This window comes from Aquarana catesbeiana, linkage group LG03 (assembly GCF_042186555.1).
Source record: "Aquarana catesbeiana isolate 2022-GZ linkage group LG03, ASM4218655v1, whole genome shotgun sequence".
Lineage (NCBI taxonomy): Eukaryota > Metazoa > Chordata > Amphibia > Anura > Ranidae > Aquarana > Aquarana catesbeiana.
This window is the reverse complement of record NC_133326.1, coordinates 237337186-237625543: the sequence shown is the minus strand read 5'-3', so window position 1 is coordinate 237625543 and position 288358 is coordinate 237337186. Positions and strand designations below refer to the sequence as shown.

The 288358-nt window shown below is 43.3% G+C and overlaps 1 protein-coding gene across 1 annotated transcript; it reads left to right on the top strand.

Moving 5' to 3' along the window:
• Positions 1-64024: 64024 nt before the first annotated feature.
• LOC141134510 (uncharacterized) lies at positions 64025-280751 on the top strand. The gene is made up of 10 exons (XM_073624024.1): positions 64025-64071; positions 92743-92804; positions 93575-93763; positions 130510-130592; positions 159341-159444; positions 160150-160305; positions 206428-206557; positions 213904-213967; positions 225053-225099; positions 280172-280751. Exons 3-10 carry the CDS (start codon positions 93611-93613, stop codon positions 280257-280259), a joined length of 825 nt encoding a protein of 274 aa, XP_073480125.1. The 5' UTR covers positions 64025-64071; positions 92743-92804; positions 93575-93610; the 3' UTR covers positions 280260-280751.
• The last annotated feature ends 7607 nt before the right edge of the window (positions 280752-288358 follow it).

Genomic DNA, 288358 nt, shown 5'->3' with positions numbered 1-288358 from the left:
TTGGTAAGGTGGATGAGTCTGGCAGCGGCATTCATTATGGATTGAAGAGGTGATAGACTATGTAGAGGTAAGCCAAGGGAGTTGCAGTAGTCGAGGCGAGAGATGACCAGCGAGTGAATTAAGAGCTTTGTTGTGTCATTGGTTAGAAAGGGGCGTATTTTGGAGATGTTGCGGAAGTTGAGGCGGCAGGATTTGGACATTGATTGGATGTGTTGCTTGAAGGAGAGTTCAGAGTCTAGGACTACACCTAGAACCTTGGCATGTGGGGATGGGCTTATAGTTGTGCCATCGATTTTGACAGAGAGATCAGGGGAAGAGGCATATGGGGGAGGAAAAATTATAAGTTCCTTTTTGGCTAGATTGAGTTTAAGGAAGTGGTGTGACATCCAGACTGATATATCAGAGTAAATTACTGATGCTTGAGGAGACAGAGGGAGTGAGCTGAGGGGTAGAGAAATAGATTTGGGTGTCGTCAGCATAGAGGTGGTATTGGAAGCCATGGGAGGCTATCAGTTGACCCAGGGAGGCAGTGTAGATTGAAAACAGTAGAGGTCCAAGAACAGAACCCTGAGGGACCCCAACAGAGAAAGGAAGAGGAGAGGAGGAAGTAGTTATAAGAAAACGCTAAAGGTGCGGTTGGATAAGTAGGAAGAGAACCAGCGAAGTGTACAGTCACGGAGACCAAAGGCGTGTAGTTTTTTGAGGAGGAGGGGGTGGTCAACCGTATCAAGGGCAGCAGAGAGGTCCAGGAGTAGGAGTAGGAGTACAGAATAGTACAGAATAGTGTCGATTGGTTTTGGCCGTTAGTAGATCGTTTGTTAGTTTTAGGAGAGCAGTTTCTGTGGAGTGTTGAGGACGAAATCCAGACTGAAGGGGATCAAGAAGGCCATTATCAGCGAGGTGGACGCTCAGTCGGTTGTAGACCAGACGTTCGAGGAGTTTGGATAAGAAGGGGAGCAAGGAGATGGGGCGTAGGTTGTTAAGATTGGATGGGTCCAGTGAGGGCTTTTTAAGTATGAGTCTGACAAGTGCATGTTTTAGAGAGCTAGGTAAGATGCCAGAAGCGAGGGAGAGATTGAAGATGTGGGTTAGAGAGTGTAGTATAGGGCCAGAGGGTGAACGTAGCATTTGTGAGGGAACAGGATCCAGAGGGCAGGTGGTAAGGTGGACATTAGCAAGTAGTTTAGCAACTTCATCTGTAGTGGTGGGGTTGAAAGAGGGAAATAATGATTGTGCCTGTGAGCATGAAGTGTAAAGCGTGGAGGGTGTCGGCACAGTAGAGATCTCAGCGCGAATAGTATCAATCTTCTGTTTGAAGTGATTGGCGATCTCCTGTGCAGTGAGTGAGTTGGCGGGTGGAGGCGGTGGAGGACGAAGTAGAGAGTTGAAGGTGGAGAAGAGTTCACGGGGACAGGATGATAAGTTGCTAATGAGAGTGGTAAAATAGGTCTGCTTGGCAGAGAGGAGGCTGAAATTGTATTTTTGGAGGGCAGATTTATATTGGTTGAAATCTCTCTGGGACTTAGTCTTACGCCACAGGCGCTCCAGAGCACGACTACTTTTTTTCAGACTTCTAGTATCATCTGTTTGCCAAGGTTGAAGGGGTCTGGGTTGATTCTGTGTGTAGTGAGGGGGGCTAGTGAGTTCAGTGAGGCTAGAAGTGAAGCGTTGTACACAGAAGTGGCTAGGTTGGTGCAGGATAGGGGTGAGATTTTGTCGTAGAGGTTGTTGATAGCAGAGTAAAGAAGAGAAGGGTTGAGATGACGTAGGTTTCTGCGGGTAACTTTAAGGTGGTTGGAGGGCGAGGAGGTGAAGGAAAGGGAGAGAGTGAAACTAATGTGGGGATCAGAGAGAGGCAGTGGATAGTTAGAGAGGTTGCATGGAGTGCAAAGGTGAGAGAACACGAGGTCAAGGATATTGCCTTCTGAGTGAGTTGGAGCATGTATCCACTGCTTCGGGTCAAAGGAGGATGTTAGGCTAAGAAGTTTGGAAGTGGAAGGAGTGTTAGTATTAATAGGGATGTTGAAGTCCCCGAGAATGATAGTGGGGATTTCAGAAGAAAGAAAGTAAGGTAGCCAGGCAGAGAAGTCTTCAAGAAAGGTTGATACTGGTCCAGGGGGCCTGTAGATCACAGCTATCCTTAGAGAAATTGGAGTGAAAAGACAAATGCAGTGTGCTTCGAAAGAAGAGAGTGACAGAGAGGGAGGTGGCTGAAGTACCTGAAAGGTGCTATGTGGGGCTAGAAGGATTCCGACACCTCCTCCCTTACGTCCGCTGGATCTGGGGGAGTGAGTCCAGAGAAGACCACCATGGGATAGGGCAGCAGAAGATGCAGTGTCGGATTCATGGAGCCAGGTTTCAGTAATGGCGAGTAGGTTAAATGAGTTGGCAATAAAGAAGTCATGGAGAGAGGTGAGCTTGTTGCAGACAGAGCGGGAGTTCCAAAGGGCACAAAGGGCCTTCGCTGAAGTGCAGAGTCAGAAGTGCATTTCACTTATAGAAATTGCCGCTTTGAGAAAGAGCCAAGTTGCAAATGTGTACCCCCTGCAAATGCTTCCCCCAAGAGAAGCTTATATATATATATATATACTGATAGGGGTAGGGTGTGGGTGGATTTCAATTAGCAATCAAGAGGTTATAAAGCTTGGCTGGTTAATAGGGCAAAATTCTTAAGTCACAAACAGATTAGCAAGAGGGCACTAAAGTTAAGAGGGCCATAATTTTGGGTAAGACAAGGGAGATAATAAAGCATTGTAATGTGGACAGGTCTACAGACAGTTAAGTAAAAATAACATACCAGCATTATTAGAGACACATAAGAAAAAAGATAGCAGTGTTTCAGTTTTTGGCTGGAGTTGCAACAGTAGGAACATACCAGACTTAAGAGACATAGGAAACAGTTTTCACTAATGCGATTCTGGCTGGAGTTGCAGCAGTAGGAGCATACCTGTGGGAGGACAAAGATGATATTTTCAGATCAGACAGTCAGATGATGAGTGATAAGTGCAGAGTCAGAAGTGCATTTCACTTATAGAAATCGCCACTTTGAGAAAGAGCCAAGTTGCAAATGTGTACCCCCACTTATTAAAGTGAAGACAGCGGATTATGACAAAAAGGAAACTAGCAATGTCAAAAGAAGGTTAGCAATGGTAGCCAACATATTACAGGTTTTCTTCTACTTCAGACCATCCCTGAAAACTAATATCTTCACAGAGAAGCCTATCTGGCCCACATTTAACAACTGTACATTTATTTTCTCCATCAGCCCATCCCCCACAGTTGTTACCTCTTGTATCTCTTGACCCTCCCTCTTAGATTGTAAGCTTTAACAATCAGGGCCCTCTGATTCCTACTGTATTAAAGTGTATTGTATTTGTACTGTCTACCCTCAAGTTGTAAAGCGCTGCCTAAACTGTCGGCGCTATATAAATCCTGTATAATAATAATACCCCAGACAACATCTAAATTTAAGGAGTAACTCCACTATTGTTGAGAAAAAAACATTCCCCTCTGGGTGATCTATGTACAGTGCCTTAAAAAAGTATTCAAACCCCTTGAAATTTTCCACATTTTGTCATGTTACAACCAGAAACTTAAATGTATTGTATTGGGATTTTATGTGAGTTACCAACACAAAGTGGCACATAATTGTGATGTGGCAAGAAAATGATAAATGTTTTTAAAATTTTTTTACAAATATATATGTGAAAAGTGTGGCATGCATTTGTATTCAGCTCCCCGAGTCAATACGTTGTAGAACCACCTTTCACTGCAATTTACAGCTGCAAGTCTTTTTTTGGGTATGTCTCTACCAGCTTTGCACATATAGAGAGTGACATTTTTGCCCATTCTTCTTTGAAAAATAGAGAGAAAATTTTTTTCAGGGGAAAGGGTCCCACTGAGAAGAGACACAGGCGGACCATGCTGCTTAATAAGGGATACATTTTATTAGAAATATATATTTAATACAAAAGGGGCCAAGACCAGGTACCCACCACCAACACCAAGATCATATTAAAAATAGACAACGTTGTCTGTTTAAGAGCAGCTGCATCACGCTTCAACCATGCATGCACACACCTGTAACAAGGCTATTGTTAATGGGATTAAGTAATATTTGTGGATCAGATTAATGATTTCAGTGACATGCACCATACATAGCAAAGTCCGTCCAGTCACTGTATTTAAATAGAGACCCTTTTAACAAAAAAACCCTGTTTAGAGGGTAGTTGATTGAGTCAAGTTGCTAGTTCCACAGAGACCGCCTTAGAGTTGTAACAAGACATAGCTGTCAGTGTGGAGAGATGATTATAGTCCACAGTTAGTATCCAGTCCAAAGACACAGAAATACAGTTTCCCAGAATGGAATTGCATGTATTCACAGGTTCTAACTGTTGCAAAAACAATAGCTCAATGACGTTGTTTATGAAGTTGGCTAATACTGGCTGAGAAGTAACAAAAAGCAGGATGCAAAGTAAAAGGAGGCAGTTAAAGGACCTATGGTCCGCTCACCCGACCATTCATGGAGCGATATAATCACAGTCCTGTACTATCTTTCTCCAGTCCGGGGGGCTGTTTGTGCCGTCTTGTATGCTCCGTTTGTTGAGCGGGGTCCGTGGGGCTCCAGTGAGCAGTTTGCTGTCAGCACTATATAAGTGTCAAGTCCTCTGGGCCACCATCCGCTTATCAGCCAAAGTAGTCACCGCTGGCTTCAGGCAATCAACTGCACATGCACAGGCGTGATGAAATACGTCATCCACGACTCATAGAGCGTCTCTGTCGTGATGCCAAATCCGACATGTTTCACCAGGGACTCTGGTTTTTTCAAGCATCCTTGAATAAACCAGAGTTATGGTCGGGTGAGCGGACCATAGGTCCTTTAACTGCCTCCTTTTACTTTGCATCCTGCTTTTTGTTACTTCTCAGCCAGTATTAGCCAACTTCATAAACAACATCATTGAGCTATTGTTTTTCCAACAGTTAGGACCTGTGAATACATGCAATTCCATTCTGGGAAACTGTATTTCTGTGTCTTTGGACTGGATACTAACTGTGGACTATAATCATCTCTCCACACTGATAGCTATGTCTTGTTACAACTCTAATTAAGGCTGTCTCTGTGGGACTAGCAACTTGACTCAATCAACTACCCTCTAAACAGGTTTTTTTTGTTAAAAGGGTCTCTATTTAAATACAGTGACTGGACAGACTTTGTTATGTATGGCGCATGTCACTGAAATCATTAGTCTGATCCACAAATATTACTTAATCCCATTAACAATAGCCTTGTTACAGGTGTGTGCATGCATGGTTGAAGCGTGATGCAGCTGCTCTTAAACAGACAGCGTTGTCTATTTTTAATATGATCTTGGTGTTGGTGGTGGGTACCTGGTCTTGGCCCCTTTTGTATTAAATATATATTTCTAATAAAATGTATCCCTTATTAAGCAGCATGGTCCGCCTGTGTCTCTTCTCAGTGGGACCCTTTCCCCTGAAAATTTTTTTTCTCTCTATAGTATTTTAGGCACAGAGACCGCACTTATTATTATTATTGGTGAGCCTGCAAATTTTGGGACATCACACAGGTATATTGAACACCCAGTGTTTTGTTTACTAATAGTGACTATTGATCTCCAACCAAAATTTTTTTATTTCTTTGCAAAATAGCTCAAGCTCTGTCAGATTGAATGGAGAGTATCTATGAACAGCTATTTTCAAGTCTTGAAATTCTCAATTGGATTTAGGTCTGCACTTTGACTGGGCCATTTTAACACATGCATATGCTTTGATCTAAACCATTCCATTGTAGCTCTGGCTGCATGTTTAGGGTCGTTGTCCTGCTGAACTTCTGCCCTAGTCCCAAGTCTTTTGCAGACTCTAACAGGTTTTCTTCTACAATTGCTCTGTTTTCGGCTCCATCCATCTTCCCATCAACTCTGACCTGAAGAAGAGCATCCCCAGAACATGATACTGCCATCACCATGTTTCAGAGTGGGGATGGCGTGTTCAGGGTGCAGTGTTCTCGCAAACTACAAATGGGACTTCTTTTGGCTTTCTTTCAACAATGGCTTTCTTCTTGCCACTCTTCCATAAAAGCCAGATTTGTGGAGTGCACGACTAATAGTTGTCCTGTGGATAGATTATCCCACCTGAGCTGTGGATCTCTGCAGCTCCTCCAGAGTTACCATGGCTGCTTCTCTGATTAATACTCACCTTTCCCGGCCTGTCAGTTTAGGTGGACGGCCATTTCTTGGTAAATTTTACCAGAAATAAGGGCCTCTTTCCCTCAACCCTCACCGGGTGGTTGTGGAGGTCTGTGGACAGTCGAAATCTGGAACCTCCCTTTAAAAATAGGGGGGCAATATACTGCCCCCTAAATGTAAATAATTATGGGTTACAAAGTACCCCTACTAAATCACAAAAAAATGCAAATAGTAATAAAACACAGTTTTTGTCAAGTCCTTTTAATTAATAAAAACATAGTTCCATGTCAATCATGTGGGAAGGAGGCTCCCCCGACTTGCCAACGGAAAAACACCCACTGCCCAAACACTTCCAATCAAGTCGCTTCACTCCTACTAAATGACATCTCCTGGTCCCTGCTGTCATAATGTAAACAAGTGGGGGGGGTTCTCCTGGGTGATGTAATTGACGATATACAGTATGGACATGACAGTATTTGGTCAGTGATGTTATGGGAATATGTCCACATATGGTCAATTATTTCACCTTGGAGACCATGCACTTACATTGCAGCGGTGGGGACCAGCAGAGTGAAGTGATGTGACCAGACATGTTAGTAGGCTTTTTGCTTCCATTGGTTGGCAACCGTTGTTCATTGCGCTTGGCCTCATCTCCAATGCTGGAGGATGTGATCGATGGTGAATTTGCACCTCCAGACATTTTTTGGTTTATTAAAGGACTTGTCAAAAAACTGTGTGTGCTTACTTACTATTTCAATTTTTTCATTCACATGATGGGCCTTATTTTTAAAGGGGCTTCCAAATCCCCCCCCCCCCCCATCCTGCCTTCAGACCCCCACAGCCACCAGGCAAGGGTTGTTGTGAAGGAGCCCTTGATCTCCTCAACATGGATCATCCTGCTTTGATAACGGTCTAGTAGGGATTTGGAGTGGGGGGGGGTACATTTTTATTTTTATTTTGCATGGGGCTCCACACTTAGTACACTAGTACATATTTACACTAGTATGAATTTGGGGTTAATACCATGCCATTTTTTTAACACTCTCCCACCCCTTTTACATTCACCTGCCAGCTGGGAATCCCCAACTAAATGTGCTGGGCCGGGATGAGTGACTGGTTCTTCGAATGCCGGCTCTCTAACAACCAAGAGCCATGAGCAAGAGACTGTCACATTTAGCAGAACTGGTAATACCACTGCTAAATATTTCACTCCGCATTGCAATTGGAGACCCACTTGGCCAAACACCCATTTATTCAGACATTCACACAGGAATTTCCATACACTTTGTACACTGTTGTCCCTTATTTCTTCTTCTGATCGAATGTTCTTAGTGTATAGTGTTAGGCTATATTCTCTTTTTCTCAAATTTTCTTTAACTCTTCTATTTAAATGTTCCTAAGGCTATTTTCTATTAGGAATAAATGTCAGAGGATGTTATATTTGCCTGGAGAAAGGTGACATATAGACACTGACATTTCTTACATATTACAAACGTTATGGGTATTTGTGACTTTTGCGAGAATACTGAGACATTCGCAAAGCAGATTTTTTTTAAGAGTCCCCTGAGAGTTGCACATGCTTTTCATACTTGTTCAAGGATATAAAAATAAGTGCAATGCTATAAATTATACAAAAGTGAAGCGATAAATGTGAATATCAACATATAACCCCCTAATAATAATACAGTAAATGTCCATTTTCAATAAATCAAAGTCCATCATTCTGTGAAACTATTGTAATCACCACGTGGATATAGGACTAAATTAGTGACCAAACCATCCCCAAAGTAATGAAGGCGTACCATAGTTTATAGACCAAAAAATAGCATATGCTACATAGGTCAAAATAGGCCTTTACTGCCCGGCAGCAATGGTATAGACGGTGGGGGCCAGCAGAAGATATGTGGTCTTGGAAGCCTTCTCAGGAATTTAGTGAATGAAAACCAAAGTTGTGCAGACACCACCACCCAAATGAATGGAGGCTTACCAGAAGGTTGGGACCCAAAACAGCGTCACGCAAGCTTAAACTGCCCACTGGCAATGGAAGGGAGATTCCAATGGCAAACAGGAAAAGAAGTCCTAGGGGTTCTTCACCGGAGTACTTTCTCCATGTAGATGTTTTAGACGTCCTCAAACGTAACCTTTCAAAACCTGGCTTGTTGACCAGCTTGGAAATTTTTGCTTGATTGCTTCAAACATGGAAATCAGTATTTCTGTGGCCTGTAAAATATGCTCTTCACTGTCCCATGCTCCTCGTGAAGTATGCCATCTTTTGTCAATCTGTACAATGTCAAAGCTGTTTAAGCATCATTTTTGCCCGTGGCCTTGGCACAAAAAGGCACCCAGTTCTTAGAAGGGTTTACCTCCAGCATTTAGGGTCTTCCAACTCCATGAGAGGCTGAACATGAAGGGGTAGGTTCGGCGGGGGGGATCCAGCAAAACAAATTACCTACCAACTGCAATCAACATGTGGCCTGGCTCCATATCTAAGTACACATTTTTCAACATTATCATATGTGTTTTTATGCCAAACCAACTGACATATTTAAGTTTACTGATTTTACAGAGTTGTTTTACCATATAGCACACAGGATTAGACTGGATATTAAAAAAACTATAAAGTGTATGTGTGTATGTATGTGTGTGTGTGTGTGTGTATGTGTATATATGTATGTATGTATGTGTGTGTGTGTATATATATATATATATATATATATATATATATATATATATATATATATATATATATATATATATATATATATATATATATATATATATATATATATATATAATTATAATAAGTATTCAACAATTTTTTTTATATATGCTTTAAAATTGGTTATAGTCACAAGATGGTAAAATACACATGCATTGAATCTCCATTTCTCTCTCTCCATATTATGTAGGCTATGGAACACTATGAGATGTTGTTGAGGATCCTGAACAGAGGACTCTTCTCTGAATGTGCAGACATGCAGCAAAATTACAAGCAACTGGTAATTACGCACAATATTCAAAATGATCATTATAGTAAACTGGGGGTGGGTCTGTTGCCCCAAAGGACTTTAATATTAATGGGTAACTGCACTTTCATGGGGAAAAAAATAGCTAATAAAAAAAAATATACAGTATCTTTCAAAAGTGAGTACACCCCTAACATTTTTGTAAATATTTTATTATATCTTTTCATGTGACAACACTGAAGAAATGACACTTTGCTACAATGTAAAGTAGTGGGTGTACAGCTTGTATAACCATGTAAATTTGCAGTCCCCTCAAAATAACCCAACACACAGCCATTATTGTCTAAACCGCTGGCAACAAAAGTGAGTACACCCCTATGTGAAAATGTCCAAATTGGGCCCAAAGTGGGCCCAAAGTGTCAATATTTTCTGTGGCCACCATTATTTTCCAGCACTGCCTTAACCCTCTTGGGCATGGAGTTCACCAGAGATTCACAGGTTGCCACTGGAGTCCTCTTCCACTCCTCCATGCAACATCACAGAGCTGGTGGATGTTAGAGACCTCCACCTTTCCTTTGAGGATGCCCCACAGATGCTCAATAGGGTTTAGGTCTGGAGACACGCTTAGCCAGTACATCACCTTTACCCTTAGCTTCTTTAGGAAGGCAGTGGTCATCTTGGAGGTGTGTTTGGGATCATTATCATGTTGGAATACTGCCCTGCGGCCTAATCTCCGAAAGGAGGGGATCATGCTCTGCTTCAGTATATCACAGTACATGTTGGCATTCATGGTTCCCTCAATGAACTGTAGCGCCACAGTGCCGGCAGAACTCATGCAGCCCCAGACCATGACACTCTCACCACCATGCTTGACTGTAGGCAAGACACACAGACCAGGTGCAGTAGCTAGTTGATTATTATGAAACGACTCTCATTAGACTCACTCTGCACATGGGCAGAGAGAAATACAGAAGGATTTCTGCAGAATAACAAAAGGCAGGAATCTGCAACAACGTTTGTTAAAATCAATGCAATGTACAGTGCCTTGAAAAAGCAATCATACCCCTTGAAATCTTCTACATTTTGCCATGTTACAACCAAAAACGTAAATGTATTTTATTGGGATTTTATGTGATAGACCAACACAAAGTGGCAAATAATTGTGAAGTGGGAGGAAATTGGTAAATAGTTTTCAAAATTTTTTACAAATAAATATCTGAAAAGTGTGGCATGCATTTGTATTCAGCCCCCTTTACTTGGATACCCCTAATTAAAAGCTAATTGAACAAATTGCCTTCAGAAGTCACCAAATTAGTAAATAGAGTCCATCTTTGTGTAATTTAAAGTGATTGCAAAGCTGGTAGAGACATACCCAAAAAGACTTGCAGCTGTAATTGCAGTGAAAGGTGGTTCTACAACCTATTGACTCAGGGGGGCTGAATACAAATGCACGCCACACTTTTCAGATATTTATTTGTAAAAAAAATTTAAATAATTTATCATGTTCCTTCCACTTCACAATTATGTGCCACTTTGTGTTGGTAAATCACATAAAATCCCAATAAAATACATTTAAGTTTCTAAGTTGTAACATGACAAAATGTGGAAAATTTCATGGGGTGTGTATACTTTTTCAAGGCACTGTACATAGATCACCCAGAGGGGAATGTTTTTTTCTCAACAAAAGTGGAGTTACTCTAAATTTTAGATGTTGTCTGGGGTATTATTATTATTATTTAGCACTGACAGTTTACGCAGAGCTTTACAACTTGAGGGTAGACAGTACAAATACAATACACCTTAATACAGTAGGAATCAGAGGCCCTGATCGGTAAAGCTTACAATCTAAGAGGGAGGGTCAAATGATACAAGAGGTTATAACTGTGGGGGATGGGTTGATGGAGAAAATAAATATACAGTTGTTAGATGGGGCCAGATAGGCTTCTCTGAAGATATGAGTTGCTAACCTTCCTTTTAACATTGCTTTAATAACCTGTCATGAGAGGTATACAGAGGCTGCAACTGCTACCCTGCTTCCTAAAATTACCCATTGGCTTCAAAATTTACTGAGCTACTAATCTAAAATTATGCAGATTGGTAAAGCTTAAGCGCATTCTGAAGTTTTTATCTGCATACTTGTTCCAGGCCAGTAATTTAGAATGGAGGCAAGAGTGTCAGCATGACATCCACATAACTAATAGATCACTAATAGCAGCCTACATTTTACTTCATGACTGGTTTCCTTTAGTTCACTGACACAGAGTAGGTATACAGGTCGAGAGCTATGAATGCATTCTGATTTAATTTGCTGTATGTATAATCTGAGATTTAGGGCCAGTTCACATCTGAGCAATGTGTTTTGGTGTGTTGCATTTACATGCGTTTTAGGTGCTTTACCTTTGAACTCTTTAGAATGTGATTTTAATGAAAGAGCATCAAAAATGCAGCACAGGGGACATTTTTTACTTTTAAAATATCTATTGACAATTTTGCAAATAGACAATACAAAAGAACTGCCTTCAGTGGAACAAGTAAAGAAAGCAAATACAATACATAAGATATTGAAACCCACAATGTCAATTCCAAAACAGTAAAGGTATCAACCCTCTAAGTAAGGGCCAGAACCTCACCACCCCATACAACTAGCTGAAGGGGACATACTCAGTGGAGATTGCCCCAAAATCAGGGTGTTAAAGATGTGGGGTCCCATTATAAACTCTTGGGTAACCAAACATACATTCAAATAAAAAAGGATGGAAAACAAGCACAGAACAGAGAAGAGAGGTCCGAGCCAAGGTCAGGGGGGGATAGAATAGTCAAAAAAATCCAGAGAGCTGTGCTACGTTAATGTACCAGGGAGATATGCATATACAGTGCCTTGCAAAAGTATTCATCCCCTTGGCTTTTTACCTATTTTGTTACATTACAGCCTTTAGTTCAATGTTTTTTTAATCTGAATTATATGTGATGGATCAGAACACAATAGTTTAAGTTGGTGAAGTAAAATTTTAAAAATATATACCTAAAACTATTTTTCAGAAATAAAAAAAATAATAATTGGCATGTGCGTATGTATTCACCCCCTTTGTTATGAAGCCCATAAAAAGCTCTGGTGCAACCAATTACCTTCAGAAGTCACATAATTAGTGAAATTATGTCCACCTGTGTGCAATCTAAGTGTCACATGATCTGTCATTACATATACACACCTTTTTGAAAGGCCCCAGAGGCTGCAACAGCTAAGCAAGAGGCACCAGTAACCAAACACTGCCATGAACACCAAGGAACTCTCCAAACAAGTAAGGGACAATGTTGTTGAGAAGTACAAGTCAGGGTTAGGTTATAAAAAAATATCCAAATCTTTGATGATCCCTAGGAGCACCATCAAATCTATCATAACCAAATGGAAAGAACATGGCACAACAGCAAACCTGCCAAAAGACGGCCGCACACCAAAACTCACAGGCCGGGCAAGGAGGGCATTAATCAGAGAGGCAGCACAGAGACCTAAGGTAACCCTGGAGGAGCAGCAGAGTTCCACCGCAGAGACTGAAGTATCTCTACATAGGATGACAATAAGCCGTACGCCTCATAGAGTTGGGCTTTATGGCAGAGTGGCCAGAAGAAAGCCATTACTTTCAGCAAAAAACAAAATGGCATGTTTTGAGTTTGCGAATAGGCATGTGGGAGACTCCCAAAATGTATGGAGGAAGGTGCTCTGGTCTGATGATACCAAAATGTAACTTTTTGGCCATCAAAGAAAATGCTGTCTGGCGCAAACCCAACACATCACATCACATCTCCCAAAGAACACCATCCCCATAGTGAAACATGATGGGGGCAGCGTCATGCTGTGGGGATGTTTTTCAGCAGTCGGGAGTTGAGGGAAAGATGGATGGTGCTAAATACAGGGATATTCTTGAGCAAAACCTGTACCACTCTGTGTGATTTGAGGCTAGGATGGAGGTTCACCTTCCAGCAGGACAATGACCCCAAACACACTGCTAAAGCAACACTTGAGTGGTTTAAGGGGAAACATGTAAATGTGTTGGAATGACCTAGTCAAAGCCCAGACATCAATCCAATAGAAAATCTGTGGTCAGACTTAAAGATTGCTGTTCACAAGTGCAAGCCATCCAACTTGAGGGAGCTGGAGCAGTTTTGCAAGCAGGAATGGGCAAAAATCCCAGTGATAAGATATGGCAAGCTCATAGAGACTTATCCAAAGCGACTTGGAGCTGTGATAGCCGCAAAAGGTGGCTCTACCAAGTATTGACTTTAGGTGGGTGAATGGTTATGCACATTGACTTTTTCTGTTATTTTGTCCTATTTGTTGTTTGCTTCACAATATAAAAAAAAACATCTTCAAAGTTGTGGGCATGTTCTGCAAATTAAATGATGCAAATCCTCAAACAATCCATGTTAATTCCAGGTTGTGAGGCAACAAAACACAAAAAATGCCAAGGGGGGTGAATACTTTTGCAATGCACTGTATGTGGCCCACGGCTCCCAGGTTTGTTCAAATTGTTCAACAGTGTCCTGCAAGATGCTAACAATATTCTCATTTAGCATAATCCAGGTAACTTTTTTCTTAGCCAATGCCAGGGACACTGTAGATTGTTTCCAGAATTTGGCAAGAGTCATTTTAGCTCCTAGCAAGATAAAGAATATCAATCATTGTTAGTATTTAGGTAACCCATGCACAGGGGTATTAAGGAGTGCTATATGTGGAGTCTGGGGAACCGATTGTCTCGTTACTCTACGAGTCAATGTGAAAATTCCGTTCCAGTAACCCCTACCAGATATGGCACATTGTCCCTGGCATCTGACAACCTCAGAAACACAAAGACACAGAAGGGTACATTTAGGCCAACCCAGTTGGCACCAAGTACCAACGGGTGATCCCCTTCAAATTTGCCTCTGTCAAGGCGACATTCATAATACCCCTGTAAGATCTCAGGAAACAATTGTGTCATAGCTCCGGGTACCTTTCTTCTCCCTAATCCGTGTCCATTCCTCCATATAGGGGAGTCTTGGGGGAGAACCCAGTAGCAGCCCACAGACCAGGGAAATACCACCTCACACTGATCTGCATCTTGCATGCACTACGCGGGACTTTTTTTTTTAACCTTTTCACCTAAACTGCACAGGTGTGAATGGGGCCACAGAAATGATTGAAGTCATAGATGCGTGGGGCAAAGCCAACCGTTTAACTTTGCTTAGTGCTTTAACTGTGTCTTGATATATTACAGACTTTCAGACAATAAGGGAAATTAATACAAGGTGTCTGAGATAAACTTTGTCTCAACTGGAACAGCTGCCTAGAGCAAACAAACAACTTTGCAAGGAGAATTATGACCAAAGCTTTTTTGGCCATACTTGGATCACAGAAGTGCACTTCTTTTTTAAATTAAAATTTTCTAAATTGTGTGGAAAAAATGAAGGCTAAAAGTTAATTGGTTGCATTGGGCAAGAGCACCAGTTGAGGCAGAACGTATCTCAGACACTTTTCTTAAGGTAGCCATTTTAGATACTGTTACCAGTTTCATATTCTTTATAGTGGACTTATATTGGAGTAAGAAAAGAAACAAAGGTATAGAAGATAATGGCTTTCTTTTTTAATTTTTACAATTTTAGGATATTTTGAAAGTGTGATACTACACTCTATCGATACTCCACATTATTTGAATAGCTGCTGTACAGAGGTTACATCATTAGTTTGGTATTGTTTACAATGATGTTCTGCAGTGCTGAATGACAATTGGACTTTGAACAGCTTATTCTTTTATACACTTTCCTTCTATTGCTGTCATGGAAACAAGAGAACAAGCAGTATGTAGACGGACAAGGCCAGAGCAGGTCTTAAAGTGACTGTCATCACCAAAAAGCCAAAAGCAGGTCCTTTGAAGGAATTAAACTTTCCTCTCTCAGGTGATCCATGTCTCCTACCTTCCCTCCTCTAAAGCGCTACAGCCTCGACTTCTTATGCCCCGTACACACGGTCGGATTTTCCGATGGAAAATGTCCGATCGGAGCGTGTTGTCGGAAATTCCGACCGTGTGTGGGCTCCATCGGACATTTTCCATCGGATTTTCCGACACACAAAGTTGGAGAGCAGGAGATAAAAATTTTCCGACAACAAAATCCGATCGCGTCAATTCCGACCGTGTGTGGCCTGTTCCGACGCACAAAGTGCCACGCATGCTCAGAAGAAATTCCGAGACGGGACAGCTCATTCTGGTAAACTTAGCGTTCGCAATGGATACAGCACTTTCGTCACTCTGCAAAAAATGGTTTATTACAGCGCACTCACTCTTTTTCTTTATAATGTGACAAGAATTAAGTAGTTTTGCTGCTCATATTCACACACACTTCTCACAAACTTCTTTCGTTACTATTTATCGGGATTCCCTCAATATATTTTGATTTCTCACATCTGACAACATATTTTTGTATATTTTTTATATATTTTTGGGCTTTAATGTAGATTCTTTTTTTGTGTTTCTATTTTATTTTTTTTATTTTTGCGATTTTGATTTGTACTCCCGAAAATGTTTAAGTGTGTTTTTTGTGACAAGTTCCCACAACACCATTGACATGTTGTTCTATTTAATCTGTAGGAGATTGTTTGGTGTTGTTGTCTCTTGTTAATTTCACATTTTATGTTAGAAATGTACCTGAATCCTCACCAACAAACTGTCCTTTTTGGATGAAAACACACACAGGAGAGTAGAATTTCCCCAAAAAATTTATTAAGGGCTCACAACTATAAACAAAGAGGGAGGCAACGCTGGAGAAACTGCAGAAGTGGGTGAAGCCTTGTATCCCCAGGGCAGACATCAATTATTTAAAAGCCAAATTGGTGGCCTGAGGAGTCCTTATCTAAGGGAGGGCAGTGTGGTCCAGAAGTCCCAGAGATCCGGAAAGCAGCAGATGACATCTGTGTCCCCAGGCTGTGGTCATACGAGAGACTGCATCTTCTGTCAGACCAGACTGAACCCAGGGTCATCACTCTCTGATCTTCTTTCCACGCCTCCTTCCACATGGTGGCTCTGGTGGTGGAGTTGTGGCAGCAGGAGGAGGAGGATCGTCCATCTCAATGACATCCGTCTTGGGTGTTAGTTCCCCACTCACCCCCTTACGTAGGACTTTATAAATAAGGTCCTCAGAGAGCCTGCGTTGGCCCTCCTGCATGCCCTGCAATTTGGTGGCAGCCATGCAGGCAAAGGCCTCTTCAGGAGTTGGTAAGGCTCTGAGGGACACAGAAGCCTCCTGGATCAGCCTGAATGCTGAATCCTGCACGGGACTCGGAGTCGTCTTCCTGGCTCGTTTATGTGGCAGGCGGAGGGGAGGGACCTGAGACTCAGTCAGGCTGCGACTTGTCCCAGGCTTCTCCTGGCTGCCACTTAGCCCCGCCTCCTCCTGGCTGCCACTAATCCCCGCCTCCTCCTGACTGCCACATTCCACAACCTCCTCCTGGCTGAGGTCTTCCTGTGTATGAAAAAGGGACATAGTTTTATTTTTTTTTTCATCAATCACACACAATTTTCACCTCCTGACTGCTGCAAATTGAATGTTAACAAATATAACTATCATTCTGAGCCCAGCATTTTTCATTCTTGTCCCAATTTTGGGTGCCCACTACTGTCTATTGATATGTAAAACACTTTTTTCAATCAGCAATTAGTGATCAATAATAAAATCTAGTAAACATCATTTATTTATTGACCAGAAATCTGTAGAAGAATGCTATACCTGAATCCAGCTGGGCTCCTCCACTTCTTCCTGGCTGGAAGCCTCAGCTGGGGTGGAAGGAAGCGAAGGAAGAGTGGAGAGGGATTCCCTGACTTCAGTGTGGTCTGACAGAAATCGCAGTCTCTCATAGTACCACAGTCTGGGGACATAAACGTCATCTGCTGCTGCTCCGGATCTCTGGGAATCTGTGACCTTCTTGCGCTCCCTTAGATAGGTGCTCCTTAGGCCACCAATTTTAGCTTTTAAATAAGGGATGGTTGCTGTGGGGACCACCGGCTTCACCAACTCCAGCAGCTTCTCCAGCGCTGCCTGCCTCTTCTGTTTGTGGTTATAGTGGGGGTGTCTCACTTGCCACAGACAGGGCAGCTCCCTGTACTTGTCTATGAACAGGGGCAGGAAATTGTGGTCGTTGAACCCATCCATTTTCTCTGCAAGACACAACACAAGACAAACCCTAATGTAAGGCCAAACTCCCCTAATCTTGTTACAATATAGGCTTCCATTTCGAAGCAGTGTAGGCCCAAGTTTAGATCTTACCTTTGTTATCACGATCGGCGTCTCCGATGCTCCTTCCTCTGCTCACAGATCGTACGTAGGACGCACGTGTGTTACGCTTTATACACACTGCGCATGCGTATAACTCCGCCCTCCCCTGACGTTCTTTCTAGTCTATTCCCCGCCCCTTTTCGTTCGGCGCAGTGGGGGAAGAGCACATGGCGGATAGACAGCATGATCGTGATAATTGGAGCAACGAGGAGGAGGAGGAGGAAAGGCCGGAGCCTGAAACGTCCCAATCCAGAAGGAGATTTAAGGACTCAAATATGTCCTTTGGGGAGATGTTGGAAATGGTGGACATCCTGAGGAAGGCCGACTATGATGGAAAGTATGGGCCTTACCCCAACCCCAATGTCCGAAAGGCCAAGATCATGGCAAAAGTGGTCAGGAGTCTGCACCGGAAATTCGGGGTACGACGATCGAAAGATCAGCTCAGGAAGCGGTGGTCGGACCTGAAATTACGAGAACATGAGCAGTACAGAAAGATCCAGAGAGTACTGCAAAAAAGTAAGTAGTTGTGCTGTGTTCCTATTCTTTATGTTTATTACGTTCGTGCTGCTCCATGTGCTTTTAGGAACTGTTGTACAGTTTAAAATGGCAACTTTCATGTTCATGGGCACATTATTCGTTCGGATCAAACATTTTTCGTTCCAAATATAAAATACCATTGTTTAGCCCATATGCATTTGGCCACCATTTTGACGCCCTATACTTGTCTTCAAAGAATTGGGTTGTGTAGATGGCTTTGTTACTAGAATGAAATGCAAACTAGATTCTGTGTAAGGAGAGGACACTCAGCAGCTGTTTTCACATCTGGACACTGGAGCACTAGTGTGGGACACAAAAACGCCATTTTTATTAGGGGGGCCACACAGGTGCTCCAGTGTATACTATAGGGGGGGCTACATCTGTGAAGCTCACACTAAACAGGTAAAGTATTGCAGGTTGACAAAGGGCATTCAACAAATTACAACTTGGAACTCTGCTAAAATTGACAATTGTACCCCACTTCCAAGCAATGTTTCCTATTTATAGTTCTGACATTAAATATCTGTGTGCTAATTATACCATTTTGTTTCATATAGGGGAGAAAAGACTCGGAGGACACCCCTCATCTGAGGAGACCAGAGCCCCCCCCCCCTGGAAGAAGGGGAAATCCCCCCAACACAAGCTGAGCAGGAGGAAGAAGACGTGGTGGAACTAGTCACCACAACAGGTGAGTGTCTGCAACCACAGGCTCAGATAGGAGATGGATGGCGGCATTTTTTTTAAACCAAATTTATTTTGGGGTTCCTCTCTTTTTAGGTGATCGTGAGGTTGTGGATGAAGATCCTTTCACATCCTAAAGTGCCCAGATCCTGATCGGGGAGATCATGGGGTGTAATTTACAATTGGAAATCATCAAGCAAAACATCAATGATGTTATTCCAAAATATAAAAACATCATTGATGTTTTGGGGCGAGTTTAAAACCCCTCCAAATCACTTTCTTCTTTTGTGTGCTACAATGTGCTAAATGTTTTTGTGATTTTTCCCAAAGCCAAATTTGGAGGATGCACACAGTGTGCCAACATGTGCTATCTGCCATCACGGGAGATCAATGGACGCGTTTTGGGGGTGCAACCCCTTCCTCAATAATAAAGTAGCGGTGAGGAAGGGCTTGCTCCCCCAAAACACATCCCTTGATCCCCCGTGATGGCAGGTAGCACATGTTGACATTGGGAAATTTGTGTGCATCTTCCAAATTTGGCTTTTCCAGGGGTGATTTTCCCCCCCATCTGAACACAATATCAAACACAGTTCCTAAATACTCATGTCTGATATTGCCTTCAAGTTCTACCAAATGTGAACTTTGTAAGATCAAGATTTGTGTCTTTCTTGTTTTACACAGGCCTGTTTTCTATAAAATGGACATTTTGATTTTGGATAATGCCACCACCAAAATTGGTATACAACAAACATGTTGGTTTGTGTGAAAAACCTTTGGTAAATGCAATGTGATTGTGCAGGTATTAAAAAGATTGTTAATCAAGAATGTGTGGATTATTGTCTCAACGCTACAACACTTTTGGGGTGATGTAATTGTTGTTTGATGAGAAAATGGGGGTTATTTCCTAAGGGCAAATCCACTTTGCACTACAAGTGCAGTTTCAGTGCAGTTGCAAGTGCACTTGTAGTGAAATGTGTTTTTGCATTTAGTAAATAACAGCCAACAGTGCTTTGTATAAGGTTACACAATCACGCCATTTTCTGCACTCCAAACATTTCTGTCAGGGTCAGCTAAAACAAACACAAGCAGTAAATGTCCACAAAGATTTATTTATTTATTTTTTTATTATAAAAAGGCTTCACAGATTGTCTGGCATATTGATGGCCCCCCTACCCGCAAAGAACTCCTGGTATCGTAACCGGACATCACGGGCACTCAGGGAGGGCAAGCCAGGACGGCCGCTTTCAAGCGCCGTCAGTGTGGTTTGATGTATCATTCCGGCCTCAGGCCCAACTGAGCCAGCATAGTTGGCCGAATGTTTCCTTAAAAAGTTATGGAGAACACAGCACGCAAGTATTATATGGTTCAGTTTATACTCCGCCATATGGATGGGTGTCATAAATAGGCGGAACCGGCTGGCCAGGATTCCAAATGTGTTCTCCACCACTCTTCGGGCTCTGGCCAGCCGGTAATTAAAAACCCTCTGTTCCGGGGTGAGGGTCCTCATTGGGAATGGCCGCATCAGGTGGTCCCCCAGCGCAAACGCTTCATCAGCAACGAACACGAATGGGAATCCTTCCACATTGTCCTCTGGAGCTGGAAAGTCCAAGCTGCCATTCTGGAGACGCCTGTAAAACTCCGTCTGGGCGAGGACTCCACCATCGGACATCCGGCCATTCTTCCCCACGTCCACATACAAGAAGTCGTAATTAGCCGACACCACCGCCAACATCACTATACTATTGAACCCCTTGTAATTATAATAGTACGACCCCGAGTTGGGTGGTGGGACGATGTGGACGTGTTTCCCATCAATTGCCCCTCCGCAGTTAGGAAAGTCCCACCACTGGGCAAAGTGGGAGGCCACAGTCTGCCATTCCTGTGGCGTGGAAGGAAACTGTTGAGGAAAAAACAATAAACATTACTATTTTTACTCTGAAACATGGCAAGCAGATTAGACACAAACATTATGGGGCAACCTCCAGATAGCATTTATTAAGGGGAATTTAACAACACCAAAGTATAAGGTACACCTATCATATTCCCCCTCCCCCCTTCTCATGGGCCATTTCTAACATTATAGGGGGTGTGTGGAAATCTTGGACAGGTAACCCTCTTCACTTCATTGAGAGATGAATGCCTAAATAATGGGGATTACTTGGAACAGCCCCTCCTTAGTTACACTATTGGCAGCCCACTGGACAGGTAAGAAGTGTCTGAATACAAAGATATAAATACACACTGTACACATTTGAGGACATTTGGACATTCTGCTATTACCTATCAAGATAATAATAGGATACAAAAACTTTAAACAGTACCATTGGAAAGTATACATGCAGGCCCTTGCACTACATGCTTTGGGTAATTCATCCATAAATCTGACCAGTAAAGAGGTGGGTATAGTGTGTATGGGTTTGGCAAAGTCAGCAGATAGATGTTTGAGGATAGATAGAGAATTGGGATCAGCTGACTTAGCAGTTGGGGGAGGGAGGGTTACTAAAAATTATTTGGGGACACCACAAAAAAAAAGCCTCTGGCACTCTGCCTGAATTTAAAGAAAAAATAACATTTCCAAACATTTTAGGGGGTGTTTGGGGTAAAGCACTACTATGGAGCTGATAAAATACATTGTTAAGTGACTACATGAGGTGAATATAGGGCAGGAGACACCATGCTGGGGAGGTTAGTGAAGGGCAAATATGTATGAAGGACCTAAAATATTAATTGCATAAAAATCCAGCATGCATGAGAACAAAGGGGACATTCACAGCATATTACAATCATGGTAATTAGGGAATGAGGAAAGAAATACAAGATATTATCAAACATTCAATACAATAAAATGTGATATTAAAGGATAAAAATCTTACCTTCATATACTCCTTCTACAGGACCTGTATGATGGCAGAACAGGTCTCTGGGATGATGATACCCAGAGCCTGGGGGGAGATGCCTGTCGAGAACTTCAAGTCCTGCAGACTTCTCCCTGTGGCCAAATACCGCAAGGTAGCGACCAACCTCTGCTCCGGAGTGATGGCTTGCCTCATGCAGGTATCCTGCCTGCTGATATAGGGGGTCAGCGAAGCCAACAGACGGTGAAACACGGGGTCCGTCATCCTGAGAAAGTTCCTGAAATCATCAGGATTATTCTCACGGATCTCACGGAGCAAAGGCATATGAGAGAACTGGTCACGCTGAAGCAACCAATTCTTGGTCCATGAACTCCTCCCCACCCTGTTCATGGACTGGACTTGTGTCAAGGTCAGGACCCCAACACCAAGCCCCCGCACAGCACGAACTCTACGAGGAGTACGCATACGAAACATGGCTAGAAAACGGTCGGCTGCTCAGAACGAAGTAACAGAACGCACTGAAGAACAGCAAGGCCTGTGAAGAGCGACCTGAAAAACAGTAACGAACGAACAAGAATACAATGACTACCTAAAGTCACGCGGAACTTGCTGCACGCACTGAAGAGCAGATACAAACCCACAAGCACAAACTGAACGGCAGAAAACGATCTGAAAGCCACGAGTCTGAAAAAGCGCGAATCGTCTCTCACCAAACTTTTACTAACACGAGATTAGCAAAAGGAGCCCAAAGGGTGCCGCGCTTGGTTCTGAACCGGCCTTTTCTAGTCTCGTCGTACGTGGTGTACGTGTCCGCGTGGTTGGCGATCGGAAATTCCGACAACTTTGTGCGACCGTGTATAGGCAAAACAAGTTTGAGCCAACATCCGTTGGAAAAAATCCTAGGATTTTGTTGTCGGAATGTCCGAACAAAGTCCGACCGTGTGTACACCCTATTAGAGTGGTTAATGCCTGTCTCTCCCGACCCACTATGTGGTTCCTTCCATTGACCCCTATGTCACTACTGTGTCCTGTGATAAGGTAAGGACTGAAGGACAGAACTGCAGTGTGTAGGGGGAGACACAAGCACAGGTGAAAAATCTGACAGAAGCTTTAGAGCTTTAACTGAGAAGATAGGTCCTTGGGGAAGTATCATATATTTTCAGGGATCAGCTTTTAAGATTTGTTTTTTAGGGATGACAGTGTCCTTTTTAACCTGTCAAGGCTTTTTTTTTTACCCGCTTCCACTTCCACTCCGACTGTCTAGGCAATTGGAGCAAATTTAATTCCCCCCCTCAGTCCACAACCTTCTGGGACATATTACAGGTCCCAGGAGGCTATGGGACCATTATTACAGCGCACTGTGGCTTGCGCATGCAAAGTGGGAAGCCAGCTGTGAAGTCCTAAGAAATCACTGTCAGCTACCCTTAGTAAAAACTCCATGTCTTAGCCAGGCGTGGCACTGCCCAAGGGCCTGGGGCCAGTAGGGGACCCCATGAGAGGTGCTTGCAGCCCCCACAACCAGCGGTCTGCACTCAGGTGGCTTTATGCCTGCCGCCTTTACACAGGCAACCATGCACAGTCTGGAGTCGGACTCCGGAGTTACCGAGCTGCAGAGATCCCCATGGACCCCAACTCATACGGGGCGACAGGACTAATTGTCAGCATTGTCCAGGGTGGGGGCAGAAACACAGAGAACCCACACTGGCATCTAACAGTCCAGTGCTGGAAAGGTACACGGGGGAGCTGGCTCCTACTCCTCTTTGCAGCTGTCTTTTAATCTGTGGCTGAGTGCCTGTTTTAAAAATAAAGCTTTTTTGAAGATCAACACTCACTATTTGTTATAACAACACTGGGTAATGATCAAAGATGCCCGTGTGGTGTCCCTAAAAATTTCAGACTCACCAGTATATGGTGCGGTCTCCATGACTAAATACAATAACTATAAAAAGAGGATTGCAGGGGAAAAGATCCCACTGAGAAGAGACACGGGCGGACTTAATAAGGGAATACATTTATTACAAAAATTTGTTTAATACAAAAAAATGCCAGGACCAGGTACCCATCACCAACACCAAGATCATGTTAAAATTAGACAACGTTGTCTGTTTAAGAGCAGCTGCATCACGCTTTCACTATGCATGCACACACCTATAACCCAAGCAATAGTCGTATTTATCGGCGTATAACACGCACTTTTTTCCCCTTAAAATCAGGGGAAAATCGCGGGTGCGTGTTATACGCCGATCCCCTGCGATCCAGAACGAAAAAATCGCTGACCGCGATTTGAAAATGGCGCCGCCGGCGCCGAAATACACAGTGCCGGTCCTCGGCTCTTCTCGGCGGCTTTCGGTTTCACTCGAGCGCCGCCCGAACCTAGCCGAGTATACTCGGCTAGTTTCGGATAGCTCCGCTCACCGTCCGAGTGGAACCGAAAGTAAACGAGAGCCGCCGAGAAGAGCCGAGGACCGGCTCTGTGTATTTCGGCGCCGGCGGCGCCATTTTCAAATCGCGGTCGGCGATTTTGAAGCTCAGAGGCTTCAGCAAGACTGCACTGGGGCTGGACTGGACACTGGGGAAGGCTGCACTGACATGGCTGCACTGACATGGCTGCACTAGCAAGGCTGCACTGACAAGGCTGCACTGACATGGCTGCACTAGCAAGGCTGCACTGACAAGGCTGCACTGACATGGCTGCACTAGCAAGGCTGCACTGACATGGCTGCACTGGCAAGGCTGCACTGACATGGCTGCACTGGCAAGGCTGCACTGACATGGCTGCACTGAGAAGGCTGCAATGATGGGCATTTAAATGTAAGTTTTTTTCCCTTCAACTTCCCTCCTAAAAGTTTTTTTTCCTTAAAATTCCCTCCTAAATTGAGGTGCGTGTTATACGCCGGTGCGTGTTATACGCCGATAAATACGGTAATTAAAGTGAATAGTATTTGTTGGACTAGACTAGAAATCCCAGTGACATGCACCATAGGAGAAAAAGTCCATCCTGTTACTAAGTTTAATCAGGTAAATCTCCTTCAGAGGGATAGCTTAGGTTAAAGGATTAATAGTTGAGTCAAATTGCTAGTCCCACAGAAACAGTATTGATTGAAGTTGTAGCTAGGTAAAGCTGCCAGTGTAGAGAGGTGGAAAGAATCCACAATTTGTGGCTAATCCAGAAGTACAAGTATACAATAATCCTGGATTGAATTAGATACTTTCACTGAAAGTTCCATCATTGGATAACAGTAGCAAGATGACACTATAGTGAAGCAGACTAGCACAGGCTGAGGTATATCAAAATACCAGGAGCAAACTAAACCAAGCAATTGGAGGAGCAAAGGTCTGCTCACCTGACCATGTGTGGAATGATATGGTTACAGTCCAGACGGATGTATTATCATTCTCCGGTCCGGGAGCTATATATGCTGTCCTGTATGTTTTGTTTCAGAGCAGGGCTGGTGGGGCTCCAGCAAGTAATTTCCTTCAGCTCTGTACTGCTGTAGAGTCCTCTGGGCCACAGTCTGCTCACCTCAGCCAAAATGGTTGCTGTTAGCTTCAATCAATCGACTGTGCATGTGCAGGGGTCATGTGGTACATCATCGGTGAGGCACGGAGCGGAGCGTCTCTGTCATGATGCAAGATCCGACATGTTTCACCAGATACACTGGTAGTCCCTGGGCATTGTAAAAACCGGGAGTCCCTCTTTGACCCAGGTTACCATTAGCAGGCAGCGTGCCGGTTCTCCCGTTGCAAACACCTGACCTTCCCATCATGATCTCACAGAATCCACAACAGTAAAAGTCCCCAGTCCCCACGAGGGGTAAAGATTCTGTGAGGCTGGGTATATGAAACAATCAGTTCAGATTAATCAGTGATCATTTTGTCTGTGATCACCGCCACCTATCCCATCACACCTTCCTATCACAAGGTCAGCCATAGAAGCAGAAACTTTGGAGTTAAAGGGAACCCATTTACTGCTGCAATCTTCAACAGATTTATTTGTCAGACTGTGTGTACCCCCCCTGCACATGAATGGCTAATGCTGCAGCTGCTGCACACTATAACAGGTACAACAACTTATGAAGTCTGCACCAGTAAATGGTTTCCCTTTAAGGCTAAGTTCACTCTATAACTTTTTTTTTTCCATGGATGGCCTTGTGGTATGAAGGTGTGATGGGATGGGGTGCAGTGATCACAGATAAAATGATCTTTGACTTTGAGGGCTTCATGATAGAATAAACGTTCTGCTATTTCCTATTCCAGAATAATTTTTAGGAATTTATTAACCTCCCTGGCGGTATGATTATTTCAGATTTTAGGTGCTGAAAGCGGTATCATTATTTTGCACAGAAATTTGGCGTTTTATATTGTAGGCCTATAATTCTTAGGAATAATTCACTTAAATCTGTCCAAACAAGAGTCAATAGACATCCCGGGTATGATAAAGTTTGAAAAACTAAATCAAAAATTATAATATAATAACTATAAATAATTATAACTAATAATAATAAAAATGATTCAATAATGTAATCAAATCAAAAACACTGAAATTTGCTGTTTCAGAATTGTTGCTTTCGTTACTTTTAGTGTTTGGTGACAGATTTCCCCACAAATCACTATCGCTCAATTCTGCAAGTGATTCTAATTTATTATCGCTGTTTTCTAGCTGGTCTAAAGCCACTTTTGATGTAAAGGGACAGTTTTGGTTGCTATGGACAATCTCCAGTTTCCAGGCAAAAAGAACAGTTTTTATAATATAAAACTGCATGCAGGACACTGAGTAGACCACTAGGGACAAAGGGGATGTGTAATTATTTGATACAGTACTGTAATCTGAAAGATTACAGTCTACTGTATCTATACTGTGTATTTTACTTTTTGAATTTGCCGCTGAACTCCGTCCCCGTGCGTCGCAACGCTCGTAGGGAACGGAGCTCGGCACTGCGAATCGAGCGAGACACAGCGGCTCGCCGATCACAGAGGAGAGACATCGCAGGATCCAGGGGACAAGGTAAGTATCCTCTACATGGATCCTGAGATGCGATCCCGAGTCTGGCTCAGGGATACCGCTTTTGGTATTGAAAATCCACCCCGAGCCAGACTCGGGAATACCGCCAGGGGGGTTAATAAAATATTCTAAAATACAAAGTGCACGTAATGAAGCTTAGTTTGTTGGAGCAGGCTCTTCTTCCACTTGCATCATATGTTGACTGTGGAGATAAGTAAGAACAGGTGGATTGGGATAACTTCTACTTAAAGGATAAGATCACCTTTAAAAAAAAAGTAATAAATGCACAACTTTTTGCAAGTAAAAAACTGTGCATTTATTATTTTATTTTTACTTGTAAAACATTGGATGGCACAGTGGTGTAGTGGGTAGCACTCTTGCCTAGCAGTAAAAAGAGTCGCTAGTTTGAATCCCAACCATGACACTATGACACTACCTGCCTGGAGTTTGCATGTTCTCCCTGTGCCTGCGTGGGTTTCCTCCCACACTCCATAGACATGCTGGTAGGTTAATTGGCTTCTGTCTAAACTGGCCCTAGTATCTGAATGTGAGTTAGGGACCTTAGATTGTAAGCTCCTTGAGGGTAGGGACTGTGTACAATGTATATGTAAAGCGCTGTGTAAATTGATGGCACTAAATTAGTACCTTAAATAATAATAATAATACTTGGAGGCTGTAAAACATTGCACCAGTGATCAGCAGATCACGGGTGTCATGCAGGACTCCTTCAGGCTGTCAGTATAGCTGTCTGCTCATACAGGCAGGCAGATACACAGTGACTGGAAGAGAATAAACTAAAAGTGCTCAACAGCGCCATGGCAGTGCATTGAAACTGCAAGTTGACAGCTGCAAAGGCTGTTGGTACTTGTAGTTTGCCATTCACAGAACTCTGTGAATAAATGACAGGTGGCGGCTCCGTGCCTTTGTAAAATAGCAACTGAAGCAGGCTAAATATACCTAAAAGACCTTGAGAAACTGGTAGTTGTCATTATTTGTAATTTAAAAAAACTAAACCAATAAATAATTTGCGCAAAAAGTGTCACCAAATAGTAAAAAAGAATAATTTCTCAGTGACAGTTGCACTCACAAAATGTCCACATAAACAGTATCTCACAAAAGCGAGTACACCCCCTAACATTTTTGTAAATATTTTATTATATCTTTTCATGTGACAACACTGAAGAAATTACACTTTGCTACAATGTAAAGTAGCGAGTGTACAGCTTGTTTAACAGTGTAACTCAACACACAGCCATTAATGTCTAAACTGCAGACAACAAAAGTGAGTACACCCCTAAGTAAAAATGTCCAAATTGGGCCCAAAGTGTCAATATTTTCTGTGGCCACCATTATTTTCCAGCACTGCCTTAACCCTCTTGGGCATGGCGTTCACCAGAGCTTCACAGGTTGCCACTGGAGTCCTCTTCCACTCCTCCATGACGGCATCACAGAGCTGGTGGATGTTAGAGACCTTGCACTCCTCCACCTTCCATTTGAGGATACCCCACAGACGCTCAATAGGGTTTAGGTCTGGAAACATGCTTGGCCAGTCCATCACCTTTACCCTCAGCTTCTTTAGCAAGGCAGTGGTTCTCTTGGAGGTGTGTTTGGGATCGTTATCATGTTGGAATACTGCCCTGCGGCCCGTCTCTGAAGGGAAGGGATCATGCTCTGCTTCAGTATGTCACAGTACATGTTGGCATTTATGGTTCCCTCAATAAATTATAGCTCCCCAGTGTTGGCAGCACTCATGCAGCCCCAGACCATGATACTCCCACCACCATGCTTGACTGTAAGCAAAACACACTTGTCTTTGTACTCCTCACCTGGTTTCCGCCACACACACTTGACACCATCTGAACCAAATAAGTTTATCTTGGTCTCATCAGACCACAGGACATGGTTCCAGTAATCCATGTCCTTAGTCTGCTTGTCTTTAGCAAACTGTGGGCTTTCTTGTGCATCATCTTTAGAAGAGGCTTCTTCTGGGACCACGCAGACCAATTTAATGCAGTGTGCAGCGTATGGTCTGAGCACTGACAGGCTAACCCCCCACCCCTTCAACCTCTGCAGCAATGCTGGCAGCACTCATACGTTTATTTCCTAAAAACAACCTCTGGATATGATGCGAGCATGTGCACTCAACTTCTTTGGTCGACCATGGCAGGGCTGGTTTTGAGTGGAACCCGTCCTGTTACACCGCTGTATGGTCTTGGCCACTGTGCTGCAGCTCAGTATCAGAGTCTTGGCAATCTTCTTATAGCCTAGGCCATCTTTATGTAGAGCAACAATTCTTTTTTTTCAGATCCTCAGAGAGTTCTTTAACATGAGGTGCAATGTTGAACTTCCAGTGACCAGTATGAGAGAGTGAAAGTGATAACACCAAATTTAACACACCTGCTCCCCATTCACACCTGAGACCTTGTAACACTAATGAGTCACATGACAACGAGGAGGGAAAATGGCTAATTAGGCCCAATTTGGACATTTTAACTTAGGGGTGTACTCACTTTTATTGCCAGTGGTTTAGACAATAATAGCTGTGTGTTGAGTTTTTTTGAGGGGACAGCAAATTTACACTGTTATAGAAGCTGAACACTCGCTACTTTACATTGTAGCAAAGTGTCATTTCTTCAGTGTTGTCACATGAAAAGATATAATAAAATATTTACAAAAATGTTAGGGGTGTACTCATTTTTGTGAGATACTGTATTAATATTACCGAAAAATGTGTCGCGCTATCAATATACAGTGCATAAATTCATAACAATTAATCAGTCAAGTAAAACATTGATATATATCAAAAACTGTATATAAGAATGTGTTAAAAAAACATTCATAAATAATCCAGTAAAGTCCATCATGAAGAAAGAAGAGAAGTGCTCTTGCGCAAAAAGTTAATTTATACTTGTGTATCAACAAACATACATATTTCAGTGTGGATAGCAAAATCTTTACACCCAAAAGTGCACACCCAACTTTCAAGCCACTTACTAGCTACTCTGACCCCAAGATGAGGGTCTGGCTGCACCTTATCCCAGTATCCTCATGGGATGGATGGATATCAGGAGCCAAGATGCCAGGATGGGTTATCATACAACCAGGATGTTCAACAGTGGGCTCAACAAAAGGGCAAGACAAAGGAGAAAATCATATTTTAGTACTTAAAAAGCATGGGTATTTAATTGCTACACACTGGGGTAGATATACTAAGAAAATCGGGAAGTAATAGCGCCCAATTAAGATTTCAACTAGGTGAACATGCGAATGAAAAAGAGCGCTATTACCGGCGAACATGCGCTTGTAAAGGCCGAATATGCGTTTCCGCAGATTTGCAAGTGCCAATTGCTACCTAGTTTATTATATGGAACTGCACTGCAGCCAGGATCACATGAATGTGAATAAAGCATTTTTATGTGAGATGTGTTGTACCTCACGTGCATCTATTTATGCACAGTATATTCCAATTAGTATTCCTAGTTTGTTTTCTTCTTTTGTTAATGAATGTAGTTATGAATGAGTATTACAGAGTAGGGATGAGCTTCGAGTTCAAGTCGAACTTATGTTCGACTCGAACATTGGCTGTTCGCAAGTTCGCCAAACAGCGAACAATTTGGGGTGTTCGCGGCAAATTCGAATGCCGCGGAACACCCTTTAAAAGTCTATGGGATAAATCAAAAGTGCTAATTTTAAAGGCTTATATGCAAGTTATTGTCATAAAAAGTGTTTGGGGACCTGGGTCCTGCCCCAGGGGACATGGATCAACGCAAAAAAAAGGCAGTTTTTTCGGGAGCAGTGATTTTAATAATGCCTAAAGTCAAACAATAAAAGTGTAATGTCCCTTTAAATTTCGTAGCTGGGGGGGTGTCTATAGTATGCCTGTAAAGGGGAGCATGTTTCCCGTGTTTAGAACAGTCTGACAGCAAAATGACATTTCAAAGGAAAAAAAGTCATTTAAAACTACTCGCGGCTATTGCATTGCCGGTCCGACAATACACATAAAAGTTCATTGATAAAAAAGGCATGGGAATTCCCCACAGAGGAACCCCGAACCAAAATTAAAAAAAAAAGACGTGGGGGTCCCCCTAAATTCCATACCAGGCCCTTCAGGTCTGGTATGGATATTAAGGGGAACCCCGGCCAAAATTTTTTTAAAAAATGGCGTGGGGTCCCCCCAAAAATCCATACCAGACCCTTATCCGAGCACGCAACCTGGCAGGCCACAGGAAAAGAGGGGGGGACGAGAGAGCGCCTCCCCTCCTGAACCATACCAGGCCACATGCCCTCAACATTGGGAGGGTGCTTTGGGGTAGCCCCCCAAAACACCTTGTCCCCATGTTGATGAGGACAAGGGCCTCATCCCCACAACCCTGGCCGGTGGTTGTGGGGGTCTGCAGGCGGGGGGCTTATCGGAATCTGGAAGCCCCCTTTAACAAGGGGACCCCCAGATCCCGCCCCCCTGTGTGAAATGGTAAGGGGGTACAAAAGTACCCCTACCATTTCACTAAAAAACTGTCAAAAATGTTAAAAATGACAAGAGAGTTTTTGACAATTCCTTTATTTAAATGCTTCTTCTTTCTTCTATCTTCCTTCATCTTCTTCTTCTTCTTCTGGCTCTTCTGGTTCTTCCTCCGGTGTTCTCGTCCAGCATCTTCTCCGCAGCGTCTTCTATCTTCTTCTCCTCGGGCTGCTTCACACCCATGGCATGGGGGGAGGCTCCTGCTATTCTCTTCATCTTCTTCATCTTCTTCTCTGGGGCGCTCCGCATCCATGCTGGCATGGGGGGAGGCTCCCGCTGTGTGACGCGTCTCCTCTTCTGACGGTTCTTAAATAATGGGGGGTGAGGCCACCGCTCTCTCGTCCCCCCTCTTTTCCTGCGGCCTGCCAGGTTGCGTGCTCGGATAAGGGTCTGTATGGATTTTTGGGGGGGACCCCACGCCGTTTTTTTTTTTAATTTTGGCGCGGGGTTCCCCAAAAATCCATACCAGACCTGAAGGGTCTGGTATGGAATTTAGGGGGACCCCCATGTCATTTTTTTTTTATTTTGGTTCGGGGTTCCCCTGTGGGGAATTCCCATGCCGTTTTTTATCATTGAAATTTTATGTGTATTGTCGGACCGGCAATGCAATAGCCGCGGGTAGTTTTAAATGACTTTTTTCCTTTGAAATGTCATTTTACTGTCAGACTGTTCTAAACACGGGAAACATGCGCCCCTTTACAGGCATACTATAGACACCCCCCAGCTACGAAATTTAAAGGGATATTACACTTTTATTGTTTGACTTTAAGCATTATTAAAATCACTGCTTCTGAAAATACGGCCGTTTTTAAAACTTTTTTTGCATTGATCCATGTCCCCTGGGGCAGGACCCAGGTCCCCAAACACTTTTTATGACAATAACTTGCATATAAGCCTTTAAAATTAGCACTTTTGATTATTCATGTTCGTGTCCCATAGACTTTAACAGTGTTCGAACGAACTTTTTTCCTGTTCGCATGTTCTGGTGCGAACCGAACAGGGGGGTGTTCGGCTCATCCCTATTAGAGAGTAATGTCTGCTATTCTGTAAAGTTACATATATTGAACATTTACAGTTACATACCTGTTATATGTTTTTATTTTTCATGTTAATTTTGTTTTTTATGTGACTATAAAGCAGTAATTATTTATGTTCATTCTTTAATCATACTACACTATTATGGAGGTCTCCGCGTACTTAGCACAATGGTTTGGTGCTGTGCACTGATCCCTACAAAAGCACTTAGGTTATGAGTTCAAATCCCAGCCAACCTACCACCCACCTAAGGTAGCTGTGTTTCTTGTGGATTATACATTTTGACACTTTTTTGGTGAAAGGGTAGGGGTACAGTGTACCCGATACCCATTCAGATAGGGGGGTAGGATCTGGGGGCCACCTTGATAAAGGGGGCTTCCAGATTCTGATAAACCTGATGCCCGCAGACCCCAACAACCAACAGCTAGGGTTGTTGGGAAGAGGCCCTTGTCCCTGCCCCAAAGCACCCACCCCCCCATGTTGAGGGCATGTGGCCTGGTACAGTTCAGGAGGTGGGGACACTCGCTCATCCATCACCCCCGATATCCTGACCTTTCCAGGCTGCATACTCGGATAAGGGTCTGGTATGGATTTGGGGGGGGGGGGTACTCCACATCATTTTTCTTTTAAATTCTGGCATGGAATTCCCCCTAAAATCTATGCCAGACCCAAAAGGCCTGGTATGGATTATGAGGGAGACCCCACACCATCTTTTTTTTAATTTTAGTGTGGAGTTCTCCTTAAAATCTATGCCAGACCCAAAGAGCCTGGTATGGATTTTGGGGGGGACCCCACACCATATTAAAAATATTTTTCGGGTTTTTGTTTTTTAAATTTGGTGATTAGAGAGAATTCACATTTATTTGACATATTTCATGGTTTACCTAGTCCACAAAATAATTAAGAGTCCTGAAATTCAGCATTGGAGCAGGGATTTTTTTTCTTTCCCTCCCCCCATTACACTTTCTACTCAAGGACTTGCATGTGTGCACAACCAAATACTTTTGTATGCTATTAGATTTAATAGGGGTATGAATAGTTCGCATTTATATAATATGTATTTATGGTCTGCAAAAGTAAAACAAAGCAAAAAAGAATGAACTTTATTTCAACATCAGTATAAGCATTTGGTACATATAAGAAATTAAATAAAAGGCATGGAAATGATGCTCCAGCATTTGACAACATAGTTAGAAGGGCCCTGCTCAAAAGAGCTTACATTCTACAAGGTAGAAAAGCAGGGATACAAATCAAGCTAATAACAACCATGACAAGCCATTTTGGTGATCAGAACTCCTCACCCCAAATCCCTAAAAAGTTAAATTGCAGGATCATAAGCAAAAACAGACAAAATTAAAACAAAATCCAAAAAGGCAGCACACAAACAAAATCCATGTCCACAAAAACACACCTTTTGAGAGCCTTAATGCAAAACTATACCAGCAAACACATAAAGCAATCATTAAACCACAGCCTTAGTGGGGTGTGGGTCGGACATTATGCACAACCCCCGCCCCCAAAAAAATATCTATTTGTAAACCAATATAAGCACTGCAAACAAAGATTCTGGCCTCTTCTCAGGCCAAACACATGCCACAACTTCAGGCCTATATATAACTTAGCTAGGATTGCTACCACACCTAGACCCACCCAGTAAAGGACACACCCACCAGCGTAATTGATTCTGTCTCTTCATGTCTCTTACTGACATATAATCACACAAATAGGTTGGACTTGATGGACTTTTGTCTTTTTTCAACCTCACCTACTATGTAACTATGTAATTATGTATGCCACATGTGCTCACACCTGTACAAAACAAATTTGTGAGAGCTGCTTCACACAAATTGTTGACAAAGCGCATTCAACATTCATCATCAGCATACAACATTAAAATATGTGTGCAGGATCACACCAGACTTATACATCCATATCTGGCCAAAACACACAGTTCTAGATTTGGTGCAAACCCACACTCGCTTGATTTATAATGTCGTTTCTTGGGTTTCCATTATGTAATACCCGTCAAGAATGTAATCACTGGTGAAAAATAACATTTAAAACCACAACAGAGGAAGAACATACAAACCTCTAGCCAGGTAGCAGCATATTTGGGATTCGAACCATTGACCTCGGTGCTGCTAAGCAGAAGTGCTAACCAGCTAGCCACTGTGCTGCCACATGGATGGAGGTTGCATCTGTGGTGTCAAACAGTCCTAAGTCCCAGGGGTGCAAAAAGTTAATCAATGCAGATGTACTGTGGAAGGCCGGAGAGCCATTGAACAACCTGTTTTTGTGATATGTCATCTGTTTTGAAGGCTGGTTATGGCTGATTACTGTTAGCATGCTGCTAGAGCAGTGTTTCTCAACTCCAGTCCTCATGGCGCCCCAACAGGTCATGTTTTCAGTATTTCCCTCAGATGAAACGGCTGTGGTAATTACCAAGACAGTGAAACTGATCAAATCACTTGTGCAAAATAATGGAAAACATGGCCTGTCGGGGACTGGAGTTGAGAATCATCTCTTAAGCCTCGTACACACGATTGGACTTTCTGACGGGAAATGTTTGATGACAGGCTGTTGGCGGAAAATCTGACCGTGTGTATACTCCATCGGACAATTGTTGTTGGATTTTTCGCGGACAGATGTTGGATAGCAGGTTTTCAATTTTACGCCAACAAATGTGTGTTGTCGTTTTTTTAAAGCGGGTGTTCACAAGTCCGTCGGACAAAAGTCCAGAGTACAAACACGCGTGCTCGGAAGCAAGGACGAGCGTGGTGGTCGGTCTTGTAAAACTAGCATTCGTAGTGGAGATGGCACATTTGTGACGCGGCAAATTTTGAAACCTCTCAATGCAGCGCACGTTCTCTTCTTCTTTATAATGGGATAATAATAAAGCTGCTTTGCTGGTAATGTTGACAGAGTTCTGCCAAACATATTTCAAAAGGCTTTTTTTTTCTAGTGATATCCAGAATAATATTTGTTTTCTTTTTTTATTTTGGGTCAAGTTACCACAACACCATTATTATCCTGTAGTTTTTAAGCTCAAAGATACAACTATGTTGGTGTCCCTTGTAAATTTGACATTGTATTTTTGAAATGTACCTTCCTACTCACAAACATACTGTCCTTCTTTAAGTAAAACACTTAGCCAAGTATTTTTCAAACGAAATATTTTTTATTTAATAGGGAGCACAAGGTCATATAAAAATCAAGAGGAAGGCAACGATGGAGAAACAGTTGGAATTGATGAAGCGTTTGTACCCCAGGGCAGACATCAATTATGTGAAGTGCAAAATTGTTAACCTGAGGAATCCATTTAATAGGGAGCACAATACGGTCCTGGACTCCAAGATCAGGAGCAGCAGCAGATGACATATATGTCCCCAGGCTACGGTCTTACAAAAGCCTGCGTTTTTTGCCAGACCAGACCAAACCCAGGCCATCCCTCTCAACACTTCCTTCCACACAAATAAACTAAATTGAATAAAAAATGCATTTTCTGCACAAAAACAAGTAGAACTCAAATCATAATTTTCAAAATAAACAAAAAGAAAATGACAAATTTTAGGGGTGAAAATCCCCAGCCCAGCGGGCTTGTTGGGGGTGTTGGGGCTGCATTTGCCACGGTCCACCATGCTGTTGTGGTGGGTGGGGTGGCTGTGGTGTCTGTGGAGGTGGTGGAGGATTTCCTCTTTTTCGCAGATGTGGGTTTTCTGGGTAATTTGACCCCTCCTCCCCTTGTTGAGGAGCTGCAAGATCAGCTCCTCACACATACTGCATTGGTCCTCCTCCATATCCTTCAGCTTATTTGCGGTCATGAAGCCAAATGCCTCCTGTGCATCTGGTGCCGTGCTTATGGCACTTGTTGCATGCCTGAGGAAGGCAGCTGCAGCATCATTCAGGTTTCTGGTCTTCCTGGCCCTTTTAGTAGGAGGGCGTAGGGGTGGAATCTGGGACTCAGTCTGGCTGCTGGGCACGGGCATTTCCTGACTGAGGCTTTCCTGTGTATGAAAATGGGACATATTTTTAGGTTTTTGGTCATCAATCACACACAATTTTGAGCTCATGACTGTTGCAAATTGAATGTTAACAAATAGAAAAGACTATCATTCTGACCCCAGCATTTTTCATTCTTTTCCCAATCATTTTTGGCCACTATTGTCTACTGATATGTAAACCACTTTATTAAGCCAGAAATTTGGGATCAATAACGTCTAGTTAACATCATTCTATTTTTGTCTACAAATATGTTCAACAATGCTATACCTGGGTCAAGCTGGACTCCTCCACATCTTCTTTCTGTGTGGAAGGACCAGGGTGGACCTCAGGAGCTGTGGCCTCAGCCGACGTGGAAGGAAGCATTGAGAGTGATGGGCGTGGTTCTGTTTGGTCTGACAAAAAAAGGCAGGCTGTTGTAGTACCACAGCCTGGGGACATATATTTCATCTGCTGCTGCTCCCGAACCTCTGGGATTCCATGACGTTCTTGCGCTCCCTATTATATGTACTACGCATGCTACCAATTTTGGCCTTCAAATAATTGATGTCTGCCGTGGGATACAGAGGCTTCACCAATTCCAACCGTTTCTCCATCTCTGCCTTCCTCTTGATTTTATTGGAGTAATCCCTACATAGACACGGCAGCTCCTGGTACTGCTGGATAAAATCTGGTGCTGTAAATGTATCCACCATTGTGCCTGCAAGACACAACACAAGACAAATCCTAATGTCAGTCTAAACTCATAAATAATCTGGTCCCAATATAGGCCTCAATCTATAGGCAGTATAGGCCACTTACCACTGAAGCCCCAATTTACAATTGTACCTTCGTTTTATCTTTCCTTTTGGCAATGTCGATCCTCCACTCCCAGAACGCTCCTACGGCCGTGTCACGGAACGTCCCACACTCCGCTTGAGTGCTTCCGTCATATACCACTTCCTCCCAGTCTGTATACAGATATCAGATATTCCAACCTCTCTGAGCACAAAACAAGGCGACACTTGCTTGTAGCTAACATGAACTCACTTTATTCAGAACCAGAATACAGTCTTATATACAGGAGAAAATATTACTCTAACAATACAAACGTAACCTAATTAACATGAGCTAATTAACTAATCCTTTATACATCCTAGGTGACTGAGACATGACCTATTGCCCAGACTGAGTTAATTATCACAGGACATTTCTCACAATAGCAGCAGCTCCAATAGGAGTCGTCCCGTCTCCTACATTGTATAGAGGACAATGTCATCAGCTCATTCAATTAACATAAACACAGGTAGTTGGAGTTGATGACACCAGCATCTCCTCACAGGATGTGTCCCAACAGTATGAATCAGTCTTATCAGCAAGGGGCTGCTGGAGGAATCCCCCCTCCCTCTTCAGGGACACAGATCCCAGATGACCACAGCAAGGAGTCCCCAACAGAATCAAACAACATACAATACACACATATATACACGACTGAGTCCGATCAGCACAGTTCAGACCGGACCTCCAATTCACCCCACAAAGAGCACCGTTCCATTGAAAATCCAGGGCCCATAATCAAAAGGCAAGAGGCTCGCACAAAGTCCTCTCCAACAGCCTCTGTCCCGGCTAGGTCTGTCACAGGCCGTTACAATGACCAGGCGTTATGGCTTTATATACACTGTGCATGCATGAAACTCCGCTCTTTGTGCGTCATGACGTTGGGGCGTGACCATCTCTCTTCTGCATGTGACACACACGGTGGAACATTCGGGAGTGTGACAGCATGGCGGATTCCAAGGATTCCAGCCATCCCTGCGGTGGTGGATCTTATAGGAGGCACAAAGCCACCCCCATGAGCAAGGCTGAGATGGTGGAGATGGTGTGTATCCCTGAGAAGCACGACTACGATTGTAAGCTGCGCAACTATGAAAGGCCCAACAGCCAAAAAGACCTAATTTCCTTGCCATTTTGGAGGTCGAATTTTCAGTCAAATGAACGAAGGACCAAATCTGAAAGTGATGGTCAGATTTAAAGCACCGCAAGCAAGAGCAGATGAAGTCCATCCATCACATCAAAAAAAGTAAGCAATATTTGTATCTAAACAATATGTATATGTGTAAATTAGCTGTCTGTATATGTGCTTTCTCCAAGTAGGTTTTTAAAATTCTAAATAATGTTATTTTTTTGCCATTTTTTGTGTAAAATTTTTTTTTTTAATCTTCTTTCAACAGGGAAGCACAAAAAAAGAAGGCTACAGACAAGCCACCAGAGGGGACAAAGGGAGGCCACTGTTGCCTGGGCCCCAACAGGGGAGACTTCAAGGCCATCTTCCCCCCAAAACCGTGACAACTTCAAACACACTCATTTAGCCACCAATTCTAGGTGGGCCAAAGGCCCTGGGCTTAGGACGGAACTTAAGGGGTAAAGAACACTTTCTGGTTGATGCCTGGCTCATCAGTGCCCATTAATGCAGCCTTGCCAGGGTAGACATGGGTAGAAGAGAGGCCTCGGGGATCACAGTCACACAGGGTAATGCCTGCTAGAATGTGCCTCATATATCCCCTATCCCATAGGAGACAAGAGGGGTGGGGTGCAACTGCATGAGTTTTTCAATGTTGGCACTTGTCCAGTGTTTCCCCTCTGTAAAAATGACATCACCTTCCCTTTTCAATGCATATTTAAGGGGAAAAAAAACCCCACAGTGCAGCATGGTGTAGTCCACTAGTCATGAGCAAACATTGTCCCCAGTGCAAGCTTGGTCAACTAATGCAGCAAAATGGATGCTAGAAACATATGTGACTTGAGGGGGAATAATGAACGCTGTATTATTTCTTTTTAGAGGAAAGTGAGTGCGTTCAGTTGAACCAGGATTTTGGTTTGGAGGCGTGGGATATGACACCTGGACCCAGCACAGACCTTCCTATTGTTGATGTAACATCCCCTGACGCAAGTCAAACAGAGGGCCAAAGAGACCCAGAAGTTGAAAAAATATTTGTGAGCCTCTTTTTCGCAAAAGTATTTTTGGAATCTGTCTTCAAATGTGTATACATGTCAAATGTTTAGATGTCCAAAAGAAACATCCACTCCACACATTAGCAAAGTATGTAGTGCCTTAACATTAGCATGGAGAAGGAAGAGGTGGAAGGAGCTGGCAGTGTTGCTAGGTACCCGAGTTTTGTAGACCCAGGTACCAGGGCCAAGATTACAGAGTAGTTGCAATGTGTACATTCCTAGTAGTGTAGGTGTGTGAAGGGCAAGAGAAGAAGGTTGCAAGCAATAATAGACTGGGTAGGTATTTCCCCAATTTGACTAGTAACTTGACCATAATTTATGACCTTAGCCACTTGACCATTGTTCCCTTAATACTTTTTTTCTCTGCTTACAAGGATACAAACTTCCAAGATGCATAATTGGCTGTATGAGTGCAGATATGATGCAGGCTTTGATTGAGCTTGAGAAAATAAAGGGGACTGCCACTGCTTTACAGAGAAGAATACATGATTATGTCAACATGCTTGCTAAATTTTAAGTTCATCTGGCCTGAAGTTTTCTTCCACTTGTTGGCTCCTGTTTGCAGTTTTAAGATTTCCCATGGTTTTATTAGTTTTAAGCCCTGGTTCACATTGATGCTACTTTGAAATCGCACTACTTCACTTGAAGTAGCGCAATTTCGAATTAGCAAGGTCAGATCAATTTCAGGTGCAACTTGATAGACATTTGTGTGTCTTCATGCGCAGATGTCTATTGAAGTCGCACCTGAAATTGCAAAAAGTAGTGCAGGAACTACTTTTGCAAATTGTTGTAGTGCCGCTAAATCAGTGTCGCACCAATTGGAACAGTGCTATTGCCTCAAATAGGCTGCGACTTGGCATGACAAATTGCTACAATGTGAACCTAGGCTTTATAGTGTCTGAGGTCAGTGTTTAGCCAATCCACTTCTCTAGGTGCACCACCAGATCCTGTTTTCTTTATTTTCCGCAGGCTAAAAACGCCTGTGTGAATTGCTAACCTCAAAAATGACATCATCACCTGTGCCAAAAACAAAAAATATAGATAACATGACCTAGAAATGCATCTGGAGAAGGAGAGTTGAGAAATACTGCCCTAAGTAATGTTTTAATTGTACTCTTTATGTGTTTTTAAGAATCGCAAAGCCAAAAATTGAAGATGCACACAAATTAGGACACAAAATTCGGAATTCCCTCATGATCCCATGCCTAAAATTTGTGTCTTTCCCTACATTTAGTTTGCTAAAGCCCCCAGGCAAATCCATTTTGCACTACAAGTGCACTTGCATTGCACTTGTAGTGCAAAGTGGATTAGCCTTTCGGAAATAATCCCCAGTGTGTCAACATGTGCTAGCTCCCATCATGGGGGATCAATGAACATGTTTCGGGGGTGCAAACCCTTCCTCTCACCTACTTTTAGTTTTGAGGAAGGGGTTGCTGCCCCAAAACGTGCACATTGATATCCCATGATGGCAGATAGCACATGTGACACACTGTGTTTTTTGGGGCTTTAGGAAATAAGCTGTTTGTACCTACACACATTTTAGGCAGGGGATCATAAGGGGACATTTAACAGTTATGCCTCTATGTGTACATGGCTTCAAATTTTGGCTTTTAGAGGGGTGAGATCACCCCATCTGAGGAAGGAAACATCAACACAGTTTTGGGATACTAATGTCTCATATGGCCTTTACTTTATCAAAGTCGAACTTTGTAAGTTCCTGAGTTGGGGATGTGTATGTTATGTTTTTAAACATGCCTGTTTAGCCCCAAAAAAGGCAACATAATGTCAAACATACATGTTATACACCAAGATGTTGGTTTGTTCAAAATTAAGGCCATTTGAGAACATAGGAGACAGATAAGAAACACAAACAGTAATTCAAATGAAATATGAGTTTAGTATCAAACAAAAGTTTTATTCCACATCAGCAACATTTTGCTGCAGAGCCACTGCCCCTCTACCCACAAAGTAGTCCACTGTTGCCGGACATCTCGGGTAGTATGGGAGGGAAACCCAGCATGACCACTTTCCAGAGCCGTCATCACAGTTGATTCAGCTGGGCCAGACACAGTTAACCTCACTTGAAAGTAAGACAAGGTAGCTGCTTGCATTCCTCCTTAAATAATTGTGCAGGATGCAGCAGCACAAGACAACATGATTCAGCTTGTATGTTAGAAAAAGCCTGAACCGTCTTAACAGTATTACAAAAGCGTTCTCTACAGTCCTTCGGGCACGAGACAGCCTATAGTTGTAGATCCTCTGCTCTGGGGTCAGGTTCCTCATGGGAAAGCGCCTCATAAGATATTCTCCCAGAGCAAAGGCCTCATCTGCAACAAAAACAAAATTGAGGCCCTCCACGTTCTCCAGAGGAGGTGGCAAACATAAGGTGCCATTCTGTAGCCGATGGTAGAATTCTGTCTGGGCAATCACTCCTCCTTCCGAGTTGCGGCCATTCTTCCCAACATCAGGGTACAGGAATTCATCATTTGCAGACATCACCGCTAGCATCACTATAGTGCAAAAGCCCTTATAATTAAAATAATAAGAGCCCGAGTTGGGTGGTGGGACAATACACACATGATTCCTATCAAAAGCCCCACCACAGTTGGGAAAATCCCACTGATGGTGGAATTAGGAAGCAACAGCCTGTCATTCCTGTGGGTTGGAAGGAAACTGTGGAGTCAAACAAAAAAAATACTACTTTTGCACATAACATTGCAAGCAGATTAGACACAAACATTCTTGGCCAACATAAGTATAACATTTATTTAAATGAGTATTTAAAGACAAAAGTATAAGGTCAACTATTCAGATTTCTCACCCCCTCTGGTGGCCCATTCTAAAAATGTTATGGTGGGGGGGATGGGTAGATGTTTTGGACAGGTAACCCTCTCCACTTCCATGAGAGCTGAATGCATGAATAATGTGTGATACTTTGGCTATCCCCTCCTTACTTACACTATTGGCAGCCCACTGGACAGGTAAGAAGTGTCATAATCCAAAAATATGGATACACACTGTCCAAATTCAAGCACATTTTTACATTCATAAATTACCTATCAAGATAATAGGAGACAAAAACTTTCAACAGTACCATTTGAAGGGATTCAGGCAGGCCCTTGCACTGTATGCTTTGGTGAATTCATCCAGAAATATGACCACAAAATAGGTATAGTGTGTATGGGTTTTGCAAAGTCAGCAGATAGAGTATTGGTATCAGTTGACTTAGCATTTGGGGGGGGGGGTTACAAATGAGTTTGGGGCCCCAAAAAAATGGCCTCTTGCACTGTGCCTGAAATTGAGGACAGCAATAACATTTGTACACATTTTAGGGGGTGTTTAGGGTAAGCACAAAGCACATGAAGCTGACAAAATACATTGTTAAGGTACTAGGCTAGGTGTGTATGGGCCCAGGATAGCATGCTGGGGAGGTTAGTGAAGGCAAATATGCATAAAGGACAAAAAAGGAGCATTAAAAGCTTACAGCATTTATGAGGACAAAGAGGACATTCACAGCATATTACAATAATGGTAATTATGGAATGAAGAAATTAATACAATACATTAGCAAACATTAAATACAAAGAATGAGATGTTAAAGGCTAAAACTTACCCGAATATAGTCCTTCTGCAGGACTTGATGATGGCAGAACAAGTCTCTGAAATAATGATTCCCAGAGCCTGAGGGGAGATCCCAGTTGTGAACTTCAGATCCTGGAGACTTCTCCCAGTCGCCAAGTACCACAAGGTGGCGATGAGCCTTTGCTCGGGAGTAATGGCTTGCCGCATGCATGTGTCCTGCTTACTAATATAGAGGGTAAGCAAAACCAATAGACGGTGAAAGCAGGGGTCCATCACCCGGAGATAACTCCTGAAATCATCAGGATTATTCTCCTGGAGCTCCTGCAACAAAGGCATATGACAGAAGTGGTCACGATTAACCAACCAATTCTTGGTCCAAGAACTCCTCCTCCCCTGTTCCTGGACTGGACTTGGGTCAAAGCAATAACTCCAAGCCCAATAATAGCACGATCTCTCCGACGAGAATGCCACATAGCTAGTAGACAAACAGCCGTTCAGAAACAAATTGACAAGAACGCACTGAAAATCAGAATGGACCTGACAAGCACGACCTGAAAATCAGAAATTACCTGACAAGCACGCACTGAAAATCAGAAGCGAACTGAAAAGAATGCACTGAAAAACAGAAACGAACTGACAATCACGCACTGAAAAACAGAAATGAACCGACAAGCACGAGGCTGAAAAGCGCAAATCGACACTCACCAAACTTCTACTAACATGAGATTAGCAGAAGGAGCCCAAAGGGTGGCGCATGACTAGTGAACTTCCTTTTTATCGGCTCATAGTACGTCTAGAACGTCACTACGTTCGTAATTGTTGGCCAACATTTGTGTATGCAAGACAAGTTTTGGCCAACGCCCTTCAGACAAATTTCCACGGTTTTGTTGGCGAACAATCCGATCATGTGTACGAGGATTTATTGGGTTGCTTTTTGCTTGGTAAGAGGCTGAAATTAGTGCTGGTGGGAAATCTTAAGGCTGATTATTGTCCTTGCCAATAGAAAACATATGACAGAATTTGCAATGCTGGAACCCCCCTACACATAAATACTACATTTAGACATAATTTCTGTAAGGACATAAGTCAGGAGTTATGTTTAACAACATAGGGAGAACAGACAACTTCTCGATGTAGCACCCTGGTGTTTAGGCAGGGTCGCTAACAAATTTAATCTGCTAGGCAGTAAGTGTCCTGGATAATTGTTAGAGGATCCACTGGTTTTTCTCCCTAAATCTGGATTTGCTGCACTTCTCACTTCTGTCACTGGGTGGCACTGTTGTCAGTGACATTGGATTGACAAGAGCCTAGCAAAGTCAGACTATGAGTGGATGGGTTGTCTTGCCAATTGGCAGGGATCTCTTTAGTCCCTTGGCCTGCTGGGAGAGCCTATTTATTTGGGTGGAGTCAGGTGATGCTGTTCTTTGTCACCTGGACGGCAGTCTAGGCGGACGTGTGTTGAAATGCCCCGGGTTGCTAGGACAGAAGCCTGAGGCCTATCCCGGGAGTACCTGGTTGCTTGTCTGTCTGAGGCCTATCCAGGTGTAGAAGAAGCAGCGTGGGGTTGGGACTTCAGGCTTGCAGTCCGACCGAGTTGCAGAGGTTCAGCCAGACGGGGAACCAAGTTGCTATTGGGAACGATTATTCCAACTGCCAGCGGCAATCACGGATCAAGGCCAGAGTTAAAGGGAAAGCAGTTACCACTAAGGGACCATCCTTCCTGTTATCAGAGGCTAGTTTATGGAAGTCTGAAAGATGTACCAGAGCAGTCTTTTTTCACTAGCCTGGGATGGTGAAAGAGTGGGAAAGCTTCAGCAAGTGCCAAGCCAGGGACCCAGTGAGTTAGCAGGGGGTGACACTTGAGGAGTATACAGCAGGTTAGCTGTGGAAGAGCTCAGAGGATCCAGTGATGACTGGGATCTGGAAGTCTAGTGAGAGACTGAGAGCTCAATGAGTGAAAACCTACAGTGGGATACTGTGAGTTGTAAGAAAAGATCTATACCAAGTTACTGTGAGTTACATGTAAGGTTCACTATTTACTGTTGCAAGTTCAGTTGCCATAGGAGACAGCAGTTCTACAAATACAGGGACCGTATCTGGCTGGAAGGCCCTTAACCTGTATAGCTGTCTGCATATTTTATCTCGGAGTCTGCCAATTACCATTGCATCTGCCTAGGGGTGTCCTGGCCCTAACCCTCTTTCCTCCAGTTCTTGTTAAGAGACAATAAATCTCTTCTCAAATATAAAGCAGGGGTCATGGGACTTTAAATGAGGTAGGTCACTTGTTTTCAATCCATTTTTATTAATTTTATAAACAATTTATACAAATACATTCACATGCTTTACTACTATAGCTATACATGTTATCCTGTATCCCTGACTAAAGATCTATCTTCCTTTTTTATGCCTATTCCCTTGTCCTTTACACAGGACCTCATTATTATCCTCTATTCCAATCATCCAACAACATTAACGCAAAAATGTTAATAGGAGGAAAGACCGCGCTTGCAAATTAAATGAATAAGGTAAAATGAAAACAAGAATAATACTAGAATAATACTAAGCCGCAACTTTTACATGTGGACAACGATGGGAACTTTTACATGTGATATCACAATAATAAGCATAAATTTGAGGAAAAAAGTTGTGCTTAAACATTTTAAACTACAAAAATGCTCATAAAAAAGTCAACATATATATTTACAAAGTTAAGGTCCCTGCTGCGACAGCTGAGACGTATATATATGTATAGTCAATAAAGTCTTATGCAGTGGAAAAAAAGAATGTAAAGTCAAGGTGGTAAGGGATAGAGACACCACACTCCTAAATCACAATCCAGGTCCACAACTTTCAGAAATTCAAATGTTATTGTCACCACGTGTCACCGTCACCATATATCAAATACCTGCTTACCAGATAGCTAGACCCATAGAACAGGTCAGATGCGCCTGTGGCTGATTATGCTGCCAGGGCCTTTGGACTGCAGTAACTCCGGTACACAGTTGTCCTATGGATGTTCCCTCTTATCCTCTCACCTCAGCTGTCCACAAGTATCTCACTCGAAAGAGAAGAAGGCTCCGCATAGCATAAGATCCAACAATATTTTATTCAAATTATTCACGATGACATCAGCACATCGTCCGCCCGACTAGTTTCATCACAGATTGACGTTGTCCTGGGGCACAGGCGACGCACTGCGACATCGCCTTAAGTATACAAGCAAACAAGCCAAGCCTCGCTCTAAGCTCCAAGACCTCAACACAGAAGGATAAAGCCAAGCCTCGTCTTGAGTTCCGAGATCCCAGCACAGAAACCAAGCCTCTTATTGGTCCTACAGGGCAAACCTCCCTATGAGGGTGAACTGGACCCTTCTCGTGTTGTATATCTTAACTCATCTTGGGCCACATTAGCATATGGCGCCAATAGTGAGTAAACATATATAACTAAATTTTGAAAAATATCAAACCAAGAAAGTAAAAATTGGGCGCAGAAAAGGAGCAAAAAAACACCAGGAAATAGGAACAGCAACAGGGATCCATAGGTGGATACTCTAGTGCTGCCCTCTATAGGCCACCCACAAGTTGCGCCCAGAAACGACTCTATTGTGACCATATGCACAAAATAATTACTAAATGGGAAACCGGAAGTTTCCCCAAAAAACAGGCAGGAGACACACTGATACTAGCTCCACTTAGAAATCCACCTGAGTCAAAAAATCTGCAAACACAATAAATGCTCGACACTTTACAAATATATCACATGGGTCTGTCGGCGGTTGAGTATTTTCTGAATAGAGATTCGGGTTTGTCCCGACCGCAGATAGAGTTCTATCAGGGAATTAGTAGACCAGACTGTGTGGACTGCACAGAGGAAACCAGAAACGCATGTAAGTGAATGATAATGGTGTTTATTTAAATAGGTGACAAGTAAGTGAATATAACCAGTGCACAACCAACCACAGACCCACAAACATCAAATAGTATAAACAAATAAATGGGAGATACAGGAATCGTAAACAAAAGCCAGGCCGAGGTCATACACAGGGAGGTCAGCAGATGAGTAAGAACGGGAAACCAACAGAACAGGGAGAGGATGGATAGGCTGCAGGGATCCCAGGTAATCAGGTAACAGGAGGGACAGGTACAGGATGGGCTCGGGATAGGGATCGGATCAGATAAGATCGGGTCAGGTCAGGTCAGGTCAGATGCAAGCTCAAGGTCAGGATTACAGGCAGTGAGGTCAGGGCGCAGGGAGATAGATACCAAGGCCAGCATGTGAGGGCTTGCCGGGTATTTATGAGACTGCACTAATTGTCCTCATGTAACACCTGAGCGCAGGAGGTGCTGCCCCACACTGCCAGAAAACACCCGCTGATGGACACCGATACTATGGCCCATGAATCTGACAGTGCCACCAGCAGGTGAGATGCTTTATTACAGATCCTGGCTGCAAGAATGCACCCGCTGGTGGACACTGGTACTGCAATCCACGGGACCAACAGTGCCACCAATGGGTGAACCCTTTCCTGACAAATTCATTATGGAGCTGCTGGGTTTTGCGCATCCCACAATTATTTTTGGTGGGAGAATCAATTCTACCATGAGCATAGGGGTTGTAGCCATGAGGGCTAAATATGCCCCCAGTCTGGCTAATCTCTTCATGGCCAAATGGGAGGTGGATGTTGTCTATGCCCATCGGAGACTGGAGTTGATCCTGTGGGCAAGATATATAGACGACATCCTCCTCCTATGGGATGGAGATGAAGACGGTTTAAGAGAATTCATGGAGTCCCTTAACAATAATAATAGGGGTATTGTATTAAACTATGAGGCTAGTAGGGAGGAGGTACATTTCCTAGATCTAAGGATCAGATTGGAGTTAGATGAGTTAATTATGTCAACATTCTTTAAACCCACTGATAGGAATGCCTACATTCCCCAAGACAGTTGCCACCATAAAACATGGCTGAATGCCGTCCATAAGGGTCAATATACCAGACTAAGATGGGATTGTACCAGAATCAATGATTTTAAGGAACAAGCACAGATTCTGACCAAAAAAATAATTGATAAAGGATATGAAGCCAACTCCCTCAAATAGGTAGTTAGTAAGGTCCAGCAGACTGACAGAAGTTTGTTGCTCAGAACTCGAACTACTGAGGAAGTCACGGAGAGCTCTAGAGAGCCTTTCGTGACTTTCATTACTAGCTACTCAACACAGCATTGGAGGATAAAGAAACTTATCCAGAAAAACTGGCATATTTTGTGTAGTGATAAGATACTTGGATCCTCCTTACCTTCAAGGCCGCAAGTGGTTTTTAGAGGGGTTCCTTCTCTTAAGGATAAGATTGCCCCTAGTGTATTAAACCCACCATCCAAAACAACTCCTTTTTTTTTTAAACGTAGTGAGTTTTTTTCAATGTAGAAAATGTCAAGTATGTGCCCTTAATGGCTGTCGACACAGAAATAGCAAAGAATTTACAGCCACTAGCTCATCATGTGTCTTTAAAATAAAACCTTTCATTACCTGCTCCACTACTGGAGTGGTCTATTTGTTGCAATGTCCATGCGGACTCCGGTATGTGGGCAGGACCAAATGGCATTGCAAGTCAGACTCAATGAGCACATTAATAATATTAGGAATGGCTTTCTGAAGCATTCTGTTTCGAAACATTATGCGTTGGTACATAACAAAGACCCTAGAAATACTATTTTTTTGGGTATCGATAGGTATACCCCACCATGGAGGGGGCTTCACTCATTAGGGGGATCTCACAACTTGACATTAAATGGATCTACAAGGTGGGTTGTTTTTTTTCCATTAGGCCTCACCGTAGATTCAGACGTTTAAAAGCAGATTATCTTTAAAACAATATACCACATAGTTAAGAACCATTTAGGCTATCATATCTTACTCTAAACATTTCCATGTGCAATTCCCATGTTTCTAGCTCGACTAATGATTTAGATCGTCTCTGTTGTCTGTGAGCTATAGTGAATTAGATTTTTTTTCCTGAGCGCTATAGTAAATATCATTTTCGCGGTTTTGCTATTTTGTGCGTATTTATTTGCGCATTCGCATATTAGCGCTATAGTAAAGCAACCCCTACGAGTTCCTCCTTTGTCTCTCCCATTTGCTGAGCCTGTTGAACATCCTGTTGAACATCCTGGCTGTATGATAACCCATCCTGGAATCTTGATATCCATCTATCCCATGGGGATACTGGGATAAAGTGCAGCCAGATCCCCATCTTGGGGTCAGAGTAGGAGGTAAGCGTCTTGAGAGTTGAGTGTGCACTTTTAGGTGTAAAGATTTTGCTATCCACACTGAAATATGGATTTTTGTTGATACACAAGTATACATGAACTTTTTGCACAAGAGCTCTTCTCTTCTTTGTTTTTTGTTTTTTTTGATGGACTTTACTGGATTATTTATGAATGTTTTTTTAACACATTCGTATTTACAGTTTTTGATATATATGAATGTTTTACTTGCTTAATTAATTGTTATGAATTGATGCACTTTATATTGATAGCGTAACTGTGTTTTTAGTAATATTATTTGTAATTTGGTTTAAAAAAAAATGTGCTGCTTAGTCTAAAATGCCCGGGCCTATTTTTTGTCCCAGTCCAGCCTGCAGGCAGATATAATCTAATCAGTTGTTAACTAGATTTAAACATTGTCTTAACAAATGAGTAAACATTTAGAAGTCAGGTTTCTCCCTTGAATGTTAACGAGAACTGGATTCAGACTGTCCTCAGCATTTCTATCAGAATTTATAACTGGGATTATGTTGGGAAATACTTAGTCTGCTGTGAAACCTCATAGAAACATCAAAATGTAAATTAAAATTTTTTTTTCTAGGTATGCTGTGTGAATGGGAACACATAACGCGCCTATAGTCGGGTGTTCTCAAATTTGACTGCAAATGTGGAAATACATTTTAAAGTTGTAGTAAGCTTAACACTAATTATTCCTATCCTTTATACCCTGTATAAAAAAGATCTGTAATACTTACCTTTTTTTAATTTGAATGGGTGCTGTGATTTGGTTCCATAGCTCCGCCTCCCCTGTGTAACAACGGCTGTGAATTCCAGGAACTTTGACATCACCCATAGGCTCCTGTGGCTCAGCTATTGTTGCCACTCCCTCCTTTCCCCTGCAGCAACTGCTTATTCACACAGGGCCTGGATTTAGATTAGGTCATTACACAGATCTTGTTATACAAGGTATGCAGAATAGGTAGAGAGAGGGGGAGGAAATGTTTTAAGAATAGTTAGCTTTAGGCTTTCCTTCCACTTTAAGTATGACCTTTCAAATAGTTAAACAAAACAGCTGGGTACAGGGACTACCCTGTCTACCCTCTTGTTGTATTTATTACTAAAGTACACATATTGAGCTTCCAACTCCTGAACTTGGTTCGAACAGATCAGCAATTAAAACAAAAGCTGATTTTACAGAATATTTGCCAGAATATGCAATGCATATTATTAACTCTTAAAAAATATATGGCCAAGGGAACTCTCAGTCCTGTAAATCATGTTCATTTTCACTAAATATATTTAAATGCGGGTTTGCCTAGGTTCACATGACATAAAGAGTTATAGAATCTGCATCTTCTCAAACAAAATACATAATGAGAGGCAGAACACCAGCTGTAGTAGTGTCCTTTCTATCTTACTGCACTAAATTAGCCATGATATGCTAAAGTGATTTTCCTGAATAAAGTTAATGTTCCTCAAAGATAAAAAAAAATCTCTCTGGCACAAAGCTCCCCACATAATTAACTTGCGTTCAATAAAAGAAATCATCACAATATATACATAATAATCCTCTGTTATAAATTATACACCTGAAGTTCATTGACAAGTGAAAGTCTAAGGGCTTATTTTTAAAGCCATGAATACCCAAAACTGATATTTGCGTTAACTATAGTGGTTATATTCGTGTAACTCTTAAGGACTCCAGTTATTTGCTCTATACTCTTGACCAATGTCCAGTATGCTGCTTAACACCCATATTTTCCATAAAAGCTGGCTTCTGAACCTTGCACCTGTGCGCTTGCCATCCTTCTGATGTACCTGAAGCCAACTTTTCCATGTCACATGATTGGAAAGCCCCTGATCGCAGGTATGCATCGGGAGCTTTACGGTCTGGTAACTGTGTGGGGAGAAGGCAGGGCATGTGCTCTTAGCACAGAAAAATGGTTACACAGTTCCGCATATATGTGTACCTTCAGCAGGAAGAAGTTAAGGCATTCTCTAAATTAAGGTGAAAAAAAAGTTCCCCAGCCATCCCTAATCCCTTACCTGACAACACTCATGATCCATCACTGTCCCTGGTCTCCTCTCTTCCTGCATTCACAGAGTCTCCAAGAGCAGTGGGAGCCATTGGCTCCTGCTGTTGCCAGTAAACTTCTGTAAGGAGGGAGCACGGGGGCGTGTGTGTCTATGAATGTATTGTCCATATTACCATTGCACATGTTCCTGGACATAGGTTTTTCAGTAGCGGGTGCTGTAGCATCTGCCAGCTGGAAACTGGGCTTGTCATGAAACAATGCACATATTCGCCAGTACACCGTGGATCATCAGATATTGTCCAATGTGCGTTGTGTCTATGAACGCACACAGCCCAGCTTGGGATCATGCCCCCAGCTTGCTGAGGGGGCACACACAGGAAAGGAGAAGCTGACAGGGCCAGCGGGAGATTTCAAAAGATATATCCTACTCTGTCCACCTTTAGGCAATCCCTGGAAACTCATCTCTTCAGGGAAGCCTATCCTGCCTCCACCTAACAACTAGTGTTGGGCAAACAGTTAGGGCTGAGCAAACGTTTGGCCCGAAGAACGCCTATTCACCCTTTCAGCAAACACCTGAATTTGTTCGCTCGCCGAGCGCCCCACAGTGCACTGCATGCTCCCACTGGTCAGGTGCAAGGCTTTGCCAATTAGGGCACAGAGCACTGTCAGAGCCCTGATTGGACAAAGTGATGATGACTTTGTCCGGCTCATTACTCATAGTCCCCCCCACACACTATAAAAGGGTCCTTCCCACTGGAACCTTTTGTAGTGTGTTGTTGGAATGGAGATAGAGCAGGGCTCAGTGATGGCTAGTTAGTGTATTCTTGTAAATCTGAGTGTAAAGTGTTAGTGTAGTGTTAGTATAGTGTGAGTATAGTGTGTCAGTATAGTGTAGTGTGAGTATAATGTGTCAGTATAATGTAGTGTGAGTATATTGTGTCAGTATAATGTAGTGTGAGTATAGTGTGTCTGTATAGTGTGTCAGTGTAGTGTTTTAGTGTAGTGCAGTGTTTAACAAAGCATTACATAACATTTAGTGCTGTATACAATGCTGTACACCCTTTTTTTTTGGTTACGGTTTGTTTTTTTCTTTCTTTCTTTTTTTTTCCTTTTTTTTTTTTCTTCCCCTGCCTGCCCCCTTTTTTTTAAATTGTCAGCTGCAGTTTTTCTGACTGTGATGCTGGTGTTCCCCATTTTTATTTTTAAAATTTTTTTTTACATTTCTGTCAACGCCAGTCCTCAATTTAAAGTGCACCAAACAGCACTTTTCATTCAATAAAGTGCATCTAATCACACCATCTATTTCCCAGTTTCTATTAAATTTGGGTAATGTCTGGAAGGTCAACAAGGAGAGGCAGACATTCCCATGCCACTATCGGGGGGCTAGCAGCATCTGTGTCTTCAGGCAAAGGTGGACAGGGTCCGTCCTCAGTCATGGCGCATTTGTCTCTGTTTAGTGTTGTTGCCTGTGCTATCCAGCCACAGCATGCAGAGGAGGTGGTGGACTGGCTTACTAAACTTACTAAAAATGCCTACAAATTGCCCCAAATTTCTCAAAAATTGTCAGCAAGCTGGGGAGGGGATCAAGCCTGCCTTTTTACATAAAGTCACAGGTTTTTATTGTGCCACATTACCTCTTTACTATTACCAATGTCCAAACAACCAATGATGTCATCAGTTGATAAGGAAACACATTGAGCCCCTGCACATTGTCCTTGTTTGCCCCTCCCCTGTCCCTCTTCATTAGCATTGTGGTCATGCTAGCTGCATGAGGGAGAGAAACTGAGGGAGAAACATTGGAATACTAGTACAAGAAGGTTGGCTTCTACAAATACTGCGTCGTTGGTAAATGGGCTATTAATCATTCTTGTAACCCATTATCTGACTTTGTGTCAAGTTGCCTTGGAAAATCTATTGCCCTACACTTTCTAAGGACACCACACATTGACTAACAAAGATTGCTGTTAATCTTGCTGCCCTGGGTGCATATCTATATAATAAATGACCATCATCCTATTCTAGAGAGTTAACCTCTGTCTGGCCATTCCTCATTCAGTTCTCCCAGGAGACCAGTGTTTCATTAACTGATCCACTGTTTGCAGACATGTCCCTTCAGCGTGCCAACATCTTCAAGGGCCCCAATGTAGCCAGCAGAAGACTTACTTTAAAGACTGCATATTTAGCCTAATTCATAGTTTATTAACCACTTCCGCCCTGGAAGGATTTACCCCCTTAATGACCAGGACATTTTTTGCAATACGACACTGTGTTGCTTTAACTGACAATTGCACGGTCGTGCACCCAAATAAAATTGATGTCCTTTTTGTCCCACAAATAGAGCTTTCTTTTGGTGGTATTTGATCACCTCTGCGGTTTTTTTTTTTTGCGCTATAAACACAAAAAGACTGTCAATTTTGAAAAAAATACTTTTTACTTTCTGCTATAATACATATCCAAAAAAAAAAAATGTCTTCATAAATTTGGGCCAATATGCATTCTTCTACATATTTTTGTTAAAAAAAAAATCCCAATAAGCGTATATTGATTGGTTTGCACAAAAGTTATAGCGCATACAAATTATGGGATATATTTATGAACTTTTATTTTTTTTATTGTTTTTACTGGTAATGTCGGCGATCAGCGATTTTTAGCAGGACTGCGACATTGCAGCAGACAAATCTGACCCAAAGTTACACTTTTTGGGGACCAGTGACACCAATACAGTAATCAGTGCTAAAAAAAATGCACTGATCACTGTATAAATAACACTGGCAGGGAATGGGTTAACACTAGGGGTGATCAAAGGGTTAACTGTGTTTCCTCAGTGTGTTTTCTAACTGTGTGGGGGATGGATTGACTGGGACAACACAGAGGTCACTGTTCCTGATTACTAGGTACAGACAATCTCAGTGTCCTCCCCTGTCAGAACGGGCATCTGCCTTGTTTACATAGGCCATCTCCATCTCTGTGGAGCGATCGCAGGTGGCCGGCGGACATTAAGTCGCTCCCACAGCGTGCAGCGGGTGCGCGCGCACGCCCACAGTATCTCATGCACGAAAAAACAACGCACAGGTCGTTGTATCGCACAATAGAGCCACCCTGCCGCAGTATATATGCGGTGGGTGGTCTTTAACTGGTTAATATCGTGCAATCATAAGGTACAGCCTAGGCCTAGATTTCTCACCACAGAGGACTTTAGGCAACTCAGCTACTATCCTATTGATACTAACCCGTGGTTGCCTACGGCCGCTAATTTAGTGGAGAAAGCTACACCTTATGCTGATCTCATCTGAACTTAAGGTAGCACTCTCACCTTGTTATTTGAAGTTTATAGTCTTGTCAGCTGCAAGGTATTTCTCACTGGGGTATCCTGTTTAGCTGAGCGTTATTTTTCTCAATATAATTTGTTATACTTCCTCAAGGTCTCATGTCTCATTTCAGAGTGACTCTACGGTATGAACCAAAAACTCAGTTTACCTATTGACATGCATACCTAAGGTGTCAGTGGTGCTAAGGTCATGGTAAGAACAGAGGACCCGATACAACCAGAAGCTTCTGCAGGGGTAGCTCTACAATTAGACCATACATGTTTGTATAATACATCTTGCACTCAAGGTCACCATAGGTGTTAGTGATGCTAGAAATATAGTAGGTGATATGGTGCAAAAGATGTGAATGGTAGAGAGAGGATGTCCTGAGGAATGAATGGTTCATCCGTGGGATAAAACATGTTGATGTGGGGTCCCACCCCCTCCTCCCCCCATGCCCTGCATGGCTGCCCTGATGTGCTCATGATGAATCTCCATGCCATAATAGAGGACACAGCCCATATATTGCACTGTTATCTACATGTGGATGCATGCACAGCAAGTACAGCCAGCACTTTAGCTGAGTGTGATCAAGGTCAGTGGGACTGATCTGTGTATGTGAGTACAGGCCGCGCATGGCAGGGCTTTATCACTCTCTGACTTAAAGCAGTGTGTTCCTCGGTGACTCGGAAGTTGGTGGCAGAAGAGGATGGATGGTGTACATAGTTCTGAGTCTGCTTACTAGTATATACTATGGTACAACTTACCATTGTGTACTAGGGGAATCACTAGTCCCTGTAGTATTGACCATTTTTGCAGACTTTTGAGACTATCTACATATGTATGTAAGGGATACAGCACTGCTCCTATACTAGCTGCCAACCTGCAAGCATCTGCCATTCCTGCATGCATGCAATTTATTGTGGATTATTACTCTACAGCATATCACCAGCTCGTAGAGCTGTGGACTGTCTCACTGCTCACCTGCAAGCATATGCTATAAATGCATTATTGCACATTACATGGACATACTGAGGGCATCCTGGTCAGCATCCAGTTTAGCAACAGATCCCATTTTACACTCATACATGAGAGCCTGCAATATAGTACATATTGGATTACACTTGTGTATACATTTTGGGGTTTGCATGCAAGTTTACCTGTAGGTACCACAGTGTCAGTACCTATCCTTTTGGAGACCCACCCTGCATTTTACTTTGCAGGGATATGGTTTGATCTCTACCATGGGATTTTACACTGTAGTCCCATAGGAAGGATCTAGTATGTCCCATGGCTTCTAGTGCCCTGCTGTTTTTGAGTGGTTTTTGGCTGCCTCTAGGAGAGGGATTTTATTGTACTTCATATTGGCCAGTTTTCCTCTCTGTTCTCTCTTCTCTGGGGGTAGCCAGTGCTTCTGCATTATTTATTGCGCTGGGTAGAGTTGGGGTTGTTTTGGGTGTGGGGGGAGGGTTTTTTGAAGGGATGGCTTTTGGTGGGATGGGAGGGTTGGAGTGCTGATGTGGGTGGGCATCTGGGGGGGTTCTGGAGGGTTATCCTGGGTCAAGAAGGGCACCAGTTCTTTTTGTGATTTTTTTAACTGTTTTCAATAAACTATATTTTGGACAGTAGCTGATGTGATGTTTATGCCTTTTTTTGTTTTTTTATTATTCATATGGTTTTGGTGATACCTACCCACCTACATAGTGCGAAGCACCAGTATTATTGTTGATTAGTGGGATTCTGGTCCATAACTTCTTTGTAGACAGGAAGTCAATGGGGAATAAGTCCTTTGGACAAGGTCCTTAGGCTGTATAGTCTATTTTGGTTAGCTCCATCACACTTTTCGCAGCACTTCTGATGAAGTCTGAAGAATTCTCTGGAACAGCAATCGGAAACAACAGGGTGCACAGACTAAGTGTAGTACGTATTAACAATTTATCACACCAAAGACAATTGGCAACTCACATAAAGATAAAATCAAAATGCTTATCTTCATAATCAGGTGGGGTTCTAGTGGAGCACTGGTGGTGGCACGAGAAACACCTGTAGTGACTGAGAAGACAGCAAATTGCCACCAGACTATGTGCAGTAAAGTGGTATGGTGAAATAGCACAAATATTAGCAATTCACTCAGGTGCTGGTAAGATTCGCAAGTATTGGTGTTACAGTATCGGTGGTCTGCTGCTGCAGTAATTTCAAATCTAGGAGCTGTCCCTTCACTTACAACAGAGAGTGGCAGCAACAGGTCCTGGATTTGGAATTACTGGGCTGGTTCTTATGCTGTGCTCTGTGTATCCATTGACACACACAGTGCAGCTCGGCCCAACCTCCAGCTCTCTCTTCACAGGCTATGATTGACAGCAGCTGGAGCCAATTGCTCCCACTGCTGCCTTGATGTCCATTGAGAAGAGAGAGCAGAGAGAGCCTTTGCTCTTGGGCATAGAGCTGAATTGAGATCGAGCTCAGGTAAGTATAGGAGGGGATTTAAGGGAGCTGAATACAGAAAGTTTTTTTACCTAAATGCAAAGAATGTATTAAGTTAAAAAACCTTTAGAACCACTTTAGGGTCCCAAAGGCTTAAAAAATACTAAAAAGTCCCAAAATTAAATGTACATATGTACTAGAATTGCATCCAATGTTTTTTCACACCAATTAACCACTTCCAACACCCCAGTATTCTTTAGGTGTGCCCTTACTTCCTTGGATGGATCTCAGCATTTATATACAGCATGAGTTCAAGCAAGCCTCCAAATGATTCCTCCGTAGCAACCAAATCAGCCTCACATAACTGCTCTGCTTCAGGACTAGATAGAGTACCACCCATAGAAGGATAAAAAGGGAACTCATAATGCTCAGTACTTATTTTAATTAAAAAGTAATTAGAAGAATTACACTAACAATTGTAGATAAATAACAGCATGTTAAAAGAATGTATCCAGTCTAAGTCACAGTGTATACCGCGGTAATCCCGCCCAGCATGATAACAATATGTCTACACCCAAAGGCTGCCTTTGAGAAAGTCCAGTGGACGCAACGTGTCAGTAGGTGTGCACGTGACATCAAAGGCTGCCTCTGAGAAAATCTGGTACAGTAATGTTTCAAGCATAAGCTACTTTTACTAATCTATTACAATATCATTACAGCCTATTTTAACTTTTATAGGACCCATCAGGGACCTGAAACACTGGTGATATTTACCATCAATGTACCATTCAGTGATTTGGCTCTATAAACAAGCATTTAAAAAGCGCTCCTTGTGCTAACAATATTTTGAGATCTTTTTGTGCAATCACACCTTACTGAACAAATGCTACATGAAAATCAGTGTTAGAAAGGGATGCCCAGAAAGTATATTGCTTTTGTTCCATTGAGAATTTGTTTAAAGCTTTCTGTCTGTAAGCAAAAATGTGTATGTACATACCTACATCTTTAGGTTTCTTAATGATTTCTGAAACGCATGCTTGGTTGTACATGTATTTATAACAATGTGATTTTGTAGATTTCACAGTAATATTGCGTTTTTGTTTCAGATTTATGAAACCTATTATCACTTAGGTATTGCTTTTCAAAATATAAATCAGCATGGAAAAGCAGTATTGCAGTATACTAAAGCATTACAAGCCTCATCTATGCAAAAGGTATGTTCTAAATGCGTCCAATTTGTTTGCATATACGATACAATTGCTTCTCAAAATTAGCCTCTAAAATATAGACATTTTCTATAACCCAGAGGGCACAGTGCTGTAATCCAAAGCAACCAATCAGAACATCTCAGTGATATAATCTGTTCATGATCTGCTATTAAGGACGAACTTTGAATACGGATTGACCATGTGTTTGATAAAAAGAGTAATTTGCAGTTTGAGAAAATCAACAAATCAAGCTACCAATTACTAACAATACACTTGCTGTCCACAGAACTATGGTCAGGTGGCTTAGAAGGGCCAATCATGGGGGTTTTATTATGTGCCAGCACCCCCTTCCTATAAAAGTCATTTGCATCAGCCTTAGTGCAGTGTGGAGGCATGGGATTAAGTTACTAAAGACTAATAGGTAGATCTCTTTGCAAGGGAAGTTGTACTTTGCATGTGAATCTTCCCCAAAGCTTAGTGAATGGTGAAATTTCACTTTGCAAAGAATACCAAATTCCCAAAAAAGGAAAGAAAATAAACATTTTTTGCTTGCACAGGATTGGATGATGGAAGTCAGCAGAGCTTCTCTCCATTAACTAAGCTCTGGGGCAAATTCCCTTGCAAAGTGCAACTTCCCTTGCAAGGTGAAAAGTCCATTTTCCTTTTATAAATTAACCCCCAAGGAGTAGTAAGGAACAGATCACAGAGTGTGTACAGTGAGAGGTAGTTGCTGCAAGAGATTGCTAAAAAAAAATCTATTTTTACACTGAGTCACAGACACACTGAGAGAGATTTATTAAAACTGGAGCACTCCGAATCTGGTGCAGCTGTGCATGGTAGCCAATCAGCTTCAGCTTGTTCAATTAAGCTGTGACAATAAAACCTGGAAGCTGATTGGTTCCTATGCAGATCTGTGCCAGATTTTGCACACTCCAGTTTTAGTAAATTCCCCCCACTGTGTGTTGGACAATCCTGTGACAAATTAGGGACAGATCAAAGAGTGCTTGCAGGGAGAGGCAGTTTATAAGCATCCAAGCAGCGCTGCTGTTTTTTTACTCTCAGGTAAAAAAAGGTGGTGGTGTTGTACAGTATTTAGTAAAAGTCACTACAATATTTTGATGTATTTTTTCAGTCTAATAAATATACTGTAATGTATTTTTTTTTAAAACTAAAATTTGGCTGGTTAATGTCCTGTTGAAGATGTGGCCAATAAAAGTTAAATACTGTACACTTAGTCACTATAATATTTTAGGGGCTTTTTCAACAAAATGCATTCACTTTTAAGGTTGATTTATTGATTAGAAGTTGGCTGGTTTATGTCCTGTTTGAAATGGTGCCTAATAAATGTATCTACATGCTATGCATCAGTACAACACTTTGGTGGCTTTTTCAGTCAAATAAATAAACACGAATGTCAATTTCTTGATTAAAAGTTGGCAGTGTGGGTCCTGTTTAACCACTTACCCTCTGAAAGATTTACCCCCCGTTCATGACCAGGCTATTTTTTGCCTTTTGGCACAGCGTTACTTTACCTGACAATTACACAGTCATGCAACGCTGTACTCAAAGAAAATTTATATTATTTTTACCCCACAAATAGTGCTTTCTTTTGGTTGTATTTGACCACCACTGGGTTTTTTTTATTTTTTGCTCTATAAATGCAAAAAGACAGAAGATTTTAAACAAAAAAACAATATTTTTACTTTGTCATAAACCATATCCAATAAAAAAAGGAAAAAATCGAATTTCTTCATAAATGTAGGTGAATATGTATTCTGCTACATATTTTTGGTAAAAAAATCCCAATAAGCGTACATTGATTGGTTTACCCGAACATTATAGCGTCTACAAACTATGGTATATATACTAAAATTTTATTTATTTATTTTTTTTAATACTAGTAATGGTGGCGATCAGCGACTTATAGCGGGACTCTGATAGTATGGTGGGCAGTCTGACACTAACGGACACCTTGTGGGAACTAATGACACTAATACAGTGATCAGTGCTAAAAATATGCACTGTCACTGTACTAATGGCACTGGCTGGGAAGGGGCAAAAGTGGGTGTAAAGTCACATGTATTAATTACTTTGATTCTCTCAGTTTTAGATCCCTGTTCAGTACAGTGTGTGTGTGTTTTCCTAAAATTATAATGCTAAACACCTTCTTTGCAAAGCCCTGCTATCTTGTCATGTGTCATCCCTCTGCTTTCCTCCCCGTTTTAAGAGAGCACAGTGGGAGGGGCTGAGATTCCTCTATGATGAATGCAAGCTGGCAGCGGGAGGTCACGTGTCTGCATAGTGGGGTTCTGCAAAGAAGGTATTTAGCATCATAATTTTAGAAAAACGCACACACTGTACTGAACAGGGACCTAAAATAGAGAGGATCAAAGTAACTAATACATGTTTCTTTACTTTACAAGCACTGGCGCAGCTACAGGGAATAGATTTACACAGGCATGAGAGGAGAGGGGAGGAGCAGAGAGGAGATTGGCTCTCACACAGACTACAGAACTGACAGGGAGAGAGGCAGGGGGAGATGCGGAGACGCTGAGGAGATAGCTGTAAACATTAACTGACCTCGCTATCAGAGATCAGCAGCCATGATAAACGTGGTCAGTTTAAAGAGGGGGAGACAGGAACTGGCAGGATCAGCCCGGTAATGTACAACATAGAAAGGAACAATTGACAAAGCACAAAAGCATTGTGCTATATCTCGTGCCTTAAAGGGATAGGAGCATTTTTTTTCAGGCTCACAATCACTTTAACATCTAGGGCGATCAAAGGGTTAAATGTATGCCTAACCAGTGTTTGTGTGTACTGTGAGTTTTTGTTTTATCCAGCTGTATTTATTAGTGAAACTTGTACCATCCAAGTGAAAGATATAACACCAACATGTCAGAAAAAAATAAAAATTCAAAAACAAAATGACTGAGTTGGAAAAAGGATCACCCCTCTTATGTCAGTATTTTGTTGAACCATCTTTTGCTTTAATTCTAGCCTTTAGTCTGTTGGGATATGTCTCTACTAACTTTGCACACCTAGACTTTGCAATATTTGCCCACTCTTCTTTGCAGAACTGCTTAAGTTCAGTTCAATTTGATGGTGACCGTTTGTGGACTGCAGTCTTCAAGCCATTCCACAGATTTTCAATGGGGTTTAAGTCTGGGCTCTGACTAAGCCATGCAAGAACATTCACCTTTTTCTCCTTCAACAACTGTGTGGTCATTTTTGCTGTGTGTTTTGGGTCATTGTCATAATTTTGATATAAAGCTCACAATTGCAGTCTACTAAAGCTGCTGACATAGTGTGCATCGAGTCAATATTTCTGGATCTTTTCTTTTTTATTTCTTCCTCTTAAATTGCAGCCTTATAAATGAGCTTACATACTGAGAAGTGAGTCTGTACAATATTTCTGTCTGTTGTCAATAAAATTATAAACTCTACTTTTTTTTTGTTTTTATAATTTATTTTATATTTACATTATATCTTTTAGCCTCTTGTTAGTTAGGCCTCTTTAGGCAGTTGTTGATGACAGTTCCAGAGCTGTCTTTATTGTCCCAGTACCTCAGTGCATCTTTTGAAACACTCCCAAAAAATGTAAAAACACTGTGCTGCCAAAACATTGCACACCCTAACCCCAAGTTATTAAAATTCAGCTTATCAGTCACAAATTCACCTTGCTGCAATGAGGAGCCCCCTGGTTTGGTTCGCAGCAGAACATGCGAACAGGCAAAAAATTTGTGTGAACACCGTTAAAGTCTATGGAACGCGAACATGAAAAATCAAAATGAAAATATTTGCCAGCACACCATGAAACGATGCAGATAGCGTCCAAATGTATAATTTATTGCATGATCACAAGGAGAGCCACATAATGGCTGTGTGTTGAGTTATTTTGAGAGGAGAGCAAATTTACACTGTTATACAAGCTGTACACTCACTACTTTACATTGTAGCAAAGTGTCATTTCTTTAGTGTTGTTACATGAAAAGGTAGAATACTTTTGTGAGATACTGTGTGTGTATATATATATATATATATATATATATATATATATATATATATATATATATCTCAAGTACACTGCCACTAACTGAATAACCTGCCTGCTTAATCTAACTCAAGCTATCTCTCTGTCCACGCCAACAACACTACACACGGCCGATATGTAAGCAGCTTTATATAATGTGGGGCGTGGACTTAGTCCCCCCGAGCCATGATTGGCCAAAGGCACCCTACCTTTGGCCAATTATGGCTCTCTCAGCAGAGCACGCTGTGATTGGCCAAAGCATGCAGGTCAGGTGCATGCTTTGGCCAATCATCATACATCAATGCACTGTGATCTCGCAGTGCATTATAGGGTGTTCCGCTGTGCTCGAATTTCCCGCGAACGCCCCTTAATGTTCGCTGTTCTGCGAACGGGCAAACACCCGATGTTCGAGACGAACTTGTGTTCGACCCAAACATCGAGCTCATCCCTATTCACGAATAGGAGTACAGAATAGTGTCCATTGGTTTGAGACGTTAGCAGGTTGTTTGTGAGTTTTAGGAGAGCAGTTTCTGTGGAGTGTTGAGGACGAAATCCAGACTGAAAGGGATCAAGAAGGTTATTTTCAGTGAGGTGGTCGCTCAGTCAGTTGTAGACTAGACATTCAAGGAGTTTCGATAAAAAGAGGAGCAAGGAGATGGGGCGTACTGTAGGTTGTTAAGATTGGTGGGGTCCAATGAGGGCTTTCTAAGTATGGCATATGGAAGTGATATTGTTGCATTTACTAAATCTATATTGTGATTGAAGCTCAGTGTAAGGAAAGATACCATCATAATTTTTAATCATAATCATTTTTGCCAATTTATCACAATTACCCATTTCACCAAACATGACGACTTCTTGAGTGGTACTGACACCTTTAAGCAGGTTCTTTATGATTAGTATATTCTGGAAAAGGATTAGGTACTGTAGAATACACAGCAAACATTTGCTAAGAATGATGACAAGTTTGGTAGCTGACTGCAATGAATTGTTTTAACATATGCATTCAATCTCAACTGATTACTTGTTGTAGAAATTAAGCAATTTGCGCTCTCTCTCATGTTCAGATTCTTGCACAGCAATTGCTAGTCATTACACATACACTCTAGATACCCCTTTTACTCTCATTGCAGATTGCAGATTTTCTTTTATTTTGTTAATCTTCTCTAAGTAAATGAATTAATAGATAAGAGCATGCTGTCAGCCTCATACCTTGTTATGTGCCCCCTCAGGTTATAATGTTTGTGTTTTCCTAAACACAAGCAATGCAATTATAAAATGAATTACAATGTAATTCGGACATAGTCAGTGCCCTGTAGGAGTACTGCAGGTCTTTATTCAGCTCCAATACACCCCTGCTGGGCAAAATTAGTATTTTAATTTGAGATAAATTAAAGACTATACAAGCTAATGTCCACAAATAAATAACATCGTTAGCATACAGATCTGGAATTTATCAGTCATGAGCACTGCTGGCTGCCCTGAATGGTTTAAAGCAAAACTATAATGACTTCTAAGAAAGATCACTAATTCTGAAGCTTCCTTCACAATATCATCCACCCCCCACCTCCCCTCAGCATGATGCCACTGGTCCCGACTCCCCAAACTTTTACAGCTGTTTCTACAGCAACTGTCAACTTTCTGTAGATAGTAGAAAGCAGATATTTGCATAGGATGAGGCACCCTCTTCTCCCTCTCTCATGACAGTTCTTGGACCTGATGATAGGTTGGCCAGGCACTGAACAATGCATTGATGAGGCACTACACGTTTATTCTAAAATAGGTTTAGCTTTATTTAGTTTTTTTTTTTTTTTAAAGTTTATAATGTTAATATATTATTATATCATTGTTTACCTTATTCTTCATATACAGTCTTTGTTTTACAAATAAACATTTACATTTGAGAACGGAATCCTGGGTTAGATATAAACAGCACAGAATACACTGTTTGCTTTGAAGATCAGTTTGTCAGAATGATATGTCACTATACATTACTATTGGTCTCACAACTTTTTAAAAAAAGCTTTTTTTTTTCCAATACAGAAAATCTGCACTGTTGGCTGCTCTGTAGGAACATTTCTGCACACCCCTGTATTGACTCGTCGAGCATTTGCATTTGTTAAATGTGGTAAGATGGAAATATATGAACGGTTTATCATACAGATTTATATAAATGGGCACAACGCAAGGTACAGTAACCAGTATAGTAATGTATGGTACAATAACCAGTAGCAACTAGTCAGCAAACATTGACTATAGTTCTTATTGGTGTCTGTATCCCCACTGGGAAGAATTAGACTGGCCATATATGGATCATTTTCAAAAACATACTGATTCTGCCATCCACACAGTCATGGTGGAGAGGGGAATCCTGCCCTCTGGGTCATTGGACACTGACAGTAGGGACTCCAACAAACCCGTTTGAAAAAATTAAATCATTAGATCGACATCTATCAAGTGGGAGCAACCACACATTGATTTAAATTTGGCTGGCCCCTGCTGAACAGGCCAGATTTCAATCTATCTATGGCCTGCTTTACCCTCACTTTCTGTCTCAGATATAAGTAAAAAACCTGCCAAATCTCTAACCTTCCCCATCCTCCAGAACCACTTTGAGGCAGTTTGCTCTTTGGAAAACCTTATTAAAGAAAACCTGTGCTGAGAAAAAAGTGTGCCTTGGCTGACCACCTTAAAATACTAGCTGCTGTCATGCCAACCCTTTGGCTTCAATACTATTGGGTGTGTTTATGAAAGAATAATAATACCTATTAGTCCTGTGAAATGATATAAACATTCATTCTGTGCAAACAGAGGCAAAAACAAACGTTTTTTTTTTTTTCTTTTTAATCAGACTTTATTTTATTTTTTTTGTTATAAACAGATACACAACATAAAAAAAAGGTAGAAAGAGCATATTTCAAAGAAGCACAATAAACCAAAAACAACCACAAAATACTGAAAAAATAAAAATCAAAACAAAAAAAAAAAAAAAACACAAAGCCCAACATAGAGCATGCCTAAATATAATCAATGCAACAAATATGTACTGCATATAGAAAAACAAAAATAAAAACCCAAAACCTTATAGCGTTCTATAAGGATGGTCCCGATGTTCGAGTGAAACGTAAATTCACCCGCCGAGGAGCACCCCCCGAGATCGCAGTGCATTGACGGCTGCTGATTGGCCAAAGCATGCACCTGACCTGCATGCTTTGGCCAATCATAGCACGATGTGCTGTGAGAGCCATGATTGGCCAAAGGCAGGGTGCCCTTGGCCAATCATGGCTCAGGGCTATGTCCACGCCCCACACTATATAAGACTGCTTACACGGTGGCTAAATGTAGTGTGTTGGAGTGGAGATAGCGTAGGCAGGTTGGTTAGTGGATAGAGCATGCAGGCAGTGTAGAATATAAACTACAGTATAGTCAGTGTAGAATATATATTACAGTGCAGGCAGTGTAGAGAATATATATATATATATATATATATATATATATATATATATATATATATATATATATATATATATATATATATATATTACAGTGCAGGCATAATACAGTGCAGTCAGTGTAGTGTATATAAAGCAAGGCATAGTATATACTACACTTCAGTGCAGAGTATATACTACAGTGCAGTGCAGAGTGTATATACTACAGTGCAGTGCAGAGTATATAGTGCAGTGCATAGTATATACTACAGTGCAGTGCACAGTATATAATACAGTATACTGCGGTGTGAATAACACAGTATAGTGCAGTGTATATAATACAGTGCAGTGTAGTGTGAATAACACAGTGTTGTGGTGCTACTGAAGTGCCGGTGTGTCGCCACTGATCCCATTTTTATTTTTTTTGCAGAATAAGGTTCTGCTGCTTCATTATTAGTACTCCCCTTTCTGTGTTGCAGGTTTTATACCTTCTGCGTCAGCACAGCAGTGGTATACCTTTTATTTTTTATTTTTTTGGCGCAGCAGCACCAAGAATATTTAGAGCATAATTGCTGTCCCCCCTTCTGCTTCAGCAGTGGTCCCCTTTTTCTTTTTCGGGGCTTTCTTTTTTTTTTTTTAACATTTATTTTATTTTGGGTTTTTTTTGCAGCAGCATTGAAAAAAATTCTCCACAGTTGCTGCATTGTTATTTTCTTAAAAATAAATAAATAATAAAACTGTTAATAGTGCACCAAGCACAAAAGTATTGCACCCAAGCACCATATTCCCTTCCCACACTCTTTAATAAAGAGTTATAATAATGCCCCCCCCCCCCCCCAAAAATAAAAAACAATAATAAAACGGTTTATAGTGCACGTAGCAAAAAAAAAAAAAATCCCCATCATGTCTAGAAGGCCAACAAGGAGAGGCAGATGCTCACAGGCCACTAAAAGAGGGCAAGCAATAATAAAACGGTTTATAGTGCATGAAGCAAAAAAAAAAAACCCCAAAAAATCCCCATCAAGTCTAGAAGGCCAACAAGGAGAGGCAGATGCTCACAGGCCACTAAAAGAGGACAAGCAGCCTCTGTGTCTACAGTGAAAAGTGGTGGTCGCGGACATGGTGCATCCTCTGCAGTTGGGGCACGCTTGTACTTTTTTTAAGCTGCTGACCGTGTTATTGAGCCACAATATGCAGAAGAGTTGGTGGAGTGGATAACTAAGCCGTCCTCATCCTCCTTATCCTCTGTCACCCAGGCTCATACTAGTTTGCCTTCCACCGTAGCTGCCAAAGCAGCCTATTCCACTGGCTCCTTGTCAACAGCTACTCCTTCCATAGCTCCACCATCATGCACGGAGGAGTCACCAGAGTTATTTGATCACAGTGTCGGTTACATTCTGCTGGAGGATGGGCAGCAATTTGAATGCTCCGATGTTGGTTCCCAGGTTGAGGAAGAGAGTAACGTGAGCTTAGAGAGAGGGGATACCACAGCAGGACAAGAAACTAGCAGTCATGTTCCCCCGAGCTGCAGCTTACTGCCAAGTTTTCTCCAGTGATGAGGAGGGAGGGGATGATGAGGTCACTGACTGTACTTTGGTGCCTGAAAGAACAGAGGAGGAAAGTGAGGAGGAGGCACAACTCCAACCATTCGGGAGGTCCTCCAGGTGCCAGCTTAAGGGCAGCCACCTTATTGCATCACACCACAGAGCTCCACAGGTGCAGGGCACTGCTGACTTCCCACTGACTTCCAAAAGTTCATTGGTGTGGGCTTTTTTCAACACATGTGCAGTAGATTGCAGCATTGCTGTTTGTAATCTCTGTCTGAAGCAGATAAAACATGGCCAGAACTCCACCGGTTTGAGCACCACATGCTTGACAAGACATATGACGACCTGCCATGCAGTCCGTTGGCAACAACACCTCATAAAAGGACCCACATCATAAAAAAATGCAGACTTCTCCTTGTCCCTCATCTGGAATCTCTACCCCCACTATACCTCAAGGCTTCTCAAAAACCTGCACTGGTAGGAATGATGGTATAGCAATGGGTGCCACAAGTACTTACAGCCAATCTGCTAGCAGTACACCACCTGTTGATTTCATCAGGCAAATTTCACTACCCCAGTTGCTGAACTGTAAAAAAAAAATACTGTCCCAGCCATCCACATGCTCAGCATCTAAATGCTAGCTTGGCCAAATTGCTAGCACTACAACTGCTGCCTGTTTATCTAGTGGACTGCCACCTTTTGTGAATTTGTGGAATGTGCTATACCACAGTGATATGTTCCAAAAAGTAATTTATTTTCATGTGTAGCCAAGTCCCGGGTCCCTTTTGGTCTAATGAAAACCTCCAGAGTTAGGGATAGCTGACATCCTTGTATTTAGAGTGGGTTACGAGGCATGGTGGGTGTGATGCAAGGGAGATTCATGGGCGCCATACACTTCTTGAATGCAAAGAGATTTATTGTCTCTTAAACAGAACTGTGGGAGAGAGGGTTTAGGGCCAGGACAACCTTTAGTAGTTGCAATGTTAATTGGCAGACTTTGAGACTCGTATAGGTAGACAGCCATGCATGGAAAGGCACCCATCCGTACACCACATCTGCATGTGTAGACACCCTGTCTCATATGGCAATAATCTTGAACGGTTTCTAACAAAGGTTACAATGAACTCTTTCACTTCCTCTACAATCTCCTATTGTAGATCTTCACTCAACTGAGCTCCCAGTCTTTCTCACTAGACTTGCTGATCCACTGCCACTGGATCCCCTGAGCTCTTCCAACCTTCTCGCCCAGTATCTTCCTCAAGAATCACCCCCACGTCCCTGCTGGCTCCCTAGCTTGGCATCCAAGATACTCTTCAAGCGTCACCCCACTGGCCTGCTCGGTCCCTAGATTGACACACAATGCTACTCTGCAAGCATCACCTCTGCTGGCTAGGTCCCTGGCTTGACTCCTGCTGAAGATTCCCAATTCTTCACCGTCCCCGGTTGATGAGAATACTGCTCTGGTACTTGCTTCAGCTACTCACAATGGTCCCTGGTAACAAGGTGGATGGTCCCTTAGTGGGGACAATTTCCCCTCTACCTCCAACCATGACAGGTTCTCCGGCAGAACCGGCACTTCTGGTTGGACTGCAAGCCGCAGTCCCAGCCCTACGCCGCTCTCTTGCTTGTGGATAGACCCTCAGACAGCCTAGCAGCCAGATGTCCCGGGGATAGGCCTCAGGCTCTGGCCTAGCAGCCCGGGGCAGCACAACACATGACCCAGACAGCCGTCCAGGTGGCACGGAATGCTGATCACCTGACCTCACCCAAATAAATAGGCTCTCCCAGCAGGCCAAGGGACCCAAGAAGATCCCTGTCCATTGGCTGAGATACCCCATCAATTCCCAATCTGTCCTTGCAATGCCCTTGTCTTATTTAATACCACCAGATACCCGGCCATCTAGTGACAGAAGAGAGAAGTGCAGCAATTCCAGAATTAGGGTGGAATCAGGTGTTTAAGGCAACTATACCTGGCAGGTAAATTTACAAGCAACCCTGCCTAAACATCAGGGTGCTACACACGAAAGGCCATTCCAGCTCTCTACCTTCATGTGGAAGGCAATGTTTTTGGCCTCGTTGGACAGGGCGGTCAGCAGCAAGGTTCACATTTCTGCTGACTCATGGTCCAGCAGGCACGGTCAGGGATGTTACATTTCCTTCACGGTGCACTGGGTAACTCTGCTGGCAGCTGGCAAGGATGCAGGACAGGGTTCAGTGCTGAAGCTTGTTCCACCACCACGCCTCCAAAAATCTGATGGTGATTCTGCCACATCTGTCTGCTCCACCCCCCCTTCTTCCTCGATGGCCTCTTCTGCTGAATTGTCTTCTGAACCAGCAATGCTCCCTAATGCCCTGTACACATGATCGGACTTTCCGATGGAAAATGTGCGATCGGAGCTTGTTGTCGGAAATTCGGAGTGTGTGGGCTCCATCGGACTTTTTCCATCGGAATTTCCGTCACACAAAGTTTGAGAGCTGGCTCTAAAATTTTCCAACAAAAAACAAAATCAATTCGCGTAAATTCCGATCATGTGCAGACAATTCCGACACACAAAGTACCACGCATGTTCAGAATCAAGCATAAGAGCAGCACTGGCCATTGAACTTCATTTTTCTCGGCTCGTCGTAACGTGTTGTACGTCACCACGTTCTTGACGTTCGGAATTTCTGACCAACTTTGTGTGACCGTGTGTATGCAAGACAAGTTTGAGCCAACATCCGTCGGAAAAAATCCGATGGATTTTGTTGTCGGAATGTGCGATCGTGTGTACAGGGCATAAGTGTTCAAGGGGCTACACAAGCAGTCAGGCTAAAAGATGCCATGCAGTGCTTCAGTTGGTCTGTCTAGGGGACCAGAAACCTAATTAACATGGGCTAATTAACTAATCCCTTTAGACAGCCTAGATGACCTTTAGGCCAGACTGGCCGTCTTGTAGCTCAGAAAACACAATCAACATTATCACAAATCAACACAGAACTCTTCTTCACACAATAGCAGAGTTAATTAACACAAACAACAATGGGGATCTAATGACTCTTAGATCCCATACTAGACTTATTTACAATAAACACATTCTAGCAGGCAACAGACAGACAGGTGGCTGGAATTGACATCAGCATCTCCTAACAGTATTTGTCCCAGCATTATGAATCAGCCACTATTTCTAATATGGCAAATCCAGGGTCCCCAGAGTCTGTGTATCCTGGGGGACCAGGACCCGAATCGACAGTAATACCACCTCAAGGGTCCCCAGGCATACAGCTCAAAAAGAACACCGTTGTATTCAGTCCCCTCCAAAAGCCTCTATCCCGGGTGAGTCTGTCACAGCATGTAATTTCAATTTTTTTACAAATTTTTAACAGCAGGGCCCGTTCCTGGGCCCAGCAAGAGTAACTGAGAGGGGTTACAGTTCAGGCACCACTTGGGATGGGCGAATGGTTTGGGCCGAGCATAAGTTTGGTCTGAACATCACCCATTCAGGTATTCGCCTAACACCCAAACTTTCTGGGCACTTAGTGGGATGTTCGGCCGCCGAGCTCACAGTCAATAGGTTAAGGCTTCCCTGCTGAGAGCTAAATGTAAAAAAAAAATATTGTACAAAAAGAATGTAAATTTAAAAAAATTGGGTAAAAAAACAGCGTGGGTTGACCCATTGAGTCTGGTATGGATTTTAACCACCAGCAGGAACACTCACTCCCTCCTGTAGCCCATCAGAGTACCCGAGTACCTATCTGCAGCCCATGCCTCATAGAATATATTGGGGTGTTTTTTTTTTTCAACATTGGGTCATTTTTGGGTAATTCCACTGTCCTGGTGCTTCAGGACCTTCAAAACTATAATAGGTAGGAATGAAATTAGATGTGTAATGTATGCTCCTAGAACACCTGATGGTGGGTCCCTGCATGTTGGGCCTCTCTATGTGGCCAGGCTGTGAAAAAGTCTCACACGTGGTATCGCTATACTGAGTCAGGGGGAGTAGCAGACTGTGTTTTGGGGTGTAATTGTAAGTATTCATATGCTGTGTGTGAGAAATAACTTGGTATTATGACAATTTTGTGTAAAAGAAAATCATTTCTTCATTTTCCCAATAATTGTGGGAAAAAATTTCAACTTCAAAAAACTCACTATATCTCTTACTAAATACCTTGGACTGACCACTTTCCAAAAAGGGGTCATTTGGGGGGTATTTGTACTGTCCTGGGGTTTCAGGGCCTCAAGAAATGAAATAGGCAGTCAAGTACATCAGGTGTGATCATATTTTTATGATTTGCACCGTAGTTTGTAGACTCTATAACTTTTGCACAGAGTAAATAATATCCACTAATTTGGGTTATTTTTACCAAAGATATGTAGCAGTATTGATAAGAAATATGTGGATGCAGGGGGAGCTATAAATCTGATCACACTCTGGCTGCAACAGTATTAAAGTGCAAAGTGCTAAACAATACATATAATATTCATGACACAAGTGCAAATAGACAATATAGTGAATATTTCTTAAAAACAAAAGTACATATATTGATTGTGATACAACTTCAATCTTTACACCGTCACCAATGGAAAAACTTCACATAAATCACCCGGTGGATGTGAGTGAAATGCCTACTCACCAGACCACCGTGACCTCTTTAAATAAAAACAAGGTCGGTATAGGCTGTGTTTTGTGGGTCAGGGATCTTGCTGATGCACATTGTCGGGTCTCGGCAATATAGATAAAGCTCATTGAAAAAAAGGGCATGGGTCCCCCCCGCAGTCCATTACCAGGCCCTTTGGATCTGGTATGAATATTAAGGGGAACCCCGAACCAAAAATTTTTAAAAAATTGCGTGGGGGTCCCCCCAAAATCCATACCAGGTCCTTCAGGTCTGGAATGGAAATTAAGGGGAACCCTGCGCCAAATTTTAAAAAGAAATTGGCGTAGGGGTCCCACCCAAAATCCATACCAGACCCTTATCCGAGCACGCAACCTGGCAGGCCACAGGAAAGGGGGGGGGGCGAGAGAGCGCCCCCCTACTGAACCGTATCAGGCCACATGCCCTCAACATGGGGAGGGTGCTTTGGGGTCTGACCCCAAAGCATCTTGTCCCCATGTTGATGGGGACAAGGGCCTTATCCCCACAACCACCGGGCAAGGGTTGTATGCCGGCGGGGGGCTTATCGGAATCTGGAAGCCCCCTTTAACAAGGGGACCCCCAGATCCCAGCCCCCCCATGTGAATTGTTAATGGGGTACATTGTAAGAGAGACAGTTTGGGACAAATCCTTTATTAAAAAATAAAAAAATAAAAATGTCCCGCAATGTAAATCCACGTCGCCCGATGGACCGAAAAAGAAAAAAAAAACGCAACCGTTCCGCCTCCATGAGAGGCTCCCGCCGACTGACGCTTCTTCTGGGTGTCAGTTCTTATATAGCTGAGGGTGGGGGCACCCGGTGACGTAAACGGATGACCACGCCCCCCTATTACGCCACGGGGAAGCCACTGTCTCTTGTCTTTTTTACCATTTTTGACACATTATTTTGTGAAATGGTAGGGGTACGATGTACCCCGTTACCAATTCACATAGGGGGGCTTGGATCTGGGGGTCCCCTTGTTAAAGTATGGATTTTGGGGGGACTGGGGGGGAACCCATGCCCTTTTTCTCAATAAGTTTTATCTATATTGCCGATACCCGACAATTCATTACAGCCCCGATCAGTTTTAAATGATTATTTTTCCTTTAGAAATGTCATTTTGCTGTGGTACTGTTCTAAACAGGGGAAAAATGCACCACTTTACAGGCATACTATAGACACCCCCCAGGCATGATATTTAAAGGAATATTTCATTTTTATTGTTTCACTTTAAGCATTAAAAAAAAATCACTGCTCCCGAAAAAACTGCCGTTTTGGAATTTTTTTGTATTGATACATGTCCCCTAGGGCAGGTCCCGGGTCCTCAAACACTTTTTATGACAATAACTTGCATACAAGCCTTTAAAACGAGCACTTTTGATTTTTCATGTTCGTGTCCCATAGACTTTAACGGTGTTTGCGTGTTCTTCTGAATTTTTTGCCTGTTCGGTATGTTCTGTTGTGAACCAAACTGGGGGGTGTTCGGCTCATCCCTAATCCTGACGAGGGATTTTCATACTATGACACAATGGCTTTATATGTCATACTTTCTTACTATGGGCATGCATATGAATTAACTAGTTTGGATCCATGGAAAGTGCTCCCATAGAAGCCTGTATGTTATGTTTTCTATAACACACCCCACTCTTGGGGATACTTTTACACTGTTAAAGAATGGGGTTCTCGCTATCCTACTTCTTCCATTTCTGGGAGAGGCAGGATACCGCACACTTGGTTCTACGTTCATTGCAATCCCAAACAGCGGACTAAACATATTACCCACGTTAGAGTTATACTTACCCCTTGTGTTAGTACATACTAGTACTTATGGCTGACATGCATAAGCCTTGTCTCGCTATCGTTGTTTAATCCCCCACAGTTTTTTATTACAATTCTGGTTTGTTGAAAGTAGTTCACAAGCTGGGTGGTCTGCCCCCCTCTCCATGACACAGTTAGTGCCCATTTGGGGTTTCTGGAGATAAGAAACTTCCACCCTCCTCCAATTACAGGGTTGGGGGTATGCCCCATATCCTCAGACATAAACGACTAATGCTTTGATAACTGTTATGTTTTGTGCTCTTGTACTATGGATTTATTGTTACTATGTACAACAGAATGTATCAATGTTTTTTTTTAACCCCTTTATAAAATGCAATAAACAACGATTGAAAGTAAAAGAAAAAACACAGTGGTGATTAAATACCACCAAAAGAAAACTATTTGTTTGAAAAAAATTATAAAAATGTTGTTTGGGTACAGTGTTGCATGACTGAGTAATTGTCATTCAAAGTGTGAGAGTACTGAAAGATGAAAATTGGTCTGTGCAGGAAGGGGTGAAAGTGCACTTTATTGAAGTAGTTAAGGGGAACCCTATGACAGAATTAAGAAAAATAATGGCATGGGGTCCCCCCCAAAAGCCATATGAGGCCGTTTGGGTCTGGAATGGATCTTAAGGGGAACTCTACCCCCCCCAAAAAAAGGTGTGCCCCCCCCTCTAAAATCCATACCAGTCCCTTTGGGTCTGGAATAGATTTTAAGGGGAACTCCACCCCCCCAAAAAAATAAACTGCGTGGGGTATCCTCCAAAATCCATACCAGTCCCTTTGGGTCTGGAATAGATTTTAGGGAAAACTCCACCCCACTCCAAAAAAAGGACTGAGGTCCCCCCAAAATCCATATCAGGCCCTTTGGGTATGCCATAGATTTTAAGGGGAACTCCACACCATTGTTTTTTAAAATGGCGTGGGGTCCCCCTCAAATCAAAGCCAGACCCTTATCCAAGCATGCAGCCTGGCAGGCCAGGAAAGGGAGGGGACGAGCGAGCGACCCCCCCCTCCTGAACCATACCAGGCTGCTTGCCCTCAACATGGGGAAGGTGCTTTGGGTGCTTTGGTGCATTTGGTGCATGTTGATGGGGATAAGGGTCTCTTCCTGACAACCTTGGGCTGTGGTTGTTGGGGGTCTGCGAGCGGGGGTCTTAGCGGAATCTGGCAGCCCCCCTTTAACAAAGGTGCCCCCAGATCCCAGCCCCCTTATGTAAATGGGCACCTCAAAGCACCCTCTCCATGTAGGGCAAGCTGCCTGGTATGGTTCAGGAGGGGGGACGCTCGCTCATCGCCCCCTATCCTGACCTCCAGGCTGCATGCTCGGATAAGGGTCTGGTATAGGTTTTGGGGGGAACCCCACGCCAATTTTTTAAAAAATGTTGCCCTTTTTTTCATTGATATTTCATCTATATTGCTGGGAGCAATACATTATAGCCACAAGCAACTGTTCTACACATTGCATAGATGTGCCACTTTACAGGCAGACTAAGGGGACCCCCAGGCACGATATTTAAAGGAATATTTCATTTTTATTGTTTCATTTTAAGCATCATTAAAATCCCTGCTCCTGAAAAAACGATCATTTTAAAAAGGTTTTTTTGCATTAATACATTTCCCCTAAGGCAGTACCCGGCTCCCCATACACTTTTTATGGCAACTTGCATATAAGCCTTTAAAATTAGAACTTTTGATTTTTCATGTTCATGTCCCATAGGCTTTAATAGGGTTCGCATGTTCGCTAGAACTTTTTGCCTGTTCGAGCTGTTCTGGTGCAAACCGAACCGGGGGGTGTGTGGCCCATCCCTAGCATTCAACAAACATCAAGCAATGCAAATGGAAACAGCTTTTAATAACCTAGGCAATGCAATTATAACTAGAGAGGCATGTGACCTAACTCGATTCCGATCTTATATGGGCTAACCATGGTGACCAAATTGAACCAAACCTCTTAGATATTTCTAAGAAAGAAAATGTGTCTCACATAGGAAATACATTATTGAGATTAAATATCCAGCCAGATGTGGTTGGAGGGTGCGGGGAAGTCCACGTAAGGGCGATTTGTCTTCGAGTCACAAACAGCGCACGTATAACAGTAATTCGCTTTGGTGGCTTAATCACTTCAGCCCGGAAGATTTTCCTGCTTAATGACCGGGCCATTTTTTGCCATACGGAACTGCGTCATTTTAACTGACATTTGCGTGGTCGTGCAACGCTGTACCCAAACAAAATTGACGTCCTTTTTTTTCCCACAAATAGCGCTTTCTTTTGTTGGTATTTGATCACCTCTGCAGTTTTTATTTTTTGCGCTATAAACAAAAAAAGCGAGAATATTGAAAAAAAACACAATATTTTTTACTTTTTGCTATAATAAATATTCTAATTAAAAAAAATAAATTTCCTGACAGACTCCATGGCAGCCTACGTATGGGTTAATCCCGCCTCTCATACCTCATAGGACCCCACTCCCATAAATCTTTGCTTCTGGTCAGAGACCGTGTTCCTTTTTTGTCCTCCTCCTAGGACCAAGGTGTATCTCTTACCTTATGAAGTTTTTTGATCCAGTTCTGGTGGTTTGCACGTGTTTTGATGGTGATGGCGGTGTCTTACTGAAGTCCAGCTTCCCCAGCTATTAGCAGGGCGGACACAAGGGGTTCATTACGATGCCTTGAAGAGCTTATTAGACCAGCCATTGGCTGGGAAGCGTGAACTTGGCCAATCGTCCCAGCTATTAGCAGGAGGCCTCCTCTTACGATACCCCGGTCGTGCGGTGAGCGCTCTCTTAGCTCCCAGTCCCAGGACGGATCTCGTTGGGTGCCGTGGTAATGTATGCCCTTCTGTTTTCTGATATATGGCAGCCTGTTTTGTGTGTTGTTTTTGTCTCGTAGCTCCGATTATTTAAATGGCCATGGCGGCTGGGACGCATCTGCGTTCCAGTCCGCCGCTTCCCCGCTCTGAGTGCGCAGCTGCGAAGTCTCGATTGAGATCGAGGCTTGGTTCACACCTGCGCAGATTGATTCTGTCGCCATGAATGTGTCACCGCCCCCTAGTGGCCAATCCTTACACCGCAGGTAGGATGAAAGTATTTTTATTTTTCATTCCGCCTGTATTGTTTGGGGTATTATTTAGGAGCAAAGTATTCTTTTCTTTCCTTCAGCCCTTCTAGGTCTGAACCGCAGCTATCGGCACACAAAGAGAAAGACCAGTCTAGGTCACAACGTCACCAGTCCACGTCAGGTTCTAGACGTACTAGGTCATCCTCCAGACACCGCAAAGAGGGGTCAAGATCTAGGTCCAGTCATCATTCTCCCCACCATTCCAGCCGCTCTGAGAGAAAAGCTTGCTGGGGATGTAAAACTCAAGTCCCAGAGGGTAAATCTCTCTGTGAGTTATGCTATTCTAGAGCTACGAAGGAAAGAGGAGCTGAGGACCAGCAAGTAGAAGCTCTGGTTAGGAAAGTAGGATAGCAAAGATGTATCCATTCAAGAGTGATGAAGTAAAGCATGTTGAATCAGCACCCCTTATCGATGCGGCTCTCATGAGGCTGGTGAGACATGTTACGTTACCTCTAGAGGATACTGTCTCTTTCAAGGATGGTTTGGAGAGGAAGATTGATACGGACTTAAAACGTATTTATATCACAGCGGGTATGGTTTGTAAACCAGCTCTGGCCCTTGCAGCTTTGTCTAAAGCGATGGAGTCCTGGACGGACGATGTGGGTGCAGCTTTAGGAAGTGTGTCTGAAGACTTATTCAAGAGCTCTCCAGTACATGAGCTGAAGCTGGCATCAGTCTTCCTGGGGGAAGCATCCATTGACATTATTCGTCTTGTGGCACGAGTCATGCTAAGTCATGCTCTCGTCAGTTACAGCAAAACGCGCCCTATGGTTACGCCCATGGGTTGCAGACCCTGCCTCTAAACAAGCATGGTGCAGGATTCCATTTGAGGGTTCCTCACTCTTTGGAAATAAACTTTATTCTGCCATTTCCCGTGCTACTGGGGGTAAGTCAGGGTTCCCCAGGACCGTCGTATCCTAAACCAAAGAAGAACTCAACCTAGGCAAGAGCCAGAGCGCGCTAGAGATGCTCGCCGCTACAGACCTGGCCGTGAGTTTAGAAAACACTGGAGGAGAGGCCAGCCTTCCGGCCAAAAATCCTCAAAGTCAGCCCCGTCAGGAGGACGGGAGACTTCCAAGTCGTTTTGATACGGCGCCTGTCCAGACGGAGCAAGTAGGGGCTCGTTTACTCCGGTATCAGCACGTCTGGGCAGCCTCGATTCGAGATTACTGGACCGTCAAAACGGTCTCCTCAGGTCACACTTGGGTATTCAACAGTCCACCCATACACCAGTTTGTGCCTACGGTCCTTCTGCACTCAGAAGAGAAAAAACTAATTCTTCTATCATATACAGATTCACTGATTGCCCAGGGGGCCGCCATTCAAGTTCCATCAGAAGAAAGATTTCTAGGGGTTTATTCCCCCCTTTTCATGGTCCTCAAAAAGAATGGCTCCTGGAGGCCAGTAATCGACTTGACACATCTGAACTCCTTCATCAAGAAGGAAAAATTCAAGATGGAAACCCTGCTGACAATCCGACAAACAATACAACCAGGAGATTGGCTGGTCTCCATAGACCTGAAAGACGCCTACTTTCATGTGCCGATCGCAAAAGAATTCCAGAGGTATCTCCGATTTTCAGTAGACCAGAGGCATCTCCAATTTACATGTCTCCCATTCGGGCTCACAACATCGCCTCGAGTGTTTTCGAAGCTCTTATTGGCTGTGGTAGCACTAATCCGGGTCAGAGGTATTCGGTTACACCATTATTTGGACGACCTACTCCTGCTGTCACAAGACAGGGAACAGATGTTGTCACATCGAGATCAAGTCATCTCTACCCTGACAGAGTTCGGTTGGCTATTGAACAGAGAGAAAAGTCATCTAGTTCCGACACAGGCTCTAATATTCCTCGGAGCCCATTTCAACAAAGTGGAGAGCACCATCTCTCTGCCTCTGGAGAAAATTCCGGTGATTCGGGAGAGGTATTCGCCTAGCGTTGTCATCATCTCTTCTCAGAGCCTCACAGTGTCTAAAGATAATTGGCACCACGGTAGCCACAGCCCCCATGGTGAGGTGGGCGCAATGGAAAATGCGGCCCTTTCAGAAGGGGTTTCTCCAACAATGGGATGCAGGGTCTCGAGACCATCTTGTACGGGTAACCACCTCCATGCGGGAGAGCCTCCCCTGGTGGCTGCAACGGAAAAATCTCCTCAATTGCCATTCCATAGCACCTGTCTCCTGGATTATGGTGACAACAGATGCAAGCAACAGAGGTTGGGATGCTCTCTGCCTGACGGAGGTAGCCCAAGGCAGATGGGACTTTCCAAGGGATAGTCTCAAATGTCCTGGAGCTTCGAGCTGCCTTCCGTGCCCTCCAAGCTTTTCTCCATCTGATATCAGGAGCCTCAGTCCTCCTGAGGTTAGAAAACACGACCGCAGTATCATATATCAAGAGACAGGGGGGCACCCGCAGTCTCTCCTTACTGAGGGAAGTAAGCCCGATCATGTCCTGGGCCCAGATGAACTTGACAAATCTATCGGCTGTTTATCTCCCGGGAATTCAAAATGTCCAGGCGGACTTCCTTTCAAGAGTCACCCTGGACAACAACGAATGGTCCCTCCACACCGAAGTTTTCAATTGGGTCCTGTCTCTAGGGATGATGCTGGAAGTAGATCTGTTTGCATCCCCTTGCAACTTCAAGCTGGAGAAATATTACACGAGGTGTCGTTGTCCCCAAGCCTTCGGAGTGGATGCCTTGACGGACCAGTGGAGATTCCACAGGGCTTATGCCTTTCCCCCGGTTCCAATCATTCTTTGATTTCTATCGAGGCTCAGGTGGGAGGATGTCGAAGTATTGGCAATTGTCCCGTTTTGGCATAACAGGCCATGGTTTCCTCTCCTGATGCAGCTCAGTTACCGAGAGCCGGTCCCTCTCCCGTCCAGACCAGATCTCCTGATGCAGGGAGCGTCTCTTCACCCATGCCCATCCCATCTCCATCTGATGGCTTGGTGGTTGAGAGGGGAAGGTTGGAAGCACTAGGATGTCCAAGTACAGCTATTGCTACATTGTTGAATGCCAGAAGAGCGGGCACCAACAGAGTGTATCAAAGGATTTGGGCGAAGTTTGCGGACTATGTGGTTTCCACCAATGGTTCCTGTAGTAACCCAAGGATTCAGGACATTCTAGGTTTTCTACAAACTGGCCTGGATTTGTCCTTATCGGTTAGTTCCTTGCGGGTCCAGGTTTCTGCAATCTCGGCCTTCACAGGCGTATCATGGGCCAGACACCCCCTTACTAGGCAGTTCTTCAGGGGAGCAATAAGGCTTAGGCCTCAGAGAAAACCAAGATTTTCTAAATGGGATCTTCCTCTCGTCTTGGATTTCTTCTCAGGAAAGGAAATACGGCATATGGATCAATCATCGATTAAAGAGCTTTCTCTCAAAGTGGTCTTTCTAGTGGCCATAACATCGGCCAAGAGGGTTTCCGAAATTGGTTCCTTAGGATGCAAAGAACCATTCCTTACCTTCTTCCCAAATTGAGTGGTCTTGATTCCCATGTTAGGATCGAATCCAAAAGTAACAACCGTCTTCCATGAGAATCAGGAGATTGTCCTTCCTACATTCAGGTCTACTGAAGACTCTAATGTTCACCTTCTAGATGTTGGGGAGGTTCTAAAGCAATACCTAGAAGCCACAGCTTCCTTTCGCCAGTCTGATCATCTGTTTGTTCTCTTTCATGGTAAAAACAAGGGATCATGGGCTTCCTCTAGAACCATCGCAGCATGGATCGTTCAGGCCATTCAATGGGCTTATAGGTCTAAGGGTTTGGCTCCTCCGGAGGCGGTAACCGCTTCTACCAGGAGCGTTTCTACATCGTGGGCAGCATCCCGGCATGTGTCTCCGGAAGTAATCTGTAAAGCGGCCTCATGGTCATCAATAAACACTTTTATGACGCACTATTGTGTAGAACCGGCTTCTTTGTCTTCGGTTAACTTTGGTTTGCACGTATTATCTGTTGATGGTGCCAATTAAACCTTTTTTTCTTTATCCAGAAATTACCCACCCGGGTGTGTATGGCTAGTTATTTCCCATACGTAGGCTGCCATGGAGTCTGTCAGGAAAACGGAAAATTTATATCAAATACTTACAGTAATTTTCCTTTCCTGATGGACTCCATAGCAGCAGGAGTTCCCTCCCATTTGCTGGAGTAGGCTAAGTTACGGAACACGGTCTCTGACCAGAAGCAAAGATTTATGGGAGTGGGGTCCTATGAGGTATAAGAGGCGGGATTAACCCATACGTAGGCTGCCATGGAGTCCATCAGGAAAGGAAAATTACGGTAAGTATTTGATATAAATTTTCCGTTTTCTTCCTCAGTTTAGGCCGATATATATTCTTCCACATATTTTTGGTAAAAAAATCGCAATAAGCATAAATTGATTGGTTTGCGTAAAAGTTATAGCGTCTACAAAATAGGGGATAGATTTATGGCATTTTTATTATTTTTTTTTTACTAGTAATGGCAGTGATTTCCTTTTGACACTTTTTTGGGACTATTGACATTTATACAGCTATCAGTGCTATAAAAATGCACTGATTACTATATAAATGTCACTGGCAGGGAAGGGGTTAACACTAGGGAGCGATCACGGGGTTACCTGTGTTCCCTAGGTGTGTTCTAACTGTGAGGGGGAATGTGGCTGACTAGAGGAGAAGAGAGATCATTGTTCCTACTTAGAAGGAACACACAATCTGTCTCCTCTCCCCTGACAGAACGGGGATTTGTGTGTTTAAACACAGTTCCCGGTTCTCGCTCTGTCAGGAGCGATCGTGGGTGCCCGGCGGGTGTGATGCATTGGCTCTGGGGACACACTTCGGGTGCACGCGCCGCCAGAGGTGTCTTAAAGAGCCGACGTACAGCTACGACTGCTCACGTAGGCGAGCCAGCCTGCCGCAGTATAACTGAGGCGGCTGGTCCGGAAGCAATGAAAAATCAAAATAGCCCAGTAAACAAGTAAGAGGATCCAATAAAAGATTCACATATAAAATCCCATTAAGCGTGCCCACATCCTCTTCCCAATAACAGTTGTCATTAGTCTATTTTCTCTCCAGGTCAAAAGTTTTTCATTCATTGAGACAAAGGAAAATCAGGATAATACTGCATAATGGACACTAGATGAAGCTGATGATCATAGTAAATAAGTATTCAGTGTCATCTGATGCCCATAATGCGGTATTTTCCTGATTCACTCTATTCTATATGAATCAAAAACTTTCCACCTGGAGAGAAAATAGCCTAAGAACATTTGTTTTTGCCCCATTTGCACAGAAGAAATGTATATGCGGTTTCACAGGACAAATAGCTATTTATTTTTTTGTAGTCTCATAGGATAAATAGCATAGAACAGCAGTACAGATTGTCCAACGGGGACACATCCCTCCTACCTGCTCCTCCATTGGGAAAACCTATTTCATTGATAATACTGCTTGTAACATGATCTATGAATGGGTGAGAATTGGATCAGTCTCCGAATTCTCTCCCTCATTCACAGATCATGCAGTGTAATCCGTGAAAGAACTTTTCTCAATGGAGGAAGAGGAAAAAGGGGAGGGTGTGGCATGTCCCCATTGAACCATCTGTAGTACTGCTCTGCTTGATGACCTGAAGCTGTTAGCCACTGCAATGCTGGATCTTCAGACAGGAAGAGGACAGGCATTCCTGCAGTGAAGATTTCTCCAGGATCCTGCTGCCTGCACAACATAGGGCATACTGCATTATGTTTAAGTGATGTGATTAAAGCTGTAGGGATTTTTTTTAGGTAAACTGCAGCTTTAAACTGTTTTATATAATAATTTCATAAGGAAACCAACGTCAGAAGACAAATTATTATGACTGTTCATTTCCTAATCAATTCTCCCTAATGACATCTTTGGTTGATTTAACTACCAAGAAGCCTGTCTTTGGTACATACTGTCAAACAGAGACACCAGCAGATGGAAAGATAACAACAGAAATTCTGCAACAATTATAAGCTAAGAATACTGGCCAAAATATGACAGAGTTTTTTCACATGACTATTTTTCTGTTTTGCTAACTTGGTGGAGGCACCGCATGTAGTACATTTTCATAGGTTTGCCAATCTGTAAAGTGCCTTTGGAGAATTCACACTCTGGCAGCTATGCATATGTAGACATTAAAACAGTATTATCTCTGCATGAAGCAGTTATTTTGTTTGCAGTAGTCATAATGAACACGTTGGTGTTCTTGAATACAACTGCTAAATAATACCCCATGGAATGTATCTTCTGGAACTTCCTAATGTATTCCACTTAGTATGCTTCTGGTGAAAAGTATATATTCCCAAGCTAGCAGGCTAATTTCTCAAACATTAGAAAGGTCGTTTGTACCCCCCCATTCCAAAAAAAATTTGGGACTTTAAATTGGCAAAGACGCTGAAAATTGATTAAAAGATCTGAATTTATTGTACAAATAACATGTAGATTCTATAAAAAAATCATCTAAACATGATGATTGTGAAAACAGACATTGGCAAATACATGATTATCTTAAAAATAAAAAAAAACACAAAGATATATTATCTTGCAATAAATTGTATGATACATATATAGAGTAAATATCACTCCATTGTCTGGTAGTACTTTCCGCTGTCTGACATCCGGAATAAGTTCTAGCGGTACCCAACGCATTTCAGGTTTTAGATTCCTTTCATCAGGGGTAATTATATAGGAGGATTTATATTCTGATAAACAGAAAAATATAGTATAGTTTATAATGTAAGACCACAGTTTTAACAGGCATAGTAAGCATTGTGCTATTACATTTCAAAAGAGGGAGAAAAGGGGGCATATTTTAGTAGTATGGTTACAATAAGAGATCCATTGTCATTTGTTCCGACTGAAAAATAGAGAAAGGGAGCTCTGATCGCATGGTTTAAGGTGCTTTCTATCTAGTCCAAACCTCGCACAGAGAGAAATTCTTTGTGTGGTATTGTCGGTCAAGCAATAGTGACGTAGCCCAGTAAATACCTGTGTCTAGGGGGTCCGTGAGACACACCATCCGTACAGACAAGGTCCGCAGTTACTGTGGATTAGCCTTGTCTATTTAAAATGGCGCCGGACACCCACGCATGCTCAATGCACCCACGTGTCCATCACGCATGCGCAAGGCCATGGCGATCCGAGCCCTGTGTGTCCATCGCGCATGCGCAAGGTTACGGCAATCTGGGACTGGTGGACAGGAAGCACCAATGGTGCATAGAGGTTTCGCCAATAATTGGATGTGAATCGAGAGCATGGCATGCCCATCTCCATCAATAGGGCGTAACCATGCGTTCCATGTGTTAAATACACCTTCCCTTGATCTGGGTGGAGGGCATCAGCAATTAAGGGAAGGGATGGCTATTAGAGCCTCTGTCGCTCCTAGTATTTCCTCGCCATGTGGATTGAATTGGAGAGGCAGCTTCTCCCCATACTCCTTCAGTGTGGTGATGCTGATTGTACAGTAATCACCAATATTCCGCTGCAAATACCGCCACCTAGTGTCTAAATAGTAGATTGCCTCACTCACCACATTGAATGGAGAGGGCAGGCTATTACAGTTCAAAATTACCAGATAATAGGTAAAGAGAAAAAAAACAAGGGGGACACAGATAAGACAGGGATAGATGTGAGATGACATAAACCAAGATAAATTAAAGATATATGTATATCATCTAAAAACTATATAGATACTTCCTCCCAAATATCCCCAGTTGAGAAAGTATACTGTTCCCAGGAACAACCACCAAGAGATATAGTTAATTTCATTGTTTAATTTAGACAATAGGGCCTTGATGTATTACTATGTAGTGGGTAAATTTTATTATAGAGATGGCTCGAATTTGTGCCTCTGAATCTCTGTTTCTATTCCCATCAAAAATGAGTTTCATTTACCAACCATTAAGCTTCAACCAAGTCCCTCCCATAATCCTGATGTAAACCCATCCAGAAATGGGCGAAACCTCACTGAATCATTTAGGCCTGGCGGATTAGAGGCACGCAGGGATACTATCCACCTAGTCTCCTTCTGAAGGATAATTTTGTCCCAGTCCCCACCCCTAGCACTCGGGTGGACCCAGTCAAGTATTAAAAATTTAACACCTGGGAAATTCCCCTGGTGGGCATCCCATACATGTCGCCCCAGAGGCAGATCAGGGTTGCAGGTTTGCATACTGTGAATATGTCTATAGGCCCATTTGTGGACAAATGAGTAGGTACACCACCCCAGCCGTCCTGCAGTTGGCAAAATGTAGAGGTTTGTATTTTTGTCCATTTGGTAGACGTATGTTAGCACCCGTATGCATGTACTGACAGTACCTGCAACCCCCGCATCTGAAGGTTCCCTTCTGTTTACATGGATCTCGTCTAAATTCTCCCGTATATTCACTTTTTACTAGGTGGTCTTTGAGTGACCTTGTTCTTTTGTATGTAAGTGGAAGTGTTTTTGGCATCAGGGGGCTCAATGCCGGATCTATCTTTAAAATGTGGCAGTATTTTATTAGGATTTTTCTAATATTTTTATGTTGTTTGGTGTACCTCATGATGATCCTAATTTGATTCTTTTTGCCTTGTTTGTCTCTACCTGTATTTTTAGTCCCAAAAAGGAGATCTTGCCTCGTCTAATTTTTTGCATGTTTAAATGCCTTTTTAAGGCACGTCATGGAATAACCTCTCTCTGAGTCTTACTTTTAAATTGTTTGCTTCTAGTTGGAATGTTGCTTCATCTAAGCAGTTTCTGTGAATCCACAGTTACTGGCTATAGGGTATGGACTGTATTAGGGGTCTGGGATGGGAACTATCGACATGTAGGATTGTATTCCCTGCTGCTTCTTTCCGGTAAAGTGTGCTTGTCAGCCTACCATCATTACCTTTCAAAATATTAACATCTAGGAGTGCAATCCTATCTGGATCAGATTGTACCATAAATTTTAAATTAAAGTCATTTTGGTTCATGGCCATAATACATTCAGCACATTCAGAGACTCGGTTGTTTCACTCCAGATGATGAAAATATCAGCGATAAATCTGTACCATGTTAAGATTTTATCAGTGAGGTCAGCAAGACTGTCGTTAGCCAAAAATAATCTTTCCCACTCCCCTAGGTACAGATTGGCGTAGGATGGGGCACAATATGTCCCCATCGCTACTCCCAGCACCTGGAGGAAGTGGGAACCGTCAAAGGAGAAGACATTGTGGGTCAATATAAATTCGGTAGCCTGAGAGATAAATTCATTAAATTTCTTATCATCCCTATGTGTCTGGGACAGGAAATGTTTAATAACTGCGACATCCCATTGGTGAGGGATGGAGCTATATAATGCTTCAACATCCACTGTCGCCAACAGGGCATCGGGTGGTATCAAAAGAACGTTGAGATTTTGCAACAAGTGCAAGGTGTCTTGGATATAGGAAGGGAGGTTAGTCACCAATGGTCGCAGCTGCTCATCGATGAATCTACTCAGATTTTCAGTTATTCCACCCTGGCCAGACACTACAGTATGGGTCTGCCTGGGGGATTTTTTTATATCTTTGTGGATTTTTGGTAAACTATAAAACGCAGGGATGTGAGGGTGGCTGGTGTGTACGAAATCCCACGTTTGTTTATTTATTAAGTTGTTTAAATAGGCGCTATCCACCAGGGAGTAGAATTTTTTTATCTAATTTCTTGATCAATGGTTCTTTACAACGATGTTTGCCTTTGAGAGAGGTAAGTTCAGTCTGCGGATCTCGCATGCAGTCATGGTTAGAAAATCTCCTAAATTAGGATTGAGATTCGGGGAGGGGAACTTGTTGGATTTTTTCTTTAAAGTTGAATTTTCCTATTTATCAGTTGTTATATTAGGGGTGTCTTTTTCATTTAGTAGTGCCTCAAGGTGACTCTGATCTATCAGATTGCCAGTTTCTTGTTCTTCCTAGAGAGAGATCAGATTATCTAGCGCTTCCTTCTCCTTTGTCGATTGTGAGTTGGGTTAGATGTGCCTGGCATATAGGGTATGCAGTATCAGCTTCCGAGCAAACAACTGCAGATCCTTAATCACCTCAAACACATCAAAATCCGAATCAGGACAGAAAGTTAGTCCCTTTTCTAGTAGTTGTAATTCGTCAGTAGATAGTTTGCAATTTGATAGGTTGATAAAACTAAGATTATCTGCCTCTTTAAGGTTTGTTCCTCTTGTGTTTAGTGCTAAAGATTTTCGGTGGGCTTGTCTGTGATCGTCTCACCATACGGTACTATCGAATTTTGTGTGCCATTCCTGGATGTTGTGCCAGTGGAGTGTTTACCTTGCCCAGAGGGACCACCACGTGCGTTAGTTAGTTGTGTAGGAATAGTGGTTTCTGTAATATGTTTCTTATTTCTTGATCCTTTCCTTGGGAGCGCCATTTGTGTTTTTGAGGTGCATCCTGGTTCCTGTGATGTCTGTGAGAAATAGGAAGAAAGAGAGTTAAGAGATGAATTAGAACCTTTTGTCCCCTTATTGGCCCTTAAATTGTTGCTCTTTTGTTGTCGTGTTTGCGTATTATTTTGTTGCCATCTTTATGTCTTACCCTCCCTGTACACTGTTTTATCCCTCCAAAACTTTCTCTCCTTAGTTTTTACAATTTCCTTTGTTGTTTGGTCAATATGACTTCTAATATTTTCTTCACGTTCCTTAAAGTTTTGGTGATCTTTGAATGGTTCAAGCTTCACATAGATAGCTGCAATTTCTTTGTCTACCGTGTCAATATTTTTCTGATACTCCTCTATTAATAGCTTCAACATTATCTTAGTACATTGTTGGAGGTTATTCTCCCACCTTTTTTTAAAGGTAGTATCAATAGTATCCAATGTAGGAAAGATTTGTATTCTTAATCTAAAGGGATTTATGTCTTCACGGATATAGTGCTCTAAGCTCTCTATATGCCAGAACATGGATGCCTTTTATAACACCATTCTTTTTTAATTGAAAGAATAGGGAGGTAATTTCTTATTCCTGTGCCTCTTTTTGACCATGTTCCCTATATTTACCCATAAGGGTTTCAAACTCCCTTCCTCTAAACATAATGCTACTGTGCTCAAAAAATACCCCTCAAATGGCGGCCTACAAACACTAGTAAACAATAAGTAATAAACAATTTGAATAAAATAGAAAAAAAGAAAACATTATAAAGAATTAAACTCTGAGGTGGTGAAAGCACTAAAGAGGAGAGGGGGGTTCGGGTATCTACTACCCTAATATCAATAGATAAATATAGGCGATTCACTATGTCAGATAGTATAGTGAGTTTGCCACATCCCTGTATATATAGAAATGTAGTTTGTACCCCACCCCCCCCCCCCCCAAAAAAAATTGGAACACTGAAAATTGATTAAAAGATCTGAATTTATTGTACAAATAGCATGTAGATTCTATAAAAAATCATTTAAACATGATGATTGTGAAAACAGACATTAACAAAGACATGATTACCATAAAAATAAAAAACACAAAGATATATTATCTTGCAATAAATTGTAGGATACATATATAGAGTAAATATCACTCCATTGTCTGGGAGTACTTTCTGGTGTCCGATATCCGGGATAAGTTCTAGCGGTACCCAACGCGTTTCTGGTTTTAGATTCCTTTCATCAGGTGTAATTATATAGGAGCAAGCACACTTTACCAGAAAGAAACAGCAGGGAATACAACTGTACGTGCTGATAGTTCCCATCCCAGACCCTTAATACAGTCTATACCCTATAGCCAGTACCTGCAGATTCACAGAAACTGCTCAGATGAAGCAACATTCCAACTAGAAGCAAAAAATTTTAAAGTAAGACCCCGAGAGAAAGGTTATTCCATTAAAAGTGCAAAAAATCAGACGAGGCAAGATCTCCTTTTTGGGACTAAAAATACAAGTAGAGACAAACAAGGCGGAAATGATCAAATTAGGATCGTCATGAGGTACACCAAACAACATAAAAATATTAGAAAGATCCTAATAAAATCCTAATAAAATACTGGCACATTTTAAAGATAGATCCGACATTGAGCCCCCTGATACCAAAAACACCTCCAATTACATACAATAGAACAAAGTCACTCAAAGACCACCTAGTAAAAAGTGAATACGGGAGAATTTAGAAGAGATCCATGTAAACGGAAGGAAACCTTCAGATGCGGAGGTTGCAGGTACTGTCAGTACATGCATACGGGTGCTAACATACATCTACCAAACAGACAAAAATACAAACCTCTACATTTTGCCAAATGCAGGACGGCTGGGGTGGTGTACCTACTCATTTGTCCATGTGGTTGCTTCTATGTGGGAAAGACCATACTGGAATTCCACAAACGGGCCTATAGACATATTCACAGTATGCAAACCTGCAACCCTGATCTGCCTCTGGGGTGACATGTACAGGATGTCCACCAGGGGTATTTCCCAGGTGTTAAATTTTTAATACTTGACCGGGTCCACCCGAGTGCTAGGGGTGGGGACTGGGACAAAATTCTCCTTCAGAAGGAGACTAGGTGGATAGTATCCCTGCGTGCCACTAATCCACTGGGCCTAAATGATTCAGTGAGTTTTTGCACATTTCTGGATGGGTTTACATCAGGATTATGGGAGGGACTTGGTTGAATCTTAATGGTTGGTAAATGAAACTCATTTTTGATGGGAATAGAAACAGCGATTCAGAGGGACAAATTCGAGCTACCTCTATAATAAAATTACCCACTAAATAGTAACACATCAAGGCCCTATTGTCTGAATTAAACAATGAAATTAACTCTATCTCTTGATGGTTGTTCCTGGGAACAGTATACTTTCCCACCTGGGGATATTTATTTAGGATGAAATTTCTATATAGTTTTTCGATGATATACATATGTCTTTAATTTATCTTGGTTTATGTCATCTCACATCTATCGCTGTCTTATCTATGCCCCCCCCCTTTTTTTTCTTTACCTATTATCTGGTAATTTTGAATCGTAATAGCCTGCCCTCTATTCGATGCGGTGAGTGAGGCACTATTTAGGCACTAGGTGACGGTATTAGCAGTGGAATATTGGTGATTACTGTACAATCAGCATCACCACACTGAAAGAGTATGGGGAGAAGCTGCCCCTCCAATTCAATCCACATGGCGAGGAACTACTAGGAGCAACTGAGGCTCCAATAGCCATCCCTCCCCTTAGTTGCTGATGCCCCCTCTCCCCCAGATCAAGGGGAAGTGTTTTTAACACATGGAACGCATGGTTACGCCCTATCAATGGAGATGGCCGTGCCATGCTCTCGATTCACATCCAATTACTGGAGAAGCCTCTATGCACCATGGATTGGTGCTTCCTGTCCACCAGTCCTGAATTGCCGTAGCATTGTGCATGCGCGATGGACACACAGGTCTCAGATCGCGATGGGCACGTGGGTGCATTGCAAATGCGCGAAAACCCGGCGCCATCTCAAATAGATGAGGCTAATCCACAGTAACTGCGGACCTTGTCAGTACGGATGGTGTGTCTCACGGACCCCCTGAACACAGGTATTTACTGGGCTACTCACTATTGCTTGACCGACAATCCCACACAGGGAGTTTCTCTCTGTGGGAGGTTTGGACTAGATAGAAAGCACCTTAAACCATGCGATCAGAGCTCCCTTTCTCTATTTTTCAGCTGGAACAAACGACAGTGGATCTCTTATTGCAGCCATACTACTAACAGAGGATTTTGACTTGAATCCTGAACTTATTGATACTGCGAGGTCCTTTGTTCCTGACTAGAAGGTAAATAGTGACTAGTACATAGGGACTATTGGGAGCAAAATTGGGGAATTTAAAATGAATGATGAGCTTACTCTGCGAATATTTTTTCCCCCAACTTTTTATACAGTCTGATATCTATAATCACCTTCCAGAGGGTTTAGGACTATATATGCTCCCCGCGGGGTGGACCAATATTTCGAACCGTCCAGGTTTAATCTAAACCTTTTCAGGGGCCATTCTCTGACAGCCCCATCAGTTACTCTTGCTGCAATATTACCACCCTTGCTTGAATATGAAGCCGCTCACCCCATTTTTGACAGGTTGTTTCTTATTCCTTCCTTCCTTTTCTCTCTTTTCGTTCTCCTTTCCCTTAATGGAATAATCCCCTCTGGTAAAATATTTCCCCTTTTCTCCCTCTTTTGAAATGTAATAGCACAATGCTTACTATGCCTGTTAAAACTGTGGTCTTGCATTATATACTATACTTTCCTGTTTATCAGGATATAAATCCTCCTACATAATTACCCCTGATGAAAGGAATCTAAAACCTGAAACACGTTGGGTACCGCTAGAGCTTATCCCAGATGTCGGACACTGGAAAGAACTACCGGACAATGGAGTGATATTTACTATATATATATATATATATATATATATATATATATATATATATATATATATACACATATATACACATAGATAGATAGATAGATAGAGATATAGATAGATATATATGTATATATATATATAGATATATATATATATATATAGATATATATATATATATCTATATATATATATATATATATATATATATCTCTATATATATATATATATCTATCTCTATATATATCTATCTATCTCATAGCAAGATAACATATCTTTGTGTTTTTTATTTTTATGGTAATCATGCCTTTGTCAATGTCTGTTTTCACAATCATCAAAAATCATTAGATGATTTTTTATAGAATGTACATGTTATTTGTACAATAAATTCAGATCTTTTAATCAATTTTCAGTGTCTTTGCCAATTTAAAGTCCCAATTTTTTTTTTTTTTTGGGGGGGGGGGGGGGTACAAACTTCCTTTCTATATATACATGGATGTGGCAAACTCACTATACTATCTGATATGGTGAAAGCCTATATTTATTTATTTCTCAAACATTTGTTATAACTATAAGTGATGCAGTGCACAGACAAGGGCAGAAACATTTGCAGGATTTACTGGCTAAATATACCTACAAGAACTGCTTGCAGTTGCACACAGTAGCGTGAGCAGGTGTGTGTTCATTCATATATATATATATATATATATATATATATATATATATACACACACACACACACACAAAAAAACATACTGTTATTTGTAGGTTATCTTTGAGTAGTCAGATTTGAATTGTTGTTAAAGCAGACTTTGCAGTAAAATGCAATGTTCGAATATTTGGCTGCTCCCCACCTCCTGATGTCAAAATTCTGCATTATGAAAATTAAAAAATACTTTGGGATAAAATCCTAAAACATGACTTACCTCACTCCCAAGCTTCTAGCAAGCTCCCCAAGGCAAGGGAAGTGCCCCAATGCACTAACGATAGTGGGTCTTCTTGTGGGATCCTGGGAAAGTGGAGATCCCAAATCTCACAAGGACACACTCCTGTATAGTACAGTAGTGTTCTATTGTGAGATTTGGGATCCTGAGCTTTCCTAAGACCTCTTAATGATTTTAGTCACAGGAAGCAGCTAAAACGCAGGATTGAGGTATTTTTTAATGCATTGTCTTTCAATGTGTGTGCTTCTTTTTTTTTATTTCCGTGATGCATTGTTTTGGGAACAGGGGGTGGGGGTCTTCATACATTGATATCTCCATGTAAACCAACCTTCCTTGACATGTTTCACCACTGCTGGCTTACTCACAAGGATAAGGGAAGTGGCATGAAATGCATCAAGGAAGGTTGGTTTTGGGTGGATGCCTTCCCTTCAGGTTCTTTCTAGAGTTACACTTGATATTCTCTTCTGAAAACATATTAGAACGCATAGTTGCTGAGTACAGTTCAGCTGTATTATCATCAATATTTTTATTGTTCCTTATACTCTTTGCATATTTATCCATTTTCTAATGATTTGTTTTCAAGTTTCATCATTATATTTTAGTGTAACTTCTCTAATCCTTTAGTAAACCAACCCTATTAATTTTATGAGGTACACATTTTTCCTTGCTATTAGATGTTCAAGAAAAATGGATCTGCTCTGTGTGAGTATGCATTGATACCGAACAGTGACAATAAAAAGCTGAGACGTGTATTTTGCCAGTGTGATTTTTCCATTTTTATTTTCTCTTTACAATGTAGTGCCTTTCAACTAGGAGGATTTGCATATAACTGTCTAAAATGGAATCTTCAAACAGACCAGTACAACTTACTATTATACTCAATACTGTATATAATACTAACATAATCAAATGCAGTATAACAGCTATGCATTACGATTTCTTGCTTGTTTGCTGTAATATTGATTTAAATATGATCTCTGTTCTCTGTTACAGGTGAAACAAAGAAAGCTCTACAAGATGCAGAAACTGCAGTTGTTCTAGACAGCTTAAACCCTGTAAGTTTTCTTTATTTTTTTAATACATCTGCATGAAGGAATTTTCCATATTTAAAGGTAAAAATGTAGACTCTTTCCTATACTAAATAAGCTCCATTCATGAAATTTATGCCTCAGGTTTTTTTATATTCATATTCATTGATGCTATCCACTGTTTTGTGGCGCTCATTTTTCTGGGTATCAAAACAAAACTGACACAATGGCAACAAAAAAAAATCTTGGCTAATTAAAAGGAATCAGATTTGTATTTATAACCGATAAAAGGATTACTATTAATAATACTAATAACAGTAATACAGTAATACTATTGCTTCAGTCAGGGCTGCTGTTAGAAATCACGGGCCCCATACAGCTTGATTGACAGGCTACCCCAACCCCCTCCAAAAAAAAGAAAAAAAAAAAAATCAGGAAATTATATTTTTGCAAAAAATACTCTAAAATCATTGTTCGCGGACAGAAACACAACATAACTTACAAAATTCTTGCTAGATCTAAAATATAAAACTGTATTAATTTATTGAATAAAATCTGGTGTGTGGAGAGTGAATTCTGAGAGGAAATGTGTTAAAGGTAGGATCACCAGGTAAAAAAAATACAAAAGAAAGAAAAATCCAGGTTTAATAAAATGTCTAATAATTGCACACCAAGTAGTTGTTAGTGTACTAACTGTTACATTAAAGAGGTATGGCAAACAACAGTTTTACAGACATTCTGTGAAAGCGTAAAAGAAAACTTCATCTTTATTTAATGCATTTTATTGTCTCATTCAGGATGTGTACTGCGTCAGAGCTCTAGTGTGGTGTACAATGCAAAAGGAAGAGGAAGCTATTAAAGATTTAAATTACAGCCTACGTCTCAATTCATCTCATGTCTGTTCTCTTATTCTACGAGGAAACATTCGAAAGTACATAACACAGGAAAATAATGCATGCATTACTCTGAATGATGATCAAGAAAAGGTATTGTTGCTATCTAACTATATACAGTATATTTTCATATAGTAATGTAGCGCACTACCCCCATAGGAGCTGCTGGGTAGTTCATTCTTTCCTGCAGTGTGTTCCCGTTACCCCTTTTTCCCTCATAGATTGACACGGCAGACATCAACATTTAAACATTTAACTTTATTTCTTTTCCGGCACTCATTGCGATACTGAATTACACTCTGAAAACTCCTACAGATTTTCTGCAATAAGCGAAACAGCACATAGTCCAAAACATGTGGAGCTACTGTGAATAACTTCTAGCTTGCACTGGCTTCCATTGTGTTATGCAGCTTTCTTTCCTCCTGTTTGTTACTATTTCCTGACTGTACAGCACTTCCAAGTTATACTCAAGGGACAATACTCTGAAGTCCTTAGAGATGACTGATTGGATTCCTCCAAGGTGTTAATTCTTTAAGGCCCACCTTTGCAACTTGCAACTCCTCCTGAACCCACACTTTAACCCCTTTAAAGTCTCTTATGGGGCATACACACGGTCGGACTTTTCAGCTACAAAAGTCCGACGGACGCTGACAGACCAAATCCGGCGGACAATCCGATCGTGTGTGGGCTTCCTCGTACTTTCAGCGGACTTTTACAGTCGCAAATCTGACGAACTTTAGATTTGGAACTTGCTTCAAATCTTTACGTCGTAACTCTGCCGGACCCAGAAATCCGCTCGTCTGTATGCTAATCCGACGGACAAAAACCCACGCTAGGACAGCTATTGGCTACTGGCTATCAACTTCCTTATTTTAGTCCGGTGTACGTCATCACGTACGAATCCGTCGGACTTTTGTGTGATCGTATGTAGGCAAGTCCGTTCGTTAGAAAGTCCGCCGCAAGTCCGCCAAAAGTCTGTCGAAAGTTTGTTGGACGGGCTGTCGGACTTTTCTAGCCGAAAAGTCCGACCGTGTGTACACCCCATTAGAAGCACTGTTTCCCTGGGTTTACACTCACTTGTACTCCTGAGCAACCGTCCATGCTTGCCACAGAGGGTCCTCTCCCAGTCCTTGTTTCTGTCAGTAATAGCCACTTCCTCCTGTTGTCTCCTCCATTTTCTCCTCTCCACATGGCGCATTCCCCTCCCCCGAAGGGGAGAGCACCCGAGCTGCACCAGCCCCTACATGCTGTCTTCTTCTCTGGATCCCAAACTCCAATTACTGGAAACATGTGACCTTGTCTTTTATAGAAGTCCCGCCTCTGCCCAAGCAAAACAATGATTGGTTCATATGAGTCTCCAGAAGACTACCTGCCACTCTATTCCTTTATTCCTCCCATTTTCCAGAACATTTCAAAGAAAGTGAAGGAAATCACACAGGCAGAGTATAGATGGCCACACCTTCCTCTACTCTAAATAACCTCCCAGCCAAATTAAACCCACCAGCTTACATCACAGGGTAAAACACTGGCAATTTGGCCCAACTTTAATCCTAACTGTCTATTCTAGCACACACCTAGTAGGTGGGCGCTACAGTAATAACAATTCATTTTCATTGGGCTGGAAATACCCACCAATTAGCAGATGTTTTGTCAACTTCAGTTGGTTTGTCTGCCATGTCTAGGCATTGTTTTATGTGTTGACCCTTGTGGTGTTGATTGCTCAACCCGGTTTATGACCGTTTGCTTATGCCTTTTTCAAGCATCTTTATTACAATCCAACTTTCTCTTTGCTAGACAATTTAAAGTGAATCTGTTTCTTATCAAGCAGGAAATTAGGTAAAAAAGTTCAAAACAGGCCCCCATAGCTGTAGGCACTGGGGATGGGCTTTGGGCTCAGGATGAATGTGGGTTCATGGCGAACCCAAATGGTTTGCAGTCCAGGAAAATGGTGAACTAATGTGGCTGTACACCGCTATAGCAGCCAATTGCAAATAATACACTTCTTTGCCTTTCAATTGTACTCAGGTGGTTTAGAAGGGCCAGTAATGAGGGGTTTCTTATGTGCCAGCAATCACTATAAAAGTCATGGTTCCAAGCACCCTTTTGACAGTGTGAGTTGGAGTAGATAGGGAGAGTTGACAGTGCTTGCAGGAAGAGATAGTTGTGTTTTTTTACAGTGCTATTGCAGTATGGTAAGCTACATATTATTGTGTAAACCCCTGTGTTCACAGTGCATAGAACCAACAATCCATTTTAAATGAAAAAAAGTAGTTTTAGGGCTAGCTTTTGTGTGTGTCAGCAACAACTATATTTGCTGTTTAGCTACTGCCCTGACCACTCTGTCCAAGCCCCCTGTGCAGGCTCATGTTTATTCCATGATTTCATGAATATATATATATATATATATATATATATATATATATATATATATATATATATATATATATATATATATAATGATTAACGTTTTGTTTTAGAGATGAGGTTTAGTGTTTCAATTTTGTTTAGGTGAGTATGTTGTAGATTGATACAATTTAGCTACGATCTTTTTTTGGGCTTAAGAGGAAGTGGTAACATGAACATGTGACTGACACAGGAAAAGTTGCCCTTATTTAAAGTGCATCACCACATACTTGCGGGGTTTTGTGCACTAAACCATTTTGTGAAGGGCACTAAGATATCAGATTCTCAGTCTTCCTATTGCCAAAGCTGATTGCAGGAAGGAAATTTGCACAATTCCTCCAACACAGACAGTTTTGATGGGAATCCCTCCTGCCAAGCAATTGTCTTCTCCCGGGGGGGTTGGTAGCGGGCAGGGAAAGCTGTCCCTGCCGCGAGAAGACAGTGATTATCGCTAGCAGCTATAGCAGCTGCTTGCGATAATTGCAAGCAAATCCGGCAGCCTGGTTGTACCCAAACGCATTGATTGATCGATCAACTTGATACATTCAGCCTGCCCGTTAATAGCTCAAATTGAACCGGCTGAGATTTCAACTGTCTGTGGCTGGCCTTAGGTAATCCTCATTTTCATATTATCATGCAGGCCTAAATTGAGAGCCAAAGGTTCTGCATATACTGCAGCTGGTATTGGTTAAGCAGCTTATGCTCTCAAAGTTTCAGAAATCATGACATCATGACATCATCTGCCAATCTCTCCACCTCAGCCAATCATAGAAAGCCTTGTATTCATTGCTTAAAAATACAAGGCTTCCTCTGAATGGCTGAAAAGCACTCATCTTGACTTGATTTTGTTCTTGCTGCAGACGAGAAGTCTCGTGTGCTGCATACTGTATGTACTGTAGCTAATGCTACTACAGTATGATAAAGTGCTGACAGTGGCAGAATAACTTAGTTTGTTGGGGCCAATCATAAAGGAAACATAGAATACAGATTTAAGAAATGTTTGTGACACCCACTGCTGCTTTCTTCATGAGGCAAGAATTCTTTCTGATTAAAACAATTAGAGAATTAACTTAACGATTTTAAAATCTTGTTTTAAAGAAAGGAATGGAAAAAGAGTGCAAGAAAAATATTTACAGAAAAGATATTACAGAAAACAGACATTAGCAGTGGTAAAATAAACATGAAAAGGGTAAAAAAACTATTTATCAAGGTCTGTGAGGTCTTTAACCACTTGCCGACCGCTGCACGCCAATATGCGTTGGCACAATGGCAGCATATACTTAAACGAGGCATTTCCCGTTCTGCCTTGTGTCATGATAGAGATCACCGCTCCCTGTCATCGGGAGCAGTGATCACTGTCATGTGAGTTGTAGCCCATCCCCCCCACAGTTAGAATCACTCCCTAGGACACACTTAACCCCTTCATCGCCCCATAGTGGTTAACCCCTTCCCTGCCAGTGTCATTTACACAGTAATCAGTGCATTTTTACAGCAAAATAGTTCCCAAAATAGTGTCAAGTGTCCGATGTATCCACCATAATGTCGCAGTCACGACAAAAATCGCAGATAGCCGCCATTACTAGTAAAAAAAAAAAAAAAATAATAAAAATGTCATAAAACTATCCCCTATTTTGTAGACGCTATAACTTTTGCGCAAACCAATCAATATACGCTTATTGCAATTTTTTTTTACTAAAAATATGTAGAAGAATACATATTGGCCTAAACTGAGGAAAAAAAGTTTTTTTTATATATTTTTAGGGGATATTTATTATAGCAAAAACTAAAAAATATTGCTTTACTTTCAAAATTGTCGCTCTTTTTTTGTTTATAGCGCAAAAAATAAAAACCGCAGAGGTGATCAAATAACACCAAAAGAAAGCTCTATTTGTGGGAAAAAAAGGATGTCAATTTTGTTTGGGTGCAACGTCGCACGACCGCGCAATTGTTAGTTAAAGCGACGCAGTGCCGAATCTCAAAAAGTGCTCTGGTCAGGAAGGGGGTAAAATCTTCCAGGGCTGAAGCGGTTAAAGGAAAGAGAAAGGCACCTCTAAGTGCAGTAGTTAAAAGATTTATTACAGGCACAGTGGGATTAAAAACACTTACAAGAGAGAAGGAGGTCATAGGCATATAATCTTTAGTCCTCATGTGGATCTCTGTAATCCTAATCTGTCTGAGGGAGAGAGAGAGCGATCCTGCAGCTGTCAGATTCCCTGGTGGCATGGATTAGTGAGAAAGTGAAGATGCGATGAGGTGGCCCCGGTTCTGGAACCAAGCTGGAACACACACGGAGGATATAACATCAGGTGAACGCGTTTCAGAGCCTTCGTCAGACCTATGCCCATGCTTTACAGCATTTCTTATATCTGGGACTTTTATGCGTTTGTATAGCAGTTATATGCATTTTAGTCAATGTTTCAGCACTGCACTTTTTTGTATGACATTTGACAGTTAATTTAAGGATTGTAATATATTGGCCTTAAGTGTTCAGCTGCTGTGATTAGGATTTATATTATAGTTTTGTGCTGACTGAATCTATTTTTACTATGCCCATGCTTGCCTGGCTGGCCTATGAAAGGGGAGGGGGAGGAGAGAGGGGAGGGGTTGGTGTCTGCTGATAGGCTGGGGGAAAGAGGGGCGGTGTGTAGACCTGTTAATTGGATGGATCTGCAGCCAGGGTTATGTAGCGGAGACTCGATCGGGATGTAGTCCGTCAAGGACATATACATAAAGATCACATCGTGGGAATGAGAGAGATTGGTGATGCAAGTCTTGATACAGCTCCAGGGCATTGGAAGGTGGTGAAGAATATAAACCTGTGGGATGGTAATCGCAGTGACTTAGATCTATTTATGGAGGAACTTAACCAAAATGACAGGGGTATTGTACTCCAATTTGAAGCTAGTCAGTCCAATATAAACTTCTTGGATCTGAATATTGGTATACAAGGGGACCGGTTCGTAACTTCCACATTTTTCAAAAAAACGGACCGCAACTCTTATATTCCTTTAAATAGCTGTCACCATAGATCATGGCTCCGGTCTGTACCCAAGAGTCAGTTTATGCGGCTTAAACGCAATTGCACTGACGATTCTCAGTTCTTGGAACAGGCCGATGTCCTGATGAATCGATTTTTGGAAAAAGGCTACAAGAAGGAGTTTCTAACGCAAACACTATATGATGTCAAGGATATTGATAGAAAACAACTATTAAGTGAGAGGGCACTCCCTAGGGAGAACTCTGTGACTCTCCCCTTCGTCACAACCTATTCAATACAGCACAATAATATCAAAAGCTTGTTTGATATGCATTGGCACATATTGTGTAATGATCCTGTTCTGAGAGGTGTGATCCCAGAGAGACCTCAGGTGATCTTTAAGGGAGCAATGTCCCTCAGAAATAGACTAGCGCCTAATGTCTTGGATCCCCCTGGTAGGAACATACAAGGCCTTTTTGATAACTTGAAGGGGTACTATAAATGTGGTAGATGTCGTGTCTGCAAGTTGAATTCTGCGCCCTCTAGACGTACCCAGAGATTCACCTCTTTTAGTACTCATGAGGAACACGACATCAAACCCTTTATCACCTGTGGAACGGAGGGGGTTGTCTACATGCTGCAATGCCCGTGTGGCTTGCAGTATGTGGGCAGGACTAGACGACCCCTCTCCGTTCGTTTAAATGAACATATTACCAACATCAGAAACGGTTTCCCGAAACACTCTGTGTCAAAGCACTATCTAACTACCCATAACAGGGATCCATCCAAGACCTTGTTTTTGGGTATTGATAGGTATCGTCCCCATTGGAGGGGCAGTTCTCTGATCAGGAGCATCTCTAGGCTCGAGATGCTCTGGATACATAAAATTAAGTGCTACGTCCCACATGGCCTCAATGTGGACGTTGATACCAATGCCTTCATTGATAACTCATAAAATTACTATCAGGAATAAGGAAATTTTATCTATGGGATGAACCTTATTTATACATATACCCTGGGATGCCCTTAAGGACTTACCTTTATACTAAGCAAGAGAGGCCATAAATATCCATCGAACCCTAGGTTGGATATATCCTCCATGGTGGATCAAAGGTTTCTGGCCATGGGGTATATGCCCCATCATTTGTATTCCAATTAAGACTCTTGAGGGATGTTATGTCTAAATTATTAGAGTGTGATGTATCTCCTTTGTGTATCCTTGTTTGAATATTATGCATATAAAAAGCTTTTTCTTATGGGGGACGAAATCACCCTTCCCTTCCCTAGCTCTGCCCATTTTGGGTAATTTCTACTTGATTGAGTGTGGTGTTTACCCTGTATATGTCCTATCCTTACTCAATTAAAGGGGTGGGGTATATGAGTAATTAATTATGCTCTGGACCGTTTTTTATAATTTTTTATAATTAATTTAATTTTGGCACCCACTTATAACTTAATTTTTATCGGTAATGTAACCTATAGTTTGTTTGGGATTCCATTTTCCTTATGAATAGGGTAATTTTTGTTATTCCTATTTGTCATTAGTTTACCTTAATTGATATGCATTATTGTATGGTTGACCTCGTTAATAGTGTCTTACATTATTTTTTGCATATCTGGGGGTCCCGCAGTAGCAATCTGCATTAATTTTATTTATTTACTCCCTCGTCCAAGATGGCGTTTTCTTACCATCCGCTTCATCTAGTGGAGCGCAGGGTGATTTCCAGTTCCGGTCTCATTACGAGGCCTGGTTATGCTGTTTGCTATATATGTGCGACACGTCAGTGCGTCGCCCGTGCCCCAGACGACGTCAGAGTGTGACGAAACGTACGTCGGGCGTGCTGACGTGCTGCAGATTCCGTCTCGGACGGGTGTTCGCTTTTTAGCTGGCCGGCTAACTTTTGTTTTTATATGACCTACTAAATGTAAGTGCAATTTTTATCTACTTTTTAATAAACCTAAGCAGGATTACACTATGTTGCCCTTTCTTTCCTTCACATACCCCCTGTGAGAACCGAGTATAACTGGAGGGGTACCTCCTCATATGAATGTTCCCTGGGACCTGACTGACAGTATACTCATCCATAAGCTGAAGGGGTGCGGTGCCGTTTCATCTACAAAGGCCCCGACCGGGTTAAGTCGCAAGCTTATATTAGCTTGCCTTCTGGTAAGCGCACAATTTTATCAGTTTGTCACATTGGTGCGGTGAGGGTCTCATTTATCCAACTGTACTTCATTTGGCAATCGGGATTGTTATCCTATCTCCCCCCATCAGTCCATTTCTTCTGTTGGGACTTATATCTGGACTGTTTTTTCGTTTACTGATTTTGGGACTAATCTTCATGTGATCAATTCCTTATTCACATATTTGATATAATTTATTAACACTTAAATAGGTATTTTCACTTTATATATCTGTTTACCTATAGGGTAACCTTAAGGTAATCACTATCACAGCGCTGCTCTTTTTTTGATTTTGTTTACTTAGTGTGTGTATCCTACTTTTAGCGGCTGCTTTTTTGTCAATATTGATTCATCCTTTATACACTTGTTTTGTTTTTGATTTGTAGGGTTTGCTCATCTAATGTTATATCAGTGTTTATATCCAGCGCGGCTGTTTTCTTTATTTTTATAAATAAACCAGTGTTCATGGAATACAGTATTAAAAGTCCAATTTTGACAGAATTACTGGCCCTCAGATGACGCTGAAGCTGGCCATACACTGATTGATTTTTATATGAACGTTCTTGAAGCCAAGTTAAAGAACTTGGAGACATGACCTCAAACTAGCAGAAGGAAAGTTCAAAACTAATCTTAGAAAGTATTATTTTACCGGAAGAGTAGCTGAAGCTTGGAATAGACTTCCAGCAGAGGTTGTGATTCAGTCGGTAAGTGGATTTAAACATGCACAGGACAATCATCAATCTATACTCAGACAAAAAAAGTTAACAAAAAAATATATAAATTAAAAAAAAATGGGGCAGACTCGATGGACCACTTCTATCATTTTTATGAAAAATTGATCATACCAACAGAGACTTGATGAATTACGTTTCAAAGTACTTCAAAATTTAGATTGCTTTTACCATTCAATTTTATAATGAATGGAGCGAAAACCACATACACTGTTAGAAATGTGTTAATTCAAGGAAAATTTTCCATCCTGCTCCTTCAAATTTTCTTGTCACTATAATTAAAAATGCCCACACAAACCTTTAAAAAAATTGAATAATTATTTCCCAAACAAAAATGTTTGAACAAAATTCTACTTATGTATGGCCAGATTTAGCATTTGTGCATAGTTTAAATGGAAGACTGAAAGCTCTGAGCTAAAGATGCAACAGATTTTTGTTGAACCTCCAGAGAGTGTCCCCGAGTCAATCCTCACCCAATCAAGAGAGCTGAGGGGTAGGGGCGGGAGTAACAAAGCATTTATTGTATTTCTGCTGCCATTGCCTTAATGCAGTTATAGTGATTCCGATGGAGTATTGTAAGGAACTGTGGTGTAGCCAGGTATCATCCCAGAAGTATCATGGTGGAAGAGCAAATTGTGGTGGGACCCTAATTATACCTTGAACGACCACTGAATGTCAATATCTAAAGAGTAAAAAATATAAAAAATTATTTTTTGACAATCACTTAAAAACATTTTTGAGACATCATAAAAACTTGTGATACAGTGGTTCATTACACTTTCGATGTATGTCCTTGAGATACGCACTTCACTGCCAAACCACTTCCACTGGACCTATAAGGATCAATAAAATCAAAGTTGTGAATATGAAAGAAATGAAATAAAAAGCCTTAATTGAGCTCAACCAACCCTGTTGTGTGAGTGGAATTTGAACTTGCTGGATCAATTAAAATAGTATTTATTTATGTCAAATGAAGATATACAACATAGAGAATGGTACTACATAGAACACATAGTATAGACATTGGGTGAGCCCACAGATTGTGGGTATTAAGTCAATGGAAAGCAGGGGTAAGCCTTCCTAAATAAACCAGTATTCAAATGGTGAGGAGTAGGACTATAGGAGAGATTTACTAAAGCTGGAGCACCCAGAATCTAGTGCAGATGTGCATGGTAGCCAATCAGCTTCTAACTTCACCTTGTTCAATTAAGCGTTGACAATAAAACCTGGAAGCTGATTGGTTTCTATGTAGGGTTGCACCAGCATTTTGCACTCTCCAGCTTTAGTAAATAACCCCCTATGTTTCTAAGGTCATAAAGGTAGACCTGTTGATGACCAGCATTTGATATCAATCAAAAAAGTAAGGTGAAGAGTGCAGTAGTGACTCCACCCAGGGATCAATATCCACAATAACCCACGAATATGCTGTGGTAGAGGGATAATGTTTTATTGTCTGTCTCCTGTTTAAAAATAAGAGATTGACGTTCACTGTCCCTGGCTTTATTGTAGGCCTTTGCGAGCCATTTCCTGTTATAACCCCTATCCAGAAATTGGTCTCTCAGGACTTTCGCCTACTGTTCAAAATCCACCTGGTCCATACAGTTGCGACATATCCTTTAGGTATTGACCAGTAGGTATATTCCAAACCATTTGACTGACAGACACACGTATACCCAGAAAGGGTAAATATAAAGCATGAAAACAATGTAAAAAAGGTCGGCTATGAGTGGTAACACTCGGTTGCCGCAGTAACGCCAGATCGCGATTGCGCAAGATTATGGTGAAGGGAAACATGAAAGGGCGGAAATGATATTTTACATGGACTCAGAAAACAGCACTGAAGATGGCGCCGCCTTATCCCGAAAGGCAACATTTTTCAAAGTTTGAAAAAAGTGAGTAATAGGCGATTGTGGCTGGATTAGGCTATGTAATGCTTGCTAAAAAGTGATTAGAACAAAATAGATGAAAAGCACCATAGGGACTGCAGCGTTTACTTCTGCTTTAACCACTTGCCGACCGCCTAACACAGATATACTGCAGCAGAATGGCACGGGCAGGCAAAATCACGTACCTGGTACGCGAATTGCCTCCCGCGGGCGGGGGGCGCATCGCGGCCCCCCCGGTGCCCGAGGCGGTCGGCATCGTTAGGCAAGCGATCAATGCTAAAGGGGGGGGGCCACTCATTCGTGGCCACCCCCTCGCAATCGCTCCCAACTAATGAAAATCTTCCTCTGCTGCTGTAATGTAAACAGCGGCAGAGGAAGTGATGTCATCTCTCCTCGGAAAGCCTTTTCGTTACGCGCCAAGGAGAGAAGACATCCAAGTAAGTCTGCACAACACTACACTGACAGTAGAACAAGCAGGCACACTTTTCACCCCCCGATCACCCCCCTGCACCCCCTGTCACAGTAAAACCAATAGCAGGTTTTTTTTTTTTTTTTACTGATTACTGCATTGGTGTTATTTTGTGACCGTTATAAGTGGTAGGGCAGTTAGTGTTAGGCCCCTTTAGGTCTAGGGTACCCCCCTAACCCCCCCTAATAAAGTTTTAACCCCTTGATCACCCCCCCGTCGCCAGTGACACTAAGCGATCGTTTTTCTGATCGCTGTATTAGTGTCACAGGTGACGCTAGTTAGGGAGGTAAGTATTTAGGTTCGCCGTCAGCGTTTTATAGCATCAGGGACTCCCATATACTACCTAATACAAGGTTTTAACCCCCCGATTTCCCCCTAGTTAACCCTTTCACCAGTGATCTCCGTATAACTGTTACGGGTGACGTTGGTTAGTTAGTTTATTTTTTATAGTGTCAGGGCACCCGCTGTTTATTACCTAATAAAGGTTTAACCCCCTGATCACCCGGCGGGTGATACAAGTTAGGTTTTAGGGTCAGATAGGGTCTGCGTCGCCCCAGGCAGCGCCAGATTAGTGCCAGTACCGCTAACACCCACGCACGCAGCATACACCTCCATTAGTGGTATAGTATCTGAACGGATCAATATCTGATCTGATCAGATCTATACTAGCGTCCCCAGCAATTTAGGGTTCCCAAAAACGCAGTGTTAGCGGGATCAGCCCAGATACCTGCTAGCACCTGCGTTTTGCCCCTCCGCCCGGCCCGGCCCACCCAAGTGCAGTATCGATCGATCACTGTCACTTACAAAACACTAAACACATAACTGCAGCGTTCGCAGGGTCAGGCCTGATCCCTGCGATCGCTAACCGTTTTTTTGGTAGCGTTTGAATCAGTTGCTAACAGTCAGGAGCTTTTTACCTGTGAGTCTCACTACTGTACCACTAAATTTAGAGCCCAAAATGGCAAATTGAAGGTACAGTAGTGAAGAGGCCTACACGTTTCTGAGCATGACAGATGGTGAAGAGGAAGTCACTCATCTGTCAGATTCAGGCTCAGAATACGATCCTGTAGACAACAGCGGCTCCATGACAGATAGCTCTGACGACGGAGTTGTGGTCCCTGCCAAGGTCAGGCGTACCTGACTCCAATCTTCTTCTGCTGTTGTTGAGGTGCAGGAACCGCAGGTCCCTCGTATGGAGCAGAGCAGTACTAGCGCCGCTATTCCTTCTGGTGAACTGGCAAGCACCAGCGGCCTAGTACACCCCGGTCATAGTCAAACCAGCACTTCAGTAACACTTGGTGATGTGGCAAGTCCCATAAGTGCAGTTCAAGCAGGTGAGGTGGCAAGCACAAGTAGTGTCCTGCTGCCACCAAGAAGAAGATGAACACAGGCCCGTCCTGCCCATAGTGCCCTTCCTGCTGTATTCACCAATCCTAATTGGGAACCCACCACTTCTACAGCACCCTTACTTCCCCCATTCACATCCCCAACCAAATGCAGTCGGCTACATGAGAGGCATTTTCTTTATGTCCTCCCGAGTACCCCTACCCAACGAACCCCCCAAAAAGATGTTGTGTCTGCAGCAAGCGCGGATATAGGTGTGACACCCGTTATTATTGTCCCCCTGTCCTGACAATGCTGGTCTTTGCATTGGTGAATGTTTTGAACGCTACCATACACTAGTTGAGTATTAGCGTAGGGTACAGAATTGCACAGACTAAGCACACTTTCACAGGGTCTCCCAAGATGCCATCGCATTTTGAGACCTGAACCTGGAACCAGTTACAGTTATAAAAGTTATAGTTACAAAAAAAAGTGTAAAAAAAAAAAAAAAGTAAAAAAACAAAAAAAAATATAAAATAAAAAACAAAAACATAGATAGTTGTCGTTTTATTTTTCTCTCTCTCTCTATTCTCTCTATTGCTCTGCTCTTTTTTACTGTATTCTATTCTACAATGTTTTATTGTTATCATGTTTTATCCTGTTTGCTTTTCAGGTATGTAATTTTTTATACTTTACTGTTTACTGTGTTTTATTGTTAACCATTTTTCAGGTACACCATTCAGCTGCAGCACGGATTTATTTATCTTGACAGCAACAGTGTTTGCTCCCACGATACATAAAGCTGTGACTCCAGTGATGTCGGAGGTGATATATGCCGAAGCATGAGGGCAGCAGGGGCGGAGGAGCGATTTGCTCCTAACTTTTGGGGCGGATGCCCCCATGCTTCGGCATATATAAATGGTGCATGTATGCCCATCATTAGAAGTGGGTGGATGAAGGGAGGTATGCTAATGGTGGGCATACCCACCGATCAATCTCTTTTTTTTGTTCAGCCCACAGGCTGCAAAAAAAAAAAAATTACAATATATGCCCAACAAGGACCAGCAACGTACTGGCATGTTGCTGGACTTACATAGTTACATAGTAGGTGAGGTTGAAAAAAGACACAAGTCCATCAAGTCCAACCTATGTGTGTGATTATGTGTCAGTATTTCATTGCATATCCCTGTATGTTGCGGTCATTCAGGTGATTATCTAATAGTTTCTTGAAGCTATCAATGCTCCACGCTGAGACCTCCACCTGTGGAAGGGAATTCCACATCCTTGCCACTCTTACAGTAAAGAACCCTCTACGTAGTTTAAGGTTAAACCTCTTTTCTTCTAATTGTAATGAGTGGCCACGAGTCTTATTAAACTCTCTTCTGTGAAAAAGTTTTATCCCTATTGTGGGGTCACCAGTACAGTATTTGTAAATTGAAATCATATCCCCTCTCAAGCGTCTCTTCTCCAGAGAGAATAAGTTCAGTGCTCGCAGCCTTTCCTCATAACTAAGATCCTCCAGACCCTTTATTAGCTTTGTTGCCCTTCTTTGTACTCGCTCCATTTCCAGTACATCCCTCCTGAGGACTGGTGCCCAGAACTGGACAGCATACTCCAGGTGCGGCCGGACCAGAGTCTTGTAGAGCGGGAGAATTATCGTTTTATCTCTGGAGTTGATCCCCCTTTTAATGCATGCCAATATTCTGTTTGCTTTATTAGCAGCAGCTTGGCATTGCATGCCATTGCTGAGCCTATCATCTACTAGGACCCTCAGGTCCTTTTCCATCCTAGATTCCCCCAGAAGTTCTCCCCCCAGTGTATAGATTGCATTCATATTTTTGCCACCCAAATGCATTATTTTACATTTTTCTACATTGAACCTCATTTGCCATGTAGTCGCCCACCCCATTAATTTGTTCAGGTCTTTTTGCAAGGTTTCCACATCCTGCGGAGAAGTTATTGCCCTGCTTAGCTTAGTATCGTCTGCAAATACAGAGATTGAACTGTTTATCCCATCCTCCAGGTCGTTTATAAACAAATTAAATAGGATTGGTCCCAGCACAGAACCCTGGGGAACCCCACTACCCACCCCTGACCATTCTAAGTACTCCCCATTTATAACCACCCTCTGAACACGCCCTTGTAGCCAGTTTTCAATCCATGTACTCACCCTATGGTCCATGCCAACGGACCTTATTTTGTACAGTAAACGTTTATGGGGAACTGTGTCAAATGCTTTTGCAAAATCCAGATACACCACGTCTACGGGCCTTCCTTTATCTAGATGGCAACTCACCTCCTCATAGAAGGTTAATAGATTGGTTTGGCAAAAACGATTCTTCATGAATCCATGCTGATTACTGCTAATTATATCATTCTTATTACTAAAATCTTGTATATAGTCCCTTATCATCCCCTCCAAGAGTTTACATACTATTGATGTTAGGCTAACTGGTCTGTAATTCCCAGTGATGTTTTTTGGGCCCTTTTTAAATATTGGTGCTACATTGGCTTTTCTCCAATCAGCTGGTACCATTCCAGTCAATAGACTGTCTGTAAAAATTAGAAACAACGGTCTGGCAATCACCTGACTGAGTTCCCTAAGTACCCTCAGATGCAAGCCATCTGGTCCTGGTGATTTATTAATGTTAAGTTTCTCAAGTCTAATTTTAATTCCGTCCTCTGTTAACCATGTAGGTGCTTCCTGTGTTGTGTCATGAGGATAAACACTGCAGTTTTGGTTACTGAAGCCCCCCGATTCACTCGTGAAGACTGAGGAGAAGAATAAATTCAATACCTTTGCCATCTCCCCATCCTTTGTAACCAGATGTCCTTCCTCATTCTTTATGGGGCCAATATGGTCTGTCCTCCCTTTTTTACTGTTTACATACTTAAAGAATTTCTTGGGATTTTTTTTGCTCTCCTCCGCGGAGTCTTTCATGTTCTATCTTAGCCGTCCTAATTGCACCCTTACATTTCTTATTGCATTCTTTATAAAGTCTGAATGCTGAGGATGATCCCTCAACCCTGTATTTTTTGAAGGCCTTCTCCTTTGCTTTTATATGCATTTTTACATTGGAGTTAAGCCATCCAGGATTTTTGTTCGCTCTTTTAAATTTATTACCCAATGGGATACATTGGCTAATGCCCTTATTTAATTTGCTCTTAAAGCAAACCCATCTCTCCTCCGTATTCTTTGTTCCTAATATTTTATCCCAATTTATGCCTTTTAGCAAGGTTTGTAGTTTAGGGAAGTTGGCTCTTTTGAAATTCAGTGTCTTTGTGTTCCCTTCATGTTTCCTATTTGTGTGATTTATACTGAAACTAATTGACCTGTGATCGCTGTTACCTAAATTGCCCCGTATTTCCACATCTGTGATCAGGTCTGTATTGTTGGTAATCAGTAGATCCAGTAATGTTTTATTTCTAGTTGGTGCGTCTACCATCTGACCCATAAAATTGTCCTGCAAGACATTAAGGAACTGGCGAGCCTTAAATGAATGCGCGGTTCCCTCCGCCCAGTCTATGTCTGGATAATTAAAATCCCCAATTATGATAACACTTCCCATCCTTGCTGCTAATCCAATTTGTGATAGGAGATCCGTCTCCACTTCCTCCCTCAGGTTAGGGGGCCTATAGCATACTCCCAGTATTATTTTCCCCTTAGCTTCATCCCTTTGGAGCTCTACCCATAAGGATTCCACCTCCTCACTAGCTCCCTCAGTGATGTCATCTCTCACATTCACTTGTACATTATTCTTGATATATAGGCATACTCCTCCCCCTTTTTTACCCTCTCTATCCTTGCGGTATAGGGTATACCCTTGAATGTTTGCCAGCCAATCATGAGAGCTGTTGAACCAGGTCTCTGAAATTCCCACAAAATCCAAATCCTCCTTGTACAACAGTATCTCTAGTTCACCCATCTTGTCCGCCATGCTCCTGGCATTGGTGAACATGCCACATAGTTTAGACCGGTCGCATATTGTCCTCGTATGGGGTGATTCAAGATTGCAACTAGGACTTGCTACTATACTCACCTTGTGTTTTTGTGCTTTGGTTAAACTACCACTAATGCCCCCAATACTACCCTCTGGAATATCTTCCGCGCTGGCTATCACTGTCTCTGGACCCTCCCCCCCATCGCCTAGTTTAAAAACCCCTCGAACTTTTTGGCCATCTTCATTCCCAGCAGATCTGCACCCTCCTCATTTAGGTGCAGTCCGTCCCTTCTATAGTACCGGTTACCAACTGAGAAGTCGGCCCAGTCCTCCAGGAACCCAAACCCCTCCTTACTACACCAGCTCTTCAGCCACTTGTTTACTTCCCTAATCTCCCTCTGCCTTTCTGGTGTGGCTCGATGTACCGGTAGTATTCCTGAGAACACTACCTTGGAGGTCCTTTTCCTCAATTTAGCACCTAAGTCCCTAAAATCGTTCTTTAGGACACTCCATCTGCCTCTGACTTTGTCATTGGTGCCAACGTGCACCATGACAGCCGGGTCTTCCACAGCCCCTCCCAGTAATCTGTCCACAAGATCCGTGATGTGCCGAACCCGAGCGCCCGGTAGACAACATACTGTTCGGCGCTTCAGGTCTTGGTTACAGATTGCCCTCTCTGTCCTTCTAAGAATTGAGTCCCCTACCACCAGAATCTGTCTTTCCTTTCCCTTTGCTGCTCCCCCACTCTCACTGGAGGAGTTCTTCCCCTGGCAGCTAGGAGAGTCCCTCATCATCAGCAGTGCTGGTCCCTGACTGGTTTCACCAATGTCACTCAATGGAGCGTACTTATTGGGACGCTCCAGTCCTGGATCGGCCTCTCTGGCACTTCCCCCTCTACCCCTCCTGACTGTCACCCATTTACTCTTTGCTAGTGCCTGCACCTCTTTGTCTCCACCCGCCTCTGTGCTGGCCCCTGCCGGCACCTGCCGTGCACGTTCCTGGCTCACCTTTAGTATGGAGGGACTTCTCAGTGCTGACAGTTGCTTCCCCAGATTCAGAACCTGGGCTTCCAGGGAAACAATGTGCTTACATTTTGCACAGCAGTATTCGCCCTCGATCGGATGATCAAGGAACGTAAGATGTACAAAGAGCCGCCTCTCCACACCCGCCGGGCATCGTACCTATTAAATTTAGTGAGGATTTGGGGATTTTACCCTGTCCAAATTACCTAACAGCTAGTTTCCTGGCACTAATACTCAAGACAATACACAGGTACACAACAAGACAATACACAGGTACTCACAGACCTACGTGCACTCGCAATACTCAAGTATACAGTACACAATACACAAGTACTAACGATCCACACACACTACTCAGACAACACTCAGATACTCACACTACACAGGTACTATGACCCCTGTTATAACCTCCTGTTTTAAACTCTGGTTTTTAACTCCCACTTATACCAGCTCCACTTACACCGAGTTCCACAGCCTCAGACTGAGCACGCTCAGACTGAGTCCTACACCCAGTTAAATAGGCACCTGTGAGCAATTAACCACCCCCCTTAATTGATAGACTGAAGGAACCAGAGGGAAAAAAAAAAAAAGCTATTTAAAAAGTGACAGAAAAAAGCAAATGAAAAACTAAAAGGAAAAGCCCCAAAAATACAACCCAGGGGCGTGGCCTGGACATGGCTGGGTGAAGACGCTTTCTTTCTGAGCTCCCGGCCTCGTCCAGAAAACCCCGGCATACAACACCCTACATAAGGCATGCAATCAGCCAAAAGACACAGAACAAGAGCATCTACCCGGGGGACGCCCGTTAGCAAAAGTCCCGGTGAGATACGCCGTTATTTCCTGCATCTACAGGGCTCGTACCCCGGGACCACAGCTACGGTACCACGAGGCTCCCTGCGAGGTGAGAAACAAAAGGCCCCGAGACAATCTGAGGCCTGCTCCTCCCAAACACCACAGACCGCACAAGAATACACCTCGGACACTTACAAGGACACTCATCAACCCACGATGGAGTCACCACAACCACCGGATCCGGCCCTATTTGAACAGGTCATTAGAAGCTTGCTCCAGGCTCTCCCCACCAGGTCAGATATTGAAGCACTGATCCTCAAATTGGAAGAAACACACCGACGCGACATACAAGAAGTCAGAGGGGAGGTCTCGACTTTGTCGGAACGGGTGTCTTCTGGGGAGACTTCGGTCACTTTACTAACAGACCGGGTGACGGCTCTGGAGCAGGCCAGAGACCAACAAAGAGATGCCGCCATTACCCTGCAGCTGCACCTAGAAGACGTGGAAGACCGCAGCCGCCGGAACAACCTGCGGCTGCGGGGGATCCCAGAGAAGACATCACAGGAGAGCCTCGGGGAGACAGTACGAGAGATCTTCCGCACGGTGCTAGGGGAGCCCACAATGGAGATCGAACTAGACAGGGTTCACAGAGCCCTGGGCCCCAGATCTGACGACCCGACCAGACCGCGAGACGTAGTGTGCAGACTGCACCGCTACACCCAAAAAGAGAACATCCTCCGACGCGCCTGGGAACACGGCGATGTAGATCTAGAAGGCACACGAACAAAGATCCTACCGGATTTATCCAGGGCAACCCTGAAACGAAGAGCCCTCCTGCGCCCACTTCTAGACCTGGCAAAACAGAAGGGACTCACGTACAGATGGGGCTACCCTCTCTCGGTGATGTTCCGCGGAGCGACGGGATCCTTCTCTCTTCAACGCCCAGGCGACCTCCCTGCTCTCTTCCGCTTCATGGAAACAGAACCGATCCAGGTGCCGGACTGGCTTCAGTTTCTCCCTCGCCCGTCCGGCAGATTGGGCCTCTTGAGACCACGTGAACCTCTGCCTCCGCGACAGCAAAGGAACAGACGCAGGAGCCGGTCAGCCTCGGGAGGAGAGCCACGTGAGTAGGCCTTTGGCCACCCATCTCTGTTCGAACACCATCCCTTGCAGTTTTGGGGGCCACCCCATTCGTTTCAGCAGTTAGACTTTGTTCCCTGATCACCAAGCCCATCGCCATAGATGTCCGGCAAGCGAACAGACGGCTCCCTGGATGTGGAGATACCCATTCACCACACGTATCAGACTCATCACCTCCAGACCCGTCCAACACCAGTACCCCCATATCTACCCCCCTTGAATGCGAGAATCAGGCAGGGGGATCTTTTATTCAGCTCTCTGAGGAGATACACCCAGTCCTGGGTACTATAACACTGTCAACATATGAGGTGATGGGAAGTGTTCTTCCCACAGGAACTCACCATAAACCCATCTCCCCTCCCCCCCGAAGATAGAGACTCCTCACTCCACAGGAATGAGAACAAGGAACGTCATCTGAAACAATAACCACCGTCTTCACAAACTCCAGCTGGAGATCAGTTTCTCTTCATACCACTAGGGGGAGGTGTGAGTAATTTAGATGCTCTGCCCCATGAGACGGAAGGAGCCTCACCAAACACAATATTGGGAACTGATAAGCTAAGTAACTCAGAGCCCCTGAGCTTAAGCCCCCCACGGGTCATCTTTTGCACAAGGGTCAACCGGCCCTCTCCTTAGCCTTGGTTACTTACCACACGTTTTAATATGTTTTAGTTTATTTCATATTTAGTGTACACGGCCTGGTGGCTTACCCGTGGCCCACACCCCCAGCGTATACTTCACTGCGATGTGGCTGGGGGAGTGGCCTTGGAGGTGTGTGACCCTGGATGGAGATGGGATGACAAACCATATCGTTGCACTTGTCGACATCACACGGTCAGGTCACCCGCATCGGTGCCTACTTATACATGCACAAGTTTACATGTCTGATAACTTTATGTGTTTTTCTAGGTTTTTTCCTAAATGTTTGCTAACCTTATTTACAGTAACATGTTATATTTCAATGACAACCTAAGTTTGCCGGGGATGGATGGAGAGCCACGGGGACTCTTCGCCCGGCTCTGTCTATTCCTCACCCCAATTAGGGTCGCGCTCCGTACACGGCATTAGTCCGAGGAGCGTAACAGCCGTTTGGGCTACATTAGATTTTCTTGCTTAACGGCACTCTCTAGTGTCGGCCTCTTAATCTACTCAATCTTTTCCGTACCCTACTAGGAACCCGTTTCTTACCTACTCACTAACCTCTCTCCCCCCTTTACTCACCTCTTTCCCTCACCCCCCCCCCCCTCCACTTCCCCTTTCTCCTTATCTCAACTTCCCTTCCTCCACTCCCACCAACATCCCACAGAGATGGACACACTGAATATAATCTCCTTCAATGTTAAGGGCCTAAACACACCAGAGAAGAGACAAATTTTGTTACATGATATACGCCGCAGAGGCGCTGACATTGTACTTCTCCAAGAAACCCACCTTAGAGAGGGGTCCCTACCGAAACTTCAAAATAAATACTACCCGATTGTTTATCATTCGAAATATAAAGAAGCTAAATCCAGGGGTGTGTCAATCTTGATCTCGGCAAAAATCCCGTGGACACACACAGATGTAAAACTAGACGGGGAAGGGAGATCCCTATTCTTGAAGGGCCGTATAGGAGAAGTTAAAATAACTTTGGCCAACCTATATGCCCCCAATACACACCAAGACTCATTTATAAAAAAACAGCTAGACCTACTCCTACAATTCTCAGAAGGTCAACTGATTATAGGCGGGGACCTGAATATCCCACTCACACCCACTGAAGACACTTCCACTGGAACGTCTTCGTCCTCACGGGACCTACGTAAACGACTTAGCGCGACACTTCATTCTCTGCAACTAATCGACGTATGGCGTCTTTTTCACACAGGCGAGAGGGATTACACCTTCTTCTCTAAACCACATCAGTCATACTCTAGGATCGACTACTTCCTAATCCCTCACAGACAGCTACAGGCAATTAAAGAGACAACAATAGGTTCAATTACGTGGTCAGACCACGCCCCGATTACCTTACGCTACGCCCTCTCTGACCCCCGGCGGACTCAGAGACCACCATGGAGACTAAATGAGGGTCTACTAAAAGACCCAGACGTATTAGCAGAAGTCACCAAAGAAATGGGTCATTATTTCGCCTCGAATGACACCCCTGACTGCGATACTGGCCTAATCTGGGAGGCCCACAAGGCTGTAATTAGGGGGATTCTCATTAAACATGGCTCACGTATTAAGCAGCAGAGGACTTCACAACTGAACGCACTCCTAAAGACACTGGAGACAATAGAGACACAACATAAACAAACACCCACGAGACAACTAGAAACAGAATTAAACTTAGCCCGAATGCAAGTAACAGACCTCTTACGATTCAAAGCAAAAGCCACATTACAGATTTCTCGAAGGAGAATATATGAATCAGGCAACAAATGCGGAAAATTGCTGGCCCAGACCCTCCGAGAACAGAGACTTGCCTCATACATACCACACATTAAGTTTGTTACAGGCCAGAAAATTTCCCTACCCCATCAGATTGCCCAGGAATTTTGCTCCTACTACTCCGCTCTTTATAACCTTACTGAGACACAACCCTCCTCAGATACAACAACAGAATACATTGCGACCTCCCTCATGCCGTCCCTCCCAGAGGAAGCCAAATCACTTTTGGATGATCCCATTACATTACCGGAACTCCAAACTGCATTAAAAAGTTCTAAAACAGGGAAGGCCCCAGGTCCAGATGGCCTCACCACCACTTACTATAAAACTTTTCTACCCTCTTTAGGAGGTCACATGATCAAACTTTATAATGATCTGGCCGGGGGGGGGGTAGGTTCCACAGAGCCACACTGCAGGCACAGATTTCAGTTATCCCGAAAGAAGGTAAAGATCCGGGCCTATGCGGCTCTTACCGCCCAATTTCCCTCCTGAATACAGATCTAAAGCTCTTCACAAAAATCATCGCTACAAGACTCCAACAACCCCTCCCCTCGCTTATCCATTTAGACCAGGTAGGATTTGTCCCGACGAGAGAAGCCAGGGACAACACGACCAAAGTCCTTAACTTGGTGCATATAGCAAACAGCACTAAAACCCCGTGCGTGTTCCTAGGGACAGACGCCGAAAAGGCTTTCGACCGGGTTAGCTGGCAATTCATGTTCGCAACGTTGAGACACATAGGTCTGGGAGACAAAATGTTAAACTGGGTAACTGCGGCTTACCTGAACCCAACAGCGGTAGTCCGGGCTAATGGGGTAATGTCCAAGACTTTCCCAATTACGAACGGAACTCGTCATGGTTGTCCATTGTCACCCTTGCTCTTCGCACTATCCCTGGAACCCTTCTTATGCCATGTCAGACTTAATCCCGACATCACAGGGGTAGAGATCGGCAGGGAGCAGTTCAAAGTTTCCGCATATGCGGATGATTTGATGTTTTCCCTCACAAAACCCATCATCTCGCTACCGAGCCTCATGAAAGAATTCCACACTTATGGGCAACTAGCCAATTTGAAAATTAACTTCAACAAGTCCGAGGCGATGGGTATAGGAATCCCCCAATCTCAAATCCCACACCTCCAATCCAGCTTCCACTTTAAGTGGACTTCTACGGCCCTAAAGTACTTGGGCACGCAAATACCCCCGAAGCTCTCCCAGCTATACAAGCTCAACTTTCCGCCCCTTTTGGATAAGGTTAAACAACTTCTGGTCAAGTGGGGTAGCGGTTTACATTCCTGGTTTGGTCGATGTAGCATTCTCAAAATGTCGATCCTACCTAAATTCTTATACATCATGCAAGCCATACCAATACGCATTCCAGTAGACTATTTTAACCAGGTGAGAACAGCCTTCACTCATTTCCTTTGGGCGGGGAAGAAACCGCGTCTACACCGAAGAGTCCTCACACTGCCTAAGCTCAATGGGGGCCTGGCGATGCCAGATCTTCAAACTTATTACAGAGTGACCCATCTGAATAGACTCATAGATTGGTGCCACCACACAAACACCAAATTATGGACAAGACTTGAGCAGGCACAAAGTGAGATCCCCTTACACAGGGCTCCGTGGTGTCACGCCTCCCTCCCAACAGAAATCACACGCCACCCGCTAATAGGTAACACATCACGGGTTTGCTCACAATTGATACATACCACCCCCCATTTCTCACATAACTCACCACTCAGACCCATACTAGGCAATCCCCAGTTCCAACCAGGACTACAAGATAGGGAATTCCTGAAACTGAGAGAAGAGGGTTTGCACCAAGCATCACACTTTGGCACCTCGGGGAAGTGGAAAACACTATCGGAACTCACTGACCCAGAAGGACAGTTCCGCTTAGATTTTCTCAGAGCTTTACAACTACACCACTTTTTAAATACCCTCCCACCACCACAGGAAAGTAATCAAACCCTCACAACCATGGAAGTGCTTTGCTCAGAGACAGGAGATCTGCCACACGTTCTCTCACTTACATACAAACTACTGATTACACCATCGGGGGATCACAAGGCCCACAGTATTACCAGATGGGAAAAAGAACTAAATTGCACCTTCACAACCAATAAAAGACAACAAATTTTAATTTTCACTCACAAGTCTTCTATTTGCTCCAAAATCCAGGAAACAAATTACAAAATTCTCACACATTGGTACAGAACACCTACAATACTTAAATCAATCTTCCCCTCCACGACAGACATTTGCTGGAGATGCCAGGAAGAAAGGGGAACACTCATCCATATTTTCTGGTCCTGCTCTCGGATTCAGATCTTCTGGAGAGAAGTACGCCAAATAATCCAAAAATTCACTGACCGAGTAATACCTGAGGACCCAGCTTACTTCCTTTTGCACGCCACAGATATACCCGCCCGATCCTATAAGAAATCAATTATAAGGCATCTACTGGATGCAGCGAAAGCATGTATTCCTGCATTCTGGAAATCCACTCAAACACCACCCATAGCCTTTTGGCTTCAAAAAGTTGAAGAAATAAACCAGATGGAGGATTTAATCCTCACCAGCCTAAACAGGCAAGAGAAATATTCCAAAACCTGGCAACTCTGGAACACTTTCACATATTCGGAAGAGGGAAAAACTCTTTTTGGCGAATGATTTCGTTTCACGCCAGATGGTTAGAGACGGAGATCCACTGACACCAACCTAACTCCATCTCTGTGGGCTGTCACCCTGATTCCCCCCCCTCACCCCCTCCCCTCCCTCCTACCTCACTCACCTACTTCTACTCTGACTTCTCTCAGCTGATATTCCTCCTTTTCTATCTTTCTATAATATAAAAAAGACGGAGAACCGTTCACGAAAGGAATATTATTTCTAGAAATACCCTTATTCTAAAACAAGGTATACAACTAGATAGAGACTAAAGACAAACAGCTCCCATACCTATGATTTCTGAACATAATATATAAGTTACTCACACTAATACTCTGTTACATATCATATGAGGTTTATTGTAAGATTGAACAGCTGACTTTGCTCAACTCCCTTGTTTTACATAACTGTATGTGAATAACTGCTGTCAATGTTGTTAATACAGATATACCATGTAATGCACATCCCGGTGAACCGGTTTTCTGACACAAATAAATAATTTTGAAAAAAAAAAAAATACAACCCAGCAAACAAACAGCAAACAAACAGCAAACAAACAGCAAGACTTGTACACTCTAATGCCCCGTACACACGGTCGGATTTTCCGATGGACAATGTCCGATCGGAGCGTGTTGTCGGAAATTCCGACCGTGTGTGGGTGCCATCGGACATTTTTCATCGGATTTTCCGACACACAAAGTTGGACAGCAGGAGATAAAATTTTCCGACAACAAAATCCGATCGCGTCAATTCCGACCGTGTGTGGCCTGTTCCGACGCACAAAGTGCCACGCATGCTCAGAAGAAATTCCGACACGGGACAGCTCGTTCTGGTAAACTTAGCGTTCGCAATGGATACAGCACTTTCGTCACGCTGCAATGTAAAAAATGGTTTAATACAGCGCACTCTCTTCTTCTTTATAATGTGACAAGAATGAAGTAGTTTTGCTGCTCATATTCACACACACTTCTCACAAAGTTTTATTTGTGTTTTTTTAGTGGGATTCCCTGAATATATTGTTATTAGTTGTCACATCTGACAGTTTTATATTTTTTATGTTTTTTTTTTTTTTGATTTTAAGCCTTTTTTTTTCTTTAATGTTTGGATTTTTTCCAAGGCTGATCTTTGTTCGATGTTATTTTTATTTTTACTCCAGAATATATTTGTGTGTGTTTTGTGTGTCAAGTTACCCCAACACCATTGATATCTTTTATTATTTAATCTCAAGGAGATTGTTTGTTGTTGGTGACCCTTGTTCATTTCACATTGTATATTAGAAATGTACCTGAATCCTCACAAACCAACTGTCATTTTTGAAGTAAAACACATAGGAGAGTATAATTCAAAACAAAAATCCTTTATTAAGGGATCAGAACCAAACAAAGAGGAAGGCAACACTGGATCAACAGCGGAAATTAGTGAAGCCTGGGACCCCCACGGCAGACATCAATTCTTAAACATCAAAATTGGTGGCCTGAGGAGTCCATATCTAAGGGAGGGCAGTCTGGTCCGGGATTCACAGAGACTCGGATAGCAGCAGATGACATCTGTGTCCGCAGGCTGTGGTACCACAAGAGGCTGCATCTTTTGGCCGACCAGACTGGATCCAGGGCAATCACTCTCTGGTCTTCCTTTCACACTTCCTTCCGGGCTGTGGCTGTGCAGTTGGAGATGTGGCAGGAGGAGGAGTAGGACCTGGAGGAGGAGGAGGAGGACTGGGAGGACCTGGAGGAGGACTGGGAGGACCTGGAGGAAAGGGAGGAGGAGGAGGAGGACCTGCAAGAGGAGGAGGAGGACCATCCCAAAGCTGTGTGTGAGGTGTAATTTGGCCCCTCACACCTTTCTCCAGAGCCTCTGATATGAGGGCCTGACACATGGCTTTTTGGCCCTCCTCCATCCTCTGCATTTTATAGGCAATGAATGCAGCAATGTTCTCCTGCCTGGTGTGGGGTGCTCCCAGGACCTCTGTAGCCCTCCAAAAGAATCTGATAGCCGCCTCCTCTAGGGCACTCGTCCTACTGCCACTTTCTGTTTTCAGGGGGGGTGGAGGGACCTTGATATCAGCCAGCCGGCTCGGCCCGGCCACCTCCTGGCTGAGACTTCCCTGTGTATGAAAAAGGGACATGGTTTTAGTTTTTGCATCATCAATCACAATCCTAAATTAGTACTCCCAACTAACATCTAGGTAACATCATTGATTGGACAAGCAGAAATATTTAGAGGAATGCTATACCTGGCTCAATCTGGGCTCCTCCACATATGGCCTGGAAGGCCCAGGTTGGGCGTCAGAAGCCTCAGCCCGGGGGGAAGGAAGCGTGGAAGGAAGACTGGAGAGGGATGGCCTGGGTTCAGTCTGGCCTGCCAGAAAGTGCAGCCTGTCGTAGTACAACATCCTGGGGACATAGATGTCATCTGCTGCTCCGGATCTCTGTGAATCCAGGACTTTCTTGCGCTCCCTTAGATATGTGCTCCTCAGGCCACCAATGAAAATCTTTAAATAAGTGATGTCTGCCGTGGGGATCACCTGCTTCACAATTTCACACAATTGCTCCAGTGCTGCCTTCCTCTTTGCTTGGTTCTTGAAATGGGGGTGGGTAATCTCCCACAGACAGGGCAGCTCACTTAGCATATCAATGAATAGTGACATGAAGTCAGTATCTCTCATTAAGATATCCATGTTCACTGCAAGACACAACACAAGACAAAGCCTAATGTCAGACCAAACTCTCCTAATCTTGTTACAATATAGGCCTCAATCTAGAAGCAGTATAGGCCCAAGTTTGTCTCTTACCTTCGTTCTTACGATCGGCGCGTCCAATGCTCCTTCCTCCGCTCACAGATCGTACGTAATACGCACGCGTGTTACGCTTTATACACACTGCGCATGCGTGTAACTCCGCCCGCCCCTGACGTTCTTTCTAGTCTATTCCCCGCCCCTTTTCGTTCGGCGCAGTGGGGGAAAAGCATGATGGCGGAGTTACAACAGGTGCGTGATAATTCTAACAATGAGGAGGAGGAGGAGGAAAGCCCGGATCCAGGCACGTCCCGATCCAGAAGGAGACGTTTTAAGGCCACAAATATGTCGTTTGGGGAGATGTTGGAGATGGTAGACATCATGAAGAAGTCCGACTATGACGGAAAATATGGGCCTTACCCCCACCCCAACATCAGAAAGGCCAAAATCATTGGTAAAGTGGTCCGGAGTCTGGAGAGGAATTTCGGGGTACGAAGATCTAAAGATCAGCTCAGGAAGCGGTGGTCGGACCTGAAGTTGAGAGAGCCAGAGCAGTACCGAAAGATCCGGAGAGTGCTGCAAAAAAGTAAGTAGTTGTGCTGTGTTCATATTCTTTCTGTCTTTATTCCGTTCGTTCTGCTCCATATGCTTTTAGTAATTGTAACGTTTAAAAAGGTCAACTTTAATGTTCATGGGCCCATTACTCGTTCGAATCAAACATTTTTCTTTCGGCCTCTAGAACACCATTGTTTAGGCCATATGCATTTTCCCACATTTTTTTTTGGGCCTACTTGGATGCCAAATATTTGTTTGTGTAGATGGGTTTGTTACTAGAATGAAATGCCAACTAGATTGTGTGTAAGGAGAGGACACTGAGCAGCTGTTTTCACATCTGGACACTGGAGCACTAGTGTGGGACACAAGAACACCATTTTTATTAGGGGGGGCACACAGGTGCTCCAGTGTATACTATAGGGGGGGCTACATCTGTGAAGCTTGTACCAAACAGGTAAAGTATTGCAGCTTGACAAAGGGCAATAAAAAATATACATCTTGGAACTCGGCTAAAATAGACAATTGTACCCCACTTTCAAGCAATGTTTCCTATTTCTAGTTCTGTCATCAAATATCTGTGTGCTAATTATACCATTTTTGTTTTACATAGGGGAGAAAAGACTCGGACACCCCTCATCCCAGGAGACCAGAGACCCCCCCCCCCCTCTGGAAGAAGGGGAAATACCAACCCAAGAAGCTGAGCAGGAGGAAGAAGAAGATGTGGTGGAGATTGGCACCACAACAGGTGAGTGTCTGCAACCACAGGCTCAGGTAAAAGAGATGGATGTTGGCAGATTTTTGAGACCTGTTTTTTATTGTTCTTTATCTCTTTTTAGGTGATCGGGATCCAGAAAGCTTTACTTCTGAAAGTGCCCAGATACTGATCGGGGAGATCATGGGGTGTAATCTCCAATTGCAAAACATCCAGCAACAAATCAGTGATGTTATTAAAAAAAATAATAACATCATTGATGTTTTGGGGCGAATTTAAACCCCACAAAATCACCTGTTTTATCTTACGAAAATGTTTACAATGTTTAGAAAAGCCAAATTTGGAGGATGCACACAGTGTGCCAACATGTGCTATCTGCCATCACGGGAGATCAATGGACGCGTTTTGGGGGTGCAACCCCTTACTCAATTATAAAGTAGCGTTGAGGAAGGGCTTGCTCCCCCAAAACACGTCCCTTGATCCCCCCTGATGGCAGATAGCACATGTTGACATTCGTAAATTGGTGTGCATCTTCCAAATTTGGCTTTTCCAGGGGTGATTTCCCCCCATCTGAACGCTATATCAAACCCAGTTCCTAAATACTGATATACCCTTCAGGTTTTACCATATGTGAACTTTGTAAGTTCAAGTTTTTTGGCTTTCTTGTTGGTTTTACACAGGCCTGTTTTATCTGAAATGGATATTTCGATTTTTGATAATGCCCCCCCCAAAAATTGTTATACAACAAACATGTTGTTTTGTTTTAAAAACCTTTGGTAAATGCACATGTGATTGTGCAGGTATAAAAAAGTGCCTTACTCAAGAATGTGTGGATTATTGTCTCAACACTACAACACTTTTGGGGTGATGTAATAGCTGTTTTATGCAAAAATGGGGGTTATTTCCTAAGGGCAAATACACTTTGCACTACAAGTGCAGGTTCAGTGCAGTTGCAAGTGCACTTGTAGTGAAATGTGTTTTTGCATTTAGGAAGTACCAGCCAACACTATTCTTTATAAGGTTACCCAATCACGACATTTTCTGCACTCAACACATTTCTGTCAGGGTCAGCTCAAACAAACACAAGCAGTAAATGTCCACCAAGAATTGCTTTTGGTTGTTTTTTATTTGAAAAAGGTGTCACAGATTGTCTGGCATATTGATAGCCCCCCTACCCGCAAAGAACTCCAGGTATCGTAACCGGACATCACGGGCACTCAGGGAGGGCAAGCCAGGACGGCCGCTTTCAAGCGCCGTCATTGTTGATGTATTTGGTATTCCGGCCTCAGGCCCAACTGAGCCAGCACAGTTGGCTGAATGTTTTCTTAAAAAATTATGGAGAACACAGCACGCCAGTATAATATGGTTCAGTTTATACTCCGCCATATGGATGGGTGTCAGAAATAGTCGGAACCGGCTGGCCAGGATTCCAAATGTGTTCTCCACCACTCTTCGGGCTCTGGCCAGCCGGTAATTAAAAACCCTCTGTTCGGGGGTGAGGGTCCTCATCGGGAATGGCCGCATCAGGTGGTCCCCCAGCGCAAACGCTTCATCAGCAACGAACACAAATGGGAGACCTTCAACATTGTCCTCTGGAGGTGGCAAGTCCAAGCTGCCATTCTGGAGACGCCTGTAGAACTCCGTCTGGGCGATCACTCCACCATCGGACATCCGGCCATTCTTCCCCACGTCCACATACAAGAAGTCGTAATTAGCCGACACCACCGCCAACATCACTATACTATTAAACCCCTTTTAATTATAATAGTACGACCCCGAGTTGGGTGGTGGGACGATGTGGACGTGTTTCCCATCAATTGCCCCTCCGCAGTTAGGAAAGTCCCACCGCTGGGCAAAGTGGGAGGCCACAGTCTGCCATTCCTGTGGCGTGGAAGGAAACTGTTGAGGAAAAAACAATAAACATTACTATTTTTTCACAGAAACATGGCAAGCAGATTAGACACAAACATTGTGGGTCAACCTCCAGATAGCATTTATTAAGGGGAAGTTTACAACAACAAAGTATAAGGTACACCTATCATATTCCCCCCCCCCCCCCCTCTCATGGGCCATTTCTAACATTATAGGGGGGGGGGAACTCTTGGACAGGTAACCCTCTTCACTTCATTGAGAGATGAATGCCTAAATACAGGGTATTACTTGGAACAGCCCCTCCTTAGTTACACTATTGGCAGCCCACTGGACAGGTAAGAAGTGTCATAATACAAAGATATAAATACACACTGTACACATTTGAGCACATTTGGACATTCTGCTATTACCTATCAAGATCATAATAGGATACAAGAACTTTAAACAGTACCATTGGAAAGTATACAGGCAGGCCCTTGCACTACATGCTTTGGGGAATTCATCCATAAATCTGAGCACTAAAGAGGTGGGTATAGTGTGTATGGGTTTGGCAAAGTCAGCAGATAGATGATTGAGGATAGAGAATTGGGATCAGCTGACTTAGCAGTTGGGGGAGGGAGGGTTACAAAAAATTTGGGGACACCACAAAAAAAAGCCTCTGGCCCTCTGCCTGAATTTAAATCAAAAATAACATTTCCAAACATTTTAGGGGGTGTTTGGGGTAAAGCACTACTATGGAGCAGATAAAATACATTGTTAAGTGACTACATGAGGTGAATATAGGCCAGGAGACACCATGCTGGGGAGGTTATTGAAGGGCAAATATGTATGAAGGACCTAAAATAATAATTATATAAAAATTCAGCATGCATGAGAACAAAGGGGACATTCACATCATATTACAATCATGGTAATTAGGGAATGAGGAAAGAAATACAATATATTATCAAACATTCAATACAATAAAATGTGATATAAAAGGATAAAAATCTTACCTTCATATACTCCTTCTGCAGGACCTGTACGATGGCAGAACAGGTCTCTGGGATAATGATCCCCAGAGCCTGGGGGGAGATGCCTGTCGAGAACTTGAGGTCCTGCAGACTTCTCCCTGTGGCCAAATACCGCAGGGTAGCGACCAACCTCTGCTCCGGAGTGATGGCTTGCCTCATGCAGGTATCCTGCCTGCTAATATAGGGGGTCAGCGAAGCCAACAAACGGTGAAACACGGGGTCCGTCATCCTGAGAAAGTTCCTGAAATCATCAGGATTATTCTCACGGATCTCACGGAGCAAAGGCATGTGACAGAACTGGTCACGCTGAAGCAACCAATTCTTGGTCCATGAACTCCTCCCCACCCTGTTCATGGACTGGACTTGTGTCAAGGTCAGGACCCCAACACCAAGCCCCCGCACAGCACGAACTCTACGAGGAGTACGCATACGAAACATGGCTAGAAAACGGTCGGCTGCTCAGAACGAAGTAACAGAACGCACTGAAGAACAGCAAGGCCTGTGAAGAGCGACCTGAAAAACAGCAACAAGCAGGCAAGATCACACAGAAAACTCCGATACGAACTGACTGCACGCACTGAAGAGCAGATACAAACCCACAAGCACAAACTGAACATCAGAAAACGATCTGAAAGCCACGAGTCTGAAAAAGCGCGAATCGTCTCTCACCAAACTTTTACTAACACGAGATTAGCAAAAGGAGCCCAAAGGGTGCCGCGCTTGGTTCGGAACCGGCCTTTTCTAGTCTCGTCGTACGTGGTGTACGTCACCGCGTTCTTGGCGATCGGAAATTCCGACAACTTTGTGCAACCGTGTGTAGGCAAAACAAGTTTGAGCCAACATCCGTCGGAAAAAATCCTAGGATTTTGTTGTCGGAATGTCCGAACAAAGTCCGACCGTGTGTACGGGGCATAACTCTGGTTTTTAACTCCCACTTATCAGCTCCACTTACACCGAGTTCCACAGCCTCAGACTGAGCACCAGACTTTGAGTGGTTATACCAGAATGATGCCTGCAGGTTTAGGTATCATCTTGGTATCATTCTTTTCAGCCAGCAGTTGGCTTTCATGTAAAAGCAATCCTAGCAGCTAATTAGCCTCTAGACTGCTTTTACAAGCAGTGGGAGGGAATGTCCTCCCCCCCCACCGTCTTCCATGCTCTCCTGTCCCAACAGGGAACCTGAGAATGCAGCTGGTGATTCGGCCAGCTGACCATAGAGATGATCAGAGACCAGAATGGCTCCAATCATCTCTATGGCCTAAGAAACCGGAAGCTACGAGCATTTCATGACTTAGATTTCGCCAGATGTAAACAGCGCCATTGGGAAAGCATTTTATCACACTAATCTTGGTGTGGTCAGATGCTTTGAGGGCAGAGGAGAGATCTAGGGTCTAATAGACCCCATTTTTTTCAAAAAAGAGTACCGGTCACTACCTATTGCTATCATAGGGGATATTTACATTCCCTGACATAACAATAAAAATGATAATAATGGTATCCATGTACTCAGCCTAAGATCATCTTTTTTATTTCATCAAACATTTGAGCAATATACAGTGGGGCAAAAAAGTATTTGGTCAGCCACCAATTGTGCAAGTTCTCCCACTTAAAAAGATGAGAGAGGCCTGTAATTGTCATCATAGGTATACCTCAACTATGAGAGACAAAATGTGGAAACAAATCCAGACAATAACATTGTCTGATTTTTGAAAGAATTTATTTGATAATTATGGTGGAAAATAAGTATTTGATCACCTACAAACAAGCAAGATTTCTGGCTCTCACAGACCTGTATCTTCTTCTTTAAGAGGCTCCTCTGTCCTCCACACATTACCTGTATTAATGGCACCCGTTTGAACTTGTTATCAGTATAAAAGACACCTGTCCACAACCTCAAACTGTCACACTCCAAACTCCACTATGGTGAAGACCAAAGAGCTGTTGAAGGATACCAGAAACAAAATTGTAGACCTGCACCAGGCTGTGAAGACTGAATCTGCAATAGGCAAGCAGCTTGGTGTGAAGAAATCAACTGTGGGAGCAATAATTAGAAAATGGAAGACATACAAGACCACTGATAATCTCCCTCGATCTGGGGCTCCACGCAAGATCTTACCCCGTGGGGTCAAAATGATCACAAGAACGGTGAGCAAAAATCCCAGAACCACATGGGGGGCCTAGTGAATGACCTGCGGAGATCTGGGACCAACGTAACAAAGGCTACCATCAGTAACACACTACGCCGCCTGGGACTCAGATCCTGCAGTGCCAGACGTGTCCCCCTGCTTAAGCCAGTAACATGTCCGGGCCCGTCTGAGGTTTGCTAGAGAGCATTTGGATGATCCAGAAGAGGATTGGGAGAATGTCATATGGTCAGATGAAACCAAAGTAGAACTGTTTGGTAGAAACACAACTCGTCGTGTTTGGAGGATAGAGAATGCTGAGTTGCAACCAAAGAACACCATACCTACTGTGAAGCATGGGGGTGGCAACATCATGCTTTGGGGCTGTTTCTCTGCATAAGGAACAGGACGACTGATCCGTGTACATGAAAGAATGAATGGGGCCATGTATCGTGAGACTTTGAGTGCAAACCTCCTCCCATCAGCAAGGGCATTGAAGATGAAACATGGCTGTGTCTTTCAGCATGACAATGATCCCAAACACACCGCCCAGGCAACGAAGGAGTGACTTCATAAGAAGCATTTCAAGGTCCTGGAGTGGCCTAGCCAGTCTCCAGATCTCCCCATAGAAAACCTTTGGAGGGAGTTGAAAGTCTGTGTTGCCCAGCGACAGCCCCAAAACATCACTGCTCTAGAGGAGATCTGCATGGAGGAATGGACCAACATACCATCAACAGTGTGTGACAACCTTGTGAAGACTTACACAAAATGTTTGACCTCTGTCATTGCCAACAAAGGATATATAACAAAGTATTGAGATGAACTTTTGATATTGACCAAATACTTATTTTCCACCATAATTTGCAAATAAAATTCTTTCAAAACTCAGACGTGATTGTCTGGATTTGTTTCCACATTTTGTCTCTCTTAGTTGATGTAGACCTATGTTGACAATTACAGGCCTCTCTCATCTTTTTAAGTGGGAGAACTTGCACAACTGGTGGCTGACTAAATACTTTTTTTGCCCCACTGTAGTGTGTTTTAGTACATTAAAATTAAAAAAAGTGTGTTTTTTCCACAAACAATGCGTTTGAAAAATCGCTGCGCAAATACTGTGTGAAAAAAAAAAATGAAACACCCACCATTTTAATCTGTAGGGCCTTTGCTTTAAAAAAATATATAATGTTTGGGGGTTCAAAGTAATTTTCTTTAAAAAAAAACTATTTTTTCATGTAAACAAATAGTGTCAGAAAGGGCTTTGTCTTCAAGTGGTTAGAAGAGTGGGTGATGTGTGACATAAGCTTCTAAATGTTGTGCATAAAATGCCAGGACAGTTCAAACCCCCCCCCCCCAAATGACCCCATTTTGGAAAGTAGACACCCCAAGCTATTTGCTGAGAGGCATGTCGAGTCCATGGAATATTTTATATTGTGGCACAAGTTGCGGGAAAAAGACAATTTTTTTTTTTGCACAAAGTTGTCAATGATATATTGCTCAAACATGCCATGGGCATATGTGGAATTACACCCCAAAATACATTCTGTTGCTTCTCCTGAGTACGGGAATACCACACTTTTTGGGAGCCTAGCCGCGTACGGGACCCCGAAAACCAAGCAAGGCCTTCAGGCTTTCTAAGGGTGTAAATTTTTGATTTCACTCCTTACTGCCTATCACTGTTTCGGTGGCCATGGAATGCCCAGATGGCACAAACCCCCCACTTTGGAAAGTAGACGCCCCAAGCTATTTGCTGAGAGGTATGGTGAGTATTTTGCAGACCTTGCTTTTTGTCACAAAGTTTTGAAAATTGAAAAAAGAAAAAAAAATACATTTTTCTTTTCTTTCTTCATTTTCAAAAACAAATGAGAGCTGCAAAATACTCACCATGCCTCTCAGTAAATAGCTTGGGGTGTCTACTTTCCAAAATGGGATCATTTGGGGGGGGGGGGTTGTGCCATCTTGGCATTTTATGGCCTTCGAAACTGTGATAGGTAGTGAGGAGTGAAATAAAAAATTTACGCCCTTATAAATCCTGAAGGCGGTGATTGGTTTTCGGGGCCCTGTACGCAGCTAGGCTCCCAAAAAGTCCCCAAAAAGTGGTATCCACATACTCAGGAGAAGCAGCAGAATGTATTTTGGGATGTAATTTCACATATGCCCATGGAATGTTTGAGCAATATATCATTTAGTGACAACTTTGTGCAAAAAAAAAAAAAAAAACTTTGTCATTTTCCCGCAACTTGTGGCAAAATGTAAAACATTCCATGGACTCAAAATGCCTCTCAGCAAATAGCTTGGGGTGTCTACTTTCCAAAATGGGGTCACTTGGGGGGGGGGGTTTGAACTGTCCTGGCATTTTATGGCCTTTACGCAGCTAAGCTCCCAAAAAGCCCCACACATGTGGTATCCCCATACTCAGGAGAATCAGCAGAATGTATTTTGGGGTGCAATTCCACATATGCCCATGGCTTGTGTGAGCAATATATCATTTAGTGACAACTTTTTGTAAATTTTTTTTTTTTTTGTCATTATTCAATTACTTGGGACAAAAAAAAATAATATTCAATGGGCTCAACATGAATCTTAGCAATTTCCTTGGGGTGTCTACTTTCCAAAATGGGGTCATTTGGAGGGGTTTTGTACTGCCCTGCCATTTTAGCACCTCAAGAAATGAGATAGGCCATCATAAACTAAAAGTTGTGTAAATTCCAGAAAAAGTACCCTAGTTTGTAGACGCTATAACTTTTGCGCAAACCAATAAATATACGCTCATTGACATTTTTTTTTACCAAAGACATGTGGCTGAATACATTTATGACTAAAATTAAGTTTATTGGATTTTTTTATAACAAAAAGTAGAAAATATCCTTTTTTTCAAAATTTTCGGTCTTTTTCCAATTATAGCGCAAAAAATAAAAACCGCAGAGGTGATCAAATACCATCAAAAGAAAGCTCTATTTGTGAGAACAAAAGGACACAAATTTCATTTAGGTACAGCATTGCATGACCGCGCAATTAGCAGTTAAAGCGACGCAGTGCCAAATTGTAAAAAGTGCTTTGGTCAGGAAGGGGGTAAATCCTTCCGGGGCTGAAGTGGTTAAAGTTCATTTCTAAATGTTAGGAATGTGTGAATGCTTAAAAACTCCATAGCCTGGCCACAAATACATTTAAAGAGATAGCCATTTCAGTGTTTCCACTGTGAAAATTGAGGATGAATTGCCTTACAGTGCCTGCAGGTACAAAGGTCAGTGAGGGCTTGTTTTAAAGCTTTTTAACTGCTTGTTATAATTATGGCAATACTTGATTGTCCATAGACTGACCACAGATTCACTATAACACTTTCATTGTCTGTCAACACTGGTCTATGTCAAAGTTTGGCACTGTATCAAAATGTACTGTATATTCCTACATACCCTGCATTTCTGTCCACAGCAATTTCTATACATTTTATATTGGTTTTCCAAAGTCCATCAGTGATTGAACAAAACCTTTGAACAGGTCATCCCTCCTCTACTCACCTCTGTTAGCAATCATCTTGACAAGCTGACAGGGAGTGGGTGGCTAAGCTGACTTCTTTTGCATTTTTAAAAAGGCACTTTCATTCAAGGGGAAGTAATTTTTTTGCCTTAAATGACCTAAAGAAGAAAAAAAGGAATACTGGTTACACTATTTAAGAAACAGTGATGCTTAGTAAAGATATATTGTACCATCTTTAATTAAAATATAGATTTAGTATATGCTCTGTATCCCAGCACTTGGCATTTTGTTACAATATTCATATCCTCACATTCATAAAACTATAATTATTGGCTTTTAAAGCATGCATGCAAATTATTTAACAGTATGTCTTTTTTTTTTAGGCTTTACAAATGAACTACTCCTCTGTCCGATTTTCACATATAAAGGACTTTAACAGCCTACATATATCTGAGTTCTACAATAGGTAGGTGCTGTAATAGTTCTCTAAGAAAACAAATTAATAAGAAACAAAAAAAATCAGCAATGGTCATGAATCAGAATCTTATTATATAAAAACCCCTTGAATGTGCTGGCATTTGTGATAACAGATGCCAGCATATCATTAGCTATAAGGGCCCATTCACACTATGTGCAGTCACCTGCATTTTTTCTCATGGATAAACACTGGTATCTAATGACAAAAGTTTTCTGTGTATCGTGTTTACACCAGAACACAGTGTTTCTCTGCATTCCATATGTTTGCATAATATTACACCGCTCTGGATGGCCCTGCATACCAATGCACAGCAAGCTCAGCGCAAGGCACTGCTGTGCAGTGCCACTTTGTGCACTTTGCAGAGTTAACTAAAAAAAAATGGATCTGTATGATGCGATAATACACCCATCACATCGCCCCCTGCTGCACAGCTCAAAACACTGGTGCTCACATGCTAACTGTTCCAGTTGTGGGCTGTGGACTAGTGTGAATGGGCCCTTAGGGATGAGCCATCTATCCATTTAGATCAGGGTTAGGCAACCTTTGAAAGGTGTAGATATACCTGAACAACATGAAAGAGATCAGAGATCACCAGGGTTTACCATATTTTTCTTTAAATTAATTTAACTTGCTAGCCCTCACAAAATAGTAAAGAAAACTTAGAAAAATATAATAAAACAACTGCAACTGTAAAAATATAAAGTAAGCCTACCTTAAAAATGGGCAGTGTCAGTCAGTAGAGCAGTGGCCAGTTTCAGTAGGGTAGTGGACGGCATGTACACAGTGTCAGGTGAGCAGTGGACTGTGTCAGTAGGGCAGAGGTTTGTGCTACTAGAGCAGTGGATGGTGTCAGTCAGTGGAAAAGTGTCATTCAGCAGAACAGTAAACCAGTAGAGTAGAGGATAGTGTCAGTAGGGCAGTGCATGGTGTCAGTAGGGCAGTGCATGGTGTCAGTAGGGCAGTGCAGACAGTCTCGTATATATATATATATATATATATATATATATATATATATATATATATATATATATATATATATTACAGTTTCGCTATATCTGACTGCAATCCATTCCTGGTCTACTGTTTCTAATATACTTCAGGCAGGCGGGTTATTCAGTTAGCTGAAGTGTATTTAACATATATATATGTGTATATATATATATATATATATATATATATATACACACAGACAGTCTACAGTCTTGTGTATGTATGTATATATATATATATATATATATATATATATATATATATATAATATTATTATTATTATACAGGATCTATATAGCGCCAACAGTTTACGCAGCGCTTTACAACATTAGGGAGGACAGTACAAGTACAATACAATTCAATACAGGAGGAATCAGAGGGCCCTGCTCGTTAGAGCTTACAATCTAGGAGGGAGGGTCAAGTTATACAAAAGGGTAATAGCTGTGGGGGATGAGCTAATGGAGAAAATAGTGCAGTTGTTAGATGGAGGCAGGATAGGCTTCTCTGAAGAGGAAAGTTTTCAGGGATCGCCTAAAAGTGGATAAATTTGGGGACAGTCTGACAGATTGGGGTAGGGAATTCCAGAGGATGGGCGAGGCTCGGGAGAAGTCCTGGAGGCGGATATGGGAGGAGGTGATGAGGGAGCTAGAGAGCAGGAGGTCCTGGGAGGAACGAAGAGGGCAATTAGGTTGGTAGTTTGATACTAGGCTAGTAATGTAGCTGGGGGCAGAGTTGTGGATGGCTTTGTATTGTTAGTATTTTGAATTTAAATATATATATATATATGAATTTGATATATATATATATATATATATATATATATATATATCCACTGTATCCAGTTTAGCTAGATCTGCCTGCAGGCCGTTCCTGGTGTACTTTTTTTAATATACTTCAGGCGGTGTACACAGTACACAGTACTGTGCACCCATAGTGCAGTTGCTACTGCTTTTCTGGTGGTGTACACAGTACACCCATAGTTGTTATTACACTTCTGTTGGTGTACACAGTACCGTGCACCCCTAGTGCAGTTGCTACTACTTTTCTGGTGGTGTACACAATACAGTATACCCATAGTTGTTATTACACTTCTGTTGGTGTACACAGTATCGTGCACCCCTAGTGCAGTTGCTACTACTTTTCTGGTGGTGTACACAATACAGTACACCCATAGTTATTACACTTCTGTTGGTGCACGGTACATAGTACCATGCACCCCTAGTGCAGTTGCTACTACTTTTCTGGTGGTGTACACAGTACACAATACATACAGTGCACCCATAGTTGCTATTAGACTTCTGGTGGTGTACACAATACCGTTCACCCCTAGTGCAGTTGCTACTTCTTTTCTGGTGGTGTACATAATACAGTACACCCATAGTTGTTATTACACTTCTGTTAGTGTACACTGTACCGTGCACCCCTAGTGCAGTTCCTACTACTTTTCTGGTGGTGTACACAGTACACAATACATACATTACACCCAAAGTTATTACACTTTTGTTGGTGTACACAGTACTGTGCACCCCTAGTGCAGTTGCTACTACTTTTCTGGTGGTGTACACAGTACACAATACATACAGTGCACCCATAGTTGTTAAACTTCTGTTGGTGTACACAGTACCGTGCACCCCTAGTGCAGTTGCTACTACTTTCCTGGTGGTGTACACAGTACACAATACAATGTAGTGTGGTTTTGCTAAACAAAATTTATAGCCTGTCCAGGAGGCCACAAAGGAGAGGCAGATGCTCACAGGCCACTAAAAGAGGGCAAGCAGGCTCTGTGTCTACAGTCGACAGTGCTGGTCATGGACACGTTGCATCCTCAGCACATGGCTGTGGGGCACACTTGTCCTTTTTTTCTGCAGCTTGCCGTGTTATTTAGCCACAACATGCAGAAGAGTTGGTGGAATGGATAACAAAGCCATCCTAATCCTCCTCATCCTCTGTCACCCAGGCTCAAAGTAGTTTGCCTACCAATGCAGCTGCCAAAGCGGCCTATTCCATCGGCTCTATGTCAACAATCACTCCTTCCCTAGCCCCACCATCATGCACGGAGGAGTCCCCCAAACTATTTGACTACAGTGTCAGGTACATGCTGCAGGAGGATGCGCAGCGATTTGAAGGCTCTGATGATGGTACCCAGTTTGAGGAAGGGAGCAATGTGAACCTAGAGAGAGGGGGTGCCCAAGAAGGTCAAGAAACTGGCAGTTATGTTCCCCGAGCTGCAGCATACTGCCTAGTTTGCTCCAGTGACGAGGAGGGAGGGGATGATGAGGTCACTGACTCTACTTGGGTGCCTGATAGAAGAGAGGAGGAGGAGGCACATCTCCAACGAGGCAAGATTCCCTCCAGGGGGCAGCTTAAGGGCAGCCACCCTATTGCATCACACTGCAGAGCTAAGCAGGTGCAGGGCATTGCTGACTCCCCATATATTTTGAAAAAGTTCTTTGGTGTGGGCCTTTTTTTACATGTGTGCAGCAGATTGCACCATTGCTGTTTGCAACATATGTCTGAAGCGTATCAAGCGTGGTAGCAGCCGCTTGGGCACCACATGCTTGACCAGAAATATGACGACCTCCCATGCAGTCTGTTGGCAACAAGACTTAAAAGACCCAGATCAAAGAACAAGGAGGACCTCTCCTTGCTCCTCATCAGCTGGGATCTCCAACCCAACTGTACTTCCAGTCCTCTCAGAAACCTGCACTGAGAGGAATGAAGGTATAGAAATAGGTGTCCCAAGTACTTGCGGCTAAATCTGATAGCTGCACACCAACATTCAATTTTAGCAGGCAAATTTCCCTACCCCAGTTGCTAAACCGTCGAAAGAAATTCAGTCCCAGCCATCCACATGCTCAGCATCTGAATTCTAGCTTGGCCAAATTGCTAGCACTGCAACTACTGCCTTTTCAGCTGGTAGACTCTGCCTCTTTCGTGAATTTGTGGAATGTGCGGTACCTCAGTGGCAGGTTCCCAAACGCCATTTCTTTTCTCGGAAGGCCATTACGGCTCTCTACCAGCATGTGGAAGGCAATGTCTTGGCCTTGTTGGACAGGGCGGTCAGCAGTAAGGTGCATATTACTGCCGACTCATGGTCCAGCAGGCATGGACAGAGATGTTACCTTTCTTTCAGGGTGCACTGGGTAACTCTGCTGGCAGCTGGGAAGGATGTAGGACAGGGTTCAGTATTGTTGGAGCTTGTTCCGCCACCATGCCTCCAAAATGCTAGTGGTGATTCTGCCACAGCTCTCTCCTCCACCCTCTCCTCTTCTTCTACCTCTATGGCCTCTTCCTCTGCAGATTACTCCTCTGAACCAACGGTTCTCCGTAGGCATTCAAGGGGCTATGGAAGCACTCAGGCAAAAAGATGCCATGCGGTGCTTGAGTTGGTCTGCTTAGGGGACAGGAGCCACACTGCTGCAGAGATTCTGTCAGCTCTGCAGGGAAAGGCTCAGAGGTGGTTGACGCCACACCAGCTTCAGCCTGGAATGGTTGTATGCAACAATGGCAACAACCTCCTCTCCGCCCTCCGACAGGAACACTTACTTGACCCATGTTCCCTGTTTGGCTCACCTCCTGAATTTGGTGGTGCAGTGGTTCTTGAGCAGGTACCTTGGCTTACAGGATCTCCTGAGGCAGGCCAGGAAAGTCTGTGGTCATTTCCACCGGTCATATAATGCCAGTGCTCGGCTGACTGACATTCAAAGAGAATGCAACCTGCCCAAGCACCGCCTCATTTGTGACATGCCCACCAGGTGGAACTCAATGTTGGCAATGCTGCAGTGGCTGCACACGCAGCAGAGGGCCATCAATGAGTAGCTGTGTGAGTATGGCATCAGGACAGGGACAGGGGAGCTTGGCTTTTTTTCGCCACGCCGGTGGCTACTGATAAAGGATGCATGCACTGTCCTGTCACCATTTGAGGAGGCCAAGAAGATGGTGAGCAGTGACAGTGCATGCATCAGTGATACTGTCCCTCTTGTCTTCTTGTTGGAGCACACGCTTCATGGAATAATGGACAGGGCATTTGAGTCAGAACAGCGGGAGGAAGAGGGGGACTACCTTACATCTCAAGGCCCCCTTTATCCAGATACTAGTATTCCTGCAGGACCGCCGATCACACAGGAAGAAGAGGAGGAGGATTATGTAAGCATGGAGGTAGAGGATAACACTCAGCATCAGTAGCAGTCTTCAAAGGATCATTTGCAGTCCCCAGAAACCCATGGAGTTGTACGTGGCTGGGAGGAGGTGGTTGAGGATCATGTGATCCTTAGTGACCCAGAGGACTCGGGATCGAATGCCTCTGCAAACTTATGCTGCATGGCCTCCCGGATCCTGCAGAGCCTGTGAACGGACCCTAGGATTCGTGGTATCAAGGAGAGGGCTCATTATTGACTGACAACCCTTCTTGATCCACGTTACAAGGGTAAGGTTGCAGAACTTATCCAGCCTTTGCAGAGGGAGTAGAGGATGAAACATCTTCGGGAGGCCTCGCAGAAAGGTTTGTGCAATGCGTTTCCAGAGCCTGGGAGGTTACAATTTTCTGGTGCTGGACAACGTGTTGCTGAGGCTTCGTTCAGTCACAGAAAGAGCAGTGGAGAAGGTGGCCGGCTGACCGATGCCTTCAGACAATTCTTCAGTCCATCGCCAGCGTCTGAATTACATGGTGCAGGAATATCTAGGGGCAAGATCAGACTTGGAAACCTTTCCACCAGAACATCCACTGGGTTACAGGGTCTTGAGGATGGACCACTGGCCAGAGCTTGCTCCATATGCAATTGAGCTACTGGCCTGTCCTGCATCCAGCGTTCTTTCGGAACGCACATTCAATGCTGCTGGAGGCTTTGTAACCGATCACAGAGTGTGCCTATCCACAGACTCTGTTGATTGGCTCACATTCAAAAAAATGAATCAGTCTTGGATCACCAGCTACCAAGCACCTGATGCTGATGTAACCAATTGATTTTTCTATGGATGTGGGATCCCTTGAAGACTGCATATGCTGAGTGACTATCCTGTTATGCTGAGTGACTATCCTATTCCTCCTCAATCTTCATGATGATAGCTTCTAGGAATATTTTTGGTTCAGGGCATCACCACCACTGCCTAAGGCCCAATTCTTCTGCCCCTGTTTAACAGGGGCGTGTAATTACAATTTTTGATCTAATATTTCACAGTAGGACCTGTTCCTACGCTCAACAAAAGTATCTGTGAGGCTTTACAGTGTTGTGCCACCTCCACCACCGCCTAAGGCCCAATTTCTCTGCCCCTGTTTAACAGGGGCACGTAATTACAATTCTTGATATAATATTTCACAGCAGGGCCTGTTCCAGCGCCCATCAATAATAACTGTGAGTGTTTTGGTACCACCAACACCTAAAGCCCAATTTTCCGCAGAGTGTATAGAGCAGGACGAATAGTATATACAGGCGGTCCCCTATTTTCAAACATCGGACTTACAAACGACTCCTACTTAGAAACGGAGGGAGACAACAGGAAGTGAGAGGAAATCTACCCCTAGGAAGGAAAATTCTCTCCTGTAAGAGTTAATATGGGAAAAAGGTGTCTCCACTGTTGCTCTATCACCAATCCTTGTTTCCCTAATAACCCAAAATTTTCTAAATCCAATTGTCATTGGGACAGAAAGTGTGGTGAAATCTTCTGAACAGGGGCACAGACAGCAAAACAAATGTTACAGGGGTGATGATAACCCTTCTCTATGTTATCCAAAAAAATTAAAAATAGATTTTTTGGCTGGAGCTACACTTACAAAATGTACCTGTTCCAAATTGCAAACAGATTGAACTTAAGAACAAACCTACAGTCCCTATCTTGTTTGTAACCCAGAGACCGCCTGTATGCTGCTGCTGTTCAGAGTATAAAGGTCCTGGGGGCCCCACGCCTTTTTTTTTTAATTTGGGTGTAGGGTTCCCCTTAATATCCATACCAGACTCAAAGGGTCTGGTAATAGGCTGGGGGGGGGGGGGGGCAACATTACATTACAGCTGCAAGCAGTTTTTAAATGACTTTTATTCCTTTAGAAATGTCATTTTGCTGCAGGGACTGTTCTAAACATGGGAAAAATGCGCCACTTTACAGGCATACTATAGTCACCCCCCCCCAGGCACGATATTTAAAGGAATATTTCATTTTTAGTGTTTCACTTTAAGCATTATTAAAATCACTGCTCCCGAAAAAACGTCCATTTTTGAAACTTTTTTTTGCATTGATATATGTCCCCTGGGGCAGGACCCAGGTCCCCAAACACTTTTTATGACAATAAATTGCATATTAGCCTTTAGAATCAGTACTTAAATTTTTCACGTTTGAGTCCCATAGACTTTAACAGTGTGTTCGCACAAATTATTTGCCTGTTCGTGTGCTCTGCCGCGAACCGAACCGGAGGGTGTTCGGCTCATCCCTACTAGTGACTTACTGTGTTCATACAAAAAAGGAAGGGCCTGGTAAATTACATATTTACCACCCCCTCCCCTCGCTCTCCTTTCTTAAGCTTCCTGTTCATTCGCAAACTGAAGCCCAGTAAACACAGTTTACTGTGCTTCAATTATGAATGAACGCAGCGAGTGATCAGTACCAATCACTTACAGTGTTCATTCAGAAAAGGAATGGGCCGGTAAATGACATATTTACTGCTCCCTTCCTCCGTTCTCCTTCTTGAAGATCCCTTGCAGCAGCTGGTGGGAAAAGAGAGGAAGTGAGGAGAAGCTGGCAGCGCTGTGGGGAGCAGGAGAGCACACAGGGGACCGGGCAGCAGCAGGAAGGGGACAGGAGAGGCACCAGGGGAGGAATTTACTGCAACTGATCAGCTGAATGCTAGCGGGAGGGAGAAGGGAAGGAGCAGGTTTTCAGCTGCTGCTGAAGGAAAGGGTATCGATTCAAGTAAATGCCAACCCTATTCCTGTCTAGGTTCTGGGGGTCAGCAAGGAAGGGACACAATCTACCTGTCATCTGCCAAATATCAATCAGTAGATTGCGATCAATAGGTCGCCAACCCCTGATTTACATCTTTTTACAATCTGACTGAACTCATGATTAGATAATAATGATGGGTATTAGAGCAAACACCTTTAAAAACCACTTGCCGACTGGGCCATAGCCGAAAGACGGCTACAGCGCGGTCGGCTTATTCTGGGTGGACGTCCGTGGGACGTCATTCCAGAATGTTGCTCCCGCGCGCCCCCTGGGGTGCGCACCCGGGAACATCCGTGACCGCCGGGTCCCGAGGACCCGGCGCATCAAGGATCACAGTAAATAGCCGCTGATCGCGGCCGTTTACCACATGATCGTTCCGTCAAATGACGGAGCGATCACTTGTAAACAAACCGGTGTCACGTCATGAAGCCGGGTCCTCCCTCCCCTCTCTGTACCGATGGGTACAATGCGAGGAGAGAGGGGGAGAGGGGGAGAGATTGCAGCAGCGCTGTGGGCTGGATGTTTAGTGCCCAGAGTGCTGCTCAGTGTCAATAATCTGCAACACTGCAATACTCTGCCAATACTCTGCCAATACTCTGCAAAACTCTGCCAATACTCGCCAATACTCTGCCAATACTCGCCAATACTCTGCAACAAATTTGAACAGAAACAAAGAATTTTTTTTTTTTTTTTTTTTATCGAATTTTCAGTTTTTTTGATTTATAGCGCAAAAAATAAAAAACCCAGCGGTGATTAAATACCACCAAAAGAAAGCTCTATTTGTGTGAAGAAAAGGACAAAAATTTCATATGGGTACAGTGTTGCATGACTTAGTAATGTCATTCAAAGTGTGAGAGCACCGAAAGCTGAAAATTGGTCTGGTTAGGAAGGGGGTTTAAGTGCCCGGTGGTTAAATGATGCAGGGGATACGCATTTTCCATTATTACTTTTGCTGTTGCTGGCATTAAAAGAGAAGTATGGGTTTGGGGGTTATTGCAGTTTTATACTTACTTAGGTGGATGCTGCATCTGTCCCCCGGCATCTCTGCACTGAGAACCTAGCGATCGAACATCGCCGATGGCTCGTTTCTCTTGGCTCCCCAAGCAGAGAGATGCTGCCTGTCAATCAACAGCTCTCCTGATCTGCTCCTCCACACTCACTGGAGCGCTGAGCTGTGGAGGGGCAGCTCGCTGAGAGGCTGAGACTGCTATCAGTTCAGGCACCTGGCGGATCCAGACTCCCAGAGTCAGGATGACGTGGTGCCTGGACTGGCATTGGTGATGTCAGCAGAGAGCTGTTTGTTGGACTAGGATACATAAACCTCTTAGATAACGTAAAACTGAACTCTAGGCAGATATAAAAGACACAAATTAATGCAGATCTGTAATCATTACTACTTCAGTGAATGTGCCTTGAAAAAGTATTTATTCCACATTTTGTCATGTTACAACCAAAAACGTAAATGTATTTTATTAGGATTTTATGTGAAAGACCAACACAAAGTATCACATAATTGTGAAGTGGAAGGAAAATGATAAATGGTTTTCCAAATTTTTTTAGAAATAAATATGTAAAAAAATGTGGCATGGATTTGTATTTGTATTCAGCCTCTCAATGCTTTGTAGAACCACCTTTCACTGCCATTACAGCTGAAAGTCTTTTTGGCTACCAGCTTTCCGCATCTAGAGAGTGACATTTGTGCCCATTCTTCTTTGCAAAATAGCTCAAGCTCTGTCAGATTGGATGGAGAGCGTCTGTGAACAGCAATTTTCAAGTCTTGCCACAGATTCTCAATTGGATTTAGGTCTGCACTTTGACTGGGCTATTCTAACACATGAATATGTTTAGATCTAAACCATTCCATTGTAGCCCTGACTGTATGTTTTAAGGTTGTTGTCCATATGCAAAGTGAACCTCCGCCGCAGTCTCAAGTCTTTTGCAGACTCTAACAGGTTTTCTTCTAAGATTGCCCTGTATTTGGCTTCATCCATCTTCCCATCAACTCTGACAGAAAAGCATCCCCGCAACATGATGTTACCACCACCATGTTTCACGGTGTGGATGGTGTGTTCAGGGTGATGTGCCGTATTAGTTGTCCCTCACACATAGTGTTTGCTCAAATATATTTACGTTTTTGGTTGTAATATGACAAAATGTGAAAAATGTCAAGGGGTATGAATACTTTTTCAAGGCACTGTATTTTTAAATGCAAGCAGCACAAGGAGCTAATCAGTTCATGAGCTAACACAAAATAAGGGGGGGGGGGAAGCCAAGCGACAGAGATATAAGCTCATTACAGTGCTGCTACTGCTTTCACTGTTCAGTAACAGGTGGGGGAGGATCCAGAACTCCCTGGGCTCAAAATAAGTGGATGGAAGGATGCTGGCCATCAGACTGATGGCGCGTACACACGCCCAGACTTTCTGGCAGAAAAGGTCCGACTGAATCATTCCGTCGGACATTCTGATCGTGTGTGGGCTTCACCTGACTTTTTCTTTCTAAAATTCTGACGGACCTAGAAATAGAACATGTTTCAAATATTTTCCACGGAATCAGTTCCTATCGGGAAAACCGCTCGTCTGTATGCTATTCCGATGGACCAAAAATGACGCAAGGGCAGCTATTGGCTACTGGCTATTGAACTTCCTTTTTCTAGTCCCGTCCTACGTCATCGCATTCTAAACGATCGGACTTTGGTGTGATCGTGTGTAGGCAAGTCCGTTTCAGCGGAACTTCATCGGAACTCCGTCGGAAAGACCGTCGGAATCTATTCTGCCGGAAAGTCCAGTCGTGTGTACGCGACATGAGGACATCTAGCGGCAGAAATAAACTGTGGGGTAAATCTCTGGATTGAAGCTGAATATTGCAGCAAAGGCTGGGTTGGTTTGTTTTCTTGATCTAAGATATACGAACTATTCATTTTTGACCTTGTTATTTTTTATTTCATCATACATGGAAGTGCATGGAAAAAGAATTGAAAATGCATTAATTGTATGACAAAAGCAACACCAATGCAAAATAATTATTCACCCACTGATCTCTTGGGTACAAGTATTTTTCACTTTTTTTTTTTAAATTCATTTTCCACCTAAGACCCTTTAAAAACAAAGCATTTTGAATGAATGCATGGATATTCTATTTTATATTCATGGCTATAAGGTTGTTCCTGCTCCTGTTACAAACTAAAAAAAAAAAAAATCGTTCAAGCAAAGATAGGCTTGCAGCATTAAGCTTCAGATTGCATTTTCTGCTCTGTCATCTTCTCATGCAAGCATAATGACTCTATTGTCAAAGAAATACAATAGTACCAGTAAATTTGAATAGATCTAGATTTCAAAATAAGTCATATTTCTTCTATAATCTAATGCTAAATACCTAGGGCAATAAGAAATTCAAGAAAGCGCATATCCTATAATTTTTTTTCAGCTCAGTGGTATTTAGGTCCCTTAGATGAAATGCAATAGACCTGAGGCAAATCAGTTTCTTGCCAAAATATTTTCCGACATTTCAAAATGAACAAATATAAACATTATGACATCTAAAACATCTGTCTACAGTAGAGAGCGTGTCATTGACATCTGCCAAATATTTGTTAAAAATGCATATTTTTAAACATAAATCTTGGTACTCGACTTTAGAAAATAAAAGATCTTACTGTGTTATGGTGCTTTTTAAATTGGAAATTTTCTCCATTTAGCCCTTGTTCACATTGAATGCGGCTTTGAAATTGTGTGACTTCATCTAAAATCGCATAATTTCAAAGTCGCATGTCAGCGCGTCTTCAGGTGTGACTTTAAAGACATCGACAAAATTTGTGCAGAAACTGCTTTTTCAAATCGATGCGGCACCACAAAGTCGGCGTCGCATCGATTTGAACAGTGCCATTGCCACCAATAGGGTGTGACTTGTCATGTGATGTGACCTTTCAAATCATATGACAAGTCGCTCCAATGTGAACGAGGGCTCAGTTTGTTACATTCCACAGGTCAATGGCCATGTCAGTTTCTACCTGATGCCCCAGTTTACTCTCACTATTCAAAAACTGATTTCTTTATGAAAATTTCCAGCAATGAAACAGGAATGTGACCCCTAAACTGGGGCACAGTAAGTGTAAGGCATCACACACCTTAACCAACCCAATTCATGGAATTGCAGACCACACAAGCACCCCCTTAACCAAATAAAAAATGAAACCACCTGAAATAGAAAAATGAATTAAATAAAACAACAAAAGACAACCATCTTGGAAAATATTAAGCCATGAGCCATTATTGGGGTTAAAAGTTTAAACTTTCTAACCATAAACAAAAGGACTCAAGCTGAAGGTAACAGCCCATTAAAGTCTTTAACCTAGGTTGACCAGACATTCATGATTTACGGGGACAGTCCCCGGACCACATCTGTCCCCGGTTTTGTCCCCGGATTCAAGCATTCAGCAGTGTGACCATCCATCCTGCACAGCCAGAGATTGGTGGGCAAGTCGGGGACGTACGGCTCCAATGACAGTGATTGGAGCTGTCAAATCGCAGCTCTGATGTCGGGGATGGAGGGGACCGATATGCGGAGCTCTACCCCCTTTGTCACAATCCATGCAAACAGCCGGAGTTTACACATCGATGGGCAGGGAAGAAGGTGGCAGGATCAATTGTAACTACTGTTTGTGCACCGCCACCCACAGCAGTGTATAATAAACCTGATACAGGTTTATTATAGTTCAGGTTTATTATGGTGGTGCACTTACAGTAGTTACAATTGATCCCGCCCCTGTCACCTTCTTCCCCGCCCACCGATGTATAAACTCGGGCTCTTTGCAGAAGTTGCCTGACAAAGGGGCAGAGTTCCGCATATCGGCCCCTCCCATCCCCGACATCAGAGGTTAGACTTGACAGCTGCACTCACTGTCACTCTCATTGCGGCCGTACGTCCCCAGCTTGCCCATCAATCCCTGGCTGTGCGGGATGGATGGTCACACTGCTGCATGTCCATGGCTGCACTCATTTAATATCCATCTTATGCCGCCATTCTTGCCTCGGCTCCTGTATGCTGCTAATCAAGATTTTGGAAGATACAGTGAGTGTGCTATGTTTAATTGGTGTCTTTGCAGATTAACTAATTCCTGAACTTTGCACTCTGTACAATGCATTCCTGAACCTTGCACTCTGTACAACGCATTCCTGAACCTTGCACTCTGTACAATGCATTCCTGAACCTTGCACTCTGTACAACACATTCCTGAACCTTGCACTCTGTACAATGCATTCCTGAACCTTGCACTCTGTACAACGCATTCCTGAACTTTGCACTCTGTATGAAACGCATTTCTGAACTTTGCACACTGTACAATGCATTCCTGAACTTTGCACACTGTACAATGCATTCCTGAACCTTGTACTCTGTACAACGCTTTACTGAACTTGCACTCTGTACAACGCTTTACTGAACTTGCACTCTGTACAACGCATTCCTGAACTTTGCACTCTGTATGAAACGCATTCCTGAACCTGGGAGCTTAAAGTGGTTGTAAAGGCAAAAATGTTTTTACCTTAATGTATTCTCTGCATTAAGGTAAAAAAACTTCTCTATGCAACTCCCTTCTACTTACCTGAGCCAAATCTTCATCCAGCACTGTGTGCCAGAGTAGCGTCTCTCTTTCTCTCTCTCTCTGCTCTTTCCTCATAGGGCAGATTAATAGCAGTGGGAGCCATTGGCTCCTGCTGTTGTTTATCAAATCCTGTGATGAGGGAGCAGAGCGATGGGGCTGAGCCTCATTGTGTATGTCAATGGATGCAAACAGCATGGCTCGAGATCGAGCCTGCCGGTGTGCCACAGTAGGAAGCAAATTCCTGTGGTGGCACATGGAAAAGAGGAGGAGCCAGGAGCACTGGCAGGGGACCATTTTTTAAATGTCTAGGTTTACAATCAGTTTAAAAGAAAGCACAAAGAACCCTCTCTTGTGTAAACTACCAGTCCCATTAATCCATCATATAATGGCAAAGAACAAAGGAGGAAATGATTAAAGTCCAGTCTATGTGACAACTGTGGCTGCCCCCACAAATACAATGAGCAAAAAGCATATACATGAAGGGACAGGAAGTGTGTTATTGTTGTATGTGTGGCAGGTGAAAACAGAGAAGGAGGCGCCCAAGGCTTTTTCACATTGGCAACCATGCTTACCACCTCTGAAAAGTGATCCTCACCTCCTGGATGCCTCATTTTTTTTAAATCCACTTGAATGTGCTGCCCTATGTGCAACAGACATGCCAAAGAAGCTCCTGCATATTTTTGGGTGTGAAGCTTTGTGAGTTTTTTCAGTGTGTGTTTTGTGGCATTTGTAGTGTGGCAAAATGCTTGTCTGATAACTGCATAACTGGGACCCTAAGCGTGTTGCATGTTTTGCCGCGATTTTAGCTAATCCGGAATCGTGCGCACAATCATGTGACTCTGCTTGCAATTCTGCATTGCTCAGATATGAATGGGGCTTCTGGAATCCAGGTATTTTTGTGTGAATATTTATTATTTAATAACTTTAGATTAAACTAACACAGTACAACACAATGCTGCTAGTTTTGATTATTAAAACGAAACATTCTCCTAGTAGATATGGACAGAAAAAATACTGAAATTTATAGTTGTAAACATAGGAGAGTGAAAGAAATGGTAGCAATTCTGCTAGGGAGTTGTAAGAGGTAAGAGCCGACAATAAGTAATAGCCACCATCTTCCCAGCGTAATGAGAAATAAAGTCACAAATGTTCAGTCAGATGGTACATTTTAGACTGACTCAGAAAATTTCTTGGAATCGTCATGCATCACAACGCATATAAACAGCAAATGAATTTCACATCTTTTTTTGTATCATTTTAGCTGTGTGGCTGCTTTGTGCAGCTGCATTCAGAACAACAGATTCACACCATGAAGGTTGTCTTGGAGGTCACACTAAAATAAGATTTTTTTTTTTTTCCAGCAGTCTGTTTTATTTAAAGACTTTGTCTTCACAAAAACCTATTTCATTAAGATTTCTGTCTTTTCAATACTAAACCCTCTCACTAGCATAAAGCTACCTACAGACATCAAATTATGTCAGATTTGCAAGTATAAATTGACTGCCAGAATAAAGTGGTTCTAAGGGCTCAAGTTTTTTTTTTTACCTTCATGCATTCTATTCTGTGCAGCAGGTCCCCAGCCCCCCTAGAATACTTACCTGAGCCCCATGGCAACCCAGCAATGTGCACTCTCCCTCCTTATTGGCTCGGACAGCAGCGGGAGCCATTAGCTCCCACTGCTGTCAGTCACAGCCAGCGAGCCAATGAAGAGAGAGAGGGAGTGGGGCCGAGCCACTGCTCTGTGTGTGAATGGACATGCAGAGCAGAGGCTCAGGAGCGAGCCTGCTTGGGTGCCCCCATTGCAAGCTGCTTGCTCTGGGGGCACTCAGCAGGAGGAAGGGGCCAGGAGCACCTGCGGGGCTGCTATGTGCAAAACCAGTACACAGAGCAGGTAAGTATGACATGTTTGTTATTTTTTTTTTCAAATAAAAATTTCCTATACTATCACTTTAAGCCAGCCACATGGATGGAAATTGTGCCGGATCAGCAGGGACCAGCTTAATCGCTATCCATGTATGGGCAGGCTGGTTGTACAAAAGTTCTGTGCAATTCTTTGGTAAACTTGGAGAGGACTAGGAGCAAGCCTCTTACCCACTGACTATGGGCCATGGCATTTAAGGGAACACTACTCTTTGAGAGGTGTATGCCTGGGGGACCCTTGGAGTGGTCTTGATGATATCAGATTCACGTCTCCCAAAAACATACAGACTCTGGAAATCTAGGCCCAGGATCCCTGTTTAGGGTCTAGCTGCCCCATCACCAGCAATGACTGCTTTCCTTTATGAGACTCATAGCAGATGTTAATATAATCAGACTACTCTGGACATTATAAGAGCTTTGCCTCATAGCCTGTTGTAGACCTTTGCCATGAAGTCTGTAACTCCTGCAGATGTCCCGCATTTTGGGGGCGGCTCCCAATATCCTGGCTGTGGGGCTGATCATGGATGTTCCCCTGGCTCACAGCCGGGGATGATCAGTGCAGCAGGAGGAACAGCTGTATACCCCGATCTCCCTGTATAGCTGACAGACGCTTCTCCTCCTCTCCCTCCTGCAGCTGTCAGCTAAAAAGCTATACAGGGAGATCAGTGATCACAGCTGTCCCTCCTGCTGCACCGATCATCCCCGGCTGTTCTCTGTATCCTCCTCCTCCAGCCCCCCCTCGCCCCCCACAGCCGGCTTCCCATCTCACCTCTCCCACCAGCTGTGGAGATCTGTCAGGATGGAGAGCGGAGGAAGGGATCCCTCATTTACCGGCCACTTCCTTTTCTGAATTGGACACAGTGAGCGAGATTGCTGCTGTGTCCTGTGAAAACTGAGCAGAGTAACCTCTGTGGTTGATTCCGAGCATACGTGTTTGTACTTTCATAAAGAAAAAATTTGCGCTAATCAAATTGTGTAAGCAAGCAGCCAGCAAAGTTTGTTGATATCAAACATAAAATCCAATAATACATGTATTGCAGCGCTAAATTCAATAACTAAAAAACAGTCCAAGAAGGTCTGAAGAATGGGAGAAGTCCAATCACCAGATATAGTGCAGATGTGAAGGGGCACTCGTCACCACGTGGTAATGTAGTCTGCTTACCAGAAGGCTGTAAATAATAGGCATGTATAGATATTCCTCAATAACATCCAGCAAGTCCAGTTCCCTGGAACCCCTCGTCATCACAGACAGCAACCTCCGAATGGCTTCCTTCACAGATCAACAACTCCCAGTAATCACATCAGAGGTGGAAACATTTTAGGTGCTTCCAGCGCACCAAACTATAAAAGAATTAAGCGTGGGACTCCTCTCCAAACGACTTCCAAGTGACATTATCATGTGGTGACGAGTGCCCCTTCACATCTGCACTATATCTGGTGATTGGACTTCTCCCATTCTTCAGACCTTCTTGGACTGTTTTTTTAGTTATTGAATTTAGCGCCGCAATACATGTATTATTGTGTTTGTACTTTCGACTTTTGTGTGATGATTTCTGTACTGACCATCCGAAAATCAGACATTGTGTTCACATCCGACAAAAATTTTATAGCCTGCACATTCAGCTTTTGTCTGACGAAAAAGTCAAATCGGCTGTCGAAAGCACTGTACTAACGATCCAAAAATCCGCAGACAGCTCGTCTAAAGGCCCGTACACACGGTCAGAAAATCTGAAGATAAACTTTGTCCGATGAACGATCTGCCAATTTTCTGATCATTAGTATGCTGCTTTTGACAGCCGGTTAGGAATTTTTGGCAGACAAAAACTGGATGTGCAGGCTTGAAAATGTTTGTCTGATGTGACCACAACGTCCGATTTTTCTTTTCATTAGTACGGTTTTCTGACAAAAAAAAATCTGAAGAGCAAGGCTAGGCATGCTCAGAAATGAAAGAACACATACAAAACAATTCAACACATTACGTCACTTCTGGCGTTGAATTCTGTCGTCAGATAATTTTCTGATGGTGAGTACCCTCTTCACTTTCAATTTGAGACTAGCATCAAACAAAAAACTGATGAAAATTCGTCCAATAATCTGACCGTGTGTACAAGGCTTTATGAATTTTCTTCTTCGAAATTTACTAGCCTGCCATCCAACATTTGTTGGCCGAAAGTTGGACGATCAGATTTTAGGCCAACAGTCTGTCAACAGACAATCCCCTGCCAACAATCTGATCATGTGTACGAGGCTTTAGATTTTCTGTAGATTTTTGTCTTCAGATTTACCAAAACCATATAATATGAGGTTAAACCTTAAAGCCTCGTACACGCGATAGGATTTTCGGCAGGGAATTATGTGATGACAGACTGTTTGCCTAAAATCTGACCATTAGTACGCTCCTTCAGAAAATTGTTGTCCAACTTTCCGCCAACAAATGTTGGATGGCAGGCTAGTAAATTTCTGGCGGACAACGGTCTGTTGTCAGATTTTCGTATCATGTGTACACAAGTCCGTCACACAAAAGTCCAAGTACAAACATGCATGCTCAGAATCAAACACGACATTAGCAGAAGGTGCCCAAAGGGTGGCGCTCAAGAGCTGAAATTCCACATAGTATGTCACTACATTCGTGTTTGTTGGCAATTGTGTAAGTATGCTCCTTTTCGACATCTGATTTTCATTTTTCGTACGACAAAAGCTGGATGAGCAGCCTAGTAACTTTTTTGAGGAACAACAGCTCAACATCCGAAAGTACAAACACGCATGATCGGAATCAAGGAACAATCCGGAAGAGTTTGGTCTGGTAAACAGCCATTCGTAATCTAGAATTAACATTCGTGATGCGGCAATTGATGAAATGTCGAAATGCAGCGCACATTCTCATCTTCATGATAATATTATCCCTGAGTTTTTAAGATCAAAGATATGTTGGTGTCCCTTGTTAATTTTCCTTTGTGTTGTTTTTAATGTAACTGCCTACTCCCAAACTGTCATTTGAAGAAAAACACATAGCCAAGTATAGCCAATTTTTTTATTGTGCAGAAAAAAAAACAGAAATTAAAGTAGAGATGCTATCTGCCATCCAAAAAAAAATAACAACAAAAAAGTGCATTCCATGCAGAAAAAAACAAAGAAAATATAACAAAACAAAACATTACCAAAAAAATACACAAAATAATAGAAATTAGAAAAGGGGGTAGGGTTGATAATCCCCAGACCAGCGTGGTTGTTGGGGTTCATGTGGCTGGTATTGTCACTGACCGGCATGCTGCTGTGGTGGCTGTGGTGGGTGGAGTGGCTGTGGAGGTGGGGCCACAAAATCAGAAATGTGGGTGCTTTCTGAAATTTCACCCCTCACCCCCTTGTTGAGGAGCTGCAGGATCATTCTCCTGGAGCTCCTACAGAAAAGGCATATGGCATAATTGTTCACGATTGAGCAACCAATTTTTGGTTCAAGAACTCCTCTTCCTCCTGTTCCTGGAAAGGACTTGGTTCAAAGCAATGACTCCTAGCCCAATAATAGCACGTTTTCTCCTCTTATTTCGTAACATGGCTGGTTGATGAACGATCGATCAGGAACTATCTGAAAATCGTGAATCAACGCTCACCAAACTTCTACTAACACTAAATTAGCATTGTCACTACATTCTTGTTTGCCGAACGACAATTTGCGGTTAGTTAGTATGCTAGTCAAAATCCTGCACACGCGCTTTTGACAAAAATCAGACGCTCGGTCGTATGACAATTGAACTGTGTGTACGAGGCTTTAAGGTAATATGATCAGGAGAGGAATGTAATCCTGTGGGGTATAAAGTATGTGTCTGAGTTTTAATAAATTAAGAAATTAAGTAATTCCTTTGGATTTTACCTCACATCTTGTCTGTGTACGAAGCTTGGGGTTAAAAAGGCTGGTTTTAGCTCCCGGTCTGCTCAGAACAGTTTGGAGGGCAGGAGGTGCTGGTTGGTGGAAAGAAGGACCTAGTCATCTAGTCGGGTTGCCCAATCGGTTCTGTCACATTTAGTGGCAAGCGGTGGAATGCATCCTGCAGTCTAGGACATCCAAACCTCTACCGGGATCCAAGGTCTGGATAGCAGAAGAGAGGTACAGATACCAGCCCCATAGAAGAGGAATTCAGGAGGAGGTTGGGAGAGATGCGGATACAGCACAGAGGACTAGTGTCAGTGCAGGTCCTGCTGGGATGGTATGGTTCTGTCCGCTGGGAACTCTGGAAGGAAATACTAGCCGGTGAGCAGCACCACCAGGGAAAAATTCTCCCCTCCATCCAGGAAAGGTACTCGTCGCAATACGAAGTGCAAATGTTGTTATTGGGGAAACAACCACACAAGGAGTGGACAGCTGAGTTAAGTTGGCTGGTCCAGGTGGAGATGAGGTTGAACGAGAGCTACAGAGCCCTCCTCTGGTATGTAGCCTAAGTGTGCCCATGGACAGCGGATGACAGCCCAACGGAAGGCTCTGGCTGCGACGGCCTGGGGCTGTTGTTCTGGAAGTCATCCAAGGACTCTCACTTTGGGAAAGATCTGGAGTGGCGTTTACAAGAAATCCTAGAGTACAGGGACCGGATGCTGAATGTTGGAGTTTCTAGCCGTTCAGGAATGGGAGCAGGAGATCGCCTGCAGACGGCTGCTAGACTCTGCTCAACAGCAGGTCTGTGCTCCCTTTGCCTGGGACTATCAGGAGGTACCAGCCAACAGCTCTGAAATCCTGTCTGGCAATGGGGCAGAGTGACAGTGTGCTTTGCCCACCTCCACACACAGCTATGGAAGCGGAGCTCTTATGGCGGATGCAGCAAGTGTTGACTGACCTTAACAAACCCGTTTCTGCACAGGATGAGCTTGGATGGAGGATGCATCTGTCCAGCAGCCAGGTAAAGCCACAGATCACAGAAAGCATGGATTTAATTGACTTTTCATCAGAGGATGTTATGGATTATGAGTCACCTGCCAATGCTGGCACTGGGCCCAAGTGCCGCCAGCCTGGGCCCTGGATGTCCAGCAATTCCAGTGACTGGGGATTTAATAGAATTTTCTGCTGAGGAAGAACAACCTGGTAAGCCTCCAGCAGAAGAGCTGGTATCAGGTCCAGACATCACTGAGCTCTGCCCAACACCAACAGCAGCTTTGGCCTTCCTGAGAGAAGAGGCAGCTGGCTCCCACACCACTGACAGGGACGTGGGATTTACTGTCAGCAGCAAACTTCTCCAGCTGAAGCGCTGGCAACCAGGCAGAGGGTCCAAGACCTCTGCCCCACACCCGTGACAGTTCTGGAGCCCCAGGGTGAGAAGATGGCAGTCACTCCCAAGCAAGGATCCATGCACCTGGGAGACAGTACCAGAGAAATGTTGTCCCAGCAGCCAGGTGAGAGTATGGGAGATGGAGCAGCCGGCTCATCTCCCCAGCAGCAGATCTACAGTCTGGGAGTGGAGGCAGCTGGCCTCCCTCCCCAATAGTTAGCTGGAGCGGAAGATGTGGGGTCCCCAGCAGAGGTGCTGGCATCAGGGCAGAGTGCTTCCAACCTCTGCCCAGCACCAGCAACAAGTTCCAGGGAGTCGGGGCAGTCGGCCCCTCTCCCCAGCAACAAGCTGATGTAGTGAAGCTCCTACTCCCCAGCTGAATCACTAGCAGCAGGGCAGAGCACCGCTGGCCTCTGCCTAGCACCTACAGTGTCTCCGCAGCTGCAGGGAGCTGGGGCAATCGGCCCCTCTCCCCAGCAGCAGACCAAGCCAAACGGTAAAGACCACCCTGCTGAAGTGCTGGCAGCCGGACAGAGGGATTATGGCCTTTGTAACACATCTACCGATGGCAGCCCTTACCTGCGGCCAAGAATGGAATTCAGGTTTACCACATATGTGGGTTCACTCTGCCCGACTAACGCAGTTCCAGACCAGGTGGAGGTCTGGGACCTTGTTAGTTCACTTTTGATGGGGGATAAATGTGACAGCCCCAACCAGGACAGGGGCTTTTGAAGAGAACTAGGAGCAAGCCTCTTACCCACTGACTATGGGCCCTGGCATTTAAGGGAACACTACTCTTTGGGAGGTGTATGCCTGGGGGACCCTTGGAGGGGTCATGTTGATGATATCAAGTTCCTGTCTCCCCGAAACATACAGACTCTGGAAATGTAGGCCTGGATTCCTGTTTAGAGCCTAGCTGCCCCATCACCAGCAATGACTGCTTTACATTGTGAGACTCATAGCAGATGTTAATATAATTAGACTACTGGGACATTGTAAGTGCTTTGCCTCATAGCCTGTTGTAGATCGTTGCCATGAAGTCTGTGACTCCTGATTAATCAAAGCTTTGTTTAGATGTGGATTCCATGGTTTAATTGGGTCACATATTGTTTGTCTGTCTGCTAGTATTCTGTGCACTCCACCTAGGCTAGTTTAAGTGACCGGTTAATTAGCTCAAGTTAATTCTATCACTGTAAGTTATTAGTTGCTAGAAGGGAAGTAGCATAGTTTATGTTGGCTGTTGTTTAGCTATGGTGATTCTATTCCTGTGTGGAGTTTGTATTGTTAGGGTAATATGATCAGAAGGGCAAGCACCTAGTTGAGGTGCCCAAAACGGTTCCGTCACACCCATTTAATGCGGTAGGAGGCTGTCGACTCCTGCAGCTAATTGTGGTCAGAGCCAATCGCTTGCCACGATTAGCTGAGGGAGCTGGCAGCCTTCCATAGCTATCAGTTAGGGTTGCCTCTCACAGCTAATCGCTGGAAATCCCCACTGGGGATTCTCTATGTAAACGCTGTTGGGCACGTTTGCAAGTTTGAATGTAGCCATTAATAACATGATTTATTTCTAGGTTGGAGTTTACTGAATTTTAAACAAGCTTCGCCAAACCCCTTGGAAAATTGAACCCATGTACATTCACCCATCACTGGGTGGTAGGAGGACCTTCCTGATGACAGCTATCATCTGGCTGAGAAAATGTGACCAGACTGATCTATTCTTCCCTTGAGAGAGGTCACTAGGCCCGTCTACAAGTTCTAAGAGCCAATAGACATATGACCACCCCATGATCCAAATGCAGCTGATTGGATCAGGTGATAATCATCTTATGTCTATAGACATTTTTACACCATTGTGCCTGTATGTTCATGCTCTTGACAATGTTAACTTTGCCCATCTCCCTTCTCTTTGATCTTTGAAGCAATTGAGCATTATATGAACCTGTAAAGAACAGATCTATTGAGCATCCATAAAGAACCAAACATTATTGTTACCAAGACGTGAACAAGGATATTGTGTACAGAAAACAATAGTTTAAACAATGTACATTACAATAATATGCTTGAAATGTATGGGTGTGTATTTTTCCAGAAATGTCACAATTGTTAACTAGCAATCTTTTAGCTATAATAAGGGATTTTAGATTAAAATTCAATGGTGTTATTCTGCAGGTTTTTATTATACTGAACAAAGCCATAAAGTATTTTCCCCAATAAATATGCCTTAAAACATCCTTCTCCATAACATCTAGGTTTTCAGCTTTGCTTGTTAGTATTCTTTTTAAGAACAGTGTGTCCCCTGGTGCTTTAACTCACTCTTTAACACTGAAGTGATTCTGACTGCATGTGGTGCTTAGCAACTGAGCCACAAATATCATGCAGACTTACTGGATATTATTTATCATCATTTCTTCTGTTAACTGTGTACCAAGGGGCAGTGGATACATCTGCTAATCCAGTCAACTTTAATGTTTTAAACATCTACAGTATACATTGAGTGCTTAGCATGAGAGTTTTTTCAGCTATAAATTCAGGAAATCTGATACAACCTTTAAAGTGACACTAAACGATATCCTTGTTCTCCAAAAATGATCAATACACTTCCCCTACTTAATGGACCTGTAATCTATTTTTTAACAAATAGTTTCTTACTGTGTTTTTCTGCCTCCTTGTAAAGTTCTCTGTGAGCTTCGAAACTTCTCATATTCCCCTCACTTCCTTTTGTTTGGAATAATCATAGTGAGCCTGGTCTTTTGGAATCACTTTTTGAATTTTGAATCATTTTGGGGGCACGCCTGGTTTATTGGGAAGGGGGTTGGTAGACTCCTTGTTAAGGTCTAGGTGGTCTTTTGAAAAATCCAGTCTTTATAACCAGAGGAGGCACAGTGGAAAAGGGGGATTCTTTGCGTTTTGTCCCTTTAGTCACTTGATTTCAGAGAACAAGTTGGCACCTCTAATAATGTCTTTATTTAATAGGGTGTAATATGGTGCTAAGGACAGTTATCACCGGAGTAGGTGATCTTTTTATTTGGGCACGATAAGATCTCCATTGTTTTGTTTATGGTCCCACTGACCTAAATTTGGCCTTTGCGGCTTTCGTTATTTGTCCCCTTGCTCTGCAAAAATACTGTGGGGTAGAATCATCAGTGGAGACTCCTGTTTAGGACCAATTAACTCATTTGTGATCACCAACCTCCTTGTATATTGTTGGAGCCTTTTTATGACCCCCCACCCCCATAAGTAGCACACACAGTCTTTGTTATACATTTTATTCAATTCCTAATAAAGGCTAAATTTGATTTCAGTGGCCTTCGGTGTGTAGACAAATGCACCCTTGTCATGTTGTAGTACAAAATGAACATTATATGTTGGTTGCAGTCATGTGCATTGCTGAACAAACGTAGCCACCCTCGATGAGCAGAAAATATAACAATTTGGAGGAGGCTGAGAGCAATAGACAAAACTCTTTTCAGTTAAAGTGTTACTAAATCCACAACAGTAAAATAAGTCTGTATATGTAGTAAAGCATGCTTGTTATAATCACTATGGAACCTAAGGGGTTAATCCTCTGCATTGTGTAAAAAAGGTTGTTTGATCCTGTCTACTCTGATCCTCCTCTCCTTCCACTGTCCCTTGATAATTTCCCTGATAAAACAGAGCCTATGGAGTCCGGCTGCACATGCTCAGTTTGGTGTGTATTGCTAGAGAGGTTTTTTTCTTTCTTGGGAGAGTGCATGTGATCAGCACAGGACCAGACAGAGAGTTAGGGGCATTGTAGTCTCATAGGACAGTCAGAAAACTCCCCCTACAAGCTTTAACCAATGCTTGGCTGGACACTGATAGAAGTTACAAGACTGCTCTAACTGCTGAAGACAAAAAGTATTTCCCAGTTTATATTTACTAAAACTATTGCAATTCTATGTTCTGTGTACTATGGGAGACCTGGGTTTAGTAACACTTTAAGAATATGTACTTGAATAGAATTTTTTTTATTATACCAGAGTTTAGTGTCACTTTAATGTGATTTGTATTGAGTATGACAATGCCATTATCAGAACTATTATTCTCTAAAACTACCTACCAATAATCATAGGGGTGTGCAGCCCATTACATTAGGGTGTAAACCCAAAAGCTAAAACACACAGGCCTTTCTCTACAGCCTCAGCTGCACGGGGCAGTGAATGAATGAGAAGTGCTCTATGCTGCGTGGCTTTATGTTCATTCACAAACTGAAGCATAGTAAACATAGTTTACTATGCTTCCGTTATGAATGAACACAGTGAGTGTGTATATTCACTGTGTTCATTTAGAAAATGCAGGGGCCGGAAATGACATATTTACTAGCCCTGTCCCCTGCTCTCCATCATGAAACATCACTCGTAGCAGCTGGGGGAGAGGAGAGGTGGTAAGCCAGCAGCATTGCGGGGGGGAGGGGTCAACACAGGGGGGAAGTCTGGGCAGTAGGGGGAATCAGCACCACGTAGTGAATAGGATAGGCACACCTGGCACCCCCCTTACACACGCCTACGCCTATAATATTATCACCCTCTAATCACAGGTTTTTGAAAATTAAGTGTAACAATAGATTAAAAGTACATACAGAAAAACACAATTAAAACATATCCAACAACAAAAAACAAAAATGTAATGTTTTTGTAGCTTATCAGCTCTTACAGTGGATGTGATGATTTTCAGGCTTTTTCAAATTAGTTTTAACTTGTCCTATGGTGAAAATTCTCATTCACTGCACTGTATTTGTGGGGGAGCAACATTTTCAAACTAAGTTTTGCTCCCAGTTTAGACTATAAACACCCCCCCCTCCATCTCCATGACCTAGGGGGAGAATTTTTCTGTAGCTCACAGAATATGGCTAGGAAGGCTGATAACAGAATTTGAGTTTACATTTTAGTGCATGGGAAGTTATAGAAACACTGAAATGGTAAAGAGTTCTGGGCTTAGATATACAGTACAAAACACAATAGGTAAGTGTAGGCTGCCGTTTCTGACCTGTCTTTGGAATTGCTAATTGCCTGGCCCCCATGCTAATCCAAGGGCTTCAATACATCTTGCGTCACTGACTTGTAACAAATATTCAGCCTATTGGCCACTAGATGGAGCTGATGATCATAGTAAATAAGTAGTTATTGCCTATGATCAAAAGTAAGAAAGGAGGGCCACGGATACCTACAGATATAAGCTAGCACCACATCCCAAAGTAAGGCACAAAAATTACCTGTCTGATAAGGACAGCAATATGCATAAGGCTGACTTCCCACTGGTGTGATGTTAGACATTGCATGTGATTCAGATCGCACTGCTGTGCAGATTACATGCGATAACTGTGCGATCCGAATTCAGCCATACAGATTGTATGGCTGAATTTGAATCGCATTCGCACCAAAATGGTGCAGGACCCTTTTTTGGTCTGCACTGGAATCGGATCGCATGGGTATTCACACCTATGCGATCTGATTCTTGTACCATTTGACAGTTCACACTGCAATATGCGAACCGATGTAGGGGTGTCATTAACTTTTTATTGGCAACCGCAGCGGTTCGCATAGGGCAGTGTGAACTGCCTGCGAGTCCTATATGATGCGGGAACCGGCACTAGAATCGCGCTGGTTCCCGCATCGTGCTAGTGTGAACCGAGACTAAAGGGTGCACTACCCCTTAAAACAGTACACATATACATTTATAAGATCCAAAATGTTATTTATGTCAAATCATAGCAATAAAAAAACTGGTTGATTATATTTAAAAGCCATATAAACAAGAAAAGCCTTTAAAAACAACACACACCATGAACACAAGTCTGAACAATGCCCCTTATATGTTAGGCCCCATCCACAGTGAGCATATTAAATAGTTTACATTTCTCCAGGAGGGGCTATACAACTACCACCCACTGGATATTCTTATCAGTCCACTTAATTGTATAGCATAAAAAATTGAAAATGCACTTGTAGCCTGCGGAGGGGCAAGTCCACAGTCCGCAAGTGCATTTTCTACTTATACGATAAAGTGGACTAGTATGAGTATCCAGTGGGTGGTATTTATATAGCCCATTTCAAAGAAGTGTAAAAAAAATTCATATGTTTACTGTGGATGGGGCCTAACATAAAAGGGGTTTTGTTCAGACTTATGTTTATGGGGTGTGTTGTTTTAAAAGACTTTTCTTGTTTATATGGCTTTTAAATATAATCAACCAGTTTTTTCGCTGCTATGATTTAACATAAATAACATATTGAATCTTGTTCTATGTATGTGTGTACTTTTTTGAGCAGTGGTGCAGTATGTCCCTTTATTTGTATTGCTGTCCTTGTTAGACAGTTATTGTTTGTTTTTATTTCCTATGACCATCAGCTCCATCTAGAGGTCATAATGTGGTATTTTCCTGATTCACACTATTCTTATGAATGGAGAAGAAGGAGAGAAGATAACCTAGTAACATTTGATTTTGCCTTGCAAAGGAAAAATGTACATGCAAGATGAATAACTCTGCAAATGTTTTTTAAATACATATTGCGGGATATGATGCATCATTTCTGTGATTGTGGTGATTTTCCTGTGAGCACATTGATACCTAATCTCAGTGATTGTGGTGGTTCATCTGTAAGTAGGCTAAAAATCGTCACACACAGGGACATAAATCAAGTCTCTTAAGTCACATGTGAAAGGAATGCATCATGTACTACAGTGTATTGACTGTAATGAAGTGACTCCTGCCATGACATGTTACCTGGACACTCTTGTTGTTGATATTTCTGCCCCAGAGATGCAACAGGAAGTGGGAACACATCTCCCCAAAGCGACGTCAATTTACACAGCGCTTTACATATACTATACATTCACATCAGTCTCTGCCCTCAAGGAGCTTACAATCTAAGGTCCCTAACTCACATTCATATACTAGGGACAATTTAGACAGGAGCTAATTAACCTACCAGCATGTCTTTGAGTGTGGGAGGAAACCGGAGTACCTGGAGGAAACCCACAGAGGCACAGGGAGAACATGCAAACTCTAGGGAGGTAGTGCTGTGATTGGGATGCGAACCAATGACCCTAGTGCTGTTAGGCAGAAGTGCTAACCACTTAGCAACTGTACTGCCCTGTTCTCTTAATATACAATTATCACTGGAACCGGTGTCCCCATTGATTTGGTGAAAACTCTTAAAACATTTCCAATGACTTTCTGTTTTGGTAACAATGGATTAGCAAGTGCTCAAGCACTTCTATCTTCTGGGACACCTTACCAGAAAATGAAGGCTTATATGCGCTTCTCATTGGTTAGCACAGTCATGTGGCTGTACTGACCAATAGGCGCTTGACATTCTGAGATTTATGATGGATACTCACTCTGGGGCATTGTATTACTGTGTACAGTGTATGGACAGCTACACCAGCAGCATGGAGAATCATGGCCACTATTTGCAGCAGGGTCCTGATGGGTGGCCATGATATTTGAATTTAGTTCACCTTTTTTGTGAAAAGGTGAATTTACTCTTTAACATAGCCTTCAATACTACCAGCATAAGCATACACCAATTTTACAGAGGCAAGTCTCGTGAATAATGTTGTATCACACTCACTACTAAATGGTAAATGGACATATTTATGCAAAAATATATTTTTGGAGATTCATATATTATGTGGTTAAAAAATACCTGTATCGTCTGCATTACTGTCTTGTTTCATTTGGTTATCTCTATATACAGTTCTCGTTTGTGATGATACAGGATATTCTGAGCCTTTGTTGAACTTTTGTTGTAATATTTTGTAACTCGGTGAGAAGTGTTGAAAATTCAAAACATATTCTTTTCTCAGCTAATTGTGAGACTTCAACTTTCCCCTAATGATACAAATTGTCTATTCAGTACTTTCTGCTATTATGCTTTTCTCAGCTAGTCCTTTCAAGCAGAATGTGCAGAGCAAGGCTATGCATATATTTGTCATTACAAAATAAAACTAAGAGCATGGACTGCTAGAAATGAGTGGACTTACAGCATATGTTTTCTTTTTTTTTTTTTCTATGTCTCTAGTTTTCTGTGGTCATTAAATGTACCACACACAGTGGTAAATCTTCCACGTGTTTGCCCTTCAGTGCAAAATTCCATTCCATCTAAAAGAACATCTTCTGCGCCTGGTAAGACCTGGCCTGCCATCTTTACCACTCAGTGTATTATTTAAAGTGTTAATTTGCCTTTGAATATGGTTTCACAGTGAAATGCAATATACTCACGCTAAAGTTTTCAGAAATACCCTTCCTTTCCTTTTTGTCTGTTCTTTCTATCTCAAATTTCTTTCAACTGGTCTCTTCTTCCCTGTAAAAAAATGCACAATTTTGTTTTTGTTTTTTTTCATTCCAAAGGTGTGTATACTATGTGACCACACTTACTTCACACAGTTTGCCTTCCCACATTTTATGGGTGCTACATGGCATTACCAAGACAATGAGTTTTGGGACCTTATGTCAAGTTTCTCACATTTTAGATTGTCCCATTTTAGATTGTCCCAATCTATAAGCACAGAAAGCTGTGAATGAAGCCTGCAAACAGTGTTTCGCAGGCTTCATTCACATACCCTGTAACAAAATTATTGTTAAAATATATCTTGATTGGTTCTTTACAAGCAGATCAAAGAAATGTCCTATTGATTTCAGTGTGACACAAAGCAGTGTTGTATGATTTATTGTTCCTCTCCAGATGTTAACTGAAAGACAGGAATTTGGTTAAGAGATCTGCAAAACAAGTCATAGAATTACCTTTTTGTCAATGCTAGCAAATATGTATAGTAAAAATAACCTTTTTGGAACTGCACTAAATGACTTATATATTGTTTTGTAACCCAGCGATTCTTAGGAGTAAAATCACAGAGTCAATTCGTCAGGACCAATTTAAAGCGTCTTTCAATTGTGGTGCTGTGACCAGCTATGCCAAAACACCTGAATTGGAAAGCAGAAGAAAACATGCAAGAGCTACGTCTGCATACTGTTTAGGATTGAGAGGTATCTCAGCCATAGACTAGTTTTAGCTTTAGTAGTTACCCCCTTGTCAAAAAATCATACAGTAGTTCAAAACGGTAAATTCACATTTTGACACCTTCCTTTTTTTTATTACAAACTTTTTTTGAAAAGATATTGTTAACAAACATGAATTATATGAAAGGGCATGAATTACATATGATATACATATATGTATAAATCATTGAAAAGTATAGACTTTCATACAGGTGTTATAGACATTTTGACACCTTCCTGGCAAATCAGGCATTGTAGTGCATGGCAGGAACATAGTCCACTTGATGACTAATATCTGCTATGTGTCTTATTCTCAAGTGATTCTAGAAGTTCTCGATATCTAATATAAAATAGGAAATTTCACCCAATAATAATTATAAACCCTCGAATGGCAATTGGTGTGGATACAATAGGTGTTGGCACTTATCAAGTGAAACCAGTCTGCATAGATTGCTTTAATACTTTGCAGTGTTTACTGAATTAAACTTTCAGAGCTCCTTCACACCTGAATAGTTTACCTGAGTAGGGTACTGCATGATAATTGCCTAGGCTACTTGGCCTGTTTCACTCAATAGTTCAATTTAAATTTGTGCGGTTGTCCTGAATGCAGCAGTTTCATGGCACATTACATGCAGTAAAATGATAGGCACATTCATTGCATACAAACCATACTTTAAAAATCTTAGCTCTTAGGTGATGTGGGGTCCTATATGTTACATTAACCCCTTTGCACCTAAGGGTAAAACAAATCTAAATGCCTAAGCCCAATTTTGCAACTTTGACAGGTGTTGGTAAAACCATACAAATCATCACAACTGCTTTATGTATCCAGGTGGATTATACAGTGGGGCAAAAAAGTATTTAGTCAGCCACCAATTGTGCAAGTTCTCCCACTTAAAAAGATGAGAGAGGCCTGTAATTGTCATCATAGGTATACCTCAACTATGAGAGACAAAATGTGGAAACAAATCCAGACAATCACATTGTCGGATTTTTGAAAGCATTTATTTGCAAATTATGGTGGAAAATAAGTATTTGGTCACCTACAAACAAGCAAGATTTCTGGCTCTCAAAGACCTGTATCTTCTTCTTTAAGAGGCTCCTCTGTCCTCCACTCATTACCTGCATTAATGGCACCTGTTTGAACTTGTTATCAGTATAAAAGACACCTGTCCACAACCTCAAACAGTCACACTCCTAAGTCCACTATGGTGAAATCCAAAGAGCTGTCGAAGGACACCAGAAACAAAATTGTAGACCTGCACCAGGCTGGGAAGACTGAATCTGCAATAGGCAAGCAGCTTGGTGTGAAGAAATCAACTGTGGGAGCAATAATTAGAAAATGGAAGACATACAAGACCACTGATAATCTCCTTCGATCTGGGGCTCCACGCAAGATCTCACCCCGTGGGGTCAAAATGATCACAAGTACGGTGAGCAAAAATCCCAGAACCACACGGGGAGACCTAGTGAATGACCTGCAGAGAGCTGGGACCAACGTAACAAAGGCTACCATCAGTAACACACTACACCACCAGGGACTCAGATCCTGCAGTGCCAGATGTGTCCCCCTGCTTAAGCCAGTACATGTCTGGGCCCATCTGAGGTTTGCTAGAGAGCATTTGGATGATCCAGAAGAGGATTGGGAGAATGTCATATGGTCAGATGAAACCAAAGTAGAACTGTTTGGTAGAAATACAACTCGTCCTGTTTGGAGGAGAGAGAATGCCGAGTTGCAACCAAAGAACACCATACCTACTGTGAAGCATGGGGGTGGCAACATCATGCTTTGGGGCTGTTTCTCTGCAAAGGGAACAGGACAACTGATCCGTGTACATGAAAGAATGAACGGGGCCATGTATTGTGAGATTTTGAGTGCAAACCTCCTCCCATCAGCAAGGGCATTAAAGATGAAACGTGGCTGGGTCTTTCAGCATGACAATGGTCCCAAACACACTGCTCGGGCAACGAAGGAGTGGCTTCGTAAGAAGCATTTGAAGGTCCTAGCGTGGCCTAGCTAGTCTCCAAATCTCCCCATAGAAAACCTTTGGAGGGAGTTGAAAGTCTGTGTTGCCCAGCGACAGTCCCAAAACATCACTGCTCTAGAGGAGATCTGCATTTAGGAATGGGCCAACATACAAGCACCAGTGTGTGACAACCTTGTGAAGACTTACAGAAAATGTTTGACCTCTGTCATTGCCAACAAAGGATATATAACACATATATAGTATTGAGATGAACTTTTGATATTCACCAAATACTTATTTTCCACCATAGTTTGCAAATAAACTCTTTCAAAAATCAGACATGTGATTGTCTGGATTTGTTTCCACATTTTGTCTCTCATAGTTGAGGTATACCTATGATGACAATTACAGGCCTCTCTCATCTTTTTAAGTGGGAGAACTTGCACAATTGGTGGCTGACTAAATACTTTTTTGCCCCACTGTACCTTATTTTTTCAGGACAAATTGGACTTTCATTTGGTGGTAAATGGTAATAGTATCTCCTGATTTTTTTTCTTTTATTATTATCAAAGGAAAACTGGCCAAAATAGTAAAAAAAACAAAAAAAACATTTTTTTAAATGTAGCTGTATATCTCTTGCTACTACCATAACCTACCATCAAAGAACAATCCAAAATAAATTATCCTGCTCATAACGGTCACAGCGATACCACATATGTGTATGGAAGTTGTTGTTTATACCCGTAGTACAGCCCAGAAACAATAGTGCACATTTTGCTTTTCTTTATCCTACCTAAAGGCCCATACACACGATCGGACTTTTTGACAACAAACATGCAAATTACCTGTCTTAAGGCAACATCCGACCGTATGTACGCTCCATCGGACAAACTTTTTCGTTTTTCATCGGATAAATGTTGGCTGTGCGAACAGACAAACTTGGCGGCAACAAAAGTCCTACGTTGGCAAGTCCGATCGTGTGTACACAGAAAAACCATTGGACATTGTACTACAAAGTACAAACGCGCATGCTCAGAACCAATGCAAAAGATAAGACAACAATACAGAAGTTGACCAAAGGGTGGCGTCGGAGAATTGAACGCCCTCTTTTGAAGTGTCATCAGTACATTGAAACATCACTACGTTCGTGTTTGTTGCCCTAAAAGTCCTGCAGTGTGTATGCATACCAAGTTTACGGCCAACGCTCTTTGGATAGAAATCCACGGAAACGTTTCTTTAAAGTCCGATCGTGTGTACGAGGCTTTAAACACACTGACTGACACTGATAATAATGAAAAAAAAAGCTTGTCAAAAAAATACTGACCCTGACCTTGACCTTGACCTTTGACCCTGACCTTGACCCAAACACTAACCCTGGCACTGATCTAGATCAAACCTTGATCTAGGTATTTTATTTTTTTTTTTTTTATTAATATTAAATATTTTTTTCTCTTTCTCTAAACCAGGGGTAGGCAACCTCCGGCACGCAAAGCCTCTTTTGCCGGCACTCGACTCCCTCCCCATCAGCAGAGCAGCGCAGGGAAGTGTCAGTGAGACACTAATGCATTCCAGTTTCAGAATTCCCCACCCTGGACTGAGGTGGAGGCACTGTGCCCCCACACATTGTAAAAGATGGGAAACATTTGTTTGGTTCTCTAACTTTGCTGTAGCTGCAACAGTCAGCTTTTGTGATGAGGAAGAGATTGGGTGCAGTTCTGCTAGGGCTGGGCGGTCCCTGTTTCCAGGAGGATGAGTACTGTCTTGGCCACTACTAAAGCCAATCACAGTCTTGCTAGCCCCGTCCACCATCTGGAGGAAGATGACTCGCTTGGTTTCAATACCAATCTCAGAAAGAAGGGATTTCACTGTGATTGAGAAAACCACAATCAGGTGACAGCTTGTGGTATTACTGTTGAGCTTCTGGGAACTTTGTTGAAATTATTCCTGAACCTTTGTATCACTTACTAACGAACCCCTGCAGTCTGTGTCCCTTTAAGCCACAGCCAGTATTTAGCGCAATGAAAATCACACCCAACCACTTTTTCTCAGCTGCGGGGGCCCAACTTATGATCCTGTACACAGGCCCACTGCTTTCAGAAAATGCCCCTGACCTGAGCTCATCATTACGTGGGCTGAATGCGAGAGTTGGATCAGCAGGATGAGTGTGCCAGGACAGGTAGATGTGTCTCATGTCTGCTTTCTTTCACTACTCTACATATCACACATATCATAGATGAGAAGAGTACAGCGGTGGAACAGATGAGCAGGAGGGTACAGCAGTGGGGAAAATGAGCAGGAGAGGTTCAGAGGTGAAACAGAAGAGCAGGAGGGTACAGCGGTGGGGCAGATGTGCAGGGAGGTACAGTGGTGGAAGAGTTGAGAAGGGGGTTCAGCAGTGGGCCAGATGAGCAGTGCAGTACAGTGTTGGGGCAGGTGAACGAGGGGGTACAGTGATGGGCCAGATGAGCAGGGGGGTTCAGTGTTGGGGCAGAAAAGCAGGGGGATAGAGCAGTGGGGCAGATGTGAAAGGAGGTGTATTGGCAGGGCAGATGAGCAGGGGGTTACAGTGGTGGGGCAGGAGAGCAGGGGGAACAGAGGTGGAGCAGAAGAGCAAGGGGGTACAGAGGTGAGACAAATGTGCAGGAGGTACATTGGTGGGGCAGATGAGAAAGCGGGTTACAGTGGTGCGGCAGATGAGTTCAGTGTTAGGACAGATGAGAAGGTGATTCATTAGTGAGACAGAAGAGCATGGCGATACGGCGGTGGAGCAGATATGCAGGGACGTACAGTGGTGGGGCAGATCAGAAAAGTTGTACATTAATGGGGCAGATGAGCAGGGGGTTACAGTGGTGGGACAGAAAAGCAAGGGGGTACAGTGGAGGGGCAGATGTGCAGGAGGTACAGTGGTGGGAAGGATGAGAAGGGAGGTTCGGCGAGGAACAGAAAAGCAGGGGGGTACGGTGATGGGGCAGATGAGCAGGGGGTTACAGTGGTGGGACAGATAAGCAGGGAGGGTTCAGTGTTGGGGCAGAGGAGAAATGAGGTACATTGGTGGGACAAATGAGCAGGGGGTTACAGCGGTGGGGCAGAAGAGCAGGGGGTACAAGGGTGGGGCAGATGTGCAGAGGAAAAAGGAGGTACATTGGTGGAACACATGAACAGAGGGTTACAGTGGTGAGACAAAAGAGCAGGGGGTACAATGATAGGACAGAGGTGCAGGAGGTACAGTCGTAGGGCAGATAATAAAGGGGGTTACAGTGGTGGGGCAGATGAGCAGATAAGTTCAGTGTTAGGACAGATGAGAAGATGGTACAGTGGTGGAGCAGATGTGCATGGAGGTACAGTGGTGGGGCAGATGAGAAAGGGGGGACATTGGTGGGGCAGATGAGCAGGGGGTTACAGTGGTGGGCAGAAGAGCAGGGTGGTACAGTGGTGGGGCAGATGTACAGGGGGTTACAGTCATAGGACAGATGAGCAGGGGGGTAAAGAGGTGGGGCAGATGTGCAGGGTAGTACAGTGGTGGGGCAGATGTGCAGGGGGTTACAGTGGTGGGGCAGATGAGAAAGGGGGTACATTGGTGGGGTAGATGAGCATGGTAGTACAGTGGTGAGGCAGATGTACAGGGGGTTACAGTGGTGGGGCAGATGAGCAGATAAGTTCAGTGTTAGGACAGATGAGAAGATGGTTCAGTGGTGGAGCAGATGTGCATGGAGGTACAGTGGTGGAGCAGATGAGAAAGGGGGGGCATTGGTGGGGCAGATGAGCAGGGGGTTACAGTGGTGGGGCAGAAGAGCAGGGTGGTACAGTGGTGGGGTAGATGTACAGGGGGTTACAGTCATAGGACAGATGAGCAGGGGGGTAAAGAGGTGGGGCAGATGTGCAGGGTAGTACAGTGGTGGGGAAGATGTGCAGGGGGTTACAGTGGTGGGGCAGATGTGTAGGGGGTTACAGTGGTGGGGCAAATGTGCAGGGGGTACAGTGGTGGGGCAGATGAGCAGGGGGGTACAGTGGTGAAACAGATTTGCAGGGGGAGAGTGATCTGAGGTGTCAAGGTACATGAATTGGGGCTCATCTGAGGTGTGGAGTTGCAGGAATTGGGGCTGATCTGAGGCATGAGAGTGCAGGATGTTAATTTCTCACTGCTAAAGTAGTTTACAGTATTTACTTTATAAAAAATCCTTTTCATGATTGAGAGTGTGAAGTTGATATTTTTTTGTTATAAAATCGGCACGCTTAATTTCTCTGAAAACATTTTGCGGCAAACTGTGCTCAAAAGGTTGCCTACCACTGCTCTAAAAGGACAGAGAAAGATACCATGTATCTCTTTCATCCAATCATAGAGACAGAAAACACGGAAGTGGGCTTCACAGTGACTGATCACTGTGATGGCCAATCAGAGGCTATCATAGCGATCAGGTGACCTGGAATCGTACGTTCTCGGGTCCCTGTCGTTAGAATGGGGCACGGGGCTTTCGGTGAAACCCCAGTCTGAGAGCGCGCGGTGCAAATATGCTGCCCCACAGAAAAAAGCCCAGTCCAGTGAGACCACATATTTGTGTTACGTCGGCGCCAAGGGGTTAAATTATTTACAAAATTCTTGTGAAATATATCAAATGTGTATACTGATTGTTGCATTTGATTTCTTTTTTTTTTGTGAGGGGGGGGTGTCTTTTCTATGGTAACACCTGTATTAGTGTTATACCACAATATACATGTAATTGTTGAGATTTAAGCCAGCCATACATGGATCGAAATTCAATAAACAGTGCTGCACTCTAAAAAAAAACCCAAAAAACAAAACATCAACATCGGGGTTTTTATCCCATGGGATCATCTCACCAAATATGAATGATATGCAAAAGAAGGAAGGCAGAATCTTGTGCTGTCTGTTTAAAATGTTTAATTATATATAAAAAAGGTAAGGTATAAAACTCACAAAGATGGCACTGTAAGCCGAAAACACATTTCAGACACTATAGGTCTCAAGATGGCCACTATGTAACGTCAATACACAGGCTCCGTCCCCTAGACCAGGGCTCAAAATTTCAAGTCCTGAGCTACTAGCCAGGCCTCAAGGGTTACTCGCCACCAATTGCCCCGCCCAACCCCTACCTTGCCCCACCCCTAATTCTGCTCCTAATCACACCCTCATAAATTATCTCATGAAATGACACTTAAATGGTTTATGCATAAGTTACAAAAATAAATATTAACAACAACTTTATCAGTTCCCCTCAGCACAGCCTCACCAGTGCCCATCAATGCAGGCTCACCTGTGCCCATCAATGCAGCGTGGCCTGTGCCCATCATTGCAGCGTGACCTGTGCCCATCATTGCAGCCTCACGGTGCCCACCATTGCAGGCTCATGGTGCCCACCATTGCAGCCTCACGGTGCCCACCATTGCAGCCTCACGGTGCCCACCATTGCAGCCTCACCGTTCTCCCATTGCAGCCTCACTGTCCCCAACATTGCAGCCTCACTGTGCCCAACATTGCAGCCTCACTGTGCCCAACATTGCAGCCTCACTGTGCCCCCATTGCAGCCTCACTGTGCCCCCATTGCAGCCTCACTGTGCCCCCATTGCAGGCTCACTGTGCCAAAATTGCAGCCTCACCGTGCCCAACATTGCAGCTTCACTGTGCCAACATTTCAGCCTCACCATGCCCCCATGACAGTCTCATTGTGCCCCACATTGCAGCCTCACTGTGCCCCACATTGCAGCCTCACTGTGCCCCTTTTGCAGACTCACTGTGCCCAACATTGCAGCCTCGCCAGGGCGGAGGAAGAGAGAGGGGGGCCAGATCATGACTGGAGAAAGAGGAGAGCCACGGGATCACAGAGCGCGAATAGCACGCTGTTAAAGCTTACATGAACTTGCCCCTGCCCTGTTTGCCGTCACACACAGCCCCGCCTCCTCCTGACCCTTTGCCTGTGATAGACAGAACACATCCCAGCAATGGACCTGCATTCTGTCTATCACAGGCGCGGGGTTAGGAGGAGGCGGGGCTGTGTGTGACGGCGAGCAGAGCAGAGGCAATGTAAGCTGTAAGAGCATGCTATACCGCTCGGTGACCCCATAGCTCTCCTCTTCCTCCATGCTCTCTTCCACCGGGGAGATCACTGGGAGAACGGCTCCCGATCAACCCCACCTGCCGGCGGTGCTCGCCCCCCCACTCCCAGGCAGCCCAGCTCGCAAGCCCTCATTTTCCACTCGCAAAATGCGAGTGGAAAATTTGAGGGGCTGCCCTAGACGCATTTCATCAAAGCATTGACATGTTCAGTAGGTGTGACATTAGAAGTTGGATTCGAACCCACACTACCAGTGGAGACTGTGATCTAAACACAATGCCTTAGATCGCTCGGCCATCCTGACGTAGAGCACTACTTTCTGCCTTCCTTCTTTTGCATATCCATCATATTTGGTGAGATGATCAGGGTTTTTATCCCATGGGAATAAGCAATTTGAAGGAGGAAAGTGATTACCAGCACCACGCCAGCCTTCTCTATTATCCCCAGAGGGGAACATTGCTAATTTTATTCAGATGTGAGGTGAGCAGCCTGTGTGACTGGTGGAGGAAAGTACAAGCACTTTGGATTTTTGCACCACTGATGTATTGATTTTTTGTATTCACTTCAATCAGTCACGGATACTATATAAGAGCTTTCAGCAATATATGTTTATTAATTTACCATTTTTAGTTACACTTTTATTATTATTGATGTTTTTTCTATAGCGCAGCCGCAGCCTGTTTATTGATTATTTGCACCTTTTAAGTGAAGTGAGAACACTTGTTAGTGATAGCAGCTATTATTAATTTCACAAGATTGTACAGATTGATATTCACTATATTTGCCTTATGGTATAAATAGTAATCTATTACAAAATATAGAGTTCCCTGACCCTTGGCCTTCCCAGCATCCACTTTTACATTACAGTAGCTTTAGTTTAGTTAGAAATCACTATTTTCTGATCACAATTATTTGTTGCGGTTGGGAATAGTTCTGCTTTTTGTTTGCATCCCTTCCATTTCCCAACAAGGTTGCCCTCATGATCTTATCTCAGTAGCAGTTTAGACTAATGGATGTTCAAATTAATCTTCATACTAACATTATCATTGGTACATTTCAAAATGTAATTTACTTTTAACATTTGATTTTATAATGAATGCAGTTTCCTGAACAAAAATCACATGCAGTGTTAGAAATTAATTCATGCGAGAAAAATTATACATATATATGTGTGTGTGTGTGAAGCAGCACCTACTGCCTGCGGGGGTGCATGTACGCCACCGGCGCGAGACCTTTTCTGTGAATGATCTGCAGGTTCCGGGCACACGATGTCTGCTGGCACCCGCCGATCGTCGGGCAGAGACTCAGAATGGAGCTCTGCTTATGTAAACAAGGCAGAGTTCCATTCTGAGATTTAACCCTTTGAGCGCCTTAGATGTTTAACCCCCTCCCAGCCAGTGTCATTAGTACAGCAGCAGTGCATATTTTTAGCACTGATTATTGTATTAGTGTCACTGGTTTCTGCAAAGTGTCAAAAGTTTCAATGTCCGATATAACATTATGACAGTTCGCCAACATTTCTAGTACAAAAAAAAAATAGATGAAAATTCCAGTATATATCCCATAGTTTGTAGATGCTATAACGTTTGCAAGAACAAATAAATATAAGCTTATTGTTTTTTGTTTTTACTATAAACATGTAGCAGAAACATATTGGCCTAAATTTATGAAGAAATTCTATTTATTTCAAATTTTTTTTAATGGATATGTTTTATAGTGGAAAGTAAAAAATATTGTGTTTTTTTTTTTTTTTCAAAATTGTCAGCCTTTTTTTTAATATACCACAAAAGATAAAAAATGCAGTGGTAATCAAAGACCACCAAAAGGAATCTCTATTTCTGGGGGAAAAAAATAACATACATTTTATTTGGGTACAGTGTTTTATGACCGCGCAAATGTCAGATAAAACAATCACAAAAAGGGGCCTGGTCATGAAGGAGGGTAAATCTTCCAGAGGTCAAGTGGTTAAGAATGTTTGTTCAATTTTCTGATCATCCATTCGATCCATGTGACATTTATTTTCAACCACAGTGATAAGAAAATTCGGAGGAGCAGGATGGAAAAATCCTTAAACTTTGTCCCATTTTCAGAGATTTCCCCTCACTTCATGTCCTGCAGCCAAACAGGAAGTTAGAGGAATCCCTACAAATGAAGGGAATTCCTTGGGGAACCTAACCTAATACTTACCTGAGCGCCATCTCTGTCCACAAGTGTCTCAGCCGTCCGAGACTCTCCGTCCTGATTGGCTGAGAAACAGCAGTGGTGCTCTTGCTGCTGTCAATCAAAGTCAGTCAGCCAATCAGGAGAGATTGAATGAACACAGGGAGCTGTGACTCGGATCAGGTGCCCCCATAGCAAGCTGCTTGCTGTGGGGGCACTTGACAGGAGGAAGGGGCCAGGAGCACAGAAGAGGGGCCAGAGAAGAGGATCCGGGCTGCTCTGTGCAAATCCACTACACAGAGGAGATAAGTTTAACATGGTTTGTTACCATCACTTTAATGTATCGTTAGCTTAAGACTTAGGCATAGAAATTCATGTCCCTTGAAATGTCCCTTGTTTTCAGTACTGGCCATCTGTTTTATGAAAACCCCTTTTTTCTGCTATATTTTATTTTTTTACAAACTATTTATATTATAGTTAATAGTTCCAGGTGGAGGATGGTAAGACAACATTTTACACACAGATGTTTCTTTGTGAGTCTGCTGGCCTATTTCTAACAATTTCCTGCTTATGGAGGAAGACATTTATGTGAAGCAAACAGTGTTTGGTATATAATAGAAATTTGTGTTTTTCTTTATTTACTCCCATTAATTAGCTAGTGAGACATGTTTTTTTTTGCTATTAATATTATGTAATCCTTTTTTTTTTTTTTTTAATTAAATTTTATTTAAGAATAATATAAAGCATGTAGTGCTTTTTTGAACTTAATGTTAATTGAACAGTAACATTTAAAATACAAACATTGTGTTCTAATTTGTTAACTATTAATTTCATACTTCACAACCATAATAACATTATGGGGCAGATTTACTAAGATTCCCAGGAAGTACTGGGCGCTCTACATGTAATAGTGCCCGTTTCAGCAAATTAAGAGTTCAACTAGGTGAACGTTCGAATGAAAATTTGCACTATTAGCGGCGAACATGCCTTAGTAAATTCAGAATTGGCGCTAATCTGCGATTCCGTGGATCTGCGAGTGCCAATTGCTACCAAGTTAATTTATAGCACTGCAATGCAACCATGATCCATGTATGTGAAGAAAACATTTTTATGTGAGATGTGCTCTACCTCGTGTGCATCTATTGATGTATATTCCAATTAGTATTCCTAGTTTTTTTTCTTCTTTTGCTAATGAATGCAGTTATGAATGAGTATCGCAGAGTAATGTCTGCTATTCTGTAAAGTTACATGTATTGAACATTTACACTTGCATATCTGTTCTATGTTATTTTTTTTTCATGTTATTTTTTTATTTAGGTGACTATAAAGCAGTAATTATTTATGTTCATTCTTTAATCATACTACACTATTATGTAGGTCTCAGCATACTTAGCACAATGGCTTGTTGGTCTGATCCAAAGCACTCAAGTTATGAGTTCAAATCCCAGCCAACCTACCACCCATAAGCTGTGTTTATTTTTCCAGTGCACGAGCGAATTAAAATAAACAAACAAAAAAACTTAAACTGCTGTTAACTAGTGTGTGATGTTTGGGATTCCACACCATAATATTATTGAATACTTACATACCATTGCATATATTTGAAGAGTTAATATAATAGAATCAACCAAACTAAAGCACATGGACTAATAGGCATTCGCCTATTTTCAGCATTTGCTGCTGAGTCCAATGCAATCTTTTAGTAGGTGATTCCCTCTGTGAGATTTGATATTAGCAAAACAAATTGGAAAAAACGGTGCAGGGTCAGGGCCAAAATTTTAAAAAACTGGCGTAGGGTCCCCCCCCAAAATCCATACCAGGCCCTTTGGGTCTGGCATAGCTTTTAAGGGGAACTTCCCCAACATCCATACCAGACCCTTGTCCCCATTTCGTCCCCAGATCCTGCCCCCCTATGTAAATGGGTATCGGGTACATCGTACCCCTACCCATTCACCCAAAAAGTGTAAAAAAATGCAAACCACAAGAGACAGTTTTTGACAAATCCTTTATTAAAGAAATTTAAAAAATTAAAAATTGTCCAGCAATGTACATCCATCGAAGAGATGGATTTTCTTCCCCCTCCCCCCCCCCCATTACACTTTCTACTCAAGGACTTCAACATTAGTATAAACATTTGGTACATTAATGTACTTGGGCCATAAAACATAAAAGGCATGTAAATCATGCTGCAGCATTTGACAATATAGTTAGAAGGACCCTGCTCAAAAGAGCTTACAATCTACAAGGGTAGGACACAAAAAAATTGACACATTCAAAAAATCACATTAGAAAAGCAGGGATACAAATCAAGCTAATAACAAGCATTATCTAACCTTTTTGGTGATCAAAAGTCGCCCCAAACCCCCAAAAAATTAGATGGCAGGGATACAAATCAAGCTTAGCCAACCATGACAAAACTTTGTGGTGTTCACTACTGTCATTCATTCAGATTTAGAAGCAATCATCAAACCACAGTGTCACGTACCTGGTGGGTTGTGAGCCTGAAGTGCAGGGAAAGACCTCTCTTACAGCTCCCACTCCCGTTCCCCTGGAATGGAAACAAAGGGCCAGGAGTGAAGAGTGGTATGGGTGCCTGGCAGGATCAACAGCTGCTGGTAGTTCAGTAGTGGTGGCACCCTCTGGAATCAGGAACCTGAAGAGAAGACTGAAGACAGCGACTGGAATGCAGATAGGACCAGGAACCCAACAGGTAAGCAAGCCGGATAGTGGAGTGCTGGACTGGAGCCGGAACAACAGCAGGTAGGAGCCTGGAACACTGGGCTGGAACCAGGAACAAGCAGCAGGTGATAGCCTGGAACGCTGGACTGGAACCAGGAACAACAGTAGGTAGCAGACTGGAACGCTGGACTGGAACCAGGAACAAGCAGTAGGTAGCTGACTGGAACGCTGGACTGGAAACAGCAGGTAATAGCCTGGAACGCTGGACTGGAACCAGGAACAAGCAGTAGGTAGCAGACTGGAACGCTGGACTGGAACCAGGAACAAGCAGTAGGTAGCAGACTGGAACGCTGGACTGGAACCAGGAACAAGCAGTAGGAAGCAGACTGGAACGCTGGACTGAAACCAGGAACAAGCAGTAGGTAGCAGACTGGAACGCTGGACTGGAACCAGGAACAACAGCAGGTAATAGCCTGGAACGCTGGACTGGAAACAGCAGGTAATAGCCTGGAACGCTGGACTGGAACCAGGAACAACAGCAGGTAATAGCCTGGAAGCCGGTATACACAGTGGAGGGTCAACAAGCCGGTGGTCGGACAGCAGAGGTACCAGGGGTAATGCAGAGGGATGGTCAGGCAAGCCAAGAGGGTCTGGTGCAGGCGGATAGCAGGATGGTCAAACAGGAAGCCGGGTCAGATAACAGGATACACAGATCAGATCAGGTAACTCGCACAGAACGCTGTAGAGAAGACAGCGGGGATGGAGTGTGACAGACCGGTTTAAATAGCCCGCCTGACACCAGCGGGAGTGCGCGCGTGCCCGTGCGTGACCGAACCCGTGAACGTGCGCGCATGCGCAGTGGAACCCGTGGCCATGTTCCCGTGCGCCTGGATCGCTAGTTACTGGCAGGATCTTCATGACATTGCCCCCCCCCAAGGGGCAGCCTCCGGATGCCCCTTTGAGAAAATTTCTCTGGGTGGGATCTTTTAAAGGTTTGTAACAGATCTTCAGCATGAATATTATCTTCTGGTTCCCAAGAATTCTCCTCTGGGCCAAACCCCTTCCATTTTATCAAAAATTGATTCTGGTTACCTCTTTTCCTATGGTCCATGATAGCCTCCACCTCGAATTCCTCCTCCCCATCTACCAGGATTGGATCAGGAGGATCCGTACTTCGACCTGGAAATGGGTTGGCAATAGATGGTTTGAGCAAGGACACGTGAAAAACTGGATGTACCTTTAGTGAATCCGGGAGTTTAAGTTCATATGCGACTTCGTTAATTCTCCGCTTAACAGAAAACGGTCCAAGAAACTTGGGACCCAATTTCTTGGAAGGGCAAGCCAACCTGAGGTTTACTGTGGACAACCATACCTGATCCCCAGGTGCAAGTAAGAGCTCACCTCGCCTTTTCTTATCGAAGGTTGCTTTATTATACTCCTGGGTCCTGGTCATGGTGTCCTGTAAAACTTGGTTGTTGGAGGTAAAGAAATCCAATTTCTCCTGGACTGCGGGTACTGTGCATTCTGGAAGAGAGTTAGGTAAAAATGAAGGGTAGAAACCATAATTCGCAAAAAACAGAGTCTGTTTGATAGCAGAATGAATAGAATTGTTATAAGCGAATTCGGCCAATGGCAGAACAGAAATCCAATCATCTTGGGCAAAAGAAGAAAAACAGCGCAAATATTGTTCAAGGGTCTGGTTTGTTCTTTCTGTTTGCCTATTAGTCTGGGGATGATAAGCCGATGAAAATGAAAGTTCAATGTTCAAGGTTTTACACAAAACCCTCCAGAATCGAGAGGTAAATTGTACCCCTCGATCTGAAACGATATTAACTGGTACCCCATGGAGCCTGATGACCTCTTTAATGAATGCTTGTGCTGTTTCTATAGCTGAAGGGGTGCCCTTCATTGGGACAAAGTGAGCCATCTTCGACAACCGGTCCACTATGACAAAGATTGAGGTGAAGCCCCCAGCCGGGGGTAATTCTACAATAAAGTCTATAGAGAGCATTTTCCAGGGCCTATCTGGGACAGGCAAGGGTTTTAGTAGACCCCATGCCTTTGTTTTGTGCCCTTTGTTCCTAATGCAGGTGGTACAGGACTCTACAAACTCTTTACAATCCTTGCGTAGCTGAGGCCACCAGAAGGTACGCTGTACCAAATCGGTGGTCTTAGCTACGCCAAAATGCCCAGCCAGCGGATGATCGTGGCAGAGCTCTAGTACTGAAACTAGTGTTTCAGGTATAAAGATCCTACTCTCATGCCACAGTAACCCATCCTTAACCTGGAACTCTGTTTTAATGGAAGATTCCAATCCTGCGGAAGCCTGTTTAATTTGGGAAAGCAGGTCTTCCTGAAGTAAAAGAAAATTCCCCGGGGACAGAATGGTGTCTGGAGGGGAAATCTCTTGGGATTTGTGAAACATCCTAGATAGGGCGTCAGGTTTGGTATTTTTGGAACCAGGGCGGTAAGTGACATGAAAGGAGAACCTGGAGAAGAAGAGAGCCCACCTGGCCTGACGTGGTTTCAACCTCTTTGCAGATCTCAAATACTCCAGGTTCTTATGATCTGTAAAAATTAAGACTGGATGAGCGGCACCCTCCAACAGATAGCGCCACTCCTCCAATGCTGACTTGATTGCCAACAACTCTCTGTCACCTACATCATAATTTCTCTCTGCCGTGGACAGTTTACGAGAAAAGAAGGCCACAGGATGCAGCAGGGCCTTAGTTCCCTGTCTTTGGGACAACACTGCCCCTACTGCAATTTCAGATGCGTCCACTTCTAGTATAAATGGCAGAGAGGAATCTGGATGCTTTAGTACAGAGGCGGAGGTGAAAAGGCCCTTGAGAGTCTCAAAAGCCTTTTGAGCTTCGGCAGACCAATGGAAGCGTGTACCTTGTTTGGTTAGTTGTGTGATGGGTGTAATGATGGCTGAAAACCCTTTAATAAATTTACTTACTTTACTTACTGGAAATGACTAACCCCAAAAATGGAATACTTTCCTGTTCAAATTCACATTTTTCAGCCTTTGCATATAGACCGTGTTGTCGAAGTCGGCCCAACACACTTCTGACGTGCCTGCGATGGGATTCAAGGGAACAAGAAAAAATCAATATGTCGTCTAAATAGACGATGACAAACAGGTCTAGAAAGTCACGTAACACATCATTAATAAAGTATTGAAATGTAGCAGGGGCATTGCACAGGCCAAAAGGCATCACGAGGTACTCAAAATGTCCATAGCGGGTACGAAAGGTGGTCTTCCATCCGTCTCCATCCCTAATACGAACTAAATTGTAGGCCCCACGGAGATCAAGTTTGGTGAATATGGTGGCCGTCCCCAGTCTTTGGAATAGCTCTGGTACTAGGGGGAGAGGGTACCGATTCTTTACAGTGATCTTATTTAATTCGCGGTAATCCACACAAGGCCTGAGGGTTTTATCTTTTTTCTGCAAAAAGAAGATGCCTGCACCTGCAGGAGACGTGGATGGACGAATGAAGCTTCTTTTAAGGTTTTCATCAATGTATTCTTTCAACGCCCCTTGTTCCACTTCAGTTAAGGGAAAGATTCTTCCAAAAGGAATTTCAGCACCGGGAAGTAACTCAATGGGACAATCATAGGCCCGGTGAGGGGGTAACACCTCTGCCTTCTGCTTACTAAATACGTCTAAAAAGTCATGATAGGCAGAAGGAATGGACGGGTGTAGACTAGGATCTGTATCTAGGCATAGCAGAGTAGGGTTCTCCTGGGTATTCTGAGTTCTGCAGAACTGTTGGCAATAAGGAGAGGGGAAGGTAACCTCACCCGTGATCCAATTAATGTCCGGATTGTGAGCCTGTAACCATGGCATGCCGAGAATTATGGGAAACAGGGGTGAAGCGATAATGTCCAGGCGTAACTGTTCCTGATGGGCATTGGAAATGGAAACGGGTATTGGGATAGTCTCTTGAGTAACAGGTCCAGACTTGATAGCGGTTCCATCAGCTAGATGGATAGAGAGTCCATGGGCTTTAGGCAACAAAGGTATTTGGTGTTGGGTGGCAAAAAGAGAATCCATGAAACAGCTGCAAGCTCCCGAGTCAATAATGGCGGTGATTTGCAGGGTCTCTCCTGGAAGCTGTAGCAGAAGAGGAAGAGCAAGGTGAGTGGTGTTTTTAACCAGAGGTGTAACATAGTCAGTAGATAGAGATAAACACTTACGGAGTTTAAGGGGACAGTTCCTGACATAGTGCCCAGGTTCCCCGCAATACAGGCACAAATTATTTGCTCGACGACGTTGTCGTTCCTCTTGGGTGAGCGAAGGCCGCAGGACTCCCAATTGCATCGGCTCAGGTAAGTTAAACGTGGATGTAGGTGGTGTTGGTGATGAGTGATGAGGAACCTTAGGGGTAACCCAAGTTGGACGAGAAGACCCCATAGCTCTCTCAGACCTACGCTCTCGTAGGCGTTGATCGATCTGGATGGCTAGATCGATTAAAGCATTTAAAGTCTGTGGTGTACCCACCTTGGCCAATTCATCCTTCAGAGAATCAGAAAGTCCCGACCGAAACTGATAGCGGAGAGCCGCATCATTCCAATTCGTGTCCGCACTCCACTTCCTGAATTCAGCCACATAGTCCTCTGCTGCTCTGCGACCCTGTTGAAGGGTGTGCAGAGCCGTCTCTGCAGTTACGGACAGCTGGGGGTCATCATACAACTGACCCAGTGCGTCAAAGAAGGTGGAGAGATTGGTCAGGGATATGTCCTTTTGCTCTAAGAGGCGATAGGCCCAGGTTTGGGGGTCACCAGAGAGTAGAGAAATTACGTAGCCCACCTTTGTAGCCTCCAGGGAAAAAGTACGTGGCTGCAGAGCAAAAAATAATTCGCAGGAGTTGCGGAAGGCCCTGAACTTATGGCGATTTCCAAAGAAGCGTTCAGGTGTAGGAACCTTAGGTTCTGGGGGGAGCATGACCACCGTTGAGGAAGGCCCGACTGAAGGAGCAGAGGAAGCTCCCTGGACCCCAATGGGATTAGACAGGGTTAACACTCGTTCCTCCAGCCTGGTGTATCCTTGCTGTAGATTCTTGACTGCTTCAGTCAATCCTGCCAGGTGTGCACAGAGTTCCTCCATGGGAGACGTTCCCTGCTCAGGCTCAGACATGGCTGTCTGCTACTCTCACATACCTGGTAGGTTGTGAGCCTGAAGTGCAGGGAAAGACCTCCCTTACAGCTCCCACTCTCGTTCCCCTGGAATGGAAACAGAGGGCCAGGAGTGAAGAGTGGTATGGGTGCCTGGCAGGATCAACAGCTGCTGGTAGTTCAGTAGTGGTGGCACCCTCTGGAATCAGGAACCAGAAGAGAAGACTGAAGACAGCGACTGGAATGCAGATAGGACCAGGAACCCAACAGGTAAGCAAGCCGGATAGTGGAGTGCTGGACTGGAGCCGGAACAACAGCAGGTAGGAGCCTGGAACACTGGGCTGGAACCAGGAACAAGCAGCAGGTGATAGCCTGGAATGCTGGACTGGAACCAGGAACAACAGTAGGTAGCAGACTGGAACGCTGGACTGGAACCAGGAACAAGCAGTAGGTAGCTGACTGGAACGCTGGACTGGAAACAGCAGGTAATAGCCTGGAACGCTGGACTGGAACCAGGAACAAGCAGTAGGTAGCAGACTGGAATGCTGGACTGGAACCAGGAACAAGCAGTAGGTAGCAGACTGGAACGCTGGACTGGAACCAGGAACAAGCAGTAGGAAGCAGACTGGAACGCTGGACTGGAACCAGGAACAAGCAGTAGGTAGCAGACTGGAACGCTGGACTGGAACCAGGAACAACAGCAGGTAATAGCCTGGAACGCTGGACTGGAAACAGCAGGTAATAGCCTGGAACGCTGGACTGGAACCAGGAACAAGCAGTAGGTAGCAGACTGGAACGCTGGACTGGAACCAGGAACAACAGCAGGTAATAGCCTGGAACGCTGGACTGGAAACAGCAGGTAATAGCCTGGAACGCTGGACTGGAACCAGGAACAAGCAGTAGGTAGCAGACTGGAACGCTGGACTGGAACCAGGAACAACAGCAGGTAATAGCCTGGAAGCCGGTATACACAGTGGAGGGTCAACAAGCCGGTGGTCGGTAGCGGTCAGACAGCAGAGGTACCAGGGGTAATGCAGAGGGATGGTCAGGCAAGCCAAGAGGGTCTGGTGCAGGCGGATAGCAGGATGGTCAAACAGGAAGCCGAGTCAGATAACAGGATACACTGATCAGATCAGGTAACTCACACAGAACGCTGTAGAGCAGACAGCGGGGATGGAGTGTGACAGACCGGTTTAAATAGCCCGCCTGACACCAGCGGGAGTGCGCGTGCCTGTGCGTGACCGCACCCGTGAACGCGCGCGCATGTGCAGTGGAACCCGTGGCCATGTTCCTGTGCGCCTGGATCGCTGGTTACTGGCAGGATCTTCATGACACACAGCCTTAGTGGGGTGTGTGTAGGGAATTAGGCATCACCCCCCTCCAAAAAACATATCTATTTGTAACCCAATATACACACTGCAAAGAAAGATTTAGGCCAAACGCCTGCCACAAATGCAGGCCTTTAAATAACCTAGCTATGTTTGCGAGCACATCTGGACACACCCAGTAAAGGACACACCCACCAGTGTAATTGACTCTGTCTCCTCATGTAGGCCTCAAGTGCTCTGACCTGTTCATCAGAAATACACACTCTTCACAAATGAAAGAATGCATCAGCATTGATATCTGTGCAGGGTAAACCTTAAAATAACAAATGTTCAAGGCTCTGGCCATGATCAGTGATCCCAAAAATCTCCAAATTAAATTTATACGTTGTTGGGCATGAGGAGGGTACAAAACAGGAAATGACAACTTTGTGAGGGCTGCTTTACACTAATTGGTGACGAAACGCATTTGTAATTCATCATCAGCATACATTAAAATACAGTATCTCACAGAAGTGAGTACACCCCTCACATTTTTATAAATATTTTATTATATCTTTTCATGTGAAGAAATGACACTTTGCTACAATGGAAAGTAGTGAGTTTACAGCTGGTATAACAGTGTAAATTTGCTGTCTCCTCAAAATAACTCAACACACAGCCATTAATGTCTAAACCGCTAGCAACAAAAGTGAGTACACCCCTAAGTGAAAATGTCCAAATTGGACCCAAAGTGTCACCATTGTGTGGTGTTTTGTATGGTCACCATTATTTTCCAAGCGGAGCTGGTGGATGTTAGAGACCTTGCGCTCCTCCCCCTCCCGTTTGAGGATGCCCCGCAGATGCTCAATAGGGTTTAGGTCTGGAGACATGCTTGGCCAATCCATTACCTTTACCCTCAGCTTCTTTAGCAAGGCAGTGGTCGTCTTGGAGGTGCGTTTGGGGTTGTTATGTTGGAATACTGCCCTGCAGCCCAGTCTCCAATGAATGGCCATCATGCTCTGCTTCAGTATGTCACAGTACATGTTGGTATTCCCAGTGCCGGCAGCACTCATGCAGCCCTAAACCATGACACTCCCACCACAATGCTTGACTGTAGGCAAGACACACTTGTCTTTGCTCTCCTCACCTGGTTGCCGCCACACACGCTTGACACCATCTGAACCAAATAAGTTTATTTTGGTCTCATCAGACCACCATGTTCTTAGTTTGCTAAAGACAAGCAGACTGTTTTCGGACATCCTTTCATCATCTTTAGAAGAGGCTAACTTCTGGGATGACAGCCATGCAGACCAATTTGATGCAGTGTGCAGCGTATGGTCTGAGCACTGTCAGGCTGACCCCCCCAACCCCTTCAACCTCTGCAGCAATGCTGGCAGCACTCATACGTCTCTTTCCCAAAGACAACCTCTGGATATGATGCTGAGCACGTGCACTCAACTTCTTTTGGTCGACCATGGCAAAACCTGTTCTGAGTGGAACCTGTCCTGTTAAACAGCTGCAGCTCAGTTTTAGGGTCTTGGCAATCTTCTTATAGCCTAGGCCACCTGTTTGTAGAGCAACAATTTTTTTATCAGATCCTCAGAGAGTTCTTTACCTTTAGGTGCTATGTTAAACTTCCAGTGACCAGTATAAGAGAGTGAGAGCAATAACACCAAACTTAACACACCTGCTCCCCATTCACACCTGAGACCTTGTAACACTAACGAGTCACATGACAACTACGAGGGAAAATGGCTAATTGGGCCCAATTTGGACATTTTCACTTAGGAGTGTAGTCGCTTTTGCTGCCAGCGGTTTAGACATAAATGGCTGTGTGTTGAGTTATTTTGAGGGAACAGCAAATTTACACTGTTATACAAGCTGTACACTCACTACTTTACATTGTAGCAAAGTATAATTTCTTCAGTGTTGTTACATGAAAATACATAATAAAATCATTACAAAAATGTGAGGGGTGTACTCACTTTTGTGAGATACTGTATATATGCAGGATCCCCCTAGATTTATACATTCATATCTGGCCCAAAACACCACAGTTCTAGATCTGGTGCAAACCCACAAAATTTTATATCTTGGGGTTCCATTATATGAAACCCATCAAAAATGTAATCACTGGTGAAAAAGAAACTTTAACACCACAAAAGGGGCAGAACATACAAACCTCTAGCCAGGTAGGATGGTTGGGATTCGAATCAAGAACCTCAGTGTGAACCAGTTAGTCGCTGTGCTGCCACATGTATGTAGGCTGCATCTCTGTGGTGTCAAACTGTCCAAAGTCTCAGGGGTGCAAGAAGTTAATCAATGCAGATGTACTGTGGAAGGCCAGAGAGCCATTCAACAACATGTTTCTGGCATATGTCATCTGTTTTGAAGGCTGGTTATGGCTGACTACTGTCAGCATGCTGAAAGATAAACAGCTGTCATTTTGTGGGTTTAGGTATGGTAAGAGGCTGCAATTAGTGCTTGTGGGGAAATGTTAAGGCTGGCCTTGCCTATGGAAAACATAAGACATGATTTGCAATAGTGGTGGAACCCTTCTACACATAAATATTACATTTAGACATAATTTATGGAAGGACCTGAGTCAGGAGCTATGTTTAACAACATAGGGAGAACAGACAACTTTTCTACATGAAGTGGCATGTTTGGGATTCAAACCAAGAACCTCAGTGCTGCTAAACAGAAGTGCTAATCTGTTAGCCACTGTGCTGCCACATGTGAAAACCTCCTATACATAAATATGCATTTCTTTGGACATATAGGTGGTGGTGGAATTACATTAGTCAGGAGTTATTTGTCTTGATTTATTCTGTGATATGTGGTGGTTCTTGGTGTGTGAGTGTAAAATAATGATGTTACCCTCTGAATTTTGGGAATGACACTTTTATTTCTGATGTTGGTACATATATTACATTTTTGGGGCTTAAATTATAAACATTTGGAAATACTAAACACACAAAATTGTGACTCATTTTAATCTTGCATAAGCAATGATATTGTTTGTGATTTGACACCTGTGTGAGTTTGGGTAAAGATTTTTGTGAGATGGACAGCAACAAATGAGAGAGACAGAGAAAAGTATATTTTACCTAAACATGAAAACATTACACATTCTAGCATTCTTAAACACAAAATACATGATGAAGAAGCAACATTGTTGCAAGGACAATTTATTTGAAAGAAAGATAAGTATTTATTTGGGGAAGTTACAACTGTACCATTATAATCAATGGCTGAAACTTGCATTGGGCTATATAGCGCAAATTTTCACTCACAAAAACGCATTTTAGCCCAGCGCTCATTTTGGTATTTACTATAGCGTCCTGTAAAAAAGGCACGGGAGTTGAAATGAGAGTAGTTTGCTCAGTTATGCTGGAACATAGTTGTACAGAGATGGGGAATTTATCTCTTCTTAGACTTTTAAAGATATTTCAGTGTATATAAAACTCTTGAAATCAGTTTAAACCATTCCACATATTTAAATACCATTTAGGTGATCATATCATGCTCTAAACATTATTTCCATGTGCTATTCTCCAGGTTCTAGCAAGAGTCATGGTTTGGACGCTATCTGTTGTCTGGAAGCTATAGTGAATTCAATTTTGGGATTATTTTCTCCCCAGTGCTATAGTGAATTCCATTTGGGTACTAATTGGCGCTATTTCACTATTTTGAGAGTGTTTATTCAAGCAAACGCATATTAGCGCTACTGGCACTATAGTAAATTACCCCTATTGGTCTTTAGCTTAGTTATACCAACCAAGCAACAAAAAATACCTGGAAATTATGCTTTTTATTCAAAGGGGGACTTCTAAGTAGAGAATAATGACTGCCCTCCACCCTAACAGGGAAGGGATAATATTTACTTTCTAAAGAAAATCAATAAAATAGTGTGGCACTAAATCAATAATCCAATATAACAATCCATAATAATAATCCACAATAATAAATCCACAAACTTAATGAGCATAAAAAACATAATTAAATAAATAACGTCCCAATTCGTAAAGTGCAAGCATAAAAAAATGTTTAAAAAAAAGAGTTCATAATTGATATATAATCTCCAACATGATAGGAAGTGTATAATCCCATATTCAAGTGCAGGTGTAAACAATTGCCTTTTATCCCAAAACAAGGGACCATCAAAAACTCGATAGTTGTGAATTTAATGTTCAGTTTATAAAAGTTCTTTCAGTGCTTGTCAACACCATGATATCACTCCGTGCTGAATGATTAAAATAGCCTGTTGACAAACAATGGGGAGCATACTAATGGAATGGTCAAAAGAGCTTTGCTACATGTGATGTCATCACGTTATCGGCTTGCTGGGATATCGGCATTTGGAAACCCCCTGCTTGGAAATCGCCCTGTATGCTTTTAATGCAATATTGCAACAGAATTTATGTAAGTGCATTTCTGTCATTAAAGAGACAGACTTATAAACATATTGCGGTATGGGGTTTTGTCTCTTTGCTTTTGCATTTCAATACTGTTTGAGTTTGGAGCAAGGGGATGACTAGCGGGATCAGGATGCCTTGGGTGTATAAAGCACTTTTAACCATTCTATTAGTATGCTCCTCATTGTTTGGTAAGAGGCTATTTTAATCATTCAGCATGGAGTGATATCACGGTGGTGGCAAGCGCTGGAAGCACTTCATATGAACTGAACATTGTATTCACACCTATCGAGTTTTTGATGGTCCCTTGTTTTGGGATAAGAGGCCATTGCTTTCACCTGCACTTGAATGCGGGATTACATACTTCCTACCATGGTGGAGATTACATATCAATTATGAACTCTTTTTTTTTTAAATGTTATGCTTGCACTTTATGACTTGGGACTTTATTTATTTAATTAATATTTTTATGCACATTAAGTTTGTGGAATTATTATTGTGGATTGTTATATTAGATTATTGATTTAGCGCCACACTATTTCATTGATTTTCTTTACAAATTTGTCATCACAGATTTCGGTGTAGGTTGCTTTTGCTTGCTACTTTTATAAACCCCAGCGCAGAAATGTTTTCATTTTTTTAATATTTACTTTCTTTCATTCTGTTCTGCCTGATCAGACTAGATCATAAAAAATTGAATGATTTGTTACTGTTGATAAAGATTTTCCAATATGTTATAAAATCTCTTTGTGCAATAAAAACCTCTTACAACAATCACAAGGTCCAGTAGTTAAAATAAATGGTGAACTTGGTATTTTCTGGGTGCTTTCTTCAGGTTGCACATGGCCAGCCTAAAGCAATATGATAAACAAAGAGGATCTGCACTCTCTAAAGCTGTACTGACATTTTTCATTTCAATACATTTTATTGAAAAATGTTAGGAACAGTACAAAGAAGCACAGAATAACTTCAGAGATATAGAGGTTCACATCTTTGCACTGTATACAAAGAATGAAATTCAGGTTCAAATATAATGAGTTGTATGCTAATGGAATGTAAGCCCCCAGGAATACTTTGAAGATAAGTATAGTGGTCAAGAAAAGGTTACATTGCACCCCAAACCATATTTGAGGTCGACTATCAGCTTAGTGCATCCTTAATGAAACACTTGCAGCATTGTAGTTGCAATAGTGGGGTGGGTGGGTGAATCCCTAAAAAATTGTGCTGGCATTTTATTTTATAGTTAGGTAAAAATCACAGTAACCTTTCTATTCCCTTAAAATGGCTGTGCTCCTTTGTGCCAATAACAGCTACCAAAACCCTAAACCAAAACAAAGCCATAAAACAGAAGATGAATGTAATAGAAGCTGGGAATATCACATCACATGCAGTTATGTTTACTATCCTTTTTAGTTATGAAACAATTCTATGCAGTTTGCCCTTTTCAGTTTCATTGCACTCATTAATGTTTGTTTTTTATGTATGATGCATCCTTGGATTTGAAAGCTGCGTTTTTATATAAAATCAAAAGTCATAAATCATAATAGCACTTTCCTGTGGTGTGAACACAGTGGTATAATACCTTGTTCCAGCAGGGATTTAGACTCCTTTCCATTTATTTTAATGAACTATGACTATTGCGGTTCTTGCTTAATGATATGGAATTTTTATTTTGAAAGCTTGTCATTCTTGTATAGAGTTCTCCCTAACCTAGTAGTCCAATGTTGGTTTGTTTCAAAAGGTGAAAATTTGGTATTGTATTTAACCCTTTTGTTGCCAGTATTTTTTTTTTTCTTTCTCGAACCTGCTAAAATGCACATTTTCATATGAAAACATACACATAATCCCATAAGATATACAGTGGGGACGGAAAGTATTCAGACCCCCTTAAATTTTTCACTCTGTTATATTGCAGCTATTTGCTAAAATCATTTAAGTTCATTTTTTTTCCTCATTAATGTACACACAGCACCCCATATTGACAGAAAAACACAGAATTGTTGACATTTTTGCAGATTTATTAAAAAAGAAAAACTGGAATATCACATGGTCCTAATTATTCAGACCCTTTGCTGTGACACTCATATATTTAACTCCAGTGCTGTCCATTTCTTCTGATCATCCTTGTGATGGTTCTATACCTTCATTTGAGTCCAGCTGTGTTTGATTATACTGATTGGACTTGATTAGGAAAGCCACACACTTGTCTATATAAGACCTTACAGCTCACAGTGCATGTCAGAGCAAATGAGAATCATGAGGTCAAAGGAACTGCCTGAAGAGCTTAGAGACAGAATTGTGGCAAGGCACAGATCTGGCCAAGGTTACAAAAAAAAAATTCTGCTGCACTTAAGGTTCCTACGAGCACAGTGGCCTCCATAATCCTTAAATGGAAGACGCCTGAAGGACTCCAAGATGGTGAGAAATAAGATTCTTTGGTCTGATGACACCATGATAGAACTTTTTGGCCTTAATTCTAAGCGATATGTGTGGAGAAAACCAGGCACTGCTCATCACCTGTCCAATACAGTCCCAACAGTGAAGCATGGTGGTGGCAGCATCATGCTGTGGGGGTGTTTTTCAGCTGCAGGGACAGGACGACTGGTTGCAATCGAGGGAAAGATGAATGCGGCCAAGTACAGGGATATCCTGGACGAAAACCTTCTCCATAGTGCTCAGGACCTCAGACTGGGCCAAAGGTTTACCTTCCAACAAGACAATGACCCTAAGCACACAGCTAAAATAACGAAGGAGTGGCTTCACAACAACTCCGTGACTGTTCTTGAATGGCCCAGACAGAGCCCTGACTTAAACCCAATTGAGCATCTCTGGAGAGACCTAAAAATGGCTGTCCACCACCGTTTACCATCCAACCTGACAGAACTGGAGAGGATCTGCAAGGAGGAATGGCAGAGGATCCCCAAATCCAGGTGTGGAAAACTTGTTGCATCTTTCCCAAAAAGACTCATGGCTGTATTAGATCAAAAGGGTGCTTCTACTAAATACTGAGCAAAGGGTCTGAATACTTAGGACCATGTGATATTTCAGTTTTTCTTTTTTTAATAAATCTGCAAAAATGTCAACAATTCTGTGTTTTTCTGTCAATACGGGGTGCTGTGTATACATTAATGAGGAAAAAAAATGAACTTAAAGAGGAGCTCGACCTTACAAAAAATTATTAAAAGCCAGCAGCTACAAATACTGCAGCTGCTGACTTTTAATAAATGGACACTTACCTGTCCTAGGGTCCAGCGATGTCGGCAGCCGAAGCCGATCAATCGCTCGGCTCTTGACTGCCCCCGCCGCCATCCTCGGTCAGGGAATCGGGAAGTGAAGCGCTGCAGCTTCACTGCCCGGTTCCCTACTGCGCATGCGCGAGTTGCGCTTTTCCCGCTGATCCCCGTTCTTTTCTGGGAACTGTGTGATTCCCAGAACACAACGGGGGGCGGGCATTTGTGGATATTCTGCGGCTGTCTAAGCCCGGAAGTGGCTGCAGATACCTGTATTAGACAGGTATTTGCACCCCCCTCCCCCCTGAAAGGTGCCAATTGTGGCACCGGAGGGGGGGAGGAATCTGATGAGCGGAAGTTCCACTTTGGGGTGGAACTCCGCTTTAAATGATTTTAGCAAATGGCTGCAATATAACAAATAGTGAAAAATTTAAGGGGGTCTGAATACTTTCCGTCACCACTGTACTTTTTTGAAATCAGAAGACCCATAGATTAAATTGATAGTAGTTTTTTTTTATGCTGCATGTTAATAGCACAGCTGTTTATTAAATCTATTTTTTCAGTACAAAAATAGCAACATTTAATTCAATACTTAAAGTGATTATAAACCTTTGTTTTTTTTTTAAATAAAAAACATATCATACTTACCTCCTCTGTGCAGTTAGTTTTGCACAGTGTGGCCCTGAACCTCATCTTCTGGGGTCCCCCGGTGGCGCTCGCGGCTCCTTCTCGCATCGGTAAACCCCCTGGGAGAAGCGCTCTGCCTGGGGTGTACCTTGCGGGCACGCTCCAGAGACCAGCATTTGCGTGCATAGACACAGAGTGCCAGACTTGGCCCCGCCCCCCCGTCGTCCGCCTCATTAGATTTGATTGCCAGCAGCGGGAGCCAATGGCTGCGCTGCTATCAATCTATCCCATCAAGAGCTGACAGTCCAGAGTCAATATTTACCCCGAGCGCCCTGGCATGTGGGGTTTACCCCGAGCACCCTGGCATGTGGGGATGGACTGATAGATGTGTCATTGATCTTGACAAAGAAGTCAGGGGAAGGGGCACATGGGGGAGAAATTATTAAGAGCTCGGTTTTAGATAGATTCAGTTTGAGGAAGTGGTGTGACATCCGGGCTGATATGTCTGTTAGTAAATCAGTGATGCGTGAGGAGACTGATGGGGTGATCTGAGGGGCAGAGAGATAGATTTGGGTGTCATCAGCATATAATTAGTAGCGGAAGCCATGGGAGGCCATCAGTTAACCCAGGGGGGACGTGTAGATTGAGAACTGTAGAGGTCCAAAGACAGAACCTTGGGGGACCCCAATGGTAAGAGGAGTTGGAGAGGAGGAAGTGGAGTTGTAAGTGACACTGAAGGTGAGATAGGTAAGATTTGAACCAACGGAGAGCGACTTTTAAGGTGTCAATAAATGAAAAATAGTATTTTTTAATCATAAAAAATATTTTATTAATGTCAATAAAAACATTTTCATAAAAAAATCCCTTATTTGCATGTCAAGTTCAAATCATATATTTGTACTGACACTACCGCTCTACATGTTTTCCTTTGAAATTTTTTTGGAAATATTTAATATAATTATTAGTGTGTACTTCAGTGCACCTTTATTTTTTGATAAACTATGAATTATGAATTTTGTAGTAATTAATCCCAATTTTGTTGTTTTACACTTTTAGTAATCATTTCATGCAGCATCTCCTGAAGAAGCTCACTCGAAGCGAAACATGTAGAGCGGTAGTGTCTGTACAAATATATAATTTTCCAAGAATCATTATAAATATCTAAGGCAAATGTCATTTTGGGTCTAGTTCATCATCTACATACAGATATAGTCTAATCATGTTTCCCTATTTCAGGAAGGAAAACATTTTACTTGTAACAGTTAAGCAGGGTGTCCTATACCAAAATGAATTATGAGAGGAGAGGCAAGGGTAAATAAAAATATTTTTTTGGCATTCACTGAAATGATCAATGGATGGCCCCTGCATCAATTATCAACATTATCAAAATACAGAGTTGTTGTTGTCGTCAAGAATATTTCTAGAATATACCCTGCATAAATCTTACTTGGTAATGTTACCCCTGCATAAAATGTTGACATTGAAGCCATAATCTTCTAGTTAAATTTTTTTAATAAGCGTGAAATGATGAAGCTAATTCCAGATTTGTCTCAGGTATAGGTTTTGTAATTAAAGTGTATGTAAACCTCAACAATGAACTTCTCTTATTTGCTTCCTTTTGTTCTGGTAAATATACTATTGAAAGTTTTTTGTTATTTCTGTTTGTCACTTGCTGACCGCAATACGTATATATATATATATATATATATATATATATATATATATATATATATATATATATATATATATATATATATATTGCAGTTTGCAGGTGGTTTACCGGGATTATGGCTGAAGATATAAGCCATAACCCTGGTATCGTTTACTGCAGCTGGTGGCTGGCTTTCTCATGAAAGCAGTCCAAGCAGCCATGAGACGCTAAAATGCTTCCCTCCCCACTGCTCGCCACTCTTTCTTGGGCTTACTGTTTCCGTTGGCTTACTGTTTCTGTCGGTTCGCCTGAGAAACGATCCGACTGTGTGGCTGGCTGCTCCCATAGGCGATCAAAGAGCAGATACTCTTTAATCGTTTTTTTTTTTATAAAGCAAAAGTTTAAAAAAAAAATTATTTTAAAGGTAAAGAGATTTGGGGTCTTTTTTACCCCAGATCTCTTCATAAAGAGGACCTGTCATCCTTACTTCTATTACATTCCTTGTAATATGAATAAAAAAAGATAAAAAAATTAAAGGCACAGTGTAAAAATAAAAAGTAAAATAAACAAGACAAAAAAATGTAAAGCACACCTCATCCCCTCGCAGAAGCGAACACATACGTAAGTCACACACGCATATGTAAACGGTGTTCGCACCACACATGTGAGGTATCAATGCGAACATTAGAGCAAGAGCAATAATTCTAGTGCTAGACCTCCTCTGTAACTTAACAAGCAACCTGTAAAGGCATTTAAAACACAGCCTATGGAGATATTTAAGTACCAAAGTTTGTCGCCATTCCACAAGCATGCGCAATTTTAAACGTGACATGTATTTATTTACTCGGTGTAACATCACCTTTCACATTTTACAAAAAAAATTGAGTTATATATTGTGTTTAGTTGTTGTTTTTTTTCATTCAAAATGTTTTATTAATAATAATAATTTATTCAATATTTTAATAAAATGTAATGAAAATACCGTGTGACATAAGAAATTGCAACAATCGCATTTTATTCCCTAGGGTATCTGCTAAAAAAATTTATAATGTTCGGGGTTCTGAGTAATTTTCTAGCAAAAAATATTAATTCAAACTGGTAAACAAAAAGTGCTAGAAAAAGCCCGATCGGCAAGTAGTTAAGTAGAAAAGTACCTGTTGAGATGCCAAAAATCCTGTAAAGACATCATTTTATGTGCACCCTGCCTGTGCTGCACTTTTATTTTTATCTATTTTTATTTTTTTTTTGGAATTGTAGGTGGAAATAAGTGCAGCATCTCTGTCACAAGAGGTGACATCGTTTAAGTCATAGACTTAGGCTCGGTTCACACATGGGCGGCACGACTTGCAGGTCGCCTCAGCGAGGCGACCTGCAAACGACTGCCGGGGCGACTTGCGAGACGACTTCTGCATAGAAGTCTATGCAAGTCGCCCCAAGTCGCCCCCAAAGTAATACAGGAACCTTTTTCTAAGTCGGAGCGACTTGCGTCGCTCCGATTAGAACGGTTCCATAGCACAGAACGGGAGGCGACTTGTCAGGCGACTAGGTCGCCTGACAAGTCGCCCCAGTGTGAACCGAGCCTTATAGAGATAAAATAAACTATCCATTTGCACTGGAGCTTTCTGAAGAGGAAAGGCGTGTATACTTTTGAACTTCTTACATCAATGAGTATTTTAAATCTCCAAGTAGATAGGATACAGCATTTTAAAAGAAAATGGTATATGGACTAGAACACTATTAATCTCCTGAGGTTAGGATAAAGATCTATTTCTACCCCTTATTATAACAAACCCCATCAAATTTAGTCATGAGATAAAAAGAACCAACCAATTTAAAAAGCAGAGAGTCAGTTTATTATTCCAGAATCTTAACCAGTTGCCTACCTTGGGCGTCTTACAAATGTCCATAAAACCCCCTCCTCTGTACACAGGACGTGTCTTGTATGCCTTGCACTACCTGCACTACCTTATCTTTTCTTATGTCCTTCTACTTAGCTCCTGTGCACAGCCTAGGAGCTAGTGAGAAGCCTTCCTCATTGAATAATTACTCTGACAGACAATCTCAGTGAGAATTCAATGTAACATTTTAAGCCAAAACAAAACAATAAACATAGTAGCTATCTTATCTCCTGAGTTCCCTGTCAGATTTGTGAGTGAGAGAGCTGCAGCTGACAGAGGAAAGTTTTTATTGTGTGCACAGGGAATTAACTCTTAATTAACCAGGACATGCTCTTTTTTTTTACTACTTAACCCTAATTTCAACCTGTATAAGCACTATTTAACAGTTTCATCTCCTGTTTCATGTTTCCATTTTAAATTATTTGCTGGAATTTTTTTTTTTATAAAGCACGTATGTACATTGTTATCTTTAAGGATTTACTGTTAAAAATACATAGTTTAGGGTATATCTGTTTTATTTTAAATCAGTAAGAATTATAAATTACTGATGCATTATGAGAAAAATATAATGTATGCAAAAAAACAAAAACAAAAAAAAAACTTTATTTCTTTTGTAAATAACTTTAACATGCTTTGTACCAAAAATTTAATTTTAGTGTTGCAGTAAATAGAACAAGCAGCAGAATAAAATCTATATGTTTTCCTCACATTATTGGTATGAGTTCAAAATATTACTGATCAAACTTGAAAAAATACATTTTTTTCAAATTTTTACTCTTTTTTCCCCTTAAATTGCAAATAAATTTAAAAAATTCTCAGAGGACTTTAGGGTCACTAGAAAGCCCCGTTTGTCCCCCCCAAAAAAATATATGTATCAATTCTTTACCATAAGTAATTACAAAGTTATAGACTCATGAACAGACACATCGCAGAAATGTGAAATATGGTCTGGTCCATAGGGGGTAAACAGGTGTGAGAGCCGAAGTGGTTAATGACTTCAATTGCTTACAATAATATCTCTCCACTATTTATACAAAAAATCAGCCAAAAGTTTCTCTCCAGCCGTGGGGACAATTTCTAGGAGTAAAAGTGTATTTCCACATTGGCAGTCAAATCTCAGTAAACCCACTATATGTTTGTTATGTGTTCCCATTCACACAGCATACCTAAAAAGATATACTTTTAATATTTCTTACCTTTTTAAGTTGTTTTTTTGGAGCAGGCCTTTGGGCAGGTTGCAAGCTACTCTGAACAATTTCAAAGTGAAAGTGGAGTGACAATGTGGACACAGACTGAGTTTCCCTTCTCTAAAGCAGTATTAAACCCAAAAGCAAACATTTATTATATTGCAGCTTACCAATTTTTAAATGTGATGCCTTAGTTGTCTTTTTAGGCTTTCTTTCTTCTAATTTTTTACCTGGTGATCTGGCTAGTAAGTGTGGTGTTTTTCAAAAGAATAAGCTTTCTTTCAGATCAATTTCAGTCACAGTGATGAAACAAACCAGTTACCACTGACAGGGGCGCTTACAATGATCAGTTTTTATTTATATAAAACCTTTCTCCCAAAAGAAACTGTTTGATGGAATTGCTTATAAAGTATAAGCTGGAGTTTGGCTTCAAATTGTTAATGTATTTAAATCCGCTAGTACACCCCCCCCCAAAACTGACAATGGTGCTGTCCAAAGGTGCCCCCTGTGCTCATTCATCCAGAATGGAGGCACTGTCATACAGGAGGTATGCTGCTGGCCAGATCAACAGATGAAAACAGAGGGGGAAAAGACTAAAAACGAATGCAGCCACCATATCAAAGAATTGGTAAGCTGCAATATATTACATTTTTGGTTTGGGGTTTAATACTGCTTTAGAATGCAATGCAGAATCCAAGCCTTGAGATCTTCAACCCTTTGTTAGGACAAGTGTTCAAATCTAGTTTACACCTGATAACGAGATCTGCCAGCACAGTACAGACAGGTTTAAATATGGTAAACAATAACTCACTAACCCCATCCATAACATTGTATAGCAGGGGAGCAGCAGTTTGAAAAGAGCAATTACAAATGTCTTTCAGGACAGCACACTTTCGTCTTTCAGGACAGCACACTTGAGAGACCTCGGCTCCTCCCCTCTTAGGAAACACCGCCTCCACCAGACTTTTAAGTCGCCCCTTCCCTTTAGCCTGTCAGTTTTGGTGTTTCCTCCAGAAGGGAGACATCACTAGGAACCTGGACCATATCAGCTGGGGAGGCTGAGTACGGTACGATCGTTAGAAAGGAGAGACAGAGGTCTCTCATTCACAGCAGTTCGGATGGGGAGTCTGGTTACCTGCTGTGGCATTGCGCTCCCTGTCCTCCCTTGGAGAATGCGAAGGCCTGGGAGTTCGTTTTTTCCGCTGCCTGGGGAAGGCGATACGAAGGTGTCCAGATTCCCCTCATCTTGAGAGTCAGCATGGAGCAAACGCTGAGTCGGATGACGGGCGACGTGATTTCCGACGGGAAGGGCACTTCCGTTCGGACCGCGGCTTCCGGTTCCGGCCGCGGGACGGATGAACGAACGGCGCAAGGGCTGGTGCGGGCTCCATTAAAGCTGAAGTGTCAGACAGAGGAGCATTCTGAGGCAGACCACTCCCCTGGCCAGAGGGATGTCAGAAATGGATTGGTTCCCGTTCTGTGCCGGGTGACGCCAGCACCAGCCACACTAAGGTAAGTGGAACCCTGGGGTGGTGTTCCCTTACCTTATTCCCACTTAGCTCCATGGGATAAACCCCCCCTCTTAGTGGTCAGAGGGGAGGAGAGGCACTTCTGGGACCCTGGTGATGGTTGGTCCTGGGGGGGTGCACTCCTGGTGTTGGTCACTTGGTTCTTTGTTTTTAAAAGACTGTTGCTGATGCCGGCGCCTGTTTTTGTCATTACAGGACAAACCTGCGGAAAACACCAAGCCCTTACATGTGTCCAAAAGAAAGTGCCCATCATGTAGAAGTACTTTGGGAGAGTCCTGGGGGAAGGTCTTGTGCAAAAAATGCATTGAAGACTTAGTTAAGGAACACTCTATGGAACAGAGCTCTGACCTGGCAGCTTCTGTTAAAGAGCTGTCCAGCACTTTTCAATCTTTCAAAACATTGTTTGAAAATTTTCAGCCTATACAGCCCCCAGCAGGCCCTCTGCCAGCACAGCAAGATGTCGCACCTGGTCCTTCAGGTCCCTCAGTCAGTGAGGAGTTACCGGGGGTTTCCAGAGAGGCTTTAGAGGATGAATCGGATGGTGCATCCTCACATTCCTCAAGCGAATCAGATGGAGAGAAGGTGGATGGCGAGTCCTCCAGAACCTCCCGATATAAACTCTCCTTGGAGGAGGTGGAGGAGCTCTTGGGAGCAATCCACACCACCCTAGTTATCCAGGAGGAGAGAAAATCTGTGTTTCCTAAGAGGGGAGGAGCCGAGGTCTCTCAAGTGTGCTGTCCTGAAAGACTCCTGGAAAAAACGTTACCGGTAAGTAACTTCGATTTTTTTTTTTTTTTTTTTTAGTTATTCAATGTGAATTTGCACAGGCATCACAAATTTACCATATTTTGCTTATTATGTAAATTTCCTATGATTGTCAGCTCCATTTGGTGGCTACATTGCATTTTTTTTTAACCTGAAATACCTCATTCAGAAAAATCATGGCTACTAGATGGATCTGGTCATTATAGGAAATCAACATATTCAGCAAATTACAGTTAGAAATTGTAAATCCTAGTAAAATTTTTCCAACTATTTTTTTTTTAAATTTTTTTACATAGACCCCTTATGCCCTGTACACACGGTCGGACATTGATTGGACATTCCGACAACAAAATCCATGGATTTTTTTCTGACGGATGTTGGCTCAAACTTGTCTTCCATACACACGGTCACACAAAGTTGTCGGAAAATCCGATCGTTCTGAACGCGGTGACGTAAAACACGTACGTCTGGGCTATAAACGGGGCAGTAGCCAATAGCTTTCATCTCTTAATTTTTTCTGAGCATGCGTGGCACTTTGTGCGTCGGATTTGTGTACACACGATCGGAAATTCCAACAACGGATTTTTCTGTCAGAAAATGTTAAAGTCTGCTCTCAAACTTTGTGTGTCGGAAATTCCGATGGAAAATGTCTGATGGAGCCCACACATGGTCGGAATTTTTTCCGACAACAAGGTCCTATCACACATTTTCCATCGGAAAGTCCGACCGTGTGTACAGGGCATAAGTCTTCTCTTTATTATGATAAATAATAAATATGAAAAACGCAATTTTGCTCATTTTTAGGTGACACTCTTAGCAAGAAGAATGCTTGAAATCAGAAAATATTCAGTTTGTGAAAAGGTTTCATAAGTTAGTGAATGACATGTAAATTCTTGTGGATTCCCATTAACAGTGCACCTGGGGTTATTTGAAACAAATTGAATTTTAAAATACGAGGCTTCATTTTTAAAAAGCCTCCTGGAAATGTCTTTCTGTTTTAATTCCCCCCAGAAAAAAAAATAATCCTAGATCTGAGGGAACTTAAATCTTCTACTGCCATTAGTTTCTTAAAGCAAAACTCCCATTTACTCTCCACATTATGTGCATGACAACATGGGTTCAGAGGACGTGGGTTAAATAACGCCAATGGCAGAAGACTGGAACTTACCAAATTAAAGGATTTTTTAGCAGCATTAATCCGATACTATAGCTGTCCCCTGCAGGCTCTAATGCTGGCCATTCACTATATGAAAAATCATTCAAACCCATTTTCGAAAAACAAACATTCGGCTGTGAGAGCAAACGATAGTGCCATCATGTAATGACCGATAAAAGGTTCAATGGACATAAATTAATCAGTTTTTTGTTTGTTTTTTTCACATATACCTAGTGCAAACAGTTTGGACAGGAAACACATTAGCCTTTCAATTTATCGTTCGCTCGGCAGAAAATGACCAAACTTGTCCTTCGCTTTTTCGGCTCAAAAACGTCCCAACCAATTACCGAGTTGTGCCCATTAACTGGCCGAAAAATGAACGAACTGTCTAAATGACCAAATTTCGGCCGATTTTTCATATACTGTATGGCCAGCATAAGACTGGGAACCAAGCGATCACATGACCACTAATTGCTCAGGTCTTGGTCTTAACTGAGCCAAAAGCGGTGACTGTCAGTCACTTCTCCTTTAACCACTTCACCTCCGGAAAGTTTACCCCCTTCCTGACCAGGCCATTGCCTGCGATACGGCACTGCTTTACTTTAACTGACAACTGCGTGGTCGTGTGACACTGTGCCCAAATAAAATTGATGTCCTTTTTTTTCCCCAACAAATAAAGCTTTCTTTTGGTGGTATCTGATCACCTCTGTGTTTTTTGTTTTTTTTTTGCACTATAAACAAAGAACGACCAACAACTTTAACCACTTCAGCCCCCAGAAGGATTTACCCCCTCCCTGACCAGAGCACTTTTTACAATTTGGCACTGCGTCGCTTTAACTGCTAATTGCGCGGTCATAAAAAAATATGTCCAAAGACACCGCGCTTACTCAGTAATAGCAGCTCACACAACAAAAAAAGGAAATTTGTAAATAGTGCAGGTATATATAGTGTAGAAATAGTTTGAATGACAAAAGCTAATGAGATAGCAAAAGAGGATGTATCAAACAGTTGTTCATAACACCATGCGTTTAAACTGGTACTGAAAAACACTTCAATATGTATCTATTATATAGAAAATCAAAAAAGTCCCATTTCATACACCACATAGAGGAAATGGAAAGAAGTAATGCACAATAATTGGATCCCCCATATGGAAGCAATGCAGGCTTACCGGAACCGTTGGACTCATAGAGACATATGTCCCCTGAGTCAGTAATGCTTGTATTGCCACCAGGCAATGAGATGGGGTCTCTCAGTGGAACAATATGAAATCCAGATGTTGTTTCTAAGGCTCCCGGCACAAATCTCCCGTGTATAGCCCAGTTACGTAGTAGCTCATAGAAGGTAAAAAAGGGGCCACATAGTATAATACCGTTTTTATAAAATAAAATTTAATTAAAGTAAAACACTTACATTTTCCATGTTAAAAGAGCGCTTATAGTAAAACAAATGGCAGGCAGTGGAGTCTCCCGACGCGTTTCGTCTACTCAGACTTCATCTGGGGTCATCTGGGGGCATTGCTTCCATATGGGGGATCCAATTATTGTGCATTACTTCTTTCCATTTCCTCTATGTGGTGTATGAACACCACCATCTGTTTGGGACTTTTTTGATTTTCTATATAATAGATACATATTGAAGTGTTTTTCAGTACCAGTTTGAACGCATGGTGTTATGAACAACTGTTTGATACATCCTCTTTTGCTATCTCATTAGCTAATTGCGCGGTCATGCAATGCTGTACCCAAACGAAATTTGTGTCCTTTTTTTCCCACAAATAGAGCTTTCTTTTGATGGTATTTGATCACCTCTGCGGTTTTTATTTTTTGGGCTATAAATGGAAAAAGACCGAAAATTTTGAAAAAAAATGATATTTTCTACTTTGTTATAAAAAAAATCCAATAAACTCAATTTTAGTCATACATTTAGGCCAAAATGTATTCGGCCACATGTCTTTGGTAAAAAAAATGTCAATAAGCGTATATTTATTGGTTTGCGCAAAAGTTATAGCGTCTACAAACTAGGGTACATTTTCTGGAATTTACACAGCTTTTAGTTTATGACTGCCTATGTCATTTCTTGAGGTGCTAAAATGGCAGGGCAGTGCAACCCCCCCCCCCCAAATGACCCCATTTTGGAAAGTAGACACCCCAAGGAAATTGCTGAGAGGCATGTTGAGCCCATTGAATATTTATTTTTTTTGTCCCAAGTGATTGTATAATGACAACAAAAAAAAAAAAATTTACAAAAAGTTGTCACTAAATGATATATTGCTCACACAGGCCATGGGCATATGTGGAATTGCACCCCAAAATACATTTAGCTGCTTCTCCTGAGTATGGGGATACCACATGTGTGGGACATTTTGGGAGCCTAGCCGCGTACGGGAGTAAACGCTGTTGCTGTCAAGATAAATAAATCCGCGCTGCAACTGAATGGCGTACCTGCTAAGCAAATGATGGTTAACAAAAAAACAAAGTAACATTACAGTATAACAGTAATACTTACCATACCTGCAAAGCAAATACAAAAAAAAAAATAGTAAAAAATAAAACATTTAACGCAACCTGTGCCTAAAATATATATATGCCGAAGCATGGGGGCATCCTCCCGCAAAAGGCAGGAGCAAATCGCTCCTCCACCCACTGCTGCCCCCACGCTTCGGCATATATGCTGAAGTATGTAACTGTGGTGGTGAAATCACCTCCGACAGCACTGGAGTCACGGCTTTATGTATCATGGGAGCAAACACTGTTGCTGTCAAGATAAATAAATCCGTGCTGCAGCTGAATGGCGTACCTGAAACCAAAAAAATGGTTAAAAAACAGTAAACTATAAAAAAATTACATACCTGAAAAGCAATCGTGATAAAACATAACAACAATAAAACATTGCAGAATAGAATACAGTAAAAAAGAGCAGAACAATAGAGAGAAAATAGAGAGAGAGAGAGAACAATAAAACGTAAAACGACAACTATTTTTGTTTTTTTTATTTTATATTTTTTTTGTGTTTTTTTTTTTTACTTTTTTTTTTTATTTTTTTTTATAACTGTAACATTTAAAACTGTAACGGTTCCAGGTTTGGGTCTCTCAAAATGCGATGGCATCTTGGGAGACCCTGTGAAAGTGTGCCTAGTCTGTGCAATGCTGTACCCTACGCTAAAACTCAACTAGTGTATGGTAGCGCTCAAAACATTCACCAGTGCAAAGACCAGGATTGCCAGGACAGGAGGGACAATAATACCGGGTGTCACGCCTATATCCGCGCTTTCTGCAGACACGACATTTTCTTTGGGGGGCTCGTTGGATAGGGGTACTCGGGAGAACATAAGGAAAATGCCTCCCATGCAGCCGGCTTAGTGCATCTGATTGGGGAAGGTGATATGGAGCATCGTCTGGATACAGAAGGGCTCTGACGATCTCTTCCTGGAATTTAAGGAAGGATCCAGTCTGTCCTGAAGCTCTGTATAGCACATGAGCGTTCAGCAAAGCCAATTGAAATAAGTATACAGACACTTTTTTGTACCAGCGTCTGGCCTTACGGGCAACTAGGTACAGCGCCAACAACTGGTCGTTGAGGTCCACCCCTCCCATATTTTGGTTATATTCGTGGACACAGGAGTTTCTCCACAACACCAGTCGCCGTAGTAATTTGGACCGACGTGTCTGCATGAAGGGAGGTAAGAACGAAAACATTCTTATTGTCCCTCCACTTCATAGCGAGCAAATTATTACACTGCAAGCAGGCTCTCTCCCCCAGCCTAAGACAGGAATCTACAAGCCGCTGGGGAAAGCCCCAGCGATTAGGTCGCACAGTGCCACATGCTCCAATTTGATGATCAAAAAGGTGACTAAAAAGTGGCACGCTCGTGTAATAATTGCCCACATATAAATGGTACCCCTTTCCGAATAAGGGTGACACCAAGTCCCACACTATCTTGCCAGCGCTTCCAATGTAGTCAGGGCAGTTTGTCGGCTCTACGTGACTATCTTTGCCCTCGTAAACCATTAAACTACATGTATAGCCTGTGGCCCTGTCACAGAGCTTATACATCTTGACCCCGTATCTAGCACGCTTGCTGGGAAGGTACTGTTTGAATGACAAGCGGCCAGAAAATTTAATCAGGGACTCATCAACGCAGACAACTTGATGGGGAGTAAACAAGTCTGCAAAACGTTGGTTGAAGTGGTTTACGAGGGGCCGAATTTTGTAGAGCCGATCGTATTCAGGGTCTCCACGAGGACGACAGAGTTCATTGTCATTGAAGTGCATGAACCGCAAAATCTGCTCGTATTGTGCCCTGGCCATGGAAGCAGAGAACACGGGCATATGGTAAATTGGGTCAGTGGACCAATATGACCGCAACTCACTCTTTTTATTTATGCCCATGTTGAGGGAAAGGCCCAGAAAGATCTTAAATTCTGAGACCGTAATTGGTCTCCAATCTCTGGCAAGGGAGGACTGGGGATTAGCGGCGATGTGTTGACCAGCGTATAAATTGCTCTGGTCCACAATAGATCTATAGAGATCTTCGGTGAAAAACAGTGAATAAAAATCCAGTGGCGTAAAATCAACTGTTTCCACCTGAATTCCGGGTTGGCCAGTGAATGGGGGAAGTACGGGTGCTGCAGAAGTGGTGGGTTCCCAATTCGGATTGGTGAATGCAGCAGGAAGGGCACTATGGGCACGATGGGCCTGTGTTTGTCTTCTTGGTGGCAGCGGGACAATAGTAGTGCTTGCCACCTCACCAGCTTGAACTGCACTTATGGGACTCACCACGTCACCACGTGATACTGCAGTGCTGGATGTATGACCAGGGTGTACTAGGCCGCTGGTGCTTGCCAGCTCACCAGAAGGAATAGCGGCGCTAGTACTTCTCTGCTCCATATGAGGGACCTGCGGTTCTTGCACTTCAAGGACAGAAGAAGAAGTTCGGGGTCTGGTACGCCTGACCTTAGCAGGGACCACAACTCCGTCGTCAGAGCTATCTGTCATGGAGCCGCTGTCCTTTACAGGATCGTATTCTGAGCCTGAATCTGACAGATGAGTGACTTCCTCTTCACTATCTGTCATGCTCAGAAACGTGTAGGCCTCTTCACTAGTGTACCTTCGATTTGCCGTTTTGGGCTCTAAATTTAGGGGTACGCTAGTGAGACTCACAGGCAAAAAAGCTCCTGACTATCAGCGACTGTATCAAAACGCTACCAAAAAATTGTTAGCGATTGCAGGAATCAGGCCTGACTCTGCGAACGCTGCAGTTATGTGTGCTTAGTGTTTTGTAAGTGTCAGTGATCAATCGATACTGCACTTGGGTGGGCTGGGCTGGGCCGAGGGGCAAAACGCAGGAGCAAGTAGGTATCTGGGCTGATCCCGCTACCACTGTGTTTTTGAGGACCCTAAACTGCTGGGGATGCTAGTATAGATCTGATCGGATCAGATATTGATCCGTTCAGATACTATACCACTAAAAAATTAATAAATAATGAAAAAATAATGTCCAGTAGTGATAATAAAACAATGCGGACCCCCCACCCGCGGGCAGGCAAGAACGTACCTGTAAGTCCTTTTGCCTGCCCGTGCCATTCTGCCGACGTACATCGTAGTGCGGCGGTCGGCAACTGGTTAAAAAAAAAAATTGATCTTTTGCAAAAATGTTTTACTTTATGCTTTAAAGTGGTTGTTAAGCCACTCTAACCTGTATACACCATCAGCACTGCCTCGTGTTGTAATATCCCCCTCTGTGTGTGATTTATAAAAATAAATGCTGCAAATACCTCATTTAACTGCCGAGATTGCGATCACATGACTGGCCAGCATTCTCCTTTTCTCCTCTGAGAGATGCAGTGGGTGGGGCTGAGATTCCCCTGCTGATGTCAGTCTGGAGGAGGGGAGGAGGAGAGAGATGGCTGGTCGTAATCTCGGCTCTTAAATTAGGTATTTACAGCATTCATATTTATAAATCATTCACAGAGGGGGAAACTGCAGTAAGGGGCAGTGTTGATGGTGTATACAGGTTAGTGTTATGAGAGCAGCAGGAGGGGGAAGGGGCAGTTCACACACAGTCAGAGAGGGGAGGGGGGAGGAGGACACAGGAGCAGAGAGGAGAGCAGATGTCAGGCTGCTGATGACAGAGGCGCATAAACTGACCACGGTGTCTGGTCTCAGAATCCATGATACACTGTGGTCAGTTTACAGAGGGGTGGGGAGAAACTGGTAGGATCAGCCAGGTTTTTTAGGTTACAAAAGTTACAGGGGGCCAAACGACACAGGACAAGCACGTTTTAAAGAAGCACGATCCATTTTTAATTTTTTGGGGTTAACAAACGCTTTAACCACTTCTATACTGGGCCGTAGACAAATAACACCGGCAGGAACATCTCCTCCCTCCGGGGCCTGCAGCGCGGCGATCGGGGATAAGGCGTGACCACAGCCAATCCCCGATCAGAGTAAAGAGCCAATGAAATTGGCTCATTACCACGTGACCAGCTGTGTCCAATCACAGCTGGTCACATGTGCTGTGCTCGTAATCGCAGCTCGTGCACGCCCCCAGGGGCACGCAGCGTCGCAATCAGGGACGAGGCGTGTCCCTCGGACACATCCCATCCCCGATCGGGTTAAACAGCCAATAAAATTGGCTCTTTACCACATGACTGGCTGTGTACAATCACAGCCTCTCACAAATTTCAACAAACGGCTGTAGTGACGTTTCCGGGTTCTCCTCCTCAGTGTGTGAGGAGGAGATCTAGAAGTAAAAAGTACAGTACAGTGCCTGATCTCCCCCCAAATAAAGAGAACCTGTCACCAGCATCAGAGTACCTGTCACCAGCCCCAGAGTACCTGTCACAGCCCATCATAGTGCCTGAGTACCTGTCACCAGCCAATCAGAGTACCCGAGTACCTGTCACCAGCCCATTGGAGTACCTGAGTACCTATAACCAGCTCATCAGAGTACCTGAGTACCTGTCACCAGCCCATCAAAGTCCTCGAGTACCTGTCACCAGCCCATCAAAGTCCTCGAGTACCTGTCACCAGCCCATCAGAGTACCCGAGTGCCTGTCTTCAGCCCATCAGAGTATCCCAAGTATCTGTCTCCAACTCATCAGAGTACCCAAGTACCTGTCATCAGCCCATGCCTCATAGAATATACGTTGGGGTGTTTGCTTTTCAAAATTGGGTCATTTTGTGGGTGTTTCAATTGTCCTAGTGCTCCAGGACCTTCAAAAGTGTGATAGGTAGTTATGAAATTTTAGATGTGTAATTTATGCTCCTAGAATGCCTGATGATGCTCCCTGCATGTTGGGAGTCTTTATGTGGCCTGGCTGTGTAAAAGTTTCACATATATGGTATGCTCAGTAGTAGCAGAATGTATTTTGGGGTGTAATTGGAAGTATGCTTATGCGTGTGTGAGAAATAACTTGTTATTATGACAATTCTGTGTAAAAATAAAAAATGAATTTCTTAATTTTCCCAAGATTTGTGGGAAAAAATACAACTTCAAAAAACTCACCATGCCTCTTACTAAATACCTTGGATTGTCTACTTTCCAAAAAGGGGTCATTTTGGGGGTATTTGTACTGTCCTGACATTTCACAGCCTCAAGAACTGAGATAGGCAGTCAGTACATCAGGTGTGATCAATTTTGAATGATTTGCACCATAGCGTGAAGACTATCATTTTCACACAGACCAAATAATATACACTAATTTGAGTTATTTTTACCAAAGATAGATATAAATTTTGGCCCAAATTTATGAACACAAATTACTTATTTTTATACTTATACTTATTTTTTTAATAGAAACTAAAAAAGCGTATTTTTTTTATTTTTTATTTTTGCTCTTTTTTTACTTATATCACAAAAAAAAAAAAAAAAAAAAACCTAGAGGTGATTAAATATGTGAAAAAAAAAAACTCTAAAAATGTTGTTTGGGTACAGTGTTGCATGACTGAGTAATTCTCATTCAAAATGTGAGAGTGCTGAAAGCTAAAAATTGATCTGGGCAGGAAGGGGGTATAAGTGCCCTGTATTGAAGTGGTAAAAACAAATCCAATAACAAATGTAAAAAATTTAATTTCTTCATCAATTTAGGCCAATATGTATTCTGCTACATATTTTTGGTAAAAAAAAAAATCCCAATAAGCATATATTGATTGGTTTGCGCAAAAGTTATAGGGTCTACAAACTAGGGGATATTTTTATTTATTTTTATTGATATGTTTTGTTAGTAATGGTGGCGAGCAGCGATTTATAGCAGGACTGAGATATTGTGGAGGACAAATTGGGCACCTGACACTTTTGACACTTTTTTTGTGGACCAGTGACAATAATACAGTGATCAGTGCTAAAAATATGCACTGTCACTGTACTAATGACACTGGCAAGGAAGGGGTTAACATCAGGGGCAAACAACGGGTGAACTGTGTGCCTAGCTAATGTTTCAGTGTAGTGGGGGAGGAGCTTTTACTAGTGGAAGGCATGGATCAGTGTTCCTGCTTTACAAAAACACAAGATCCATGCCTTCTATACTTGTTTACATAGGCAGACTGCCATTCTGCCAGGTCTACCAAACGATCAGTGGGTGCTGGCAGACATCGGGTCTGCCGCACCCACTGACCAGCTCCCGCTATGTAAAATCACAGCGGGATAGAGCCCCCGGCACCGCACTCGTGCCCAAAACCCGTAAGTACAGAATCTCATATATATATATATATAGATAGATAGATAGATAGATAGATAGATAGATAGATAGATAGATAGATAGATAGATAGATATACATAATTCTGCACAGCGCGGCCACCCTGTAGCAGTAAATGTACTATGGGGAGGTCAGGAATTAGTTAAGAGGGAGGGCTCTGGATTAGGGGGGGGGTTTATCATAAAATCTGCTTTTTTTTTTTTTTTCTCCTTTTGATGGGCTATGCAGTTGTAGTATTTTAACTGGAATGGTGTTTTGTAAATTCTGAGACATTGTTACAGATATTTTCTAAAATTGCTTAACTGTGCCTTTTGGATGGACTTATTTGTATTGTAGTAACTTTTTCCATAATAAAAATAACTGATTTTAAAAAAGAATTGCTTAATTATTATTTGGTACATAAATGTTATCTGCCATGGGATTTGTAATTCTGTCCAGCGAGATTTGTTAACCGGGCATCCCTGTCAGAAAGCATAGCCAGCTAATTATCACCTACCACAGGAGCAGGAGAGTGTTTTTCCTTATCTTCTACTGTCTGAAAGAATTTATAACAGGGATGCACCCATACCAGTTTTTTAAGACTATGAGTACCAATACCAATGTATGTGTGTGTGTGATCCGCCATTTTTGAGTAGCAGGCGTTAAGCGCACTGCTGGCGGCTCACTCACACTTTATTTGGGTACAGTGTTGCACGACTACGCAATTTTCAGTTAAAGTAATGCAGTACCGTATTGCAAAAACTGGCCTGGTGAAGAAGAAGTAAATCTTCCGTAGCTGAAGTGGTTAAGGCAGCGGTTAGCCTGCATTTTAAACTGCATCCAATTTGCATGGCATGTGAACCAAACCGGCTTTCTTTAGACCTGGTTCATATATGTGCGGACCAGCCGATTTTCACTCCGGTTCAGGTGTGATTTCCAGTGTCATTCATTTTAAAAATTTGCACCTGAAGCGCACCTGAAGTGCTCAACAAAATTGCACTGAACTCTTTTTACTAATCTCACTGAAACCGGGCCCGCACATATGTGAACCTAGTCTTAGTGGCAGTTCACACATATGCAATGTCACCGCACTGCTGTGCAAATCACATGCGATGTCTGTGCGATGCAAATTCGAATTTAGCCATACACATTGTATAGCTGAATTTGCAACGCATTCAGACCAGAATTGTTTAGGACCATTTCTTTTGTTCGCACCAGAATCGGATCGCATGGATGTTCATACTGATGCGATCCAATTCTTGTCTGATTTGACAGTTCACACTGTGATATGCGAACAGATCTGGGCTTGTCATTAACTTTATATTGACCCCTGCAGCGGTTCGCATAGGGCAGTGTGAACTGCCTGCGAGAGACATTCGTTTGCGGGAACCCATACTGGAATCACACGGGTTCTCGCATCTCATATGTGTGAACCGGCACTTAGAGTCTGCAGACTTGAAGGTATCGGAACATTTGCAGGAGTACAAGTACTCCTGCAAATGCTTAGTATGGGCACCGGTATCCGTATTGGTGCAACGCTAATTTATAACATACATGTCTATAAAATGGGCATTAGAATTGAAGATAATTTGCTGATGTACAAAAGTAAAATGTGGCTTCTTTATTTAGTATTTGAATTGTTAACTTTATGCTTTTCATTCCAGCAAAACAAAGTCCAGCATTGTCAGCCATCAGCTTTATCCAATTTGCTGCTGTTTTACCAATCCAAGGAGCAAACACAGGATCTCTGTCAAACGAATTAGTCAAACTGCACTGTACGACACCGCCAAGAAGGTAGACTTGCATATGAGCACGCCAATTTAACATGCAATATATAGACTGCCTTATGAAAATAAAAATTTCAGAAAAATTTTAAACATTAACCTCAGCCATAGTTCTGGTAATTTTAATCATGAAAATAGTGCATTGAGAGTGGTTGTTGTAAGCTTAAAGCGGAGTTCCACCCAAAAGTGGAACTTCCGCTCATCTGATTCCTCCCCCCCTCTGATGCCACAATTGGCACATTTCGGGGGGGGGGGGGGACAGGATACCTGTCTTTAACAGGTATCCTTTCCTACTTCCGGGAGCCTCAGCCGTGGCTATTGACGTCACGGCTGGGGCTCCCTCCTCTTCCCTCCTCCTTCCCCTGTTGCCGGGACAGTAGGAGAGAGGAGCGGGCCTCGCGCATGCGCAGTAGGGTTCCCGGCATGAAGCCGAAAGGCTACACTGCCAGGTACCTTTACCCACAATGGCGGTGGCATCACCCAACAGCTGATGGAAACATCAGCTGCGGTGCCGACATTGCTGGACTCCAGGACAGGTAAATGTCCTATTATTAAAAGCCAGCAGCTGCAGTATGTGTAGCTGCTGTTTTTTTATTTTATCTTTTTGAGCGGACCTCCACTTTAAAGGAAAAAAAATGCTCCTGTCCCAAGGCACAGTGCTTTTGCCATGTCAATTGTCCCTTTCTATGTTCTACATTACCGGGCTGTTCCTGCCTGTTCCTGTCTTCCCCTCTGTAAACTGACCATCTTTATCATGGCTGCTGATCTCTAAAAGCGTGGTCAGTTTACATGCCTCTGTCATGCATCATCCCCGTCAGTTCCGTAGCCTGTGTGAGAACCGATCTCCCTCCTCTCCTCCCTGTGTAATTCTATTCCCCGCAGCTGCTCCAGTGCTTGTAAAGTAAAGAAGCATCTATTATTTACTTTGATCCTCTCTGTTTTATGTCCCTGTTTAGTACAGTATGTGTGTTTTCCTAAAATTATAATGCACACCTTCTTTGCAGATCCCTGCTGTGCTGTCATGTGACCTCCCTCTGCTGGCTTGGATTCATCATGGGGGAATCTTAGCCCCTCCCACTGTACTCACTCAGGAAGAGAAGCGGAGGGAGGTCACATGACAGGAAAGCAGTGCTCTGCAAAAAAGGTATTTAGCATTATAATTTTAGGAAAACACACACACATATACTGTACTGAACAGGGACCTAAAACAGAGAGAATCAAAGTAATAATACATGTGACTTTACCAACCACTTGAAGGACTTTGTATCCTTAAATTTTAATCACTGTTGCATCAAACACTGTGTCCCCTGAGAGTTTCCCTCATAGAGGGCACAGTCTATTACACAACAAAATATTTAGCCCTTTGGCGAACTTTGAGACTAGGGATGAGCTTGATGATCGGGTTGAACAAACGTTGTGTGCCGTTCACCAAAGAGCGAACATTACGGGGCATTTGTGGAAAATTTGAGCGGTGCAGAACGCCCCATAATGCACTGTGAGATCGCAGTGCATTGCTGTATGATGATTGGCCAAAGAATGCACCTGACCTGCATACTTTGGCCAATCCCAGCGCCCTCTGCTAAGAGAGCCATAATTGGCCAAAGGCAGGGTGCCAATCATGGCTCAGCGGGACTAAGTCCAAGCCCACACTATATAAGGCTGCCTACACGGCGGCCCTGTGTAGTGTGTTTGGTGTGGACGGAGAGATAGCTTGATTTAGATTAAGCAGGCAGGTTATTCAGTTAGTGGCAGTGTATATATATATATATATATATATATATATATATATATATATATACATACTCTGCATTTAGCATAGACTATAAATTCAGTGTTTACTCTATATTCAGTCTATATTCAGTCAGTGCAGGCAGTGTATTAATATATATATATATATATATATATATATATATATATATTACAGACCAGTTAGCCTAACATCAGTAGTATGTAAACTCTTGGCGGGAATGATAAGGGACTATATACAAGATTGCAGTAATGAGAACGGTATCATTAGCAGTAATCAGCGTGGATTCATGAAGAATCGTTCTTGCAAAACCAATCTATTAACCTTCTATGAGGAGGTGAGTTGCCATCTAGATAAAAGAAGGCCCGTAGACGTGGTGTATCTGGATTTTGCAAAAGCATTTGACACAGTTCCCCATAAACGTTTACTGTACAAAATAAGGTCCGTTGATATGGACCATAGGGTGAGTACATGGATTGAAAACTGGCTACAAGGGCGAGTTCAGAGGGTAGTGATAAATGGGGAGTACTCGATATGGTCAGGGGTGGGAAATGGGGTCCCTCACGGTTCTGTTCTGGGACCAATCCTATTTAATTTATTCATAAACGACCTGGAGGATGGGGTAAACAGTTCAATCTCTGTATTTGCGGACGATACTAAGCTAAGCAGGGCAATAACTTCTCGCAGGATGTGGAAACCTTGCAAAAAGATCTGAACAAATGAATGGGGTGGGCAACTACATGGAAAATAAGGTTCAATGCAGAAAAATGTAAAATAATGCATTTGGGTGGCAAAAATATGAATGCAATCTATACATTGGGGGGAGAACCTCTGGGGGAATCTAGGATGGAAAAGGACCTGGGGGTCCTAGTAGATGATAGACTAAGCAATGGCATGCAATGCCAAGCTGCTGCTAACAAAGCAAACAGAATATTGGCATGCATTAAAAAGGGGATCAACTCCAGAGATAAAACGATAATTCTCCCACTGCAAGACTCTGGTCCAGCCGCACCTAGAGCATGCTGTCCAGTTCTGGGCACCAGTCCTCAGGAAGGATGTACTGAAATGGAGCGACTACAAAGAAGGGCAACAAAACTAATAAATGGTCTGTTATGAGGAAAGGTTGCGAGCACTTAACTTATTCTCTCTGGAGAAGAGACGCTTGAGTGGAGATATAATTTCAATATACAAGTACTATACTGGTGACCCCACAATAGGGATAAATTTTTTTCGCAGAAGGGAGTTTAACAAGACTCATGGCCACTCATTAAAATTAGAAGAAAAGAGGTTTAACCTTAAAATAGGTAGATGGTTCTTTACTGTAAGAGCGGCAAGGATGTGGAATTCCCTTCCACAGGTGGTGGTCTCAGCGGGGGCATCGATAGTTTCAAGAAACTATTAGGTAAGCACATGAACGACCACAACATACAGGGATATACAGGGATATACAATGTAATACTGACATATAATCACACACATAGGTTGGACTTGATGGACTTGTGTCTTTTTCAACCTCACCTACTATGTAACTATGTAATACAGTGCAGAGTATACAGTGGGGTTTATTTAGTAAGGGCAAATCCACTTTGCCCTGCAAGTGCACTTAAAAGTGCACTGAAAAGTGCACTTGGAAGTAAAGTCACTATAGATCCGAGGGGGATATGCAAGCAAAATAAAAAACAGCATTTTAGTTTGCATATGATTGGATGATAAAATCAGCAGAGCTTCCTCTCATTTCAGATCTACCCCTTAAATCTACCCCTTAGATTTAGAACGACTGCACTTCCATGTGCACTTGCAGTGCAAAGTGGATTTACCATAAATAACCCCTAGTGTACAGTTTCTACTACACTTCTGGAGGTGTACACAGTACATATAGTATTTGACAGCAGGGCCTGTTCCTGCACTCACCAAGAGTAACTGTGAAGGGGTTACAGTGTTCTGGTACCACCAACACCTAAGGCCCAATTTTATGCAGAGTATATAGGGCAGGCCTTATAGTATATATACTGTTCAGAGTATACAGTATAGTGCCTGGGGGCCTGGGGGACCCCCACGCCATTTTTTAAAAAAATTTGGGTGCGGGGTTCCCCTTAATATCCATACCAGACCCAAAGGGTCTGGTAATGGACTGGGTTTTTTTCAATGATTTTCATCTATATTGCTGGGACCCGACAATACATTATAGCCGCGAGCAGTTTTCAATTACTTTTTTCCTTTAGAAATGTGATTTTGCTGTGTTATGATTCTAAACACGGAAAAACTGCACCACTTTGCAGGCATACTATAGACACCCTCCAGGCACAATATTTAAAGGTATATTTCATTTTTATTGTTTCAGTTTAAGCATTATTAAAATCACTGTTCCCGAAAAAAACTTTTTTTGCATTGATACATGTCCCTTGGGGCAAGACCCGGGTCCCCAAACACTTTTTATGGCAATAACTTGCATATAAGCCTTTAAAATTTAGCACTTTTGCTTTTTCGTGTTTGTGTCCCATAGACTTCAACAGTGTTCGCGTTTTCGAACAAATTTTTTGCCTGTTCGCATGTTCTGCTGCGAACCGAACCGGGGGGGGGGTGTTTGGCTCATCCCTATTTGAGACAGTTTGGGTCTGCTTAGATCTACAGGTCTGGTAGTGGAGGGTCGGCTTTCAAAGAGTCTGCTGCAAGGGATAGGGGTCCATAATGTGGGCTGAGTATTTTCTCCTGCCACTGACTGGGTCTCTGCGGGCTTAGAACATCTTGTTTCCCACTCCTCCTCCTCGGAACTCTCCTCAGAGGATGACCATGCAAACAGTCGCTCCAAAGACCCAAACTTCTCCAGTATTCTGGGGGAACCCCAATCAATGACCCGGCCCTCACTTACCTCTTCCAGCTCACCTGGAGCTACACCTCCCTCCAGCATGGGCTCCTTCTGGAGAGGCACAGCAATTGACTTAGAGCAGGCCAGCTCGTCACGGATGTCATCCGGCTCCTGCACAATGGCACGTGTGCTGCAGCGTCCTCTTCGCAACATATGTCCAGTATCTTCGCGGAGGAGTCTCCAGGCCGCAACACCTCTCCGCCTTTGGTTGGTGATCTCTGGCCCTCTCCAGCCTTCCTTCGGCTGTGGCATACAAAGTCCTGAAAGCAGGTTTACATTGTAATACCTTAAATCCTGCTGAACAGGTCCCAGCCTGGTTAGTTGCTCCCCACGATGGACGCACCGGGCCCAAGCATTCACTCCTGTCGTTGGGATCCAGCACTTGGGACAGAGTAGACACAGTCGCTCCACTCCTTCAATCACCCCCAAGACGAGCCCTCCGCGAATCTCCAGCCAAATGCCAGTGTCTACCAGCGCCCGCTCCTGCATGTCAGGTAACCACTGGGCATCAGCCGATTACCCTCTGCCATCTTCAGCTGCCTCGTGGTGTCTGCTGCTAGATGGAACTTGTTAGCTTCCTCCAGGGCGTGGCTCCGCCCTCCAACTCCCCGTCTGCTCGGCGCCTTAGGAACTGATAATCAGGCTCCATTTTGCACATGCTGCGTTAACCCCTTGTGGGACAAGCTGGAGTTAGTAGGCATGCTGATGCTAGCAGGTTTGGCCCAGACATGTTGCTCGGTGCAAACTGCGCCACAGTAATGTATTGTTGCCTATAGCAACAATAAAGTCAACTACCAATGCCTCCTTGTAAAGGACTGACTTAAAATAGTGCCACCCTAAGGCATCCCCAAGCTGCTTCCTATCACCCGGAGTAACAGTAGTCATTCTCACACACACTTTACTGTTGTCAAGCAGGAGTTTGGAGTAAAGTTTTCTGTAATCCAGTGGTAAATGTCCACGCCATGCAGAGCGCTGGACATATTTGTAATCCACGGGCACGATCGCCCGCCGTGGTTGCCACGGGTGACGGCACATATTTTACAGTTACTGAATTGCAGGACAGGTACAAGTGTCCGCCCCAGCATGGGTTGGAATGACTGGGTAGCAGGAACAGCAATATTGACAATCCTGGATGGTTGCTATTGACAAGGGCACTTGTAAAAGCTGAATTGCAGGCAAACACACAGTCTTTTTCCCTGTTTGATTCCTCTATGTAATAGGACAAGCAAAGTCCCCCCTCTTCTGCATTGCTAGGGGTGACGGCCAGCTGGTTAACCATGATGGTGGATCTCGGTGGGACCTCCAAAATGTAGCGGGGGGCCCCCATGGGGTCGCTGCGTGTTTCAACATCCACACATTTCACCCTGCTGGTCATACATCCATTTTGCCATACTTTCACAGACAAGGAACAGTCTCTTGCTTGTTTTTGTTGTTTTTTTTATTAGGGGATTAAACTTGGATGGGGAAAGGGACATGGGATGCCCAAATGAATACTTCTCAATGAAAGTCAATGTTGGTTGAGTCTAAATTTGACAGTCTCTTACTCTGCACATCTCCTCCAGCACACAACTTGAGATCACTTGCTTTCCTTCACTATCCAAATTTAGGTTCCTGTCACCGTTAGCACATGGCTAGGCCTCACTCTGAATAAGTCCTACGTTTTCCTAATAGGCCTTTACAGGCAGGGGTCTGCAGTCACCTTTGTGTTAGCAACCGTTTTAGTTGAATAGATGTGCTAACTGACACTTGGCGGACTACTGATCCCAGCACGTCCAATGCAAATCCTGCCAGCCCTCGTGGCTACAACGACTTGACTCCAAAACAACACCACAGTCTCTCCCTCTGGCTCCACACCCAAATCCTGGCATGTTTCTCCCAGAGCTCCAGGCCTGAGTTCACCCCCCAGAAAGCGGGTTCCCTCAGACCACGACAGTCTTCCACCCAACAACTGCCCTCGACGACTGCCCCCATAACAGACTGACCATGGGTGTATATATAGGAGGCCTGCCCCCTGCCAATCCTAGTTGGGGATTGGTAAGGGCTCCCACATACACCCCATGTCACTCCAGCTCTCTGCCCTGCCTCTTTTCCAGAACCTTCTGAAAACCAGAGGAGGCACCCAAGAGCTGAAGCACATGTCAGTCACCTGCTGCTACACTAAACCATTTCCCTGCTCCCAGATCAAAAACAAACAGGCCTAGCTCACAGCATAGGCCTGCCTAAATTTACCTGCGCTGACAGTACAAAACAAACCCACTACTCTAGCACCTACCTACCTAAGGTAGAGGGTACTAAATATAAGAGAAAGACTTAAAACATAAAAAAAAGCCTGCCATAATTTGTCTCTTTTTCAAGATAAAAAGTAAGTTGGGCAACTGGGCAAGCACAACTTAAAAAGAGGATGTCTTTGGTTTTAGAGCATTGGTGGTACAATAAATCTTCATCTTGCCTTTATCCTGGAGTGCTGGTGATCTTTTCTACATATGTTCGGTTGACTACCATTTTATCACTTGCAGAAATGTATTTAAAAATAGGATAACTTTCTTGAATGACTGTGTATCTCTAGTACAAGCAACAATATTATTATTTGTAGAGCGTATTTCAATCACTGGCATTCATACATTTGCAACATAGTCACGAGATAGCTTATGTGATCAACATCACAAATTAGGAGAAGATGTAGGGAGATGTAACTACCAGTAACTCTAACAGCATATATTATTACACATTTATATTTTAACAGCCACAGAACATCAATACAGAGAAGAGAACGGTGCCAGAAAATGAGTGAAGCAACAAGTTTTTGTGTAAGTATTCTGAGTAACCTGAATATGATGTGTGCAGTAGCTTGTGGAGCTATATTTAAACATTGCAGTCTTAGGTTTGAAAAAAATATGACCCTTTTCCAGGCAACAGAAAATAATATGTTGTTGAAACTATATTCTAATGCCGCGTACACACGAGCGGACTTTACGGCAGACTTGGTCCGGCGTACTGGATTTCGTCGGACAATTCGATCGTGTGTGGGCTGCAGCGGACTTTGTTTGCTCACAAGTTGGACAGACTTAGATTTGAAACAAGTTTTAAATCTATCCGACGGACTCTTCTTTCTAGCAGACAAACCGGTCGTCTGTGTGCTAGTCCGACGAACTCAAACTGAAGCAATTACAAGACGGAAGCGCTCGGTCTGGTAAAACTAGCCTTCGTATTGAAGCTAGCACATTCCTCTTCTGTGATCTTTTAATACAGCGCTTTTTTTTTAAATTTATAATGCGAGAGGAAGTTGTTTTTCTGCTTTATATTCACACAGAGTTCTCACAAACTACTTTCTTCATGATTTATCCTCATGCCATGACTAATATGATATTTGTAAAAAGCCAGATCTCCATAAATAAAAAATTTTAAATTAGATTTTGGAATCATCTTTATTTTTTTTTTTTTTATTGATTTCAACACTTATCTATTTTACAATGTGTGCTAAATTATACCCACATTTTTTTTTTTTTTTCTTGTGGATTTTCAAGTTACCACAATAACCTTAATATTTTGTGTTGTTTTAATGAACCTTAATGAGGTTGTTGTCCCTTGTTCATTAGACATAGGGGGGTGTATTTTACAAAGGCAAATTCATTTTTCACTACAAGTGCAAATTCTACTTGGAATTGCACAGAAAGAGCATTTTGAAGTGCCTTCGCTGTGGATCTGAGGGGCACATGCAAGGAACCCCAAAAAAAAATAAACTTTTTATTGCACATGATTGTATGTTAAAATCAGCAGAGCTTCATTTCATTTCAGCTCTTCGCCTCAGATTTACAGCAACTGCACTTCCAACAAGTGCACTTGCTGTGCAATTTCTAAAGTGAACTTTTCACTAGTACTTTTCACTTGATATTAGAAATGATTTAGCCTTTTGTCAAAAACACACATAGGGGTTGATTTACTAAAGGGAAAAAACTGTGCACTTTGCAAAGAGCAGTTGCTCTAGAGCTTAGTAAATGAGCAGAAGCTCTGCTGACTTCCCTCATCCAATCATGTGCAAGAAAAAATGCTGTTTTGCAAATTTTCCTTGCACAGGATTGGGTACTCTTTGCAAAGTCAAGCCTTACCTCATTTATGAAGCTCTGGAGCAATTGCACTTGCAGAGGGCAACTGCCTTCTGCAACGTGCACAGTCTATTTGCTTTTCTTAAATCAACCCCATAGTCTTTTTGACCTGTACCTGCCTACTCCCAAACAAAATGGCGTTTTTGAATAAAAACACATAGTCAATAATGTAAGGTAACAAAAAAATCCATTTATTGTGTTAAAAAAAAAAATTAGGAAGGCAACACTGGAGACACTTTTAGAATCTGTGAAGCCTTTCGTCCCCCAGGACACACATCAAGTTTTAGGACAAGAAAATTGGTATCTTGCGACTAGGGAGCACAGGGAGCACAGTCAGACCAGACAGAAACCAGGCAATCACTTTCGAGTCTTCCATGGAGCCTTCCCTGCACGCTTCTCTGCAGCCTTCCTCGGAGGTTGTGCCTCTGGTGGTGTACTTGGGGCAGGAGGAGGAGGAGTGGCTTCATCTGCCAGATATGTGGTGGCAGTAAGCTCCCCTCTCAAGCCCTTCTGAAATGCCTGAAAAATCAGACCCTCACAGAGGAGGCGTTGGCCCTGTTCCAACTCCAGCAATCTCCTGGCTATATAGGTGCCATACGCCTCCTCTGCATTGGGTGGTGTACTCAGGATTTGGCTTGCTTCCCGTATAAGGGCTAGGGATTCCTGCTCAGTTTGTGTCATTCTCCTGGGCCTTTGGTGGAGAATGCGAAGGGGAGGCACCTGACACTCCGTGCGGCTTCTACTCGGCCCAGCCACAGCCTCCTCCTCTCTCCCACTGGGCAAGGCCCAGCCCTCCTGGCTGAGGTCATCCTGTGTCAAAAAAAGGGACATAGTTGTAATTTTGTGTTACGCAATCACACACAATTTTCAGCTCATGACTTGCAAATATAATTATCAACAAATAGTAAAGGCTATCTATTTGACACCACCATTATTTCAGGTGATCAACAATATCCGAAGTATATTTTTGGCCACTACTGTCTAGTGATATGTCTACATATTAATATTTGTGCTGAAGTCATTTTTTAGGAAGCACTTAAAAAATTAACACGTTAACATCATTAATAACATTTACACAATCACAAATTACACCAAAAAGGATACCTGGCTGAAGCTGGGCGCATCAACTTCATCAATGCTGAAAAAGGCCCAGTTCTTCCTGGGACTCCTCAGCTGGGGTGAAGGTGGATGGAAGGCTGGAGGGAAGAGTGGAGGGAAGGTTGGAGGGAAGGGTGGGGGGAAGGGTCGAAAGTGATTGCTTGGCTTTGGTCTGGTCATCCAGGAATCGCATTTTGTGATAGTACCACAACTTGGGTACATATACTTGGTCAGCTGCTGCACCGGATCTTAGCGACTCCTGGATTTTATTGTGTTCCCGCTTATACATGTTTCGCAAGATACCAATTTTCTTGTCCACAAACTTGAGGTCTGCCTGGGGGACTCGAGTCTTCACAAATTCTAAAAGTGTGCCCAGTGTTGCCTTCCTTACATCCCTATTATAATATAGTGGGTGTTTGACCTCCCACAGGTTTTTCTTTTCCTGATAGAGCTCAATAAATTGGGACAAAAATTCTTCCTCTTTAAAGGGATTCATTGTTTCTGAAAGACAAGACACCAAATCAAAACTAATGTCAGTCACAAATCACAGGATTATTTTGGTTTGTAATCTAGGGGACACATACATACACACACACACACACACACCAAACACACACACCCCCACTTTAATCTTACCTTCGTTTCTGACGCTCGCTACTTCCGCACGGACATACGTAGACCATCGTAATAGCTTTATATACACTGCGCATGTGTCATGCTCCGCCTGCGTCGCCTGCCCCTGACATTCTTTAGTACGATTTGTCCCCGCCCCTTCACTCTTCGTTGCGCAGTGGGAGTAGATAGAGAAAGATGGCGGAGAGAATCAGTGGAAGTAGCGCGGAGGAAAGCCCGGAGCCACAACCATCGACATCCCGGAGGAGATATAAGGCCACCAACATGGCTTTTGAAGAGATGGTGGAGATGGTGTCCATATTGAGAAGGGAGGACTACGATGGGAAAAAAGGACCGTACACACGACCGAATATGCGTAAGGACAAAATAATGTCCTCAATTGTCACCGCTCTAGAAGCAAAATTTGGCACTAAACGGTCGAAAGAACAATTGAGGAAGCGGTGGTCTGACATCAAAAGTCGGGAGCCAGAACAATATTGGCGAATAAAGAAGCAGCTTAAAAAAAGTAAGTACTTGTTGTGTTTTCCTATTGAGATACTTAACTTGCATGCTGATCCATATTTTTTAACTTTCTACAGCATCGTTCGTAAAGACCGTTCTTTGTAAAATACATATGATACTTTAGAAAATGACGTTATTTTTTCGCCAAATACGATGGGACAGGGTTGAACATACATTTATGTCTTGATAATTTGTCCAATTCCCACAATTTGTTGATGTGCTGTAGATGTGTTGGAAAATATAATGCTTCTTCAAAAATGATTCAGTGTAATGTAAGGACAGGACACAGCAGCTGTTTACACATCTGGACTCACGAGCACTGTAGTGTACTATGTGACCATAAATAAATTTTAGAGGGGTAATACACATAGGAGATCATTGAGGTGTCTGCATCTGTGAAACTTGCCAGAAAAATGTGCATTGTTTATAATTGGTGTTCAGAGGGAATGTTCATCCTGTCTTCTAAATTTTTGATGACAAAAAAAGGCAAATGGCCACAACTCCTAACCAACGTTTCAGATTATTTGATAAAATCTGAAATATCACTGTGTTTTAACTATACCTTTTGTTCAATTATCATAGGGGAGAAAAAACTCAGACAACAGTCCAAGGATCCCAAGACCCCCCCAAGTCACCAGCCTGAGGCAGAAGATACCCCAAGCCCAAGACCACGCCCACCCGACGACCTGGAGGAAGGAGAGGTGGAGGAAGTGTGCGAGGTTTCAAGCCCACCAAGTGAGTGACTGACACCCCAGCTTAAGTTAATGTATTTTGGCGTGCATATTGTAACCCTTGTTTTTATTCACTCATTTTAGGTGAGTTTCTGGTTGTGGAAGGCCAAGCGGCAGAGCCATTCACCACAGACAGTGCCCAAAGACTGATTGGCCAGATAATGCTGTGGAATGGCCAAATAGATAAAATGCGTGACCAAATTCACAGCATGAAACTTCACCTGGACTCCATGCAACAGGAAATGAAGAACATGATTGATGTTTTGGGCAGAATATAATAACGTTTTGCCTAAAAACATCAATCATGTTCTTCATTTCCTTGTGAAGTTTGTTTTCTGTTGAAAATTGTTTTTATTTTTTTTGGTGCTACCCAAATTTACATTATGATGCACACGGTGTGTCATCATGCGCTATCTTCCATCATGGGTTATCAATGTACTTGTTTTGTGTTTGCAACCCCTTCATCCTCCAAATTATTTTGTGGTGATAGGAACAAAAAGGGATTGCACACACAAAACACGTACATTGCTCACCCATGATGGGAGATAGCACATGTTGACTTGACCCTTTGGTAATGCTCAATTTTGAGCAGATTCAAAATGAACGATTTCCAAGGGTGACATCACATGCACCATTCTTTAAATGTTGAACTTTGTAAGTTCTTTAATGTTTTGGTATGTTTTTAAAAACACTGTTGTGAAAGTAAATATTTTTATCAAGGTCTATTTTTGCAAAAATATGCCTTTAATAACGTTCAAAAAAAAAAAATTTTTACACCAAAAAAATATGAAAAAACAAAAAAACATAAAAAATTTAAAAAAATGCACCTTTCAATGTGCACACAGTAAAAAGTAAAAAGTTTTTACTAATACAATGTGTGTGGCTGATTATTTCTGAAAAAAAATTATCTTTTTTTTTTGGGTGGTTACAGTGACAAAAGGCCTGATTAACTAAAGGTAAATGCACTTGCCACTACTACAAGTGCACTAGGAGACAGACAAAACTAAATGCAAACAAGAATAAAAACAAGATATTTTTGTTTAATTTTTTTTATTGTATTTTTGGTTAAAATTAAAGCTGTTGCTGAATAGCAATGGCCCCCCGACCATTAAAATAATTAACATAACGCTCACACACTTGACGTGCGGTTCGGGGGGCCAAGCCAATAAGGCCAATTTGTAGGCCTGTCATTGTTGTATCTTGTTCCAGTCCGGCCTCAGGCCCAACAGAAGAAATATATGTAGCTGAATGTCTCCTTAAAAAGTTATGTAGGATGCAGCAAGCAAGTATGACGTAATTTAGTTTTTAGTCCGCCAGATTAATTGCTGAAAGGAACAAACGGGACCGGCTGGCCAGAATCCCAAAGGCATTCTCCACAACTCTTCTTGCTCTGGCCAGCCGGTAATTAAATACCCTCCTCTCAGGGGTGATTGTCCTTTGGGGGAACGGCCTCATCAAGTGCTCACCGAGAGCAAACGCTTCATCAGCGATAAAAACTGAGGGAAGTCCATCAACATTCTGGTCATCAGGTGGCAATCCCAGGCCACCAGTCTGGAGACACTGGCACAGCTCAGTCTGGGCAAAGACTCCTCCATCAAACATCCGGCCGTTCTTCCCCACATCCACAAACAGAAAGTCCAAATGTGCCGAGACCACCGCCATCAAAACTACACTATGGAACCCCTTGTAGTTATAGAAATAAGACCCCAAATGCGGTGGTGGCACAATACAGACATGCTTCCCATCAATCGCCCCGACACAGTTGGGAAAGTCCCAACGGTCAGTGAACTGGGAGGCCACAGTCTGCCATTCCTGTGTACTGGAAGGAAACCGTGGAGTGAAAAAATAAAAAAACATTAAGATAAGGACTTTTAAACATAACTTGTATATCAGATTACACAAAAACATTAGTGAACAACAGCAGTCAAACATTATTAATATGTGTGTTTGTAATTGAAATTGTAAAAAACGTAAGGCCCACTTATAAGATTAATCACCCCCTCTGATGGCCCATTGATCCATTTGAATGTGGGGGAGGGGTTCTAATTAGGTTAACAAACACACCTGACTGTTTTAAACCTTTATGGGGTGGGGGAGGGGTTCTAATTAGGGTCCAAAACACACCTGACTGTTTAAAACCTTTGTGGGGTGGGGGGGGGGTTCTAATTAGGTTAACAAACACACCTGACTGTTTAAAACCTTTGTGGGGTGGGGGAGGGGTTCTAATTAGGGTCAAAAACACACCTGACTGTTTTAAACCTTTGTGGGGTGGGGGAGGGGTTCTAATTAGGGTAAAAAACACACCTGACTGTTTAAAACCTTTGTGGGGTGGGGGAGGGGTTCTAATTAGGGTCAAAAACACACCTGACTGTTTTAAACCTTTGTGGGGTGGGGGGAGGGGTTCTAATTAGGGTCAAAAACACACCTGACTGTTTAAAACCTTTGTGGGGTGGGGGAGGGGTTCTAATTAGGTTAACAAACACACTTGACTGTTTAAAACTTTTGTAGGGTGGGGGGGGGGGTTCTAATTAGGTTAACAAACACACCTGACTGTTTAAAACATTTGTGGGGTGGGGGAGGGGTTCTAATTAGGGTCAAAAACACACCTGACTGTTTTAAACCTTTGTGGGGTGGGGGAGGGTCAAACAAGACAATGGAGCAGACAATATACATTGTTTAAGGGACTATAGGCTAGAGATATAAATGGACCCAGGATTGCATGGTGGGGAGGTTATTGAAGGTAAATATGCATGTAGGGCAATAAATGATTAATGTCCAAAAACAGGCATGCATGAAGATAAAGGGGACATTCACAGCATATTGAAAGCATGGCAATTAGGTAAGGAGTACATTTATACAATACATTAAAAAACATTTAATACATATCATGTCATGTTAAAGGATAAAACTTACCTTCATATAGTCCTTCTGCAGGACCTGAATGATGGCAGAACAAGTCTCTGGGATTATGATCCCCAGAGCCTGGGGGGAGATGCCTGTCGAGAACGTCAAGTCCTGAAGACTTCTCCCTGTCGCCAAGTAACGTAACGTGGCAACTAGCCTCTGCTCCGCACTGATGGCCTGCTGATATAGGGGGTCAGCATAGCCAGCAGACGCTCAAAAACGGGGTCCGTCATCCTGAGAAAATTCCTGAAATCCTCAGGATTATTCTCACGGAGCTCACGGAGCAAAGGCATGTGCGAGAATTGGTCACTCTGGCGCAACCAATTCTTCATCCATGAACTCCTCCTCGCCCTGTTCATGGACTGGACTCGGGTCAAAGTATTAACCCCAACACCAAGTCCCCACGCAGCACAAACTCGAGAACGAGTAAGTCCACGCGACATGGCTTCAAAACGGTCGGCTGGTCAAACAAATAAACTTATAACAAACGCACTGAAGAACAGCAAGGCCTATGAAGAACGACCTGAAAATCAGGAACGAGCAGACCAGAACGGCCTGCAAGGCAGGTTACGAACTGACCAACATGCACTGAAAAGCAGATACAAACCTCACAAGCACAAACTGAACCGCAGAAAACGATCGAAATAAGCTGAAGTGTGAAAAGCGCAAATCATCTCTAACCAAACTTCTACTAACACGAGATAAACACAAGATTAGCAGAAGGAGCCCAAAGGGTGCCGTAGTGGGGCTTGAACTTCCTTTTTATAGTCCCGTCGTACGTGCTATACGTCACCGCGTTCAAAACCAGCGGACGTTTGCAATGATCGTGTGTGGCCAAGTCCGTCCCTTTTTAAGTCCGGCACAAGGAGCCGACAAAGTCCGGCGCAAAGTCTGCCATAAAGTCCGCTCGTGTGTACGCGGCATAAGTGTTCATTAGTATAACATGCGTTCTTCAAAGGTAGGTTTTGGCATATTAAAAAAACAGGTTTCTGGTTAGTAGCTTCAGGGTGCAGAACTATGAATTACCATAGCATTTCAGCAAAATTTTAAAGTGCCATAAATTCATTACATCCATCCCTCATTTTTCATAATAAATTATGATTAACTGCCTGCAAGCTTTCAAATAGCATTCTTTTTGAAGACATAACAAATGGAAAGAATGTATTTGCACATTTATAACCATGTTTCTAAATGTTTTAGAATTTGTAGTTTAGTAATGAACTATTCACTCCTTCATTAGCTCTAATCATAATTTCAAGGACTAATAAACCTAGTTTACATGTTGTCTTTATTCAAAATACATACAGTACATATCAATAATGACAAATAATAATATTCAGGGTCTTAAAATGGGTTTATTAATATATTAATATTTAAAATAAACGAGTGCCCCCCCCCCCCCCCCTATATATCATTTTGCTCCTTTGTAACCCATCCAGGTACCCCCAAAATCCACGATGCTTTGTAATGTTTTATCTCTTTTTGGATTGTTAACCACAGTGATGGACCAATAGTAGGGCAAATGATGCAGGAATGCACCAAGTGCTAATTACATCAAACATTGGTCTGGATTTTAGAGGTACCTAGGCATACAAGCTGGTGTTTAGGAAGTGCCTGTTCTTTGAGAAAGTGTTAGCCCAGTTCTGTTTCAGGGAAGGGCACAAATTTGCTATAAAGTTCAATTGAAGTCTCACACTCACACATTTTAATCTCTTAACACTTCTGTTATGATTTGTGACTGACTTTTACTTGGTAATGCTTTACAATACCCGAATAATGAATTATCCTCAGTAAAAATGCTGCTTTCCCTAAAATACCTTGAGCTGGCAGAGTAACAGCCATGCCACTCAGCCCAAGTGTCCTCACACAGACTTGTAGGAAGGCAGGAGCATGTGTCTGATTAAGTCAATGTGAATTACTGGGGGTACCTTTTTGGTGCCTGTTATACTCTAGAGAAGGGTTTCTTAACCAGGGTTCCATGGAAACCTAAGGTTCCTCCAGAGGTTACTTAATCTAGGGGTTACTTAATCAATGAGCAATTTCTGCCTCTCGGATAAGTTCCCACTGACACCATTGACATTTTTAGCTATCTGTAAGAGGGTATTTCTTCCCAATGACTAAAGCCCTATGGATCCTTCTTCCCAATGACCATCACACTAATGTATCATTAGTTGTAGATATATTCATTTTAACAGGGGTTCCCTGAGTGGCGAAGCTTTCAAGGGTTCCCGAAATGGTTAAGAAAGGCTGCTCTAGAGTCATACTTAGACACACTGCACAACTGCTGTAAAAAGAAAGTGGTGGCAAGACTTTAACAATGGAGGTTGTTAGTAATATATCTATTTGATTGCATATCCAACTGCAGTAGACAGTTGCACATATTCTGTAGGATACTGCTCATCCTCCTGATTCAGCAAGATATTGACTGTGAAGTTTGTTAGCACCAGAAAAATTGTCAAAAGCCTGGCTCTGCCCACACATGCACTGCACACACTCAGTCGATTCATATGAAGAGTTTGTACTCATCCAAAGCATTTTTAAAAAAGAGAGCTTGCATCCTCATAACCTCTAACTGCATCAATGGGACACAAAAAAACAATTATAAAGTGTGATGCAAATGTCCTTAATACAAGAGAAGGTTATTTTGGAGGGATATAGAGCCTACGATTTTTTATTTTATTTGGGTACAGCATTTCCTGTACCCAAGTCCATTGGCACAATGCCAGTCACTGGCAAGTCTGCAGAATTTATAAATGATAAAAGAGAAATAACTGATCTTAGCTCTTTGAAAACTCATGGGTGTAAGCGATCTTGTCCAAGTGTTTTTTTTCCTTTACTTCAGTCTTTTTTGGACCATATTAACCCTCGTCGTAGCATTTTTAGTGCAAACTATGAGAGCTCAAATTATCCTTCATGTTTTATGTTACCGATCTAAAAGACTGTGTAGGTACGTGTGTGAACATTAGAAATGACTAATGAGAATAGAAATTACTAATAATTTTAAAGAATTTAAAATTGTGGTGTAAACATTTAATAAATTTCATCACATACAGGATGCGCTTTGTGCAGCAAAACTGTTAAAGAAGTGCTTGCTAAATGTATTAAGTAATACCAGAAAGCTTGGTTTAAAGGGCGCAAAGGTTTGTTAATACCAATTAGAGTAATGATTGAGACTGTTAAGTACTTAACTACTGGCTTGATATCTTTTCGTCACAGCTTCTTTCTTTTCACTTGAAAAGGTCTGGGAGTATCCCAGCTGATTTACAGGAATAAGTATTCAATTTATCACAAATGCTTCATTACGCATTAGCAGATCTCTTGTGGGGTAGAGCATCATTAACCTCTGTACTGATAGAGGGGCATATAGTTAGTAATAGCAATATTCTCTAATATTAATTTAAAAATTGCACAGTTCTTTAATCTCATGCATAATCATGGTAACATATTAAGAGTGCCTATATCCTATATACAGCCACAAAGGCTAGCTGTGTTATTGTTCTGTGAAAGTATGCTTATGTTTTTAAGATGACCACAAACCTTACATGACAATTTTCCAACCCCATCTTTGGAGGCCTCCAGTAAGCTGACCTAGGTTGTTGGACGGGCTCTGAAGTATTTGGATAATGTGACTACAACTAAATGTAAGAGATAACTTGTATGATATTTGAGCAATTGTCAAGCATGCAGGTTGCCTTTCAGACACACACTGAACCTTATTAACCGCTTACCAAATGTCTTGGAAATGCCAAGAAAGCAATACAGTATTGGTAATCAGTTTAATTTGCCATTGGTGAGTACTTTGCCTAAAGCACTTAAAAAGATAATAATAATAATAACAACATCAACAAATAAATAAATAGAGAATGTATAGGTATTTGATGTAATATTGTCTAGCACTAAGCTTACTTTTTTCTTCTGCTAGATATTTAAAGGAAGCTATTCGGGAACTCCGACTAGAATGTATAACAAGTAAGTATACATCTGCATAGTCAAACATATTCTGCTCTGTTCCTTTTTCGTTTGGCCTACTATCACTTTGTATAGCCTTCGTGGTTTATTGAGAAAAAAAAACACACATCTCAGTTATTTCACACATCTTTTTATTAATTGAACAGATATAAATCTATATGCTGGTAGCGCCACAGGGTAGAGCACAGTAACAGGTCATAAAATAACTGTATCAAAGATTTGCTTGATCTTAATGGATTTACCAAAAGCAACCACAATACAGTACATTCAAGATACTGTTTTCCCTTTTCATTTATGTAACTACAGTAATTCCTTATTTTACATTTCTGTCTGTCTATTGTTGGGCACAACTTCAAGTGTAGAGCCCTCAGAGAGGTAGTCCAGATGCCAAAGTACGTTTAAGGGCTTCCTGACTGTGTTCATTTATTACCTTTCCATCATACAAAAAGCAAAAGAGTTTTCTTCCCAGGGGTCTGCATCAGCACAATCCAGAATGTAAAATCACATTCAGCCTCCTGGCTAGTTATGAGACATTTTGGGTCACCTTAGCCTTACAGGCTGCTTTAGAACAGTTTGCATACAGCACTTCTTTCCAACACACAGTGCACACTGCTCATCCCTGAGAAAACTTAAATTATGCCCCAGATGGAAGAAAGAGTGTGACCAGTGCTTTACACCCTACATGCTGCTAGACAGCACTACCTCTATCTCCAGCTTATTTCACAATTCTAGGGGGCAGGTACATCCCGTCCATGACCCTGCCCTGGACCCAAAGGGGATATTTGTCACACTACTCTTAAATACTATTTGTTTAGATAGGAGATGAGCCACATCAGGTTATATAGGGCTGTCAATCCCACAAAGTGCCAGTGTTCACTATGCATTTCATGTTCTCACACAATATATTCCCATTTCACATATTCTTGGGCAGAGCCAAAGGTAAGAGTGTGCTCATAAATGGCCAGGAGGTTGGCTGACATCAGCACAAGTAAGAACATACAGTATCTCACAAAACTGAGTACACCCCTTACATTTTTGTAAATATTTTATTATATCATTTCACATGACAACACTGAAGAAATTACACTTTGCTACAATGTAAAGTAGTGAGTGTACAGCTTGTATAACAGTGTAAATTTGCTGTTCCCTCAAAATAACTCAACACACAGCTATTTATGTCTAAACCGCTGGCAGCAAAAGTGAGTACACAGCTAAGTGGAAATGTCCAAATTGGGCCCAAAGTTTCAATATTTTGTGTGGCCACCATTATTTTACAGCACTGCCTTAACCCTCTTGGGCCTGGAGTTCACCAGAGCTTCACAGGTTGCCACTGGAGTCCTCTTCCACTCCTCCATGAAGACAACACGGAGCTGGTGGATGTTAGAGACCTTGCGCTCCTCCACCTTTTGTTTGAGGATGCCCCACAGATGCTCAATAGGGTTTAGGTCTGGAGATATGCTTGGCCAGTCCATCACCTTTACCCTCAGCTACTTTAGCAAGTTAGTGGTCGTCTTGGAGGTGTGTTTGGGGTTGTTATCATGTTGGAATACTGCCCTGCGGCCCAGTCTCTGAAGGCAGGGGATCATGCTCTGCTTCAGTATGTCACAGTACATGTTGGCATTGATGGTTCCCTCAATGAACTGTAGGTCCCCAGTGGCGGCAGCACTCATGCAGCCCCAGACCATGACAGTCCTACCACCATGCTTGATTGTAGGCAAGACACACTTGTCTTTGTACTCCTCACCTGGTTGCCTCCATAAACGCTTGACACCATCTGAACCAAATAAGTTTATCTTGGTCTCATCAGACCACAGGACATGGTTCCAGTAATCCATGTCATTAGTCTGCTTGTCTTCAGCAAACTGTTTGCAGGCTTTCTTGTGCATCATCTTTAGAAGAGGCTTCCCTCTGGGACGACAGCCATGCAGACCATTTTGGCTGACAGGCTGACCCCCCACCCCCTCAACCTCTGCAGCAATGCTGGCAGCACTCATACGTCTATTTCCCAAAGAAAACCTCTGGATATGACGCTGGGCACATGCACGCCACTTTGGTCGACCATGGCGAGGCCTGTTATAAGTGAAACCTGTCCTGTTAAACCACTGCATGGTCTTGGCCACCGTGCTGCAGCTCAGTTGCAGGATCTTGGCAATCTTCTTATAGCCTATGCTATCTTTATGTAGAGAAACAATTCTTTTTTTCAGATCTTTGCCATGAGGTGCATGTTGAACTTCCAGTGACTAGTATGAAAGAGTGAGATCAATAACGCCAAATTTAACACACCTGCTCCCCATTCACACCTAAGATCTTGTAACACTAACAAGTCACATGGCACAGTGGAGGGAAAATGGCTAATTGGGCCCAATTTGGACATTTTTACTTAGGGGTGTACTCACTTTTGTTGCCAGCGGTTTAGACATTAATGGCTGTGTGTTGAGTTATTTTGAGGGGACAGCAAATTTACACTCTTATACAAGCTGTACACTCACTACTTTACATTGCAGCAAAGTATCATTTCTTCAGTGTTATCACATGAAAATATATAATAAAATATTTACAAAAATCTAAGGGGTGTACTCACTTTTGTGAGATACTGTGTGTTTCAAGCACATTGGATTCGTAAGCAAAGGTCCAAACATTTAATGAAGAGATCACATCACAAGCAGTATCTGCTCGGCAGACTGACGTCTCTCCCCAACTAAAGACACTCCAAGTGTTGACCTAGAAGCCCATCCATGCTCCCAATTCCAAGGAAGCAGTGGAATACCAAACACATTCTTGTGAATAGGCCCATCAGGGTGAAATGCATCAAGGAGGGGTGGTCTGTATGCCAATTGTGGCTAAATAAAGATATTACAAAGATGAGCCATCACCCAGAAAAACTCTTTTTAAATACATAGCCGGAGCTTCACTATAAATGAACTGTTGGAGCATTTGACTGTTTGGACAAATGACAACACACAACATCCTCATATTTTATGCAAATAGGGAAAGATTCATTAAAAATACAACATAGTTTAAGTTTGCATTTTATGAAAGTATAACTGCTTACTGTGATTTTATGTCACAGCACACATGTGACTAAAAATTGGCTTTGATTGCATTTGTTTTTTATGTTGGCACCTATACAATGAACGAAGAATAGCCTTGGCATCATAAAATAAGAAAATAAAAAATAAATAATCAAGACAATAGGGAATGGTGGCTGACTAATACCTTTATTATAGAAGAATGTTCCAGTGCCAGCTGGTAGCCACAGTGCCTCAGACTGCCTATCGCTCACACGCAGCATGGCGACAACTTCATAATGAAATAGGAAATTCAGGGAGGTATAAACGCAGCTGTTTATACTCATAAAGTAAGACATTTACAAAGCAAATTTTATTCTATGGTAAGAAGTGTCCAATACATTAACGCAGAAATCGAAAATAATGCACACTTGATAGACAGACATAATAAAGATATTATGTTTTGACTGTATAAGCAAATGCATTAAAGAAAATGTACTGTCTTTTCACATATTTTTGGGATGTGAGTGTAAAGTAGATGAACGTAATACTAATAGCATTACCAATAGGGATGAGCCGAACACCCCCCGGTTCGGTTCGCACCAGAACCCGCGAACGGACCGAAAGTTCGCACGAACGTTAGAACCCCATTGACGTCTATGGGACTCGAACGTTCGAAATCAAAAGTGCTCATTTTAAAGGCTAATTTGCATGGTATTGTCCTAAAAAGGGTTTGGGGACCCGGGTCCTACCCCAGGGGACATGTATCAATGCAAAAAAAACTTTTAAAAACGGCCGTTTTTTCGGGAGCAGTGATTTTAATGATGCTTAAAGTAAAAAAAAAAAAGTGAAATATTCCTTTAAATATCGTACCTGGGGGGTGTCTATAGTATGCCTGTAAAGTGACGCGTGTTTCCCATGTTTAGAACAGTCCCTGCACCAAATGTCATTTTTAAAGGAAAAAATCTCATTTAAAACTGCTTGCGGGTTTAATGTCATGTCGGGTCATGGCAATATGGATGAAAATCAGTGAGACAAACGGCATGGGTACCCCCCAGTCCATTACCAGTCCCTTTGGGTCTTGTATGGATATTAAGGGGAACCCCGCACCCAAATTAAAATAAGGAAAGGTGTGGGGCCACCAGGCCCTATATACTCTGAACAGCAGTATACAGGCGGTGCAAACAAGACAGGGACTGTAGGTTTGTTGTTAAGTAGAATCTGTTTGTAATTTTGAACATTTTTAACGTGTTTAGCTCCAGCCAAAAAATCTTTTCTAAGCTTTTTGGAAAACATAGGGAAGGGTTATCACCCCTGTGACATTTGTTTTGCTGTCTTTCCTCCTCTTCAGAAGATTTCACCTCACTTTTTTGTCCCAATGAAAAATGTTTTTTGAAAATTTGGGTTTTTTTGTGGAACAAGGATTGGAAAGCATCAGTGGAAAGGAGAACTTGTTTTCCCATATTAACTCTTACAGGAGAGAATTTCCCTTCCTAGGGGTAGATTTCATCTCACTTCCTGTTGTCTCCTTCCGTTTGCAAGTAGGAGTCGTTTGTAAGTTAGATGTTTGAAAGTAGGGTCCTGCCCTATATACTCAGCAGAAATTTGGGCCTTAGGTGTTGCTGTGGCCACAACACTGTAAGCCCTCACAGGGCCCTGCTGTGAAATATTAGATCAAGAATTGTAATTACATGCCCCTGTTGAACAGGAGCTGAAAAATTAGGCCTTAGGCACTGGTGCTGGTGCCACAACACTGCAACCCCTCACAGACACTCTAGTTGGAACGCAGGAACGAGCCCTGCTGCAAATTATTGCTTCAAAAATTGTAATTACACGCCCCTGTTAGACAGGGGCAGAAAAATTGGGCCTTAGGCACTGGTGCTGGTGCCACAACACTGCAACCCCTCACAGACACTCTAGTTGGAATGCAGGAACGAGCCCTGCTGCAAAGTATTACATCAAAAATTGTAATTACACGCCCCTGTTAAACAGGGGCTGAAAAATTGTGCCTTAGGCACTGGTGGTGGCGCCCAGAACCAAAAATGTTCTTACAAGCTATCAGCGTGATGATTGAGGAGGAAGAGGATAATTACTCAGGGATAGTCACTCAGCATCAGCATAGGCAGTCTTTGAAGGGATCTGAGATTTCAAAAAAAATTATTCGGTTACATCAGCATCAGGTGCTTGGTAGCTGGTGGTGATCCAAGACTCATTCATTTTTATGAAGGTCAGCCGATCGACCGAGTCGGTGGACAGACGCACCCTGTGATCGGTTACCACGCCTCCAGCAGCACTGAATGTGCGTTCCGAAAGAACGCTGGATGCAGGACAGGCCAGTAGCTCAATTGCATACTGTGCAAGCTCTGGCCAGTGATCCATCCTCAAGACCCAGTAACCCAGAGGATTTTCGGTGGGAAAGGTGTCCAAGTCTGATCTTGCCCCTAGGTATTCCTGCACCATGTAAAACAGACGCTGGCGATGGTTGCTGGAACCGATCATACCTTGGGGCTGCGGACCAAAAAATTGTCTGAACGCATCGGTCAGACGGCCACCTTCTCCACCGCTCCTTCTTTGACTGACCGAAGCCTCAGCAACACGTTGTCCAGAAACAGGAGTTTGTAACCTCCCAGTCTCTGGGAACGCGTTGCACAGACCTTTCTGCAAGGCCTCCCGAAGATGTTTCATCCTCTGCTCCCTCTGCGATGGCAAGATAAGGTCCGCAACCTTACCCTTGTAACGTGGATCAAGGAGGGTTGCCAGCCAGTATTGGTCCTTCTCCTTGATACCACGAATACGAGGATCCTTACGCAGGCTTTGCAGGATCAGGGAGGCCATGCAGCGTAGGTTTGCTGAGGCATTCGGTCCGGAGTCCTCTGGGTCACTAAGAACGACATGGTCCGCAGCCACCTCCTCCCAGCCACGTACAAGTCCATGTGTTTCTTGGGACTGATCCCTTAAAGACTGCTGCTGATGCTGAGTGCCAGGCTCCACCTCCATACTGACACAATCTTCCTCCTCCTCCTCTTCCTCCTCGTCCTCTTCCTGTGTGATCGGCGGGCACGCAGGAACACTGTCTGGATAAAGGGGGCCTTGAGAGCTAAGGAAGTCCTCCTCTTCCTGCCTCTGTTCTGCCTCAAGTGCCCTGTCCATTATTCCACGCAGCGTGTGCTCCAACAGGTGGACAAGGGGGACAGTGTCACTGATGCATGCACTGTCACTGCTCACCATCCTCGTGGCCTCCTCGAATGGTGACAGGACAGTGCATGCATCCCTGATCATGGCCCACTGGCGTGGGGAAAAAAAACCAAGCTCCCCTGACCCTGTCCTGGTGCCATAGTCGCACAGGTACTCATTGATGGCCCTCTGCTGCGTGTGCAGCCGCTGCAGCATGGCCAACGTTGAGTTCCACCTGGTGGGCATGTCACAGATTAGGCGGTTCTTGGGCAGGTTAAACTCCTTTTGGAGGTCCGTCAGCCGAGCACTGGCATTATATGACCGGCGGAAATGCACACAGACTTTCCTGGCCTGCCTCAGGACATCCTGTAAGCCCGGGTACCTGCCCAAGAACCGCTGCACCACCAAGTTAAGGACGTGAGCCAAACAGGGCACATGGGTCATTTGTCCCTGTCGGAGGGCAGAGAGGAGGTTGGTGCCATTGTCGCAAACCACCATTCCTGCCTTAAGTTGGCGTGGCGTCAACCACCTCTGAACCTGCCCCTGCAGAGCTGACAGAACCTCTGCCCCAGTGTGGCTCCTGTCCCCCAAGCACACCAGCTCAAGCACCGCATGGCATCTTTTGGCCTGCGTACTTGCGTAGCCCCTTGAACGCCTACGGAGCACCGCTGGTTCCGAGGAAGAGGCCATGGAGGAAGAAGAAGAGGAGGGGGTGGAGGAGAGAGGTGTGTCACAATCAGCATTTTGGAGGCGTGGTGGCGGAACAACCTCCAACACTACTGCACCTTGTCCTGCATCCTTCCCAGCTGCCAGCAGAGTCACCCAATGCGCCGTGAAACTTAGGTAACGTCCCTGTCCATGCCTGCTGGACCATGAGTCAGCGGTAATATGCACCTTACCGCTGACCGCCCTGTCCAGCGAGGCATGGACATTGCCTTCCACATGCCGGTAGAGAGCCGGAATCGCCTTCCGTGAGAAAAAGTGGCGTTTGGGTACCTGCCACTGAGGAACCGCACATTCCACAAACTCACGGAAGGGGGCAGAGTCTACCAACTGAAAAGGCAGCAGTTGAAGTGCTAGCAATTTTGCCAAGCTAGCATTCAACCGCTGGGCATGTGGATGGCTGGGAGCAAACTTCTTTCGGCGGTGCAGCAGCTGGGGCAGGGAAATTTGCCTGGTACAATCTGACGTCGGTGTACCAAAAGCAGATTGCCCACAAGTACTTGGCTGTGACACACCTAATTCTACACCTTCATTCCTCTCACTGCAGGTCTCAGAGAGGACTGAAGGTCTAGTGGGGTTGGAAATCTCAGCTGATGAGGAGCAAGGAGAGATCCTCTTTGTTCTTTGGTGTGGGTCTTTTAGATACGCTTGCCAACGAACTGCATGGCAGGTCAACATATGTCTGGTCAAGCATGTGGTACCCAAGCGGGAGATATTTTGGCCACGCGAGATACGCTTGAGACATATGTTGCAAATAGCAGCGGTGCGATCTGATGCACTCGTCTCAAAAAAGGCCCACACCAAAGAACTTTTTGAATAACGCGCAGAGACTGCAGCGCCCTGCACATGTGGAGCTTTGGGGTGTGATGCAGTCAATGTGCTGCCCTTAGGCTGGCCCCTGGAGGGCATCCTGCCTCGTTGGTGATGTGCTGCCGCCTCCTCCTCCTCCTCCTCCTCCTCCTCCTCCTCCTCCTCCTCCTCTCTCCTATCAGGCACCCACGTTGAGTCAGTGACCTCATCATCCCCTCCCTCCTCATCACTGGAGCAAACCTGGCAGTATGCTGCAGCAGGGGGAGCATGACTGCCAGATTGCTGTCCTTCTTGGGCACCCCCTCTGTCCGCGCTCATGTTACTGCCTTCATCGAGCTCAGTATCGTCATCAGAGCCTTCCAAACGCTGGGCATCCTCCTGGAGCATGTACCCAACACTGTGGTCAAACAGTTCGAGGGAATCCTCATGAGGACATGGTGGAGCTAGGGAAGGAGTCACTGATGACATTGAGCTGAGGGAAGAGGCCGCTGCTTTGCCAGACAAAGCACCCTGGGCATGGGTGAGAGAGGATGAGGAGGATGAGGACGGCTTGGTCATCCACTCGACCAAGTCTTCCGCATGTTGCGGCTCAACATGGCCAGCTGCCGAAAAAAAGGCCAAGCGTGTCCCATGGCCACGTGCTGATGAGGATGCACCGTCTCCACGACCAGCACTAGACACAGAGCCTGCTTGCCCTCTCTTATTGGCTTGTGACTGTCTGCCTCTCCTTCTTGGCCTTCCAGACATACTAATGGCCTGTAGCTGCACTAAGCTGGGATAGAACACCTGTAATTTTCTTCAAGTAGCTTTATATACTGTAACCAGACAAGCCTGCCTGTCAGTAGGAAGATAACAGGAACGGATCTAGCTGAACACTGTGAGCAGGACGCACTGTACTAAATGTAAATAGTCTAGCTGCCTGACCGTGGTACTAATAGGATCAAATAGAACACCTGTAATTTTCTTCAGGTAGCTTTATATACTGTAACCAGACAAGCCTGCCTGTCAGTAGGAAGATAACAGGAACGGATCTAGCTGAACACTGTGAGCAGGACGCACTGTACTAAATGTAAATAGTCTAGCTGCCTGACCGTGGTACTAATAGGATCAAATAGAACACCTGTAATTTTCTTCAGGTAGCTTTATATACTGTAACCAGACAAGCCTGCCTGTCAGTAGGAAGATAACAGGAACGGATCTAGCTGTACACTGTGAGCAGGACGCACTGTACTAAATGTAAATAGTCTAGCTGCCTGACCGTGGTACTAATAGGATCAAATAGAACACCTGTAATTTTCTTCAGGTAGCTTTATATACTGTAACCAGACAAGCCTGCCTGTCAGTAGGAAGATAACAGGAACGGATCTAGCTGAACACTGTGAGCAGGACACACTGTACTAAATGTAAATAGTCTAGCTGCCTGACCGTGGTACTAATAGGATCAAATAGAACACCTGTAATTTTCTTCAGGTAGCTTTATATACTGTAACCAGACAAGCCTGCCGGTCAGTAGGAATTTAACAGGAACGGATCTAGCTGAACACTGTGAGCAGGACGCACTGCACTAAATGTAAATAGCAGGAACGGATCTAGCTGAACACTGTGAGCAGGACGCACTGCACTAAATGTAAATAGTCTAGAAGATAACAGGAACGGATCTAGCTGAACACTGTGAGCAGGACGCACTGCATTAAATGTAAATAGTCTAGATAGAAGATAACAGGAACGGATCTAGCTAAACTGAATACAGTGTATATATATATATGCAACACCTGGGATGCATATATATACACAATACACTGTAAGTGCAGCTAACTGACTGACTGTTCTGCCTAATCTATCTAACTCAAATCAAATGACACTGTCTCTCTCTCTCTCTATCTCTCAGCACACCGCACACCGGAACACACACTACACAGGGCCGCCGTGCAGGCGGCCTTATATAGTGTGGGGTGTGTACTAAATGCCCTGAGCCGTAATTGGCCAAAGCCACCCTGGCTTTGGCCAATTACAGCTCTCTCTACTGACAGCGCTGTGATTGGCCAAGCATGCGGGTCATAGTGCATGCTTGGCCAATCATCAGCCAGCAATGCACTGCGATGCCGCAGTGAATTATGGGCCGTGACGCGCCACACGAATTTAGCGCGAACGGCCCATAACGTTCGCAATTCGGCGAACGATCGAACAGCCGATGTTCGAGTCGAACATGGGTTCGACTCGAACACGAAGCTCATCCCTAATTACCAATAATGTGTTAATTATTTTAAAAAATTGGAAGTTTAAAAAGGAGGGCAAGAGGCGGGACTTTATATGAAGCACACGGAAGCAAATAAATAAATTAGGTAAAAGACGGCTTTTAATTGGTTCAAAATGTCATATAATTGCATATTTAATTGTTATGCATTTTGCTATATATCAATATTTAACACTTCATTAGAACCAAATATTGCACAGCAGGGGCATTGCTAGGTCTACAAAAGATCTGGGGCTAGAGCCCATAGCAGCATAGTAAGAAAGTCATACGCTTGGGCAGGCATACACATGTATATAATATACGTGTGTGTATATATATATCCCCATAGAGCCCCCCCTTACATCAGGGTCCCCAGAGAGCCTCCCCCCTTAAATCAGGGTCCCCGGAGAGCCCCCCACTTACATCAGGGTCCTTAGAGAGCCTCCCCTCCCCTTGGGGACCCCTGCAGAGACTCGGGGCTATGGGCCCCAGATTCGGGGCTATAGCCCCAAAAGCCACCCCCTAGCGACGCCACTGTTGCACAGTAATTGACATTCCAACAAGGAATTTACATATATTTACAAATACATGGAGTAGTTGATGCATATTTACACACATTGCAGTTGATACCTGTACAGATTAGTGACCTACTGAAGACTCACTTATGTGAGATGAAGAGAGATTAAAAGGGTTAAAAGGAACATCCATACAAAATTAATGAATATATACACATATCGGTAGTTATTAGCTCTATGCGTTTCGGGGCCTTTTAGCCACTCCTCAGGAGATAAATCGTAGTGATCATCTATAAATAGGAAAAACAATCATGTTTAAATGATCTAAAGGAATTGTAGGAACAAGTGGGCAAATATAAAATATGAGAGATCCGCCCATATATACATTTGGCCCACAAACTTACATACACATCTGCGCGATGGTGGTGCAGCCATGAGAATCACAGACCAGCCACAAACATCACATCAGGGAGCTGAGGGGGCGTAACAGGGCGACAGCAGCCAACATAAACAGCGTCCCGAGTGGGTCAAAATGTATGAAGTAACACAAGTGTAGGCTGAATGGGGTGACCCCAAATGGGGGACCTCTGTGAAAAAATATGACAAAAACAATAAAAAGGTGATGTAAAAAATTGTATTGGAAAATGGTGAGCTGGGTGAAGAAATAATTTTCTAATTTATTTATCTGCTTCCGTGTGCTTCATGTAAAGTCCCGCCTCTTGCCCTTCTTTTTAAATTTCAAATATTGATGGAGGAGGGGACCCGAACAGCCCCTTGTACCTCATTTAAAGTCCCAAAAATCCTTCTTTCTTTTCGATTTAAAAAAACTTGCTTCAATTAATAATTGGAAATTTTACATTTATATGGGACAGCCATATTTGACCATTAAATAAGCAGGCTCTATGTCCTGTTTAGCAGTACTAATTCTGTTCTGTTTTAGTGCTCCATCTCACAATGGAGAACTACTTGCTTGACACATTAAAAACTATGCACACCCCATGTGCAGTTATTATCTCAACAGCTGTTAAGAAGGTGGGCAGAGTCAATGCAAATTTAGGGTTTTCTCCCTTTATTGGCTTATCTACAAACTGATATATGACATACAATAACAAAAGTATACAAGAACAAGCTTGTAGAAGCATAACAAGTCACACTAAAAACTACTTTCAGATAAAAGGCTTTCAATTTAAAGCTGAACTAAAGGCATTTTTTTACCAATAGGCAAGCTCTTTACTGTAGAATAGGCATTGGCCAAGAGAGAGTTAAAGTGGAACTAAATGCCTGTAAGGTCCAGCGCTGGCAGCTTCTTGATTGGCTGGTGGGGGGGTGATGTTCTCCCGCACCAACCAATCAAGAAAGCCAAAGACCAGGACCTGGAAGAAGCTGCCAGCGCTGGACCTTGCAGGCATTTAGTTCTACTTTAATTCTCTCTTGGCCTGCATAGATAGTAAATAGATAGTAAAGTCAAGCCCAATCATGGACAGCATATTTTAGCCCAAATATCTAAATAGGTTGATACTAACTAACTTTCCACAATATGATGTTTTTCTCCTCAAGTTCACGCATCCCCATTCTTTCAAATGAGCTGAATTATTCAAAGTGGCCTAACTTTACCTCTTTTAATATTCACATGTAGTGGATATTTGAAATAAAAATTAACTCAAAGGTCTTCTTCACACTTACTGGTGTTTATCTCTGCATGCATGAAAGACACATGAATTTTTAAAATGCTTTCATTATTTGTTAAAACTTAGGGAGTTACTTATTAAATAAACACTTTCTCTTCATTTTTATGATTTCTGGACCTGCTCCAGTGTTAAAATCAGTGATTTCAGTACCTGCTCAGAGTGTTAACCAGTTGATCAGCGTGGGCAACCAGCAATTTCAGAAGCAGATCAGCAAAGCAGCCTCCATATTTTTCTCATCATAGGTTTTACTTTAGGAATTTAAAAAAAGACACTTTAGCAACTATGATTGCAACATTAAAAATATAACACCGTCTTAGCTGTCCAACAGTCTTGGATACCCTTTATTGTCTGACTCTTTCATTTACTTGGACATGTCTGTCAAAAGCTATAAAATCACTTAGTATCTGGCACTGGTCATTTAGAATAGTACCAATATCAATATTGAGTTAGTGTTAATAAAGATGCCTGGAGAGTAAATTTGATCCATAATTTTTAATTTACACATTGATTGGTTTGTAAATGCTGGTCTGAAAAGCAATGCCCGCAGCAGATATTTACAAAGAATTTGCACATTTTTTACTTGACCACAATTCTCACCCTGCTGTCTCTCTCTGAGTGTTAGCCACATTCTGCTCAGAACAAAATGGTAATTGCTGGCTGGTGGAGTGATCCACAAGCTGATGGTGACTGTATGGTTTTGGGACTGGCATATACTTGCACAGTTTTCTGCCAACAGTCCGACGATATGTTGTCAAGGACGCAATATACTTGCGTAGCTTGCAACATGGTCAACTGTGTTTGTCCAGGCCCTCAAGTTTGTGTTTTTTAGCTGATAAGTGGCTGGTAATTAGCATGCGCAGCTTGCAGCTTGGGGTTCTAAGTTTGAATCCTACCAGGAACAATAATTGTTAGTTAAAAAAAATAGTGTTACTGTAGATAAAAAGTATACATTTTATTCCGTCCCATTTATAATAACACTAAAATTAGGTTTCTGTTCCAAAGCACTGCAAAGATACTTATACATAAATAATGGCTTTTTTCAACTGTGCACATTTTTCATGTGACAAATGTAACAAACAAATGAATAAAAATGTTAAAATATGAATAGGTTTAAATATTGTAATTTTCAAAAAAAGAATAATAATATTATAATATTATAATAATAATAATGGGGGGTTGGTTGAATAGGGACACATTTGATCAAAAAATTATTTTTTTTTTACTCTAACAAAAATAATAATGTGATAATATACAAAAATTCTTTTACAAACCAGTGCCTAATATATAGCTCAGAAAAAATAAATTGTGCACAAATATCAAAATTAGTCTATACGTTAATCTGTCTGTGCAACAAAGTGATAACTCTCCTTCCCAAAACTGAAATGTGCATCTTTTATTCTCCACCACCATCAGAGAGGTTAAAGATAGATTCTCACCTTAATTTAAGACCTTTAAATTATGAAAGATCCTAATATGCCTTTCCTTTAAAGCCAGCATCAGCTGGACACCTGGCACACAAAAAATAGGGCAAATAGTGCTCTCTGTATACTATTATTTATCCCTTTTTAGATATAAACCGCACTCACAGAAGTATTAAAAACAAAGGCTTCAACACTGCTGAGCAGAACAAGATGCAACCTGTGGCTCAGCGCTTACTGCAGAGTCCAGCTGACAGCTCACACAATCATATTGGTCGGGCTGCAACTTAAAAGATGAATCACTACTATGTATGCTTTGCGCCTTGCGGTGCTCCACCCACGTGTTTCATCTGTGATGACTTCATCAAGGTTGCCCAGTACAATTCAATATGGTCATATGATTTGAAATGCCACTTAATTCTGTCAGCTAGGCCCACTGTTTCAGTGGAATTTGAATTTGATATGCATGTTTTAAAGCTGAAGTTGAGGTGTAATTAATTTTGTGTATAGTTACATAGTTCCAGTTTTGACCAAGTATGTAAGTATGCATCTCATACCTGACTAATCGCTGTGTAACCAGTGAATCATTTTAGTAGTCTTCCAGGTTCAGTGCTGAGCAGATGCAATTCTGAAAAGTAACCACAGGGCTCAGCAGTCCTGCCATTCAGAGAAAGCCTTGGTTTCAATGGTTACAAGGCATTCTCTGACTGGAGCAGGTGGAGATAGTGATGTCACCACCCCACCTCCTCCAATCAGAGAATGCCTTGTATTAAAAAAAAATACAAGGCTTTCCAGGAATGGCGGACCTGCAAGACTGCTGCTTTTACTTTAGTAATGGTGACTACTACAGTGATTTGCAGCTTACATAGGGATCGGCCAGGTACGAGATATGCATATTTACATCAGTCCAAGCTAGATTATTATAGCTATGCAAAGACGAATCATACCTAAACTTCAGCTTGAACGTATAATTTTCCAGTAAACTGGCTGTCACTTTAAGCAACCTTGATTTACAAAGTACTTTATTAAGATGTTATCAACTGCTGAAATAAAATGATTCCAAACAATTAAACACAGATCAGTGTGGGTCGCTTTACATATTTTTTGCTGCAAAATATATAATAAAAATATTCCAAATATAAATTTCTTTAGATTTATTGCACACACAGTTTTTTTTATGAGCATTACATTCTTATTACGAAATGTATTATGAAATTAATATTAGAAAATGTATTACACCACTGTTTTCATCATCCAGTGCAACAATCCAGTATATAATGTTAAATTCTTTGCAGAGTAGACCAGTGGCTTGGCTTGGCTTGCTGGGCTATTTGTGGACCATGTGTTTTGACATCAGTGACAATTGCCGCTGTCTGATTTACTGACGTTGACACCATCACTTGTCTATCTACCATCTGCAACAGGAGATAAAGTGTTGTGTTTAGTAGCCTCATCTGACATTGTGCCACCTTGATACGAGACAACAGCTGATTGCCTTTTCCTTTTCAGACAAATTTAAACCCTATCAAGCAAAAATGCTTCTTTGTAAATTGTGCTTTCGGAGATTGCTTTCTTTTGTATGGTTTAGGGCATTTTGCCGCATAATTTAAGGTCATTTTTAGATTGACTTTTAAGTCTCAATAACTGCAAGATGAGCTTACTGGCATTACAGGCAGTAATATGATGGCAATGAATATGAATGGATTTTTGAGAGCTCAGGGTTTATTACAGGCCAGTTGCATAAAAAGACTCTTCCTCCATTGTCATGCAATTGACTGTCAGTTTAAAGAGCATAGCAATTGTTTTTATCAGTCATGTTTACATAATAACAATGTAATAATTACTAAGAGTGTATAATATCTTCTAATTATGCATTGTGCTGGCTGAGCTTCATTTACCCTCCTAAAATATTTACTACAGTACCTACATTATTAATTATAATTCATTTTCATAATTTAAATTGGAGGCTGTGCCAATGATCATGATTTGACTTTTCCTACATATTAAAAGTTTTAAAAGCCTAGATTAGTATCCCTCATGTCACAGAGCAGTGAACAAAATTACAGAAGTGGACAGGTCTTCATTTTTTTAATAAAAATAGATACATAAACATAGATAAATCAGATATATACCCATATTCCTCATTGTGTGCTTGTATGTTGTCCAGTCATTTGTTTCTAATATATAATATACTGGTTTATTCTATCACAGACGGGTGACGGCAGAAATGTATATGTATGTGTGTGTATATGTGTATATGTGTATATATATATATATATATATATATATATATATATATATATATATATATATACACAATGCTATGAAAAAGTATTTGCCCCTTTCTGATTTTTTAATTTTTTTTGCATATTTCGTACACTTAAATTATTCAGATCATCAAACAAATTTTAACCACTTGCTGCCCACCATATAGCAGAATGACGGCGGCAAAGTGGTTTCAATATCCTGACTGGGCGTCATATGACGTCCTCAGGATATTAAGCCGCTGCGCACCCCCCCCTCTCCTGACAGGGGGGTCTGTGCTGATTGTTTATCAGCACAGCCCCCCTCGGATCCCGCCTAGGACCACCATCATGCTGCCCAGAACCACCAGGATGGCCATCCACACTGGACCACCAGGTATGCCCTCCTAGACCCCCAGGGAAATACTAATCTGTGCCCAGGCAGCTGCCAATCAATGCCCAAGCAGCTGCCAATCAGTGCCCACTCACAATGCCTACCACTGCCAGTGCCACCAGGGATGCCTATCAGTGCCTCATATGAGTGCCGCGTATCAATGCCCATCAGTGCCACATATCAATGCCCATCAGTGCCCATCAGTGCAGCCTTTCAATGCCCATCAGTGCCACCCATGAGTGCCCATCAGTGCTGCCTATCAATGCCCATCAGTGCTGCATAACAGTGCCCATCATCAGTGCCCGTCAGTGCCCGCTCATTGGTGCCACCTCATCGGTGCCGCCTTATTAGTGCTTGTCAGTGCCGCCTTATCAGTGCCCATCAGTGAAACAGAAACAAAAGCAAAACGTATTTTTTTCAAAATTTTCGGTCTTTCTTTATTCGTTTAGCAAAAGATAAAAACCGTAGAGGTGATCAAATACCACCAAAAGAAAGCTCTATTTGTGGAAACAAAATGATAAAAATGTAGTTTGGGTACAGTGATGGATGACCGCGCAATTATCATTCAAACTGCAACAGCACTGAAAGCTGAAAATTGGTTTGGGCAGGAAGGTGTATAAGTGTCCTGTATTGAAGTGGTTAATATTACACAAAGAGTAAATCCAAGATGCAGTTTTTAAATTATTATTTAATTTATTAATGGAAAAAAGCTGTTCAAACTTGCCTGGCCCTATGTGAAAAAGTATTTCCGTCCTCCCATGCTGAATCATGAATGAATTGTGATTAACCACAATTTTTTGGAAAGCTGAGTTAAATTTCACTTGCCACACCTAGGCCTGATTACTGCCAGACCAGTTGAATCAAAAGATCACATAAATAGAAGCTGTCTGACAAGGTGAAGTATGCTAACAGATCGCAAAAAGCTACACATCATGCCACAATCTAAACAAAATCAAGAACAGATTAGAAATAAACATGTATCAGTCTAGGAAAGGTTCCAAAGCCATTTATAAGGCTTTGGAACTCCACTGAACCATGGGAGAGCCATTATCCACAAATAGAGATAACTTGGAATAGTGGTGAACCTTCCCAGGAGTGGCTGGCCTACAAAAATTACTCCAAGAGCATTACGATGACCATCCAGGAGGTCATAAAAGAACCCAGAACAACATCTAAAGAACTGCAGGCTTCACTTGCCTCAGGTAAGATCAGTGTTCATGATTCAATAAGAAAGAGACTGGGCAAAAATGGCATCCATGGGAGAGTTCCAAGGCCAAACCCACTGCTGACCAAAAAGAACACAAAGGCTCATCTCACATTTACCAAAAAACATCTTGATTATCCCAAAGACTTTTAGGCAAATATTCTGTGGTCTGATAAGACAAAAATGTAACTTTTTGGAAGGTGTGTGTCCCATTACATCTGGCCTAAAATTATTACAGCATTTCATAACAAGAACATCATACCAACAGTCAGACATGGTGGTGATAGCGTGATGGTCTGAGGCTGCTTTGCAGCTTCAGGACCTGGACGACTTACCATAATTGATGGAACCATGAATTCTGAGCTCTACCAGAAAATCCTAAAGAAGAATGTCCGGCCATCAGTTCGCAACCTCAAGCTCAAGTGCACTTGCGGCAGGATAATGATCCCAAACACAACAGCAAGTCCACCTCCAAATGGTTCAAACAAAGCAAAATTTAGGTTTTGGAGTGGCCTAGTCAAAGCCCGGACTTAAATCCAATTGAGATGCTGTATCATGACCTTACACAGGCTGTTCATGCTGGAAAACCTTCCAATGTGGCTGAATTAACACAATTCTGCAAAGAAGAGTGGGACAAAATTGCTCCACAGCAGTGTGAAAGACTTATTGCCAGTTATCGCAAACGCTTGATTGCAGTTGTTGCCACCAAGGGTGGCACAACCAACCAATAGGTTTAGGGGGCAATTACTTTTTCACATAAAGCCAGGCAGGTTTGGACAGCTTTTTTGCCCTTTTGGCCACTAGGGGCGCCCACAGCATGTGCCTGGAGCCGATGCGAGTGCCCGGCAAGCGTGATGACCACCGGGCCACCGGGCACCCGTGATCACTCGTGACAGCGAGAAGAGGAGACAGATCGTGTCTGAAGACTGATCTCTCTCTCTCCTCCTAGACAGTCCCATCCCCCCTACAGGTAGAACACAGTGAGGGAACACAGTGAACCCCTTGATCGCCCCCTAGTGTTAACCCCTTCCCTGCCAGTGACATTTATACAGTAATCAGTGCATTTTTATAGCACTGATCACTGTATAATTGTCAATAGTCCCAAAAATGTGTCAAAAGTGTCCAATTTGTCCGCTGCAATATCGCAGTCCTGATAAAAATCGCAGATCGCTGCCATTACTAGTAAAAAAAAATAAAAATGCCATAAATCTATCCCCTATTTTGTAGACGCTATAACTTTTGCGCAAACCAATCAATATACTCTTTTTTTTTTTTTTAACCAAAAATATGTAGAAGAATACATATCGGCCTAAACTGAGGAAAAAATTTGTTTTTTTGAAAAAAAATGTGGAATATTTATTATAGCAAAAAGTAAAAGATATTGTGTTTTATTCAAAATTGTCGTTCTTCTTTGTTTATAGCGCAACAAAAAAAATGCAGAGGTGATACCACCAAAAGAAAGCTCTATTTGTAGGGAAAAAAGGATGTCTATTTTGTTTGGGTACAGCGTTGCACGACTGGGCAATTGTCAGTTAAAGCGACGCAGTGCCGTATCGCAAAAAATGGCCTGGTCATTGAGCACCCAAATCTTCTGGGGCTGAAGTGGTTAAAAACTGCATTTTGTATTTACTCGGGTTGTCTTTGTGTAATAAACAAATTTGTTTTATGATCTGAGTCATTTAAGTGTGACAAATATGCAAAAACATAAAAAATCAGAAAGGGGGCAAAAGTGAGTACACCCCTAACATTTTTGTAAATAGTTTATTAAATCTTTTCATGTGACAACACTGAAGAAATGACACTTTGCTACAATGTAAAGTAGTGAGTGTACATGTGCTTTCCCCTTAAAATAATTCAATACACAGCCATTAATGTATAAACCGCTGGCAACAAAAGTGAGTACACCACTAAGTGAAAATGCCAAAATTGGGAGAAATTAGCCATTTTCCCTCCCCGGTGTCATGTGACTCTTTAGTGTTACAAGGTCTCAGGTGTGAATGGGGAGCAGGTGTGTCAAATTTGGTGTTATCGCTCTCACTCTCTAATACTGGTCACTGGAAGTTCAACATGGCACCTCATGGCAAAGAACCCTCTGAGGATCTGAAAAAAAAGAATTGTTGCTCTACATAAAAATGGCCTAGGCTATAAGAAAATTGCCAAGACCCTGAAACTGAGCTGCAGCATGGTGGCCAAGACCATACAGTGGTTTAACAGGACAGGTTCCACTTAGAACAGGCCTCGCCATGGTCGACCAAAGAAGTTGAGTGTACGTTCTCAGCGTCATATCCAGAGGTTGTCTTTGGGAAATAAATGTATGAGTGCTGCCAGCAATGCTGCAGAGGTTGAAGGGGTGGGGGGGGGTCAGCCTGTCAGTGCTCAGACCATACGCCACGCACTGTGTCAAATTGGTCTGCATTGCTGTCATCCCAGAAGGAAGCCTCTTCTAAAGATGATGCACAAGAAAGCCCACAAACAGTTTGCTGAAGACAAGCAGACTAATGACATGGATTACTGGAACCATGTCCTGTGGTCTGATGAGGCCAAGATACATTTATTTGGTTCAGATGGTGTCAAGCATGTGTGGTGGCAACCAGGTGAGGAGTACAAAGACAAGTGTGTCTTGCCTACAGTCAAGTATGGTGGTGGGAGTGTCATGGTCTGGAGCTGGATGAGTGCTGTCGGCACTGGGGAGCTACAGTTCATTGAGGGACCCATGAATGCCAACATGTACTGTGACATACTGAAGCAGAGCATGATCCCCTCCCTGCAGAGACTGGGCCGCAGGGCAGTATTCCAACGTAATGACAACCCCAAACACACCTCCAAGACGACCTCTGCCTTGCTAAAGAAGCTAAGGGTAAAGGTGATGGACTGGCCAAGCATGTCTCCAGACCTATACCCTATTGAGCATCTGTGGGGCATCCTCAAACAGAAAGTGGAGCAGCGCAAGGTCTCTAACATCCACCAGCTCCGTGATTTTGTCATGGAGGAAGGAAGAGGACCCCAGTGGCAACCTGTGAAGCTCCATGCCCAAGGGGGTTAAGGCAGTGCTGGAAAATAATGGTGGTCACACAAAATATTGACACTTTGGGCCCAATTTGGACATTTCCACTTAGCAGTGTACTCACTTTTGCTGCCAGTGGTTTAAACATTAATGGCTGTGTATTAAGTTATTTTGAGGGGACAGCAAATTTACACTGTTATACAAGCTGTACAATCACTAATTTACATTGTAGCAAAGTGTCATTTCTTCAGTGTTGTCACATGAAAAGATATAATAAAATATTTACACAAATGTGAGGGCTGTGCTCACTTTTGTGAGATACTGTATCTAAAAAATGTTTTGTCCGGGTATAGATCTATATTTGTTCCAAGCAAAATTTAATCCACTTACTGTTGACTGACTACCTCTGCTGGAAGTCTATTTCAAGCATCAAAATGCTCTTTCAATAAAATAATATTTTCCTCCTGCTAGCTTGAGATCATGTCCCCATGTTATTGATCTTGGCTTCATATTTAAAATACTGCTCTCCTGAACCTTATTCTCACCCTTGATGTATTTAAAGGTTTACATCATATCTCCCTTCTTTCCTGCAGGCTGTACATATTAAGTTCCTGAAGTATCTCCTGATATGTTTTTTTCCCTCAGACCTTTTACCATTTTTGTTGTCTAGCTCTTGACTCATTCTATTATATCAATATATTTTTGTAAGTAAGGTCTTCTGAACTGGACACAGTTTTCTAAATGAGGCATAGGTGTGCACACGAGATGTGCCAGGTGTGCCTGGGCACACCCTAATCACCCCACACACACACCTCCCAAATGCCAGGTCCCAGTGGTGAAACATGTTTGAGCACTTGGCTCCAGAGAAACGCAGTTCTGTGTCTCCCCTGCAGCTGTACTTCTCATAGGAAACAGAGGAAATGCTGTTTGCTGATGTCGGGGAGGGGGCATGCACTAAAGGGAGGCACGGGAGTTGGGAGGCGGGGCTATGATTGATTGTGATTGGCTTCATACCAGAGAGGGGGTGGGTGCTAAAGCCAATGCAGCAGTGGGGGCGGGTCTATAAGCCAACTACAGTCAATTAGAGCACCACCCACCAACCTTCATACCATCCATTAGTACCCACCCCCTCACGGACATAAACAAACAGTGCTATAAAGCTGCACTGTGACAAGTGCAGCTTTATAGCAATAACTTCTGTTGTTCTCCCTGGATTTTCACATTATTCAGGATACTTCAACTCCATCACCCCCCCCCCCCCTTATCCTTTGCCCAGGTTCAGTAGGCGGGGCTATGACTAGCTGTAATTTAGCTTTTCCTACAGGACCAGCGAATAAGAGAATGGGGGGGGGCTGGAGTTGTAGTATCCTGAGTAATGTGAAAAGTCCAGGGAGAGGGAGAACACAGGTAAATAATGCAGAGGTGAGATAGAGAGAGTCACTTATTACTGCACTCTGTACTCTGTGTCTCTACTGACCTCTGAACTCTGTAGTAAGTGATGCAGAGCACAGAAGTGACTCGGGGGTCGGTAGTAAGTGAACCAGAGTTCAGAGGTCAGTAGTAAGTGAGACAGAGTTTAGGTGTCAGCAGTAAGTGATGTGGAGTTGAGAGGTCAGAAGTAGGTGAGGTGGAGTTCAGAGGTCAGTAGTAGGTGAGGCGGAGTTCAGGTGTCAATAGTAAGTGATGCAGAGTTCAGAGGTCAGTAGTAGGTTAGGTAGAGTTCAGAGGTCAGTAGTAAGTGAGGCGGAGTTCAGATGTCAGTTGTAAGTGAGGCGGAGTTCAGAGGTCAATAGTAAGTGAGGCAGAGTTCAGAGGTAAGTAGAAAGTGGAATGAAGTTTAGAGGTCAGTAGAAAGTAAGGCGGAGTTCAGATGTCAGTTGTAAGTAAGGCGGAGTTCAGAGGTCAGTAGTAAGTGAGGCGGAGTTCAGATGTCAATAGTAAGTGAGGCGGGGTTCAGAGGTCAGTAGAAAGGGAGGTGGAGTTCAGAGGTAAGTAGAAAGTGGGGTGAAGTTTAGAGGTCAGTAGTAAGTGAGGCGGAGTTCAGATGTCAGTTGTAAGTGAGGCGGAGTTCAGAGGTCAATAGTAAGTGAGGCGGAGTTCAGAGGTAAGTAGAAAGTGGAATGAAGTTTAGAGGTCAATAGAAAGTGAGGCGGAGTTCAGATGTCAGTTGTAAGTAAGGCGGAGTTCAGAGGTCAGTAGTAAGTGAGGTGGAGTTCAGAGGTCAGTAGTAAGTGAGGCGGAGTTCAGATGTCAGTAGTAAGTGAGGCGGAGTTCAGATGTCAGTAGTAAGTGAGGTGGAGTTCAGATGTCAGTAGTAAGTGAGGTGGAGTTCAGATGTCAGTAGTAAGTGAGGTGGAGTTCAGAGGTCAGTAGAAAGTGAGGTGGAGTTCAGAGGTCAGTAGAAAGTGAGGTGGAGTTCAGAGGTCAGTAGAAAGTGAGGTGGAGTTCAGATGTCAGTAGTACGTGAGGTGGAGTTCAGAGGTCAGTAGAAAGTGAGGTGTAGTTCAGATGTCAGTAGTGAGGCGGAGTTCAGAGGTCAGTTGGAAATGAGGTGGAGTTCAGATGTCAGTAGTGAGGTGGAGTTCAAATGTCAGTAGTAAGTGAGGTGGAGTTTAGATGTCAGTAGAAAGTGAGGTGGAGTTCAGATGTCAGTAGTACGTGAGGTGGAGTTCAGAGGTCAGTAGAAAGTGAGGTGGAGTTCAGATGTCAGTAGTGAGGTGGAGTTCAGAGGTCAGTAGAAAGTGAGGTGGAGTTCAGATGTCAGTAGTGAGGCGGAGTTCAGAGGTCAGTAGAAAGTGAGGTGGAGTTCAGATGTCAGTAGTGAGGCGGAGTTCAGAGGTCAGTAGAAAGTGAGGTGGAGTTCAGATGTCAGTAGTGAGGTGGAGTTCAAATGTCAGTAGTAAGTGAGGTGGAGTTTAGATGTCAGTAGAAAGTGAGGTGGAGTTCAGATGTCAGTAGTGAGGTGGAGTTCAGAGGTCAGTAGAAAGTGAGTTGGAGTTCAGAGGTCAGTAGAAAGTGAGTTGGAGTTCAGAGGTCAGTAGTAAGTGAGGTGGCGTTCAGATGTCAGTAGTAAGTGAGGTGGCGTTCAGATGTCAGTAGAAAGTGAGGTGGAGTTCAGATGTCAGTAGTAAGTGAGGTGGAGTTCAGAGGTCAGTAGAAAGTGAGGTGGAGTTCAGATGTCAGTAGTAAGTGAGGTGGAGTTCAGAGGTCAGTAGTAAGTGAGGTGGCTTTCAGATGTCAGTAGAAAGTGAGGTGGAGTTCAGATGTCAGTAGTAAGTGAGGTGGAGTTCAGAGGTCAGTAGTAAGTGAGGTGGCGTTCAGATGTCAGTAGAAAGTGAGGTGGCGTTCAGATGTCAGTAGTAAGTGAGGTGGCGTTCAGATGTCAGTAGAAAGTGAGGTGGAGTTCAGATGTCAGTAGTAAGTGAGGTGGAGTTCAGAGGTCAGTAGTAAGTGAGGTGGCGTTCAGATGTCAGTAGTAAGTGAAGTGGCGTTCAGATGTCAGTAGAAAGTGAGGTGGAGTTCAGAGGTCAGTAGTAAGTGAGGTGGAATTCAGATGTCTGTAGTAAGTGGGGCGGTGTTCAGAGGTAAGTAGAAAGTGAGGCGGAGTTCAGGGGTCAGTAGTAATTAACAGAAAGTTCAGAGGTCAGTAATAATAAATGGTCAGCTTGGCTTTCAGACTAATGTGGTGCAGTTTTCCCACACTATGGGTGCAGAGCAGTATACCCGCGGTTTTCGTGTGGGTTAGCTGTACTTTGCCATAGACTTCTTATATGTCCTATGGTTTTGATACTCTTTCCGAAAGTGCACCAAAACCGCCCTTCCAGTTTTTGTTTTCAGAAAGCACACCAGAGCCGTCGGATATAATTGAAATCTATGGCAAAGTACAACTAACCCACACAAAAACTACAGGTACACTGTGCTGCAACCATGTAAACCATACGGCATCAGTGTGAATGTACAATACTGGGGTGAGGGAAGACCAAAAGCATATTTTATGGGTACATTTGTTTGATTTAACAATGCCCCTTAAGCCCCTCCCACTGTAACCACAATTTGGCCCACTATTTACCATGACTTTGGGGTGCACACACCTATGAAATGAGGACTAACTAAAGATCTAAATAGGAAAACCAGGTCCTCCCTCCCCCTGCTGGTGATCCCTCTAGTGATGCATCCTAGAATTCTATAAATGTTTCCCACTGCATAGCCACACTGCTCATTTTGAAATCATCTGAAGTAATTACCCCTAAATCTTTTTTTCTTTCTCAGCACCAGCCCCAATATTGTACTCGATGGATTTTATTTCCTTAGGTTCATTATTTCACATTTGGAAACATTGAACTACAGTTTCCATTGCTTTGACTAATCATCTAGCATTGTCAAATCATGTTCCATGTTACAGACACCTCCAGGGATTTCAACCCTATAACACACCTTTGTGTCATCAGCAGAAAGACATACCTTGCCCAACAAACCTTTTAGTTACATCACTTAAAGTGGCATTAAACATAAAAACAAACATTTATTATATTGCAGCTTACCAATTCTTTGATGCTGCATTAATTTTCTTTTTTTGAATTTCCTCTATTTTCATCTGATCCAGGTCCAGGTGATCTGGCCAGTTTGTCTGTTGTTTTTCAAAAGAACAACTTCTCCAGCAGAATGCATCAGTTACAGAGATTAGACAAACCGGTTAACACTAGCAGGGGTGCTTACAATGATCAGCATTTATTTACGTAAAACCTTTCCTCCAAAAGGAAAAAACTATTTGTTGTAACTGCTTATAAAATATTAGCTGGAGTTTGGCTTCAATTTGTTAGTGCATTTAAATCTCCTAGTACATCTAACATTTCCCTCCCCCAGACTGACAATGCTGCTGCCCAAAGGTGCCCCCTGGGGGCACTGTAATGGGGGGAGGGGGGTGTTACTATCTGGATCAACAAGAGAAAACAGTAGAAAAAAAGCCTAAAAATAATTAATGCAGCCACCACATCTAAGGCTTGGTAAGCTGCAGTGTATTACATTTTTGGTTTTGGGTTTAATACCACTTTAAAAATAGATAAATTATCCTGTAAGTCAGACATCCATAAACCATTTAGGAATATTTTACTTGATCTGTCAAAAGTAAACTTAAAGTACAACTTTAAACTGGGTACACACAGGCCTGAAAATTGGCCGGTATCGGTCAGTTTGGCAGGAACCGATCAACTTACGGGCCCGTGTGTACTGCTGTCTTTTCTACAGAAGCTGGCTTTATGACTGGCTTCTGTCAAACAGACATGCTGGAAAACCAGTATCCGACTGGCATCAGATTAGTGCTGATCAGTGTGTTCTCGCAGGTGGGGACAGTCCCCCTGTCAGAACACAAAGGCACAGTAGGGGAGATCACCGCACTAACACCACTTGTGTTAGTACAGCGTTATTTTTTTATTCATTCAGCCCATTGGATTGAATAAAAAAAAACTTTTAGTGTATACCCAGCCTAATGCCGCGTACACACAATCGGATTTGCCAACAACAAAATCCATAGATTTTTTCCAACGGATGTTGGCTCAAACTTGTCTTGCATACACACGGTCACACAAATCTTGTCGGAAATTCCGAACGTCATAAACACGGTGACGTACAACACGTACGACGAGCCGAGAAGAATGAAGTTCAATAGCCAGTGCGGCTCTTCTGCTTGATTCCGAGCATGCATGGAATTTTGTGCATCGGAATTGTGTACACACGATCGGAATTTACGAGAACAGATTTTGTTGTCGGAAAATTTGAGATCGAGATCTCACATTTTGTTTGTCGGAAATTCCGATGGAGCCTACACACGGTCGGAATTTCCGACAACAAGCTCCCATCGAACATTTGTTGTCGGAAATGCCGACTGTCTGTATGCAGCATTAGAGTGTGGGGCACCATGGTAACACCCTGCACTCACAGGATACCCTTAGTTTTCAAGCCAGAGCCATCCCCAATAGTACTGAATGATGCCCTGCATCATTTAAGTTGCAGGACTAAGGACATCTCTGTGGCAGAAAATAAGTACTACATGGGACAGCTTTGGCTTGAAGGTACAGCAATTCCCTTCTGTTCTGCTTTTTTTTTTTTTTTTTTGTGGATGTCCTAGAACATGTCATGAATGCACAGAATCATATTGCTTAAAGATTGTACAGCTGAAGCTGCCTTCAAAATCACCTCACCTGTATGCCCTTCACCTGTTTGGTGAAGCACATGACTAATTTATCAAAGAGATCACCAGTGAAAGGTGTGACAGACCTAGCCGGAAAAGAGGCTTTTGGAGGGGACTGAATGCCAGCCTCCTGCATACCAATGTTCTATTATGTTTGTCTGCCTTGGATCACAGGATGTGTATTGCATTGGAGGGTTTGTGTTTGTCTGTCTTTGATCACAGGATGTGTATTGCATTGGAGGGTTTGTGTTTGTCTGTCTTTGATCACAGGATGTGTATTGCATTGGAGGGTTTGTGTTTGTCTGTCTTTGATCACAGGATGTGTATTGCATTGGAGGGTTTGTGTTTGTCTGTCTTGGATCACAGGATGTGTATTGCATTGGAGGGAGGAGGGATTCTTCCAACAGCTCTCCCTGCTAACACTGTGTACTGATGAGACGTTAAACACACCTGACCTGTGTGTCCATTGTCATTGGACAGTTTAACCCGCCCTCTTTTCCAAGGGTGGGGGGGAAAGAGTCTCTGAGTTATTTTATCTGTTGTGTCCATGTGTTATAAAAAAGGAGTTGATTCCTGCTTGACCTGAAGACAGAGCCGTGTCTTGTTTTTGGGGTGGATTATTTGTATGGGTTCGCTTCTCGGCCTTTTGGCTAAGATCAAGTGTAGTATCGACTTTAGCCCTTAGGGGTGTCTCTGCTTAACAGCTAGGACGTTGAGAACCACTTGCATCTATCCAAGCTAATTGGTCCTTGTGGGGTACCCTCTGCTCGGCCTGGTAGGATCGTTGATTAAATTCAGCTTCACCTACTTGCTGCTATTGGGTTAGAGGCTTAGCCCCCACAGGGAACGAGATTGCGGTCTTCCCTTCTCCCCCACTCTGCATTACTACCTCCGGGCAGTAGATGCTAGAGCCTTTGTAAAGGCTACGAAAAGAGCAAAGACGTCGAGGAACCAGAAGGAAGCCACCTAAGAACACCTGAAGCGACATCCAACTCCTTGACGATGGGGAAGAGTGATAAGAAGACCAGCAAGGAGAAGAAGAACCCCGTTCCAGCCACTTCCTCCGAGCCCGGGAATGCCGCTGCCTCAACCCCTGCCTCTACCCCGGCCGGCACCAGCCGACCAGGACCAGCCAAGCCAGACCAGCCTGCAGACGGGCTCCCAGCACTCGAGCCTTGGATGAAGCAGACGGTCGTGCTGCAGCTGAAGGAGGTGGACGGAAGAGTCCCTGACATGACCCCGGAGATCTTCGGAAAGAAGATGATTCTGGAACAAGGGTTCAGCAAAGCGGAGACGCTTTCTGTGCAGGCCTTCACAAGAGGTATATTCTTTATAACTTTTGTGTCATTTCAGGTCTGCAGAAGATACTGGGAGATGGTGAAGACCAGTGGCCCTGAATCCCCTTTCCGGAAGTTCACTGCGAACTGCCCCATAACACGGGACGAAAAGCGGGTGACAGTGGCCATGAGGAACCCCCATACCAGCGGAAAGGACATAGCCACCTACCTCCAGAGGTTCTGCACCGTGGTGAAGGACCCGATCCAAATCTTCGATGCAAACGGCTTCTGGATAGGTAGGTGGTCTGTGCTCTGCAAACTGAGGAAAGACCCTTCGGGGGACATCCAGCACCTGCAGCCTTTCTTGTCCCTGGGATCCTCCGCAGGAATCCTTTTCTACCCCGGCATACCCTACAACTGTAACAAGTGTGGGCAGCCGGGTCACATAGGTAAGGATTGTACAGAGCTTGCTTGCAAGTTCTGTAGGGTGACAGGCCACGAGACCAAGGACTGTCCGAGGTCCAAAGCCTGCAACCTTTGCGGATTGGCAGAGCATGTCTTCAGACACTGCCCCCAGAGGACCCGGACCTACGCTGGAGCCATGAGCCAGGGTAAGCCATCCGGGAGGAAGCTGCCAGAAAATCAGAAGAAACCAAAGGAACCTCGAAAGGCCACAGGTAAGTCCCCCCCGCCCCCCCTGCCCCTACCCCACCCCCTACCTCCAGAACACCCCCACCCACCCCCTCTGTGCCGGAGGAGCCCCTCCCCACCCCTTCCCCCCCGAACCTGTCCTCCCTGGAGGACTTCCCCACCCTCCCACCCCCCTCCACCCCCACCAGTGGCCCAAGAGGAAGCCGGAAACGGAAGCCAGAGAGCTCAACAGCTGAGGAACCTGCCACCTCCACCAAACGGCCCAACGGGGTCCAACGCGACAGCGATGGACCAGAGCAAGTAGTGGAGGACCTAGAGTCTGCAGGGGAGGAGGAGGAAGGGGAGGAGATCGTGGTCAACCCCGAGCATGACCTCCCCCCGACGTCCACATCAGCCAGCAGATGATGGAGTCTGTCCTTGAGGAGCTGGGCCTGGCCCAGAACACAGGACAGGCAGAAGATGCAACGGAAGAGCCACCCCCCCTCCGGGGAGGTAAGTTCGGACCCTTGTTAACTAGACCCTCATACCCTTTTTCATTATGGCTGAGATCTCAATCTTTTCCATTAATGTGAGGAGTATCAAGGATACATCTAGAAGGCAAGCGGTCCTGACCTTTCTTTCAAGTCAGCAGAGTGATGTCTACATGCTTCAGGAGTGTGCCCTTCCCCCCTTGAGGAGGTACACTCATCTGTCCTCCCAGTGGACCCTTGGTCTCTCCTACTGGTCCGGGGGTGGCGATTTCAAGTCTGCAGGAGTAGCCATTCTGGTAAGGGGTGGGCGTTTCACGGTTGACTCTATCCATGAGCTAGTCTGTGGCCATCTTTTGGTCATAGACGGCTCGTGGGTGGAAGAGCCAGTTAGGCTCATCAACGTGTACGGCCCCCCAGACAAGAATGCGCGGCTGGAACTTTTCCAGACCCTGCGGACCCAACTCGTCACCACCTGAACAGTAGTGATCGGCGGTGATTTTAACTGTCCGATCGAGGAGGATGGGCGCAGCTCCAGCATATACGCAAAACTTGATGCTACTTCTAGGCTGCTCAAGGAGATGATCTCGGAGGCCTCCTTGCAGGACGCCGTGGGATCCATAGGGAAAGGGACCGTGAACTATTCGTGGTGCCGACCCGATGGATCTGTGCGTTCCAGGATTGACTTCGTGCTCACTTCAAGAACAGTCAAGCATCGTGAGTTCTCCATGGTCCCCTGCTTTTTCTCTGACCACAGGGCTATTTACTTTCGGGGTGACCTGGGCGAGGGCTTTGCCCACAGACCGGGTTCCTGGAAGCTGAATAGCACCCTGCTGGAAAACGAGGAATTGATGGGGGAACTCCGAGAGGCCTATGCCACCTGGACGGAGGAAAAGAGATTCTTCGGAAGGGTAAGTGACTGGTGGGAGTTTGTGAAGGTTAAGCTGCGTAGCTTCTTTCAGGCAAGGGGACGCCAGCGTGTGTGTGCCAGGAGGAGGGAACTCAGGAGACTGCAGCGTCAGTTGCAGTCCCTGCAGGACCTTCAGCACTGTGGCTGGGACGTTAGGCAGGACCTGGAGGACACCAAGAGGAGCCTGAAAGGACACTTCGAGGAAGAATCCAGGCACATTGTCTTCCGTGCCAAGGTGGAGAATCTTAAGAAAGGTGAGAAGTGTAATTCTTTCTTTTTCAGGAAACTTCACTCAGGACACACACCCTTGTCAGAGTTGCGCGACGAGACCGGAACACTCCAGAAGGGGAAGAAGGCTGTGATGCAAGTGGTCAGCGACTACTACACCAACCTCTACTCCCCGAAAGAAACGGACACACAGGCGGCCGACAGGTTCCTGTCAGGTATCTCTAACCAAATTGATCCTGCAGGTTCATCAACCGTCAACGCCCCCTTGGTGCTGGAGGAGCTGCACTCTGCCGCTAAATCCTTTAGGCGAGGCAAGACCCCGGGCTGCGATGGTCTCCCAGTTGAGCTCTATGTAGCACTGTGGGATCTCGTGGGCCCGGACCTGCTCGAGCTGTACGAGGAGATGGTGGTGGAGGGCAGAATGCCTCCGTCACTGAGGGAGGGGATGATCACGATTTTGTATAAGCGGAAGGGGGAGAGATCGGATCTTAAAAATTGGCGTCCGATCTCTCTGCTGAACGTGGACTACAAAATCCTCGCCAAGGTCCTGGCCAACAGGTTGAAGTCTGTCATCGGACAGATCATCCACCCGGATCAGACTTGCGGCATTCCTGGTCGCAGGATTGCAGACAGCCTTGCGCTTGTCCAGGACACGGTCCAGTACATTCATGGCCGCCGTGTGCACGCGGCCCTGGTCAGTCTTGACCAGGAGAAGGCCTTTGACCGTGTCTCCCACGAGTTTATGTGCAGAGCTCTGCGCAGGTTTGGTCTTGGGGAAATGTTTTGTTCGTATGTGAATGTAATGTACACTGACATTTCTAGTTTGGTGCTGGTAAATGGCTGGAAAACTGACCCCTTCCCAATTTTGTCTGGGGTCAGACAAGGCTGCCCTCTCTCACCTCTGCTTTTTGTTTGTTGTATAGAGCTCTTCGCCCGAAGCATCAGACGGAATCCAGACATCAGAGGGATCACCGCACCTGGACCGGACAGACGGGAGGTCAAGTGCTCACTCTACATGGACGATGTGACGGTGTTCTGTGCTGATCGGCGCTCCATCGACACACTCGCCCAGACCTGTGAGGACTTCGGCCAAGCTTCAGGGGCAAAGGTCAACTGCGAGAAGTCAGAAGTCATGCTCTTCGGAAAGTGGTTCCTGCCTTCTTCTGCACCAATTCCTTTCAGCGTCAAGACGGACTTCATCAAAATCCTTGGGGTCTGGTTTGGAGCTGAGGGCGCAGCCCTGAAGTCCTGGGAGGAAAGACTGTCAAAGATGCGACAGAAGTTTGGACTTTGGAGCCTCAGAGAACTCACCATCGAAGGCAAAACACTGGTACTCCGCAGCGAGATCCTCCCTGTGTTGCAGTACCTCGCCCAGGCCTGGCCCCCTCGGGTCAACACCTGTAAGGCCATCACCAGGGCGGTGTTTCACTTCATCTGGAGCTCCAAAATGGACAGAGTGAAGCGGGCGGTTATGTTCAAGGAACCCCTCAAGGGCGGTAAGGGCGTGCCCGACATCGCTACCTTACTGAGGGTGTGCTTTGCTTGTAACTGCATCCGCAGGACATTGGTTGACAGAACTGTGGACTCTGGCGGTAACTCCATGTCCCGTTTTTTCCTCCTGCCTCTTTGGAGGACCCTTGGATGGGACAAATGGGACAGCTCCATCCCCTACAACTGGGACACGCCTTGGTACTACTTGGACACCTTCAAGTTTATTAAGGAGCTGGGGCTACATGGAGTGAAGCCCGACTTGTGGAAGCCAAAAACTATCCACAAGTTGATCAGAGCATCGGACATTGTTGAGACTGTTCCAGGCCTCCCTTCAGCCACTTGTAAAGTGGTCTGGAGCAATGTTTCTTCAAAGAGACTCACCAACAGGCACAAAGATCTGGCATGGATGGCAATCCAGGGGGGGTTGCCACTCAGGACATTCATGCATGCCAGAAACCTGTGCAGATACAGGCACTGCCCCTTTTGCATCATCCAGGAGGAAACTGCTCTGCATGTTTTCTGGGAGTGTCCCTTTGCACAGGACCTGTTGAGGGCCTTGGAACCTGAACTCAAAGACTTTGTGCCACAGACTGCGATCACACACTTTGGTGTGTTGAACGGACTCTTCTGTGGAACTCATTCACAGGAGGACATTGACGGTGCCTGGCGGGTGCTGTGCTGCTTTAAGGACGCTTTATGGTGCGCCAGAAAGCGCCTCATCCACCAGCGGGAGAGGATGTCCATCGAGGACTGTCGCAGACTGGTTCACAGTCTGCTCAGAGACTATCACTTGATGGACTTCAAGGAGGAAGAGGAGGTCTGAAGATTTTCCCACCCACCCCTCTCCCCCCCGTGTATCCTTTGGCAGTTCAAATAAAGCTTCGGGCCTGTGAACTCTTTTCTCCCTCCCCTACCCCACCTTCTCCACCCCCCCTCAACACACCCGTTGCACATTTGAATGTTATGTTATTTAGATTGTATGACCTGACTTTTGTGACATATGTTTGAAGTAATGCTTTCAGGGTAATGCGGCGTCATGCATGATGTGATGTTTCGGGGTATTATTACTCTGCACAACACATTAGGCATCATACTGCAGGATGAATGTAATTTATTGGTATGCTTGGCGATGTATTGTATTTATGCGCTGCGTCGCAGTACAGATGTACCCTGTTTAAGTATTTGTTTTTTTGTATATTTTCTTGCAAAATAAAGTATACATTTTTCAATCAAAAATTTGTATGGGTTCCTTGTTCGGCTGATTGAAGTGTTCGGTAGCTGACTTTGTGTTTGGGTATGAAATGTCCTAAACGACTTTAACCCCTTTCATACTCGGGGTGTCGTTACAAAAGGTTTTACTTCCACAAAGGAAGATTCCAAAAAAAACCCTCTTCCTTGGGATTCCCTAGCTCCTCAAAATGCAGAGCACCTGTCTGCTTTACCCAGGCTTCAACTTCAAAGCATAAGTTCAGCTCTTCCCTTCGGCATAAGGCTTGGCTAACAAAACCACAAAGCTTTCTCAAAAGCCCTCTTCACAATGAAGCGACACCCTCACTCTGAAGGGGGAGGAGGGGGGGGTCTGTTACAGTATTCCTCTCTCTGGGTCCCAGAAGTCTCAAAGAGGTGGGTTCAAATGGTGATTTCAAAATAAATAGTAAAAGAAATAGAAAGAGTTCAAAACTCAGTTCCCTCTTTGCTTTCTTCTTTCAAATCAACCAAAGACTGCCAAGGACAATTGGAAGGCCCTGAACCACTTCTTGTACCTGGTAGTCGTTATGCCAGTATCTCCACAAGACAGGTTCAAAAACTTCTACTCAAACCTGTTCACACTACCAAAGTCCAACAGAGATATTCACTCCATTTTAGATCTAAAATGCCTCAACTGATTCCTCTAACCATCAGAATTTCACATAGAAGGTCAGTAATTGCCTCTCTGAGACAAGGGGAATGCCTGGCATCAGTGGACATCCAAGATGCCTATCTGCATGTTCCCATTTACCCACCTCATCAGCATTTTCTGCACTTCACAGTGGCAGAAAATCACTTCCAGTTTGTTGCACTGCCCTTTAGCTTATCCTTTGTTCCCAAAGTGTCCACAAATGTCTTAGCACCTGTGCTGACCCTGCTGAGTACCCAAGGCATTCATGTCACAGTCTAGATGACCTTCTTCTGCCTCATCTGCTGGTCTGTTGTCAGACAGGACAATTCAAATGCTCCAGGCTTTTGGCTGGTCAATTTAAAAAAAAATCTACACTCCAGCCTTCTCTTCGAGGGTCTGGTTCTTGAAGAGAAGATGTGTCTGGTTCTGGACACATCTCATGAAAGTCTTTCTTACAGAAAAGAAATTTCTTTCTCTAAGAGCTCATGCTTGGGAAATAAGATCCAAGAGAAATCCAACAGTGAGATTCTCCATGAGAGTTCTAGGTCTAATGGTCACCTCTTTTAAGGCAGTACCTTTTGCCCAATTCCATTCTATTCTTTCCAACAAAACATTTCTTGGGCATGGAAAAAGCAGGCTGTTTTCTTTGACTAAAGCTAGGTATACAAGCATAGTATTTTTCGTGCAGCCAGCAGAAAAAAACTAACATTCCTGCAATGTGGATGCAGAAATTGCCCCATTACCCCCCCGCTGGGACACCACTGATCGAAGCAGGTTTTCCAGCAGTCCCATTGGACAGAAGCCGTTTTAATGATTGACTTCTGTCGAACCGGGAAGGCTGCAAGTAGATGGCCAGTCCCTGCTGATCCGGCTGAATTTCGATCCATGTATACCCAGCTTTACACATGCTCCTATCCAGCCAAGCAAGATCTTCCTTATCTTGGTGGATCAGAGCACTCAGGTTGTCCCTGCAATACTGGACCCCTCTTCTGAAAGGACACCCAATCTGGGTGCAGTCAGACAATGCTATTACAGGGGCATATAACAACCATCATGAGGGCACAAAGGGCCTGTCTGCCTTGAAGGAAGCAAACCACATTCTCTCACGGAAAGAAACTCACTGTTCATTGATTTTGCAGTCCACATCACAGGAGTGGACAATTGGCAGGTGGATTATCTCAGACACAATCAATTGGACCAATGGGAATGGTCTCTTTACCCAGATGTGTTCAGTCTGACAAAATGGGTGATTCAGGATGTGGACATCCTAGCCTCCAAATTCAACAACATGCTACCTTTGTTGCCAGAAACAGGGACACTCTAGCCCTGGCCTCGAATGCCCAAACAATCACTGCTTTCAGTTAAGGCTAATTTATGCCTTTCCTCCGGTGTGAATTCTACCTCGCCTGCTACACAAAATAGAGCAAGAGAGAAAAGCAGAGATTCTAATTGCACCAAACTTTCACAAAATAACCCAGTACACAGGCATACTCAGGCTTATAAGACAACTCATGGCCCCTTTCCAACAGGTCAGATCTGCTATCTTAAATTCCTCTATTTCATCCTGATTCTAAATGTCTGGCTTTAAAAGCATGGCTGTTGAAACCCAGGTCTTAAAGGATAAAGGGATTTCTGAGTCTGTGATTCCTTCTTTGCTAAAAGTAAGAAAAGCTACTTTCATAAAGAATTGTTGTTGTACCTGGAAATCTTATTTTGCCTGGTGAGAACGCAGTCAATTCAGTCCGAGAGATTACTCTGTGCATAGCATTCTGGTCTTCTGCAAACAGGTCTTGACTAGAACTTAGCTCTAAGCACCTTTTAAGGGCAGGTATCTGCCTTATCCATTTTTTTAAAAAGCCCTCTGGTGGCACACTCCCTTGTAAAAACCTTTATTCAAGGTGTTTCATGCACAAGGCCCCCCTTGCAGCAGTCAAGACCTCCATGGGATCTTAATTTTGTTCTCTCTGCCTTGCAGAAGCCAGCCTTGAACCCATCAGAGATATTCCTCTGGAGGTTCTTGCTGGCAAAGTAGCCTTTTTAATAGGTATCTTGTCTGTCAGATGTTTCTGAACTGGCAGCCCTTTCCTGTAAAAAACCTTTCCTCATACTTCATTACTACAAGGTTGTTTTACGCCTAAGACCATTCTTTGTTCCAAAGGTGGTTACAGCATTCCACCTCAGTGAGGCTGTACTTAAACCCGTTCTCCTCCTCCTTTCTCCTGTTGGCCTTCCCTCTTGTATGACACTTCAGACGTTTTGAGTTATTTCCGGGCGACCGTCTTACGCCATTTCCGGGTTTTGGCGCTGCAAGGTGGACGTGCGGCTGCAGCCTGAGACCGTGGTCTCCCCAGGCTCAGGTATCAATTGGGGGTGTTTGTGACATGTGCAAGGAGGCCCACGGGACACTCCCTTCATTCAGCAAATCGCGTTGGGGGTCTTGTTTTTCGGTGCCATCTGGAGGGGGGGGTCTTAGTGGCCAGTGCAAGGCTGCCCGCAGGGGGCTCCACTCACCCAGCAAGCAGCTGTGGGGGTCCCGCTTTTTGGGCCATCCGGACCGACCGGGGGGTTAGTGGCCAGCGCTAGGCTGCCTGCAGGGGGGCTCCAGTCTTGGCAGTAGTCGGCAGTGGGAGGGCCCGCTCCTTGGGCCATTCAAAGGGAGGGTTTACTATCGCACACAGGCATGTTACCATGCAGTCCATGCCCAAGATCTGTTATTACTCACAATATTTCTACCCCACACGTACCCTGTACCCAGTGCTATTTTCATTGCTATAAAGTGGGGGATGTCTGGGACTGGGGGGTAATTTGCTCCACAGTTGGCATCAGGAGGGCCACTAGGCTACCGGTCTCTTCATAGTCTGTGTCTCCCTGTTTTATTGCTGACTGCTTTGTTGTTTTTCCTACAGTTGCCTTTTACATAGCTGTTCTATGTTGGCTATCCATGTCATATTTCTGTGATTTTTCTTTAGGTCCCTGTTGGGAGTGTGTGTACGTTCAGCCAAATCTGTTTCAGCTTCAGTGTGCTCAGTAAGTCATGCATTTAACTTTCACAGTCTAGTTGTCACAGGTTCCACTCACATGGGGGATCCACGGTATGCACATACTTCCATGGTAATGGTAGCATAGGGGTGTAACTGGGCAGGACATCAGGTGAGGTTGGTTTAGGGGGGCGGGGGTAGGTTGGTGATGAGGTGGATGTCTGTTAGAACCGCTGGGGTCTTGTAGTACACTGGGCTACCCAGGGGGGAGTTGGTGGCCACCACGTTAAGTGGGGTTGGCCAGTGGAGGGCATCTGCCAGGGGTTCCTAAGCATCTCACGGATCGGTGGCCAGGTCATTTGTTTCATCTTGTCTGGCCCTCCTCCGTTCAGAGGTCACTCACGGTGTTACATGTTTAAATCATGCGTTGTGTTGTCATGAGGATGTTTCATTTCCTACCCGATTCTCACACAGCCAAGCAGCATTTCCAAGTGTTATGCCCCGTACACACGGTCGGACTTTGTTCGGACATTCCGACAACGAAATCCTAGGATTTTTTCCGACGGATGTTGGCTCAAACTTTTCTTGCATACACACGGTCACCAAAGTTGTTGGAAAATCCGATCGTTCTATGTTTGTTTTTTTATCTTTTATCGACTGCCATACACATACAGGGGTTATGGTCCATTTAGGCCTTACGGGTTCATACCACTGCGGGGTCATCCATCACGTTTATGGGTGTCAACGGATTGAGATGTTTCGTTTCTAATTGACTTGTGCAGTGGCAAGTCTCCATATCTGTTTCGTACACATTCATGTCACAGTCATACATCATGTCTTTTCAACACTCGTTTCAGTTGCCTGATACATCTTCAGTTTTTTTCGTGGGTTTGGGTTATGTAAAATTGTCTGCTATGGTTCAGGGTACTTGGTCTCTGTTTCAGGGGTCTGACACGTTTTCAGTCCCGCTCATATACTGTTTTTCAGGGTGGGCATCGGTCACCAGGAGCAGGCCGCGTACGTTTTAGTGGGCAGAATTCACGGTCGAAGATAAGTCATGATTGCTTATGCTTTGTTAGCTTCATCGTGCTTTGCCTTCACGTTTCAGGTCACGTTTCACCACTGAAGTATTTACCTATCACGTTATAGGTAACAGCGGGTTAAGATGATCGTTTCTAATTGGCTTGTGCAGTGGCAAGTCTCCTCACCTGTTCCTCAGTCAGCTTACGTTAGGCCTTTTTATTCGTCATGATTGGTTATGCTACTAGTAATGTTGAACCTGACACGTTTTCATGCCTCTGTAGGCCTGAGTAAACGTTTTTAATTGGCCTGTTACACCGCAGGTAACTTGGCCTCCATATTTTGGTATGGCGTACGCTTTCTTGGGCGCACAAGGGCATGTTTCTTGAAGGAATGGGAGGCAGGTGGAGGGGTTAAAGAGGGTTGTTAAGGGCCAGTATAGATTCAGTTGGTATGTGATGTGTTCTTATGATGGTTTGTTTGGTTATTTAGGTCATGTCTCAAGCGGCGGACATTGAAGACTTTGCCTCCATCCCTCCTTCTCCGGCTAGGGGTTCGGAACATGACGGCATGCCCTCTCTGAGGTCCTGGACTGTCCCCAAACTGATGGCGGAGTTGCGTCTTAGGGGTATTTCATACCCAGTGTCAGCTCCCAAGGCGGAACTTTTAAGATTGCTGTTTCCCAGCGCTTCAGGTTCCAGTGCAGAGCCAGTCACTCTGCGCACTATTGCTACGTCTCTTATGCAGATTCACTCCACCCTGAGCTCCCTGGCAAACTCATTTCAGGAGTTACGGGCCAGGGTTGAGGTTTTGGAGAGCCATCCAAGTCCGGCCCCGGTGGATCTTGCGATTTCAGGGTTTTCAGCAGGTTCTGGAGCCCCCGTGGTTCCAAGCCCCATGCCATTGGCTTCTGGTACAGGCATTGGTGTTCCCTCTGTTACTCGAACTTTTTATTCCCGGGAATATTAGGAAAGACATTTTAGAAGGCAAAGATGTTAGTTTGGCATCTTTGTTGATTGCCGCCCATGATGTGGCTGATAATAAGTCTTATGCCTGTGGTGATGTTTCAGTGATCGTTAAGACCAGGGACCACAGACTTAACTGCAAGCTCTCTATCCCGGAGTTAGTCTTGGCTTTCAGCATGTTCAGGGATATTGTTTGCTTCGATAAGTCCCCATAAGAGGGAGGAGCTGGTTCATTATCTTTATACGGTAATAGAATTGGGACATACGTTTGGGAGCACGGCGTTTTACGATTATCATCGATTGTTTTCCGCTAAAGCCGATGCCATGTTAGCTCAACATCAGGTAGTCACAGTTTGGAGTAGGGTGGATACTGAGCTGTTTTGCTGACATTTTGCTGGGCTGAGGTCACCAGTTTGTGCAACACATGCCAGTCATCCTCGCATACCGCATACTGGTGCCCCAAAACTTCCTGTTCTGCCAGGCACGTCCAGGGCTTTCCCTAGATCCCTACCACTCAGGCTGCTGCTTTCGACAAGTTAGGTCGACCTATTCAGTATTTGGGGAAATCTCAGATTTGTAATAACTTTAATCATGGTGTGTGCAACTACAGTCTGTGCCGTCTTTTGCAGGTTTGCTACAGCTGTTTCAGGGCCCACCCAAAGTCAGCCTGTTCTCTTAGATAGGGTAAGAACAATTGTATAAGCCGTATCAACGTGGCATATTTACAGGCTTGTTTGACCTCTCACCCTTCTTCTAGTTTGTGTCAGTTTTTGATTGAGGGTTTCAAAAGGCGTTTCCACACGGGGTTCATTGCTTTGCCTTTAGGCACGTTTGAAAGTCCGGATCTAAGGTCATCAGCTGCAGACATGGAGGCAGTAGACTCGCTGCTCCAGTCTGCACTGGATAAAGTATTTTTCATTGGTCCTTTTTTTTACCACCTTTCCGGAATTGGAGGGTGAACCCTCTTGGGTTGGTTAAAGGTAAGTTTTCTAATAAACTGAGTTTAATTTATGATTTGTCTGCCCCTCATTTCTCTAAGATACCTAGCTTAAACTCCTTAATTCCGCCTGAAGAGTTTTCATAAAAATATGCATCTGTGGATCAGGCATTCAAACAAATCATCAGGATTGGATAGGAAGCTTGGCTGTCCAAGGCTAATATAGCGGATGCGTTTAAACTCCTTCCGATCATGCCATCACTCTGGCAGTGGCATGGGGTGAAATGGAGGGGACTGTATTATTTTGCCACCAAGCTCACCTTTGGTTCTAAAAGCAGCCCCTGGCTGTTTGATACTTTTGCGCAGGCGCTCAGTTGGATTCAAACTCATGTGGAAAACTGTCATTCGCTATTTGGATGATTTGCTCCTCATAGAGAGTTCTAGGCAAGCCCCTGAAGTCTCATGCCCCGTACACACGGTCGGACTTTGTTCGGACATTCCGACAACAAAATCCTAGGATTTTTTCCGACGGATGTTGGCTCAAACTTGTTTTGCGTACACATGGTCGCACAAAGTTGTCGGAATTTCCGATCGCCAACAACGCGGTGACGTCAACCACGTACGACGAGACTAGAAAAGGCCAGTTCAGAACCAAGCGCGGCACCCTTTGGGCTCCTTTTGCTAATCTCATGTTAGTAAAAGTTTGGTGAGAGACGATTCGCGCTTTTTCAGACTTGTGGCTTTCAGATCGTTTTCTGTGGTTCAGTTTGTGCTTGTGGGTTTGTATCTGCTCTTCATTGCGTGCAAGCAAGTTCCGCGTGACTTATATTTATTGTGTTCTTGTTCGTTACTGTTTTTCAGGTCGCTCTTCACAGGCCTTGCTGTTCTTCAGTGCGTTCTGTTACTTCGTTCTGAGCAGCCGACTGTTTTCTAGCCATGTTGCGTATACGTACTCCTCGTAGAGTTCGTGCTGTGTGGGGGCTTGGTGTTGGGGTCCTGACCTTGACACAAGTCCAGTCCATGAACAGGGTGGGGAGTTCATGGACCAAGAATTGGTTGCTTCAGCGTGACCAGTTCTCTCAGCCTGGTTTCACACATGTGCGGTGCGAATTGAAGCTCAGGTTTCACTGGGGAGATAACAATCTCCTGTTCAACGGATTCATTGCGTTTTTGCTCAGGATTAGAGAGCAGGGAGAGGGGGAGGGAGGGGGGGGGGGAGAGGGGGAGGTGTAGTGAGGAGAAAGAGAAAATCCTTGTTCAGAACGCAATGCATCTGCGAATCAGATGCGTTCCCATAGGAGATAATAGGCTTGTAGTTCGCACCGCAATGCCCAAAAAACGCACACGTTTTTTGTGCAATGCGCAGTGCGAATGCAACGCACATATGTGAACCAGATACATTCATATGAATGTATTTTAAAATGTCCTGCGAATTAGATGCGGTGTAAGCCGCATCTAATTCGCATAGGTGTGAACCCGGGCTCATATGCCTTTGCTCCGTGAGATCCGTGAGAATAACCCTGATGATTTCAGGAATTTTCTCAGGATTACGGACCCCGTATTTCACCGTCTGCTGGCTTTGCTGACCCCCTATATCAGCAGGCAGGATACCTGCATGAGGCAAGCCATCACTGCGGAGCAGAGGCTCGTCGCTACCCTGCGGTACTTGGCGACAGGGAGAAGTCTGCAGGACTTGAAGTTCTCGACAGGCATCTCCCCCCAGGCTCTGGGTATCATTATCCCGGAGACCTGTTCTGCCATCATACAGGTCCTGCAGAAGGAGTATATGAAGGTAAGATTTTTATCCTTTAATATCACATTTTATTGTATTGAATGTTTAATAATATATTGTATTTCTTTCCTCATTTCCTAATTACCATGATTGTAATATGCTGTGAATGTCCCCTTTGTCCTCATGCATGATGGATTTTTATGTAATTATTTTTTTAGTCCTTCATACAGATTGGCCTTCAATAACCTCCCCAGCATGCTCTCCTGCCCTATATTCACCTCATGTAGTCACTTAACAATGTATTTTGTCAGCTCCATAGTAGTGCTTTACCCCAAACACCCCCTAAAATGATTTTAAATGTGATTTGTGCTTTAAATTCAGGCAGAGTACCAGAGGCTTTTTTTTGTGGTGTCCCCAAATCATTTTTAGTAACCCTCCCTCCCCCCAACTGCTAAGTCAGCTGATTCCAATTCTCTATCTATCCTCAATCATCTATCTGCTGACTTTGCCAAACCCATACACACTATACCCATCTCTTTTGTGCTCAGATGTATGGATGAATTCCCCAAAGCATGTAGTGCAAGGGCCTGCCTGTATACTTTCAAATGGTACTGTTTAAAGTTTTTGTATCCTATTATTATCTTGACAGGTAATAGCAGATTGTCCAAATGTCCTCAAATGTGTACACTGTGTATTTATATCTTTGTATTATGACACTTCTTACCTGTCCAGTGGGCTGCCAATAGTGTAACTAAGGAGGGGCTGTTCCAAGTGATACCCTGTATTTAGGCATTCATCTCTCAATGAAGTGGAGAGGGTTACCTGTCCAAGATTCCCCCCCATAATGTTAGAAATGGCCCATGAGAGGGGGGGAGGGGGAATATGATAGGTGTACCTTATACTATGCTATCTGGAGGTTGGCCAAGAATGTTTGTGTCTAATCTGCTTGCCATGTTTATGTGCAAAAATACTAATTTTTTTTTGTTTTCCTCAACAGTTTCCTTCCACGCCACAGGAATGGCAGACTGTGGCCTCCCACTTTGCCCAGCGGTGGGACTTTCCTAACTGCGGAGGGGCAATTGATGGGAAACACGTCCACATCGTCCCACCACCCAACTCGGGGTTGTACTATTTCAACTATAAGGGGTTCAATAGTATTGTGATGTTGGTGGTGGTGTCGGCTAATTACGACTTCTTGTATGTGGACGTGGGGAAGAATGGCCGGATGTCCGATGGTGGAGTCATCGCCCAGATGGAGTTCTACAGGCGTCTCCAGAATGGCAGCTTGGACTTGCCACCTCCAGAGGACAATGTGGAAGGACTCCCATTCGTCTTCATTGCGGATGAAGCATTTGCGCTGGGGGACCATCTTATGCGGCCATTCCCGATGAGGACCCTCACCCCGGAACAGAGGGTTTTTAATTACCGGCTGGCCAGAGCCAGAAGAGTGGTGGAGAACACATTTGTTATCATGGCCAGCCAGTTCCGCCTATTTCTGACACCCATCCATATGGCGGAGTATAAACTTAATCATATAATCCTGGCGTGCTGTGTTCTACATAACTTTTTACGCCAACATTCTGCCAACTATGCTGGCTCAGTTGGGCCTGAGGCCCGGAATTCTACATGATACAACCCTGACAGCGCTTGAGTGCCCGTGATGTCCGGTTAAGATACCTTGAGTTCTTTGCGGGTAGGGGGGCCATCAATATGCCAGACAATTTGTGAAGCATTTATCAAATAAAAAAAAAAAAAGCTAATCTTTGGTGACATTTACTGCTTGTGTTTGTTTTAGCTGACCCTGACAGCAATGCGGGGAGTCCTGAAAATGGCGTGATTGTGTAACCTTTTATACAAAGCACTGTTGGGTGTTATTTACTAAAGGCGTAGACACTTTGTACTACAAGTGCACTTGAAAGTGCACTGAAACTGCATTGTAGTGCAAAGAGGATTTGCCCTTAGGAAATAACCCCCATTTTCACAGAAAACAGCAATTACATCACCACAAAAGTGTTGTAGCGTTCAGACAATAATCCATACATTCTTGTTTCATAAACTTTTTAATACCTGCACAATCACATGTGCATTTAGAAAAGGTTTTTAAAACAAACCAACATGTTTGTTGTATAACAATTTTTGGGGTGGCATTATCAAAAATAGAAATGTCCATTTACGATAAAACAGGCCTGTGTAAAACCAACAAGAAAGACAAAAATCTTGAACTTACAAAGTTCACATATGGTAAAACTTGAAGGCAATATCAAACATGAGTATTTTGGAACTGTGTTTGATATTGCGTGAAGTCACCCCTTGAAAAGCCAAATTTGGAAGATGCACACCAATTTACGAATGTCAACATGTGCTAGCTGCCATCACAGGGCATCAAGGGACGTGTTTTGGGGGAGCAACCCCTTCCTCACCGCTACTTTATTATTGAGGAAGGGGTTGCACCCCCAAAACGCATCCATTGATCTCCCGTGATGGCAGATAGCACATGTTGGCACACTGTGTGCATCCTCCAAATTTGGCTTTTCGAAACATCCTTAAACATTTTTAAGATTGTAGCACACAAAAAAACAAAGTAAATTCGCCCCAAAACATCAATGATGTTGTTATTTTTTTGAATAACATCATTGATTTTTTTCTTGAGGTTTTCCAATTCTAAATTACACCCCATGATCTCACCGATCAGGATCTGGGCACTTTCTGACGTGAAAGGATCTCGATCCACAACATCACGATCACCTAAAAAGAGAGAAACCAAACAAAAACAGGTATCAAAAATCTGCCGGCATCCATCTCTTACCTGAGTCTGTGGTCGCAAACACTCACCTGTTGTGGTGCCAATTTCCACCACATCTTCTTCCTCCTCCTGCTCAGCTTGGGTTGGGGGTATTTCCCCCTTCTTCCAGAGGTGGGGGGTCTGTGGTCTCCTCGGATGAGGGGTGTCCTCCGAGTCTTTTCTCCCCTATACAAAAAACAAAAATGGTATAATTAGCACACAGATATTTGATGGCAGAACTATAAATAGGAAACATTGCTTGGAAGTGGGGTACAATTGTCTATTTGGGCAGAGTTCCAAGATGTAGCATTTTTATTGTCCTTTGTCAAGCTTCAATACTTTACCTGTCTTGTACAAGCTTCACAGATGGAGACCCCCCTATAGTATACACTGGAGCACCTGTGTGGGCCCCCTAATAAAAAGGGTGTTCTTGTGTCCCACACTAGTGCTCCAGCGTCCAGATGTGAAAACAGCTGCTGAGTGTCCTCTCCTTACACAGAATTTAGTTTGAATTTCATTCTAGTAACAAACACATCTACACAACCAAATATTTTTCATACAAGTAGGCCCTAAAAAATGTAGGAAAATGCATATGGCCTAAACAATGGTGTTTTAGAGGCCGAAAGAAAAATGTTTGATACGAACGAATAATGGGCCCATGAACATTAAAGTTGCCATTTTAAACTGTACAACAATTAAGAAAAGCATATGGAGCAGCACGAACGTAATAAAGACAAAAAGAATAGGAACACAGCACAACTACTTACTTTTTTGCAGCACTCTCCGGATCTTTCGGTACTGCTCGGGCTCTCTTAATTTCGGTCCGACCACCGCTTCCTGAGCTGATCTTTCGATCGTCATACCCCCGAAATTCCGGTGCAGACTTTTGACCACTTTTGCCATGATCTTGGCCTTTCTGATATTGGGGTTGGGGTAAGGCCCATACTTTCCATCATAGTCGGCCTTCTTCAGGATGTCGACCATCTCCAACATCTCTCCAAAGGACATATTTGTGGCCTTAAATCTTCTCCTTCTGGATCGGGACGTGTCCGGATCCGGGCTTTCCTCCTCCTCCTCCTCGTTCCTGTAATTAGCACGCACCTGCTGTGTATCCGCCATGTGCTCTTCCCCCACTGCGCAGAACGAAAAGGGGCGGGGAACAGACTAGAAAGAACGTCAGGGGCGGGCAGAGTTACACGCATGTGCAGTGTGTATAAAGCGTACCACACGTGCGTATTACGTACGATCTGTGAGCGGAGGAAGGAGCATTGGAGGTGCCGATCGTAAGAACGAAGGTAAGAGACATACTTGTGCCTATACTGCTTCTACATTGAGGCCTATATTGTAATAAGATTAGGAGAGTTTGGCCTGACATTAGGGTTTGTCTTGTGTTGTGTCTTGCAGTGAAAATGGATATCTTTCAAGATACTGACTTCATGGCAATAATCATTGACATGTTCAGGGAGCTGCCTTGTCTGTGGGAGATCAACCACCCACATTATAGGAACCAAACAAAGAGGAAGGCAGCGCTGGATCAATTGTTGGAAATTGTGAAGCAGGTGATCCCCACGGCAGACATCACATATTTGAAGATCCTAATTGGTGGCCTGAGGAGCACATATGTAAGGGAGCGCCAGAAAGTCCAGTATTCACAGAGATCCGGAGCAGCAGATGACATCTATGTCCCCAGGATGTGGTACTATGACAGGCTGCATTTTCTGGCAGGTCAGACTGAACCCAGGTCATCACTCTCCAGCCTTCCTTCCACGCTTCCTTCCCCTCCAGCTGAGGCTTCTGACGCCCAACCTGGGCCTTCCAGACAGCAACATGTGGAGGAGCCCAGATTGAGCCAGGTATAGCATTCCTCTAAATATTTCTGCTTGTCCAGTCAATGATGTTAACTAGATGTTAGTTTGGAGTGCTAATTTATGATTGTGATTGATGATGCAAAAACTAAAACCATGTCCCTTTTTCATACACAGGGAAGTCTCAGCCAGGAGGTGGCCGGGCCGAGCAGGCTGCCTGATCTGCAGGTCCCTCCCCTACACCTGGAAAGAGAAAGTGGCAGGAGGAGGAGTGCCCTAGAGGAGACTGCCATAGGCCTCTTTTGGAAGGCTACAGAGGCCCTGGGAGCACCACACACCGTGGAGGATGACTTCGCTGCCATCATTGCCTGTAAAATGCAGAGGATGGAGGAGGGACAACAACTCATGTGTAAGTCCTTAATGTTGGAGGCTCTCAATAAGGGGTTGAGGGCCCAAATAACATCTGATACACACCTTTGTGACCTCACACATGGTCCTCCTCCTCCTCCTTCTCCTCCAGGTCCTACTAGTCCTCCTCCTCCTCCAAGTCCTACTCCTCCTCCTGCCACATCTCCAACAGCAGAGCCACAGCGTGGAAGGAAGCGTGGAAGGAAGACCAGAGAGTGATGACCCTGGATCCAGTCTGGTCTGGCAAAAGATGCAGCCTCTTGTGGTACCACAGCCTGGGGACACAGATGTCATCTGCTGCTTTCCGGATCTCTGGGACTTCTGGACCAGACTGCACTCCCTTACATGTGGACTCCTCAGGCCACCAATTTTGATGTTCAAGAATTGATGTCTGCCCTGGGGGTCAAAGGCTTCGCTAATTTCTGCTGTTTATCCAGCGTTGCCTCCCTCTTTGTTTGGTTCTGAGCCCTTAATAAAGGAATTTTGGTTTGAATTATACTTGCCTATGTGTGTTTTACTTCAAAAAGGACAGTTTGTTTGTGAGGATTCAGGTACATTTCAAATATACAATGTGAAATTAACAAGGGACACCAACACCAAACAATCTCCTTGAGCTTCAATAATAAAAGATATCAATGGTGTTGTGGTAACTTGACACACAAAACACACACAAAAATATTCTGGAGTAAAACTAAAAATAACATTAAACAAAGATCAGCCTTTGAAAAAATACAAACATAAAATCTAAAATAAAAATGGCTTTAAATACAAAAAAATAAAAAAAAAATTATTTATGTCAGATGTGACAAATAACAATATATTCAGGTAATCCCAATAAAAAAAAAAATGAAATAAGTTTGTGAGAAGTGTGTGTGAATATGAGCAGCAAAACTACTTAATTCTTCTCACATTATAAAGAAGAAGAGAGTGCGCTGTATTAAACCATTTTTAACATTGCAGCGTGACGAAAGTGCTGTATCCATTGCGAACGCTAATTTTACCAGACCGAGCTGTTCCGTGTCGGAATTTCTTCTGAGCATGCGTGGCACTTTGTGCGTCGGAACAGGCCACACACGGTCGGAATTGACGCGATCGGATTTTGTTGTCGGAAAATTTTATAGCCTGCTCTCAAACTTTGTGTGTCGGAAAATCCGATGGAAAATGTCCGATGGAGCCCACACACGGTCGGAATTTCCGACAACACTCTCCGATCGGACATTTTCCATCGGAAAATCCAACCGTGTGTACGGGGCATCAGGCTTTCAGGCATTTGGCTGACTAATGATATTATGTTTACTTCAAATAAATCTGTTTGCTGATTTATCCTACTGTCTTATTTTTTCCCCCTTTAGGCGTACTGAACACGTGACTATTGGCCCCAGGTCACTTCTTATGTTTTCCTTTATTACATTTCTTACATTTCTTACTCGATCTTTCATAAAGACTCCAAGTACAAATGAGAAGGCTGAATTTGTAGGAAGAATCGGGCTGTACTTAAACCAGCCCTCCTCCTCCTTTCTCCTGTCAGCCTTCCCTCTCGTATCCCACCCACCCGGTCCCCTTTTTTTCTTATCTTTTCCTTTTTACTTCATATTTGAGTATGCCCCCTTTAGGTGTACTGACCACATGACTATTGGCACACCCAAGGTCACTTCTTATGTTTTCCTTTATTACATTTCTTACTCGATCTTTCATAAAGACTCCAAGTACAAATATATATATATTAATATGGCTTTTTTTCAGTATTTAATGCCCCTTTAAGAACCTCCTACTGTACGTGAAATTTGACTGACCACACCCACTATTTGATGTGATTTGGAGGGTGTATGTGGATGGAGGGGTTTTGGGGGGTTGTGGTTGAGTTCCAGCACCTATTGTTTGAGAAAAAAAGCCATATATATATATATATATATATATATATATATATATATATATATATACACACACACACATACCCATTCTACTATGTGAGCATGCATGTTGTCCAGTAGGGATGAGCTTCGTGTTCGAGTCGAACCCATGTTCGACTCGAACATCGGCTGTTCGATCGTTCGCCGAATTGCGAACGTTATGGGCCGTTCGCGCTAAATTCGTGTGGCGCGTCACGGCCCATAATTCACTGCGGCATCGCAGTGCATTGCTGGCTGATGATTGGCCAAGCATGCACTATGACCCGCATGCTTGGCCAATCACAGCGCTGTCAGTAGAGAGAGCTGTAATTGGCCAAAGCCAGGGTGGCTTTGGCCAATTACGGCTCAGGGCATTTAGTACACACCCCACACTATATAAGGCCGCCTGCACGGCGGCCCTGTGTAGTGTGTGTTCCGGTGTGCGGTGTGCTGAGAGATAGAGAGAGAGAGAGACAGTGTCATTTGATTTGAGTTAGATAGATTAGGCAGAACAGTCAGTCAGTTAGCTGCACTTACAGTGTATTGTGTATATATATGCATCCCAGGTGTTGCATATATATATATACACTGTATTCAGTTTAGCTAGATCCGTTCCTGTTATCTTCTATCTAGACTATTTACATTTAATGCAGTGCGTCCTGCTCACAGTGTTCAGCTAGATCCGTTCCTGTTATCTTCTAGACTATTTACATTTAGTGCAGTGCGTCCTGCTCACAGTGTTCAGCTAGATCCGTTCCTGCTATTTACATTTAGTGCAGTGCGTCCTGCTCACAGTGTTCAGCTAGATCCGTTCCTGTTAAATTCCTACTGACCGGCAGGCTTGTCTGGTTACAGTATATAAAGCTACCTGAAGAAAATTACAGGTGTTCTATTTGATCCTATTAGTACCACGGTCAGGCAGCTAGACTATTTACATTTAGTACAGTGTGTCCTGCTCACAGTGTTCAGCTAGATCCGTTCCTGTTATCTTCCTACTGACAGGCAGGCTTGTCTGGTTACAGTATATAAAGCTACCTGAAGAAAATTACAGGTGTTCTATTTGATCCTATTAGTACCACGGTCAGGCAGCTAGACTATTTACATTTAGTACAGTGCGTCCTGCTCACAGTGTACAGCTAGATCCGTTCCTGTTATCTTCCTACTGACAGGCAGGCTTGTCTGGTTACAGTATATAAAGCTACCTGAAGAAAATTACAGGTGTTCTATTTGATCCTATTAGTACCACGGTCAGGCAGCTAGACTATTTACATTTAGTACAGTGCGTCCTGCTCACAGTGTTCAGCTAGATCCGTTCCTGTTATCTTCCTACTGACAGGCAGGCTTGTCTGGTTACAGTATATAAAGCTACCTGAAGAAAATTACAGGTGTTCTATTTGATCCTATTAGTACCACGGTCAGGCAGCTAGACTATTTACATTTAGTACAGTGCGTCCTGCTCACAGTGTTCAGCTAGATCCGTTCCTGTTATCTTCCTACTGACAGGCAGGCTTGTCTGGTTACAGTATATAAAGCTACTTGAAGAAAATTACAGGTGTTCTATCCCAGCTTAGTGCAGCTACAGGCCATTAGTATGTCTGGAAGGCCAAGAAGGAGAGGCAGACAGTCACAAGCCAATAAGAGAGGGCAAGCAGGCTCTGTGTCTAGTGCTGGTCGTGGAGACGGTGCATCCTCATCAGCACGTGGCCATGGGACACGCTTGGCCTTTTTTTCGGCAGCTGGCCATGTTGAGCCGCAACATGCGGAAGACTTGGTCGAGTGGATGACCAAGCCGTCCTCATCCTCCTCATCCTCTCTCACCCATGCCCAGGGTGCTTTGTCTGGCAAAGCAGCGGCCTCTTCCCTCAGCTCAATGTCATCAGTGACTCCTTCCCTAGCTCCACCATGTCCTCATGAGGATTCCCTCGAACTGTTTGACCACAGTGTTGGGTACATGCTCCAGGAGGATGCCCAGCGTTTGGAAGGCTCTGATGACGATACTGAGCTCGATGAAGGCAGTAACATGAGCGCGGACAGAGGGGGTGCCCAAGAAGGACAGCAATCTGGCAGTCATGCTCCCCCTGCTGCAGCATACTGCCAGGTTTGCTCCAGTGATGAGGAGGGAGGGGATGATGAGGTCACTGACTCAACGTGGGTGCCTGATAGGAGAGAGGAGGAGGAGGAGGAGGAGGAGGAGGAGGAGGAGGAGGAGGAGGCGGCAGCACATCACCAACGAGGCAGGATGCCCTCCAGGGGCCAGCCTAAGGGCAGCACATTGACTGCATCACACCCCAAAGCTCCACATGTGCAGGGCGCTGCAGTCTCTGCGCGTTATTCAAAAAGTTCTTTGGTGTGGGCCTTTTTTGAGACGAGTGCATCAGATCGCACCGCTGCTATTTGCAACATATGTCTCAAGCGTATCTCGCGTGGCCAAAATATCTCCCGCTTGGGTACCACATGCTTGACCAGACATATGTTGACCTGCCATGCAGTTCGTTGGCAAGCGTATCTAAAAGACCCACACCAAAGAACAAAGAGGATCTCTCCTTGCTCCTCATCAGCTGAGATTTCCAACCCCACTAGACCTTCAGTCCTCTCTGAGACCTGCAGTGAGAGGAATGAAGGTGTAGAATTAGGTGTGTCACAGCCAAGTACTTGTGGGCAATCTGCTTTTGGTACACCGACGTCAGATTGTACCAGGCAAATTTCCCTGCCCCAGCTGCTGCACCGCCGAAAGAAGTTTGCTCCCAGCCATCCACATGCCCAGCGGTTGAATGCTAGCTTGGCAAAATTGCTAGCACTTCAACTGCTGCCTTTTCAGTTGGTAGACTCTGCCCCCTTCCGTGAGTTTGTGGAATGTGCGGTTCCTCAGTGGCAGGTACCCAAACGCCACTTTTTCTCACGGAAGGCGATTCCGGCTCTCTACCGGCATGTGGAAGGCAATGTCCATGCCTCGCTGGACAGGGCGGTCAGCGGTAAGGTGCATATTACCGCTGACTCATGGTCCAGCAGGCATGGACAGGGACGTTACCTAAGTTTCACGGCGCATTGGGTGACTCTGCTGGCAGCTGGGAAGGATGCAGGACAAGGTGCAGTAGTGTTGGAGGTTGTTCCGCCACCACGCCTCCAAAATGCTGATTGTGACACACCTCTCTCCTCCACCCCCTCCTCTTCTTCTTCCTCCATGGCCTCTTCCTCGGAACCAGCGGTGCTCCGTAGGCGTTCAAGGGGCTACGCAAGTACGCAGGCCAAAAGATGCCATGCGGTGCTTGAGCTGGTGTGCTTGGGGGACAGGAGCCACACTGGGGCAGAGGTTCTGTCAGCTCTGCAGGGGCAGGTTCAGAGGTGGTTGACGCCACGCCAACTTAAGGCAGGAATGGTGGTTTGCGACAATGGCACCAACCTCCTCTCTGCCCTCCGACAGGGACAAATGACCCATGTGCCCTGTTTGGCTCACGTCCTTAACTTGGTGGTGCAGCGGTTCTTGGGCAGGTACCCGGGCTTACAGGATGTCCTGAGGCAGGCCAGGAAAGTCTGTGTGCATTTCCGCCGGTCATATAATGCCAGTGCTCGGCTGACGGACCTCCAAAAGGAGTTTAACCTGCCCAAGAACCGCCTAATCTGTGACATGCCCACCAGGTGGAACTCAACGTTGGCCATGCTGCAGCGGCTGCACACGCAGCAGAGGGCCATCAATGAGTACCTGTGCGACTATGGCACCAGGACAGGGTCAGGGGAGCTTGGTTTTTTTTCCCCACGCCAGTGGGCCATGATCAGGGATGCATGCACTGTCCTGTCACCATTCGAGGAGGCCACGAGGATGGTGAGCAGTGACAGTGCATGCATCAGTGACACTGTCCCCCTTGTCCACCTGTTGGAGCACACGCTGCGTGGAATAATGGACAGGGCACTTGAGGCAGAACAGAGGCAGGAAGAGGAGGACTTCCTTAGCTCTCAAGGCCCCCTTTATCCAGACAGTGTTCCTGCGTGCCCGCCGATCACACAGGAAGAGGACGAGGAGGAAGAGGAGGAGGAGGAAGATTGTGTCAGTATGGAGGTGGAGCCTGGCACTCAGCATCAGCAGCAGTCTTTAAGGGATCAGTCCCAAGAAACACATGGACTTGTACGTGGCTGGGAGGAGGTGGCTGCGGACCATGTCGTTCTTAGTGACCCAGAGGACTCCGGACCGAATGCCTCAGCAAACCTACGCTGCATGGCCTCCCTGATCCTGCAAAGCCTGCGTAAGGATCCTCGTATTCGTGGTATCAAGGAGAAGGACCAATACTGGCTGGCAACCCTCCTTGATCCACGTTACAAGGGTAAGGTTGCGGACCTTATCTTGCCATCGCAGAGGGAGCAGAGGATGAAACATCTTCGGGAGGCCTTGCAGAAAGGTCTGTGCAACGCGTTCCCAGAGACTGGGAGGTTACAAACTCCTGTTTCTGGACAACGTGTTGCTGAGGCTTCGGTCAGTCAAAGAAGGAGCGGTGGAGAAGGTGGCCGTCTGACCGATGCGTTCAGACAATTTTTTGGTCCGCAGCCCCAAGGTATGATCGGTTCCAGCAACCATCGCCAGCGTCTGTTTTACATGGTGCAGGAATACCTAGGGGCAAGATCAGACTTGGACACCTTTCCCACCGAAAATCCTCTGGGTTACTGGGTCTTGAGGATGGATCACTGGCCAGAGCTTGCACAGTATGCAATTGAGCTACTGGCCTGTCCTGCATCCAGCGTTCTTTCGGAACGCACATTCAGTGCTGCTGGAGGCGTGGTAACCGATCACAGGGTGCGTCTGTCCACCGACTCGGTCGATCGGCTGACCTTCATAAAAATGAATGAGTCTTGGATCACCACCAGCTACCAAGCACCTGATGCTGATGTAACCGAATAATTTTTTTTGAAATCTCAGATCCCTTCAAAGACTGCCTATGCTGATGCTGAGTGACTATCCCTGAGTAATTATCCTCTTCCTCCTCAATCATCACGCTGATAGCTTGTAAGAACATTTTTGGTTCTGGGCGCCACCACCAGTGCCTAAGGCACAATTTTTCAGCCCCTGTTTAACAGGGGCGTGTAATTACAATTTTTGATGTAATACTTTGCAGCAGGGCTCGTTCCTGCATTCCAACTAGAGTGTCTGTGAGGGGTTGCAGTGTTGTGGCACCAGCACCAGTGCCTAAGGCCCAATTTTTCTGCCCCTGTCTAACAGGGGCGTGTAATTACAATTTTTGAAGCAATAATTTGCAGCAGGGCTCGTTCCTGCGTTCCAACTAGAGTGTCTGTGAGGGGTTGCAGTGTTGTGGCACCAGCACCAGTGCCTAAGGCCTAATTTTTCAGCTCCTGTTCAACAGGGGCATGTAATTACAATTCTTGATCTAATATTTCACAGCAGGGCCCTGTGAGGGCTTACAGTGTTGTGGCCACAGCAACACCTAAGGCCCAAATTTCTGCTGAGTATATAGGGCAGGACCCTACTTTCAAACATCTAACTTACAAACGACTCCTACTTGCAAACGGAAGGAGACAACAGGAAGTGAGATGAAATCTACCCCTAGGAAGGGAAATTCTCTCCTGTAAGAGTTAATATGGGAAAACAAGTTCTCCTTTCCACTGATGCTTTCCAATCCTTGTTCCACAAAAAAACCCAAATTTTCAAAAAACATTTTTCATTGGGACAAAAAAGTGAGGTGAAATCTTCTGAAGAGGAGGAAAGACAGCAAAACAAATGTCACAGGGGTGATAACCCTTCCCTATGTTTTCCAAAAAGCTTAGAAAAGATTTTTTGGCTGGAGCTAAACACGTTAAAAATGTTCAAAATTACAAACAGATTCTACTTAACAACAAACCTACAGTCCCTGTCTTGTTTGCACCGCCTGTATACTGCTGTTCAGAGTATATAGGGCCTGGTGGCCCCACACCTTTCCTTATTTTAATTTGGGTGCGGGGTTCCCCTTAATATCCATACAAGACCCAAAGGGACTGGTAATGGACTGGGGGGTACCCATGCCGTTTGTCTCACTGATTTTCATCCATATTGCCATGACCCGACATGACATTAAACCCGCAAGCAGTTTTAAATGAGATTTTTTCCTTTAAAAATGACATTTGGTGCAGGGACTGTTCTAAACATGGGAAACACGCGTCACTTTACAGGCATACTATAGACACCCCCCAGGTACGATATTTAAAGGAATATTTCACTTTTTTTTTTTTACTTTAAGCATCATTAAAATCACTGCTCCCGAAAAAACGGCCGTTTTTAAAAGTTTTTTTTGCATTGATACATGTCCCCTGGGGTAGGACCCGGGTCCCCAAACCCTTTTTAGGACAATACCATGCAAATTAGCCTTTAAAATGAGCACTTTTGATTTCGAACGTTCGAGTCCCATAGACGTCAATGGGGTTCTAACGTTCGTGCGAACTTTCGGTCCGTTCGCGGGTTCTGGTGCGAACCGAACCGGGGGGTGTTCGGCTCATCCCTATTGTCCAGTCATTTGATTCTAATATACTTTACTGTAGTGCCTTATGTGTTCAGGAAATATATCAGATGCACAGATAAGTTCCAATGCAAAAGAAGCATTGACGTTAACCATATATAGCTGTGTACAACCATTCACTTGTATGGCAGATTATACGCAGCACCTGCAGCTCCGAGCACAGGAAAGCACCAGGAAATTTACGCTAGTCATATAAAATGCCTCTAAATTTCCATGTGTTTGATCCCTAAAAGTATTCACCCCTTAGAGCTTTCATGTTTTATTGTTAAACGTGGGCTTTATTTTGTATTTTTGATTTGGATTAACAGAAAGGACATTTTCGTGTCAATTCGAAAACAAATATCTAAAAATTGATTTAGATGAATTACAATTAAAAACTAAAAAGAAATAAGCAACTGCGTATATATATTTTTTGTGGAAATTGTATATAAATATGGGTTTGCTTTGGAGTTCTGGTCTGCTTCAAGTTATATCACTTTATACTGTATGTGTTTACTATGTCTATAAAACTGGACATACAGAATGCCTTTTAATACTTATTTTCTTTCACTTTCTTAGGCCATGGAAGGGAGACAAGCTTCCAATGAATGACGAAGCAAGAAAAAATAGTCAGCAGAAAAAAAAAACATTTGCTTCAATGAAATAGATCTTGTAAAAACTTCCATCTTATAATGTGGTCAGTGCTCCCCATAGTACCACTCTATCATTCCAGGCCATATACATGTCAATGGAAGTTCAGTTCTTTTAGATATTCCTCAGATGGCATATGTAGCCTACATATTAAGGAGGTATAAGTAATTATACAGAATTTGTTGGCACATGTGTATTAACATGTCAGATTTTGCAACTTTCAGTGCAGGGTCCAGTTTTCAACACCAAGGGCACAACTACAGCCATAGCAACCCAGGCAACTGCAATGGGGTCCCCAGGAGCAGAGAAGAGCCTGAAATAGCAATTTCCTGAAAAAGGACTGTAAAACAAACGTGCTCAGTGAATAACTGCTCTGATTGCTGGCTCAGGGGCAGAGCAGCACGACCTACATACACTATATTACCAAATGTATTGGGACACATGCCTTTGCACACACAGGAACTTTAATGACATCCCAGTCTTAGTCTATAGCAGGGATATGCAATTACCGGACCTCCAGCTGTTGCAACTACAAGTCCCATGAGGCATAGCAAGACTCTGACAGCCACAAGCATGACACCCAGAGGCAGAGGCATGATGGAACTTGTAGTTTTGCAACAGCTGGAGGTCCGCTAATTGCATATCCCTGGTCTATAGGGTTCAATATTGAGTTGGCCCACCCTTTGCAGCTATAAGAGCTTCTATGGGAATGTTTGACCATTCTTCCAGAAGCGCATTTGTGAGGTCAGGCACTGATGTTGGATGAGAAGGCCTGGCTCGCAGTCTCCACTCTAATTTATCCCAAAGGTGTTCTATCGGGTTGAGGTCAGGACTCTGTGCAGGCCAGTCAAGTTCCTCCACCCCAAACCAGCTCATCCATGTTTTTATGGAGCTTGCTTTGTGCACTGGTCCAAATCATTTGGTGGAGGGGGATTATGGTGTGGGGTTGTTTTTCAGGGGTTGGGCTTGGCCACTTACTTCCAGTGAAGGGAACTCTTAAGGCGTCAGCATACCAAGACATTTTGGACAATTTTCTGCTCCCAACTTTGTGGGAACAGTTTGAAGTTGGCCCTTCCTGTTCTAACATGACTGTTTGCCAGTGCTTCTGGAAGAATGGTCAAACATACCATTCCCATAGACACACTCCTAAACCTTGTGGACAACCTTCCCAGAAGAGTTGAAGCTGTTATAGCTGCAAAGGGTGGGCCAACTCAATTTTGAACCCTATGGACTAAGACTAGGATGCCATTAAATTTCATGTATGTGGAAAGGCAGGCCTCCCAGTATTTTTGGTAATATAGTGTATCTGCACAATGATCTGGCCAAGTGAGCTAGCTTGGTGCTGGCTGCCCATGTAGCAGAAGCTTTTCATCTTTAGTACACAGCACAGGAGCAACTCATGAGATGGAAGCTAAGGCTGGCCATACACAGAGTGAATTTCCACCCCTTGTTTGCAGGAAAGAAATTTTCTTGGTTTCCCCTTCAACACAGACAGCCTTTCCTGCTGGGTCATTGTCTTCTCCCGGCGGGGGAAGCCATCCCCGCTGGGACAAGACAGTGATTATTGGTAGCAGGTATAGCAGCTAGCGATAATTGTAGGTAAAACCCTGCATGCTGGTTGTACCCAAGTTGATCGATCAATTTGGTACATTCAGCCTGCCCATAAACAGTTTGAATCTTGTCTGGTTAATGCTGAGATTCGAGCCGTGTATGGCCTGACTTCCATTACAGTGACCGCTAGTGATACAGATAGGAGTGCATTGTACGCCACTCATCACTGACTACCCATGCTAAGGATGTGTTAAAATAAAAGGCACATTATACCTCTGACCACTAAAGTTACACATGTATAATAGGTACGGCATTATATACTGTATCTACTGTATCATTATACTGTAGCCTCTGAAACGGGCCCCATTAAAATTTGCTATAAACCCTGTGATTTCTAGCTGTGACCCTGGTAACTGATGTCTTTTTTTAATAAACAAGTAACAAGATTGGCATTATTCTAATGCCATAATATGCACTCAATACTTGGTCGGGGCTCCTTTTGCATGAATTATAGAATCAATGTGGCATGGCATGGAGGCGATCAGTCTATGGCACTGCTGAGGTGTTATGGAAGCCCAGGTTGCTTTGATATTGGCCTTCAGCTTGTTTGCATTGTTGGGTTTGGTGTCTATCCTCTTCCTCTTGACAATACCCCACAGATTCTCTATGGGGTTTAGGTCAGATGAGATTGCTGGCCAATCAAGCACAGTGCTACCATGATCATTAAACCACGTATTGACCAATCTTCCAAATTCAGCCTCCCAAATAGCTGTAGTTTCTACATTTCCAGTAAAACCTTTGTTTGAGAGTATATTGGTTTGAGAGCATTTTGCAAGATAAGCAAACTTGTTTTATAAATTTTGACTTGAAATACAAGCGTTGTCTTGATATACGTAGCATCATGTCACAACTGGGTATAAAAGAGAAGAGAGGCTACTCTTATGCCCCGTACACACGGTCGGATTTTCCGATGGAAAATGTGTGATAGGACCTTGTTGTTGGAAATTCCGACCGTGTGTAGGCTCCATCACACATTTTCCATCGGATTTTCCGACACACAAAGTTTGAGAGCAGGATATAAAATTTTCCGACAACAAAATCCGTTGTCGGAAATTCCGATCGTGTGTACACAAATCCGACGGACAAAGTGCCACGCATGCTCAGAATAAATAAAGAGATGAAAGCTATTGGCCACTGCCCCGTTTATAGTCCCGACGTACGTGTTTTACGTCACCGCGTTCAGAACAATCGGATTTTCCGACAACTTTGTGTGCCCGTGTGTATGCAAGACAAGTTGGAGCCAACATCCGTCGGAAAAAATCCTAGGATTTTGTTGTCGGAATGTCCGACCAAAGTCCGACCATGTGTACGGGGCATAAGTGTAGCAATATGGTTACATTTAATGAAGGTACAACATTTAGCAACATATTGCTACACTGAGAGGCGCTTCTCTTCTCTTTTATACTCTGTAGTTCCTGCTGGATTTTGCTTCTAATCCCCTTGTGGAGGCTGCCATTTGTGGATGAACATTTTATGGTTACACAACCTATCACATTGCTATAATCTTTTTATATGGACTATAAACTGAAGGACCTATGAAAAAATAGTTGTGGAACGAATCATTTGAGTTTCCATTGTTTCTTATGGGGAAATTCACTTTGATATACAAGTGCTTTGGATTACAAGCATGTTTCTGGAACGAATTATGCACGCAATCCAAGGTTTTACTATAAATATCTAGGCGTACAAGTCACATCACAAGTAAATACATATGTGGAGAGGAATTTAGTCCCATTATTTAAACAATTTAAGCAATTTAAGCAAGTTGGGAAAATTTGGAGTAAACTCCCTTTAACAATAATAGGTAAAGCAAATTTGATAAATATGATATGGATGCCACAATTATTATATTTGTTGCATAACTGTCCCCGGATTAGACTGGAAATTTTGCAGTTGTCTAAAGATGAGGGAGGTCTGGCTGTCCCGAATGCCAGATTGTATCATCTGGCATCCCAACTTCAGCAATTAAATGGATGGAATGTTATAGATTATGAGGATCCCATACAGCAAATTATACTCTCTCAGCTGCCGATAGATCCACCGGTACAGCTAATAGTACCCTGTTTCCCCGAAAATAAGACCTAGCGTGATTGTTGGTGATGGCTGCAATATAAGCCCTACCCCCAAATAAGCCCTAGTTAAAGTCCTTGTAGGTCTTATTCCCAGGGTAGGGCTTTATTTCGGGAAAACAGGGTAGGGCTTATTGGGGGGGTAGGGCTTATATTGCAGCCATTACCGACAATCACACTAGGTCTTATTTTCGGGGAAACAGGGTAGCTTATCATTTCTATAGTAAACGTAGTTACCCTATATTTAATTTAATACATAAGATATGGACTATTATTCAAAAAGACACTGAATATGAGGGATACACCCAATATATGCCTATATGGAACAATTTTCAATTGCCTGAGGTTGTGAAGTTTGAAAATTTTGATTTATGAAAGAAGGCTGGAATTCTGCTTCTTTGTCAACTTTTTGACAATGAGGTTTTGCAACCATTTGATAAACTGGCAGAAAGATATAATTTTCCTAATAAATAATTTTTTCAATATCTACAACTACGGCATGCTTTGCAGAGTCGAGCAAGGACTTTTTTTATTAAAATACAATCCTTCATCAATTTTAACTCTGGCAGCATCTGCAAAACGCTCTAAACAGACTTAGAAGGGAGCATATATTCTTCTCTTCAAACAACAGTTAGAACTAATCCACAAGAGAACAGCTTTGGGCGGTGCTGTAGGGATCTAGAGACACTTAGTGAAGGAGAGTGGGAACAAGCTCTGAAGAATCTATTTAAAGTATCCTTATCCTCCTCACAATGTTTTACTCGGTTATTTATTATCCATAGATCCCACTGTACCCCTTTAAAGTTTTACCCTTATAGTAAAGCAGATACACTAAACTGTCCAAGGTGCACTACTGATACAGGTACACTTATACATATGCTGTGGCGATATCCTAAACTGTATCGCTACTGGGAGGGTGTTTTTGATATTTTAAATCACACAAATTCATTTTGAACCAAACATAGCTTTGCTAAGGATTATATGGGAAGGCACCCTCCCAACTGAAATGCATGTGATGTGGCTGAGAACTATGTATATGGCTCGTAAACTTATACTACAAAAATGGATATCAAAATATCCGCCAACGATAGATCAATGGATTAGGGCGATTAATCTTAATTTAAGACAAGAGGAATTGACAAATAAACATAGGAGGAGCTCAAAAAAAATCCTAAAAATTTGGCATTGGTGGCTAGTCTCCAACTTGTCTGATCAATTAGTTGAGTGAATTAATGATACTGAAGAAATCTAATAATGATACAAGAGGGGGATAAGCATAAGTTTATATATTTCATTAAAGTGGATGTACACCTGAAAAAAAAAAAAATGAATTAAGGCTTTCACCTTGTACAGTATAGGATTTCATGTCATCTGAACTGTCTTGCCACGAAGAGTTAATCCAGCTCTGAGCAATCCTCATCTTTTTTCAGTGAGATAGAAACAGACAGACAGAGAAATAGGAGTCTGTTTCTCTCCCTTGCTGTGACAGGTCATTTATATATCTCATGCACAAGCCTGAGAGAGGCATTCTGTGTACTTCAGATCCCCTCCTCCTTTCTTCTCCAGCTCTCCCAGGACTGGCTGCTCCACACCTCAGCATGATTGGGCATGCTAAAGTTATGTGGTGACTTTTCTGGGTTTTGACTGGATGTTAGTGATCATAGTAGAAGTTCAGTTTAAGAAATACACAGAAGAAAATGAATGTTGACAAGGGGAGTGTAGAGGTGGGCGGGGAGTCTACTGATATCACAACTCCATCCACCGAGCTCTGGACAACAGACCCACCCACAGAATCTGCAGTATTTCGGAGGGAGACATTTGACAGGTAAGGATACATGCAGGAGGCATGTATATCCTTATAGATAACCACTATGGCATTAGTTAGAAAGGATGAGAGTGGGTTTACATCCACTTTAAGAAGTATTAATGAGAAGAATAGTCTTGAGTAAAAATGGAAGTGTAGTCTGGTGGGCGCAAATAGGAAAATTAGGAAATGTACTTTTTTTTTTTTTGGGAGATTGGGTGAGGGTTTGAGGGAAATGTATTGTGTTTTTTTCTTTACGTTTGTATTGCAGTTGTTTTATGAAAAAATCAATAAAAAACGATTTGATTGAAAACAACGTATTGGAACTTTTAGCAGGGTGGGCAGCTACTAAGTCCTGCTGGAAAACTAAATCAGTATCTCCATAAAGCTGGTCAGCAGAGGGAAGCATGAAGTGCTGTAGAATTTCCTGGTATAGGGCTGTGCTGACTTTGGACTTGATAAAACACAGTGGACCAACACCAGCAGGTGACATGTCTCCCCATATCATCACTGACTGTGTAAACCTCACACTGGACCTCATGCAACTTGGATTCTGTGCCTCTCCACTGTTCCTCCAGACTCTGGGACCTTGATTTCCAAACGAAATGCAAAATTTACTTTCATCTGAAAAAAGGACTTTGGACCATTGAGCAACAGTCCAGTCCTTTTTCTCCTTAGCCCAGGTAAGATGCTTCTGATGGTCTCTGGTTCCAGAGAGGCTTGACACAAGGAATGAGACAGTTGTAGCCCATGTCCCTCGATACATCTGTGAGTGGTGGCTCTTGAAGCACTGACACCAGCCGTAGTCCACTCCTTGTAAATCTCCCCCAAATTCTTGAATGGCCTTTGCTTCACAATCCTCTCAAGACTGCGGTTATCCCCGATGTCTGTGCACCCTTTTCTACCACACTTTTTCCTTATACTCAAACTTCCATTAATATGCTTGGATACAGCACTCTGTGAACAGCCAGCTTCTTTAGCAATGAGCTTTTGTGACTTACCCTCCTTGTGGAGGGTGTTGATGACTGTCTTCTGGACAACTGTCGAGACAGCAGTCTTCCCCATAATTGTGTAACCTACTAAACTAGACCAGAGAGACCATTTAAAGGCTCAGGAAACCTTTACAGATGTTTTGAGTTAATTAGCTGATTAGAGGGTGACACCAAGAGTCTACAATACTGAACTTTTTCACAATATTGTAATTTTCTGAGAAACTGAATTTTGATTTTTCACTAGTTATAAGCCATAATCATCAAAATTAAAGGAAAAAATGCTTGCAATATATAATTCTGTGTGTAAAGAAACTATATAATATGAGTTTTACTGAAATAAATTAACTTTTTGATGATATTGATGATTGATTGATGATATAAACAAATCCGTCTACATGAAATGTACCTGTTTATCTGCAGCCATTTCTTTAGCAGCAGGGAGCGGGGATCTGAAGTCTCACAGTGCATATCTCAGTGAAGGAAGCTCTGAGCTGGAGCTGCAGCTTTCCTGCCCCTGGAACTCTCCTCCTCCATCTCTGACTCATGATGAAAGCAGAAGAAGGAGGCAGCAGAGAGAACTCATACTCAGTGCTGAAAAAAGGACTTTGGACCATTGAGCAACAGTCCAGTCCTTTTTCTCCTTAGCCCAGGTAAGATGCTTCTGATGGTCTCTGGTTCCAGAGAGGCTTGACACAAGGAATGAGACAGTTGTAGCCCATGTCCCTCGATACATCTGTGAGTGGTGGCTCTTGAAGCACTGACACCAGCCGTAGTCCACTCCTTGTAAATCTCCCCCAAATTCTTGAATGGCCTTTGCTTCACAATCCTCTCAAGACTGCGGTTATCCCCGATGTCTGTGCACCCTTTTCTACCACACTTTTTCCTTATACTCAAACTTCCATTAATATGCTTGGATACAGCACTCTGTGAACAGCCAGCTTCTTTAGCAATGAGCTTTTGTGACTTACCCTCCTTGTGGAGGGTGTTGATGACTGTCTTCTGGACAACTGTCGAGACAGCAGTCTTCCCCATAATTGTGTAACCTACTAAACTAGACCAGAGAGACCATTTAAAGGCTCAGGAAACCTTTACAGATGTTTTGAGTTAATTAGCTGATTAGAGGGTGACACCAAGAGTCTACAATACTGAACTTTTTCACAATATTGTAATTTTCTGAGAAACTGAATTTTGATTTTTCACTAGTTATAAGCCATAATCATCAAAATTAAAGGAAAAAATGCTTGCAATATATAATTCTGTGTGTAAAGAAACTATATAATATGAGTTTTACTGAAATAAATTAACTTTTTGATGATATTGATGATTGATTGATGATATAAACAAATCCGTCTACATGAAATGTACCTGTTTATCTGCAGCCATTTCTTTAGCAGCAGGGAGCGGGGATCTGAAGTCTCACAGTGCATATCTCAGTGAAGGAAGCTCTGAGCTGGAGCTGCAGCTTTCCTGCCCCTGGAACTCTCCTCCTCCATCTCTGACTCATGATGAAAGCAGAAGAAGGAGGCAGCAGAGAGAACTCATACTCAGTGCTTGGGATAGAGACGAGAACACAGTATAGAAGGATGTTCTTTGTTCTTATTTTATGTCTGAGGTTTACAACCACTTTAACCACTTGCAG

Bases quoted from the DNA above. Each gene is read 5' to 3' on its own strand.
- LOC141134510 (XM_073624024.1), top strand. From the start codon at position 93,611: ATGCAAAAGGAAGAGGAAGCTATTAAAGATTTAAATTACAGCCTACGT. The intron at 206,558-213,903 runs GTAGACTTGCAT...ATATTTTAACAG, and splicing joins TGTACGACACCGCCAAGAAG to CCACAGAACATCAATACAGA. The intron at 213,968-225,052 runs GTAAGTATTCTG...TTCTTCTGCTAG, and splicing joins GTGAAGCAACAAGTTTTTGT to ATATTTAAAGGAAGCTATTC.